Below are 288,358 nucleotides of genomic sequence, written 5' to 3'. Positions count from 1 at the left end.
CTAATATCTTGTAAATGGTCGAGATCCCCACCCCTAAACCATATATATTCTGGTTTGTCATGATAAAGCACATCAAATGAAATACAGGGTTAGTCCCCAGGGGTCACCCCCACCCCCTGCCATTTAAGAAAGTTTTAATATCTTGTAAGTGGTCAAGATCCCCACCCCTAAACCATATATATTCTGGTTTGTCATGCTAAGATGGTTTGAATGATATACAGGGTTAGTCCCCAGGGGTCATCCCGACCCCCTGCCATTTGAGAAAGTTCTAATATCTTGTAAATGGTCGAGATCCCCACCCCTAAACCATATATATTCTGGTTTGTCATGATAAAGCACATCAAATGAAATACAGGGTTAGTCCCCAGGGGTCACCCCCACCCCCTGTCATTTAAGAAAGTTCTAATATCTTCTAAGTGGTCAAGATCCCTACCCCTAAACCATATATATTCTGGTTTGTCATGCTAAGATAGTTTGAATGATAAACAGGGTTAGTCCCCAGGGGTCATCCCGACCCCCTGCCCTTGAGAAAGTTCTAATATCTTGTAAATGGTTGAGATCCCCACCCCTAAACCATATATATTCCTATTTGTCATGTCTCGAACATTTGAATGACGTATACGGTCAGTCCCCAGGGGTTCCCCCCACCCCCAATGTTCTAATATCTTGTAAATGGTTGAGATCCCCACCCCTAAACCATATATATTCCTGTTCGTCATGTAATGAACATTTGAATGACGTATAGGGCCAGTCCCCAGGGGTTCCTCCCCACCCCCAATGTTCTAGTATCTTGTAAATGGTCGAGATCCCCACCCCTAAACCATATATATTCTGGTTTGTCATGCCAAGATGATTTGAATGATATACAAGATTAGTCCCCAGGCATCACTAATGCATATAACTTTACTGGACCAAACCAATTTTCACTGGACGTTGCCCAATGTTAGGCGACCCTGGGAATTACGAATTATGGGAGCTTCGTTTGGGAGACTTCGTAACAGCATCCTGTTACAATCATTTCTTGTTTTGTCATATGACTCCACCAATATTACTCTAATATTAAATACAAAATATAATATCTAGTTATAAAAGGGATTGAATGAGCCTAAAACGTAAACCCCACAAATAAAAACAAAATATTAAAGATTCTATTCGTTAATCACGTCGTCAGATATCTTGAAAGGGATTTCTTGACAAGTCAAGATATATATCGAAGTCAAAATACAGTATTTAAGGTGCATCTTCTAATTTTTTCTTTAATCTTTACAAATTCTATAGAAATAATGAATTATGACAACCCGATATTTCTCAACCATATAATAATGCGAGTTTTAAATGTAAATCAAAGTACTGAAGTACTGAACATCGGATGACCGCAGGTTCTTGTGGATGGTCAAAAGCACATGTCACAGAAACAGATCACATCTCTATACCTGAAACTGAGGTTAATTTACAGAGATTTTTTTTTCTTATACAAGTTCGTGCTTGGATGATGAATAAATGACAGGAAATTCAACCTCACCGTAATAACTATTATATTGTAGTGATACAAATCAGTATACCTTAGACTATTATACTAATATAATAATAGTTCCAGAGAATACACTGGTTTGTTGTTATATATTATATTAATATTACGGTTGCATGTATATATAATTTTCATCTATATGTATATCATACTATTCTACTATTATTATAGTGTAATGCAAGTGCATGGTGGACACTCTTCTGTAAAAAAAAAATCAAATTCTTAAAGGCTGTAAAAGCAATTGCTGCCATGTTAATGTTTTGTGGACTTTTATTTTTCATCCATATATATAAGAATTAAACCTGACAGGACAGGAGTGTTGACTAGTGAGAAGCAAGACGGTTTTAACTTTATATCAATATAAGACTTTAGCAGGAAATCATTTTAAATATGTTTTATATTTTACAAGGAGACAACAAGTTTACCAGGCTAAAGTTGGGGTTAATTATACATGTGCTGAAACATATAACTGAAAAAAAAATCATTATGGTTTATCCCCTGGTAGTGTTTGTAACTGGGCAATAATTTCCTTTATTGATTTAATTTTAACCATTTTCATAATTAATTTAAATTAACCATTCAGTTAAAACATTTCAACTTTCCAGACGCAAATGTTGAAAAACGGGACAGAAATAAAATATCTTACAAGACATAAACATGTAAAAAATAAATATATATTTCAGCTTACTAAAAATATTTTCATAATGTTACTTTGACATCATTCCTTAAAACTAAGTCCCAAACATAATTGCTCAGTTGACATGTGTCATCCTCATGCGATACGAGATAACTATAATTCTGATGCAATCCCGAAAAAGGGGGTCATCACAAACAAACATGACATTAAATTGTCATTATACGAACTACAACAAACAGCTCTATATTGCTTTGATATTTATCAATTTTCAGGAAACATGTGAAATAAATTTCAGGTCCATTTCATTATAGTGCCTAACAAGATTGCGTGAGGTAGACGAAAATGACCTTAAAACGATCGTATTGTCTTTTGATGTCCAAAAATAGGCAGATCGGACATATAAGGACTTTATCTAATGACTACATAAATTTGGGATTTATTATTATTATAATATTCTAATGAAACTGAAAATTGTTTTTTTTTTTAGGATAAACAACAATTTTACCTGGCGTAGCCGTTCATAAATGTTTTTCTGCATTTATCTTCGAAAAATGGCGTATTTAATGGAATAGAACGTTAATACAGTAAACAATCTCTTTTTTCTCCGCAATAGGCTATCAAAAATAATTTATCTAATGTGTATGTGGAAAATTATGTGAAAAGATAAAAAGTGGCAATTGTTACCTTTCATACCTTAAGTTTCGTTCATCTGATTCTGACCAATGCTTATATACTAAATATCTATTTATATGCCGCTATTATTGTTGTTGTTACCAATTATGTAAATCAATTGTATCTGATTTTATGCCCTTTATGGGCCCTGTAATTTGGGAAATAAAAAAAAAAATCTATTCATTGATAAAACGTAATATGGACTGGTCCAGTGTCCAGTTTGCAGGTCATTTAATTTTCTGTACACATTCATGCACGCTCTGATTTAATCAATATACTCGTACGAAAAAGCATGAACAGTTTGAAGGTAATCTAATAATAACTTAAAATCCAATCAAATTGCATAAGATTCAATAACAATGTCAAGTCCACATCATAATGAGTAATAGAGGTAAACTGGGTAGGGAGAAAATGACAGATATTTCAAGTTAATATTTATGCAATAACGAATTAAAATTTGTCAACCAAAAGTTTTGCTACAATTTCAAAAACATGTCGTTCTGTATGGGTATAGTTTTCGGATCTTTCATTAGCGTATTTAAGGCTATAAAAAGTTTGGGCTTCAAAAGTTCACACAATTATTGACTTTATACAGAAAATTCGTCCTTGTAAAACATTTAATAGTTCACAAATGATACGCGATTTTAAAGTAAAATTATTTCTTAAAACACTGCAAAAAATTTCATTCATATTGATAAAGTGGAATCGTCATAAAGTGCGTTGAAATGAACAGTGGTATAGCAAACATCGAATTCCCTCACAAAATGTTATCACACACTATAGTAAGGGGAGTCAGTTAAGTTTGTCTATTTTTAGATACTATACAGGTAATCTTTTGACACTACGTATACAACCTGTGTGACCTGTGTAGTGATTTTGATTTTACGATAAATTCATGAATGAACGATAATTTTATGAATGAACATGAGCACCTGACCTCTTTCTTAAACACCTATTAAACATATAAAACCGTATTTAATAAGGAGATAATTCAGTCAAATTTTCAGTACTAAATCAACAACTGAAATGATTCCATTTTTTGATGAAACATCGTACGAACGGAGAACGGAATCGCAGGTATAAAAATGCACTTTTTTCCCTTGTAATGACCGCGGATCTATAATTTTTATAGATCGGTTGAAATCCCAAAACTAATTTGCATAATGGAAATTTAGGCGATAGCAATACATCGGAGTGACCTCAAGGTCATCCTCTGTAAAAATGTGTATCAGAGCAGAAATATTTTTTAAACGGAAAAAAATTGTCCATATATGATATATGCGGGAAAAGTCACACATCATTGATATTAGTAGGATAAAAGTCACAAATGTGTTAGAAAATATCATCCAATTGTACACGTAAGGAAAAAGTCCTTGAAAAAGATTTAAATATTTTTTAACATCTTCATATTTTTATTTATATTTAGAGTGCATTTCTTACTAACCAAAATTTTGTAAACGTTGTGTGGCGTTTGTTATCGTTTCAGCTAAACGCCACAAAAGAAGAAACAAATGCATCGTTTAATCCGTGTTTTCTGACCCTGTTTTGAACTTTCAATAATGCATGCACGTGTTGTTGGTAAACAGATGTATCCCCATAAGTGAAATCAAATTCGAACCATTCTAAAATATTACAAGAAAGGTAAAATATAGGGGATACTTGATGAGGATAGGCCTAGGTCTACATGACCATAACCGAAACACCTCTTTGTAATACTGGTAATAAAAACACATACCAGATATGAATTTCTATTCTTAAATTACACACATAAGTCTCATACTACAAGCATGCAAGTATGAATTATGAAAAATGTATTCCACAAGAAAAAATATGTATCATTCACAGAGTTATACCAGCTCTAAATTACTCTAAATATATGCACATAGAAAATGAATGAATTACGAATGATTATAATAAGATATACTGGATTGGTCCTAGACCCGATTGATTTTAATATATTAAAGGTTGAAATTAGAAACAAATGTAGCGTTTGTACTAACAAACGACAAACGACAAACTGCAGACGCATTTTTAGCGAGTGCATAGTTTGTCAAAGTTTATGTAAACTTTGCAAACGTATGTTTGAAACAAATGATCAAAACATGTGCGCGCTTAGTCGTTTGCATCGTTTGTGCTAGAAAGAAATGCACTCTTAATCTCAATTACCAGATTAAAATTTTCACACCTACTTAAACATTGCAGATGTACGCTTACCACCATGTGTATAAACCCAGAAACTGTTAAGTGTGAAAATAAAATAGGTGTAAGAAATTTGTGTCAGTTTTATGAGGGTGTGGATGGGGATCCTTCAACACTCTATTATGTGTTCTGTCCTTTTCCTTATTCTTTATATATTAGCACTCCATCATTTTCTATTCGTGATTTTTTTTCGATTTTTCTGTATTCATTATATTTTTTGCCTTTATTCGGCACTTTTTACCCATTATTTTCTATTCTGTAAACCCTAACCAGACCCTCTTTCTTAAAGAACCGTTAGAAAAAAAAATCATCTTGAATGTGGCATTAGCTTGAATTTACCTCTACACCAACCACAGCTGTTCTTTATAATCTTTTTTTGTAAATAACAGAGTGTCAGCTAAGATGTTACAAGTGAAATGATTACAAGACCGTCATTTTTTACAGGAACTTATTTTAACAAAAAATTATTTTGTTCGGAGTGGCTATTTGTCCGGCTAGCCGGACGAATAGTGCCAGGGCTATTTGTCCGGCCATTGCAATGCGCATGTGCGTATGGAATCGTGTGTAATATTATCTTCAGTAGCACCAGGGGGCGCGTGTAATCCGATCACTGATTTTCAATTTTAAGATCATGGCTGAAAACGGCGATATCAATATTTGAGTGTGATAAATTTTCCCGTTTTCAGAATTTGACAATGGAATACGATAGTATGAACTTCAAAGAATGATATAATCTTATAAAAGGGATGAACTTCAAAGAATGCTATAATCTTATAAAAGGGATGAACTTCAAAGAATGATATAATCTTATAAAAGGGACTAAAAAATAATTGAAATCACAAGGAAAATGGGAAGTAAAAGGTACTTGATCGGGGAACTATAGTTTTACCAAATTATTCGACTTACTACAGCTGTATAAATGGTGGAAAAGATTTTCAAAGCAATAGTAGTTGAGAGAGACCGAAAATGAATATTGCAAGTAGCCCTCGAAGTGGGATTAGGGGGGGGGGGGTAAGATTTTTACAGTGTTGTTTACTTTTGGGAGGGATTATAGAAAAATCTCCCTCGTCTCACTCAAAATATGGATAACTTTATGTCAAGGTGTCTATAAATCTCTTTGACAGCTTCAGACATATTAATTTTGTACCTTTTTAAACTAGATAAAATCCTTTACGTTAACTTAAAATGCATGAGTCAAACACGACCCGAGTTTGTTTTACAAGTAATTTAATCTCTCTTCTTACAATGTGAAGCCATAGTAATACATATGGAATATATATGATTTTCTTCTAATTATTCGTTATCCACATTGGACTATATATACTAGTACGAAGAAAACAACCATTTCAATTACCAGTAACAAGATTAGGCCCTAACAATAAAGATTACAAAACATTGATTTTTAAATGTCCATATATATAATTTGCTACCCCCTGGTGCTGCTGAAGTTAATATTACACGCATACACAAATAGTGACATGCGCATTGTATTGGCCGGACAAATAGTCCTGGTACTATTCGTCCGGCTAGCCGGTCAAATAGCAACTGCTATTTTGTTTGACTAAATATCTTAAAAAAAAAGAACGACTACGCATAGCGGTGTGTAGAAATACCGCAAAGGAATAAGCCTTTTAGTGCATTTTTTTTGCACTAAGGAACCTTGAACGGTGTTTTAGGAGCACAAATAACATGGACAAAAGAAGATATAAGCATATAAACAATAAATATGAAATTTAGTATCAATAGATATTATGAGTTTGAAGTTAAATGACTTTTTGATCAGCGCGTGCCACCCGGCACGTGACACACGACTAAGTACAAATTCCAAATCATCGTGTTCAATGAATCTTATCTGGGACTATTAAACTAATAGTATACTATTCCAAGATCTTATCCAATATTCAATTGTCTATTGATCGTTACTAATTGATTAGCTAATGGTAGCTTGATGAAAGAATAATTAAAATTTTGATTAGCAGTGCTTATGTTTTATTTTGTACTGAGACTACTCTGAGACTATTTAAACACTGTGTTATAGTAGTCTCAGCTATACTTAAAAAAACCCACTTATATACAATTTTCAAAGATTTGTTTGTGTAATTGTAGAATGAGCCTGTGTTGCACATGTTTTACAGTACTACTTTTTAACCAATTATACATGTACATTAAATTTGAAAAATGCTTAAACACTATTGCACATTGTACTTAAATTAATTTTTTTTTCAAAAAGAAATCTTTATAGAAACGACAAATTCTGTCTGTCTGTCTGTTTGTCTGTCTGTGAACTCCTATTTGGATAGCAGTTCAACAGAGATGAATGCAAACGTATGATTGCGTTTAAGATCTGTTGGACGCATATTTTCGACTAGTCCTTACTTTCAATTACGAGCTAGAATAAGTGGTATACTTACCCTCAATACCATTTGTTGTTTGAATTTGCTTCTGATTTTTTTCACAGATTAAGTTTTGATTTAGATGGTGTCACAGTCTTGTCTCAGTATAACAACAGGGTTGAGTACAGGTGCCCTGATGAGTTCAAAATGGGTCCTCAACGCAAGAGAAAATCCCGCACATTGAGGCGGGCCTCTATTGGTCCCTAAACAATAATGTATACTAGTTCAGCGAAATGGTTGCTACACTAAACCCCAAATAAACAACCACACTGCAAAAAAACAGAGGAAAAACTCAATTTAAAAGAAGTCAGAGTCCGATGTTAGAATAGGTAACAGTAGAAACTACGCAAATGACAATACTAAACATTAAAGAACAAAGGACCAGTAGCAGTAACTGACATGCAAGCTCCAGGCTTGGAATACAATTATCGAGAATTTGTGTCATTGGTAGTTAAATTTGGATTTCTTGAACAATGATATTTGGTCAAATAAAATAATACTTTTACTAAGTACCAGAACATATGAAAATTATTCTCTTTTCTTTGGTTTTGTTCTCAAATAGATTTTTTCTCCCATAGGATATTTCTTTCTCCCATAGGATATTTCTATCTCCCATAGGATATTTCTATCTCCCATAGGATATTTTTTCTCCCATAGGATATTTTTCTCCATTATGATTTGCTTTAATGTCCCATAGGATTTTTAATTCTCCCTTACAATTTATTTTTTATCCATTAGGATTTATTTTTAACCCTTAGGATTTATTTTTAACCCACAAGATATTTTTTCTGTAATGAAATCCCTTAGGATTTTTATTAATCCTATCGGATATTTTTTATCCCACAGGATTATTTTATTTGACAAATATCCTATAGGATAAAAAAATATCCTGTAGGAAATGCTTTTATTTCTCCCAAGGGATTTGTTTAGTCCTAAGGGAGAACATATATCCCGTAGGATATTTTTATTCTAAGGGATTATAAAACCCATAGGATTTTAATATCCTGTAGGATATTGAAAATATCCCATGGGATTATGACTTTATATCAAATTCCTGTCCCCCAAAAATTAGTTGAAATGGGTTAAGAATGTTGATCAATGCACACCAGTGGTCATATTCATAGATTAGCATGTTCGCTTCTTAAATATGCATGTAATGTTAATCACTGGACGTTAACCATGCATCCATCCATCGTTTATGATTTGGGTTTTTTCAGAGTGCTGAGTAGGATTTTTATTTTACATTTTATTGATCTAATTCATTTATCTACGTTAATCTCCATTGTAAGGTAGTGTAGCATATAACACCTTCACTATATATATCGTTATTCTCGTAAACCAAAGTACAATGGTACAGAGACATATACAAATAAATTAACATACATAGTATAAATTTTAGATACAAATGTAAGTAGAGACATAAAGGAGTTACCCAGGAGATTCTAGGCATTTCATAATAATTCTTATAAACTTACACATATTGTTTAGTTCAGACGGGTTGTTGCTATTCATAAGACCTTGAAATTTTAAAATATTTGGTCTGTTTACAAAATGATGCTTTAGTAGCATTTGTGTACTTTCGTCTATTGCCGAACATTCTAAAATATAATGGAACTCGTCGCCAATATCACCGGAATTGCACAAAGTACAAATACGATTTTCTCTCTGAATATTTTGCCATCTACCAATTTCGATAGGAATTTTTGTGTTCAAAGTTCTAAATCTACAAAAAGAAGCAAAATTTTGTCATCTAAAATATCAAAGTAGGTTTCGAAATTTATACTATTTTTGAATAATTTATAATTTAGAGCTTTTGGAGAATTTTGTAGAGTAGCATACCATGTCTGTCTGAACTGGTCAGTTAATCTTAATTTAGCAGTATCATACAACCAGTTTTTACTTATAAAATATTTAGTGTTCCATATATTTGAAAGTCCACAATTATAAAGCACAGATTTTACATTCTTACACCAAGCTATGTTTCCATTGTAACTACCAGTAACAAGATTGTATAGAATAACAGGAAGTTTTTTATCCTCCCCAGTTACAAGCTTTTCCCAATAACTAATAGTACGTAATTTAATAAAAATATCCAGTGGGAATCGGCCAAGGGCCTCATATATTATGTAATCAGGAGTGGATTTTTTAAGATTAAGCAGTAATTTACAAAATTTTAGATGAACACGTTCTATAACAGAGGTGTTACCCATTCCCCAGACTTCACACCCGTATAATAATATAGGCTTAACTACTTTGTCAAATAATTCTAGTTGACATTTATTGTTTAAACTATGTAATCTCCCCCTTTTTAGAATATCGGACATAGCCCTTGTTGCTTTATCGTCTTGTGCCTTTTTTGCTTTTGTGAAACTTCCTGTTTCAAGAAAACAATACACCAAGATATGTAAATTTTTCAACAATATCTAACTCAATATCAGCATATTTTAAAACGACATTTTGTAGTGGTCTACCTTTAGAAAATATTATTATTTTGCTTTTAGGGACATTGACTTTTAATTTCCATGTATCACAATATTCCTTTAAGGCGTCTAATTGTTTATGTAGATCTGCTTGTGTTTCTGACATAAGTACAGTGTCGTCTGCGTACAATACAACAAACAGTTTTAAATACATATTTAGCTCGTTCTCTATTTGATCTTATAATGATTTCAGACCATTTATATTTTTGTCCTGAAAAAAGCTTTCTAAATCATTTAAATAAATAGAAAAAAGTATGGGAGATAAATTTTCTCCCTGTCTTACACCTACATTACAAGGAAAGTAATCTGAATATTCCCCATCACTGAAAATTCGAGATTTGACATTTTTATACATATTAAAAATTGTGTTATACATCTTCCCATTCACTGTATGTAAAATGAGTTTTGACCAAAGACCAGATCTCCAAACTGTATCGAAAGCTTTAGCAAAAGCAATAAAAGCACAAAAAAGTTTTTTTCTTTTTTTGTCTCAGTAGTTCAAATAAAATATGCAGAGTAAATATGCTGTCTATAGTGGAATAGCCCTTTCTGAAACCAAACTGGTTTTCATTTAACAAATATTCTTCCAAAAAATTACTCAGTCTTAAATTCAAAATTGACGTAAAAAGTTTACCCATACAGCTTAATATAGTTATTGGTCTGTAGTTTTGAGAATCTGACTGGTCACCTTTGTTTTTATAAAAAGGTATAACATTACCAACAAGCCAAAGTTCAGGCACTTTTCCAGTATCAAACTCAACATTGAACAGTTTTACATAGATTGGCATGAAAATCTGAGTGGTGCTCTTAATATATTCATTAATAATGAAGTCATCACCACAAGCTTTGCCATTCTTAAGATTTTTGATGCATTTAAAAATTTCATTTTCCGTAATAGGACTGTTTAATAGTGAATTAAGTTCGTTATTCTCATCTATAATAGTTTCTTCACCAGCGTCAGGATCTGACGAATTTAAATTTTTGAGAAATTCAAAAAGTATATCAACAGGAATATTATTCCTTTTTTTTTTCTTTTATTCTTAATATGCATGTAATGTTAACCACTGGACGTTAACCATGCATCCATCCGTCGTTTATGATTTGGGTTTTTTTAAGAGTGCTGAGTAGGATTTTTATTTTACATTTTATTGATCTAATTCATTTATCTACGTTAATCTCCATTGTAAGGTAGTGTAGCATATTACACCTTTCTACGGTTAGTTATCTTTATCATCAATGGACGTAAGATATATCCATTCATCAACGCATCCGTCCATCGTTTTAATTTGAATGCTTGTGTTGCGTGTTTCATAGCGTTGAGTATGATTCCAAATTTACATTTTATTGATTTAATTCATTACCATACGATAAATTGCAATGCAAGGTAGTGCAGCATATTTCATCTTTCCACGGTTAGTTATCTATGTTATTTATTGAAAGTTTTAATATTTTTTCAATCATATATTTTTCGTTTATTATATTAAAAAATAAAAAGTTGCTGTATGAAATTAATTCCTAAACAAGATTAACAGTGATATTGTCATAGTTTATTTTTACACATTGGGAAAATAAAGTTTTATAGTTTATAATCTAGTTAATAACAATTTCTGCAAGAAATTGTTTTTCATAATTTATCTTTGAACTTTAAATTAGATCCCTCTAAATTTTGGTACATAAATTGCCGAAATTGTTATTAACTAGATTATAAAGTATAAAACTGTACTTACAAAAATGTACAAACATACTCTATAACTGTATATATGTTTTATTGAAAAACAAAGTATGTGAACGTTCATGTATTTAGTCTCCTGTATTGCAATACGACAACTTCCCGATATGGACCCATTGTCATCTGTAATTATTACATAATACCTGGATTGTATTCAGAAGCCAGTATTTCATTTAATATTATTTTAGAGCGAGTTTTTTCACGGTTTTTCAATCGACGGAACCCTGTACAGATGTACAAATGAGATAAATATAAAATGACTGTGCATCTGTTAAGATGTATATAATATGTTCATTTGTAAAGATGGATATAAGCTTTACATTTTTAAAGATAGATGTAAATTGTACTTTATTACAGATATATATATATATATATATATATATATATATTCTAAATTGAAAACAACGTTCAAACCTATGACTGCGTTGGATAAAAACCGCAATTTTTATACGTGTGCATGCAAAACAAATTTCTTGATAGAGGGGTCTAAATACAGCACAAACAACATTTTCCAAAAGACCAAAAAGTGAAAAAGTATATTTTAACAAAAAGCATTTGACTAACAGGTCGAACAACAGATGTTCTTAAACCCTGCTGACTGCCATTGGCGATTGCCAAATAAACGGATCACAAGATGTTATATATATATATTAATTGTGTATGTACACCTTTTCAGATATACAGTTTATATATGCATCTCAACGTATATCTGGACATTTTATTTACATCTTTACGGATGTACAGTTTATATGCATCTTAACCGGTAAACAGTCTATGTGCATCTTAATAAATGTACATGAAGATCGCTTGTACTAAGTAGCTGTGTATTGTTGGAGACCGAGGTTTGAACCCTAGATGTCCTTGTGAACTTTCTTTTTTCTATAATTTATAATTATTTAATGTTGTTTTTGCATGTCTTTATATTTATAGATTATAAAAAAAAATAGGAGAGGACTATCTCAGTTGTGATAACTTGTGTCTGATCCTTTTTGTTATATAAAATAGCAAATGAAATATGTTTAAATTAATAAAAAAAAAAGATGTCCTTGGGTTTTCTGTGTTTTTGGGGTGCTGTCTTATTCGCATGTATACACTACATCTACTTTGATTCATAACTCAAGGAATTCAGATTTATTATTTAATACAACATGCCCTCACATCGTGGAATTATTGAGCGGTTGTCAGGATTATTTATAGGTTAGATAATACTTGGTCATGTTTTCATTATAGGTTAGACAATACTTGGTCATGTTTTATGAAGATTTAAAGCCCAAGGCGTAGCCGAGGGCTTTAAATCTTCATAAAACATGACCAAGTATTGTCTGACCAATTTAGAACATGTATACACTACATCTACTTTGATTCATAACTCAAGGAATTCAGATTTATTATTTAATACAACATGCCCTCACATCGTGGAATTATTGAGCGGTTGTCAGGATTATTTATAGGTTAGATAATACTTGGTCATGTTTTCATTATAGGTTAGACAATACTTGGTCATGTTTTATGAAGATTTAAAGCCCAAGGCGTAGCCGAGGGCTTTAAATCTTCATAAAACATGACCAAGTATTGTCTGACCAATTTAGAACATATTCACACTTTCGAGTGACCTTACTAAATTATCCTTTCCCATTGTAATATTCAAACCTAAATAAGAGTTCACTTTTTATAATAAAGTGTATGTATAACATAGGTAATGATCATTTCAATGGATGGAATGAAATAGCACTGACATAGTTTGTGAGGACAAAAAGGATAAATTGTTCAAACATTTGAGTTTTCTTCTGCTTCAGGTAAAACTTAATACTTATATATGTAACACTCAGAAACGTGTCCTTCCCCCCAAACGTGTCCGATTCCCCCAAACGTGTCCACATGACGTCATGCACTGAACTGCAAAACATGTCTAAATGTAAAAGGGTGGCAAAGCGTGTCATTTGTCTAAACGCCCAAACGTGTCCATTCCCCCAACCGTGTCTATATCAAGCTTAATTTTTTTTTCTTTTACTGGAACTATCATTCGTGTCCATATTATAAATACGTAGGTTATTTGGTTATTGTTTTTTCATTAACATCTACTCATTTTACTATTTCATTAAAAACTAGAAATAGATTACTTTAGGTCTTTTTTAAACCGGCATAACCTTTTTTAGATTAAAAACCCAATTAGTGTTAATCCCGAATAACCGTCAAAATTTAGGCCCAATCCTAAATTCCCGGTATGATAATAGAACCTATTTTCAGTATTTATTGTAAACATGATGTCGTTAAAATAATGCATGAAATATTTGGCACTGGACGTTATTTCTCTTGTTCGTGTGTCTTTAGTGATGCTCGAAACCTAAAATTTATTAAAAAACCTGAAAACCAGTTTATGATTTGAAGAGCTTTTAAAATATCAGAACTGTTGAAAAAAGAGGAAGTCAATTCTGTTAGAAGCCCGCCGTATGATCAATATAAAAGGCATCATCGGAGTTTATTAGTAACACATAATTTACATAGTAAACGATTTTAAAATTCAACTGCACTAGATTTATTTGTATGTTCGCTCTAAATGAGCATAAAATACTCGCAACTGGACAATAAGCAAATTCAGTCAAAAGTTAATTCATATGTTACATATTAAATTTGCAATTATGATAATCTTTAACAACCGACATTGAACAAACTAATGCTAATAAATTACTACCTCATCAACTGTTTCCCCCCCATCAAAGAATTGCCGTAAACGCGTTATTGATTTCATTCAGGGCATACATGCATTAGCGCTAAAAGACGCGAGACGTTCTGGCGTTAAATAGTGGACACGTTTCGGCGAATAACAATTATTGGACACGTTTGGGGGTTATGAAATCGGACACGTTTGGGGAATATTGAATATTACGGACACGTTTGGGGAGAATAGACACGTTTGGGGGAATCGGACACGTTTGGGGGGAAGGACACGTTTGGGAGTGTTACATATATCTTCAATTTTTATATTTTAAAAAGTACACAATGTTATATAAATCCGCTTTTTTGAAATTTGATTTTTTTTTTATAATTATAAAACTCACTGTATAAATATTTGAATTTAGACCATTCAACATTAGATGCTTACTTTTTATTGATAAATGTACACGTATTGTGTTTTTCGAAAAACAAAATATCCTTTGCTTTATATATCAGCAGTCTGAAATTGTTTTCTTGAAAGAAAAAAAAATGACTCGAATGTTAGGTATATAAATTGAATAAATATTATTTTACCTACATATTTACCCCCATTTCATTTTTTGTTTATCATATATATGTGTACCATTACAATATGTATAAACGTTTGCAAAATTCAAAAATAATTGTTTGTTCTTTTCTCTTTCATCTTTAATCAGTAGGCTATTTTCCCAAGGAAAATGCCTCAGGGGATTGTACACTTCGTTAGTGTAGTTCTCAAGAGTTCACTTTCATAATTAATCTACAATGAAAAAGTCATTCATGTATAGCATTTTATAGTGCATGGAAAGCCATGTACTATGAAAATTAGTGGGAAAAAACTTACTTTTCATTGGACGAGAAGTGGAGAGTACGTTCTAAGTATATGTTAGCACATACTTACAACTTCTCGTCCAATCAAATTGCTTGAATTTGCCTTCTAATTTTCATTGTACATACTTTTTCCGTGTACTAAGTAACTACGCATGAATGACCATAAGGGTAAGATTTCATCGTATCGTAATCAAGATATTAAAACAAAAATTGCCACTGGCTATTTTGAAATAAAATGCTGTGTTCCATATTAAATTACATAGTTTGTAATTAGTTTTTACATTGATTTTTAAATACCTTTAGATCTATAAAATGTGTTTGATGATTTCAAATTTCTTTCATTAAAATAAAGAGTAAAAATATGGTTCTTTATACCTTGATTAGAGAACAAAGCCATCTTAAAATTATGATGATTTATCATCCATGAAATTACTTTGTACACAAAAAAAGTGTGTATTATGAAACCTTATGAAGGGAAATTAAGGCAACTTGATCTATTTCGTCATGAATTGATTGATTGGTTGATTATTGGTTGCTTAATGTCCAGGACGATGTCATGAATTAAAAAAAAAACCGTAATAATGTCTGAAGATAATGTGCCACCGTTAAGAGTTCCATATGGCACCCCCACCATACTAAAAGAACACAATAATGTATTACAGTTTATTCCGTGGGAATGTCATATGGAACTCTTTCCGTGCCACCTATATATATATGTATATACATGTTCTGATACATCTTTTAGCTTTTACTTCGGGAAAAAAACATAAACCCTAGTATCTTTGATCTATTGGTAGTTGCTTTTTAATGACTATCTACTAGACCATATATAGGGACATACCAGGGGCGGATCCAGCCATTTTTAAAAGGGGTTTCCAACCCAGGATAAGGGGGGGTTCCAACCATACGTCCCCATTCAAAAGCATTGATCGTCCAAAAAAGGGGGTTTTCCAACCCCCGGAACCCCCTTCCTGGATCCGCCACTGCATACTATATATATGTTTCAAATTTGTTATAGCTTTAGTTTTACTGTGAAATTGAAAAATGTTTTCAAGACATTTAAAGCTTCCACTGCAATTAATTTTAATTATTGCCTGCTTTTGGTCAATTTATTTTGTCATCTTACCATGTAAAGAAGTACATGTATAATAAAACAACGCTTTATACCAATAAATATACTTACACCAGCAGTTACCATCTTTTCATTCTGGAGTCAAAGGCCTTTTGAAATCACATATTTTACATTGATACTAGTGAGTAGATTTACAAAACTTCGTTAATGAGCTGCGTTTTACAAAAACCTGTGATACAAGTAGTCAGCCAAAATAAACTATCAATAGACCAATTAAAAGATTACTCGAGTTGTAAATACGTGCTAAATTGGATAGTCTATGAAAAGGTATATACTATGAAATTAAGAGCTCGGGGCAAGCCCCTCGCTCTAATTTTCATAGTATAGACTTACCTAGACTAAGAGAATGATAATCCCTTTCTTCATGATTAAGTACGAGCGTTAGTAAGTAGGCCTAAAAAATAGGAAAATCCCTGACTAAGAACATGATTTCCTTCATTCTTCACAATTAAGAAACACCAAATCCTGCAATTTCATTGGCCAAGTGCACTTTGCTATATTCTAAATGTTAATAAAACACGACAAAGTATTGTCTGACCAATTTAGAACATATTCACACCTTCGAGTGACATAACAAAATTAGCTTGTAATTGTTATAATCAAATTTTGATATTAACTCACTTAAAATCTTAACATGGTTAGTAAAAGGGATGTAAATCATTTTTTTGACTGCGCAAATAGCACAGCTGCAGTATATACAAAAATTATACTTTCAAGTAGAAACCCCATATGATACCTGATTACAATAAACTTTCTGAGGTCAAGATGGATACAAAGAACATTCGGTGGAATTAAACAATTATATCATGTTTCAAGGGGTATTTGCCAAAAATACCGGTTTCGAGGTAATCAAATTTCCCTCGCCTAACGGCTCTGGAAATTTGTACCTCTCAACCGGTATTTTTGGCAAATACCCCTTGTAAGCATGATATATTTGTATAATATATCTAAAATTCATAAATTTTAAAAATGTTATATAAATCAGCTTTTCTTAAATTGTAAAATTTTTAATAATGAAAAAAAACACTTCATCAATGAATTGTAATTTACAATCGTTTCAACCTTAGATGTTTGTTTTATTTTTGATCAACAGTCATTGATTCTTAAAACATTGATTTAAAGGTCTCGTATAGAATTTAGATTGAATATTACATGTATTTTACCCACACCTTTCCCCCCTTTTCAATTCTTTTTGTGTGTCGGGGGAGGCTCTTTATATGTACCATTAAATAACATTTTCAATGTTAACATCTCAACTTAAAATTCTTTTATAGTTTTGTAGTTCTATAATCCCGATTTCATTTATAATAATTAGACAAACAACAGTACTCATGATTTTTTGTGCTCTTTTCCTTTGGAAATTGCCTAGGGGTATTGTACACTTCGTTAGTGGAGTTTTTAAGAGTTCACTTTCATAATTAACCTATAATGAAAAGTAATTCATGTATAGCATTTTATAGTGCATTAAAGCCATGTACTATGAAAAATAGAAGTGAAAATACTGATTTTTCATTGGACGAGAATGGGTGAGTATGTTCTAATAAAAGCATGTCATCATTAATACACGTGATTTTTTTAGATATAAGAAGATGTGGCATGAGTGCCAATGAGACAACTCTCCATCCAAGTCAAAATTTATAAAAGTAAACCATTATAGGTCAAAGTACGGTCTTCAACACGGAGCCTTGGCTCACACCGAACAGCAAGCTATAAAGGGCCCCAAAAATTACTAGTGTAAAACCATTCAAATGAGAAAACCGACGGTCTAATCTATAATATAAAAAACGAGAAACGAGAAACACTTATGAACCACATCAACAAACGACAACTACTGAACATCAGATTCCTGACTTAGGACAGGTCCAAACAACTGCAACGGGTTTAAACGTTTTAATGGTACCAAACCTTCACCCTTATCTGAAACAATAGTGTAACATCACAACATAGAAAGGCACACTATAAAATATCAATTGAAATGGCTTAACTCAATCAAAAGACATATTAACACCAGTGAACATACACTGAACAAATAAATTTGATCTATGATACAATGTAAATACAAAATAAATAAACTAAGGGAAGAATAATTAAAGTAACATGTTATACCGCTGTGAAATGTTAAACAATTTAAGAAAAACAATATGCTTGAACAAAAATATCAGCCATTTGCAATTACTTTAAACACAGGTAAATGAAAATAATTTTGTTGTTAGGTATACGTGTACAGTTCAAATGGAGAAAATTTTTTTTTTACAAATAGATAATTTTGATGTTCATAGTACGAAGAAGTGAAAATTTATAGTAATACCAAACACTTATCAAAGCTTGTATATAGACCAGATATAACCCTGAATAACATTAAATAACAAAAAAGCATTACAATTAGTATCAACAGGTCAAATAAACAAGAAAGTACGATTTGAGAGTACTCGCAGTTACTGACAGCTAGTTAAAAGCCAAAAACAATTAATAATAAAAAATCATGCATCAGAGACTAAAATCAACGTGGGTGTGTCTTTATACATCCCGTTTGAAAAGAATACAAATTTAGTTATGTTTTAATTTGCTGATGACAAAATCGATATTAGTGCCAATGTAAACTATATTCAAAGATCTAATTACAACATTGGTAAGATAACCTTTACTAATAAGTTTGTTTAAAGGTTCGATGAGTTTACACGGATCACATAGTGATTTCCGCGCTTTAAGTACAATATTACCGTAAAATTTAGGATGTGAAATACCGTTTTTAATCAGTTTTCTACAGGTACAGCCAAATTTACTAATCAAACTTTGTATCTATGAAGAACTTAGCAAAAGTTTTACGTTATTTATGGTAACGAAATCCCTGACTTAATAATTTACCAGTGATGCATTGATTACGTTCGTTAAAATCTATGACATCACTACACACACGGGCATAACGAACGAGTTGGGATATATAAACACCGTATGATGGAGCCAAAGGAACATCGCCGTCTAAAAAAGGAAAATTAACAATAGGGAATGAAAAATCGTCTCTTTTGTCGTAAATTTTCGTATGGAGTTTTCCTTTAGAGATTGAAATGTCCAAATCCAGAAAAAGACAACTACTGCTGTTTATGTTAGATTTAGTTAAAGTAAGTTCTATTGGGTAAATTTCGGTAGTACATTTAGAGAACTCTGGATTATTTAACGAAAAAATATCATCTAGATAACGGAAGGTATTGTTGAATGTATCAACCAAATGTAACAATGACGTGTCTTTACTGAGTTTGGTCATAAACTGATATTCATAGCAATACAGGAATAAATCTGCTATTAAAGGGCACAGTTAGTGCCCATAGCAATACCTACTACTTGTCGATACACTTTATCGCCGAAACGTACATATATGTTGTCCAGGAGAAAATTTAAAGCTTCAATCATATCTTCACATTTCCAGTAAGTGTATCTAGCATACTTTCCTTTTTCGTTACAGAAAAAGGCTTTAAACGAGTTACAGCAAACAAATTTGCAATGAAATTTTTCAAAAGACTATTTAATTAAATATGAAAACTTTTTCTTGATAAGATTGTGTGGAAGTGTAGTATAGAGAGTAGAAAAATTATAACTGTCAACAGAATTAAAAGGACCATCAAAAGCATGTATTTTATCTAAAACTTCTAAAGAATTTTTAACACTCCAAAAATAATAAATACCTTGTTTCTAATTTGAGGTATTGCTTTCCAAGGGTCAAAGACTAATGGATAGTGGTCCCTTCTACAGTTTTCCAAGTAACTCTGCAACTTTTTTAAGATCTTTAAATGCTTTTGCTCCACCAGCAGCATAGTTGTCCAGCCCCTTCATGCACTATCTAATGTTTGGTTCAACTGAATCAAATATTCTCAAATAAGATCTTGAACTAGCTGTTGTACCAAAATGTGTATCTTTACAATAGGATTCAAACTGTTCAATAACACGAGTTGTCATACTGTTCAATATAGTTTTGGTACACGAAACACCTCCCCTGATGAAATTTTGAGATGTGTCTCTCCGTATGGTGAATCCGTCATTATGAATGGACTCATAACAAAGTCCATGAAATGGCTTATCTCTTCATCTGTCAAACCCTCCCTGATATTCCTTACCTATTGACAACTAAAGGAAATATCCTTTTTGTTTAAAACGTTCATTTCATTTTTTTTTCAGATGTTTATTTAAAAGAAGGGTATTTTTAAGCAGGATGTTTTCCAGTGCAAGGCAACATCAAAAGAAGATAATTTTGTCCTTATTTCTCGTCAGTCTTTCATTGAAGTTCTTACCAAACTTAAACAGACCACGACACACACTAAACCAGGTTATAACGACAAGTGGTCACAAAGGATATGACCGTCGTCCTCACTTGGTTATGGGAATACTTAGTGTCCCACTAAATAATAATTTTAGAGAAGCCTCGAGAAACACGTGGATTAATACCATGATTAAAATGAAAAATGACCTGCCGTTTCGAATAACATATAAATTTCTACTTGATCAGGCAACAAAAGACACATTAAAGGAAAATAATATTTATCAAGATATCCTCTTTTTAAATATAACGGATACAGGACGAGCTTTTAAATTTGGAAAAAAATTGTACACGTGGATAAAACATATTCATAAAAATTTTCCAGATGCTTTACTTGGTGCAAAAATAGACGATGATGCTTTTCTGTGTGTACCTCGGATATTTGAAAGGTTAAACGATGTAAAATCTGTTAATTTGTATTACGGCTGGAAGCATGGAACTGGCAAGAAAATTTCAAAATCAGTAAGAATAGATGAGTATTTTGTTGTCTTTGGGAAAACTATTATTACAAGAGTATCAAATAGGCGTTACTGTCATAGCACAAACTGCTCGAAAGGTATGCTAATCGATACAAACTATGGAGGAACATCACTTGGCGCGTGGCTCTCTGATTATACAGACATTTACTTGCATGGTGACAATAGAAGAATGATTCAAACATCATTCGGTAAACGTCCATTTCTTAATATGAAATCAATAAAGTCAAACCTTTGCGAGAAAAAACTAGTCATTCACAAAACCTCAGTTGACGGAATGCAACAGTTACAAAATTATAATGAAAATAATACATCTGCTTCAAAAGTATCTAGTATTGGTTCTGTTACCGGATTAAGTTTCACCGGGAAAGTGGTAAGAACTCTTTCCTCTACTTTCGAACCGAACAACATGGCTTTGGCATATCACGACAATTTTAGTACCTGTGATAATTGGGCTGTGGTAACAACAATATTTCCTCCGACAAAAGCCATTCACTCCATTTCAAAGTTGTCCAATTGGTGTCTTGTTATTGTGGCTGATGTCATCACGCCATCAAAAAATATCTTCGTAACAAATATTACCAAAGACAATAAAGAGAAAATTAAATATCTTTCTGTGCAAGAGCAGCAACTTTTATACCCTATGCTTTCGGACGTTATACCCTTAAGACATTTTGGACGAAAAAACATAGGATATATATATGCTATTCAACATAAAGCTAAAGTCATATGGGATTTCGATGACGATAACGAAGGGATTGTAGACTTGAGCGATTTTGATTCTGCAAAATATGCAAAAAGCTGTAAAGAGATGGGTACCAATCTTTTTAATCCCTATCCGTATTTTGTTCAGCCGCATATTCGTGTTTGGCCGAGAGGGTTTCCATTGCAAAGCATAAAAGACAAGAAGACATTCCCAGAAGTCTGTGAAATAGACAAACGAATTAATCTTGGTGTAATACAGTCACTAGCTAATGGTCAAGCAGATGTTGATGCTATATATCGTCTCACACATGACTTCCCTTTCAATTTCACTACTGAAAGATACATTGTTTTACCAAAGAACAAATATGCACCCTTTAATGCTCAGGCAACAATGTGGTTTCCACATGCGTTTATGTACATGGCATTGCCTTTAAGTGTAAATGGACGGGTAAGTGATATATGGAGAAGCTATATAGCAGACTACTTTTTTCACAAGACTGGTCTGTCTTTGGTGTTCGCCAAAGCTTATGTTAACCACCAAAGAACTGCCCATACAATTATTGCTGACTTTAATGGAGAGTTCAGTTTGTACGAAAAGAGCCTTCAGTTGGTCGACTTGCTATCAAACAGTAGTTTTGACAGTATGAAAGAGGCATATGAAAGTCTATACCAGAGAGACTTTATTGACGATAAAGATTTAACTTTCATTATTGCATGGACAAAAACATTTCTTTATATCACACAAAAGAATAAATACTAGTATATAGACTCGATAACATTTTTAATCCAATACAAGGAGATGCTCAATACTAAAATTTCTCTGTTGAAATTCCTGACAAACAAACTTTAAATGGTCACGTCAAAATCAAGAAGCTACTAAGATACATACTAAGACTTATAATGGTTTACTTTTATAAATTTTGACTTGGATGGAGAGTTGTCTCATTGGCACTCATACCACATCTTCTTATATCTATAAGATACATTATATTAAAATACTAGGTGAATGTCAGAAAAATACACTAATTTGATAGTTTTCTGACATTGGTCTAATATTGTTTTTATACTGCAGCAAAATATTGCTACAATTATATCAACTTATTTTTTATCCCCCTAAATGAAGCACGTATTGTGAAGGAAAGTGACATGACATAAATTCGAAATTGCACAAAATATCTCTTTCTTTTAAAATTTGGTAGATTAAGACATCATGACGTGTTATAGCTTCAGTATAAATAAGTAGCTCGGCACTGATATCTTTAAATGGTTTATTTTGTTCCTCTCATAATTTTCAAAAACACCTTTTTCAGTAACAGAGTATTTGTTCCAAATGTATTGTGTGTCTATGTCAAATGTAACAATTCGGTCTTGAAAGGGCACACTGGGAAAATCACCTCATTGCTTCTGTCTGAACCGACCCTCTATGACAATTTCTAGATGTAAATATAAAGTAAGAAGATGTGGTATGATTGCCAATGAGACAACTCTCAACCAGATACCAAACGACTGAAGTAAACAACTATAGGTCACCGTACGGCCTACAACATAGAGCAAAACACATACCGCATAGTCAGCTTAAAAAGGTCCCGAAATGACAGATAAAAAACATTTCAAATGAGTAAAATAAAGGCCTGATTCATGTACAAAACAATGCACGAAAAACAAATACCCCATTTCCTTCGTTTTTCTATTACACCAACGAACGAAAACCACTGAATTACAGGCTCCTGACTTGGGACAGGCACGTACAGAATGTGGCGGGGTTAAACTAGTTTGATGGCGCCCAACCGTCCCCATAACCTGAGACAGTGGTGCAATAGAACAACACAAGAACCAAGCACATGAAGTAAACATAACTGTATCTATTTTAGTTATTCAATGAGCTACCAAAACATAGGAAAATCAGTTTATTTTTCGAGTAGAAGAATTTATACAATATTAAAAAGGGATAACAATACAATACAATACAATACAATACAATACAATACAATACAATACAATACAATACAATACAATACAATACAATACAATACAATACAATACAATACAATACAATACAATACAATACAATACAATACAATACAATACAATACAGTACAGTACAGTACAGTACAGTACAGTACAGTACAATACAATACAATACAAACCAATACCAATACCAATACCAATACCAATACCAATACCAATACCAATTACAATACAAATACAAATACAATATTTTTATTTTTCCAAATTAAAGGGCCCATTAAGAGCATGACATTAATAACAACATGACATAAACATTACAGAGTGATTAAAAAAACATAAAATAATAGTTCAAATGCATAACAGGATTCGCCAAAAATTCTGCTCTTTTCAACAGACTAGGCATTTCAACCACCAATATCCAGCTCCGCAGAAGTAAAGGCAACAACGAACAACACATGAACTTAAGGGAATACGATACAGTAGCAGGGGCAGATAATAACGTTTTCAAATCTTTTCGTGTTGTTTTCGCGACGTTGTTAATCAGAACGTTGTAATTTCGCGAAGTTTCTAATAAGAACGATTATATTTCGCGACGTCGAGTTAAATGTAGTCACATCCACTGACGTCATAATTCAAGTTGCGCGAATTTGAAACAGAGTACCTGCTAAGAAAATCGGCCATATCACGTCATAATTCCGGTTGCGCGAATTTGAAACAAAGTACCTGCTAAGAAAAACGGCCATATCACGAGAAAATTGTTATATTTATTCATTAATAATGAGGTCAACAGTATTAACTTGAAATGTGAAAAAAATCAAACCACATTCATAATTTTGTATGCGTTTTATTTCATATAGGAAATGAATAAAAGATAGGTAAATAATAATACATCGATGAGACAGAAATCCAATTACACAAAAAGCCCAATAAGTAATTTAGATATCAACGTACTGTCTTGATCAAAACATAGTATCTACACCATTTTGCAAACTCTAAATCGTATGGAAAATTTTACAGATAAATTTAACAGAGACTATCAACAAAATGACAAATAGCATGATAAATAAAGACAACGCCCAATACTGTTCCTGACTTTGAATAAGTACACTAAAAAGTTAAACGGCATTTTTAGAATTTTAACCCAGTGGAATATATATGTGTATATGTGTATGAAAAAGAACTGTCAGTTAAAAAGACACAGTTATAAGCCCCGTATTATAGACGGAATGACAGACAGAAGGACGGACGGACATACAAACAGGGGTAAAACAATACCCCCCCCCCCCCCCAACGGAATTGGGGGGAGGGGTAGAGAAATACCCTGAAGACAAGCTTACGCAACTTATCTATTGATACAGAATAATACAACTTCATGCTCTAATACCGACTGCTGTACTTCCTATGAAATGTTAAACTACACCGTAATGGACTATATTGAGATAATTACGACATGAATTTGCTCGAAACAGCTCTAAATATTCACTTTTTAAACATGTTCAGAGTAGTTCTAAGCTGACCCGAGTTAATGTGGGTATGGTATTGTGTTCATATAATGCCTATATAGTAGGCCGTTAGTTTTCTTGTTTAAATTGATAACATTTTTATGTCGGGGCTTTTTAAAGCTGACTTTACAGTGTGGCTTTTTTTTTTGTTGAAGGCCGTACGGTGACCTTTAATTTCGTTTATCTTCGTAATTTGAACTATGGTTGATAGTTGTTCTCATTGGCAATGGTACCAACTGTCCTTATCTTTATAGTATCCCACTTACTTTATAATTGTTTCATATTTTGTCATGTCGGGGCTATTTGAATAATTAAAATTATGCCCAAGCTGTGTTGTCTACATGAGTTGACGGACAAATGTCGGACAGAGATGCAAATTTTTTTTTTATCAGATTCATCTTTTTTGTTTCCGCACCTTTCTTTTCTAAAAGTATTTTATTTTTGTATCCAAGTTTCGTAACAATTCATAAAAGTTTGGAAAATATGTTATGCTATTTTACGAGTAACCAGCTTTGAAATTTTGATGATTAATACATTGTTTCATTGTTTTCGAAAAAAAAACCTTGGCTATACCAATGAACTTGACAGCGTAATCGTGAACGGCGGGAATGATTTCACGACGTTATTGCGATTAAAACTTATTTCAACGTAGTTTAGCGCCCTATTGGCAACCTATTGGTTTGTCATTACAAAATCAAGGTTTATTGCTTTTATTGAAAAAACAAGCACATGGACCCCCAGTTTTTTCTTTTGCAATCAATCAAATAATGTTTAAAGAACGCTCCGCCAAAATTTTAAGAAAAAATCAACGATCGAACTTTTTCTGCACTTCTGAATAGACGCAAAAATATTGTCAATTTCTTTATTTCACTAATAGTAATGTTAATTCTGAAATAATTATTTGGTTTAACTTTAAACTTATTACAGAATGGTCATGCCATGGACCAAGGGAACATTTTACAAAAAACCCGGTTAAGTTATGACTGTTCGTTCAAAAGTATTGTAACTTTCCTTAAAAGTCCTTTTTTATGAAATTTCAGGGTTTTCGCTTCAAATATGCAAATTTCGAACCACATTATCTCAAAAAGAAAGTCATGAAGGTATATTTTTCTTTGCATATTTGAAAAGTACACATCGAAATTGACCTTGTACCAAAATTTCAAGAAAAAATCAACGAGGGATCTCTTCTGTATCGTATGCCCTTAATGTAACGTAACAAGGGAGTTCCCGCTCTATGATATACATGTATACTGTTCAAAAAAAGAAACGCATAGCTCGGATGAATTTTTCAAAATGCAAAATACAACTTTTACAAGGTAAAATAAAACGGTCTATTACATCTTCGAATTTTTACAAGGTAAGTTTTAAACTTTAAATGGCCGTTCTTTTGATTTGGCGCTCTGCCACATGAAATTTGCGACTCGTTAAAAGTGCATGACATTTTTCGCCGCGAAATTTTGCTAACGTTTTTCACGAGAATTTGTGGTCAACTCAACTGTTACACTTTTGCGCATACAAGGACCAATTATGAAGATTTAATTCATCACAACGTTAAAACCCTGCCATACCAAAGTTGGACCCTGCTATTCGAAATATCGTCATCGGCCGTCTCCATGCCGGATTGTCACAAAGGGAAGTAGCAAGAACTGAAAATGTTAACCAGAGCACAATTTCGCGACTTTTGAACCAATACCAGCAGACTGGCTGAACCGGGCCCCCCTTTTATGGGAAATATTTGGTTGATTATTTAGGGAATCACTGAAGCAAGATTGGAGCGGGTCCCTCTTATGTAGTCAGTGGGCCCCCTTATGAAAATTTTTGGATCCGCCACTGCAAAGGTACAGAGATAAATAACATCAATGTGCTACCTTGGCCTTCAACGGACTTGAATCCTATTGAGTATCTATGGGACCAACTTGATAAACGTGTGCGCCAGCGTCAACCCCTGCCTCAGACCCTTGATCAGCTCCGACAAATGTTGCAACAGGAATGGCGAGCAATTCCACGCAACAACATTAGAACATTGATAGCACTCATGCCGAGGAGATGCGTAACAGTCTTAGCAGCGAGAGGTGGTCATACACGGTACTTACTTTAATGGCATCAGAAGTAACTCTAATTGTGATAAATCGACTTTTATTCATCAATCTCGAAGGAATTGGCTGTCCTCTTCTCAATCAAACACTTTTTGAGTGAATATCTTTGTTAGTAGCTGTAAAATTTCCATTCAAAATACATGTATTAAAATTCTTAGAAATCCATTATGCGTTTCTATTTTTGCAGAGTATATATATATACTAGTTATCTTGAGGGTTATTAACTTTGTTAGATTTGTGAAAAAAATAACGTCTTGCTAGTTGAGATGCTTTATGATAGTAGCTACGTAACAATAGCGTTACGTTACATTGTGCGCGAAAGTCCAGGAAACAATTACATAACATTATGTTCTAAAATCTCAAAGATTATTCGCTGACGAGTGCTCCACTAAAAACATTCTTTCTTTGTTAATGTCATTTTCTTCAAGTCAATTTAACGTTGCCACCAAACGCCATACCAAGGCGCTCCCTTTGGAATTAATTTCCAGTTGATGTGCAAATTCAGCTGACGTTGTAATTCATTTGATGCGGCTACAAATGTAGGTGCGTTCTCGGAATAAGCAGTCTGTGGTGTTCCTTTTTGACTGATAAAACATCTAGATGCTAAGATAACGTGTTCAATGATAACTCAGGTGAAGTTTCAAATGTATAGCTCGTATACACAGGCGGAAACCTAGTTGAAATAGAACAAAAGAATCGAAGCTCTTTGTTAGAGAAGGCGATAAATGATTACTGTAATGTTTACTGTAGTAACACAAATTTTAAAAGTTAATAGAAACAAATAAAATGACAGTTTTTTTGCTAAATTACGAAATATTTTATCATAAAAACACAATTTGCATAAGTTTTCAATTTATCTATTACATAATTAAGCAGAACAATTAGATATCAAGTCGACGACATGGGTGTCTATTAAGTTGGATCTAAAAAATGCATAACCTCCGATTTTTCAAAAAAAATTACCACGGACGGAGAACATATCAATCTATTTGTTCCTCAATTTTCGTTTCTGCCCTTCCATTATGTGACTCAAGAAAAAATTCCCAAAAATGGGTAACAATTGCATCGAAAAGACAAAATCGAGTGCACCTTTTTATGTTAGGGCGTGTTTGAGTTGAATATTTTGTCTTGAAAACGTAAAAAGCAAAAGTATTTGATACATCATCTCGCTTCAGATTCTATCATTTTTATATATCAAGGCTACAGGTTGACTTTATAACATCGAAAATTCACAGTAGTAAAAAAATTAAATATATAGGTCAAGTGAAATACCTTTCTAATGAATCACAAAAACAGAGTAGGTGTGTTCGAATAGCAAATTTTTACTAAAAGTACTTGACGACAGACTTTTAAGTTGGATCTTAAAAATGCATATCTTCAAAAAAACTTCATTTTTTGTGTGTGATATCTAGGGTTTATAGTCTTCAACGACTGAAAATTTTTAGTCTGCCCTTCCACGAAATATTGAATAAGATTTTTTTATAAATGTTTATGAATTTTCGAAAATTCCACCTGACAACCGATCAGACAATAGTTTTAAGTTGACTGAATGCAGACAATTACATCAACTGATGCTCATTAGCTAGTAGATACATTTGTCTTTTAAAATACAACTGGCATATAAGGATCGTAATGGTGCTATGCGGATAAATTTATCGGTTTTCAAGAGCTAAATTGGCAGCGCGTCATCCCTACAATGGCTTCCATTTTTACGATTGTAAAAATGAACTGGCGTAATGGGGAGATAATTTTGACGAAGTAGAATCCTGACTGTACATGCACATGTGAATAAACGGGTGCGGGATTTTCTCGATGCGTTGAAGACCCATTGGTGGCCTTGAGCTGTGTTTCAAATGCTCTTTGGTCGGTTTGTTGTCTCTTTGACACATTCCCCGTTTTCATTCTCTATTCTTAATATATTTCTCTTTCATCAAAAGTTTCATTTCTTCAAATTGTTTTGTTAGTTTAAATAAACAATGACATCATATGCACTATTTTTTGTCCGAGTCGGGCTACTTTTACATCTGTTCTTTTTAGACTATTATCGTATTACCGACTTTTCACTCCGGAGTATATAATTTTTTGTCAGGTTACCTTTTTGCTACTCTAGGACATTCTGGTACTCGGCCAAATAAAAGCAATTAAAAAAAAAACGTAAAATCAAGCTTAAAATCGGTATCATTTTGGGGGGAAATTAACTGTTACATATCATCAATTACAGAAAATCATCAGAAAACAGTTACATTCCCCCCTAAAGTGTACCAATTGTCAGTTTGGTTTTACTTCTTTTAGTTCTTCAGATTTAGGAATCGGGGCAAAGACAGTAAAGTTTGGCAAGGTGTTCCACTCTCTGATTGTTCTAGGATAGAACGACTCATTCCGTACAGTTGTTTTGTATGATTGAATTCTGAATGCCTTTTCGTTGTTATTTCTGGAAGGGCGTTCATTTGGTATTAGCTTACTAGATGTATCAATTTTGACATAGTTGTTCTGGAGCTTATACATCATTATTAAGCGGCTGTGTTTCCTTCGTTCTTGTATGGTAATCCATTCAAGATGTTCAAGCATATTACTAACAGATGAGGTGTTGTGATATATGTTAGTAACATACCTTGCTGCCCTTCTTTGAACCATATCCATTCTGTGGTTGTCATTTTGTTGGTATGGGTCCCATACTGCACTAGCATATTCTAATGTAGGTCTCACGAGGGACATGTATGCTTTTTCTTTAATCGACTTGTTGGAGATGTTTACATTCCTTTTTAAGAAACTAATGGTGTTATTAGCTTTGGAGAAGATGGTGCTTATGTGTTTCCCCCATTTAAGATCTGATGATATAGTGCATCCCAGGTATTCAGCTGATGTGATATGTTCAAGGTTATGGTCATGTAAATGTGTAATTGTACTTAGATGGAGTTCGCTTCTTGCTGATGGTGAGTACATTATATTTGTCAGAACGGAACATCATAAGCCATGTTGTTTCCCATTCAGCCAGTTTGTCAAGGTCCTTTTGTAGGTTTGCGGCATCTGCATTGGATGAGATTGTGACATAAGCAATAGTGCCATCAGCAAACAGTCGTACGGTTGCTTTAACCCCCTGGGTCATATCGTTTATATAAAACAAACAAAAAAGGCTAGATCCAAAGACGGATCCTTGTGGTACGCCGGACTCTACAGGTATGGAAGTTGATGTTTCACCCTTCACCACTACTGACTGTGTTCTATCAATGAGGAGGTTGTTCATCCATTCATTTGTTTTACCTGTTATCCCATAATGTTTTAGTTTGTGGATGAGAAGGCTATGATTAACCTTATCAAATGCCTTGGAGAAGTCCATTATGAGACAATATGTTTGTTTTCCTTGATCTAAGTTGTTAGTTACATCATCGATAAATTCAATTGGTTGAGATTCACATGATAATCCCGTTTGTAACCCATGTTGAAATGGATACATAACGTTGTACGTATCAGCGCGAGACATAATATGTCTAGTTATAATATGCTCCTTAGTTTACATGTTATGCAGGGGCGTGTTTTTTGTACTTCGGTAGTGAGCCAGAAGAGGTCCATTTCTGTGGGTTTTTTTTGCATTGAGAAGATCTTATGGCTCTCTTCTATCTCTAAGACTTCCTTTCAAATAGGTAGTTTAGACGGGAGAGGCACATAACAAACATGGCGTCCCTTAGTCTAAATGACATTAATAAATTGATGAATGCAGATATAATAGAATGTGAGATGTGTTATAAACGTTTTTATGGTATGGCAGCCTTAGTAAGATATCCCTGTAGGGACGATAAGCTGATAAATATAAGAACTACACTACACATTAATGGAACTACTATTTGATATTCTGGGGAGGGGAAAGGGGCAGGAGGATTTTGTGCAGATTTTCATTTTAATCTGTCGTTAATCATGCCTTTTTTCAGGTCTTACCAGGTCACTATATACATATTTTAAACCCTCCTGTCCCCCACGACACCCCCAAAAAAAATGATAAATATCAAATGGTTTTCTCCTTATTTTTAACACAAGTTTAAATTGATTGATTGTTGGTTGCTTATTTTTAACGTCCAGTGACAAATATTTCATGCATGTTCAGGAAAACACGAGTTTAAAAGTCGGGTATATAATATAATAATAAGGAGATGTGGTATGATTGCCAACGAGGCAACTATCCATCGGAGTTCAAATGAAGTAGATATAAGCAAACTAGTGTGAAGCTAGCCGTCGATAACAGCCGGCGTTAATATTCATGAGGCCAGCCTTCAATAATATTCATGAGCCGTCAATAATATTCATGAGATGACTTGCGTTCGATGAAGTGTTGTAAGAAACTATGATCGATTATTATGATAAAATAACGTTTTTTGTTTATATTTGATATTGTTTCAAACAGGCAAGTCAATGGATGTCTTCTTCGAGGTCCGCGTTTACTTAATCAATTATAAAAAGGAACTATTGGTCTTCTGCAAGAGCTGCGTCTTTTAACAACATTTTAAATGAAAGTAAAAAAAGGTTTATGCTTCCATAAACATACAACCAAGAACTAATCTATTCAAAATTCTGTGATTAGTGAAATAATGTAAACTGAAACAACAACAAATAAAAGGATGATTAAATATAGAAATTTAACGATTACTATGAATAAAGAAATTCAACGAAAGAGATGAAATATGCTTAATTATGAATCTTGATAACGGGACATTCCACCGGACAAATAAAATAGAACCGTTCTTATAAATATTTCCGACTTTTCGAAGTATTAAATATTTAACAACTATACATTGCACGTAAACTGAAAGAAATAAAAAAGGAATTAATTGCCATATGGGCATTCCATCTGTTCGTTGTCTACAAATATAGTCCCATCTCAAAAGTACTACATACCGTAAATGCGATCGATAATCATCCATTTTTAAACGGACCAGACAAAAACAAATTTTACAATTAAAGAAAAAAGAATAAGAAATATAAAAACTGACAGTTACTTTATTAATGACTTTTCATTATACAAAACTACAGAGACCAATCAGAGTTTTAACAAAATCAGGTTATTGCGATTCATAGGTAAGCATTGCCTTAAAAATGGCCCATAGCACTTATGTCCTAGACCCGTACGGGTTTGTCAGCAAAGAGTTAAAAGGGGGATGGGGTACCCCGATATATCACGAAGTCCAAATAAACTATTGCCGGCTGGCCAAACTAAGAGATTCTCCACACGGGCCATTGTACCAGAGGTAGAGGTAGGCATTGCCTCTAAAACGGCTCATAGCACTTATTCCCTAGATCCGTACGAGGCTGTCAGCGAAGGGTAAGGGGAGTACTCTGGTATATCACAGAGTGCAAATAAACTATTGCCGGCTGGCCAAACTTAGAAATTCTCCACGTGGGACATTATACCAGAGGTAGAAGTAGGCATTGCCTCTAAAATGGCCCATAGAACTTATGCCCTAGACCCGTACGAGTTTGTAAGCAAGGGGTAAGGGAGTACTCTGGAACATCACAAAGTCCAAATAAACTATTGCCGGCTGACCAAACTAAGGGATTCTCCACGTTGGCCATTATACCAGAGGTAGAGGTAGGAATTGCTTTTATAATGGCTTATAGCACTAATGCCCTAGACCCGTTCGAGTTTGTCAGCAAAGAGTTAAAAGGGGGATGGGGTACCCCGCTATATCACGAAGTCCAAATAAACTATTGCCGGCTGGCCAAACTAAGAGATTCTCCACATGGGCCATTAAACTAGAGGTAGAGGTAGGCATTACCTCTAAAATGGGTCAAAGCACTTATGCTCTAGACCCGTACGAGTTTGTAAGCAAAGAGTTAAAAGGGGGATAGGGTACCCCGGTATATCACGAAGTCCAAATAAACTATTGCCGGCTGGCCAAACTGAGAGATTCTCCACACGGGCCATTGCACCAGAGGTAGAGGTAAGCATTGCCTCTAAAATGGCATGTAGCGCTTATGCCCTAGACCCGTACGAGGCTGTCAGCAAAGGGTAAGGGGAGTACTCTGGTATATCACAAAGTCCAAATAAACTAATGCCGGCTGGCCAAACTAAGAGATTCTCCACGTGGGCCATTATACCAGAGGTAGAGGTATGAATTGCCTTGAAAATGGCCTATAGCACTTATGCCCTAGTTCCGTACGAGGCTGTCAGCGAAGGGTAAGGGGAGTACTCTGGTATATCACAAAGTCTAAATAAACTATTGCCGGCTGGCCAAACTAAAAGATTCTCCACGTGAGCCATTTTACCAGAGGTAGATGTAGGCATTGCCTCTAAAATGACTCAAAACACTTATGCCCTAGACCCGTACGAGACTGTCAGCAAGGGGTAAGGGGAGTACTCTGGTACATCACAAAGTCCAAATAAACTATTGCCGGCTGGCCAAACTTAGAGATTCTCCACACGGGCCATTGCACAAGAGGTAGAGGTAGCATTGCCTCTACAATGGTCCATAGCACTTATTCCCTAGATCCGTACGAGGCTGTCAGCGAAGGGTAAGGGGAGTACCCTGGTATATCACAAAGTGCAAATAAACTATTGCCGGCTGGCCAAACTAAGAGATTCTCCACGTGGGCCATTATACCAAAGGTAGAGGTAGGAATTGGTTTTATAAGGGCTTATAGCACTTATGCCCTAGACCCGTTCGAGTTTGTCAGCAAAGAGTTAAAAGGGGGATAGGGTACCCCGGTATATCGCGAAGTCCAAATAAACTATTGCCGGCTGGCCAAACTGAGAGATTCTCCACACGGGCCATTGCACCAGAGGTAGAGGTAAGCATTGCCTCTAAAATGGCATGTAGCGCTTATGCCCTAGACCCGTACGAGGCTGTCAGCAAAGGGTAAGGGGAGTACTCTGGTATATCACAAAGTCCAAATAAACTAATGCCGGCTGGCCAAACTAAGAGATTCTCCACGTGGGCCATTATACCAGAGGTAGAGGTATGAATTGCCTTGAAAATGGCCTATAGCACTTATGCCCTAGTTCCGTACGAGGCTGTCAGCGAAGGGTAAGGGGAGTACTCTGGTATATCACAAAGTCTAAATAAACTATTGCCGGCTGGCCAAACTAAAAGATTCTCCACGTGAGCCATTTTACCAGAGGTAGATGTAGGCATTGCCTCTAAAATGACTCAAAACACTTATGCCCTAGACCCGTACGAGACTGTCAGCAAGGGGTAAGGGGAGTACTCTGGTACATCACAAAGTCCAAATAAACTATTGCCGGCTGGCCAAACTTAGAGATTCTCCACACGGGCCATTGCACAAGAGGTAGAGGTAGCATTGCCTCTACAATGGTCCATAGCACTTATTCCCTAGATCCGTACGAGGCTGTCAGCGAAGGGTAAGGGGAGTACCCTGGTATATCACAAAGTGCAAATAAACTATTGCCGGCTGGCCAAACTAAGAGATTCTCCACGTGGGCCATTATACCAAAGGTAGAGGTAGGAATTGGTTTTATAAGGGCTTATAGCACTTATGCCCTAGACCCGTTCGAGTTTGTCAGCAAAGAGTTAAAAGGGGGATAGGGTACCCCGGTATATCGCGAAGTCCAAATAAACTATTGCCGGCTGGCCAAACTAAGAGATTCTCCACATGGGCCATTACACCAGAGGTAGAGGTAGGCATTGCCTCTAAAATGGCCCAAAAGCACTTATGCCCTAGACCCGTACGAGTTTGTCAGCAAAGAGTTAAAAGGGGGATAGGGTACCCCGGTATATCACGAAGTCCATATAAACTATTGCCGGCTGGCCAAACTAAGAGATTCTCCACACGGGCCATTGCACCAGAGGTAGAGGTAGGCATTGCCTCTAAAATGGCCCATAGCGCTTATGCCCTAGACCCGAACGAGGCTGTCAGCAAAGGGTAATGGGAGACTCTGGTATGTCACAAAGTCCAAATAAACTATTGCCGGCTTGCCAAACTAAGAAATTCTCCACATTGGCCATTATACCAGAGGTAGAACTAGATATTGCCTCTTAAATGGCCTATATCACTTATGCCCTAGACCCGTACGAGATGGTCAGCAAAGAGTTAAAAGGGGGATGGGGTAACCCGTTATATCATGAAGTCCAAATAAACTATTGCAGACTGGCCAAACTAAGAGATTCTCCACATAGGCCATTATACCAGAGGTAGAGGTAGGCATTGCCTCTAAAATGGCCCAGAGCACGTATGCCATAGACCTTTGTTAGCAAAGGATATTTTTTTATTGAACTCAAATCAGCAGTCACCTGTCTAGCGCGTTCAGCGGTCATCTATTTCTTCCAATGAATCTTCATTTCAACTTTTAACGTTTTAATGCTTTTAACTACCGAAATAATCATGAGGAAACATATATGTGTTCAGTATCGCAGTCAAAATGAAAATCGTAACACGTTTGCAACCGAGATTCCGCAATTGGAGTTGAATTCGTGAATTCTACGTGTTCCACTCCTTTCCGTTTCCATTCTAAACTGTATCACCGACTTATTTCTCTACGAATATTAATATATTTTGAATCTTTCCTTCACGTTTACAGCTCCTGAATCCGCCATTTTTTATTTTACTGATGCAAGAACCATAACTCTATCGAGCTTGAGCGGTCACTTTTGATACTTCCCAAGAGTGATTGCTTAATACAGGTTTGACTGTCACAAAGTCAAAATGAACTATTGCCGGCTGGTCAAACTAATCTCATCTGTGTTTGATATGAAATTTATCTTTCCCTTGCTTAATCTTAACTCTTTCAGAAATATGCGTCTAACCCGCTCAAACTGTGAAATGGAATTGAATGGATTGTGAAAGTTGATATTAAAAATTGCATTTCATGTGAGCTGCATGGCGATATTTATCAGTTATATGGTCATGGACTCGAACTTTATCAGTTTTTAATCCTCAATCGCATATATTACAATGTTACACTTGAATCGAAAGACACATAGTCTTCATTCTTCATTCTCAAGCATAATTGTCAGGCCCCGCTGGATTTGGTTGGCATGGAACCCTCAACGTGCGATTCGGAACTTCGTTTTGCTTGAGCGGTCACTTTTGATACTTCCCAAGAGTGACTGCTTAATACAGGTTTGACTGTCACAAAGTCAAAATGAACTATTGCCGGCTGGTCAAACTAATCTCATCTGCTTTTGATATGAAATTTATCTTTCCCTTGCTTAATCTTAACTCTTTCAGAAATATGCGTCTAACCCGCTCAAACTGTGAAATGGAATTGAAATGATTGTGAAAGTTGATATTAAAAATTGCATTTCATGTGAGCTGCATGGCGATATTTATCAGTTATATGGTCATGGACTCGAACTTTATCAGTTTTTAATCCTCAAACGCATATATTACAATGTTTCACTTGAATCGAAAGATACATAGTCTTCATTCTTCATTCTCAAGCATATTTGTAAGGCCCCGTTGGATTTGGTTGGCATGGAACCCTCAACGTGCGATTGTAATTTACACATTTGATATATGTACGTTGCTCTGTTTTTTTTCTGTTTTGACAGACTCATGCTGACTGCAGTATTTGTTGTGTTTTTCTAAGATGTCTTGTCTGGAAAAGTGACTTACACAGTGTCGACACCAAAAAGTGTTATGTCCATGCGTTGATAAACGTGATCCTAAATTTGAGAAAAAGGTCTTGATTCAGCAGTAGTGTTGACTATCATTCTTTGTTACAATTAAAAGATCTACTAGCATTCTTAAGGGATATGCTTCCTCTACCTCCTTATAACAAAACGTTTTATACTAAGATCATATCTAATCTTTCAAATTTATCAATCTAATTGAGTGACACTGAAAATTCAATGTCGACAAACTTGAATTCATCGGACCACTTTTGATATTGATCCTCACTATTAGCAGGATTTTGATCTTCCTACTCATTTAGTAGCGCGAATTAAATTGCCTATTGGAAATACTTTTGATCCTTATGATGAACATAATTTGATTAATATAACAGTTTTCTTTTTGTGCTAATTTTTTATGGAAGTTGTTTATAAGAATTCACTACTAGCGGGCTAGTTTTGATTTTGTTATTCTTATAATTATTAAACAATCCCTTTCCTTTTTCAATCGTTTTAAATTGTTTTTTGTTAAAGGCATCTTCTATGGAAAATTTTCTTTTGCTTTTAGTTTCAATTAGTTTAACTAAATCATTTTTCAGGTCTGCTGTACCTCACTAATTTATCCTCCTTGGCAATTTTATGCTGGTATTTTACCCTTTCAGCTACTTTATTTTTAGTATCGACAGAAGTAAAGTCCCTATCCTTTCGCGGGATAATGGGTTTGTTTTTGTGCCTCCAACATAATCCAGGGTACCTGGTTTTCTTTTGGTATCCTCTCAAATCTAACCTTCTTTTCGCATCACATGTTGTACATATTTCTACACCTTTTTATACAAAATTATGCACATGCTCTGATTTAACTTCAGACTCTAATTCAGATTTCAAATCTGAATTAAAATCATCTAAAAATTTGTGAAGTTTTTTATTTTACTTCTTGTTCAACATTTTTAATGGTAGCCATTCGCTTTTTCCTTTGCACTGATTTATTTCATTACAAGCACTATTTTTATAAATGGTGTTTGCTATTTTAAATATTGATTTCATGTTTTATTTACTCATAGCACTTAATAAAAAACTAATTTTAATTCAAATAAAAAAAGAAGATTTTTGCGCTTTCAATTACTTCAAATATTGCTTCTACTTAATATGTTCCGTTAATTTTTTATCCAATTGTTTGAATTAGAAATTTTTCTTCTTTCTTTCCAAACCTATATCATTTGTTTACAGCCAGTGTATAAGAAAAATATTACCGCTTTGATTTTTGTAGCCAATTGTGAACCGTCACTTCTCATGTATGCCCCTTTCAAGTTTGTTTTCTTTTTACACAATGCTTACCCAGTAAATCCAATATTTGCAATATTCTCTAATTTGGTCTTTAACTGTCAGAATCTTGCCTCTCCCATACATACCCTTCACTTCTCCAACATTCAAAATTTTATAACAAAAAATCCATTCGAGAGGTCCTTCCACTTAAATGCTTCACAATTTTGTTCTTTGTCCTTCTCTTCCAACACGTATTCTTTCGAAAATTCATCATCATCATCCTTAAACATAGTTATGTTTTTTTTTTATTTTCCAAGATTTAACTATGTAGTTAACTATATTATTAAATATAACCGACACGTGCCTACTACGTACTCTGGTATCATTCTTCATGTGGAGAATCTCTTAGTATGGCCAGCTGACAAGAGTGCAAGACTTTGCGGGTTTACCACGATCTTTAACTAAAATCTGATTTGTTATTATGAACAGATATTATGGAAATGGAAGATAAGGATAATTAAGCTTATAATGATGCAGGTCTTAAAATTATTAAAGTTAAATTGGAATAGCTTTCGAATCCAGATATTGTACATATATGGAAAAATCAGCCAGAGCAGGAGTTGACATGATGACATGATAAAGCTTATGATTCATGTACGGTTGATAATGATAAAACACATATAACTAGATACTCATCTTATCTAGATGTCAATTACAATTTTGTGGATGGGTTATGGCACAAGCTTTACATAAAGGAGGTTTTGATTGGAAAGATCACAATGTTCTATCCAGATGATAATATTTATAAATAAATGGTGTGAATACAAAAAAATTATTTCATGATGCATATACTGACTATTCACTAGCACCAGAAAATGTTGAGATTAATAAGGTTGGCAAACTAATACCAACATAAAATAACTATACAAAGTATGTGCTCCATTATAGAAATCTTAAACAATATTTATCACTAGAAGAAACGAAATTGACTAGGTTCATAGTATAATTAGTTTTGTTCAATGCCTATTGCTTTATAAATGTATAAGTCTTAGGTCTAAAACCATGTCAGAATATGAAAAAATCCTGATGATTTACTCTGTATTTTGAAAAACTATGAAACATAGTTGCAAGAGAGTCGATGTGTAATTGGTCACCCGTAAATTTTTTTTATTAAATTCGTGGGTAAACCAAGTTTTGACAGTAGAATTATTTTTACTGAACAGTTGATACATGTAGCCGTTCATATGAAAAAGAATCCGCTTAAATTTGGTAAATCGTATTTGATTTGGGAGTTGTATTTGAGATCTTTTAAAAACACTAGTGTATGACTTTCATAACAACTTTATACGCAAATTAGTTGACAACAAGTCTACACAGGTGTTTACTGCTACAGATAGTTTAGCCCTTATATTCAAACGGGTGATTTTTACAAGGATATATCCCTCCTTGTTCAAGACAAATTTGTTACTTCTTATTATCCAAGTAACCATTTATCAGGAAGTGCAACTGGTGTTAACAAAACAATTATTGGCATTTTTAAAGATGAATCTGCTGGTAAAATTCTGACTGAGCTTGTTGATTGAAGGGACATAATGTACGTCTCCATAGTAGATAGTGAAATCACGAAGAAAACAAAAAAATTCAGAAAATGTGGTTATGAAAAATATTACTTTTGAAGAATAAAAACCATGTTGGAATCACAACTGGAAATATACAAATCCATGAATATAACTAGGAGTCATCTTTAGTTTACTGAGGACATTCAAAAAGTTGGTTTGTCGGCTAACGATTACAAGAGATACATCTTGACCGATAAAATTCATACATTAGCTAATGAACATTACAAAGTTGAAAAATAATATTAAAAAAACACAACTTATAAATTATAAATCATGATAATGAAAATAAAATAATTGGTTTCAGAAATTAGATCAGACGTCCAATATGATGAACTTGGTGATCTAAAGTTTGAGCATCTAAATTCTTTAAAGGTTAACGGTTTGTAGAGGAAGAATATTCTGAATATCCCGAAAAAGCTGATAAATTGATTTGTAATTTCATTGCGGTACCACAGATACATACAACTACTAGATACGTTAAGTCTTCCAAACATTACATGTTTTGTGGTGGGAATTTAAGTGGTTTAGATATAATGACAATGAGTTTTTAATGTATATGAGATTTTTACTACAATTGATAGGAATGATTTGCATGAAGAGAAGTTTTAAAAAACACAAAAAAAAAAAAAAAACGTTGAAAAAAATACGATCAACATATTAAGGAACTTACAAAAACAATAGAGAGCAAAGTGGACAATTCCGATGCACTAATGAGATATGTTGGCGTTGGAAGAGAAAAACCAAAGAAAATCTGGACAGTTTAAAGTTATTTGTTTAACGAAGTTAAATTTCAAGACAAAAACAAATTCAAATCTCTACAATATCCGATTGTTTGATCCATGAGTTAAATATCGCGGGGTAATATACCAATTTGTCATAGACCTCTTTAACTCAATTCTGGGGTCAAATTTGCAATATTTATTCGATGTGGTATATATCTGTATTAGGTTTCTGAAGTTTAGGCTGGTCAAAGAACTTTGGATTTCTTCATCGTTGAAATATTTGAGATAGTAGATCGGTGGCTGAGTTCTTATCAATCAGGAAGTAGTAAACTCTTCTTCGGTTCAACTTGTTTTGTATCCCTTTTTAAAGATTTGGTTCTGGTGATTTAGACTATGTCACCTACACTTACTTTAAATGTTGCATTTAGTTTCCAATAACAGGTTTAACAATACCCCTATCTATTTTGTCCTCTAACTGTATGATTGGTAATACGATTGAGTTCACTTGAAATTTTTTGTCACATATATAATTTTGTATGAATGAATCCTTGTGTTTATTATAACAGATATCATGTCGATAGACCGCAGAGAATTTATTATTTGAACATTAGGGAGCAGCAAAGAAACTGCTGAAATCTACTCCTTCGATCAAATTGGAATATCGCTACAATAACCTATCAACCAAGGACTGGATTGGAGGAAGATTTTCTAAAGAAGACAATTATAATCTCGTATCTATCAAAAACAAATGTTTGTATTTGCTACTTGATTTGGTGAACAGTATACATTAACCACTTACGACACAGCCGAATGGCATTGATTCCCAATTCTCTTAACAAGACAGAGATGTACCTGATCCACGCAAAAAATGATTGTATTTGATGATTTATTGTTGGGGAAAAACATAATAAGCATGAAGGTTGCTATATTTGTGGACGGCACAACCATGTCGACTCGGTATATCCATCACAAAATTATCTCTCACTACCCCGACAGACCGTTCGAGGATACACCAACTTTATTGTTCTCTTCCAACAAGACACCAAGAATCTAAATCATATTAATCGAGACCACTGTAATTACCCGAGGAGAGTCAGCTTTTGCAATCGGTATTGGTCCGAGTCATATGTATTTGTCACCACTGATCTCACCAACCCAAATTCAAACGGAAAGAAAAGTTGAAAATTAGATGACTTCTGCAGAGTATAAATTTGATGATTTTGATACTAGTTCAATTTCAGACTCTGCATCTAAATCATAGACAGAACCTACATAGAAATTCCACCGTACGAGATAGGTGTGAAAAAAGTTATCCAAGGAGTATCACATCAGATGGATAAAAAAGGGGAAAGAAAAGTTTTATTGTAAGAATAAGATAAATGACCGGAGAGAGGTGGTTTGCTATCGATGTTGTATAGGTAAGTGGGCAAATCTTATCAAATCCAAACAGGAGTGTGGATATGAATGTGTGTGTTTGTGTGTGTGTATGTAACCCAGGGAAATAATTGCACTAACCTGTGTAGACCAAATCAATACAAATTTCTCTGACACTTAAATATGGCTATGTAACCGGCAAATATCACCATGAAATGACTCTGTGACTGGAAGGGATATTCTTGAGATATATATTCAAATCAAAGGATAGACACCATTCAACACCGTTAAACACTATTCAACCCTGTTCAACAGCATCCAAAACTGTTTAACACTGTTCAACATCGTTAAAGACTATACATAATTGACTCCTATTAAGATTTCTGATCATAAACAGATAGACTTGCATAGGAAATGCACGAGAGCAAACAAAGTATTCAAGCAAGCAACTATCAACCTTACCAAAAAGTTTAAACCTTTGGTTGATGCGCAAAAGAAAGCTGCTTCTCAAATAACCCAAAAATTGAAAACATTTCAACAATTCAGCCAGCTCTACCACCATATTCAGAGTTTTCCAATCCACTACCTATTGTAGAGCATCTCAAGAGTTTGCACATTCACTTCTATTTGACATTACGACAAACGCATTCATAGAACCCCTTACTCAACACCATTTTCTACTAAGTATGATAGATCAAACAGAACACACATTTAAATTGTAATCTAATAATCGTGGTTTTCTTATTGGAAACTGCTCTGTAATATTAATTTTGTTTGGAGGATATATTAGTGTTAGGTGTGTTATACGAAGGAACACTAGGATGGTGGGAACTTATTGTGAAGAAACGTGCCGATTTGGAGTCGAATGAATCTGCAAATAAAGTGCACAACAAAGATGTTGTAAATTATGGAAAAAATTGGAAAGACTGTAGAGCCATGAACTATGGAAACTCCAAAATGGAGTAAATGTTTCCAGTTTAGGGAGGGGGGGGTGTAATCATTTCCCTCACAGACTTCAAGACAAAATGGTAGTGGATTACAAACCGTGTTACTGTCTTCTCATTTCAACATGTTATTGGATCGATAAGATCTTTGCAAAGCCTCGTATAAAGCTGGCAACTACAGGGTAAGAAATTGAATTGTTACGATTGCTGATGTCATGAAAGGCCAGGGATTGATTGGTAATCTGGAGTATGTTTTTGCTCACCGTCACAATGGGATAAACTTCAAAACGTGGTAGTCACCGACAATATGTTTATGAAGGCAAGATCATTTACCTCTTCTCCTGAAAAAACGCTGGGAAGTAAATTAAAGCTGTAAATGCCACCAGCAGTGCAGCTTTAACAGATGCCAATCATATATTGACCAACTCTTAGAAGCCGAAAACAATGTCAATATACGACTTTGTACAACGCAGCAACCCATAGAAGGTGAAAACATTGTAAACATAATAGGTGTAAAGAGCATTTTAGTCAATAGTGATACCATTGATGGTAGTTAAGAAAATTGATTACAACAACCCATATCTACAGATTTGTTTTCCAAATGTTTCGCATGGTACCCTAATCCTAATAAACGCTAACCCCTTAAAATGTGTCAATTACATTAAAAGCAATCAGTAGTATGATCAAGATGGACATCTTATGGATTTGAGAAGCAAGCATTTAGATATATACTTGTTTTCGCGAGATAAAAGATAGGTATCTCAAACGAGACAGATGTAAGAGTGTTGGTTAATAAACAAGGTAAGTTATATTTCTAACCTCACATCAATTACCCTCCACATTTCAAGATGAATTGTACTTTAACAAATCAGTGCTATGTGCCATTTTAAAGGCAATGACTACCTCTTCCTCTGGTATAATGGCCCACGTGGAGAAGTCTTTAGTTTGGCCAGCCGGCAATAATTTATTTCAACTTCGTGATATACCAGGGTACCCCCTTACCCTTTGCTGACCAACTCGTACGGGTCTAGGGCATAAGTGCTATAGACCATTTTAAAGGCAATGATTACCTCTTCCTCTGGTATAATGGCCCACGTGGAGAAGTCTTTAGTTTGGCCAGCCGGCAATAATTTATTTCGACTTCGTGATATTCCAGGGTACCCCCCTTACCCTTTGCTAACCAACTCCTACGGGTCTAGGGCATACGTGCTCTAGGCCATTTTAAAGGCAATAACTACCTCTTCTTCTGGTATAATGGCCCACGTGGAGAAGTCTTTAGTTTGGCCAGCCGGAAATAGTTTATTTCGACTTCGTTGTAAACAGGCGTACCACCTCCCCCTTTTAACCCTCTGCTGACAAACTCGTACGGGTCTAGGGCATAAGTGCTATAGGCCATTTTAAAGGCAATGACTACCTCTTCCTCTGGTATAATGGCCCACGTGGAGAAGTCTTTAGTTTGGCCAGCCGGCAATAATTTATTTCGACTTCGTGAAATTCCAGGGTACCCCCCTTACCCTTTGCTGACCAACTCGTCTGGGTCTAGGGCATAAGTGATATAGGCCATTTTAAAGGTAATAACTACCTCTTCCTCTGGTATAATGGCCCACGTGGAGAAGTCTTGAGTTTGACCAGCCGGAAATAGTTTATTTCGACTTCGTTGTAAACAGGCGTACCACCTCCCCCTTTTAACCCTCCACTGACAAACTCGTATGGGTCTAGGGCATAAGTGCTATAGGCCATTTTAAAGGCAATGACTACCTCTTCCTGTGGTAAAATGGCCGACGTGGAGAAGTCTTTAGTTTGGCCAGCCGGAAATAGTTTATTTCGACTTCGTTGTAAACAGGCGTACCACCTCCCCCTTTTAACCCTCCACTGACAAACTCGTCCGGGACTAGGGCATACGTGCTATAGGCCATTGTAAAGGCAATAACTACCTCTTCCTCTGGTAAAATGACCCACGTGGAGAAGTCTTTAGTTTGGCCAGCCGGAAATAGTTTATTTCGACTTCGTTGTAAACAGGCGTACCACCTCCCCCTTTTAACCCTCTGCTGACAAACTCGTACGGGTCTAGGGCATAAGTGATATAGGCCATTTTAAAGGCAATAACTACCCGTACGGGTCTAGGGCATTAGTAATATATATATATAGGCTATAATGCCTACTTCTGAATGGAATGGTCTGATAATGTCGAGATTAATGACTCTGATTGATCTCCGTAATTTTGAAAAAAAAATATATGTCGTTTAAATTTTGTTTTATATGCTGTATATCTTCGGCCTATATATTTATATTATGCAGAAAATGTGTATAACTTACTATTATGTTCATGTGCAAATAAATAGAAATTCATTATAAAAAAAAATGTTGAACAAAATGTGATAAAAACTAACTTTCTCATTGAAAAGGAGTGAAAATGTTACTCAAAACGATATTCCCGGGTGCTAAATACTAAGCTTACTAAATATCAATTAGAGGACGGGTATTTTGCTTTCACACGTAATTCGAATTCGATTCGCACTAATTAATTCGAATAAGTTTAATTCGTATTCGAAAAGTTTTACGTCCGAACGTAAAGGAGTAAGTTCGGTAAGGGTCATATTTAGCCCCGATTATTAAGTTTAATGTTTCAAGATATTAATGTTTTATAGTGATAAAAAGACATGTGAGAAAGTTGAAAAGAACTTTTTTGTGAAAGTTTTAGTTTTAAAGCGTTGATTTTGTCATCCCAAATAGGACAAAAATAGAGATTTTTGCGAAATTTGACCAAATCGTCCAGATTTCAACCAAATTAAGGCCTAGGAAACATAGAGCGCAGGCGTTGACAAACTAAATATTCAAGCCAGATGTGTAAAATGTGATAACAAACATTTTGTTAAAAAAACAAGTTTTGTCGACGCATGCGCTCTATGTTTCCTGTCCAAAAAATCATGGAAAATTTACCAGTTATCACTGAATTTTCGTTGAAAATCAAAATGAGTGCTATTTGTGACATCATAAATCATGTAAATAGAGCGCAAGTACGTAAATTTTCAACAAAAAGACATATTTTCTATCTAGTCATTGTATTAGCTATGATTCATTGTGATATTGGTCAATAAATCCTAATTTGAAATTGTAGCTAGAAATAGGGGCCGTTTTAGGGTGTTATCGAACCTACTCCTTTCAATACGAATTGCAATGCGCGTCAATTTAGCTTTACTGTCCGAACGCCGTTAACTTTTAATTCGCATTAATAATTAATATACTTTAATAATTAATCATAATTTAAAACAAAACAACCATGTTAGAGCCAATAACATCTCCAATCTTGCTCTCTTCATCTGATATGGCATTTATTGGAATCATTTTTCAATAACAGGGCTAGGTTTTTCCTATTTTTTCCAAAAACATTTTTTTCCTGTTATTTTACACAAACCATTGTTAAACGAAAAAAAAAAATGACGTCATTATAGATTTCGCCTATGATATTTTCGCGGACACGAATTATAAGTGTTACGTTTTCAATTTTAAATAATCAAGAAGTAATGATGATATTCTTTTAATTTGTCCGTCTAAACACTTGTTCAGGTAATTCGAATTACAATGTAGAAAGTGTTCATACCATAGTTAAATTCGAATTGAAACGAATTAACTAACTCGCATTAACAAAAACGCATTTCTAATGCGAACTGGATAATGCGAATTATCAAATTCGAATTCGATTCGAATTAAAAGTGTGTGAACGCGATTAGCGAATTCGATTCGCATTCGCATTCGATTCGAATTCAATTCGGATTAAATGTACGTGTGAACGAGCCCTCAGGCATAAATATCAATTAGAGGACGGGCCATGTATTCTGCTTGCAAGTGATACACCAGAATGTAAATGCAGTACCGAAAAGAATATCACTCTAAATAGGCTTTATAATACGTTCATAATATCTTTTATCTATTAGATTATAAAAAAATGAAAAACAAAATTCAACCAAAACAATCACCGTAAAACAAATATGATAGACAGCGACCAACGACAACCACTGAAATACAGGCTCCTGTATTGATACAGGCACATACAGGATGGGGGGGAATTAAAAATGTTTGCCAGCACCCAACCCTCCCCTAACCTGCGACAGTGATGAAACAGCACAACATAAAAGCAAAATGTAATAAAATGCTTCGCTGGGGCGCAGCTTGATACGACCGCAGAGGTCGAACCCTGAACAGTTGGGGCAAGTATGGACACAAAATTCAAGCTTGATACAGCTATGACTTTGGATTGTCATTAAATATTTGACACAGCATAGGTTTCTGACACAGGATGAATGTGGTGTAAGAACTGGAAAAAATTTAATTTACCTATTATGGTGGAATATCCATAAACTAAATTGTTTGTTAATTTCAATATATCAAAGAATATGTAGAATTCAATGTTTGATGTAATGTAATAAAGTTGAAATTTGGACCGTTTTTGTTCAATGTGGACCAATTTGGTAACATGTATAAATAATCAAAAATCTAAATACATGGGAGCCCATTTAAATACATCATAAAGGTATTAAAATAGAAAGTGACATCATAGTCATGGCTAAAAATAAACAAAAATCCTTAATCAGCAACATTTAAAGTAATATCTAAAAATAAAATTCCTTTGTAACCATAAAAGCCCATTTAAATACATCATAAAGATATTAAAATAGAAAATGACATCATAGTCATGGCTAAACATAGCAAAAAACCCTTAATCAGCATCATTTAACAGTAATATCTAAAAATGGAAATTACATCATAAAGGTATTAAAATAGAAAATGACATCATAGTCATGGCTAAAAATAAACAAAATCCTTAATCAGCATCAGCAACATTTTATAGTAATATCTAAAAATAAAATTCCTTTGTAACCATAAAAGCCCATTTAAATACATCATAACAGATATTAAAATAGAAAATGACATCATAGTCATGGCTAAACATAGCAAAAACCTTAATCAGCATCATTTAACAGTAATATCTAAAAATAAAAATTTCTTTGCAACCATAAAAGTAAAATAGAAAATGACATCATAATCATAGCTAAAAATAAACAAAAATTTTTTTTATTGGCAAATTTTAAATGGAGTTTATTATACTAAAACAATAAATTTGCAACCATAAACATGATAAAACCCCATTTAAACACATCATAAAAGTATTAAATAATTCAACTACATCATAAGGCTATAAAAATAGAAAATGACTTCATAGTCAAGGCTAAAGGTAAACAAAAAACCTTCATCAGCAAAATTTTATATTGGCAAATTTCCAATGAAGTTTATTACACTAAAATTGTTGGCAAATTTCCAATGCATTTATTAACAATAAAGTTATTGGCAAATTTCCAATTTACATAATTTAAAAGCAGTGTAGATGAGATATTTAAATGAGTTTGAATTACCAACCTTACACTGCTTTTAAATAATGTTCTTTACTCAATTATTTGTCTATTAAAATGGAAACCCTTGTTTTTTAAACTTTTTTCCCCTTATTCCTTTAACATTAGAGCCATAACCACCCCCCCCCCCCCCCCTCCCCCCCCCCAAAGCCAATTATTACTTTCCAATGTAACCTAAATTTCCAATATACATAATTTTAAATTTCAATTCCTCATGATATATAACCGTATCATTATTATTTTCTTTCATATATAAATCTGAAACAACCATCTTTAAATGGAAAATTTTAAAGAAAAAAAAAGGAAAAAAAAAAATCCTACCCCCCACACATTTTTTCAACCCCCTTTTGAATCATCATCCCCCACCTCAATCACAACCTTCAATTTGTGGTATGGTACATTGCAATACAATTTCACAGAGATCCATACACTTGAACACAAGTTTTTGTTGCAAACTAAAAAAATCCTTATTTTCGACCAATATTTGGCCCCTTATTCATAAATGTTTGAGCAATTAACCCAAAAACTCAATTCCTACTTTCTCTTCGAGATAAAAAATAACTAACTTAAAATGTAAATTTTAAACAAAAAAAAAAGGAAAAAAAAATTACCCCTTTTTTGACCCCCGCCCCCCCCCCCTTATGATTCATCACCCCCACCCCCCTTTCCCCCCAAACCAAGCTCAATAACAGCCTTGCCTTTGTGGTATGGTACCTTGTAATACAATTTTAGAGAGATCCATACACTTGAACACAAGTTATTGTCTAGAAACTAAAAAATGCTTATTTTAAACCCCTTTTTAGGCCCCTTATTACTAAACGTTTTGGGCAATTACCACAACACTCAATTCCAGCTTTCCCTTTGTGAAATGGAACCTTGTAGTAAAATTTCAGAAAGATCCATACACTTACACACAAGTTATTGTCATGAAACTAGAAAAATGCTTGTTTTTTGCCCCCTTTTGGCCCCTTATTCCTAAAATTTTGAGGCAATTAACCCCAAAATCAATCCCAGCATTGACCCTTTGTGATATGGAATCTTGTGGTACAATGTCAAAGAGATCCATATGCTAACACACAAGTTATGTCTGGAAGTTACAAAAATGCTTATTTTCGGCCCCTTTTTGGCCCCTAATTCCTTAATTGTTGGTACCATAACCCCCAAAATCAATCCCCACCTTCCTATTGTGGTATTGAACCTTATGGTAAAATTTCATAGAGATCCATTCACTTAAACTAAAGTTAGAGTGCGAAAACTAATGTGTATTCGGACGACGACGCCGGACGACGACGACGACGACGACGACGCCAACGTCATACCAATATACGACCTCAAAATTTTTTTGCGGTCGTATAAAAATCGTTTGAAAAGGGTTTGATACATCAGACCGACACAAAGCACAACAACAACGTACCGATCCCAGAGTATTCGCAATTTCTGAAAGCTATATCAAGGCTAGTTACAACTTATAAATAAATAACGTTTCCCAGACAAATATAAATAATTTATTTTCAAAAGAAAACACTATCTGAAACATTTCACATTGATAATATATTTTATGTTTTAGAATAGCAATTACATTTTTCTTTGTTGACGTAATTCTAGTCGTTTGCTTTTTTTTTTAGCAAATCTGTCAAATCGTGACAGATTTTTTTTTATAACAAGTAAATAGGAATGTGTTTCGCCCCTTTTTCTGTGTTTATATAAATTATTGAGAAGCAAAGTTCACCTTGAAGGTTTTGTTTTATCTTTTCTGGTCTTTTTTTTTTTTTGTCAAATAACTCCTTAAATATTAATGCATCCTTTGCTTTAAAATCTATCGTTTTGAACGTTCCTGATAGAAGTTAATTCTGGAAAGCGCTTTAGACGCACCAATTTATTATAAGTGTTATTTTTATTACAAATAAGAAGATGTGGTATGAGTGCCATAATACGCTTTTATCAAAACTTATAATATATACCCTTGGACGATTTTTAGCTTGATTGTTGAAGATTGTATGTCGCCCTCTGGATGTCTTTTGTTATTTTTGTAGTTGGTTGATAGTTGAAGATTGTATGTCGACCTCTGTATGTCTTTTGGTTATTTTGTAGTTGGTTGATTGTTGAAGATTGTATGTCAACCTCTGGATGTCTTTTTGTTATTTTTGTAGTTGGTTGATTGTTGAAGATTGTATATCGACCTCTGGATGTCTTTTTGTTATTTTTGTAGTTGGTTGATTGTTGAAGATTGTATGTCGACCTCTGAATGTCTTTTGGTTATTTTGTAGTTGGTTGATTGTTAAAGATTGTATGTCGACCTCTGGATGTCTTTTTGTTATTTTGTAGTTGGTTGATTGTTGAATATTGTATGTCGCCACTGGGTGTCTTTTGGTCATTTTTGTAGTTGGTTGATTGTTGAAGATTGTACGTCGACCTCTGGATGTCTTTTGTTTATTTTGTAGTTGGTTGATTGTTAAAGATTGTATGTCGACCTCTGGATGTCTTTTGGTTATTTTGTAGTTGGTTGATTGTTAAAGATTGTATGTCGACCTCTGGATGTCTTTTTGTTATTTTGTAGTTGGTCGATTGTTGAAGATTGTATGTCGACCTCTTGTTGTCTTTTGGCTTTTTTATAGTTGGTTCATTGTTGAAGATTGTATGTCGACCTCTGGATGTCTTTTTGTTATTTTGTAGTTGGTTGATTGTTGAAGATTGTATGTCGACCTCTGGATGTCATTTTGTTATTTTTGTAGTTGGTTGATTGTTGAAGATTGTATGTCGTCCTCTGGATGTCATTTTGTTATTTTTGTAGTTGGTTGATTGTTGAAGATTGTATGTCGACCTCTGGATGTCATTTTGATTATTTTTGTAGTTGGCTGATTGTTGAAGATTGTATGTCGACCTCTGGATGTCATTTTGGTTATTTGCAGTTGGTTGATTGTTGAAGATTGTATGTCGAGTTCCTGATGTCTTTTGGTTATTTTTTGTAGTTAGTTGATGTCTCATTGACGTTTATCAAATTTCCCTTTAATCTATAAAAAAAATCAGACGTCCCGCTACTTATGATCAAACATGATCTCTGCCTTTTTATATGCTTCCAACGCCGTATAATCCAACGTATCGGTGAAACGCCTATGCCTCATACCACTAACCAACCTACATACATTTATACGTTTCTGGTCTACACATTTATACGTTTCGACTCTACCAATATACATCATTTTAAACCTCAATTTTGTTGATTTTCTAGTTCTAATGGTTCCATATTTTTACAGAGAAGCACAGGAATAGAGGTATGATGAATCACATAATTACTAACGCTACCAAGTATTGTTCGTCGTAACCAGCCGTGACCCCTGCTTCCTACCATAACTAACGACGCCTTTTCTTCTTCGGCTACTTTAACTATTTGTTCACCTGGGTGTCCGTGTACTATTCTAAACTTGAAATCAACCTGCAATTGTAAAAGTATTGTTTAACTAAACCATACCCCTATAGTTAAGAAGCTAGATTTCACAATCAAATCGGAGTCTTGACAAGCTAGATAATACTGAAAGACATTGTTGTGATAAAAATGTAAAAGTTTGAATAGCTTTAATATCTAGGTGACCACGGATATGTTCCGCTTTTTCATATACTCAATATTTCCTCGATAACGATTTAACGGTGATGGCGGGTTCAGCTGCTTACCTTTTCGAAGCACCTGCCTTTATTCCAATGTTTAAAATTTGTGTGGGTTCGGGTTGCTCAATCTTAAGTAATCTGTAATTTTCTTGACCTTCCTTTTAGGATTTTTTTCTTCTGGTTATTATTAATATAGTCAGTCCTTTAACTTGCTATTTTTAGTATCCCCTTCGGTATCTTCGTACATTTGTATTCCCCTTTTGTATCTTCATATATATTTTATCCCCTTTATACAATGTTTCTCCGTATATTTTTAAAACAAGTAAGTCTTACACTGATATCTTTGAGTCTGTCTGTATATGTCTTCTCTACTTCACTTGCCTTTTCTTTCATTTTTTCTAATAATTCGTGTATAACGCCTGGACCTAAAACAACATGGCAATTAAGTTAAATTTTCCATTGATAGAGAACAAACAATTAATGATTTTCATAGCGATTACTTCTAAATTACACTTGCCTTGGACATTTTGACATCAGTATTTTGAAAAAATAACAAATATGGTTTGAAGAAATCAAAATGTATAGAATTTTATTATTGTTGACTATCAGAGTTTACGAAACCCCATACTGACCTTTCAAAACTATATAGTAACCACGTAAAAACCGGAGAGTATCAAATCATGACATTGATATGGAGAAACTCATAAATTTAAGAGGGGCCTGATGGGTTATTTTCGTTCTTCGTGATCGGCGCATTTTCGCTATCGTGATCCGTTTTTCTACAGATTTATACTCTTTTTATATTTTCGTGATCCGTGATCATGGAAATTTATTTTCTGTGAATCGTGATTGACAAAAAAATCAACTCGTGAATCGTGATGAGACACCCCACCAAGCCCCTCATTTAAGCGCTGCTCTTTCTAACTAACTACAGTTATTTATATAGTTGAAGTTCTCCCAAATTTTGTATCACATGACGAAGAATGACAAAACATTCTTCTAGTTAATTAAAAAATAAAAACTCACTGGCATCAGTAAAGTTATATTCCTCTGGAACATTCACCAGCAGAAGTTTATCACCAGGTATCTGCACGCGATCAATGTAATCTACAATTAATATATTTACCATGTAGTGCCAATACAAATTTTGCCTGCTATTCCCTACTGTCATTTTCATAAATTTATTACATATAGTTTTAAAAACCATTTTTTAAAAACTTATAAAATCCTTGTTATGTTTCATAGTTTTTGAAAGAAAAAACTAGAGGTGCCAATGTTAAATTTATGAAAAATCTAGAGAGAATCATTTCCCGCCAACTTTTTAATTAATTATATTTCAAAAACAAGGACGCGGACCTTTCATTTTGTTCTTCTTTTTAAGTTCCGTTATTTATTTACTATCAACTTATAACCGTCTTTTAAAAAGCTTATTATTTTGAAACAGAAGAGCGAACATCCTTAATGATTTGCATATCTACAAATACTTGAATATGAACATTTTAGTTCTACACGACTATATTATACAAGAAATACTATTGGAAAAGAAAATTGTTGTGCCGTTCTACTTGCGCGATCAACTAAACCGTTGTTCATTTTTTATTTGTGAAGGAAGCTGGATTGCCCGGAGAAATTGGCCAAATATTCAAAATGACAAAAGTTATTCAGTCCCAATAAGGGTAAATTGTGAATCAGCGGATGATTTCTGTCATTTCAGATTTTGTTATTTAAAGAATGGAAAAGTAACCATGAAGACGTAATTTGTTGATATAACTTCTCTTCATAACTTACAAAATATACAATCGCAAAAGGTAATATATACATTAAAAATATAAATCATTATAAGAAAATCCTGGGACTATTATACTAACTAAAAGATTAGTATAATCATGATAAAAGTCCAAGAAAAATCTTATCAATTTTAAATCAAATTTACTGTAATTTTCATTTGTAGGTTTATGTGTTATCTGTCATGAATATGTAAATGGGAATAAATGAAGTTTAAACTTTTTAGGAAAGTTATTCACATACATATGTCGACAATCAATAAGCGCAGTATTTCAAGGTCTTGCTCACCTGGTTTTTATATGAATACAGCCCCTCGGTAAACATTTTATAAAACTTACAGTCAATAAAACTCTAAAGTTTTTGTTAAGATTTGTTATTAAACAGCCCAAATGGCATTTGTATATTTTATTGTAATATGATACTTATAATATATCTTATGAACAATTAGACAGCACCTCTGTATTTTACACTACAAAATATTAATAGATAATAAATACAAAGAAACATGTATACACACATATCTTACACATAACCAATTTATAAATACAACACGATATATTTCTGTGACCTTCGAGTTTATAGAAGTTAATCCCAAGCAGTTCTACAAAATATAATTAACGTTAACTTGATTTGTTTATAGCTGTGTAGTAAGAGATCTGAGTAATAAAGAACTATTTAAATCTAGCTTACATTTAAGTGCATTATCCGAATGGACGCTTCCGTCTACTGCAACCACAACAACTCTCCCTGCTGCCATAGTTTCTTCTAATAGCGTCACCGTCAACGTTAATAATAAAGTTGATATCCAGTTATATTAAATCTAAATCGAAACTAATTATCACTCAAGGTAGTAAATATTCCAGTGTGTATTGATTGTAATTCTACGCCTTGTGTATATTGATTTATAATAGGTCAGTTGACACTATAAGAACTTCTCTACACCGGATCAAATATTGAGGCGTTCACATGAGAATTAAAAGGTTGCAACATCAAATATGTTCGCCGAGCGAAGCAGCAAAATATATAATGTGGCTATTTTAGCTTTTTATAGAAAAAATGTCAGATTTTATAGATTTTTTTTTATCAACTCGTTATCAGATTGATTTTGTTAGTCCGTAACAAGAAAAATCGGGAAATACTTAGTACTTAAAAAAAGAGAAGTAACAAGTTTATCTTACTAACTAAACATTTTCGAGGAATTCAGTGGAAGGAAAATATGCGCCTATTCCCTACACTTGTCATACCGTAAGGAAAAGATAAGTTTCCTGAAACATTATTCTTGTTGAATGAATGCTTTTACATAAATTTCTATTTAGAAATTATCATCAGAGATTGAAATGGATTTTATTAATTGAATTTTGAAAATAGATTTTTGTTTTAGTGTTCTTAATTAGCAGAAGATACAAAATACTTCTTCAATGACAGTTACAAGTATACGACCATAATTTAGACTGAACCCTATTAACAGTAGTAGGGTGAGAGGTGTTTTATGCAGGTCTAGAACACGTGGCGCTCTGGCGGAAGGGGGCATGACCCTATGACGTCACTGCCGTCAGCTATCCTTACAGGGTGGCCACACTTCGTACGAGTCATAGACATCATCTATTCTTATAAGTTGACCACACCCCCTAAAGAGTCAAACCGTCGGTATAGGCAACCCCTAAGGTGATGCCATGCCTGTATGTATGACTCACGTAGTCGATATAGTCAGTTTTACAAACAATTTATATAGTCATACAGACGCGTTACGTTTAAACATCGTCATGTCAAGAAGCAACCAAAAAAATGAGGGAAATGGTAGCGTATAACAGAAAAGTCATAAACTTGGGCGACATTAGACCATCTATGGATTTTGAGATTTAATCGTTCTCTTATTTGTCACTACCTATCTCATAACTATGCGAGCTATTTTTTAAATTATATTTCAGTTAGAGGTGATACCATATTCTAATTAACAATATTAAAATAACCGCCATTTCAACAGTTTTAACTTTCGAGGGAGAACAAAATCTGTTTTACCAATGTTTGTGTACTTCCTAACACAAAATGTTAGAGTAACTTCTAACCAAACTGAACGAAAAAAAGATTCGTAAAAAATTATTAAAATTGCCGCCATTCCGCCATTTTGCATTAAAAAACAGGTAGACGAAGAGCAATTATGAAGTCCACTATGCAAACCGTGTATTTAAAGAAATAATGCATATAGTGAATACACCCGAGGGTTAATGTGTTAAGTTTTCATACCGAATTAACACGTTAGTTTTTACAAGTGAAAATCCATGCATTATAAGTGAAACCAACGCGTTAAAAGTGAACACTAACGCATTAAAATGAAAACCAATGCGTTTACAGTTAAAACAAACGCGTTAAAATTTCTCTACGTTATGTTTATACCGCCAATGGCACGAAAGGCCACTCATACTGCCATAAATATGTTCATCTGTGCTAAATATAGATGAATCGATAATTAGGTCTTTCCACTTGTCTGTGGAAAGACCTATTGCATTTGTTCTGATTATTTTTGGTATAAAATAGTTTCGTCAGATGTTGCTTAGATTTTTTTTGCATATGATATCGAACAGTTATTGCGCTTTTGAAACTCACCGTGTTTAACCGAACACTTTTTATTGTAAGAGTTATCTCCCCAAACACTATTTTTCTTGTGTGCGCATCTCCTACGCAACCGTAAAATAAATCAACAAATTTATTTTTTCAAATTGCTTGTTAATTCCTCAGGATGCTTCGGTCAATTTTAACCTAAGCGATACTGTGACTCCATATGAGAGTTATTTACCCTTTTGTATTTCACATAAGTGCTATATAAATGTAACTCATTAACCGTAACAGATAGAGACCTAGAGTATCTTGCTTGGATGTCCTAGTTCCAACAAAAAGAAAATTAGGTCAAGGTCAAAGGTCAAGGTCATGTTCTAAATTTTGCGCTTTGCTTGTGTGTGCATCTTCTCTCAAACTATAAAAGGTAGATACAAAAGAACTGATGCAAAATGTTTGGGTTATTGAGAGGAAGAAATGGTACATTCGTTCTAAAGCTTTATGATAACATCTTATAGGAGTTATTGCCTCTGAAATGTTTTGATTTAAAGTTAATTGATTATTACTTAAACTTGGTACATGATAAAGCCATAGGGTCTTTTGCAAAATGTTGGGTGACATATGACCTTTCAAAAATGTCAACCGGAAGTGACCTGAAGTAAACTGGAAGTAGCCTGTTTTGCTCTTATTTCATCGAAAAGTACCTAAAAACATATTTTTCAAATAGGCATGCATGAACCAATCATTTGAGACCGGAGGTGACCTTTAATAAACCGGAAGTAGCTCATTATCTCCCTTATTACAGGCAAAAGTATATAGAAACCATATGTTTTTGGAATCTGTGTAAATACAGCTTTCATGAGACCTGAAGTGACATTTTCTTAACCGGAAGTTGGCAATTATCTCCCTTATTTCAGACAAAAGTGTATAGAAAACATATATTTATTGAATCAGTATGAAGAAACATATGATTTGATGCCAATAGTAACTTTGAGTAAACCGGAAGTAGCTTCTTATCAATTATTCATAAAATTTATGTGGAAAGATCTTCAATTGTTCTCTAAACAATTGGTTTTTAATATTTTTAATACGCGGTTGTTTACAAAGCGGAAGCAGCACGTCATATTAGAATTCTGATTTCCTGACTTTCAATAAAATTCTCCTCTGATTTTGTTTCTGCAAGGGGGTTTCAAGATTTTATTCTAAATTTGGGTACTCAAATAGGTATTTTTTGAGTGAATATACCCATATGACTAAGTTAGACTGTCTGGAAAATCGGTCACAAATGACCACAGATATGGTTCACCTGTCCAACGTTAAAGTCATACGAAACGAGTTTCTGGTAATTTAATAATGTTTTAAGGAAATCATTGAACCAATGCATGGATATATACTAAACTCTCTGTGCACATTCATAATGAATCCATAACTATAATCGGAGAAAAAATTTCATTCAATGATTGTCGATCGAAAACTTTGGCTGTTAATTAATGTTCGAGTTTTTCTGCCGAAGTTTACCGAATGTGACCAACACAGAATCATGGACACGTGTAGAAGTGAGATGACAGCGCGATGTTTTATTTGGTTTTTATGTATTTTTTCCATGCGTTCTTTTGTCATAACAGTTGTTAAATGATTTGGTGTATTATAATTTTTATTTTAGAATCGGTAAATACCATGTTCTTCATTCCACGTTTGTTTACTTTTTCTTCATTCACGGGTTGTCCATTCGCACTTGCGCAGTGCGATTATCGTAAGATGTCAGGTTAAGGTCACTGCATACGGAAAAGCTATCGGCAAACTAGAGTACGGGGAGACAATAATTCAATAGCAGTACATTTCCTGAAGATTTGGATAAATTAAAGGATTTTCTGTCAAAGAAAGTATATGTACACGTGTTTTATGATAAATATTAGCCATTCAGTACTACTACTAGGAGGGTGTTTATCGACCTTGACTACCCATGAGGGACTCGCATGGTCGGCCATTCAATTACATAAAACATATTCATATTTTTGTGTTAAATTTGAAGTATCATATGACTAAGGTTACTGTTTAGATCAGTATACTAAGCAATAAGTCAGCTATATACCGTACTTAGTGTATGGAATTATAGTAAGATGTAAATGTCCGTCTGGAAGGTTCATCTATATAATTGCCCTCATTTTCATGGTTCATTGGTCAACGTTGAATTATCGTGGTTAAGTTCATTCTAAGATACTATAAGCAATTATCATGGGTCAACTATATTTGGTGTTTGAAATTGTAAGATGTACATGACTGTCTGACAGGGCTCATCCGGCCCTGACCTCATTTTTTGGTTTAACCCATCATTTTCCTCGGAAAATGCCTGTACCTAGTCAGGAATATGGTAGTTGTTTTTCACTTGCTCCGTTGATTGATTACATTTGATATTGTCAGTTTTTATGGACTGCCCCTTTTTGAATTTACCTTTGATTTCAATAGTTTTGTTATACTTTTCAACGAATCATTGGTAATGTTAATAAGATACCTTTATTTAAAATTTCTAAATGTTTTCAACATAAAATTCAATCATAACCAGTAAAGCAGGTGAGACATTTCTGTGTCTGCACTCTTGCTCTTTGGCCATGGTGTTGTCTTATTTCTTAACCTATGGTTTTTGATTTGCCCTTGTTCCCACAGGCATTGCTCTCAGAATGTTTATTTTTACACATATACCTTTATATAACAGTGTTACATAGGTGTATAGGGGGAAATCAGAGACAAGTGCCTGTGCTTGGTCTCCATCATTTAAGGAACCGTGAACTGCAAAAACGCCACGCTCTTTATAACATCTTACAGGAAAAAGTCAATATTATGGACAGATTACAGTTGGGTGGTGCAGGCTACTTTGTTGTTTGTTTGTTTGTTTTGTTGAGGAGGGAGGGGATTGTAATTTATATGTCCTTTCTTCAAGAGCAACATGCTGTTTCTATAACTGATCGTAGCGTTAATCATTATGTCGAGAACTAAATTTCAAGGATGGTTACAACACATGGAATGATAAGTAACAAATGATCGAAAGGTCCATGACAATAAACCGAAAACACTTAAAACAAATTAATGATGACTAAGGATAATTACTGATAATGAAAGTGCTGAATTAAACCAGGTTTATGGCACATGGCCTCTACTTGTATGACAGCCGTATCCATTGTTAAACAAACTGAACGACACAAAACAATTACACCTAAAGTATCGAGTAAATAAATATGAAGTACTGTGGATTCATTAATATTCGTGGGGTAACAATTTTCGTTTATTTCGTGGTTAAAGGGAAACCACGAATTTAAATGATCAACGAAGTATAAATTTTCTATAAGCTTGTATACACACTTTTGCATATTCAAGAAATCAAATATTTACGAAAATACAATTTGTTCTCAATCCACGAAAATTTATACACACGAAAATAAATGAATCGAGTAATGTATCAAACTGATATTTTGAATCCTGCAAGTTACATATCTTTTTTCTTTATTCATAACTTAAATACGGTCAGTCATAAATCTTGTTTTTTTTATTTTTCTTTATTTCAATTATTATCTTTCTTAATATCTTTCTTTTGGTACAAGTAAAACTAATATAAAGGGATAATATAAATTAGGAATACAAATGAAGCATTAATAATTTCACAAATATATGTAAAATATTGGTTAAAGATCTATAGGTATATAATCACATAAACTAATCTTCCAAAAAATGATATGACAATTTTAATTGTGGCAAATTAAGACTGGAACATGTGCATGATGAAGAACATAGTCACTAACACTACCCATGATTGTCCGCCTAATAGCACCAAGTCCTCTAGTTCCCATAATTATCAGAGCAGCATGACTTTTAGCTGCAAATGCACAGATTTGTTCTCCTGGATCTCCGAATCCAATTTGTACATCTCCTTGCAACTGAAAAAGAGTTAAAATGCGAACTTATTGTACTTGTTCAATTGTTAGTTTTAAATTTTGGTGTTAAAAGGTTTAAAAGTAAACAACTACACTAACATTGTTTTGTCAAATATATCGTTTTTGTATTTTAAAATTGAGAATGGAAATGGGGAATGTGTCAAAGAGACAACAACCCGACCATAGAACAGACAACAGCAGAAGGTCACCAACAGGTCTTCAATGCAGCGAGAAATTCCCGCACCCGGAGGCGTCCTTCAGCTGGCCCCTAAACAAATATATATACTAGTTCAGTGATAATGAACGCCATACTAAAATCCAAATTGTACACAAGAAACTAAAATTAAAAATAATACAAGACTGACAAAGGCTAGAGGCTCCTGACTTGGGACAGGCGCAAAAATGCGGCGGGGTTAAACATGTTTATGAGATCTCAACCCTCCCCCTATACCTCTAGCCAATGTAGAAAAGTAAACGCATAACAATACGCACATTAAAATTCCTTTCAAGAGAAGTCCGAGTCTGATGTCAGAAGATGTAACCAAAGAAAATAAACAAAATGACAATAATACATAAATAACAACAGACTACTAGCAGTTAACTGACATGCCAGCTCCAGACTTCAATTAAACTGATTGAAAGATTATGTCTTCATCATATGAATATCAAGCACAATCCTTCCCGTTAGGGGTTTAGTATCATACCATCATAACATATATGAGAAGAACATAACCCGTGTCATGCCAACAACTGGTTTTTAAATAAATGTGTTTAGTGCCGATGCAAAGACCCTATAAGTGAATCAATATTAACGCCAAAATATGCAATCTTTAATGACCTGACAACAGTATCGTAACTATATCCCTTCTTAATAAGTCTATTTAAAGGTTTTGTTAGCTTCAGAGGTGAATACTGACATTTTTGTGCTTTATAAAGAATATTTCCATAAAAAATTGGATGTGAAATACCTGAACGTATAAGATGTCTGCATGTTGAGCTATATTTACTTTTACATCATTGTATGTAAGTATGTATTTGAATTGATATGGTATTTTTGTGTTCAAATGACAATAATTTTAATAAGTCAAGTTTTTAGTCGTATTTATTGATGAGCATCATGGCAACTAAATATGGAACATGTAATACACGTATGATCACGTATTAACCTCGACGACATGAGCATGAATTCCTTCACAGGCCAAATAGTTTTGTAAAGAGTTCTGATTTTTTTTTATCTGGACATGATTATAAGGTATTTTATTGTACGTTATTAAGAGGACGACCATTAAATATTCTGGGGTAGGGGGTAGGCGGATTTTTTTCTGGATTTATTAAATATTTTCATCTGCTGATACGCATGCTTATTTTTTTATTTATTTTTTTTTTGCGGTCGTCCCCTATCAAAATTTTAGGCAAACGTATTGATGTTTAAATTCGGCCTTTTACTCACAAACTTAAAGTAAGTGATAGAGGCACCGAGTAGACAGAGTTTACACATAAAAAGCTCCATTCACTCACAAACTTAACCACTAATGTGAACGTGCCGGCCGAGTTTACACATTACTAACCTCCTTCAAGGGGGCATTAGCTGTCAAATTCATGTTCAACGATTAGACTCAAATTCTCATATTTGATTTATAACATACTAAAACGTACATCCAAATTACAAGAAGTCTTAAAAAAACAATTAACAATGCATGGACTCGATAATACGTATCAACAATTCGTGTGTATTTTTGTCTAGACGTCACCAAATTAACCATCGAGATGATCTCCGAAGCTAGGTCTGTTTGATTTCATATTGTAGATTAAAAAGTATGTTTATCATCGTTTTTAACTGTATAAGAATATTTTTTTGTGGATCGTATCAGTCAACCAAATGGTTTATCCTTGTTTCACTTTCAATGTTGACATTCTTTTCCTTTTAATAGCTGAATACATGCGCAACCCATCTCCAGTTAAGGGGTTAACTTGAAGGTCACATGAATACGGATTCAATGAGGTCGAATTATTCACTTGCAAGTGAATAATTCATCAGCGATGTTTCTTCGCTTATTTTGACAAAACTGAACCAAATTCGCTGCTAAAACCGAATTATTATTTCACTATAATACTTTCATTAATGATTGAACAAAAACAATTATATTTTAATTTTTTTTTATATCTCGTAACTAATGCCTCTTTAAACATTATGATATCTTAAAATGAGTTTCTATCTCATAATAAAAATCAATTCAAATAATTTGTTAGAGTAATATCGTCAGTACGGTTTTAACAATTATTCATTTTTTCAAAATATCACCGAAGTACATACTCCTAATTCAGTCATTTTGGCAAGGTATTTTGCCTTCATTTCTTCTGCCGCCGCCTTCATCCTCTTCATAAGATCTTGCACAATACCTGGACCTAAGACAAAAAGATTAAATTAATTAACGAAATGAGTTTGATAACAAAGAAAAATGTTAGTTTTGTCCAAGGCAATGGGTCCCTGTTTATTAAACCGGCGTTTTACGTTTCCGCAAATTGGCATTACTTTTCCGGGAAAAAAAGATGACGTTTCCGCAAAAAAAAAGTCTACTTTTCCGAAAATAAATACCTTACTTTTCCGAAAAAATAGTAACGATTCCGAAAAAAATAAATTATTACTTTTTCGAAAAAATAATTAAGCAGTACCTTGAAATTTGTCCTAAATGAAACCTGCAACAACTGATTGTAACTGATTGTAACAGCATGAAATTTTTGTAACAGCAGTATGCATTGACAATTCAAAGTCAATATGATCTACCTCGGGATGCAGAGTTAGTCTTCGGGTGGTGCACACATCAATTTGCAGATCCCACATTTTGATAAAAAGTGGAAGTAACGCAAAAACAAGAGGAATGTTACCATTTTACACCCATGTATCGAATAATTAACTGTGCCATCTGTGAACATATCAGTTTTTTTTTTCACTACATAGACGATCATAGACATTTCAAGTTGGTGAAACATAAAAATATAACGATTCCGACATCATCATCTTTCACTAAGGTGACACTTTCATTTTTTATATCTAGTATATTGTAGATATAAGATCAGAACCTTTTTTGTATAAAAATATGAAATAAATAATTTATCTAAAATTAAAATAAAATTGAGATGATGGAAATGGGGAATGTGTCAAAGAGACAACAACCCGACCATAGAGCATACAACAGCCGAAGGCTAACATATATTCAAATATTAATAATTTATTACCAGGTAAATTTCCGGAAAAGTAATAAATACAATTTCTGGAAACGTATACTTTAAGTTTCCGGAAACGTAGTATTGGAACTTTGAAAAATTAGCGGAAATGCAATACGCCCTATTAAACATATTAGACGAGGGTGGATTGTTGAGACATAAAAATTAGGGAACGTCTTTTAAAAACATAATTATTTGATTGTTTATATTTACTTTTATTGAACTGAATTAAGGATGTCCATCAATCAACACAAATTAAGGATATAACTAAATGATTAAAAGATACTGATAACGAATAGGAATATCCTTCAAAGAGTTGAGGGATACCAGAGACATATAATACATATTGTATTATATGTCTCTGGGGATACTATTAAATATAATATTTAAAGATGACATTTGAGTTAAAAGATTTATGGATATCATTAATTTATTGATTAATATCCTTAATTCATTAAAATAAAATTCAATTAATACCAAAGGTGTTAAAAGATTTATGGATATCATTAATATATTGATTAAATATCCTTAATTCATTAAAATAAAATTCAATTAATACCAAAGGATTCAATGATATCTATATATCCTATATATAAGTATATCCCTAGATCATTTAAGAGAATAATGAAAGCTTTCAATGATATCTTAAAATATGTTAGAATATCCTTTAATCTCTTTATAATATCCGTAATTTAAATAGATGACGGATATCCTAAATGGTTTAATGGCCTTCGTATAAAAATAAATAGATGTGGTATGATTGCCGATGAGACAACTATCCATCAAAGTTCAAATGAAGTGTATGTAAGCAATTTTAAACAACCGTACGGCCTTCAACAATGAGAAAAACCCATACCTTATAGTCGGCTATAAAAGGCCCCTATATGAAAAATATGAATCAATTTAATTGAGAAAACTAACGGCCTAATTTTAACAAAACAATTTACGACAACCACTGAACTACAGGCTCCTGACTTGGGACAGGCACATACAGATAGTGGCGGGAATAAACTAGTTTGCTGGCGCCAAACCCTCCCCTTAACATTGGACAGTGGCGTAACAGAACAACACAAGAACAAACTATAAAAATCAGTTGAAAAGGGCTTAACTCACCAGATCGATACAAAGCAGAAAACATCTAACGAAAACACAGACCGGACGTGGCAGTGTATCTATAGATCACACAACAAAAAAGACACCAAGTAAAGATCTGAGAGTACTCGCAGTTACTGACAGCTAGTTCAAAGCCAATAACAACTAATAAAAAATGCATGTATCTAAGACTAAAATATCAATCAGTACCCATCCAACATCCAATGAATTTAGTATAAAGACGTCATTAACAGTCAAAGAAAAACATGACCTTGTGCAATGCCAAAATATAGGTATCGACAGATTATAGTACCGTGAATGTGCATATGTGTATAACAATAATATTCAGTATGGTTTTAATTTACTTATAACAAAATTAATATTTATTCCAATAAAAACAATATTCAAAGATCTAATTGCAGAGTTAAATTGGTAACCTTTCAGAATAAGTTTATTTAAAGGTTTGATAAGTTTACCCGGATCGTATATAAATTTCAGGGGTCGGCAAACAACATTCCCGTAAAAATTAGGATGTGCTATCCCGTTTGAAATTTGTACAGCCAAACTTGCAAACCAAATCTTTGAATCTATGGAAGAATTTAGTAAAGTGATTTGTGGTAACGAAAACCCTGACTTAATAATTTACCAATAATACATAAATTACGCTCATTGAAATCCAAAACGTCATTACAGACACGGGCATAGCAAACGAGTTGTGATATATAAACACCGTAAGACGGTGCCAAAGGAATATCACCTTTTTTTTTTTGGGAGATGGTGCCAAAGGAATATCACTCTCCAAAAAAGGAAAATTAACAATAGGGAAAGAAAAATCGTTCCTTTTGTTGTAAATTTTTGTAAAGAGTTTCTCGTGTAAAACTGAAATGTCTAAATCTAGCAAAGGACAGTTATTGCTGTTAATATCAGATTCATTTAAAGTTAATTCCTTTGGGTAAATTTCGGCAGTATATTTAGAGAATTCTTGATTATTTAACGAGAAAATATCATCAAGATAACGGTTAGTGTTGTTGAATAATTTAGACGGGTCTTTGCTGAGCTTGGCCATAAACTGTGTCCTTAATTCATTTAACGTTATCACTTAATCAGTTAAGGGTATCATGCTCAATTATGGACATCCTTATAGACGAGTGACATTAACCATAAAATTTTATTTTTAATGCACCCACCTAACATACGGCTAAATCATATACCATTCGAAAGCACATCATCTTCACTACCTTTTTTGTCCGGTCGTCAAAAATTCGTATGGTGCAGTTTCTGTCAAATCACAACGAAAGGTCAAGGACGGACAACTTCTAATTTTACAAGAAGTCAGCATTTTTTGCATATTTTGTCTTCTGAATAATGATATTTTGTATGGACATATGGAAATCTGTTAAAACAGATGTTAATAGTAATTTATCAAAAGCACTTTGAAATATTAATGTCGGATTTTTAATAAATAGCGCTGTTTTTCAGAAATTCCATTGAAAATGACAAAAATGCATGAAAATCAAATTTTATGTCTGTGATTCAACTGTTATTCACCATAAAACCAAATTACATATTTTATTTGGTGCTAAGGATGTTTTTGACATCATTAAATTACTGCAATTACGCTTCTTGTTAATTAAACAGCCAATTATAACAACCATGAAGTTGCCCAAAATACAGCCATCTGCAAGAAAATAGCTTTTTTAGCTGTTCTTTGTTAAAACAATTTGTATGTAGTCGATATTATGTTGAAAAACACAAATTTTAAAAGTGCAAAAATGTTAAAGGATAGAATACACAGAAAATTCGTGCATTTAGGGAAAAGTTTGGGAGCGAAACTTTGATAATTCAATATTTCAATATTTGTATGTTTTCTTGGTTGCTTATACTGCATCTTGCATTGAATGAGGAAGTGAAAACTATTATAAGCTAGCCACTGAAATGTTCTTCATGCCTGGCCAATATATTTAATCCCATCCAACTACGTAATTTCTTGTAAATGAATTGAGACCCTCGCAATTATATTTACTTACATTCATTTTTGAATTGGGAAATCTAGCAATTCGCAATAACAATTCATACATTTCCATTAATCAAATTTACTCCCTGAATAGTTTACATATAAATACATTTTAATATAAAGATGATTGATTGATTGTTGGTGTTTGACGCAATTTTCGGTTTAGCACTTTTGGCTTCTAAAGTATTTTGCGGCGATCAGTTTTAAATGGTTTAGGCCCATGGAATGCCCAAGGAACCACGGACCTTCGGAAGGAAAACTGGCAATCCCCATCAACAATACATTAGTTATAGCTATTAGTATCAAGGACGAAGTTACTGTGTAGGTGTGACAACACAAATATACCAATCAGCATTGATCACCTTTTGTAAAAGTAGGCAACCTCTAACAAAACACAGCAGAGTTAATGTTGATGTTTACTTCAGCTAAATGTTACAAGTAAAGTTTCTTAATAGAAACAAAAATAAAAATGCATTTGAACCACTTTTATTTCAAATCTAATTGGCCAAGATTTTGCATTAAAATTTCAATGTAGATTTGCCACATAATATTTTCATTATAGGCATTTAAAAAAAAGAGCACGATCTACTATTTTAGTAGATCATCTATTAAGCATTGGTTGATCATTGGCATATTAAAGACAGTACATGTATATTAAGAATACATATGGTTAAAATGAAGTTATTTTATTCGAAAATATCTATACAATTGTGAGAAATGAAAAAATTATGGTTGAATTCATTCAGTTTTTTTTAATTGGTTTTATGTCATCTGATCTTAAATTATGTTCGTGGATATTTATTGTGCACTGAGCCCTCTGTTATTGATCTGACAGCGACTTTTTGCGATTTTCTCACTTTATTTTCATATTTTTCGGTTCAAGTTTCTAATGGTGCGAAGATCTCACAACACTAATAAGTGATATAAGTTGACATGAAAAAAACCGTACAAAATGTTATGTATAAGTGTTAAAAACATGGGTTAAAACAATCTGACTAAAATTAAGATCAATCACGACTCGCCTGCTCATATATCGCATCAGAATAACGAAATCAGAGAACTACATTTTAATAAGATTAGGGTTAACTTAATGAGATAGCTTGAAAGCAGGTATGTTCTGGTAAATTTAAAGCGATTACTATTTTAGCGCTATTTGGAAATGACTATTATGAAACAAATCTCTTCACTTATAACCTCCATATGTGCACTTTGAACTTCCATAATTCTGCCAAGCAATGTCGAAGGAATATTGCTCATTACAATTTTGAGACTAACATATGGATATGTGAATGGAAAGAACAAAAGAAAAAAGGACGTAAGGACAAGATGATTCCTACATTTCCGCTATATCATATAAAGATAGATAGAGATGGAGAGAGAACTACGAGGTCTATCACAACTCGTTTGATGTGTTTCAGCTTTTGGTTTTGATATGTGATAAGAGACTTTCTGTTTTGAAATTTCACTTGGAGTTCGGTAATTTAAGTTGTTTTACGAACTTATTTTTTGCATCAATATCTGAGTTTTAAGTTCTGTTGTCTTTTTTCGCTCAGCTTGGAAATTTATGGTTTTCTTTTCTTTGATTGAAAGAAGGGATAAAATAATATGGAGGCAGTCTCAAACCATGGTCGAAGAAAAACAGATGACAGCATGACCATGGCGAAAAAGTAGGACAGACAAACAAATCTTCTTAAAACACTATACCGAATTGTGTGAACAATACATAAACCAGTATGGTGATTACAGTTGTTCATGAAGGATATTCAATCTTAATTAATCTATAATTTATAATGGGTTAACATTAAAAGGAATTCGCCGAATTTGACGATGAAAAGCGCATGGTACAGAGTTTTTCTTTCGAACATTGAACGAGCATAATCTTTGTAACATGTGTTTCCACACCGGGAAACTAATTTTTACCAAATATACTTCTTTTGTTCCTTAAAGTTCTTCCATAACCTTTTTTTAAATATGGTTGATCATTATCTTCCGATATTAGCAATATTATCTAGCAAACAAAAAGCTAAATGATCCCCATTTGCAGATGGTGTTTTTTGGGGCAACTACAAAAGCTTCATTAGAAGGCTCCATCTGGACCTACATCATATTAATTGCAGTTTAAAATGATGAAAAAATTCCCTCGGTCCATAAACAATAAATCTATTCTATTTTTGACATACAGATATTCAAATTTCAGAAAACATTTAGATTTTATTTCAATTTTATCATTTTTGGAAGTTTTTTCAAGAAATGCAATTTTTTGTTAATATAGCGCAATCAACATTTAAGTTTGCACTTGATTTGAAATCATGGTAATTTGTTTTATAAGGTTTAGATCAATTTTAGGGAATAAAATGTCATACAAGTACCTGAAAATGGCATTTCGTGTAATTATAGCAAACATTTGGAATGCTCAGTTTAGACCTTTGACCTTGATTTAACGAAAATTGCACCGTACGAATTATTGACGACCGTGCAACAATGAAAGTACAGGTAATAAGCTTTCGAATGGTATATAATATAGCCGTATGTTAGGTGGGTGCATTAAAGTCGTTAACTAAGCGTCTTTTTGAAAATTGTCACTCGCCTATTATAACATTAATTGATATTCTGCATTTATCAAAAAATATCATTTATGGAATATGGATTTCAAGTATGGATATCATTTAATAATTTTACGATATTCTTATGGAAACAGTTGATGGATTTCAATGAATTAAAAAAGAGATACCCTGCAAATCAATATATGATATCCCTAATTGAATTGAATGAAGGATATCCATAAGGATATCATTATTTTATTTCAATAAACAATTTAGGATACCCTATATTCAATTGAACTAAGAATAATCTTATATGATAAAAAATATACTTCAATAAATTTTAGAATAGAATAAAATGAAGCAGTTGAGAATATGCATTACTCATTTAAGGATATCATTAAATAATAAATTTAAGTATAAACCCAAATGCATTTTTTTATGAATATTATTAAAGGAAAAAAAATGAAATCATTTATTCAGATTCAAGGATAACTTTTAAATCATTCTTGTTTTTTCCTAAAGTTCATTCAGTGATACCCATTTATCATTTCAGGGAAATATGACAAATTCTTGCTGAATTATGTACATCCTTTTATTCATTTAAGGATATGCTCATATCATAAGAGGATCATTTAAAGATAGGCCTAAAGTAGCTTGTAGTTATTTATAATTGTTCTAAAGTGACTTGTAGTTAATTATAATTCGTTAAGGGTTTTATTCATTTAAGGGTATCAATAAATGAAGCTAACTACTATTGATATCAATAATTCAGTTATGAAAACAATAAATCATTTAAAGATATCTAATGAAAGTACTACATATATACATGTGTATGAGAGGTTGTATAGGTGAATTAGAGTCATGTTTTTTTTAATGTTAATATGGTATACAGCCATATTATTTATAATTTCGAGGTAAAATATGCTTTTTATAAACATATTTCCTTAACTTAACAGCTCGAAAAGGTATTATTTTATCAAATATTTTCTGGTCATAATAAATCATGGTGCCTGATTTTTCGTAATCGATAAAAAAATACTCTTGCTTAATTCTGTTCATTTATAATAAGCGGCGGAAGATAGCTTGAAATGTGAACAGAAAATATTGTTTGGTGTCTATCAAAGACCCTTTTACAAGCTTCAATTGTTTTTATTCTAACAAAAATTCCATTGTGGTTGAAAATAACACTTTTAGTCAAAAGTTGTCGTTTTAGGCTATAACTCCTTTAAATAAATTTATAAATTTGTACAATTATTGTCTGTTCATAACATTAAAGAGTTGAACAATCTAGGTAAATACCTTTATTTAGCTCATAAGATTCGTTATTCATAATATAATGCTCATATTTCATTCATTTATTTTATTTGTTGTCATTCTCCGCCGATGATTCACTGATTCAAACTGTTTGTAATTGTAAAACACATATGTAATTAATCACTGATGCTATTACATTTGTATATGTAAATTTTATAAGCTGTATTGCTTTTGAATAACAGACTATTACTATTATTATGAGTCATCAAATTGTTGCGGTTGTACTAGATTTTTTTTAGAGCTTGTATTTCTGATTATCTTTGCTGTTACAGTTTCTACCTACAAGAATGTATTACAGTTATTGGAGATACTATGCAAAAAACTAAAATAAATCATAAAATCGTAACCGAGACATCCAATGGTTTCAGTCATATTGGGATTTTTGTAGATCTTGTATTGCTGGTAATTTTTGACATCAACAGTTTTACCTATTTAATAAACTTTGAGGTAATAGGCAAATACATGAAAATTAGCCGCCCCCTCCCCCCCCCCCCCCCCCCAAAAAAAAAATGTCATTTAACTGAGGAGTCATCTGATAATTAGGGTGAAAATAGAAAAAAAGGGTAGATCTTGACATTTTCAAAATGTTCGTCTGTTCTTAGATTTTCTCTATCTTTTATAGTTTTCGTGATATATTAAGACAATTAATGCATTTTATCCTAATTTACCTAATGAGCTTGACTGTCCCTCCGGTATCTTTCGTCCCTCTTTTACTATTTTAAGTCATCCATGGAGGCCAGGTTTCTTGACGGACAAGACAAAACACACAAACTTTATACTACATGTAGTATCCTACAGCCAATTGAAGTTTAGTAGTAATTGGTCTTGTAGTTTCAGAGTAGAAGATTTTTGAAAAAAAATTTACGACGACGGACGCCAAGTGATATGAATAGCTCACATGGCGTTACAGACTCAGGTGAACTAAAAGGACAGCACATCAACACTTACTGGCGTCCTTCATTGAGTACATTTGTGGAATGTGTAGTAGTGTCAGTTTATCACCAGGTGCCTTAATTTGCTTTGAATAAACTGAAATAAACAAATACTAAATTATGCAATGCATACTCTATATACATATCAATAAAGTTTGTATATCATTTTATTCAGTCGAGATCGAACAATGCATCATCGTGTTTTATTTTAATTGAAAATATTTGTATTAACATGTAAAATATTAAATGCTCCACATGGCGCAGCTTGATACGACATCAGAGGTCGAACCCTGAACAGTTGGGGCAAGTATGGACACAACATATATGCTTGATACAGCTCTGAATTTGGATGGTGATTAAATATTTGAACATAAATTTCTGACACAGAATGAATGTGTAATTTGAAATTCGACATTTACCTATTATGGTCCAATATCCAAAATGTAGATATATAGTTAGATTCAGCATATCAAAGAACCGCAACAATTCAATTTTTGTTGAATTCAAACAAATTTAAATTTTGGACCTTTAACCCTAAATGTGGACCAATTTGAAAACCGGACCCAAAATCAAAAACCTAAATACACGGTTAGATTCAGCTTTTCAAAGAACTGCAAGAGTTCAACTTTTGTTGAATTCAACTAAAGTTTAATTTTGGACCATTTGCACCTTAAGGTGGACCAATTTGAAAACGGGACTAAAATCAAAAATCTCAATACACGGTTATATTCAGCATATTAAAGAACCCTAAGAATTCAATTTTTGTTGAATTTAAACAAAGTTTAATTTTGAACAGTTTGGATCTTAATGAGGACCAATTTGAAAACCGGACCCTAAATCAAAAATATAAATACACGGTTAGATTCAGCATATCAAAAAACCCAAATTATACAATTTTTGTTGAATTCAAACAAAGTTTAATTTAGGACACTTTGGAACTTAATGTGGACAAATTTGAAAAGGGCCCAAAATCAAAATTCTAAATACACGGTTAGATTCGGCATATCAAAGAACCCCAATAATTCAATTTTTGATGAAATCAAACAAAGTTACATTTTGGACCCTTTGTACCTCAAAGTGAACATTTCAAAAACGGGGCCCAATATCCAAAATCCAAATACACGGTTAGATTCAGCATATTAAAGAACCCCAAGTTACACATATACTCAAGATATTGTCTGGAAAGCAAATGGCTTCGGACGATGACGAAGACGACGATAACGTCATACCATTATACTTAGGGAGCTACCATATGATTTTAGGGGGGGGGGGGGCTAGGATGAAATTTGAAAAAAGGCAGGACAGGAGTTTTGAGTAAAAAAAGAGGCAGGATGAGTAACTTTGCAAAAAAAAAGGCAGGATGACAATTTATGTAAAAAAAAGTCAGGATAAACTAATAAAAAAATGCAGGACCGAATAGAGTAAAAAATAAAAAGGCAGGAAAGAGATTACAACTAAAAAAAAATGCAGGAAACAATTTTTCATCCAAGCCCCCCATAAAAATCAAATGGTAGCTCCCTTAGTTTTTAATCTGAACTAAAATTTAAAAATAGAATGTTAAAATCCCTTGACCGCTTTGTCTTTTCAATAAGATCTCTCAAGTATGTCGAATGATTGCCTTGAACTTGAATTGTATTTTGCGTGTAAAAATAAAAATAGTCATTCATAACTGGTTCTGGACAGCCTCTGTCTAACATGCTTTATTTAAATGTAAACATTCAGATATTTATACTTCTTCCTTTTGCTGTTCAGTCCAAATAAATTTGTTATACAGCAAAGGAATTCATAGTCACTAACTCGTTACACAAAATGTACATATTTATGTATATAGTTTCAAACGTCAAATATAGTGTAAAGGATGACCTCAGGATTGAATGATTGTTGCTTGCTTAACGTCCAGTGGCAATTATTTCATGCTAATTCGAGACGAAAAAATATTAGCAATACATAAAATACATTAACAATAAACATTAAACATATTTTATTTCCAATTCGGAGCCTTTGTGGGGCATACGGATACATACATATTATAAGAATAGAAATACAAAAGGTAGGTTTAAATTGAAAGTGGGACGACAGGAAAAAACGACGGAAAATTTGGACTGCCATAGAAAACAATGACAGATGACCCCGGGAGAATGACTCTGTAGATTATCACTTTCCCATTTCATCCGAAATCGTTGTAAATAAACACAGGCATTAATTGTGACCACAGAAAATATAGTAGCGTTGTATGAAGTAATTATTCCACCGGAGTGAAACATTGTGAATAAAATTAATGTCATATAATATTAGATTGTTGCTACAAGTTTGACTTAGTATGTGTAAGGAAGTGGAAATGAGTATGACTTGTGTGACCTAGATGTTAAGTCTTCGTATCAATACTTTCTTTGCAGCTTGTTTACTTAAACGCTTATATGGTTTTTTGTTGTTGTTTATTTTAAAGTGCTATAAAAATAGATTCTTCATTGTTTACAAATAAATACAAAATACTCACATTCAAGAGCATAATCCGCATGTTTACTTCCGTCTACAGAAATCAAAACTAATTTTCCAGTTTCCGCCATGTTATTAAACCTCCTAGATGTCTGGTTTTATCTGTTTATGTGAAATTCACAAACCTCGGTCTACTGAAAGCTTATACCTGAGTTTCTACGGGTCACTGATATTACTTAAAAGCCAACAAAAATATGCCGCCTTCACAGTAGTTCACTAGTATTAAACTTTTTAGGAATCATTTTAAAAAATACATCTTGTAAACACTTGATTTGTTGTGGGTGATCTGCTAGAAACATGTGTATTCATAAAAAATGTAAACCTTTAAAAAAAAACCTTGAAATGACAGGTGAAACCGTGACATTACAGTGAACATTTAATACCGGTAGTATAAACAAATAATAAATCTAAGATTAGAGACTCTCTGGTATGTAACATTTTGTTGTGTGAATATTTTAATACTTAATGTAATACAAAGCTATATAGATTGATGGCTGTTTAACGTTCAGTGGCAAATTTATAGATGCACATTCAGGACGAGAACATGATATCGTGATACGAATAACCCTGCAAGCTCAGACTGATTTATTATGTGCTAGTTCACAGTCCGTAGGAAGACATGTCACCGGAAGGTCGACTATCCATTACATATGGATAGTCAACCTTCCCATGGATAGAAACAAGTGCCTGTGGTCACCCTACCCGGACACATTGTATGACTCAGAGCCGACAAGTCTTTGCATTAACCCCTAAGTGAGTTAGTCCTATAATATAAGACTTCGTAGGTTCGTGGTTCAGCATTGATAGGAAAAAAAATATCCGATAAAAATGTTGAATGCAAATGATATGAACCTACGAAGTCTTAAATCATAGGACTATAAGTGAGTGTGCTTAGCGGATAAGCAGCAGATACCAATATTCTAGTCTTTACTATGAGTCGGCCGGGGATCGAACCCACAACCTCCCGCACTATAGGCGAACACGAGACCTCGAGGCGGTCTCTCAACCTTTATAGATTAACGTAGGAACTAGATTTGTGTTTTATTCTTCATACATAGGAAATTTTACATGATACTTTCATTAAGTAAGACCAGTAAGACCGCCAACTAAGTGGTATCAGTACCAACGCTTTATTTTTTAGTGAATAAAAGACAACTTTTAATGTTGCTATGACAATAATTCAATAATTTTAGATGTGAGACCTTTGACCTTCCAGATATTACTTTTCGTAAGGGTCCTATACAAAAATCGTGTGAAAATTTAACTGCAAATTGTCGCAATTCAAACCGAAAGTATATAGATAAAGCCCTTTTGATATTTCGATAATGGATGCTTGACTCCCAAAATATCATGACCGAGTCAAAATAGCTTTTTATTGAAGAAAAAAAATGTTTTTGCGGAGAAACACAATCATGCCCCCTCGACACACCCCCCCCCCCCCCGCCCCCCCCAAAAAAAAAGATAAATTGTAGGTGCATGTAGGGTTACATAAAACAAATGGGTGTATCCAAAATCAGCTCCAGGTCTGCAGATATTACAAACAAAAAATCTGTCGGACAAGGATAGGACCAAGCAAGAGAATTAAAGTTTGGTCAACCGGAAAGAAAAGCATACTCGATCTGTAGGTCATCATATATGCACTAATGTATCAAAAAATCAGCTCCAGATCAGCAAGCATGACAAAAGAGTCCGGACAAGTACAATGTCCATGATTATTTTTTTGTAATTCCGTAAAATGTCGGTCGATCTGACCTTCAGGTATTACAAATTAAAAGTTGGTACAAGTACCATCACCATGAAAGGAGTAGACCCGGTAAGGCCCCTTGTTGGCCCCAAAATATAGCATTTTTACAAATATGTATTAAAAATGTAAACCTTAGCTGTTAATTGGAAAGAAGAATACTTTTGTTACATAAACATGGGCTGTTATTGACAATACACTACACATGAATCAGGTACTAGCATCATTAATGCATGCAAAATTACTGAAATCTTCACAATTTTAGCATTTGTGCTAATTTTTAGACGGTTTTTGTCTAAAATGGAAGTGGCCGCCCTTGTGTTCAGTTTTAATATTTCAATATATGTTGTATTTGATGATAATACATAACATATATAAAGGTTGAGACTGAACACGAATACGGCCACTTACATATTTGACAAAAACCATCTGAAAAGTGACGTTTAATAGCATATTTGATAGATTTTTCATATCTAAGCTTGAATTTGAGCGTCTTTAATGACCAAATCAGTTCTAATCTTTTACATAAACTAATTGAATCGACTGAAGTAGACACTTAAGTGTTTAAAAAATGTCAAAAATCTTTCATCAGATGTATTCTAATTTTAGGCCAAAATTAGCCCTTACCGGACCTTATAAAATTCCACGGGACGTAATTCTGCTACAAGTCGATCAACCGAAATGAAACGAAACGATATGTAAGGCATCAAAACCTTTCATAGTCTTGTACACTAACGTACAAAAATCAGTGCCAAATCTTCAGGTATAACGGTAAGGCATCAAAACCTTTCATAGTATTGTGCACTAACGTACAAAAATCAGTGCCAAATCTTCAGGTATAACGGTAAGGCATCAAAACCTTTCATAGTCTTGTGCACTAACGTACAAAAATCAGTGCCAAATCTTCAGGTATAACGGTAAGGCATCAAAACCTTTCATAGTCTTGTGCACTAACGTACAAAAATCAGTGCCAAATCTTCAGGTATAACGGGGAAAAGTTCGGACAACTTTTTTAATTTTTGGAGATAGTAAGGACGAACATGGTTAACACTATAAGCCCCTCTAACTAGTGGGCATAAAAATCATATAGTGTTTGATCTGTATTTAAATTGAAAATTGAGACATCTTGAATAATAGTAAATTTATAACATGAAGAATCAAATTAAATGAATTCAAATTTTATTGAATGATAAACAAATTAAATTATCTCAAGACGAAAATGCGAACATTACAACCTTATATTAATGAAATGAGTATACAGTTTCTTCTGCGTTACTTGCAGTGACCTACTTTTAGCCTTTACATACTAGTACTGGTACATGTGAATGATGAATGACATAGTCACTGACACTTCCCAAAATTGTACGGCGGATTTTCCCCAAACCACGTGATCCCGTTATAATCATGGTGGCATTTTCCTCTTTTGCGATGTGTATAAGAAGTTCACCAGGTTTCCCTTGACCAGTCCTAAATTTTCCATCAATCTGAAAAAAAATTAGTCTTCTGATTTAAATTGAAGCAACCACTTAAACAAAATTTGAATTGGGCCATATTTGATTATAGTCCCAATTAAAATGGGTCTTGATAGGTAGTCCAAAAATGTAAACTATTTTAGGAATACACGCCTTATTCCATTTCTGGATAAATCAAATCAAATCAAATCATTTTATTGGTGTAAAATCCAAATATTGGGTTGTTACCAAGGCAATATTTACAAACATACAATATAAATTTAAGCAACATTCATATTATATAAGTATCTCGTATATTTAGATATTTTGGAGGAGGTGATACTTTTGCAAATTTGAAAGTAAAAGTACAATATTCTTAATGCTATTGTTATAAAATATCATAACATAACAAATATATATGAAAAAAAGAAAATAATCACACATTTGTATTACATAATTAGTTTTTCTTGTCAGCTAGGCTATTTCTTAGTACATATAAATCATTAACTCCTTGAAATAGCCTTTTTTTTTATGTCATACTCATTAAATGGAAACATAAATGTAAATTTTTCCTCATCAGACACTTTGTTGAAAGATGGAACTATACTCTCTACTTCCTGAAAAAGTTTTTGCCTACGTTTTTCTAAAATTTGACATTTTAAAGCAAAATGTTATTCATCTTCAACCCCATTTTTACAGAGGGTTGATATATCTAAAATGCATTGACTATTGTGTTACAGTTCGTCTTTACAAATCATAGAAGTGCATAAGTGAACCACAGAGTAAGAACTCGAAAAGCGGTGGTTCGAATGTTTTGACCACCACAATATTGGTATTTTGCAATAGAAATAATAGTGAGGAACAGCATATTTTCTGCATGGATCATCAGAGGGACAAATTTCGAGAACTCTGGAACAACATATTATAAATAAACAAACGCCAACAAGACAATAGGACAGCAACTCAACGAGACAACACACCAAATCTAGCTATGAAACAGATTACAAAAGTAACACTAGACACCAAAAGATCTTAATTATAAATTGGGATTATCTTTCTTTCCTCATAATTGTGTGCGAGTTTGACGTCAAATATTGTACTTTGGAATGAAACGAAAAAGATACACGTTTTTCTTGTATTTTAATAGCTCATTGTAAAGGATCTCCAAATCATCGTTTATATCAAGTTTGAAAAATAATTTCTGTACATACTTTTAAATATATATACATAGGTTTGGTTAATTTCAGGTGTGATGATTGAAAAATGTAAAAAAAAAATACAACAGCGACAGACGCCATGCAAATGGTGGCAATAGTTCTCATAAGCATCTTTGAAATAAATAGAACTTTTTTGTTCAAAACCATTCACTCTATCTCATTTAAAGCAATCTGAAAACTATTGTCATGCTTAAAAATATATGCATCATTATGGCCAATTGTATATAATATATACTCACTAAGACCAAAGGACGCGAACGGGAACATGGTGGTACTTACATTTTTCCCTTTTGCTTTGGCTCTGTATTTATCTTCGATAGTTTTAACTGCTTTTTCCAGTTCCTCTAACAACTGTTTCACAACACCTGGACCTAATTCAAGATATTAAGAAAATGTGTCAGATGAATCTTTCTTTCTCCAAAATGATGCGTTTCGGCAGAAAAATAAGGTACATGTAATATATGTCATTGGTTCAAAGACCGTCAGCAGTGAATTATGGATAGAGAAATGTTTGTAGAAGAAAGAGGGATGGACATATTCTAAGGTGCCTATATTTTACAGAATTGTAGCATATACTACATGTACTAGAGGAATATCTCTCAAAGGGTTATATGTCAGTGCTTTGGGATGAACAGTACTAGTTTACTTTAGTTTGTTTATGAGTTATTAATTTTCTTGTTATTCGTGTAATTTCGAATGAAGTTTCGGGAAATATTTATGGGTTTGTCCGTCTAGATTGATTACCTAATCACCAATATCCTTCTTTTAAATCTTGTCACCTCATCTTCTTGTTCGAACCTTATCCCAAGGACTACCTTTTCAAAACTTGTATTAAGAATTCTTCAATCATTTGTTGATGCAGTTTTCACCGTTCTGGTGATTAGTTTGGGATAGTATACGACGGGCGGGTGGTCGACTCACGCTGTCTCTAAGCAATAACTTGAGACCGTTCAACAAGTGCTTTTCAAATTTTACTCGGATGATATGTTGTTACTGATGACAAAATGGAGGTCAGGTTCGATTTTGATGATTTTCGCTTTTGTAGGTCTTGAGTTATGAACCTATAATGATTGCGAAATTGCACTTTATGTCGTTTCCGTGCAATAACTTGAGAACTATTCAAACAATGCTTTTCAAATTCAAATGACAAAATTGAGGTCATGTTCGATATCAACAATTTTCACTTTTGCAGCTCAGGACTGCGGCGATTAGAAAACTGGCGTTTTGCAGTTCCGGAGTTTAATCTTTGTACCAGGTCTGGGTATTTTTCCTAATCATGTACAGTACTGTACTAGGTTTAAAATTTCATATAAGATTTCAAATTAACGGACAAAAAATTGATTAAAATATTTCTCCGGCGTGTCAAAAAAGTGCAAATTTTAGATCGAGTGATCGACACCGTAAGATGTTAGACTTGGTCATATGCTTGAGCCAGCGATTATCAGCAAATCTGGTAATTGTCAAAGGGAATCTTGTGACATTAATTTAACTATAAATATACTTACTTGCCATAGTGAAGTCATATGTTTCAGGGCAATGCACTAAAATAACCTCATCATCTGGTTTTCTGATATTGTCAGCATACCCTAAAAACGAAATTCATATATGTAACACCAAAAAAAACAAAAAGCTAAAAAAACATATACTACCAAATCCTCGACTGACACCGTAAAGACAAATTAATACTATCAACTACATGCATTGTCCTCTTAGAAATAACTCCATTCCACATACGTGTAACCGGTTAGTTTTCAGAAAAGAATAATCAAGGATTTTGCAAAGCGCATGATACGATCGCTGCACTTATTTTAACATGTTGACAAGAGTGAGTGTGGACCAAGTAATGTAGTGTCAGAAAGCAGTCCCTTACGTCTTGAAAAATATAGTAAAAACATCATTGTTTGGTAAAAATGTCCAGCAGAATGGGTAAAGACGCAAAATATAGGTAAAATAAACAACAAAAGAGAGGCGAATGATATCAAAGGGATATTTAAACTCATTAGTCGAAAATAAACTGACAATTCCATGACAAAAAAACAAAAACGACGAAAAGACAAACAACAATATGCAAAACACAACATAGAAAACTAAAGATTGAGCAACAAAAACCCCACCAAATACTAGTGTGATCTCATGTGCTCTGGAAGGGTAAGCAGATCCTGCTCCTCTAGTGTGAACAACTCTTCTATACAGATGAGTCTGTTAATTTTGGGGGAGCTAAAAAGTTGGTAGATCTTGGCATTTTTCTCATTTTTAGATTTTCTCCATCAATTATGGTTTTCAAACTATTCCATTTTTTTTTTGCATTTCACCCTATGTTGTGTTTAAAGAAATTTCACGTCTTTGAATTTGTCCGTCTCTGACAACTATTAAAATATGACCCGATACCTGATGCTATACATGTTCGAAGATCTTCATTTATTAAAACGAACAGGGAAGTGTACAGTAAACAGTGTTTTCTCATATATGTTCAAACTGAAGATTCTTTATTTGCAAGACAAAAAAAATCTGACATACATATACAGATATAAGGGTTAATGTAAAGTTTCATCTTGGTTTTAAAGGACTTATTTTCTCTACTGACTTTTCACATACCTATTATTTATTACCGTTTCTAAGGCAGAACGTGTGTGTTATATGAAAGATCTGGCAATGCAAATCTGTGTTAATTCAGCTGGGCAGCTTACTTCATATAACGTGGATCTCTCTCTATATCTCTTTGTTATTTAACACAATGCACAATTCTATCATGATAAAATACCGCTTTAACGTAATATTATATTTGGATTTACAACAAAATCCATTTTTTGAAGTTACAGCTCACTCCATTTAATCGTTTTCTAAATTGGATTTAAAATTTTTGTCGATTATAAACTCTTCAGTATCAATATAGATTTGTCCTTATTGAAGAAAGAAAAACATGTTGGCAATTACAATGGATGACATGACGTAAAAATGTTAACAACAGAATAATTTGGCTAAGGCTTGAAATGTCATAAAGCAATTCAGATTTTGACGTGTATTTGATGGTGTATGAAAATGTTATTAGCCAATAGTCAATGAACTCTGATTTCCTAACATGACTTGAATGTGCGGATGTCGTGAATAAAAGTTTATCAACACATATTTTATTTTATTGCTTCTACGTGATTGAATAAAATTACATGTATTTAAACTGTAAATTCAATATTAATGTTCGCCGTAATGTTTCGCAAGTTCGTTTCTCAAGGAAACCCATTAAAAAGTTGGAAAAATACAAAAACCAGCAAAACCATTTTTAAATAACAATCGCACAAAAATTTGAAAACTATCAACCATGCAAAAACAAAAACCAATATATCATGAGATTTGAACAGGAAACCATCGAAGAAATGTAAAAATTGCAACATTAATTATTATGAATTTAATAAATATCAAAACACAGTTTCAAGATGAATCAAAAGTTGCAAAATAAAACATGAAAAGAAACCACTCTCGAGAAAACAGATCGGGAGAGAGACACGTATTATACGTAAATAAATAAAAATAGATTGATGGCGATTTAGTTACGTTAATGCTTTTTTAGAACTCTTTGGTTTTTTTAATTAAATTTTAATTTGTATATTGTGTGTTGTTGTTGAAATGTTTTTGAACATATTTCATATTTTTCATTATTCATTCATATCTTTCACTATATAATTCCTATATTGACTAGTTGCAAACTTGGCGTGAGTAAAGTATAAATAAGAACAATAATGCTTACAGACGTTAGTGAGATTGCTACACCGTAGCAAAATATCCCACGCTCATGTGAACTGTGAATATGCTGCGATAGGCCGAGGATAGTCTAACCCCAGCAGAAAATGTCAAATCAAAATGACGCCGGTAAAGTATGACCAACTAAACAAGATGACAAACTGAATCTACAAGATTTTGGGCAAACAGTCTTAAGAGGAATTGCGTTCAAAAAGAGACAATGTGTTACAATAATAATTTGTTTATCAAAGACCAATGATTCACCAATAACTCACTTCACAAGATGTTATTGTGTTACAATAATATAGAAGAAATGCTCAAAGTCCCATACACACGCAAAGAATTGTCAAATCAAATTGACATTAGTATGGTTAACTTCACATGAAGACAAACAATTCTACAAATTTTGAAAACTTTCTGCCAAACGGTCTCAGAGGAATTCCGTTTATAAAGTGTGATTGCGCAACAATAGTAAAATAAAATGATTAAAGTCCCATAACTGCCGCAAAATTTTAAAATCAAAATGAGGGTAAAGTACGGTCAACTACACAATAATCATTGTTGATAGCTTGGACAGAGCCAGCATGTGGGAAATAATGAGAACATACGGCATACCTGACAAAATAATTAACATGATCAAATTATTTTACAACAACTATAGATGCTGTGTCCTACACAATGAAACCCAATCCACCCTTCTTTTCCTCATTGTCATCGACTGGTGCATGAGAAGAACACTTGGCAATAGAACAACTGGAATAAGATAGTCGATGAACACAATCTTAGAAGACCTAGATTTTGAAGACGACATATGCCTATTATCAACAAATCAACAAACATGCAGAACAAAACATCAAGACTATACATGAGACTGTTTTATCTGTAGGTTTAAAGATAAATACACAAAAGACAAAGATAATAAGGCTAAATGACAAAACTAGAAAACAACCAATAACACTTAAAGGAGAAAACATAGAAGAAGTGGAAAATTTTACCTGTCTTGGTACTTATATCAGCCAGGACAACGGAACTAGCAAAGATATAATGGCAAGGATCAGCAAAGCCAATATCCAGGTCCACAAAAATCGAAACCTATAATAGCAATGTGAAATCAGTTTTGCTATATGGTGCAGAGTCATGGAGGGTTATAAAAGTTTACTTCAACAAACTGTCATCATTCCATAATACGTGTCTTCGTAAAATTTGCAAGATTTTCTGGCCAAAAACCATAAGTAATAAAGACCTATACAACCTAGCCTTACAAATAGACATCAGAGCAGAAATTAAAGAAAGGCGATGGAAATGGATTGGCCATGTTCTAAGAAAAGACAAACATGACATAACAAAGATAGCTGTTCGATGGACACCTGCAGAGGGGAAAAGAAAGAGAGGGAGACCGAAAGAAACATGGCGACGCACAATAGAGAGTGAACTGAGAATCATGGGAATGACATGCGGAGAGGCAGAAAGAAAGGCACAAGACAGGCAACAGTGGCGGGCGTTGGTAGTGACCTCATGTGGAAGTACGCACGAAGAGGATTAATTAGTAAGTAAGTAAGTAAGTAAGTATATATAACTTTTCTTACAAAAATTCTCAAATAAGTTGCGTTCACAAGGTGTTATTCTGTTACAATATTACTGTAATTTGACTATAAATTTTGCACTCCACCTATTGCTAAAATTCTGACCTAATCTTAATAAAAGAATGTATAGAAATTCTTGTAAACATTTACATAATATCAATGAAGTGGAATTAAAGTCTAATAGGATTGTAAGTCTGCTTTATTTAATCACGTCCTTGCACTTTCACGACTTGACTGTGATTTTCTACAGCAGTTTGTTAAAATTTCTGACCAGTTCGACAGTTTGGTTTGAATAAACAAATTGCAATTTGGTCAGAATTTTGAATAAACTGCAATAGGTGGAGAGCAAACTTAGTCAAGTCACAGTAAAAATGGTCGAAGTCCAGTTTTTCCTACTAAACTTGTCAAATCATAATGACAGTACAACTTAAAGTCAATTAAACATGATAATCAACAACTTCCTACCAAGTATGAAAGCTATGTGGCAAACGGCCAAAGCAGAGCTGCGACCAAAGGTGTCCTTGTGGTACGATAGTCTAAAAAAACTGTCAAAGTTTCACTACTCCTGCAAACAATGTCTCATTAAAATGACAGTATAGTATGGTCATGAGGATATGAAGACAAATAATCCTACCAAGTATGAAAGTTTTAGGTCAACCAGTACGGTCATTGGCCATTTTGTAGTTTCAGAAGAGTCGATGCCAATTATCAAGAAAAGATCGTGTTCATTTTTTTTCTGTAGTGACTGTACTGTAGGGATTCGATTGTGTAAAACAACTTTTTCCCCAAAAAACCAGTAAATTAAAAAGTACATATATTTAAGAAAATTTGAAATATTGTGTAATACTTTGTAATGTGATTTTCTCAAAAAAGCAAACACCAATCAATCAATCAGCAAAGTCCGGCTACCATCTCAAACTGATGACTGACTTAACGATTACAAGCAACGATTATCTTAATTTTGAAATATTAATTTTTGTTATTGTATAAAATAACAATATTTCCTTCCATCCCAAAAGTGATGTGGTAGATTTTCATCAATTAAAACATCACCACTCCCATCTACTTTTGTTGTATTTACTACCTTTGATAATAATTTGTTTATGCGCATATATACATGTATCAGAAATTAATTCAGTCGTTTGCTTGTACTGGTGTTATACATGCAGATAACTGTTGAAAAATATTATGAAGTATTTCCTTGCTACATATGCATATCCTTTTATTATCTTGTAACTGTTGATGTCCTATGCCTTCTCGTTTATTATGTTTACGAATGCTCCTTTTCATAAATATGGTAAAACAAAACTGAGGGTGTTTATTTTACTTCCATCACATGTCAATAAAATGTATGTCGAATTATCACTATTAAAACAATTATCTAGATCTGGCATGTTGCCTGGTTGTGTTCGTGCTGGGATTATAACTCCCAGTAAAAAATAACGTGTATAATCTTGTATATAACTTCTTCTTTCGGGAATTGAAACATAAAGATTTGGGAAACAAACCTTCTTTAAAAAGATTTCGTATTACAAATAATATTTTTAATAAGAAATATTTTTAAAGAATGTGTGTCTCTCATTTTCTTTCTTGGTCCATTTCAGTTTAGCGCAATGGCGTAAAGTACCAAACAATGTTTATATGAAAAACCAATATTAATATAAATAAGATGGTGTGGTATGATTGCCAATGATACCCTACCCAACAGAGTCCAAATAACGTGGATTTTAGCAATTATAGTTCACCGTATGGCCCTCAACAATGAACAAAACCAATACCATATACTGTAGTCATATATAAAAAGCCACGACATGACAAAATGTAAAACAATTCCAACGAACAAATCAACGGCGTGACTTATTACAAAACAATAAACGAAAAACAAATATAACTGACAGCATCCAACGATGACCATTGAATTACAGGCTCCTGACTTGGGACAGGCACATAAACAATGTGGAGGGTTTAAAAATGTTGGTCAATGGTGTAACAGTTCAATATACATGTAAGAACACTCTAAAAATGCAAAACTCTGCTTCTCTCATCAGTCAGATCGACACAAAGCACACACCAAAAAAAAAACCCAACCAATTAATATAAAACCCAAAGACCCTTCCCCCATTTTTTTTCCAAATGTGGATCGTTCACTTCCATTATGTCTGGCTAAACTACTGATGTAATAGTTTGACGTTCTTATGAATTTTCGTTATAAAATAAGACCACAAATGACATACACAACACTTAGTATGGATATGATGGAACACTGTAGAAAATCGGTTATTATAAACAATAAAACTATAAACTGTTATTGATCCAAATCACAGGACTAATGCAGAACAATCAAATAATCATGACAACTGAAGAAAATAATACAGATTCGCACACATTTTCATATCTCAAAACCTCTCATTTAACATTCAGCCCGTATTTATATAGGGATCAGATTACATGTATCGTATTAGTCCGTGGCAAGCAGGTTAGTCATATGGCTAGTCATACTATCAAAGTAACTGATTTTCGACTGTTTAAAATGTCGCACATGTCGTACTTCATTTTTGAGGGGGGTTGCTCATTTAACAAATTCCGATTTTTTACCCGCTTCCCTCTTTTTTCATTTTCCCACATCCCCACTTTTTTACCCCTATCTCTCACATCCCACTTTTTTAAAGCCATATATCTCACATCCCACTTTTTTACCCCCTATATCACATCCCACTTTTTTAAAGCCCTATATCCCACACCCCCAAAGCGTGTCATCCCCCTCATTATTTGTAACCCATAATCCATTTTCTACATAAGGAAATGCCTGTACCAAGTCAGGAATATGACAGTTGTTTTCCATTCGTTTGATGTGTTTGAGCTTTTGATTTTGCCATTTGATAAGGGACTTTCCGTTTAGGATTTTCCTTGGAGTTCGATATTTTTGTTATTTTACCTTTTTTTTTTTTTATTTTATTGTTGTTTTTTTTTTTTAAATATTCTGTATTTTTTTAACTTATTTAATGTGTTCTTGCTCTTCCTCTTACCAATACGATATTACAATATCAAAATGATAATAGATCTAGGGTCAACATTTTATAAACTAGTGTTATTGTAACATCGTATGGATAAGAGCAAGAACACATTAAATAAGTGAAAATAAGTGAAAAATTAAAACAAGAAACAAAAAAAAAAAAAAATAAAAAAAAAAAACCCAAGCGCCTGTGCCAGAATCAGATCCATTATCTTGAGTGATAACAACAGGAGCCAGATATTTTTCGGCCTGTACGAAATATAGTCCCAAGACTGAGGTGGCTACAGGATTTTGGACAACATAGTGATCTAAAATTCATTGGCATGTATTGATAAAATTTCAAACTCGTGTGTTGTAACAGATTGCCACGATAGTAACCATGGAAGATGGCTTTCATTACGACGTTTTATATGGCTTTTTGATAAAAAAAAATTTGAAAATCAAAAATAGCCTTTCTAGACGTCATAATTATTTGGACTAGCTTTCCACGTGATGTTGCTGAATTATTTATTTTAAACAAGTTTAAAACATGTCAACATACTTACAATCAAAAGATTTTTCTGCAAACTCACTGTTATCAATTCCGATCACAATTATCCGTTTGTTGTTTGAAGCCATGATCTTGGTCAGTTGCTGATGCTGGAATGTATCGGGAAATGAACGACACTATTTATAGCACTTTAAAAACATTCATCAAGACAGCAATGAAGGTCATAAGATGTTGATAATTATAATCAATGAACTGTTAAACAAATCTATTAGATAAACTCCTTATTCAAAGGTTGTACTTCAATCTAATACGTTAATTTGTTGAGTAACTGATAAAAACCTAGATTAAAACACTTGCATAACTTTGAATGATTCTACGGCATGTACGATATTATCAATATTTACCACGTATTTCCTATTATTTAGACAAAACATGTGCTATGTAGTAAATGAATGAATGACATTTAATCACAAATCCACCCAAATGCATTACCGAACTAATATTTTATTTATATCATAGAAACACAAATAAGTTCATGACCTCGCTAATCGATGGTAGTATGACCTAGTATCAGGGGCGGATCCAGCCATTTTTAAAAGGGGGTTCCCAACCCAGGATAAAAAGGGGGGGGGTTCCAACTATATGTCCCCAGTCAAATGCATTGATCGTCAAAAAAAAGGGGGTTCCAACCCCCAGACCCCCCTCTGGATCCGCCACTGAGTATGATCAGTATTTTGATTCATTTGATGTTGAAAATGCTTGTCACAATTTTAAATATATATATCTTCACTGCTTTATATAAACAATTTTAAAAAGTAAAATTATATATAGCGTTAAGAGCTCATAAATATACATTGCTGAAGCAAAGAAAATATCAAAAGTCAAACAACCTAAAGTTAAGCAACGCTAATTCCCAACCAAAAATTAGGTACTCCGGAAGGGTAAGGAGTTTCTGTTCTCTTTGTGACATGTGGAACCTGTAGTAAAAATTGACGAAGAGTCGAATTCGATGACAACTTGGTATAACTAATAATTTTGTCTTAGACAACCATGTCTGTTATTCTTTCCTGTTGGTTGTTGTTGTAGATGCTTCTCTTCCTCGGTTTCACCTTCGCATTGGTGTGTTAGTCAAATAAACTTAAAATTATGGTGATGGATGAATAATATTTCCGGAAATGACGTTAAAGAAAAATACAAATATTCATTGATAAATCTGAGTTCATTAGTTTGAAAACAGTCATATCTTTATTTACTAGTTTTTCGCTAAAGCCGCAAAAAAAAATGGTAAAAATCATTGAAAGTCAATTTCCTATAACTTCGGGAGTGGACAAGCGATTTCTGCCGTCCGACGTATTTGTAGATCTTGGCTACATGATTGATTTTGTTGGTTTAGCTTTATTATTTATCTTTATTGCAGATTTCAAGATTATAGTCCAAAACACGAAAAAATTGTAAAAAGCTTCACTTAATGGGAAAAACTACTGACGATTTTGACCATGTTGATTTATTTGTAGATCTTGTCTTGTTGATGATAAAGTTCATTGTTAATGTTCTTTCCATCAATTGCCGCATTGCAGTTTTCAAGGTTATAGACCCCAAAAATATAATTGCTAAAATGGGCATTTCATGGGCAACAACTTCGATAATGTCTTATATTGTAAAGATATAAAGGTGAATAGATTTCGTTTTTTCATTGGCGTTGTCAGTTTATTTTCGACTTATGAGTTTGAATGTCCCTTTGGTATATTCCGCCTGTCTTTAACATTTGTTCCCTCTGTATTATAATGGACGTAAATTAAATACGAGTCGTTTCATATTTTAAATATTTATCTGTACCAGGTTAGGATTTGTTCAAGCCAGTAAATTTACCGGCTTGTTCTGTTAGTGCTTATATGATTTGCACTGCACAGATCATTGTTGTGTGAAAATTATGTGCTTTGAAAAGGTCATTCTATAATAGAAAGTAATGTTCGTCGCACAGAGGATTCTATTTAAAAAAAATTGCTGTGCAGAACCAACATGTGCCTGATGCTATTAAAAAGGGACTTCTAACTCCAGTCCATCAAAAAGACAAGGACCCAACAATACCATCAAATTATAGAGGAATAACGGTCATCTCGATCATTTGTAAAGTTTTAGAACGCTGCTTGAGAGCTAGGATTGAAGGCACTTTAAACAAACAACAAAATAGACCACAAAAAGGTTTTACAAAAGGTGCCTCCACAATAAATATTGCTCTTTTAATTACCGACATTTTAAAACTAGAAACTTTCAGAAAAAGACATTTAAACAACTACTGTCTCTACCACAACGGACTGTAGATGCTGCAATATATATTTTGCTTGGGGCAGAATCTGTAGAACAACTTATCCACAAAGCAATGATTTCCTTGCTCCTTAGAATTTCAAAAGATACAAATTCAATTGAACATAAAATAGGAATAAGACAATTAGCAACAAAAGATGGTAACTCCAACAGTTGGTATATAAAAGTAGACAATATTCTCAAGTCGTATGAACCACCATATGCACATGAGATAATCTTAAATCCAAGGAAAAACTGGAAAAAAACTTCATGATATGATAGATTCAACATGGAAAATAAAATGGTCTGATTAGCTAAAACCAAAACATCACTGAATCACATGGAAGTAAGCAATTGGAACTTCATAAAACCTAATACATGTTGGAGCAGTGTCAGAGACAACAAGCGAAATGTTGCTAAAGGAAAAAGCATTCTGAGAGTATTGCATGGCAATACATAGTGCCCTACCGGTTAAGAATTCATTGTACTGAAACAAAATGCTAACTTGATCTAAAACTTGTCATGGTGTAAAATATATAACAAATATCAAGTCAATATCTTCAAGCATGCATGACGAAAAAAAATGTGGAAAATTGATTATTTGAGTGAATTTTCTAATGTCCAAGGACCATAACTCTGCATAAAATCATCAGACCGGAACAAAATTCGAACTTGATCTGTAACTTGTCAATATAAAACTATATACCAATTATTAAATCAATATTTTCAAGCATGACAAAAAAAAAGTGCGGAAAACTGATTATTTGAGTGAATTTTCTAAGTCCAAGGACCATAACTCAAAATCATCAGACCAGAACATAATTCGAACTTGATTTGTGACTTGTCATGATAAAACTATATACCAAAATTCAAATCAATAACTTCAAGCACGAAGAAAAAAAGTGTGGAAAACTGATTTGCCGGACTGACGGATGGACAGACAGACAGACGGACAGAGTGCAAACCTAAAGTCCCCTTCGACTTCGTCGGTAGGGGACTAATAATAAAATCCAGAATATTGACTGGGACATATAAAACTCAAAGCATTAACAACCGCTTTGACTCAACAAAATCTGCAAATTGTGTATGGAACAAGCACTTTCTTGTTAATTGCATAAGCCTCAAATCAGTGAGAAAAATCCAGTACACCAGACTTAAACATCTGATGGCTAAACTACATATTAACTACAACTACATCGTTGAATCTGAAGACGATCTGCTTCAATTACATGTCGACTGTTCCAGCAAACGTCGCATACCTGTGACTCACGTAATTGCTATAGAAAGAATATGCAAAGACTGGGTATATGCATTTCATATCAAGAGAGCGGAATTACTACAGTAAATATAATGAACATTCATTTTTAACTCTTGGAACTTTATAAGATCTTGTACAAAGCTGGATACTGTCGGTCATGAGAATAGAAATAATTTAGAGAGAAATAGCTAAATATTATATCCGTTAGTAAATTTATAACTATATGACCCCTGCATTCTATTTTACATAAACTACAACATTTACTAATTGAAACCGATAAATTGGGTCCTTGACAGATTTTAAATTTTAACAATATATTTAATGTATGGAACCCCATGTGATTGTTGAACTTTTTATCAGTATTGACAAAAATAATCCTTATCACATTAATTATTTTTAAACTATCGGACACTGCGTCGTTGCGTCAATGGTAGCTACGCCACTGTAATCCCTTGTCTTATTGTGGCAGTAATCTTGGAATGAAGATCAGCACCATGAATATTCTTTTTATACATATTCTTTTCCTTGTAGAATACTATGGTAACTCTGGTTTTTGAATCATATTTTAAGAAGCAGTTGCTTACATGTACATTTATTTATATTCCATAAACAATTTTCTTTACCTGTAGGACGGACCATCATTTGATCTTCTATGCATAACAGTGGCGGATCCAGAACTTTTCTTAAGGGGGGGGGGGGGGCACTGACTGCCATAAGAGGGGGCCCGCTTTAGTGATTTCCTATATAATCAACCAAATTTTCCCACAAAAGGCCCCCCAAGGCCCCCTGGATCCGCCTATGCATAATATTACCAGTTTTTGAAGTAACTTCCAAGAAGCTACTGTTCATGTATTTTTGAATGTTATCATCAGTTGTTTTGTTAGAAAAGGGGCCATCACAGATTTCAGCACAATATCAAAATAACAAAATGTGTGCATGACCAGCATATCAGTCTCCATACATGTTCACAAGATTAATAAAAAGGTATCATACACATTACTATATTTAACAGTTCATACTACTATGCCTCAACCATTAAAAACTAAAGTGATCACTAGATCAGAGAAAACAATAAATCTTAAACAGTACATGTCAAAATCATCAGGATGGAACTTGACCTGTATTTTGGGGTCCATGACATTGTTCCAAATATCAAAATATTTCAGTCAAGCGGTACTTAAATTATCATCTGGAAACTAAACTTGTGACAGACATCCAGATAAAATTATACTGTCAAAAATATCCATGGTTGTATCATTAATTCATTCAAGCCTCTTAAACATGATGACTTTTTAAATATTTGCCAATTGATATTAACCTGAAATAAATTACACACAAAATAAGCATGCATCATCATGTTCCTGTCAATGAATGATAACAGTAAATTCCAGTAAGTATAAACATTAATAGTTATTATGATTTCTCTTTAATAACACTAGATACATATATTTATGATTGAAACATTCAGAGAGCACATGCTGAAATGTCTCGGCTGCTGTACGGATCATGATTGATTTAATGTTGAAAGTCTTATAAATAAAGGTTTTACTGCAAGTATCACATAAGCTTAATATTATCAATGATCGATGACAATAAGGTCAAGGCCAGATAAACCCTAATAGACATACCAGTACACCTTAAAATCATTCCATACACCAAACATATTTGACCTTTTGCTTATAGTATAAACAAAACAAACAAAACTGTGAAAACTTAACATTGACCAATGAACCATGAAAATGAGGTCATGGTCAGATGATACATTACAGACAGACATGTACACCTTACAATCATTCCATGCACCAAATATAGTTTACCTATTGATTATTATATCTAAGAAACAGGCTTAACCAGGAAAACTAAATATTGACCAATGAACCATGAAAATGAGGTCAAGGTCAGATGAACCATGCCAGACAGACATGTAAACCCTACAATCATTCCATAATGATACATGAAATATAGTTCACCTATAAGTTTTAGTATCTGAGAAGAGTACCAAACAACAGAAATTTAACATTGGCCAATGAACCATGAACATGAGATCAAGGATAAATGATACCTGCCAGACAGACATGTACACATAACACTCATTCCATACACCAACTATAGTTAACCTATTGCTTATATTATTTGAAAAATAGACCAAAACACAAAAACTTAACATTGACCAACGAACCATGAGAATCAGGTCAAGGTCAGATGAAACCTGCCAGACTGATATGTACCCATTACAATCATTCCAAACATAGTTGACCTACTGCTTATAGTATCTGTAAAATTGACCTATTCACGAAACTTTAACCTTGATCACTGATCCATGAAATGAGGTCAGGTGAACCCTGTCAGACAGACAGACATGTAGACTTTGCAAGGAACCCATATACCAAATATAGTTATTCTATTATTCATAATAAGTGATAAATTCACATTACAAATAAACTGTTGACACAGAGATATGTCTCACCTATAAGCATAAAATTCAGAAAAAGACAATCTGATGGACAGCAACATTGCTTATTAATTCAGTCACTGGACCATTCTAGTGGGCAGGGCCTGAAAATGGTCGACAAACTGAGATGTACAGACAGTAATGAAGCTTTATAGAACTTTATATCATTTATTGTAAATAGTTCCTATCAATATAACTTAAGCAGAAAAACTTAACATTGAAAATTGCTAGTTAATTCAAAGTCACTGGACCATGTCCTAGGGGACATGGCCTCAAAATAGTCGTCAAACTGATATGTACTGATAGTAATGCAACTTCATACAAAATATCATTGATCTATCATAAGTAGATCCTATCATACTAACTTAAGCAGAAAACTTAACATTGAAAATTGTTAAATATTTCAAAGTCACTGGACCATGTTCTAGGGGGCAGGGCCTCAAAATAGTCGTCAAACTGATATGTACTAATAGTAATGCGACTTCATACAAAATATCATTGATATATCACAAGTAGATCCTATCAAACTAAATTAAGCAGAAAACTTAACATTGAAAATTGCTTATTAATTCAAAGTCACTGGACCATGTCCTAGGGGCAGGGCCTCAAAATAGTCTTCAAACTGATATGTACTGATAGTATTGCGATTTCATACAAAATATCATTGATATATCACCAGTAGATCCTATCAAACTAACCTAAGCAGAAAACTTAACATTGAAAATTGCTAATTAATTCAAAGTCACTGGACTAAGTCCTAGGGAGCAGGGCCTCAAAATAGTAACAAACTGATATGTACTGATAGTAATGCAACTTCCTAGTAAATATCAATGATCTATCACAAGTAGTTCCTATCAAACTAACTTAAGCAGAAAACTTAACAATTGTTGTGGCCGGAGCCAGAGCCGTTGTTGTCGCCAGAAAGCAATCCCTATGTCTCGTTTCGTCGCAGGCCAGACATGAAGTATCTGCATTTGAGATATGAAGCATCCAGGTCTTCTCCCTTCTAGAATATAATCTTTAAACACATAGTTTACACCGCCAACACTGGATAGTAATCCCTATGTCTTGCATTCTGTGACTTTCGTCGTAGGCGAGACAAAAATATGCATTTTCCCAAATTAAAGCCCTCATACCCCTAATTAAACTTGAATTTTTTATGCCATTTTTTTTTTCCATCTATTACTTTCTTAAAAGCCAAGTACAGCCAAAGAAAAAACATAGTGTCTCAGTTGAATATGATTCTAAAATTGGTTACGGTTGGTTGGACAATATTTTTCCAACCCTTTTTTTACTTGAACCCAAAATAGTTATTAAAGTCAGGAACCTGATGTTCAGTGGTTGTCGTTTGTTGATGTGGTTCATAAGTGTTTCTCGTTTCTCGTTTTTTATATAGATTAGACCGTTGGTTTTCCTGTTTGAATGGTTTTACACCAGTCATTTTTGGGGCCCTTTATAGCTTGCTGTTCGGTGTGAGCCAAGGCTCTGTGTTGAAGGCCGTACTTTGACCTATAATGGTTTACTTTTATAAATTGTGACTTGGATGGAGAGTTGTCTCATTGGCACTCATACCACATCTTCTTATATATATTAGACATTGACTACAAAATTCCATGCTCAATGGGTATAATAAAAAAATCAAAGTATCTTTAATTGGAATTGACTGCCCAGTGAATCTGAAAATCACTTACATGGTACAACTCAACATAATGAAGTTCCAGACCAAACATTAAATCATTACTTTCTGCAGTAGCTGAGTAAGATATAATGTATAAACCCTACTAAATATGTATAATAAAATTACAAATCATAGTCAAGTAGGAACTAACTGATGAGCAGAACTGAAAATCACTGAAACAGTACAAATAATCATAATGAAGTTTCAGACCAAACATAAAATAATTCCTTTATACAGAAGATGAGTAGTAGGCAAAGAAAGTAATGGACAGAACTGAGACACTTTTTTAAGACAGACAGATAGACAAGGGGATTGCAGTACACCATGCATCTGCTCTATGTGAGTGGACATATTATAGCAATGTAATATAGATTATAATCTATTACGCTATGAGCATTCCTGGTGAAGGTAAATCCAGAAAAGCGCTTTGGACGCATGAAATTAATAATGTGTTGTTTTTATTTTTTTCTGAAATCAGAAGTATATCCACTGAAAAAACTATGGAATAAAATATTTCATTCTGTTCCGTAACTTCTGTATAATACACAGCAAAATGCCAAACACAAAGATACACTATCAAATGCTGACTTAGAGTTATGTTACTTTATGCCACAAGTGGCAGTAGTTAGAAAGAATCTAGTTTTGAAATGTCTAAAAATGGCTGGATTTTCATTTTTAAAATCAGCAATAAAAAAAATTGAGTGTGGGGATAAATAAGGTCATTCGGGTTAATAAAAACAAATTATTGAATTTTTGACTAATGCAACTAAAACTTACTGTAAATACATGAAACAGATGACTTTAAAACGACTATAATGCCTTATTCTTTTGCTTTCTGGATGTATGTGTGCACACAGACCAAGTTTGTAGCACATTCATCCTGTTCACATACAATCACATACAGACCCAACTCAACCTCAGTATGTCCTTGGTGCGTCTTTATTCTGTCTAATAACGATCCAAACAAAATAACAAGTTCTGAACAAGTAAGAAAGACCTTTTTACATAGTTCTAAAAGTTCGCCTGCTGTACAATCAGACAAGGTATGGTATAAAAAGAGGCCATTTTCTCACTGGTTCATCACTTGGTTATTTTTACGCTCAGAAACATGGATAACTTTGCAGAGCTCTGGGCTGACTGGGAGTATCTTCATTGAATGTAATCACAGTTCTAGTTTGTATAGAGGGGAAATAATAGACATACTATATCAACATATTTATTTCTATGCTGTACTTCATTGAAGACGTATATCACCATAGCATACATAGGTATCAAATGGAATATCAGACAATCATGAAGCATGTCACCATATGCAGTATCATCATTTAAAAAAACACAAGTTATAAAAATACCAGCATAACTGAAAAATAAATAAACAAAAAGCTGCAAACAAGAGAGGACTGGCAGAAATGTACTGGGTTTTTATAGCCATCAGGACAGGACGAGATGACAATTAAGTTTTGAGCGCACTAGGGACGAGATGAGGACGAAGTCAAAAATAGTTAAACTGTCTGCGTGCGAACATGGTGATGAAGTTAGGACTTAGTTAGAACGGATTTTGAATATAAGAAACTAAGTAGAAAAAGTTAAAGCCGGTGTAAACAGACTACAGACGGGCTTGGACTGTTTATATAACGGCGTCCCCATGAGTTGAACAGGCAATTTTACCCAATCTGAACTGGATATAAATGGACTGCAAACAGGATAAAGAGGAGTTGGACGTATCAAGAACTGTTTAAGAACTAACTTGGGTTGCAATATAGTCTTTTTAATGCCAAAGCTGTATGTTCTAGCGAGACCACATTCCATGTTACATATTTTTAAGGACGGGTTCGGACGTTTTGAGAACTAGTAGGGTATAACTGTTATATTATAAAGACACAGGCTTTTTTTTAGCATACTATTTCCACCTTTAAAAATATTTTAACAACCTTGTGGTTTCATGTGGGTAAATCAGGTAGGCATAAAGGTTATAAGCATATTACTGAAATTGTTATTTTAGTTAATCACACTGTTTTAACACATATTTCATCTTTTAGCTAATGATTGGTGATTCAAATAGTTTCTAATGTCAGCAATATGACTCTTTTTAGCATGCATGATTGGTGATTCAAATAGTTTCTAATGTCAGCAATATGACTCTTTTTAGCATGCATGATTGGTGATTCAAATAGTTTCTAATGTCAGCAATATGACTCTTTTTAGCATGCATGATTACAGATCATTTAGTTCTCCTCAAATTAACAGAACTTATTGAAACAACAGTTAGTTTATATTTTCATGTATCAACATCTTCTTGAAGCAATATTTTCTTTAAATGTTATTGTTCCAGACCACAAATTATATTATGACTGTCTCTCTTTCTACATCATTTCTTCTGACAGCTGTGACAAAAGATCATCACTTAAATCTGAAATAAAGGATAAACATTTAACAATATAAAACATCAATAAAATTCACCTGCAATACAATTGATTTAATGCATCATACATAGTGACATGAATTCTTGTTTATAAATTCATATAGGCAGTAAGAAAATAATAAATAAGTCTCTTGAGTATAGGTTTACAAGAGAAGGCTTATGTTCTACAAAGATATATTGATGCTAATACAAAATTTATGAAATCAAAGTCCAAAACCATTCACCAACAATCATTAAATTCTGACTTTCCCTTTTTTTATTCTAAAGTGACCATGTTTAATGCAATATTTACAACATCACCTGTTGAATTTTTTTTGTAGCTGGAGAGTTCCAACTTATCTACATCTACAACAGTTAAGTATTGAAATAAAAATGGCCACATTAGAATATTAGATATATTAACATCAGATAGACATAATTGTTTTGCTACCAAAAAGCATGAAAGACAAAAGTAAATTATAATTCAATTTTTATAACAATTTTTCTAATACTGATTTACATGACAACTATATAAAAAAAAATTGTAAGGGGTTCCACGGAACCTGTGTCTTGCCTGCTATTGCTGCTGTCAGTGTAAAAGTGTAATGTTGACTTAAAAAGAGAGTCCATTTATCAGTAAAATACAGAATTTGAAAAAAATTACAACTTTTTCTTTAGATGCTATTTCATGGTCTTGAAGATAAGCTTCTGCCCAAGTTTCATAACAATCCATGAAGGTTTACAAATTTATCATGCCAAAAAAGTTTAATCCCAGACTGTCTGTAAATATTAACTGTTAAAAACTAAGTCTATCTATCAGAAAAATACTGAAAATGTAAAAAAAAATTTTTTCAAAAGTTTGCTTCAGACATTATCTCTTAATCATAAAAAAGCTTCTGCCAAAGTTTCATCAGATTCTATGAAGGTTGAATAAAGTAATTGATGTCTAACAGACTTTAACCCCAGAATGTATCTATTAGTGTATGTAAAAAAAAAAATGAGTCCATTTATCAGTTAAATACGGAAAAATGAAAATAAATATTTTCAAAATTTTGCCCTGGATACTGTCATTTGGTCATAAACAAGCTTCTGTCCAAATTTCCTACAATTCATGAAGGTTTGAGAAAGTTATTGATGACTGAAAAACTATAACCACAGATTAAATCTGAATGTTAACAAAAAAATAACTACGTCCATTTATCAGCAAAATTATGGAAAAATGAAAATAAATATTTTCAAAATTTTGCTCTGGATACTGTATTTTAGTCAAAAACAAGCTTCTGTCCTAAATTTCCATAAAGGTTTGACAAAGTTATTAATGTCTAAAAAAACTTAAACCACAGACTGCTGCCAACAGAATCTAGGATCGCTGTCTCACTTTTGCGACATAAATGTTGCAGGCTCCACATTAAGAAGATGTGGTATGATTACCAGTGAGACAAAATGATGCAGAAGTAAGCAACTATAGGTCACCGTATGGTGAACCCTATTCATTCAGGAAATTATTCAATTTACTAAGTTTGGTAGTTTTCTTTTGTGCACCATTCATTGCCTGACAAGACTAATCTAATTAATCTCCATCACCAAATGAGTTTTCTCTGGAAAAATAAAACAAAAAACCACAGACAGAGACTTTGAACAAGGCTGGGATGAAGTTGTGGAAATTCCCAAGAGATATAAAATCTTGTCAACAACTATAATAGTCACACAATTTCATGCATACATCTGCTTATTTGACAAATTCTTCACTACTCTAGGGTAAAATTGTAAAAGCAGACAATATTACTAACAGAAATACTAAATTGTGAAATATTGGTAAATTCCATAGAGATTCTTTATACATTATACATGTCATAAGCTCTAATTACAATATTGACTCCTAAAAAATATTAGATATTTGATTATTTGATACCAAATTAGTAATAAAACAAGTTTGTAAAATCTTTTGAGAATTATTAAGTATCTGATACCTAGCATGTGTCTAGATGCATTTAATCAACTTTTGAAATAAAATGGTTGCTTTCACATGGTTTTGCTAGATATTTGATTACTTAGCTTGGAAAGTAAATACAATTAATGGGATCTCCAGTCATGAATAAATATTTAGCACATGACACTAACAGAGAGATTGTGAGGACTAAATTGAGAAACTGGACTATGAATCAGAATTTAAAATGAGATAAGCTTAAGATAAGACAAGAAATTTAGCCCAAGATGACAGGGTTGAAGAATTATAAGCTGCTTATTAAGTACAAGTGCCAGCAATCTATGATAGAGTCATGACAGTATTATTATTGTTTTGTCCTTTTATAGCAAATTGGTAGTTAAGGGCAAATCTTTTATGGTCCATCGAAGTTTTTGAGATTTGGGCAATTTGGAGCTTGACATATTGCATCATGTATGGACACTTGTCAATAATTGAAAACTATAGGTTTATCTTCAAGAAGCAGTTTGGGTTTTTGTACTGGGTTGCTTTTTCTTTGATTAACTATGTACATGATGTATCATCCCCTTTTATTCATAATTACAAGTTTATTCAGACTGCATGTACCTCTACTTTGCCTATTGTAGTAAATAAAAGAACTACCAAATTATATGTGTACTACCACTATTTATGACTTTCTTAAGTGAAAGATATTTAAATAGAAGTGTTGGACCTGCTCAAGCTTGAAGCCAAATTTAGGAGTGGAAATTTAAGAATGAAAGTAGGTATCACTGTTATTTTCAAAGTCCAAAGCGTGTAATTTTGGCACAAATCAAAGGAGTGGAACCATACATAAACTAGATCTGTAACTCATCATAGTAGACTCACATACTAAAAACTCAATATATATGTGAAGGCCTTTAGAAAAAAGTAAGTATTACTTTTTCGAGGCGGAATGACTGATAAGGTTGAAACTAGAGCTCCAGGCAATATTGTGGCGGGGCCATAAAAATACAGCAGATGATATAAGAGTATAAGAAGACATGGTTTCTTTAAAGTACAATGACTTGCTTTCATCACCTTGGAATATTTCTTCAGTTGTTTTGGTCATCTTTTTTAATAAAGACATTTAAATTTCATTTTCAACATGTCAGAAGTCTGGCTAGCAATTTAAAAAACTTTCACTGTAAGAAATTTGAGAAATATCATATATTTTTCTCAAATGATTTCTGCTGGATGAAGGCAAATTTTGATTGTTCTGTTCTTCCATATTGATGTCTTCAATTTTATTTAGCCTTTTATCAGGAATATTAAAACTAGCTAAGAACATGAAGAATAAGTGAAAATTTAATTTGCTTGACATTGTCTGTGGTTGTCATTGTATCTTCAGGTCTTTTTGTCAAATTGGTTTTGTTACCTGATGTTTGGCAACCTCTGTTGAATTCATTCAAAATTTATGATAAATGCATTTGGTATACCGGTAAGCAATTAATGTCACTGTATATATATATATTGACATCCAAATGCCTTTTTTGGTGAATTTGCGCTATTCAGTTACTGTGGATTCGTTATTATTCGTGGAATACTAATGTTCGTGGATTTCATTGGTATAGGTGAATCACCAATTTGAATGATAGACAAAGTACAAATTTTCTAAAGGTTTGTATGTAGACTTTGGGAAAACCAAGAAATCAAATATCAACGAAAATACAATTTTTCCTCAATCCATGAAAAATGGAACCCACAAAAATAAAGGAATCCACAATACTGTCTCATGAACAATTACATGATATCGTCTTTTATATATATCTTTTCTTTTGATCCCTATTCCTCAATCATCATATAGTATTGTATAAAAGAAGATCAAAGGTAAAATAAACTTACATATATCAATTTAAAATCATGAAATTTTAAGAGAGGATAGAAAACTTAAATAAGGACTCACCATCTTGCCACATGGAATCAACTTCAAAACACGGTTTAGGTGGATCTCTCACTTGTTTTAATACATTCTCACACTTGGTAGTGGTAGCATTCGATATTGCTGTCATATGAATGTCTGTAGTTTTACATTGATCAGCTGTAACACTAGCCCCTTTTGATGATTTAAACCTGAAGCCATTTTTTACTGACGGACTAGCACTACATTCTGTAATTTCGCACTTTGATGTCTGCATTTCACTATTACCAAGTTTACTAGGTACAATCTGAACATTTCTTTGAAAATTATTGCTTGAAATTGTATTTTTTGCCCCAAGAGAGGTATTGTTGTTACCAATCTTGTTAGAATTAAAGTCTGTTGAACACAGATTTCTACTGAAATAAGGCTTCTCACTGATATTTCTTTCATCTTGTGTCAAATTTATAGAAGAGGAAGCCTTATTAAAGTTTTGTTTATTTTCATTTATAGAAACCGATGTATTGGAAACCCTACTATAAACAGATGGGGTTATGTTCCCATTATTTGAAACTGTCGGTTTTGCCAATAATTGAATATTGGGTGTCAGGGGTATACGACTTTCTGTGTTATTTGGCTGACCTGTATGACTTCCAGCATTTTGTACGGAATGACAACCAGTGTTCAATACATTTGGTGTTTTCACAAATTTAAACTTGTTTGAACTTTGTGGCCTCTGAGGTGTCTGATTAGAAAAATTCTGTTGAATTGTTGGAGTATGTACAGTTAGATTATGAGATATTTGTGGAGTTGTCACACACATACTGCTTCCTATCTGATCTGATTTAATAAAGTTATTGCTGTTTATGATATTTCTAGAATCGTTTGAACCCGGTGTAGATGCATTTCCTTGTCCACATTTGTTTGAAAAGGAAGCTGGTGTTGTCATACTTCTTTGTCCATATTTGTTTGAGATTGAACCAGGTGTAGATATATTTCCTTGTCCATATTTGTTTGAGATTGAACCAGGTGTAGATATATTACCTTGTCCATATTTGTTTGAGATTGAACCAGGTGTAGATATATTACCTTGTCCAAATTTGTTCGAGATAGAGTTAGGTGTAGATATATTTCCCTGTCCACAATTGTTTGGGAAGGAACCAGGTGTAGACATATTTCCTTGTCTAAACTTGTTTGAAATAGAACCAGGTGTAGACATACTTCCTTGAACACAGGAAGATGTTGGAGTTTTAGTCTGGTTTATTCCAGATCTCCTTCGGACATTACCATCTTCACTGATATAGGGTTCCACTTGTTGGAGTACTGAGTTTAAGGATTTATTTTTCTCTATATTTCTTGAGGTTTTCAATCCATTTGACGTGTTACTATAAATAACAACAACATTGGCTGGAGTGACATTCAGATAGTGATTTCTGGTTGTCGGACTTATCATGCTAACCTATAAAGAAAAAAAAATAATCATATTCTAACATTACTTTTAATTGTGTGAAACTTTCCAGTTATAAGATCCCTAGTTTTATAAATAGAAATATATATATATATATATATATATAATAAATGGAGAATGTGTCCATGAGACACAGATAATGCCCCCACTTTCATATAACATTATAAAGGGACATAACACAGTAAAAGTGGCGCCACCCAAATTCGAACTTGATCTGAGTTTTGTGGTCATAAGCATTGTGTATTAAAGTTTCATAACATTTGGTTGAGGCAAACTTAAGTTAGAAAACGGAAACCAATTTTGGGACGTACGTACAGACAGACGACATATGAACAATAGACAAGGGTAACACTTAATGACCCCTCCGATGACGGAAGGGGCATAAAAATGAATAATACCATCCATTCACTAGCTAGGATAAAATTGCTACACAAGTATATTATTGTGTTACCTAATAGTGAAGCTGTAGCAACATATAGGGATCAAATCAGTCATTGTTACCTTGGTTTGCATCACATTTTGTTAATCTACAACTTTACAGATAATTAATCTATAGGACATGAAGTTGTGCACATGCTATTTGATTTTTTTATTCGAGTGTTTTTTTGGCAATTCCCATACTAAAACAGGGACTTCATTATATCTACTTATATTATTTGGAGACAGCAGGTGGCATACATCTTCCTAGGAAGACTCACATTTTTTGTTCTCCATATCTATATTTTCACTCAATCCAATTTTAATGAGCTAGGACTAAACTATCAGTAATGTAGGTCAAAATCAATTTATTTTATAGAATTTCAGCTGACATTAATCAATAGATGCATTTGAATACCTGGATACATGATTGTAGGTGAATAAGATATGGAGAAATAAACTATATAATATTTCAACTAAGTGGGTGAAGCCAGAACTTAAACAAAAAAGGTTTGAACTAAACAAAGGTTGAGAAATGTGAAAAATTCCCTTATGGCTTATGGTCATATCAAAATATGGATCTAAATACAAAAATATGAAAGTCAATCGAAAACCAATGGACACCTGTCTTTTGATAAAGACCATATGTTCACCTCAAGATGCATTTTTGATTTTTTTGTGTTGTTTGGTTGCTTTCTTATTGAAATTTGGAATCATTTAAAAATCTGCCCTGGCTTTGTAAATAGATTGGAAGAAAGTTCAAACTGCTATCAGCTTATGTTTTTCATTTTATAATTGATGATTGCACTGCAAACATATATATCTGATTGAATCTGTTCTCATGTGTACAATAAAACAACAATTTGTTATTACTAAGTTTGAATCTTACATCAATTTTCCGTTATTACATAATGTCAGAATAGTTTATTTACTAGATTAAGATTGGCTTTAAAACATCCATCTACTTCAAAAAGTTAGATGCCTCTTACATAATATTTCAGTCATTGTACAAAACAGACATTTCTTTTGCCTTTATATTATGTAATTTCTCTTTTAAAATTAACACAATGATCACTCACAAATTGTAACCCTATAAACTAATTTCATTCAAAACACGTAATCGACCGATTTTGCCAGATCAATTTAAAAGCTGCAACAACAAACGCAATCCTTGTCATATCTAAATAGTATTGATGGAAACTTTTCATTGCCAAAACGATTAATTATAGTATTTCAAGAAATGCACTGGAAAATCAATTAAAAAAGATCAAAAGTCAATTTTTATACCACTGCAAAAATTTTTTGCGGTCGTACATTGGTATGACGTTGGCGTTGTCGTCGTCCGAAGACACATTGGTTTTCGCACTATAACTTAAGTTTAAGTGAATGGATCTCTATGAAATTTTACCATAAGGTTAAATACCACAAAAGGAAGGTTGGGATTGATTTTGGGGGTTATGGTACCAACAGTTAAGGAATTAGGGGCCAAAAACAAGCATTTTCTAGTTTCCAGACAATAATTTGTGGAACGGTATATGGATCTCTCTGAAATTATACCATAAGTTTCCATACGACAAAGGGATGGTTAGGATTTGCTTTGGGGGTTATGGCTCAAACCGTTTAGGAATTAGGGGCAAAAAAGGGGGAAAAACAAGGTTGTCCTGGTTAATGGACAAATACTTTAGTACAAAACATAATTTAAAGCAGTGTAAGGGAGATAAATCAAATTCATCATTTGAATTACCTCCCTTACACTGCTTTTAATTATGTATAAAGTAATGGTTAATGAACAATTAAGACAATTTAAAACAGTGTAAGGGAGGTAATCCAAATACAACGTTTTGATTACTTCCCTTACACTGCTTTTAAATTATGTTTAAAGAAATGTATATTTATAAAGGAAGATCAGTAAAAATATCTGCAAATGTTGCATCTTTTTTTTTTACCAAAAAATCCATATGAAAGATTTGACACCATATTTTAAATTCTATTATAAAATATATTCAGTTAGCACTATGGTAAATTTAAATTGGTAGTTATGGTTGCAAATTCCATTCGAAATTTGAATTGAGATTATGACCATATCTTGAGGGAAAAAATTTTTTGGGTGAAAAGGGGGGGGGGGGGTAAAAAGAAATTGGGGGGGGGGGGGGGGGGTCAATTTTTTCTCATTTCAGATTTCAGAAATTAAAAAGAATTATTCTTCAAATATTATTTTTTTTTCAAATTTCAAATATTGAAAAATTTCAAGAAGTAATCTTTAATTGCACAGTATGGCGCATTAGATTTGTAAAATCTTTGACCACATTTATTTATTTGTTATGCCGAATCTGACTGTGTATTTAGATTTTTAATTTTGGGTCCAGTTTTCAAATTGGTCTACATTAAGGTCCAAAGGATCCAAAATTAAACTTTGTCTGATTTTAACAAAAAATTGAATATATGGGGTTCTTTGATATGCTGAATCTAAACATGTATTTAGATTTTTGATTTTGGGCCCAGTTTTCAAGTTGGTCCAAATTGGGGTCCAAATTAAACTTTGTTTGATTTCAACAAAAATTGAATATATAGGGTTCTTTGATATGCTGAATCTAACCATGTATTTAGATTTTTTATTTCTGGGCCCCGCTATCAAATTGGTTCATATTGAGGTCAAAAGGGTCCAAAATTAAACTTTGTTTGAAAATTGAATTATTGGGGTTCTTTAATATGCCAAATCTAACCGTGTATATAGATTTTTAATTCTGGGTCCCGATTTTTAAATTGGTCTACATTAAGGGCCAAAGGGTCCAAAATTAAACTTTGTTTGATTTCAACAAAAATTGAATATATGGGGTTCTTTGATATGATGAATCTAACCATGTATTTTGATTTTTGGGCCCCGTTATCAAATTGGTCCACATTGAGGTCAAAAGGGTCCAAAATTAAACTTTGTTTAATTTCATAAAAAATTGAATTATTTGGATTCTTTGATATGCTGAATCTAACCATGTATTTAGATTTTGGATATTTGACCATAATAGGTAGATTAAAAAATTTTAAGTTCTTAGACCACATTCATTCCGTGCTAGAAACCTATGCTGTGTCAAATATTTAATCACAATCCAAATTCAGAGCTGTATCAAGCTTGAATGTTGTGTCCATACTTGCCCCAATTGTTCAGGGTTTGACCTCTGCGGTCGTATCAAGCTGCACCCAGCGGAGCATTTTATTATATATACCATCAGATTAAGACGACAATTTAATTTCTTGAGCTTTGTTTATAAATAAGAGCATTATTCAGATTTCTGGTTAACTTCATTTACTATAGACTTTAAACTTAATATTAAGAACTTGCCAATAACTTTCACTGTAGAAATCATGTATATGCTGGCATTTAATTAAGTTTTCTTGTAGAAAATCTAATATCACAATGATTTCCATTTAGCAAATCAATTCCAATAAGTATTACTGGTTACATATGGTCTAAAATCAATTGCACAAGAAGTAAAATTAGTTTTAATTCTCTTTCTTAATACATGCTACTCTTATCATACTGCAAAAATGTTTTCCTTCAGGGGTAATCTAAATACATCTCAGACAAAGACATTTAAGTAATTTTTTCCAGGATCTTTACGCACATACTTCTTGTTCACATGGAAAACAACTAACAAAACCCAGAAAACAAATGATTTTCTTTCTTGACTAACAATTTTCTTTATAGATGATGATGTTGCTATGACTGCATTTATCCGTGTGTAATATGCCAACTCATGTCTTATCCTGCAATGACATTTGGGATTTCAATAACAAAACAATTTATTACTGGAAAATAGTTTTGTCTTGGATTTTGCTATCACTAATTACTTTTTAGCATATAAGGTATAAGCTATGAGTAAAGAAAACCAGGTTTATGTCAATGACCCTGACCTGACTTATTAATAGCATAATTTAGCTTTCAGTAACTTAGTCTTTTTTTTACTTTATGTCTCTTGTTTATCTGAAGTATTAAGTCAACCTTTTATAGAATTTACATTGGCAAATCTAGCAGGGGTTGGAACCCCCTTTTTTTCTTCATTTTTTTTTATTTGTTTTTTTTTTAATTATGTGAAAATTTCATGGTATTCTGGGGGTTGGAACCCCCCTTATCAAGATGGCTTGATCCTAGCCCGAGTTACCTATGCATCCTGCAAAATTACCTATTTGGATCCATAACTGGCCTTTAGATTTTGATTATGTTAGAGATTTTGCCTTACATAATCCCAAATATGGACCATTTTAGTCTAGTGGTTGAAAGGGTTCTAAAAGATCTGGAAAAAACACTCTCCCAAGGAGGACCTCTGAAATTTAATACTGTACCCAATTTTACCAGGATATTGGTGCATTTTTCTTGAGTCCACAAATGAAAATGCACCCTTTCAAACAAGTCCTATTCCAGGAATATACAATGCAAAATAAAAAGAAGCCATATTTCTATTCCTCTGCTATTAAAGAGTGCAAAAGTTTGAAAATGACGCAGAGCCCACTCCTTGCTTTTTAACCTTACTTTTCAGTGAATGTCAACATTCTCTTGTCAATTCCCAGATCCTTACTTGTGGGTCTCATTGGGGTCTAAGCGTGACGCGGGGTTGCCGATTTTTTGCAAGAGTGACACGTGAAAGTCAAATTATTGTGCCGTGAAAACGGGAAATGATGTCTAGCGGGATACGGGAAATTACAAAAAAAATGAGAATTGCTTACGTACATAGTGTAAGCGGGATACGGGAATCTGACAAAACAGTAAGCGGGATGCGGGATCAGAACCCCCCAATGAGACCAACTTACTTGTATAAAAGTTTTGTGATTTGATGTTCAGCATAAACAATAAAAAAAAGATCAAAGATACATTTCAATTGCTGGTTGTATAGATCTATTATTCTTCAAAATTAAGCACTAAATACATATACACAATAATAGAGAATGTGTCCATGGGACACAGATGATACCCTGCTTGTATATAACGTTATAAAAAGACATAACTCAAGAACAGTATAAGTGACGCAACCCAAATTCGAACTTGATCTGTATTGTGTGGTATTAAGCGTTGTGTTTAAGTTTCATAACATTTGGTTGAGGCAAACTAAAGTAAGAGAATGGAAACTAATTTTGGGACATACGGACAAGGGTAACACTTAATGCACCCTCAGGCCAATACATATGAAATACATATGAAATCTCTCTGAACTCAGAAACTTAATTAGAACCTATCATGCAATCTTGATTCATAATTTAAATGTAAAGAGTGAAAATAATGCTTCAAAGTCACAAAAGAACAAATTACCAATGATCAGGAAGATTTCTCATTTATTGATCTTTGTAAAATAAAATAAAGCTGTAAACAAATGGCTTTCTTAAAGTCATCCAAAGAGAGAATACATTACTGTCAGTCTTTATTGCAAGAGTATAAAGATTTATTGTAACAATTTGGAAACATCATTAATTTGTTTTCACAGTTATTTTCACAATTTATCCATTCGTCATGGTATATCATGTTTGTAATGATATACAGTATACAGTTGTACTGTCTTTTAAAGTAATCTGAATTAATAGTCTACAGTTTTGTCCTTTTTTTATTTCTATGATATCTTTGATGCCACACTATGGCTTCCTAAATTGTGTCATTGGGGATACTGGTAATGGTTCCTTCACCAATAATGTTACACATGGGATAAGACATTAAGAGGAAAAAGAGTCTTACTGATCTAATCGGGTTTTATTTCAAAACCAATTCATTTTAGTTGAAATTTTCTGGTATGGAATATTATAAACCTTGTTTTATTGTGACAGCATTTCTGAGTTTGTCAACTTTCAAGAAAACCAATAGGACTTTGCTTTGAATGATATTTCATTTAATTAATGTTAAAATCTAAGGAATTATTATTTGACTATTAAAGAATATAACATTGTGACCTTTTCTTCTTGATTAATTGTCATTTAAGGATAAACAAAGTTTTTTAGATGTGTTAAAGCTAGGTATCAAATATGCATATAACATCTTTCAAAAAATGAAGATGGTGGTCTTAAACATGAAATAAACTTAAAACTTTGAACATAAAAAGGCATAGTGAAAATAAACAAGAAACTAGATATGGAAGATGTGCTGCTCTGCCATATGCATGAGTATATTTCCACATACTTTAGATTTGACAATCAGTGATGCTGAAGTACAACTTGAAATTGTTGCGCTGTGTGTAAAACACAAATGATGCCTCGCCTGACCATAAGAAATCATAAATTTAACACTAAGTATGATGATCTATCTTTTATTTTCATTCTGAATGTCTACACTTGCAGGACTGAATGTCCAGCTAAAAGGTTTCAACTTTCCAGTTTTAGGAGTCACCAGGTTCAACTTCCCAGTATTGATTAAATATTTGACAATACAAAAATCTTAATTATTTTCATTAGGGATATTAAACTGTAGTAGTACAAACCATGTTTTCAATTATATAGCAAGTGAGAAGGAAATGAAGTCCAACTACCGGTTTTGTGAATATCTAACATCCCCCCTTTCTGACTTTTAGTACCAAAAAAATGACCAAGTCCAAATACCTGGCATTTTGTGAATATTTAAAAAAAAAATCAAAATCCTGTATACATGCACACCTCTATTATGTGTAGAAACATCCTACAAAATATTAAAGCTGTAGCTCAAAAACTGTAGGAGATAGCCGGACAAACCATGATCTCTTTATGCAGCTAGCTATATATAGTATATAATGACTATGTCCAAATACCTGGCATTTTAAGAATATTTGAAAAAATAAAAATCCTGTGGCCATGCACACCTCTGTTATGTGTGGGAACACCCTACAAAATATTAAAGCTGTAGCTCAAAAATTGTAGGAGGATATAGCCGGACAAACCATGATGCAGCTAGTACTAATAAATGACTAAGTCCAAATATCTGGCATTTTGAGAATATTTGAAAAAAATCTAAATCCTGTGGACATGCACTCCTCTATTTACAAAATATTAAAGCTGCAGCTCAAAAACTGTAGTAGATAGCTAGACAAACCATGTATCTCTTTCTGGACAGACTAAAGGACAAGGGTAAATTAATATGACCTAAACATTTTGTCGCGGGGCATAAAGAGCTGTCAAATTGACAGCAAAATGTTTTTTTTTGTATTTTGAAGGCAATGTCAAGCTTGTTTGATCTGCCATGTTCTATGCCTATTTTCAATCTATCAAGGACAATAACTCCTGAACCACAAAAGTGAAAATCATTAATTTGAAATTTACCTCCATTTTGTCATCAGTAACAGCATATTAAAATTTGAAAAGCATAGGTTGAAGGGTTCATAGATTATCAAATGGAAACAACATAAGTGCAATTTTGAAATCTATCAAGGATCATAACTCCTGAATGGTAAAATTGAAAATCGTCAATATTGAACTTGACCTCCACTTTGTAATCACTAACAACACATTGAAATTTGAAAATCATTGGTTAAAGAGTTCATAAGCAATAAGTTATTGTATGGAAAGCACATAAAGGGCCATTTTCCAATCTATCAAAGACCATAACTCCTGAACTATAAAAGTGAAAATCGTCAATATTGAACTTGACCTCCATTTTGTATCCACTAACAACATATCAAACTTTGAAAAGTATTGGTTAAAACAGTTCATAGATATACATGGAAACAACATAAAGTATACTTTTCCAATATATCAAGGACAATAACTCCTGAACAGTTCAAGTGAAAATCGTCAATATCAAACTTGACCTAAATTTTGTCATCAATAAAAACATATTAAAATTTGAAAAGCATTGGTTGAATGTTTCATAAGATATTGCCTGGAAACTGTTGGCAGCTGCCCGCCAGCTGCCTGCCATACTTCATCAAACTAATAACTGGATTTTTCCTTTGAAAAAAAAAACAGTTCAAAATGTCAAAATTTACTGGCCATTTAGAAAATCATCTCATTATACAAAGACATACAAAAATCATCCAAACATTTACAGGCTTGTTGAAAACATGTGCAGACAACTAATAATTTATAAATATATTGTAATATGATTATTTTATCAAATATTTTTTGTCTGCTGAAAACATATATGTCCTTGATCTATTCCTACTTCTGAATATTTAACTTTAAAGTTATTATTTTGTGTGTATTCCTATTTTTTTTCACAGAAAATGAAAACATTTACAAACTACTTAGGCAGGTTACTATTGATACATTTCAGCTTCATCAAATATTTATTATTAATCAAATTTGAGAAAATGTGGCCTTTCAGTTTCAGAGATGAAAGAACTTTAAAATTGACCAACCAGATTACAACTACACTTCTTTGTTATTCACCTACCTGTCTGAGTACAACAACAGTTCCATGTTAAGGGCCACACTGGTCTTTTTTATTATTAACCCTACCTGAGTACAACAGTCCCAGGTTGAAAGTCACACTGGTCTTCTTTATTTTTCAACCTACCTGTCTGAGTACAACAACAGTTCCAGGTTGAAGGTCACACTGATGTTCTTTCATCAAACTCTGATGAACTGTGCCATGAATCCGTCCTGTAATTTATAGTTAATTCAATCTACAGGTACTCACTGAGCAATGCATGCTTACAACATTAATCAAATAATTATTTTTGTTTTTTCCTTATGTTAAATGATAGCAGGTTTTATTTCTATATCCCCATTCGGAATAACCAAAAGTTTTTTTCATCAATTTTATATAAAGCGGTTCGAAGGAGTCAGAATAGTTCATCTATCAACTATGAAAAACAGTTTCTTAAGGATGTTTCAAAATGACAAGCTTTGAACAGATTTTCATAAATTGCTTTTTAAACTATATGTAATAAAATTATGAACAGAAAAGTAGGGGTAATCGGGCAAAATTTAAATTGGCCCTACATGGATAAACATGGAGGATTACAAATAGATGACAAAAAGTCAAAAACAAGAGTAGCAACCATCTTTAAGCAGCCACCAAACCATGAGAATGAGTTCAACGATGATGGACATATACCAGACAGAAACTTCCTCACATAAGGCATATGTATATAAAGTATGAAGCATCCATGCTTTCTTCCTTGTGAAATATAAAGCTTAATACAATACAAACACTGAAATGTCTTGCCTACTGTTCTTATGATTGAATTTATGTTGAAAGTCTGTTATATGAAGGTTTTACAACAAGTATCACATAAACTTCACATAACCAATAGGCCATTTCTCGAATTATGTCTTTCACCGGAAAATATCGTCAAGTTCGCACGCCTTTATGACGTCATTTACCAGATAGAAGGCGCGCCTGTATCCCTGCTCCATTAAAGTTTCAAGTACTTTCAGAATCGTCATTCTGCAGGGTAGTTTATAAATAATTAATGTTCCGTAAGTACGTAATCTTAATTCCTGAACCACTTAAGGGAGGGTGACCAACTTATTGGATTTTAATTCTCCAAATATTTTGTGCAGTATAAGATCAAACTTTTTCACCCGTTCGCTCAACATGTGTTGGAAGTGATGATGCCTACATTTTAGTCATGTGGTGATGGAAGTCACATGACAGATTCAACTAACTACCGTATCCTGGAGCTGGCCTATGATCCATGAAAATGAGGTCTGGGTCAAATGAACCATGTCAGACAGACAGTAACACCTGACAATCATTCCATACAATAAATATAGTCCTTTTATTGCTTTAAGTACCTGGAAAACAGATCAAACCACAAAAAAATTATTAGACCAATAAACCATGAAAATGAGGTCAAGATCATTTGAACCCAGCCAGACAGATATGTACATCTTAGAATCTTTCCATACACAAAATATAGTGGCCCTATTGCTTATAGTATCTGAGAAATATACCAAACCACAAAAAATAAACATTATCAAATGAACCATGAAAAAGAGGTCAAGGTCAGATGAAACCTGCCAATCAGACATATGCACCTTACAATCATTCCATGTACCAAATAAAGTTGACCTATTGCCTCGAGTATCTGAGAAATTGACCAAACCACAAAAACTAAACATTGTCCACTGAACCATGAAAATGAGTTCACGGTCAAATGAAACCTGCCAGTCGGACATGTACATCTTACAACCTTTCCATACACCAAATATAGTTGACCTATTGCTTCTAGTATCTGAGATACCTACTTGAGCATGTAAACTTAACCTTGATCACTGATCCATGAAATGATGTCGAGGTCAGGTGAGTCAGGTAGACCCTGCAAGAGACCCATATACCAAATATAGTTATCATATTGCTCATAATGAGTGAGTATTTCACATTATCTTACCTCCTATACATTTCTAGGAATATGATTGGTTAAAAGCGTCCGCATGGAGACTGTGTATATTCCATATTAGGTTAGTAGGGAGGCGGGGCTTATTTCAATACATGGTTAGTAGTGATGTTACATCACTTTATAAAAACAAAAAAGTACTGAGAACAAATCTTAAAGGTTTCAACAGACGAAGAAATTGATGATGAAGATTGAAATAAATTCATAAAACACATTTAAAGCTAACAAGTAGTTATTGTTGGCATCTGTTTTTGTATGATCAATGGAAGTAGTTTCTTAATGCTAACGGTATTGAAGACTTACTCGTTTTGATAGGTCACTAGTCTAATTATCACATGTTAAGATAGTCGGTACGATAAATTTGTTACATAGTATGCTAGTGACGTAATACGGTATATATATGGGGTCAGTAAATTCCATATGGGGATTCGAGCTTCGCTCTCACCCCATATGGAGTTTACTGACCCTATATATACCGTATTAGGTCACTAGCATACTATGTAACTAATAATATAAAACAACTATAATTTTTTTCAAGCAGTCACTGAACCATAAAAATAAGGTCAAGGACAATGGATGGCAGATGGATACTTTGTAACATAAGTTATCTGTACACAAGGTATAAAGTATCCAAGTCTTACACCATCTGAAATATAAAGCTTTATAATACAAAGAGTGTATGCCGTTGTTGCCAACCAGATTGTAATCCTTATGTTTCATCGCAGGCAAGACAATAAACGCCTTTGATTTATCTGATGGTCTAAGTCCCATAACTCTGGAATGACATATCAGATATTTTTTTAAATCAAACCGTTTGTTATGGTCACTAATTCCAACATTTATACAAGTTTACACCAAATCAATCTAAGCAAAGTCAAGTTATGGTACAATATGTGAAAAATTTACTTACAACTGACAATTAACATCCAATAACTCTGGAATAACAAACCGAAAAAAAAATAAACTGTTATCACAGAGATATGTCTCGCCTTTTTGTAATTTTGATAATGCAAATGTTGAAATTAAAATTGCAATACTTTAACATGTAAGTAATGCAAATATTCAAAGTCGATGAACCATGACTGAAGGTACATGGCTAAATAATCTCCATGGAATGAGATGTGCCAATGCTAATACAACTGCATACCAAATACCATTCACTTATTATAAGTCGTTCCCTTTAAACAAACCTAAACACAAACATTAACTTGTAAACTATGTAAAAGTTTCAAAGTCAATGAACCATGATCAGGGGTGGGGCTATATAATCTCCATGGAAACGATACTTGCAAATGCCAATAAATTTGCATACCAAATATCAATGACTAAACATTAGCAGTTCATCTTAAACTGATCTAATCACAAACTAATACATGTAAACTAAGCAAAAGTTTCAAAGTAAATAGACCATGACTGAGGAGGCGGGGTCAAATATTCTCCATGGAAATGAGATGTGCTAATGCTTATACAACTGAACACCAATTAATATTGGCCTACCACTAATGGTTCCCCTTGAACTGACCTAATCACAAACTAATACATGTAAACTTAGCAAAATTTTCAAAGTCTATAGACCATGACTAAGGGGGCGGAGCCAAATAATCTCCATGGAAATGAGATATGCCCATGCTTATACAACTGCATACCAAATATCATTGACCTACCACTAGTGGTTCCCCATAAATTGACCTAATCACAAACTAATACATGTTAACTATGAAAAGTTTCAAAGTCAATAGACCTTGACTGAGGGGGCGGGGCCAAATAATCTCCATGGTAATGAGATTTGCCAATGCTAATACAACTGCATACCAAATACCATTGGCCTACCACTAGTGGTTCACCATGAATTAGACCTAATCACAAACTAATACATTGTTGACACCGCCGTTGCCGACAACGCCGACGCCGGAAACAGCATACCTATGTCTCGCTTTTTGACTCCGTCAAGGCGAGACAAAAATAGAAAGGGAGTTCTAGTAATCCCAACATTAATATAAAAATTTGAGAAAATTTGAGGAATACTGGAGTTCTTGCATGATATGTGAAAATTTTTTAAATTGCCCAAAATCTAACATTCAAAAGTCCTGTAACTCTAGAAAAAAATTTATATAAAAGGGAGCTTTCTTTCTGTCAATTCTTATGTATTAAAATTACATGAGAATTGGTTGAAGCAAATTTTAGAAAATTGTACGAAGTGTTGATGGATGGACAGAAGGACGGATTGGCAGTGGTATACCATTATACTGTAAAAAATTCGTAAGGGTTCCGCGGAACCCAGTGTCTCGCCTACTTTTGTTGTTAATCGCAGGCTCAACAAAAATGAGGAAAAAATTAATTATAATATTCCTCTCTATACTATCTTTTGATTGTAAGTAGCTTCTGTCCAAGTTTGGTAAAAATCCAGGATAGTTTATGAATCTAATAAATGTTTTAAAAACTTAAAGTGCAGACTGTATGTAATGTTAACTGGAAGAAAAACTAAGTCCATTTATAAGTAAAATACGGAAAAAATGGATTTTTTTTTTTTACTTTTTTACAAAATTTACTTCTGGATACTATCTTTTGATCATAAACAAGCTTCTTTCCAAGTTTGGTAGAAATCCAGGATAGTTTAAGAAAGTTATTAAAATTTCAAAAACTTTAACCACAGAGTGAATGTAATGTTTCATGGCAGAAAAACTAAGTCCATTTATAAGTAAAATACGGAAAAAATGAAATTTTTTTTTTACAAAATTTACTTCTGGATACTATATTTTGATCATAAATAAGCTTCTTTCCAAGTTTGGTAGAAATCTAGGATAGTTTAAGAAAGTTATTAAAATTTCAAAAACTTTAACCACAGAGTGAATGTAATGTTTCTTGGCAGAAAAACTAAGTCCATTTAAAAGTAAAATACGGAAAAAATGGAATTTTTTTTTTACAAAATTTACTTTTGAATATTATCTTATGATCATAAACAAGCTTCTGTCCAAGTTTGGTAGAAATCCAGGATAGTTTAAGAAAGTTATTAAAATTTGAAAAACTTTAACCACAGAGTGAATATTTGTGGACGCCGCCGCCGCCGACGACGACGACGCCGACGGAATGTAGGATCGCTATGTCTCGCTTTTTCGACAAAAGTCGAAGGCTCGACAAAAATGAAAACACAAAATAGGCAGTGCATTTCAATGCAAAATTAATTTTACCTTGTTAAATGACTACCGGTAGAAAGGCATTATTTATTGTTCTACAAATAATTCATGACACTTAATTTAGTCTGACTTGAAAGCAAATGTTTTTTTAAAATTTTGTATGCAATAAAATGCTAGTTGAAATAGGTGAATAGATACCAGTCTACCTGAAAGGGTAATGGGTTTGAATTTGTGTAAGCTTATTTGAAATATACCTGTATTGGTAATCAATTTTAGAAATTACATCTTTTTACAGAATTTGGTAGGGGGAAACTTTGTTGATATTATCCTTTATGAAAAGATGGAGTTAGCCTTCCACTATGGCTTCTCTTTTCAGCATGAATAGTACTCATTACTGAATAAGACAGGCACAACTACCTCTGTTATTTCAGTACAAATACTTTTCCATGATTATTTTCAGCATGTACATATATCCTTTATGAAAAAAACTTCATGTGAAAAATTTAACTCTGATAGAGATGCTCTCTTTGATTTTGTTTGCCATTAAATGCCAAACTTTACTTTACTGGACAATCAGCAAAAATTCATTTATTTATTGAGCTGTGAAGACAATCAGGTACTTAATGCTGTTGGAAAATTTATTCAAGTCAATATGAGTTAGATGTATTTATTTCTCATATAAATATATTGTATACTTTAAACCAAGGGCTTTTTTACAGTCTAATTGTATTGTAATTGTTTTTGTAATTTGTAATTATTTAAATTCTATGTATCTATGCTAATCAATGTTCTTTTTCCTTATATAGATATAGGAAGATGTGGTATGAGTGCCAATGAGACAACTCTCCATCCAAGTTACAATTTATAAAAGTAAACCATTATAGGTCAAGGTACGGCCTTCAACATGGAGGATTGGCTCACACCGAACAGCAAGCTATAAAAGGCCCCAAAAAATTACTAGTGTAAAGCCATTCAAACGGAAAAACCAACGGTCTAATCTATATAACTAGAGGCTCTCAAGAGCCTGTGTCGCTCACCTGACTCTACTTTGGTTTTAGAAATAATGTAAAGGTAGATAAAAATCATAACAGATACCCAAATAATGATTGAGGCCAAATTTTGATTAATATTGGTCCCGTTATTTAATAAAATATCCTGGTGGCCATCTTGAACAGTAAATCGGCAACAAAGTAACAACACTTGGTCAGCACTTCATAAGGAACATTCATGCCATGTTTGGTTTCATTCCATTCAGTGGTACTCTAAAAGAAGACATTTGTATGTATTTCCCATAGGGTCCTATGTTAAACTAAGCCCCCCCCCCTAAGCGGCCATCTTGGATGATTGATCGACTGCAAAGTAACAACACTTGGTCAGCAACTCATAAGGAACATTCATGCCATGTTTGGTTCAATTCCATTCAGTGGTTCTCTAAAAGAAGACAATTGTATGTATTTCTCATTGGGTCCTATGTTAAACTAAGTCCCCCCGCTGTCGGCCATCTTGGATGATGGATCGGCTGCAAAGTAACAACACTTGGTCAACATCTCATAAGGAACATTCATGCCATGTTTGGTTCCATTCCATTTATTGGTTCTCTAAAAGAAGACATTTTTATGTATTTCCCAAAGGGTCCTATGTAAAACTAAGTCCCCCGCTGGCGGCCATCTTGGATAATGGATCGGCTACAAAGTAACAACACTTGGTCAGCATCTCATAAGGAAGATTCATGCCATGTTTGGTTTCATTCCATTCAGTGGTTCTCTAAAAGAAGACATTTGTATGTATTTCCCATAGGTCCTTTGTTAAACTAAGTCCCCTGCTGTCGGCCATCTTGGATGATGAACCGACTGCAAAGTAACAACACTTGGTCGGCACCTCATAAGGAACATTCATGCCATGCTTGGTTTCATTCCATTCAGTGGTTCTCTAAAAGAAGACATTTGTATGTATTTCCCATAGGGTCCTATGTTAAACTAAGTCCCCCGCTGGCGGCCATCTTGGATGATGGATCGGCTACAAAGTTACAACACTTGGTCAGAACCTCATAAGAAACATTCATGCCATGTTTGGTTTCATTCCATTCAGTGGTTCTCTAAAAGAAGACATTTGTATGTATTTCCCATAGGGTCCTATGTTAAACTAAGTCCCCCGCTGGCGGCCATCTTGGATGATGGACCGACTACAAAGTAACAACACTTGGTCAGCATCTCATAAGGAACATTCATGCCATGTTTGGTTTCAATCCATTCAGTGGTTCTCTAAAAGAAGACATTTTTATGTATTTCCCGTAGGGTCCTATGTTAAACTAAGTCCCCCGCTGGCGGCCATCTTGGATGATGGATCGGCTACAAAGTAACAACACTTGGTCAGCACCTCATAAGGAACATTCATGCCATGTTTGGTTTCATTCCATTCAGTGGTTCTCTAAAAGAAGACATTTGTATGTATTTCCCATAGGGTCCTATGTTAAACTAAGTTCCCTGATGGCGGCCATCTTGGATGATTGATCGGCTACAAAGTAACAACACATGGTCAGCACCTCATAAGGAACATTCATGCCATGTTTGGTTCAATTCCATTCAGTGGTTCTCTAAAAGAAGTCATTTGTATGCATTTCCCATAGGGTCCTATGTTAAACTAAGTCCCCCGCTGGCGGCCATCTTGGATGATGGATCGGCTACAAAGTAACAACACTTGGTCAGAACCTCATAAGAAACATTCATGCCATGTTTGGTTTCATTCCATTCAGTGGTTCTCTAAAAGAAGACATTTGTATGTATTTCCCGTAGGGTCCTATGTTAAACTAAGTCCCCCGCTGGCGGCCATCTTGGATGATGGACCGACTGCAAAGTAACAACACTTGGTCAGCATCTCATAAGGAACATTCATACCATGTTTGGTTCCATTCCATTCAGTGGTTCTCTAAAAGAAGACATTTTTATGTATTTCCCATAGGGTCCTATGTTAAACTAAGTCCCCCGCTGGCGGCCATCTTGGATGATGGATCGGCTACAAAGTAACAACACATGGTCAGCACCTCATAAGGAACATTCATGCCATGTTTGGTTTCATTCCATTCAGTGGTTCTCTAAAAGAAGTCATTTGTATGCATTTCCCATAGGGTCCTATGTTAAACTAAGTCCCCCGCTGGCGGCCATCTTGGATGATGGATCGGCTACAAAGTAACAACACTTGGTCAGCACCTCATAAGGAACATTCATGCCATGTTTGGTTTCATTCCATTCAGTGGTTCTCTAGAAGAAGTTCAAAATGTAAAAAGTTAACGCCGACGACGTACGACGGACGCCAAGTGATGAGGAAAGCTCACTTGGCCCTTCCGGCCAGGTGAGCTAAAAACGAGAAACGAGAAACACGTATGAACTACATAAACAGATGACAACTACTGTAATCAGGTTCCTGACTTAGGACAGGTGCAAACATTTGCAGTGGGATTAAACGTTTTAAAGGTACCAAACCTTCTCCCTTTTTTGAAACAATAGTATAACATCACAACATAGAACTAGAGGCTCTAAAGAGCCTGTGTCGCTCACCTTGGTCTATGTGCATATCAAACAAAGGACACAGATGGATTCATGACAAGATTGTGTTTCGGTGATGGTGATGTGTTTGTAGATCTTACTTTACTGAACATTCTTGCTCCTTACTATTATCTTTATCTATAATGAACTTGGCCCAGTAGTTACAGTGGAAAATATTATGTAAAAATTTACAAAAATTTACAAAATTTATGAAAATTGTAAAAAATTGACTATAAAGGGCAATAACTCCTTAAGGGGACAATTGACAATTTTGATCATGTTGACTTATTTGTAGATCTTACTTTGCTGTACATTATTGCCATTTACAGTTTATCTCTATCTATAATAATATTCAAGATAATAACCAAAAGCTACCAAATTTTCTTAAAATTACCAATTCAGGGGCAGCAACCCAACAACGTGTTGCCTAATTGGTCTGAAAATTTCAAGGCAGATAGATGTTGACCTAATGAACAATTTTATCCCGTCAGATTTGCTCTAAATGCTTTGGTTTCAGAGATATGAGCCAAAAACTGCATTTTACCCTATGTACTATTTTTTAGCCATGTCGGCCATCTTGGTTAGCAGGCCGGGTCACCGGACACCTTTTTTAAACTGAATACCCCAATGATGATTGTGGCCAAGTTTGGTAAAATTTGGCCAAGTAGTTTCAGAGGAGAAGATTTTTGTAAAAGATTACAAAAATTTACGAAAAATGGTTAAAAATTTACTATAAAGGGCAATAACTCCTTAAGGGGTCAACTGACCATTTTGGTCAAGTTGACTTATTTGTAGATCTTACTTTGCTGAACATTATTGCTGTTTACAGTTTATCTCTATCTATAATAATATTCAAGATAATAACCAAAAACTGCAAAATTTTCTTAAAATTACCAAATCAGGGGCAGCAACCCAACAACGGCTTTCCGATTCATCTGAAAATTTCAGGGCAGATAGATCTTGACCTGATAAACAATTTTACACCAAGTCAGATTTGCTCTAAATGCTTTGGTTTCAGAGATATGAGCCAAAAACTGCATTTTACCCTATGTACTATTTTTTAGCCATGTCAGCCATCTTGGTTAGCAGGCCGGGTCACCGGACACATTTTTTAAACTAAATACCCCAATGATGATTGTGGCCAAGTAGTTTCAGAGGAGAAGATTTTTGTAAAAGATAACAAAAATTTACGAAAAATGGTTAAAAATTGACTATAAAGGGTAATAACTCCTTAAGGGGTCAAATAACCATTTTGGTCATGACAACTTATTTGTAGATCTTACTTTGCTGAACATTATTGCTGTTTACAGTTTATCTCTATCTATAATAATATTCAAGATAATAACCAAAAACTGCAAAATTTCCTTAAAATTACCAATTTAGGGGCAGCAACCCAACAACGGGTTGTCCGATTCATCTGAAAATTTCAGGGCAGATAGATCTTGACCTGATAAACAATTTTACCCCGGTCAGATTTGCTCTAAATGCTTTGGTTTCAGAGATATAAGCCAAAATCTACATTTTACCCCTATGTTCTATTTTTAGCCATGACGGCCATCTTGGTTGGTTGGCCGGGTCACCGGACACATTTTTTAAACTAGATACCCCAATGATGATTGTGGCCAACTTTGGTTAAATTTGGCCAAGTAGTTTCAGAGGAGAAGATTTTTGTAAAAGTTAACGACGACGACGGACGACCACGACGAACATCGGACGCCAAGTGATGAGAAAAGCTAACTTGGCCCTTTGGGCCAGGTGAGCTAAAAACACACTATAAAATATCAATTGGAAGGCTTAACTCAATCAAAAAACGTAAATTAACACACAATGAACGAATAAATTTGACCTGTGACACCTGAATGCAAATCCACAGTTAATAAAAAATCATACATGTATTCTCTATATGCCCCTTGTGGGCACTTAATTGGTAATAAAATATATCTTATCTATATTATAGAACACCACTGAACAAACATGTTCATCATAGTATTGGAAGCACTTGTGATGCTACCATGATAACCGTTTGCAAGTAGAAATTTGGTCATAAGTTGTTTTTATTGATCATCTTGATGTTAACACAATCCAGGAAAAAGAAAGGATTGTGGCAAGGAGATAAAACATATTAATTATCATTTGTGAATGATCATAGTGTTACTGTTCTAAATGTTCTCTTTGATAATTAGGCCAATGGGTTGTTGAAGAAAACCATATGCCCTTAAGAATTTTAACCAACTATTAATTACTTTTGAATAGTTAAATCAATCTGATCAGCTGTAAGGTTCAATTCAAATACAAATCTTAAGTACTTTTAGGAGCAGTAACATCAATTTATTGATTCATTATTTCTACTTTAGAAACTATTACTGGTATAGTAAACAAATTATAGAGATGGCTTTTAAGTGTAATTAAAAGAAAAGATTGCTGAGTAATGCTTCTGTATTTCAAATAGAGTTAATTTTCCAATATCACTTCTGCATACTGATCTTCAATTTAAAATTCGTGGTGCTCTGGGACAAGAAAATTAAAGGATACAAAGAAAAGATATACAGTGTAATCTAATACCATTAAAAAGCTTGTAGAAGAATGAATCTGTTCTATGATAAGACCATGGATACAAAGCTAAAACATTTCCATATCAAACATTGTTCCTGAGCTATAAATGTCCATCTTGATCAATAAGTACTTAATTACCGCCACAGAAATAGAAGATAAAACTGAAGGCTACATCTCATAAAAATTCATCAAAACCATATTGTACATTTACATAAAGAAGTTGTGAAAGCATTCCAACTATCTGATTTCCATTATACCATTTGACTGTCTCTAGTCTTGTTTAATTCCTTGATCATTTTTCATCAGATCATTGTCTCAGATCTGACAGCACAAGCACGATGTACCCTAATCTTTCAATATAAATGTAAATCAATCAATCAATAACCATGTCCACAGTTAATGGATGAACTAATTGCTGTTGAAGGAACAATTATTGATCCTGACAGGAAATGTGATAGACAGAAATTTCTATCCATAATTTACTATTTGCCCATTCAATGATGTTTTACTACAATTGTATAACAGTTATGTCCCATAATTGGTGCTTGTATTCAACAAAGGGTAAAATGAAAGATGATTGATGGGCTGCACACTCTAATCAACTGTATAAATGGAATAATCTATATTGTAGTTGTAAAGTTAAGCTATTAACTAATGGTCTTTACACCACTAACTATCAAAATGGAATAAAGTATCCTGACAAAAAAAAATATGCAGACTCCATTAATTTCTTTGGAGTGAAAATGTCTACTGCATATAACTTTTTAAAAAGTGATTGAAATGGGTCAAAATTTAGGCATAATATTGCTGGAAACTTAAACATCAAATTCTGTGATAATAACTTTTTCTTTTGACTTCTCAAAACATCAAAGTTGTCAAATTTGTGAAAACTGGGGTCATGCGACTCTTTTCATCTGAAAACAAGGAATATGACTTTGGTGTTCAGTTTCTTTATCCAGATGTTATTCTAATGACCAATTTGAAATTGAATAATCTCAGACTTTTTATTTTTCAATTTTTTTTAATGAAAACCCGATAGTTGCCATTAAAATGAACATTAAACTGTAAACTCTTCAATGGATTAATTGCTAGGTTATGCTTAAAATACAGTCTTCACACTTAACCACAAGCCAACCACCCCAGGCTTGTACAATTGCTTTGGGGCCTGTAAAAATCTTCTCTAAAGGCCAACAGAATCCAACTAAAATTTTCGTAAAATTGAGCTTTGGGCCTGTGGATTCAAAAGTTTATTTTGAAGACTGAAAATATACTAAAGTTTCACAATTTTTTTTAGCAAAAACACAAAATTATGAAATTATATGGAAAGAAGTGGTACATTATTTATGTTGTTAAGTATACTAAATGTTTTCTAAAAGGTTTTAAAAAAAACAATATTCTATATTCTGCAGCCCACATGATTTATATAGTTATACCTGTACCTACCAGATTTGTCTTTTAAACAAATACTAGCATCAGATCCCTGCCAGTCAACACTCTCTATAACAGCTATCACTAAGGGTACCTTGCCTTTTGGTAGCAGTTTCTTTCTGGCCTAAAATTGTATTTTATGCATGTATTTTTTAAACTGATGAAGATAAATAAAGAAATAAAAACTTAATGCCCCCTCCGCTACGGCGGGGCATAAAAAGCTTTGAATGCAGAAACAGGTTTTACCTTCGTTTAGATAAATTTTGAATCCCTTCCCAAACATCATAAAGCAAAATTTCAACTACTTGCTGCATGGAATGACTACAAATTCCAGTCCTTTTGTGTTCCTTTTACATAAATGGTAAGGTAGCATTGTGATTTTCAAAAATATAATAAAAGAACAATGTCCCCCACATTGCACATAATCATCTATCCAAAGAACAAGGGCAATAACTAAAAAAAAATTTATTTTGGTTCTTTTAATAAAAGACTTAAGATCAATGAAGGCTTCAGAGCAAATGCAATGGGATTTACGTTATAATTAATATTTCCTAGGGACATAACTCGTTAAAAATATTTGATCTGCACTTATTTTCAAAAAAGTCAAAGACATTGCTGATATAAACCTATGATATAAGTTTCATAAAATTCTGGCAAGAATTGTACACATGAGAGCACTAACAATGCAATTTTCCATAAAAATAACTATTTCCAAGGGCATAACTCTTTTAAAAATTATTGATCAGCACTGATTTTCAAATTTGTCATAGACATTGATAATATAAACCTATAATATAAATTTCATAAAAATCTGGCAAGAATTGTATACATGAGAGCACTAACAATGCAATTTTCCACATAATCAATATTTCAAAAGTGCATTACTCTTTTAAAAATAAATGATCAGCACTGATTTTCGAACTTGTCAAAGATATTGATGATATAAACCTATACCTTATACAAATTTCATAAAAATCTGGCAAGAATTGTACACATTAGAGCGATTACAAGGCAATTTTCCACATGATTAATATTTCCAAGGGGCATAACTCTTTAAAAAAAAGTTGATTGGCACTGATTTTTGAACTCGTCAAAGACATTGTTGATATAAACCTATGATATCAGTTTTATAAAATTCTGGAAAGAATTGTACACATGATAGCACTAGCAATGCAATTTTCCATATAATTATTGTTTCCATGGAGCATAACTCTTTTAAAATAATCGATTGGCACTGATTTTCGAACTCTTCCAAGATATTGCTGATATAAACCTGTGATATAAGTTTCATAAAATTCTGGCAAGAATTGTACACATTAGAAATCTCACAAGGCAATTTTCCATATGACTAATTTTTCCAAGGTAGCATAACTCTTTAAAAAATAATTGATTGGCACTGATTTTCATACTCGTCCAAGACATTGCTAATATAAACCTATGATATAAGTTTCATAAAAATCTGGTAAGAATTGTACAAATGAGAGTACTTACAATGCAATTTTCCTTATAATTAATGTTTCCAAGGGGCATAACTCTTTTAAATATAATTTATCGGTACTGATTTTCGAACTTGTCCAAGACATTGCTGATATAAACCTCAGTGATATAAGTTTCATAAAAATCTGTACACGTGACAGAGCTAACAAGACCAGACGGACGCCCGGTATTTCTATGTCCCTCGCAACGCTTGGCGCGTGGGACAACAAAAAGTATATACTGTTGATTCATTATTCGTTGGATACCAATTTTCGTGGAATTTGTGGGTATAGCTGAACCACGAATTCAAATGTTCAACTAACAACAAATTTTATATATGCTGGTATGCAGACTTTGTCAAAACCAGAAATCAAATATACACGAAAATGCAACTTTCCCTCAATCCATGAAAATTGATACACATGAAAATAAATGAATCCGAAGTAGGTCATCAAGCTTATTTTCAAGCTACAGATTGTGAAAAATTAACATATTTAGAAAGCATTACCTATAGGAAAAAGCATACAGAAAAAAAATGAGTAAGTAGTGCCTAAAATTTGCATTAAGAAAATAAAAAGAAATTTACTGCACATTCTTCTATTAAATCTAATTAGTAATTAGCTGAATTAACTATCCTTATAAAGCAAAATAAAAAAGAACGTGTACCCATAGGACACCATGTACCGCTTGCTTAACATTTTTCTTGTTCCATGAACAATTAAATCTGGGTCATACCATAATTTTGCATATAATTTTCAGTGTTTACATCATAATGACTATGTTTAATAGGTTCAAGTTAAATGTGGTATTCTGGGTAAACTACATTGACCAAAAACTTCAACCTGAGAATGTACTGGTTTCACACAACCACCTTTCCATAGATATACATTGGCAATCATTTACAAGCCTTGTAAGGATCCCATATATTATTATCCTATTACACATAATAAGTCAGAAATTCACATGAAAAAAATCTATACAGTTTTTTAAGTAAATAAAAGAAGAATGTGTCCATGAAACACAGATTCTCCGACTTGTAAATATGCAATCGTCAATGTACTAATTCAAATCTACTGATTCTTAAAAACTTAATGACATTTGTTTCTGTATGTTGTCATTAGAGATTGCTCTGGGGTTTGAGTGCTCTCATTGTTCAATCACAAACAGCAATGGGATAACAACAGACAGACAAGGGTAACCCTTAATGCCCCATTTCAGTTTTTTAAGTAGTCCCAGAACCATGAAAATGAGGTCAAGGATAATGGACATATGACAAACAGAAACTTCGTAAGACAGTAGAAGACCTGGATGCTTCATACTTTATACATGGATGCCTTATGTTACAGTAGCACAAGGTATACATGTATAAAGTATGAAGCATCCAGGTCTTCTACCATCTGAAATATAAAGCTTTATAAAAATAGTTTACACCTGATCAGCAGAATAAACATCCCTATGTCTTGCATTCTGCAACTTTCATCACAGGCGAGACAATTAATTCAGATGGCAAAACTCCTTAATACTTTTTTTTTAAACCAAAAACCCCTAAAAACAATATCTTACGATCAACATAAGTTCATACATACGTCATGATGACTCTATCTTTACTTGATACAACGATAGGATATAACAGATATAGAATAAAATTATGTCAATAGAAATTATACAGTAAAATGTGAAATTTTTAGCTGTGGCTTTGCGTCTGCTTAATATTTTGCATTTAAGACAAAATTTCAAAGATCTCTCCTCTTGTTAATTTGAACTAAAGGCAGATTAGAATCAGTGGCAGGGAAAACATGAACATTAAGTCTTAAGTGTGAAAATAAACTATTTTATAGTATGATTTACCTCCTGAAAATTATATGTTGGTATATGATGTTCTGTCCACAACTTGAAACTATTTTATACCTAGTCCTCATGATCATGATTCCTTTATGAATCATTGAAGGGTGACATTTTTTTAAGACAAAGAGAGATAATTTTTTAAGACAAAGAGAGATAATTAGTATTTATATTTCAAGATGGATGACTATCTGCAAAGTGGTAACTGTGTATCACAATCATAAATCATAAGTCTAAAATATCTTAAATTCAATTATTCAGAGATTAATTCCCAATAAAATGTTGTACAGGCCATATACACTAGACTTGCTAGAAGAGGACATAAGATCATTATCAAAAACTTATCTTGATTCTGACCTTCTTAACTGTCCAATAATAACTGTATTTTATTTTGACAGCCTTAGCAATGAAGGTCAAGCCACCATGAAAATAAGGTCAAGGTCAGGTGACCTTGTCAGAATTTCATTTCATGTTTAAAAATAAGAAGCAAACTAAATTTAACTACTGTGGATTCATTATTATTCGTTGGATACCAATTTTCGTGGGTTTCGTGGGTACAGGCGAACCACGAATTTAAATGTTCAACGAATTACAAATTTATAATAGGCTTTGCATGCAGAGGTTGGCAAACCACGAAATCAAATATCCACGAAAATGCAAGTTTTCCTCAATCCACGAAAATTGATACCCACGAAAATAAATGAATCCACAGTATATCTTTTTTATGGTTCAGATATTTTAACTCACTGACATTATTCAAACTGCAACTTGGATTTTCCTTTTGAAGATATCTATACTTTTTATTGCAGTAAGCATTTTTAACATACAACAAATCTTTATAACATAACCAATCTCACTTTTTGTCTTATTCAAGTAAAATAATTATATATCTTACTTTTTGAAAACTTGTCGCTATAGAGAATTTGACCATTTGCTTTCTACCATCCTCTCCCAGATCAGTAAGTAATGTCTGCCAAGCAATCTCGTTAAATACCTCTTCCCCTGACTGTGAACTCAAGATTACTGATTCATCCTATAATGACAAAATTTATAAAGAAATTTAAGTAGAATTTTCAGAAAATAGGTAAACATCATACACACACACACAGTGGCTCCAAATTCAAAGTCCCCCTAAATTCATTGAGGCAAATAAAAAAGAAATTAAGTTCAAAATAAAAATCAGGTATTCACAATTTTTACTCCAAAATTCAAATTGTCGAGCAGGAGTGATGATTATCCAGCATTACAAGCAATGTAAACAGTAAGAGAAATTGTAAATTCCTTAATGTTTTATATTTGTCATCATGTTTTTTCCTTTCAAATAGATATAGGAAGATGTGGTATGAGTGCCAATGTATAGGGCTATTAGGGAACACTATTTATTTTAAAATTGTTTAATCATATTATCATTTGCCTTTATATCAATATCATTATGCAATTCTAATTAGAAATAAACTGTAGACACATAGATATATAGAAAAGGACAATTTGATGGACATTAACATTGCTAATTAATTCAAAGTCGCTGGACCATAAACTAGTGGGCAGGGCCTCGAAAAGGTCAACAAACTAAGATGTACGGAAAGTAATGTAACTTTATAGAAAATGTAATTGTCAATTGTAAGTAGTTCCTATCAAACTAACTAAAGCAGAAAACTTAACATTGAAAATTGCTAATTAATTCAAAGTCACTAGACATTGACCTAGGAGGCAGGGCCTCAAAATAGTAATCAAACTGATATGTACTGATAGTAATGCAACTTCATACAAAATATCATTGATCCATCACAAGTAGTTCCTATCAAACTAACTTAAGCCGAAAACTTTAACAATTGTTGATGCCATCAACATCATCGCAGGAAAAGCAATCCCTATGTCTGGCTTTCCTCAACTTTCATCGCAGGCGAGAAAAAATCAAATATTTACCAATAGATATCAAAGTCTTATCCTTGAGTACAAATCTCTTTTACCTTCTACCATGTCTACTAGCACTGCATAACAATGTATAGAGTAAGAAAGGCAATCAGCTGTTTGTATATGTATTCTAATTCTTAATTAAAAAGATTAGACTGCTGCTATATGTAAGATTTGCTTTCAAAAGAGGAAGTAAATCTTATATAAACAAGTAAAACTGTGAGCAGTACACTGATGATACCCCCGCCGAAATATTTTGGTAAACAGGAAGTTATTGAGTGATGAATCTGAAAACGCATCACACGGTATAGCTGACTTATATAAACCCTGAAACCAAATTTCAGAAATCCTTGTCAAGTAGTTCCTGAGAAAAATGGGACGAAAATTTTCAACTTTGCTATCATGTGTTAAATAATACAAGTGTTCGGTAAACAGGAAGTTGTTGAGTGATGAATCTGAAAACACATCACATGGTGTAACTTATTTATATAAACCCTGAAACCAAATTTCAGAAATCCTTGTCAAGTAGTTCCTGAGAAAAATGTGATGAAAATATTCATGGGACAGACAGACTGACTGACGGATGGACTGACGGAAGGAGACAGAGGTAAAACAGTATACCCCCACTTTTTAAAGCGGGGTATAATAATTGTCTATAGATTTCTTACTCTGACAAGTACAAAACTTTACCAATGGTAAAGAGAGATAACTCATGTTAATTTCGTTTTTATTTCAACGAGTGAGATTGTTCTGATTTGCACAATTGGATCTACTGGCTATATATTCTCTCCCATTTGGCTTTTCTGCAAAGCAATGAACATAATGAATACAAAATTAGGTCAACTTTTGGTGAAAATCATTATTCAAAATATGAATTACTGCTGCTGAATCCTGGTGAAGAAAGGACTTAGCTTTAATATTAATTAAAATGGTACTGGGAACACAGGTTCATGAAATTTCGCACATAAAAAAAAACAGTTGCATTCTGGGCACCTTTATGAATCCTAATGAGAACACTCTGTATATCATAAGCCCCTGCACCAGCAAACATGTTTATCACCTAACTTTACAAATATATGTTTTTACCCACCTGTTGATGTAAGATCTCTGGACTTGTTGAAATTGTCTGCTTTTGCAACTGTTGATTGTCTTTTATACTTCCTGGACTCTGAAAAAAAAACATAAGTATTTTTATATTTAATTGAAAGTATATAGAGATGTAGCCATAGAAAGACAACTTATCTCCTCGACTTATTTATTTTATAACAAGTATTTTTTTTAATATAAATCAATGATGGTTCAAGTCACCTAATTTGACAAAAGAAACATTTGCAATTCCTCATTTTAATGCAATTATTTTGTAATCATGATTTTTTTGATTGGTCATCATCATATATTTAATGGGGGTAAATTCCAAGGGTTTTCTGGTCTGTAACTAAAGGGCAGCCACAATTTTGAATAGCATAATTTATTGGCATCTGATTTCTGCAACAATTAACAAGATAAGCAGATGTCTCACCTGAAATTATCCTCTTTGTCAAATTCAATTTTGTTCGGAAGCGTATATAAAAACTTACAAATTTCTGGTGTGTATATTTGACACAGGAACTATATCTAACGCCATACTTGTAAGGTTCCAAAGACGAGAACAATAATTTGAATAATCTTTTATTTATGTGATTTTTACACTGAACCATCTTTAAATTTTGCATTAGAATGGAAATAACTGTATTACACTTTAACTTGGCCTACATATAACTTGGTTTTATGTAGGCAAAGTTAAAAGCTTTAAAATACAATAAGGTTATTTCCTAAATAATTTATAGTTGCTTAGATCTGGACCTAAAACCTAAACATAACCAAAGTAAAATGTAGGTCAAGGTCACTTAATGTCAATGAAGACCTTCGTCATTAAACCAGATGTATCAACTGACAAAATATCTTTCCTCTATGATTTGTAATTTCCTACATTACAACCATAAAACCAAACTAAGCCAAAGCCATTCATGTGTAAAACGTGTGTCAAGGACACCAGATTTCATTGCTGACCTTTTCCACTAAACATGTTGCATTAACTGAATAAAAGTCAAGCATTATTCCTACCTTCATGTCATTTAGCCTCTATGATGGTGTTGTTTTGAGAAAGAAGATGAAATAATCTCAGGTATAAACCAGATCATCTCGAATGACTAATTGAGCTTACACTTAAGATTGATCAAGGATATTGTTTGTAAAGTCTGATTTCATTTGACAAAGTGGTTATAGTATTATAGACAGAATTTGAAAGAATGTTTCAGGCTTTAAGAGTCTCTGACCTTAATATTGGTTGATGGGCAAAGAGATCACAAATATGTGTGAAAGGGAATCACCATGAAACATTCCTATTAAAGTTAAGGTCCAAATGAGAAGATTATAATGAAAAGGCAGACTCAAAGATTGGTGGGGAAATGATGACAAATCCACAAATAGCAAAATTATATAAGAGTGCACATGCTGAAATGTCTCACCTGTTTTACTCACCATAATAATAAAAGTCCATTTATTTTATGTTGAAAGTCTTAAAGATAAGTATCACATAAACTTAACATTTTTAAAGATCCATGACAATGAGGTAAAGGTCAGATAAATCCTGTCAGACAGACATGTACACCTTACAATTATTCCTTGTACCAATATAGTTGACCCACTGCTTATGGTAATTGAAAACAGACTAAAACACAATAACTTAACATTGACCAATGACCAATGAAAATGGGGTCAAGTTCAGATTATACCTGCCAGACAGACATGTGCATCTTACAAGCATTCCATACACCAAATATAGTTGACCTACTGCTTATAGTATTTGAAAAACAGACCAAAACACAAAAACTTCACATTGACCAATGAACCATGAAAATGTGGTCAAGGTCAGGTGAACTCTGTCTGGCACATGTAGAAGTTACAAGGAACCCATATAAATATAGTTATTCTATTACTCACATTAAGTGAAAAATTCACAGGAGAAAAAAAACCATAATATATTTTTCAAGCAGTATCTTCTGAAATATAAAGCTTTATACAAATACTTTACAGGGCTGCCGCCCGATAGTAATCCCTTTGTCTTGCATACTGCGACAAACGTCCAGGCTTCTCATATACAAACTCAAAAAAATTAATTAAGTCATTCAACAAGGAAAGGTCAGATATTTGTCTTCAATATTGCATGATACAAGATATCTTTTACAATGAGAATAAATATAGCACTGAAATTTCATTATCTGATTAAAGATCAGCATATCATTAGGGCATATACTCTTGCCAGCAAAACGACAAATTAGGTTAACAAAATTTTTGAAAATCACTTAAACTCGACGACAAACGGATTTCTTAGCAAAGTCAAGACGCTATCAAAATTGGTACAAGGGAGACAACTTGAGATTTACAAGTGGCAATTTACAAGTTGCACAGGTAAACAAAAATGGCTACTACCAAGGAAAATCTAGATTTACGAAATGATCAAAGACTAATAATGTCCATGATTATATGAAATAAATACAATGGTTACTAAGAGAGATATCTTTTATAAAAACATAACAGTGGAATCCCCTGTGTCCTTGCGGCAGTGATATCGAGTATTACCTTATTTCGTCATACCCGCAATGTAACACAAATAGAACCGTTCTTGTAATTGTTTTAGTCTTCCGAGGGGACGAAAAAGAATAAAAAATTGATAAGTTTAAGCATAAATTTACAATTGCAATCCCATGATTAACCATATTTAGCCATTTTCAATTAAAAAATACATCATCAGATAAAATTGATTTCATTTAAAGTCAAATTTTTATCAAAATGAAATAAATTTTGCTCCTCATCTTTGGAAGTCTATTTGGTTCAAACTGAACTATATTTCGTAGTATAAAATCTTTCCTGCATTCAAAATTAGCTATTTTTAGAAGGCATGTGTGAAATCACCGGACATTTGAAGAACTGTCAAAACAGGGGTTTCCCTAATTTTGGACACAGATTACATAAAATCTTAAGGGTAAAACCGTACATTAAGAAAATTTCATGAAATTAAATTATGCCATGAATTTGTTCACACAATATTATCTGCTTTATATTGGTTTTATGAGATTACCAAAGTGAAGCCAAAAGTCTTAGGTGCGCGGATACACTGGACTGCACCGTAATAAAAATTAGCTGTTTATGGACTAATTAATATGTGATTGAAAGATATCTTGATTTGTAGGCCTTTATTTTGATAGCATTATTTAAATGCACCATGGCCTGAAATCGCAATAATTAATCTTGCATTTCTGTCCATTGTTCAACAAACACAATAATATAAAATACACACAAAAATTTCTGAATATTCAATTCAAAGTGTTGCCAGTTTAAAAAAAGTAATATCTATTTCCACAAGTGCCTTTTATAATAGTTAAGTAGAATTCATTAACTAGACATGTTTATGGGTGATAATATTGCCAAATTATATTTTGAAAAGAATCATGTGCACTTGTAAAACATGATCACATGACAAAATAAGTTTCCTTACAATCCTTGGCAAGAGTCCAGCAGGACCTGGGAATTTCCTTTTTGTTCTAACTGGAGTCTTTAAATGACTGTCTTCATGCTGCCTTGTTTTACTCTGTCTTGTAATATGACCTGCTGGTTCTCTATTCTCTTGCACTACAATGTGTTGAGATACTGCTGGTACTCTAGACTGTGTATGGTCTGTTTCACTTGTCCTGGAATCTTGTCTAATTTCCTGTTGACAGCTAGTATGCTGCTGCTTTTCTGTCTGTTTCTCTTGGAGATTCTTTCTTGCATGCCTGTAGGCCCCTGAAGAACAAAAGAAAATGTCTTGTACTGACAAGTGTTCGACTTAAGAAAAAAAAAGTAGTACTAACTTTAATGAAGTTAAAGCACATTTTGCTTAAATTAATTTCTGGTTTTTTGCTTAATATTCGCTGACAATTATTTCATGTATATATACATGGTTTTCTTGTTTGAGTTGCTTTCATTTTGCCATTTTGGGGCCTTTTATAGCTTGTTATGCATTATGGGTTTTACTCATTGCTGAAGGCTGGACGGTGACTTATACTATAGTTGCTAATATCTACATCATTTGTCTCTGGTAGATAGTTTTCATATGATACCCAATCTCCTTATTTTATATACTAAGGACAAGAAGATGCTTGTTTACTCTCAATAAAAAGGGCTCACAAGGAGCATAGTACAATATGAGACATTAATTTAGACAAAAACAATAAGGAACAAGCAGTCAGAAAACATTAACAATAAATACAAACAATAAGGAACAAGCAGTCAGAACAAATTAACAATAAATACAATAGGAAGGTTCTGTAAAGTGGGTATATTGGGATGAAGGGCAGGAATTTTGACTGCCACTGGATATTAAATGAGCTAGTGTTTTGTTGGAAATTACAAATTTGCAGTCCATATCCCCCTCCCCAAAGAAACATAAATAATAAATAAACAGGAAAAATTCATTCAGTTGCTTTTTTTTAAAAACCTTCAATTGTAGATACATGTAGATGGGAACATTTAAATATTTATTTTGACCCTACCTCTTTGAAAGTCCTGATCATCTGGTGATCGTATAAGGCCTGGTCTTAACCTTTTGTTAGATGATTGATGATCAGACTCGGATGATAATCTTTTCATGCAGCCACTAGCACTACCATCCTTTACAGGAGTTCTTCTGTCTGTAATATCATCAAGTGGTAGGTCCTAAAAAAGAAAAACTCAAAAATAATAATAATAGCAAGGCTTCAAACATGTCAAAAATATAAATAACCCCAAGGGTTGACTGCTCAAGGTATAAAAATATGGTCACCTTGAAATCGCCTGTTTGCCAGTTAAATACACTACATTTAGCTCTTGCTGAGGGGGACACTAATTTGGCTGTAATGTACATGTACATGTATGTATACATTTTTTTGTGAAATGAGCCATATAAAATAAGGAGATCTGGTACAATGTATGATTGCCAATGAGACAAGTCAAATATCAAACCTAGACCCAATGATGTAGATGTTAGCAACTATAGGTCACCATACAGCTTTCAGCAATGATCAAACCCATACTGCACAACAAGCTATAAATATCAAAGACAAAACAAAAAACTAACAACTCATATGAGAAAACCAACGGCCTTATCCAAGCACAAAATACCAACTTACCAGTAACAAAAATATAAAATAAAATGCTCGGCAGGGCGCAGCTTGACACGACAGCAGAGGTCGAACCCTGAACAGTTGGGGCAAGTATGGACACAACATTCAAGCTTGATACAGCTTTGCATTTGGATTGTGATTAAATATTTGATACAGCATAGGTTTCTGACACAGAATGAATGTGGTCTAAGAACTTAAAAATTTTAAATTGGACATTCACCTATTATGGTCCAATATCCAAAATCTAAATACATGGTTATATTCAGCATATCAAAGAACCCCAAGAATTCAATTTTTGATGAAATCAAACAAAGTTTAATTTTGGACCCTTTTGACCTCAATGTGGACAAAGTTGATAACGGGGCCCAAAAATCAAAAATCTAAATACACGGTTAGATTCAGCATATCAAAGAACCCCATATATTCAATTTTTGTTGAAATCAAACAAAGTTTAATTTTGGACCCCGATTTGCGCAATATTGTGCTATTGGATATTTCTTGCTATTGCGCAATACTGTGCAATTGAAGATTTCTTGCTATTGCGCAATACTGTGCAATTGAAGATTTCTTGCTATTGTGCAATACTGTGCAATTGAAAATTTCTTTCTATTGCACAATACTTATTATATAATAATAATTTACACATCCTGTTTAGTGTGTATCTCCTACCATATCATTATTATTTGCTTTTAAATATAAATCAGAAATAACCAACTTAAAATGGAAAATTTTAAAAGAAAAAAAAAAGGAAAAAAAAAAAAATCCCCCCCCAATTTTTTGAACCCCCTTATGATTCATCACCCCCAAACTCAATCCCAGCCTTCCCTTTGTGGTATGGTACCTTGCAGTACAATTTCAGAGAGATCCATACACTTGAACACAAGTTATTGTCCTGAAACTAGAAAAATGCTTGTTTTTTTGCCCCTTTATGGCCCCTAATTCCTAAAATTTTGCTGCAATTACCCCCAAAATCAATCCCAGCCTTCCCTTTGTAGTATGGTACCTTGCAGTACAATTTCAGAGAGATCCATACACTTGAACACAAGTTATTGTCTGGAAACTAGAAAAATGCTTATTTTTGGCCCCTTATTCCTAAACGTTTAGGGCAATTACACCCAAACTCAAACCCAGCTTTCCCTTTGTGATATGGAACCTTGCAGTACAATGTTAGAAAGATCCATACACTTACACACAAGTTATTGTCCTGAAACTAGAAAAATGCTTGTTTTTTTGCCCCTTTATGGCCCCTAATTCCTAAAATTCTGAGGCAATTACCCCCAAAATCAATCCCAGCCTTCCCTTTGTGGTATGGTACCCTGGAGTACAATTTCAGAGAGAATCCATACACTTGAACACAAGTTATTGTCTGGAAACTAGAAAAATGCTTATTTTTGGCCCCTTATTCCTAAACGTTTTGGGCAATTACCCCCAAACTCAATTCCAGCTTTCCCTTTGTGATATGGAACATTGTAGTACAATTTCATAAAGATCCATACACTTACACACAAGTTATTGTCCTGAAACTAGAAAAATGCTTGTTTTTTGCACCTTTTTGGCCCCTAATTCCTAAAATATTGAGGCAATTACCCCCATCATCAATCCCAGCCTTCCCTTTGTGGTATGTTACCTTGCACTATGCAGTACAATTTCAGAGAGATCCATACACTTGAACACAAGTTATTGTCTGGAAACTAGAAAAATGCTTATTTTTGGCCCCTTTTTGGCCCCCAATTCCTAAACGTTTTGGCCATTACCCCCAAACTCAATTCCAGATTTCCCTTTGTGATATGGAACATTGTAGTACAATTTCAGAAAGATCCATACACTTACACACAAGTTATTGTCATGAAACTAGAAAAATGCTTGTTTTTTGCCCCTTTTTTGGCCCCTAATTCCTAAAATTTTGAGGCAATTACCCCCAAAATCAATCCCAGCATTCCTTTTGTGATATGGAACCTTGTGGTACAATGTCAGAGAGATCCATACACTAACACACAAGTTATGTCTGGAAGTTACAAAAATGCTTATTTTGGCCCCTAATTCCTTGACTGTTGGTACCATAACCCCCAAAATCAATCCCAACCTTCCTTTTGTGGTATTGAACCTTGTGGTAAAATTTCATAGAGATCCATTCACTTAAACTAAAGTTAGAGTGCGAAAACCAATGTGTCTTCGGACGAAGACGACGACAAAGACGACAAAGACGACGCCAACGTCATACCAATATACGACCACAAAATTTTTTTGCTGAACATTCTTGCTGCTTACAACATGTACAATTATCTCTATCTATAATGAACTTGGACCAGTAGTTACAGTGGAAAATATTTTGTAAAAATTTACAAAAATTTACAAAATTTATGAAAATTGTAAAAAATTGACTATAAAGGCCAATAACTCCTTAAAGGGTCAATTGACAATTTTGGTCATGTTGACTTATTTGTTAATTGTAGATCTTACTTTGCTGTACATTATTGCTTTTTACAGTTTATCTCTATCTATAATAATATTCAAGATACATGTAATAACCAAAAGCTGCAAAATTTTCTTAAAATTACCAATTCAGGGGCAGCAACCCAACAACGTGTTGCCTGATTGGTCTGAAAATTTCAGGGCAGATAGATCTTGACTTAATGAACAATTTTATCCCGTCAGATTTACTCTAAATGCTTTGGTTTCAGAGATATGAGCCAAAAACTGCATTTTACCCTATGTACTATTTTTTAGCCATGTCGGCCATCTTGGTTCGCGAGCGGGGTCATTCGACACATTTTTTAAACTAAATACCCTAATGATGATTGTGGACAAGTTTGGTTAAATTTGTCTTAATAGTTTCAGAGGAGAAGATTTTTGTAAAAGATTACAAAAATTTACGAAAAATGGTTAAAAATTGACTATAAAGGGCAATAACTCCTTAAGGGGTCAACTGACCATTTTGGTCAAGTTGACTTATTTGTAGATCTTACTTTGCTGAACATTATTGCTGTTTACAGTTTATCTCTATCTATAATAATATTCAAGATAATAACCAACTAGAGGCTCTAAAGAGCCTGTGTCGCTCACCTTGGTCTATGTGAATATTAAACAAAGGACGCAGATGGATTCATGACAAAATTGTTTTGGTGATGGTGATGTGTTTGTACATCTTAATTTACTGAACATTTTTCCTGCTTACAATTATCTCTATCTATAATTAACTTGGCCCAGTAGTTTCAGAGGAGAAGATTTTTGTAAAAGATTACTAAGATTTACGAAAAATGGTTAAAAATTGACTATAAAGGGCAATTACTCCTAAAGGGGTCAACTGACCATTTCGGTTATATTGACTTATTTGTAAATCTTACTTTGCTGAACATTATTGCTGTTTACAGTTTATCTCTATCTATAATAATATTCAAGATAATAACCAAAAACAGCAAAATTTCCTTAAAATTACCAATTCAGGGGCAGCAACCCAATAACGGGTTGTCCGATTCATCTGAAAATTTCAGGGCAGATAGATCTTGACCTGATAAACAATTTTACTTCATGTCAGATTTGCTTTAAATGCTTTGGTTTTTGAGTTAAAAGCCAAAAACTGAATTTTACCCCTATGTTCTATTCTTAGCCGTGGCGGCCATCTTGGTTGGTTGACCAGGTCACGCCACACATTTTTAAAACTAGATAACCAAATGATGATTGTGGCCAAGTTTGGTTTAATTTGGCCACGGAGTTTCAGAGGAGAAGATTTTTGTAAAGGATTACTAAGATTTACGAAAAATGGTTAAAAATTGACTATAAAGGGCAATAACTCCTAAAGGGGTCAACTGACCATTTCAGTCATGTTGACTTATTTGTTAATCTTACTTTGCTGAACATTATTGCTGTTTACAGTTTATCTCTATCTATAATAATATTCAAGATAATAACCAAAAACAGCAAAATTTCCTTAAAATTACCAATTCAGGGGCAGCAACCCAACAACAGGTTGTTCGATTCATCTGAAAATTTCAGGGCAGATAGATCTTGACCTGATAAACAATTTTACCATATGTCAGATTTGCTCTAAATGCTTTGGTTTTTGAGTTATAAGCCAAAAACTGCATTTTACCCCTATGTTTTATTTTTAGCTGTGGCGGCCATCTTGGTTGGTTGGCCGGGTCACGCCACACATTTTTTAAACTAGATACCCCAATGATGATTGTGGCCAAGTTTGGTTTAATTTGGCCCAGTTGTTTCAGAGGAGAAGATTTTTGTAAAAGATTACTAAGATTTACGAAAAATGGTTAAAAATTGACTATAAAGGGCAATTACTCCTAAAGGGGTCAACTGACCATTTCGGTTATATTGACTTATTTGTAAATCTTACTTTGCTGAACATTATTGCTGTTTACAGTTTATCTCTATCTATAATAATATTCAAGATAATAACCAAAAACAGCAAAATTTCCTTAAAATTACCAATTCAGGGGCAGCAACCCAATAACGGGTTGTCCGATTCATCTGAAAATTTCAGGGCAGATAGATCTTGACCTGATGAACAATTTTACCCCATGTCAGATTTGCTCTTAATGCTTTGGTTTTTGAGTTATAAGCTAAAAACTGCATTTTACCCCTATGTTCTATTTTTAGCTGTGGCGGCCATCTTGGTTGGTTCACCGGGTCACGCCACACATTTTTAAAACTAGATACCCCAATGATGATTGTGGCCAAGTTTGGTTAAATTTGGCTCAGTAGTTTCAGAGGAGAAGATTTTTGTAAAAGTTTACGGACGACGGACGACGGACGCAGGACGACGGACGACGGACGACGGACGCAAAGTGATGAGAAAAGCTCACTTGACCTTTCAGGTCAGGTGAGCTAAAAACGGCAAAATTTCATTTAAATTACCAATTCAGGGGCAGCAACCCAACAATGGGTTGTCCCATTCATCTGAAAATTTCAGGGCAGATAGATCTTTACCTGATAAACAATTTTACCCCATGTCAGATTTGCTCTAAATGCTTTGGTTTCAGAGATATAAGCTAAAATCTACATTTTACCCCAATGTTCTATTTTTAGCTATGGCGGCCATCTTGGTTGGTTGGCCGGGTCACTGGACAAATTTTTTAAACTAGATACCCCAATAATGATTGTGGCCAAGTTTGATTAAATTTGTCTCAGTAGTTTCAGAGGAGAAGATTTTTGTAAAAGATTACAAAAATTTACGAAAAATGGTTAAAAATTGACTATAAAGGGCAATAACTCCTTAAGGGGTCAACTGACCATTTTGGTCAAGTTGACTTATTTGTAGATCTTACTTTGCTGAACATTATTGCTGTTTGCAGTTTATCTCTATCTATAATAATATTCAAGATAATAACCAAAAACGGCAAAATTTCATTTAAATTACCAATTCAGGGGCAGCAACCCAACAACGGATTGTCCCATTCATCTGAAAATTTCAGGGCAGATAGATCTTTACCTGATAAACAATTTTACCCCATGTCAGATTTACTCTAAATGCTTTGGTTTCAGAGATATAAGCCAAAATCTACATTTTACCCCTATGTTCTATTTTTAGCTATGGCGGCCATCTTGGTTGGTTGGCCGGGTCACCAGACACATTTGTTAAACTAGATACCCTAATGATGATTGTGGCCAAGTTTGGTTAAATTTGGCAAAGTAGTTTCAGAGGAGAAGATTTTTGTAAAAGTTAACGTTGACGGACGACGACGACGGACGCCAAGTGATGAGAAAAGCTCACTTGGCCCTTTGGGCCAGGTGAGCTAAAAACAATGACAATGTAATCTATAGTCTAGATGCATATGAATTCGTCAAAACTCTTATCAATTGTCAATTAATAGTGTTTCCTACAGAAGGTTTTGCCTTGGTATTGCGCCCTGCTGGTTTTTTCTTGTCGCCCTCTCCTTTTTTGGAAAAAAATTTGGCCCTTTGCCCCTTTTCCATCGTATTTTATAATGCCCTGCCGTAATTTAAGATTGGTTTCACGATTCATCTTTTATCACACTATTGTGTCATCATTTGTGATGGGAGTGTTGGATAGAATTTCATGTTAATACATTATATTCCAGCTTATTGTTAAAACTAAAAAATAAAACTTGAGACAAAATGTTTGAAGAAAAAAAGATATTTAAAGATTCTCTAGAAGAGGCTCTGCCCAGCAACTGTGGGGGGGGGGGGGGGCTTAAGTGGCCCCAGGTACCCTACAGCAATTAGTGCCCACAGTTCCTTTGATACCTAGCTACGCTCTTGTAAACACAAGTGTAGCTTTGATGTTTTCATGTGAATCCCGCCCCAATTTAAAAAAAATATTTACAAGAGATTAAAATTACATTTGACTTGTAGTTTATAAATATTAATGAATTCTTGGGATAAAAGCAAAGGGGGACAATAAAAAATTGTGCCTTTGACGCATATTCAAACATGTAATTTTCATTTAACATTTATGAACATTTATTTATAAAGGTATATATTTATATTCAAATCGCATAAGAAGGCGTCACGCCAAAAAAATTAAAATAACCTTTCAAGACGTCATAATTATTTTGACTAAACAAGTCTTCCAACTGGTGCATTTAATAACAAATAGTTACATATACACAACCCCAAGCTGATGCATACAAATTTTTGTTTAAAAGTTATAAAAACTACTCAAATTGAGAAATGTGGTTTGATTTGCTGACAAGGTGGGCAAAAAAGCGGTCTTGACCAAGTCAACCGTAAATACCAGAGAATACTGGCATATAATGGTTAATTGAAATTTTGATAGGACCTTACTAAAAAAAAACCAGTCCCTACTCAATTACTAAGTAAACATGGTAAATGGAAAGATATAGTCACAGGACAGAAAGTCACAATATATTAGTTAACAATTGTTTGAATACATGTATGTACATGTAAGGGAAAATCCTTGATATGCCTTAGGCCAAAAAAAAAAAAATGTCTGTTTAAGGTTACATCATGATTATGAGACGTGTGGTCCATCTTGCCGTGGTCGGAGTTGTCCATGGGCCGAGTTGACCCTTATTTTTAATGATTGGATCATTTCCCTTGGTTATTGGTTGGGAAAAAATGGGGGCAAAGTTATTATTTCGTCACACGAGTCGCGAGTTTTGTAAAACAGCTGTCATATTCACAATTGTGAACATTTAGATGTATCAGGCAATGGATTTATTTCATTGGCAACTGTAACTTCGCTTTTGACATGAGTTCAGTTAATTTTTCGCTTTGAGATGGGAATAAATTGACTTAGGGTCAGTGCTCAATTAGGGTCGGTCGGGTAACCGTAAACAGACATATATTTTTGTTAGGCCTTATAATATTAAAAGATAAATTCATTGTACTGCTTATGAAATTGTTCATGACCATGGTTCAATGAAGATTTATCAAATATTTATTATACATAGGATATATTTCTAGGAACCATGAAGCCAGTCACTTACAAGAGACTATGACAGCTTGTTTTCTTGTCAAATGTCATCAATAGTCAATAGTTTTTACTGTTTCCTAAAAATATTCCTCTGATCATTGGCAAAATTTAAAATTATACAAATTGTTCATGTTCAAATTCCACTTTAACAGGTTGGGAAAGATGCTCATAAATGGGTACTATCCCCATTATGGATATTATACCCAAAATCAGGTATCAATTTACAGTGATAAAAAATATAATTTTGTATTTTACCATAATGGCTGTCATGGCCCATTCAAATAAATAGCAACATTTTTCCCTTTAAGACCATAGTTCAAAAGAGAACTGAATACAAAGATAATGGCCTCCAAAAATCCTACTTTTTGAAGGCTAGTTAGTAACTTTTATCCAGATCATTGGCAGATGATATTTTTGTCATGGTGTCTTCGAGTTAAATGTTGTCATTTACCTGAATGTTTGCGCCAAGACGGCAAATATCTTGAATTGAAAATTTTATATTTTTATCACTGGAAATTTGGGGTCCCGGCAAAGTGAGAAACGGAACAGAAACGAAACAGAGCGAAACGAAACAAAACATGGCGAAACAAAACGAAACACAGCGAAAACGAAACGAAACACGACGAAACAAAACGAAACATGTAAATTGAGAAACGAAACACAACGAAACAAAACAAAATCTGTATTTTGAGGAACGACCTATAGAAAATCTTCCTGACATAGCCGAAGATCAATGTGGGTTTAGAGGGCCCTTTTGATTGATGTCATCTAATCGTTTGCTTAAAAATCGTCAAAAAATGAACGCATTACATACCAGTTCTATTGTGCTTTGTATTTTTCTATGCTTTATAGTCCCACACATTGTTATCATTAATAATATTATGATATATTAGTATGTATAACTTTTCATTCGATCACGTCTGTGAATATCATTGTATATGCAATAATCTGCAATAGGTTTTTATCATTTATTGTTTTTGAGTTTGTGCCAAGAAAGGTATTTGATTCATGAATGAAACACTTACATGTACGTATCCCAAGTGAAATAACCATAGCCAAAATATGTAAATGGTATGGACACTTTGCCATACATAACTTTAGGTAGTAGGATCCAAATGTTCAAGTTGGATGCATTCACCCTATATGTGGCTACAACATTGTCAAGTCCGACCTGGGACGTCAAAGTGGGGGATTGACCACGTTGCGACCTGACGTCTCTTTTGAAAGTACATGTGACCTTTAAAATGTTTAAACCGAGAATCAAATCAGTTTAGAACTGAATAGTTTGCTTAAAAGTGACCTGGTGACCCGAGGCAATTTTTAATCGTGACCTTGTGATCTAAAGTGGTACTGGAGCACAGTCTCCTTTCTCCTTTTATTCATACAATATTGTATGTTCGACTCGTCATGTTCTACTTTCTTTTTTAAACTTACGGTACCGAATATTGTGTTTTGTCATTCGCCATTTATCTTGACAGACGCGTGTTACTAGGTATAGTATCTACCACATTTTCAAAAGATAAGCTACGAAGTACATACGGCATCTCCATACAGTTGAAGTCGATGATACCTGTTGTAAGTAGTTTAAAAGGTTAATATGAATTGAACTTGTATTAAACAAGATTATGTCTTGCCTGATTTGCAACAAAATGAAAGAAGAAGAATGTCATCATGGTCATGGACTGCCATAATAAAAAATCTTTGAAACTTAAAAACAAAGAAGAAACGAATACAAACTAGAATATGTTATAGTGACGAATTAGAAATGGACATGTTGTGTAGATACCTATCTATTGTTGAAATTATACTATATGTTGCCTTCTAGATGTCCTTAGTTTGTTCTTGTCGTTTGGTTGCTGTCTTATTGACGTGTAACCTACATTTCATACAGTTTTAGTTCCGTTGAGTGTACTTTAGAATCGGTGCATGAAAAATCATAACTAAACTGGTTATTGTGTATAGATTAATTGTCTTTCATTCCCTCAATAATTCTAAGAAGATGAACCAAAGAGAGATGTACACAGACACTTGTTTCTATTAATATATAATACATATGAATAGTCGACCTTCCCATGTGGAGATGTACCTAAATTAAAATATTAATATGTAAACAGAAAATAATGTTACACTTTTCAATCTTTAACTTCCCCTCCCTCCATTTTTTTCACTGTATAAATTTTAAAGACATGTCGCTTCTAAACAAAATCCGATTGATCTGTAGCTTATCCCCCAAACCTGCTTTGATACAAACTTGAATATGTTCCTCATTCAATTCGATCCCAAAACTTAAAAGGCATACATATCTAAATAGTCGTAATTAATTCCATTGAGCACGAAACTATAATCAAAATCAGATTTTATTTATTTGGATATTCTAAAGTACATTTCTTTTTCGGCAGAAATTACAAAAAAAATTATTATTATCTGGTTTGACTGGGAAACACTGATTTCAGATGTACATTGTACACAAAATATTATAAAATATTTTATGTCCCACCCTTTGAGTGGAAAACATATCATGTTTTAGCATAAAATCTTCTATTTTGGAGTGAAAAAAATTGGATGATTTAAATAAACTGATGTTTTTGATGGTCTTTTGGATTCTGTTGACAGTTTTGACTTTTCTACTCTAATTAAATGGTTGTTTGGTAGATCTGAATGCGAATTTTCTACTCTTTACACTACACCTACACACAATCTTATCAAACAAAAGTTTTCTTATTTAATTAAATGGTCGTTTGGTAAATCTGAATGCAAATATATTTGCTGCAATTCATTTAAAGCCTTTTTCTCTAATGTGAAAGGTAATTATGCTAGATATACTTACTGGAGGTGGGATGAGATGATTGAAGCTGTTAATTTCCCCTTGATAATATTTATGTACCTTTTGGCAACAAAGTTTATCGACAGGTTGTAGGTATTCCAATGGGCACTTATTGCGCCCCTTTAATAGAAGACTTGTTTTTGTACTGTTATGAATCATAGTTTATGACCACACTAAGTAAAGACCCGTCAAAATTGCATTTAACTGATAAATTCAACAACACTTACCTTTATGTTGATGATATTTTTTCGTTAAAAAATCAAGAAATTTAAATTTACTGCCGAATTTTACGACATAAGGGACGATTTTTCGTTCCCGATTGTTATTTTTCCCTTTTTGGATGGTGATGTTCCATTAGCACCATCTTATGGTGTTTGAATTTCACAACTCGTTCGCTATGCCCGTGTCTGTTGTGACGTTTTTTTATTTTAACAAACGTAATCTATGTATTACTGATAAATTATTAAGCCAGGGATTTCGTCACCAAAAATTACTTAAAACCTTACACTAAATTCTTCCATAGATATAAAGATTTGGTTTTGAAGTTCAAATGGGATAGCATATCCTAATTTTTATGGAAATGTTGTTTACCGTGCCCGGAATTTAGAAACGATCCTGGTAAACTTGTCGATCCGTGAAATAAACTTATTCTAAAAGGTTACCAATTCAACACTGTAATTAGATCATTGAAAATTGTTTTATTGGTATCAATATTGATTTTGTTGTCAGTAAATTAAAAGCAAACTAAATATTATTGTTATATAATTCATATACACATTCATGGATCTACAATCTGTCGATACCTGTATCTTGGCATTACACAAGGTCGTGTTTTTCCTCTAACTGTTTATGACGTCTGTACACTAAATCCATTGGATGTTGGATGCGTACAGATTGATAATTTAGTCTTAGATGCATGATTTTTTTATTACTTGTTAGTGGCTTTGAACTAGCTGTCAGTAACTTCTAGTACTCTCAGATCAGTACTTAGTGTCTTTTTGTTGTTGGGATATACAAGTACCCGGCCACGTCCACTCTGTGTTTTTGTTAGATGAATGTTATTTGTATCTATCTGATGAGTTAAGTCTTTTTCAACTGATTTTTATAGTTCGTTCTTATGTTGTACTGTTACACCACTGTCCCAGGTTAGGGGGGATCCCGCTAACATGTTTAACCCCGCCACATGACATTCTGTATGAATGTGCCTGTCCCAAGTCAGGAGCCTGTAATTCAGTGGTTGTCAATTGTTGAAGTGTTACATATTTGTTTTTCGTTCATTTTTTGTATATAAATTAGGCCGTTAGTTTTCTCATTTGAATTGTTTTACATTTGTACGTCATTTCGGGGCCTTTTATAGCTGACTATGCGATATGGGCTTTGCTTATTGTTGAAGGCCGTACGGTGACCTATAGTTGTTAATTACTACGTCATTTGGTCACTTGTGGAGAGTTGCCTCATTGGCAATCATATCACATCTTCTTTTTTATATTCGCTACATGTACACTCGGTGATATTTTAAAAATTTTATATGGAATTACACTCCTTTTAAAATCGAGGGTCCGCCCCAAAAGGTAAGAGTACGTTTGAACTGTGCAGTATATCTGAGGTAGTAAATGCACACATTTGCTGTGCATTATCCAGATTATAGCACAGTAAGAACAAAGAGATTTTACTCATGTCATGTGTTTAGTATCCATAGGACAGCATGACTCGCTTAAAATATCAAATTTTCATGTTCATTGAATCGCAAATTATGGTTCAAATTCCTAATTTGGCATACATTTCAAAAGAAACATGTCATAATGAACATGTCATAATGAACATGTGTAGATTCAAGTTGACATGAACACAACTCCATTGTAATGTAATTTAATCTATCTTAACAAACAGAATAAACCTAGTATCGGACAGACGGACTGACGGACGGCAGCACAGACCAGAAAAGATTATGCCCCACTACCGTAGGCGGTACATAAAAATCCTAGTCACAAAGGTAAGAATGGCCAATTTTGTTTGAGGCTGATATTCAGACGATCCCCAGTAACAGCTATTCTAATTTCAATGTTCCCTCATTGTTGCATGTGACAAGAAGCCTTGATATTAGAACAGTCTCTGTAGCATAGCTGACGCACCTAAGCCTCACATTTAACAAAACAAGTTGACTAATTGCAACTAATGCACGAAGATATACCAATGTAAATGACGAGTAATTTTTTTCAAAGTTGAATGGAATATTCGGTGTCTTCGGCTATGCACATATCTCGTCAGGAAGATTTTCTATAGGTCGTTCCTCAAAATACAGATTTTGTTTCGTTTCATTGTGTTTCGTTTCTCAATTTACATGTTTCGTTTCGTTTCGCTGTGTTTCGTTTCGTTTCGCCATGTTTCGTTTCGTTTCGCCATGTTTCGTTTCGTTTCGCTCTGTTTCGTTTCGCTCTGTTTGTTTCTGTTCCGTTTCTCACTTTACAGGGACCCGGAAATTTGTACCTGATTTTGGGTATACATGTACATGTGATACCCATAAATGGGTATAATACCCATTAATGGGGATCTTCCCCAATACAATCGTTTAATACCATGAATCATATATGTCACAAAACCCTCCAATTTTTATAGTTACATGTATCAGTCAGGGGATTTACTTAAATGAGTGATTAAGAAATCACTGATTCAAGTAACATTTTTCCAGAAATGTTGGAAGTAAGAGTTGTCTTTCTTTAACAATCACCTATTTAAGTAGTACAAATAAATAACTAGACTAAGAGATTTAATTTTACTGTAGCTTTAAATATATAAAACTAAAGATCCAGTGACTAATTATGTTGCTAAAATTATCAGAACCATCAACCAATATCTGTGTTTATAGGATGACTGGTCATGTCAGGTGATGATTTTGTACTGAGTCTGGGCTGGGAACAGTATATCTAACGGGAAATGAATCTGATAGGCTTTTCAGTATAAGATTGATAAAATCTCGGACTCCACGAGACTTCGCGAGATTTACGGATTTTGGTAGCGTCTGACTGAAAAACTATCTGAACTGCACAATAAATTAACCACATAATTCTAATCGTAAATAGATACAAGTTTTATCATAAAGTAGATATATTTTGTCATATTAAATGACCAAAATAAGTGTGATTTATTTGATGTGAAGTGTTTTAAAATGGTGTGAGAATTTGGGAATGCAATCGGCGCCATTTTTTTATTACCCTGTTTGCATTCTGTACCATTCTGTGATGAAATGAATTCGATTATAACAAAATTGAAGTGACAGATAACAAGTTCGATATACTGGCATCACTTTAAAACCATGTTTGAATGACATTTTATTGATATTATCAGAAATTATTAGGATAATAGTGAGTACGTTTTGAACACATTTCCGTTTCCGTATCGTATCTTTATTAACTATAATCCGACGATAAAATTGGCTACAATTAGGTAGTGTCAAGTCCCGTCAATATATATGTTCCTGGTCTGGGATAATGACATGAAAATCACTTGTTTAAGTATCATACCTCTACAATGCTCTAGTTTCTTAAAAAAATCACTTCATTAAGTATTATAATTTTAATTACCCCCACTAATTTCAACACCCCCGAACAGTGAAATTTTGGTAGTGAACAGTAAAATTTTATAATCTAAACCTGCACCAGTATGTTTAAAATTTAAGTAAAACTACAAAATCACAGAATTTCTAATTTGCTACTTAAATGAGTGATTAATCATGTTAATAAATCACTTATTTCAGTAATTCCCCTGATTGATTATTCATTAGCTTACTATGGGGCTGGATTGACTTGGGGTCACAACACCCTCAAAATATTCTTCATGTTGAATGTGGGCAGTATTTGGAGAAAAAACCTGGGGCCGGATTGATTTGTAAGGGAGTTACCATTTGATTTTTATGGGGGGGGGGGGGGGGGGGGGGCTAGGATGAAAAATTTTGTCCTGCATTTTTTTTTAGTTGTAATCTCTGTCCTGTCTTTCTATTTTTCACTCTATTCGGTCCTGCCTTTTTTTTATTAGTTCATCCAGACTTTTTTACATAAATTGTCATCCTGCCTTTTTTTTTGCCAAGTTGCTCATCCTGCCTTTTTTCAAATTTCATCCTAGCCCAGCCCCCCCCCCAGCCTCCTCCCCTAAAAATCAAATGGTAGCTCCCTAAGTCAGAACGACCTGATACTGCTTTAAATTTGTCATAAAATTCACACAAAACATGCCAATTGAGGACTCAATTTTCAGTATCTCTTTATTTATTCCCTTGTTTATGGGGCTGCTTCAAATTGAATTATACATTAGTCCAATCTTGTCTCCAGCATCTGGAATATACTATATTGTGTTAGTTTCATTATTCATGAAATTAAGTACATGAAGTGCTGAGATCTGACACTAAATATAAACATGTTAAATTGGATACAGAAGTAAACAAACGAATGCAGATAGAAAAGAAATTGTTATCTTTATAAACACACCTCCCAAAAGTTATCGTCATCATCTGGAATTTCAAACATTTTGCTTGAAAGATGGATCTTTAGTATTTAATTTCACCGCTCTTGCATCAATGTGTGTACTTTGTATATTACGTCACGAATTGTGGGGCCGAACACATATCCGGTTTATTTTTTGCAACGGCCTTGGTCGAAACAGTTGTTTTGCACTGTCAGTGTTATCTGATTTATTTTGGCATGCTAATGTAAGGCCTACTTTTGAAAGATTTTAGACAAGTCAATACACATATTGGATAATTTATCTTTGAAGGGAACCGTTTCAATTGTATCCTGCTATTCGGGACCACTCGCTCAGAATATTGGTCAAGTCGGACCAAAATCCGTCGGCCCAAAATCCCAATCAAGATCAGTCAAACTGATATTAACAAATGAGACACCTCGGACCGTCTTTAAAAAATCTATTCTTACTGTCTATAAACCACTTTATTGTGATTGAGTGTGACCTACGTATAAAAGTTTTTTTAATTTTACTGATACTGATTCAAGTGATTGAAGGGCTAAATTTTTTGCAGTTTTTATTTCGACACAGCCTGGGGGTAATACTATTTTTTAGGAATAAATGAAATTTTCAAACTTTCATGGAATTTTGCAAAACTTTGACAGAATCGTCTTCATAATCAAGAATTTTTTTAACAATACTTAGTTTTTTGGAGTTATAAACAGTATTGTCTCGTATTGTGTTTTCGACCGTCTTACGTTTTCGACCTAATTGTACTTTCACTTCCCACATGCTGCCCATGCCTGTGTGACGTCACATTTGGCTGATATATTTAGTAACAATAGCAAATAATACCACGTGTGGTTAAGATGTTTCAAGTAAAGTTATTATAATTAAGTATTTACATTATTTTATTTGATATCACATTTTTGTACCTTTTCACTAATACAATTTTTACCTTCCACAAGAATCTATCAAAAATAAACAAATATTCTATTCTAGAAATATGGCCGAGGACTTTTAGCATGTGAAGTTAATATCAAGGTCATTACGTCACATGACTGTCATGTGGTTAGTTGTAATACTTAGAGTTATTTTTAATACGGAAATGTGGATGATCCTTACAGCTTTTTGCTGAAAAAAATAAAATATCAATTAATTTTAATTCACAGAAACAGCAGTCTGTCAGGGGAGATTACAGACAATACTCACCAACCTCACTTCACAATGCCTTCACTAAAGTATATTGAACAGAAACATGACTGTATACAAGGTCCTACAAGCATGACAAGGATCTACAAGGTTTCCAAAGTGCCTCATGTGAAATGTGTACAACTAGTCAAATAAAGATATCAAAATAATATTTTATATCTTATAGTTGTATATGTCACCATTTAATTCATTAAGTCCTAAGTTTGATCGCCTCTAAAACTTTAAATAATTTGATATAAACATTGGCATCAAATTATATTCAATTCCGGATTTGTAAGACATGTCATTTCCGACTTTGGACCCGTTTCTTAGATAGGTCGAAAACACAAGACGCTAGTTTTTGTCAACAAAGGTGCCATCAGTCTAATGAACTCAAATAAAAAAAATATTTAAGATCGAAATATATTTTAGATACAATTATTTAATGTACAAGTATACTAGTGACTCTAAAAAATATTAGTCATGTATATGTTCAAACATATAAAAGTGGAAATATTGATGAATATGTAAGTAGGTCGAAAACACAATACACGAGGATAATAGTTTAGAAGCAATCTAAAGTAAAAGTTTTTAAAACAATAGCATCTTACAATACTAAACTTCATGAAAATACACTTTATACAGGGAATATTTTTACAGAAGTACTTTACAATCAAGAGATAGCTTCTGGAATAAAATTTTGATTCATTTTTCCATTTTCTATATTTTACAACAGAAGATTCTTCATAATCCAGAGATAAAACCTTGATTTTTTTTTTACCATGTCTACATTTTTCTGTATTTTACAGAAATTATTTGAAGATAAGATCCTGTAATCTTTTTTTTTTCTAAATAGGTGGACACAATTCAATGATTGAAATATTCTAGTGCTAGTAACTGATAATCTCAATTAAGGATTGGACTATAATGGTTAATTAATATCCTCATCACAATTTAGGATTCTGCAACACTTGACCTACACCATTCTACACCAGTCACTTTTAATTTAACATAATTCATTTTCCCTTGTTGCAACAAAGTCTTCTCTATTTTTATGATGTCCTGTAATGCATACATAAAGTGATGAGATGTATTAGAACATTTTTCAAAGTACAATTAATGTCTGCTAAAATAATGACAACTTTCTGGTAATCATTCTTATGCAGAACATAGTTTATCTTATTGTTATCTTTTTTTAGATGATTCTATCTTATTATGTATCACTCACATTCCATCAATGGTTCTGGATTGAAAATAAAGTATTTTGAATGTTTGTACAAGCTGAACTGATTAGTAACATTTGATATACTTAGCAGTGTATTTCAAAAACATATGAAGATATTGTAACACCATACTGAGTATAAACATGACAATAAAGTTAAGTAAATTAATTTATTTAAAGATTAAAATATTAAATTTATCTTTTCAGGTTCAAGATGAACATTTCAAAAAGTGTTTTGCTATTGAAAAGTATAAAGAGCAACAGTATAATAGATGTACATAACAGAATAAATGTGTCTTTGCCAGCATGCTGTCTGTGTTTTTGTAACCAAAATAATAAGGCATTCAGCCAGTCAAGGAAGCTCTCTAGTGGATACCATTTCAGTCATAAACCAAATCATAGAATATTTTTGCAACCAAATTTCTTTCCAGAACAAACTTTAAAAACTTCATTTAGTGGTATCAGACAGCACAACTTTCCCCCTGATGGCAGTTGTTTTAACAGGAAGGATGCTTATAGAAAACAGAAGAGAAACTTAAGTGTAACACCAAAAGAAATTTTAGATGCATCACCAAAGAGTTTACAGCCTTATCTAAGACTAATCAGATTTGATAAACCAATAGGTAACTTCCCATTAAATTTAAAATGAAAACTTGCTAATTAATATAAGCCTTTTCATGGCAACAAACAGTCATGCTTATTAAGCATTATTATTTTAAACAGTTAAACAGTGGAACAAAACAGTACTTTACAAGATAACGACAGAAGTTTGATAATGATTATTTAAAAAGTTGACAATAATTTCATTTTATTTTGTCAAATTTGAAAGTAATGTTTACAAATACACTTAAAACTGGTGAACTATTGTAGGAACTTGGTTGTTGTACTGGCCATGTACATGGAGCATAGGTTTAGCTGCGGCACCAGGTCATTTTCCTGACCTTTGGCTTTTGACCTTGTTTGGAGCAGGTGCATTCTTCATGAGAGGTGCTGGCTGTATTGTTAATGATATGTGGGACAGAGATTTTGATAGAAAGGTGAATGATATTTACTACATTTTAAAAAGTGTTTAAAATATGTGCACATCAGTCCCATTTTATTGACAATGTGGCCTAATGAATAGGGTGGATTTGACAAGAGGGTTAAAATACTATTTTACTGTTCAGGTAAATGACCCTTTAACCAGTGGGAACTTTTAAGAGGAGCTATAATTTCGACAAGTTGCTGTTATGTTTGCAAATTTTTATATATTCAAAAACCATTTGATTTTCTCTAATTATGCCACTTGCATGTCTAAAGTTTCTTCCAATGACATTTCTCATGTGCAATATAGGATAAAAAAGAGAAGCAGTTCAAAGGGAAAATTGATTAAACATTGTTAAATGATGTAATACCACTTACACTTTAGGACAGTAGATGCTTCAGCACTGGCATGATTGATTACATATATTATGTTTCCAATTAAGAATTTTCTGAGGCAGAGTTTACCTAGATATTTTAAGTTACTCTTTGAGTTTTATTTTTAGAACTTTAAACCTTACCATGAAAATTGCATATATGCATCTTTGACTATCTTACATTTTTTGCTCTGTGATTTCCTAATAAAATTTATACCAGAACACCATACATGTATATGGGGTTAAAGTGTTACTGGTCCTTATCCCTGATTATCTTTTATTATAATGATATCAGATCTATCCACTCGGTAAACTTTCCCTTGTCAGATCCTAACCTTAAAATGTATCTTAACTTGAAAGTAATTGATCCTTAAAGTAAAAGAATGTAAAAATTTGATATGTTTGAATATGACATGCAAAACTATCAGATACAAAATCATCAAACACAAAGTCAGCCACTATATTGTGATGTACAGCAAATGCTAGCTATAAATAGTGAATTGATAGAATGAAAGAAAATTTATTGTTAAACAGGTTGAAAGAACCAAACTTCGACCATTGGCCAGTGGAGAATTGACCTACTTTCAAGGTTTGTGTTGTCTTGGTGGGATGTTGTCTGTTTCACTAGGTATCCTTCTACAGTTAAATTGGTACAGGTATGTAACTTTGCATTTGTCCATTAATATTGCTGAAAAACAGTCATAAAACATGAAATTTGTAAGTCCAATGGCCATAAAGTTGATAAGAAATTATCAAAAAAGCCTAGTATCTTCATGTACATTGAACAACAGAGGGGAATACTGTCATTTTCATGAAATTTTCAGTCCAAGGACTACACATAAGGTCTAAAGTAAGTCAACTAAATCAACACTGGTTTAATACCTACTGATTGTATACTGAGATACTGCAAATGAGCTAAATATTTACAGGGATTTCCATAAAAAGTGTTCATCGTCAGAATATACTGGGTCTTCATGAATAAAAGTATAATTTCAATAGTAAAGCTGTAGATGCAAACATTTTAATTCTAATTTTGTTGACAGTGTCGTATTGGGAGCAGCTTCCATGGTCTTGGTTATTACATATCCACTTGCCAAGAGGGTAACATTTTGGCCACAGGCAATGCTAGGTAAGTACCCTCGGTATGGCAATTTTAGTTAACTTTTAATATATGTATCACAGCAAAGAATTGGTTACAATTGACTTTTAGCAAAGTCAGTCTTATAAAGTTTTAATACATGAATTATTTCAAAAATGTAGAAGTTTATACTTTTAAGGTAAACATTGTAAATTATAGAAGATAGTTTGATTTGTCTGAAAACTAAAAAGCACAGTTTAACTGTATAAATGTTATTCAGAATTGATATTCAGGCATTATTAAGAAAACATGTAGTATGAGTTTATTTAATCTACTCAATAAAAGTAGCTTACCATTACATAGATATTTTTCTCATAAATACTTGAAAAATGGGATTGATAATTGTATAAAATGAACTGCAGAATTTGTTTTGATATATATATGCCAGTTTTCTATTTTTTAGGAGTGACTTTAAATTGGGGTGTTCTGATAGCCTGGTCTGCGATACAAGGAAGTATCCAAACACCAGTTGTCTCCCTTTACTTTGCCTCCGTTTTGTACACAATGATCTACGATTCCATTTACTCCCATCAGGTAGCTAACAGTTGTAGTACTTTAATGTTTCCTTGGATATGGTAAACTTTCATTGTAGTCTTTATAATCACAAGTAAAATATTCCTGATGTGGGATTTTGCTGAAGATGGCCAGTTAAAATTGGTCGTTAGCTATCAAAATGTAATTTTTTTCCCCCCAAGGTTATGCCATACTTTTGAGAAAATATAAACAGGAAGTTACATGGTCTGTTTGTTGTATAAGCATGAAGCATGATTTTTTTTTGCAACATATAGATCTGCTAGTTTTTCAAACTTTTCTGCTAATGTAATGCACAGATTATTTTCATATCTTTCAATAAATTATATTTAATAATGCTTTTGATCTAATACTTTGCTGCATATCAGAAAGACAATTTAAATTTCTTGAACATACCACTAACAATGCTCCAATAATTCTTAACTACCTTTAAACCAATAATTCTTAACTGATGTTAATAAATGAAAGTGTCATATGTTATATATAAATAAACACAGTGGTAGTAGAGTTTTAACTATCGCTATCGCTCAGGATAAAATAATCGAATATAAATGGCCAACCCATGGTTAAATGAAGACAAATCTACTGCTGCCATGATTATTTCAATTCTAAGAGGACAAATACAGTAATGTTGTCAACTGTCAGGGGCGTAGCTGCCGTAAGGCACTTTAGGCACGTTTCAATGGCCCCCAGACCCCCTGCCGATTTGTGCCTACAGTTGACTGAATACCTAGCTACGCCCCTGACTGTGAAAGCCCTATACACACTATACTCTTTTGGCTGTTCCATCCTACCCCCATATAATATTGTTATTATATTATTCAAAAATAACTACTGGCAAAAAAAAACACATTTTTTATCTAATTTTATTACATTCTGAGCCCTACAAGAAGCCTGAAAACCTTGTTTAGTTGCCGAGGCAATAACATCATTTTGCAGAATTTTACACCAAAATTATAACTGAAATGGACTAATTTGCTTATTTTACATTACAATAGAGATCATCAATTTGTATTTGAAGCTTGGCCTTAGTTTAAAGTTGGTTTCACTGTCGCAAATTGAGTTTACCTGGTCGTATAAGTCAGGTGAACTAAAAGGGAACAGCCAATTTTGTGTATTATGCACATGCGCTTAAAGTAGATATACTGTGATTATACTGGTTGACGATATATAGGTTGTCATATTAGAGTAATATTTAACATACTTTTCATTGAAGATATACTCTTATGCTTGTACTTAAGATGAGAAAATATTTATGGGAAAATTGTTCTTCAGGATAACACGATAAAATTATTACGACATCAAATTATAGCCACTTTTTAAAACAATTTCATAAGAATGTATATATATTGCCACTTTTTGAGTACACCAGTGGTTTTTATTTGCAGTAATAAATCTGTCTATTTTAATGAATCTTCTGTCATGTTCTTGCATGTGCTCCGTGTGTTGTGATACATGTCAAAACTAAGGGCAATTGTGGGAGGGTAGGACGGAAAGTTTTATTTTTGGACATGGGTCATGTATGGTTGTATGTCCATTTGATGAATGTTAAATTTATACTCAACCAAAGTATTTTGGTTTTTATATGACCAATTTTTGCGGTCGTATATTGGTATGACGTTGGCGTCGTCTTCGTCCGAAGACACATGGGTTTTCGCACAATAACTTAAGTTTAAGTGAACGGATCTCTATGAAATTTTACCATAAGGTTCAATACCACAAAAGGAAGGTGGGGATTGATTTTGGGGGTTATGGTGCCAACAGTTAAGGAAAAAGGGGCCAAAAATAAGCATTTTTCTAGTTTCAGGACAATAACTTGTGTGTTAGTGTATGGATCTCTCTGACATTGTACCACAAGCTTCCATATCACAAAGGGAATGCTGGGATTGATTTTAGGGGTAAATGCCTCAAAATTTTAGGAATTAGGGGCCAAAAAAGGGCCAAAAACAAGCATTTTTCTAGTTTCATGACAATAACTTGTGTTTAAGTGTATGGATCTTTCTGAAATTGTACTACAAGGTTCCATATCAGAAAGGGAAAGCTGGAATTGAGTTTGGGGTTAATTGCCCAAAATATTTAGGAATAAGGGGCCAATAAGGGGCCAAAAAGGGGCCAAAAATAAGCATTTTTCTAGTTTCCAGACAATAACTTGTGTTCAAGTGTTTGGATCTTTCTGACATTGTACCACAAGCTTCCATATCACAAAGGGAATGCTGGGATTGATTTTAGGGGTAACTGCCTCAATATTTTAGGAATTAGGGTCCAAAAAGGGGCAAAAAACAAGCATTTTTCTAGTTTCAGGACAATAACTTGTGTGTAAGTGTAAGTGTAAGTGTATGGATCTTTATGAAATTGTACTAAAAGGTTCCATATCACAATTGCCCTAAATGTTTAGGAATTTGGGGCCAAAAAGGGGCCAAAAAACACACATTTTTACAGTTTCCAGACAATAACTTGTGTTCAAGTGTATGGATCTCTCTGAAATTGTACTGCAAGGTACTATACCATGAAGGGAAGGCTGGGATTGAGTTTGGGGGTGATGAGTCATAAGGGGGTTCAAAAAATGGGGGGGGGGATTTTTTTTTTTTTTTTTTTTCCTTTTTTTCCTTTTTTTTTTTTTCCTTTTCCATTTTAAGTTGGTTATTTTTGATTTATATATAAAAGCAAATAATAATGATATGGTTTGATTTCATCAAAAATTGAAATATTGGGGTTCTTTGATATGCTGAATCTAACTGTGTATTTAGATTCTTAATTTTTGGTCCCGTTTTCTAATTGGTCTACATTAAGGTCCAAAGGGTCCAAAATTAAACTAAGTTTGATTTTAACAAAACTTGAATTCTTGGGGTCTTTGATATGCTGAATCTTACCGTGTATGTATTTAGATTTTGGATATTGGACCATAATAGGTAAATTAAAAAAATTTAAGTTCTTAGACCACATTCTTTCTGTGTCAGAAACCTATGATTTGTCAAATATTTAATCACAATCCAAATTCAGAGCTGTATCAAGCTTGAATGTTGTGTCCATACTTGCCCCAACTGTTCAGGGTTCGACCTCTGTGGTCGTATCAAGCTGCGCCCAGGGGAGCATTTTATTGGACTTCTGAAGTTAACTAAGATTACCTGTTTTATTGCCAAAGGTCTTGGTTCTCTCTGACTAAGACTCTGAGTACTCCATCTTCCTCCACCAATAAAAACTGGTCACCATGACATAGCCAGGTGTCCTGAAAGTGGTGTTAAACACCAACAATCAATCTAAGCAGTTATTTAAGATTAAAAACACAAATTCAGTTTATCCTTTCTTTTGGCCTTAAAACTACTAAATAGTTAAAAATATTTGAAGGTAATTACAACTAAGACATTGTTCTGATCAATCTAGCATTTCGAATTCATATGTTTTTTGTATATTTATTCTATTGTTTTTATGACCCCGCTAGAAAGTTGTTGGGGCCATATAATTTCACCCTTATCTGTCATTGCGTCATTCCGTCATTCTGTCATTCCGCAACGAACAGTTATACAGACTTTTTATTTTCTAAATGCGTGAGTCTACTATGATGCGTTACAGATAGAGTTTATGTTTGGGTCCACTCCACTGATTTTTGACGAAATTATGGGCTTTGGACTCTGAAAATTTCATGAAAATAGCAATTATACGGACTTTTTTTCTACATGTCTTCTCATATTGAGCTGAGTTTTAGTATGAGAATCTGCTATGATGAGTTACAGATTGAGTTCATGTTTGGTTCCGCTCCACTGGTTTTTGTTGAAATTACAGGCTTTGGAAATTGGAAATTTCATGAAAATAGCAATTATACTGCTTTTTTTCCTAAATGCCTTCACATATTGAGCTGATTTTGTGATATGTGAGTCTGCTATGATGAGTCCAAATCAAGTTTTTGTTTGGTTTCACTCCACTGATTTTTGCCAAAATTACAGACTTTGGACTAATTAGCAGTTATACAGACTTCTTTTCTAAACGACTTCACATATTGAGCTGATTTTTAGTATGTGAGTCTACTATGATGAGTTACAGATCGAGTATACATTTGGTTCTGTTCCATTGAATTTTGCTGAAATTATGGGCTTTGGACTTTGAAAATTTTGTGAAACTAACACTTATATAGACTTTCATTCTCAAATTTTACTCCTTAGAATGGCTCCAAGCTTTTTTGCAAAGGGGGTCATTAGTGTTGTTCCGACACATCTAGTTTTATAATAATATACGACCATATTATTACATATACACTTTCTCTTTTGCTATAGTAAATATAACTCTTTTATTATAAACTGTAAACTTAAGCTATTTTTAAAATGGTATTAATTATTGCATTGACCTCCAAATCTTCATTGTGGGGATATGCTGGATGGCTCACTGGATATCTGGTCCAATGGACATTTGTTTTTATTGTGACTGATGTGGACAAAATTTCAATGGACAATCAATAAGTTATTAACTTTTTAAAAAATCCAAAGATTTTATTTAACATTCCTGTAAAATATCATTATACTGGTTAAGTTTAAATCTGTGTTAAATGTCAGAAATTAATTTTGTAAAAATTTAAGTGTTTAAACTGATGTGGAGGCTAAAATGGAATTGACATGTACGTACTTTAAAAATGATTGTAGGACAAAATAATTTAAAATGTGTCATTGTGTGTGATCATAACACTGCATTATAGAAGTAGATCTCTGCTTGCTGCTTGTCTTAGCTAGTCCAAATGACCAATTTTAGCTATTGCCATCATTTGGTGTCCATTCATCTTTTCTTTGTCAATGCACTGTCCATTTACTTGTAATATACACTTCCCTGAAAAAATTAAGCCAATTGCAACCACAAAAAAAGGAAAAAGCATAGCAAGTCACTTGCTGCCTAACTTCAGTGATATGATACATGTGTTGCCAACCCCCAAAAAAGCTTAAACAGTTTCTCTTAAATACTAAAAATAGAAAATTTGATTAAAAATCAATAGAAAATCTAATAAAATGCCAGTGGTTATCAAACTTTGAAGAAAGGCAAATGTGGTCCCCTTAATAATTATGTTTGATAACTCAAACTGTCATCAATGTTGGTGGCTACTTTTACTTAGAAAAGAAAATAACAGCAATTTTATTGGCAGAATCGAACCATTTTACATGTTTAAATTTTTGTTGTCAATAACAATTTAAAAAAAAAATGCAATGTGTATTTTGAAGTGGTAAAATTACTAAAAAGGTGAAAAAAATTACATAATGAAAGGACATATTTTTATCTGTAACGCAGGATTTTTTAAAAACAATAACATTTTATCAAGGCATGTCTGTAGCTGGGTGAGGGATACATGGTACTTGGAGCCTGAAGTTACCAAATACCTCATTTAAATTTTGGAGGAGAAATTGAGTTTTGAAGTAAAATGGAAATTTTAAGGCACACTGAAGTTGAATTTCATAAGAGCACATAAAAGCACAAATTCTAAAAATAACCATCCCTCCAGACATACATATGGTATTTGGTACACTCTTCTATAACAGCACTAGGAATGGTGACAAAAATGGAATCATCAGTTTGCTATGGCTATTCAGGACACCCCAGTAGAGACCAGTCCTCATCTGTAGCTCAGTAATTTTGCTTGGCTTTCTTATCATTTACATGCATATTTGTTGTTAGGGTTAACCTTCAACTATGGGACTATGTTAGGTTGGGCTGCAGTTACAGGCGGGATAGATTGGACCGTTGTTCTTCCCCTTTATATTGGCAGTATGGCATGGACTCTTTCCTATGACACAATATATGCTCATCAAGTGAGTAAGATATACAAAATTTAGAGTGTTCTCCTGGCACTTCATTTTATTTTATTAGTTTTTGTTTGTTGTGATTGTTTATGCAGGTAAGTGAAACACTTGAGTTTTCAATTCAGTTATTAAAAAGTTAAATTTGTGTGATGGGTTTGATGTCACAGTATAATGTGTTTCAGATTAGTCAAATAAAAATCTTTATTGGGGTCGTAACTTAAAAAAAAAAACAACTTGTTTACTAATAATAGTTAAAGTTGTAATATGCTTTCTGTTCAGATTTTATTTTCTAATTAATGACATCACTCCACAATATTTATTCTGGTTTCAATTGAAGGGAATTTTGAGAGGAAAAACAGGTGTTACAGTTTAAAAACTAGAAAATGACACAGTACAAACAAGAATAATCCAAGAATAATTTCCAGATATTTTAAAGTGTTTAAAAATACACATTTCCTTTGTGCTTCTTAACTCATTTATTGTTGCTAATAAAATCCTATTCATATTTGTTTACAGTGGTGAAATTACCACAAAAATGTGGTAGCAATGTATAATATAGATCCTATATTCTGCATCTTGAAAAGAGATATACACTTGGGTTAGAAATATCTTGTATTTTCGGAAGACTTGTTGATTAGGATTTGAAAATCTTCTAATCAACAATGAATTTTTTTTTTATCTAAAAATGATATTCATGGCTGTTCAGAAATATCTTCCCTTGTGGTTCATCCTACCTCAGCACAACACAGATTATTACAACTCCTCATATAAATATGTTAAACCTGATTGTGTCCTTCACAGCACTGAACCAACCCGTGATATAACACATGGGAAAAATTTCTCACAAATATTTCCCCACCATTATAATGCACTTGTATCGAGTTCACCCATGAAAACACTATTTTAGAACCATCACAATGTTATTAAAATTCAAGGAAAAAAGAAAAGAGGAAGGATATTTTAGTGTACATTATTGTATGTCAATACACACAAAGCAGGTTATATCAACTTGTTATTATCCTGTGTATGCATGCTATACTTGCAGATACATACTAAGCACCAATAAATCTTTTAATCAATTCGTCTTTCGCTATTTGAATGAAATTTCAGAGCTTTTTACCTTTTGCTTAAGATCACTTTTAAAGTAAATCAATTTTCAGTAATTGTAGGGTGCATTCCCTTTCATTGTTTGAATGAAGATTAGTGTAGGCATTTTTTTCTACACATTCTCTGACATACAGCATATTTAATGGTAGTGTGGAAACATTCCTGCCTCAAGTGTAGGTCATTTGTTTTATCCCTGGCTGGCCAACCAAAAACTTTAAAACTGGTATTTGCTGGTATTCTGTTTAGCAACTTGTGATGCAATTTTTAAAGAAGACGTGGTGAAACAAGTTTTTTAGTCAAAATTAAAATGTTACATGTTATCTGTAATATGATATAATTAAAGTTTAATACTTGAAATGAATTGATATCAAACTGCTACTTTACCATAAGAAAATTCTCTACCAATAACTCCTTATAATAGATATTTACTCTTATATTTTATATAATAATATAGATCTGTGGCTATTATGATCACTTTTAAATTTTTCTAAACTGAATTGCACTCATTTGATTAGTAGCTTTTATTAACTCTGGACCTTGGCCTAAAGGACATTAGAATAAATGCTGAAAAAGCTTTGAAGCTTATTATTTTGCTTGAAAAAAAATAAATTGTATACCAACATTAAGGTAACTCATCCTCTCTGTATAGAACAAAAGTCAAAGAGCACTTTATTCTGCATCTTAAATCAACAAATTGTACTTCATATTAAAAAATGTGCGCACTATCAACGTTTTTACAGCCCTATATAATTACAAAAAGAAGCTACTACTATGAAATTAAGAGTTATATTAAGCTTTTTGTTTGTTTTTCAGTTATTTATTATAACATAGTCACCGATAGCACGACATGCAGTCATACCTGTTGTATTTTATACACAATATTTCAGAATGTATCAGTAAAAAATTATTCAGAGAATTTTTTTTCAGGATAAATATGATGATATGCTGATTGGTGTCAAATCAACAGCATTGAAATTTGGTGATAAGACAAAGCATTGGTTGAGTGGTTTTGCAACCATTATGATTGGAGGTTTGACATTGACTGGGGTTGCATTAGATCAGACCTGGCCGTACTATACTGGTGTATCAATAACTGCTGCTCATTTAGCATATCAGGTAGGTTGTGTTTACAATGACAGCAGATCTGAGATCAAGAGATTGGCAATTGCATTTAAGGTAAATGGTGGATCACCATTAAATATTTCCTCAGATAGAATTTTCTGATACTTTGCCAATATGTAGATTTACCATCGCAGGCAGTTGTTTCTGTCAATGGGGTGTTTACTAACCACACTTGTATGAACAATCTTACGAGTGTGGATAGTAAAACCCCCACATTGACAGAAACAAGTGCCTGTGTTTACCATGCTTTTTCAAAAATATATTAAAAAGTATGGGTCACCATGCTATTTTTCAAACTACAAGTGGTGCAAAATTGGGCTTGTGCAAAATAGCTAAATTTTGCTTAGATTATTCATGGAAATCTAAATATTTTTTGATAGGATATTGCTGATATCTTTAAAAAAAAATTTGTGATTTAGAAAATGAATTTAATTTGTACTTGCACATTTCATAAAATCACATGGACAGCATCATATCACAAGAATTTACCTAGCTGCCATTCTCTTTTTGGTATATGTCTCTAATACTATTTAGGTAATGAACACTGTTGGCACGGCTCATCTGGTAGGCTATATCAACAATAGCCATAGTAGATAGCGGTGGAAATAACTGGCAATTACCTCACTAGTATAAGTTGATAGTAGATCCTACCAAATGATGCTAGTGAGGTAATTTTTACTTTTGGTATGGTTCATCAGGTCGGCTATATCAACAATAACCATAGTGGACAGGAGTTGCAATAACTGCACATTGAGTAGTCTATGTTAATAATTATAGCAGACCTAAACCATAGTATACAGGTTTGATACTAGTCCATAAGCACATCAAGTAGTCTTTTTATAAGATAAATTAATTACTGTATTTTTAAATTTAATACTACATAAATGAATATTAGTTTAAAGAGAATTTATATAATTTTGTTTATTTTATGACCAAATTGCCCCATATTTTGGTGGTACTAGACGAAAAAAGAGAATTGTTGAAAATATCAGCGAGGGACAGTAACTCAACAATGCAATATCTGGATATAATTCTATGGAGAATTCCAAATTGTTATTTTACTGACCTTTTTAGGATAATTAATGGTGCAATGAAATCTGTCTTCAGTTCCACAACAAATGTGTGAAAAAGATTTTTTTGATTCTACGACAAATGTGAAACCAAATATTTTTACAGGGTCTTCTTATTTTATTAATTGTTGTTTTTTTTATGTCAATTTCCTGTAGCCTTTCTAATATGTAATTGTTTTTTTTTCTTCAACAGTTATACACAGTAGATTTGGACAATGCTGATGATTGTGCTGCCAAATTTAGATCTAACACAGGACTTGGTTTTGTTATGTTTGTCAGCATAGTTATTGGAACATTAATGAAAACACAGAAAAATGAAATTGATCAACTTGATAATGAAGAATGAATTATTTGTTATCTGGAACTTTGTTATTTTTACTATATTTTATATGACAAAAAGATTTGTTACTATATATTTTTAATCTGTTATTTTGTTAAATGGTCTGGATGAAAGGACCCAGTTAAATATGCCCATCACTTCCCATTCATCAATCCTTCATCTTTACTGAACCTTCACATTACCTTATACTTTGAAACTAAAAGCTAATCTAAACTAAACATGAAAGTTTCTTTATGGAAGTTTATATTGTTACAATTCAACAACAAAAAGTATGACTGCTGGTTTGTTTTTCTATATTGTCTTCTCGTTTATTATTTTTGTTTTTTAGCTAGATGGAAAAATTGAAAACAACACTTTATAAATTTCATGCATCTGAAGCACTTTTCTGGATTTACCTTCATCAGGAAACTCTCCAAGCTGAAATGAGGATTCCATGGTTCTTAACAAAGATTCATTTTGTACCGGTTAAATGTCAAACAAAATAAATACAATGCCAAATAAGATTGGATGAAAACAATAAGTGAAAATACAGGGAAAGTATAAAGATCCTTAATTGTATTTGAGTTGAAAGAAACGTTTCCATTAGAAATAGTTTTTGTTGTTAAGTAGATAATGGAACATCCTGTTATGACAGTGGTATATAAGTGAATCGTGGTTGTTTTTGAAATATATTTATTGTGTCATCATTTTTATATGTTTTCAAATTTTAATGAATTTTCATTAAAATTAAAATTTATCTTTAAGTGTTTGTTTTGTTGACAGTAGTATTCACATAACAAGAAAATAAAAGAGGTTTACAAAGATGTGACAGCAACTCAGCATTAATAGAATTGATATTAGCTCATCCTGTGGCTTTCAGTATTCAACAGGTGCTTAACATCCAGTGGCAAATGTTTCATGCATGTTCAGGACGATATCAAGATTGTCTACTAAAATTCAACTGCTGATGAAATTGAAACTTGACATAACTAGATATCACAGAAAAGGGAGCCATCTCTGTGGGCCCCGCTGTGAATAATGTGTGGTAAAAAATTTGTATCTTTATCATTGGACATGGGGTTGTCAAATGAAACCCAAGTTTTTGACCTTGACCTTTGACCTAGGAAGTTGTACATAAATTATGACACATCCTCTGGTGTTGGTTAATATACATATCAAGTATAAACTTTGAAATCGTAACGGTTCTCAAGATATAGAGCGGACACGATCTTTACCATAGGACATGGGGTTGTCAACTAAAACCAAAGTTTTTGACCTTGACCTTTGACCTAGGAAGTTGAACATACATTATGACACACCCTCTGTGTTTGGTTAATATACATGTCAAGTATAAACTTTGAAATCATAACGGTTTTCTAGATATAGAGCGGACACGATTTGTTATGGACGGACGGACGGACAGACTGATCACTATAGGGCGGCCGCCATTCGGCGGGGCCCTAATAAATTGCGTCAAGGTGGTGGTAAATTTTGTTGTTCTTTAATCAATGTGAATTCTTGTAAAAACACCACTGTAGGATTTGACACCTCACACACATACACTTTCCAAAGGTCGTCAGTTTCCAATGAAAAAAGATATGAAAAACTAATCGTAGTCCAGTGACTTCCAATTAACTAGATATCATTGAGATAGGAACCATCTCCGTGGGCTCGCTGTGAATAATGTGTGGTAAAAAATTTGTATCTTTATCATTGGACATGGGGTTGTCAACTGAAACCAAAGTTTTTGACCTTGACCTAGGAAGTTGTACATAAATTATGACACACCCTCTGGTGTTGGTTTATATACATATCAAGTATAAACTTTGAAATCATAATGGTTCTCAAGATATAGAGCGGACACGATCTTTACCATATGACATGGGGTTGTCAACTAAAACCAAAGTTTTTGACCTTGACCTTTGACCTAGGAAGTTTTATATACATTAAGACACACCCTCTGGTGTTGATTAATATACATTTCAAGTATAAACTTTGAAATCATAACGGTTCTCTAGATATAGAACGGACACAATTTGTTACGGACGGACAGACTGATCACTATAGGGCGTCCCCCATTCGGCAGGGCCCTAATAAGCAATTTTCAATGTTAATTTTTCTGCTTCAGTTAGTTTAATAGGAACTACTTGTGATAGATCAATCATACTTTGTATGAAGTTGCATTACTATCATTACCCATCAGTTTGATGACTATTTTGAGGCCCTGCCACCTTTGTCATGGTCCAGTGACTTTGAATTAATTAGCAATTTTCAATGTTAAGTTTTCGGCTTTAGTTAGTTTGATATGAACTACTTACAATAGACAATTATATTTTCTATAAAGTTACATTAATGTCCGTACTTCTCAGTTTGTTGACCATTTCAAGACCCTGCCCACTAGTTCATGGTCCTGCAACATTGAATTTATTAGTAAATTTAATGTCCATCAGATTGTCTTTTTCTGAATTTTATGACAACAGGCGAGACATATCTCTGTGTCAACAGTTTATTTCAATTTGGTTCCCCAAAAAGACCCTAGTATCTTTTTATGAAATGTCTGCCTGTCATGACAAAAAGGACAATTTTACAAGAAAAGAAGAAAGATGCTAAGATGGACGACTGAATTTCTAATGTGTACATGTAAAACTGGCAATGTAAAAATACTCATATTCTTTGTATAAATAATTTATTTCATAAAAATAATTTCACATGTTCAATACCATTAAACATTTCTTCCCAACAATATTATCACAGTAACAATATATATGAATGAGTAACCTACATTAAGTCTTACTAAAAGTGGCTGCATAATACAATGAATAAATGCATCATTTTCAGTTTTTGTTTATACATGTATTTTAAAATATTGACAATTTCAAATTGAAGAAATTTTGTTGGTCCCGGAGCCCTAAATTTGTCAAATATATATCAATTAAAACCAATTTCAAATTCAATCTGAACAAGAATAATGCAACTTCCTATCGGGTGAAAATAAGAAAAATCAAGATTACAATATTCAAAATTTTTTCTAGATTCAAAGGCCATTATTCAGCCAATCTTTCATCTGGAGTGAATTAAAGTGATCTGTAACTCGCTGTAATGCATCTGCCTACTAAATATCAGGTCACAATCTGCTTGAACAATGAAAAAATGTCTAGACATGATAAGTTTTTACAAAATTGCCCTTATTTGTTTAAAAGTAACTGTTGTCAAGTTAAACAACATTGTACAATTTCAAACCAAAAATCAGGTCAAATACTGCTGTCACACAACCAAAAAGTTCAGACAACATTTCAGAAAGACAAAGTTAAGGACAAGTGGCACAATATACCGTATAGCGGGTTATTTTAGCAGGTGTAAAATTACGCGAATTAGGGGCAACAAAGTATACGAAAAATTTTGGCAGTTTTTATTTTGGTAGATTCTTAAATCCCAATTAAATATTTTGGCTGAATCTGAAATGGTTGCAGTTAAAAAGTTGTAAAAATTGACAAATGTGTGTCTATTGTTATGGTTAAATGATTGTTTTTACCTGCAGGACGTCTCATTTATTGATTATATTTTGATACAGTTAATCAATAGAATACTGGTACTTAGATATTGGTCACAGGTGTACAAACTTCTTGTAAATGTTATGGTTGATTAGTTATGAAATTGACCTTTGATGTACTAATTAGGTTATAAATTGATTGTTGGTTGCTTAATGTCAATTAGGTTATAAAGTTATTGAGAGTAAAGCTTATATAATTTGACTCTAATTAAAAAGGGTAAATACCTGACAGAATACCTTACACTCTTATATTATTTAACACTAATTAACTAATTAACACTTGACAGCGATTTCATAAATTTTATGTGAATAATGCCCTATGGCATTTGTGTTGTTATAACTGTCATTAACAGTTTTTGACCCGTTGACCGGAAAACATAGATCGTTTACAAAACGCTTTAGCTATTAGAAAGTACTGAATGTATGCATAAATTTTTTGCAGAATTTATTTTTCACGATTTTCCTTCATCCGCCAAAATAAGCGAAAATAAACACCCCGCGAAAATTACCCGCTATACGGTATGTATGTTCATCATAAAAATTCACCGTTTCAGAATTTAATGCATTCTGGGTGATATTTTCAAAAGTGTACACCAAAACATAGTGATTGGTTAAAAACGTTATAAACAATGGAAATTCAACCAATGATGTAACATTATTTTCATTTTGTGGTACAGACAATAAAATCACTAATAGTCCTTTAGATTTGGAAATTTCCAATTCAGAAGAGAGTTCTTCTTTATCACTTGCTAAAGGTCTTTTCTTTTTAACAGCAACATTTTTAGACAAAATGGAAGACTGTTACATTTCATGTTCACAGATACCTAAACCTTTGATTTTATTAAAATTTGAAATTATTGCTCCAAAAAACATTTCACAACATCTTCTTACACTTCTGAGATGGAATATCACAAACAATTTAATGTGGAGCTTTGCATATCTGTAATGTCTAAATTCATTTCAAATGTTTTTAACAACTGATTCATGTCGCTGATTGTAATCCTTTCTGTAAAAGATCTAACATAACTGGATAAATGGATGCAAATTCTCTCCCTTGTCTTGATTTAACATTCTGTACATAACCTTCCAATGTTCCTCTGTAAAGAACAAACACAAAATTCTATGAGACATTAAAAAGGAAAAATAAATAGCTGTCTTTCATAATTAGCAAAACAAAAATAATTTACATATCAAATATCTTATATGACAGACATAAAATTCTCATAGAAATTAAAACACTTTCAATAATGATTTTAAAAGTTTTGTTGTCCCCCACGTAACACGTTGTAGGGGACATGGAAAAACCGGGCGTCCATCTGTGCGTCCGTCCGGTCTTGTTGGCGCTTTCACATGTATAATTCTTGCCAGATTTTTATGAAACTTATATTATAGGTTTATATCAGCAATGTCTTGGACAAATTCGAAAACCAGTGCCGATCAATTATTTTTAGAAGAGTTATTCCCCTTGGAAACATTAATTTTAAGGAAAATTGCATTGTTAGCGCTCTGATGTGTACAATTCTTGCCAGAATTTTATGAAATTTACATCATAGGTTTATATTAGCAATGTCTTGGACGAGTTCGAAAATCAGTGCCGATCAATTATTTTTAGAAGAGTTATTCCCCTTGGAAACATTAATTTTAAGGAAAATTGCATTGTTAGTGCTCTCATGTGTACAATTCTTGCCTGAATTTTATGAAATTTACATCATAGGTTTATACTAGCAATGTCTTGGACGAGTTCGAAAATCAGTGTCCATCAATTATTTTAAAAGAGTTATGCCCCTTGGAAACATTAATTTTATAGAAAATTGCATCGTTAGCTCTCTCATGTGTTCAATTCTTGCCAGATTTTTATGAAATTTATATCATAGGTTTATATTAGCAATGTCTTGGACGAGTTCGAAAATCAGTGCCAATCCATTATTTTTAAAAATAGTTATGCCCCTTGGAAACATTAATTATATGGAAAATTGCCTTATGAGCGCTTATGCCCTTGTACCTTGGATAGATAAAATATGTGCAATGCCGGGGACATTGGAACTCTGTTCTTTTATTAATATAAATACTTATTGAAAGTTGCAGCGCTGTAAAAAAGGAAGGAAGAAATGAGTTTAAGGTGGACTAGCACATGTCACATGATACAATAAACCAATGTATATCAAATTATTACTCAGTGCTATACATCATGTAAGATTAATCAAATAGTACTTATATATCACTTTCTCAATGAAAACTGGGTTGATCATATGCATTTATAATGGTATTATAGCATTATGAAGGGAGGAAGAAGACAAATTATTATTAAGATATTATGTCAACGGCTCCTTTGAGGATTCGTCGAACATGAAAAAATAAAAGCAGTCTATTATAATCAGCATAACAAAACTAATTTTTTAGATCCCAACATCTTATATTACACCAAAAAAAACCTTGTGACTGAATATAAAATGAAATCTTTCTCCCATCTTGATTTTCTTTGATAACTTACTTTATTAATGTTAGTCGATCTTTCTCTGATGAGTGATCTTCTAACCACTGGGAGTATCTACTTATTGACCAATCAGCAGCCTGCAATAATAACATTATTTAACATTATATATTGTTTTGAGCAAAACCAGAAACAATTGTTTCAAATCAGAAAACTCAAATTTTTTATAATTAGCTGTGGAAAATTATATAGAAATAAACAAGAGTGCACACGCTGAAATGTCTCGCCTTCTTTACTAATCATTGATATTATGTTGATAGTCCTAAATATAAAGCTTTCTTACAACTGTCACATAAACTTAACATTAACCAAGAAAACTAAACATTGACCAATGAACCATGGAAATGAGGTCAATGTCAGATGAACCATGCTAGGCAGGCATGTACAGCTAACAATTCTTCCATACAACAAATATAGTTGACCTATTGCTTATAGTTAAAGAAAAACAGACCAAAACACAAAAACTTAACACTGAGCAATGAACTGTGAAAATGAGGTCAAGGTCAAATAAAAACTGCGCGACTGACATAAAGACCATAAAATATTTCCATACACCAAATATAGTTGACCTATTGCATATAGTATTAGAAAAAAAGACCAAAACTCAAAATCTTAACTTTGACCACTGAACCATGAAAATGAGGTCAAGGTCAAATGACACCTGCCAGCTAGACATGTACACCTTACAATCATTCCATACACCAAATATAGTTGACCTATTGCTTAAAGTGTAAGAAAAACAGACCAAAACACAAAAACGTAACATAAGCAATGAACCATGAAAATGAGGTCAAGGTCAAATAAAATCTGCCAGACTGACATGTACATCATTAAATATTTCCATACACCAAATATAGTTGACCTACTGCATACAGTATTAGGAAAACACGGGCGTCCATCTGTGCGTCCGTCCGGTCTTGTTGGCGCTTTCACATGTATAATTCTTGCCAGATTTTTATGAAACTTATATTATAGGTTTATATCAGCAATGTCTTGGACAAATTCGAAAACCAGTGCCGATCAATTATTTTTAGAAGAGTTATTCCACTTGGAAACATTAATTTTAAGGAAAATTGCATTGTTAGCGCTCTGATGTGTACAATTCTTGCCAGAATTTTATGAAATTTACATCATAGGTTTATATTAGCAATGTCTTGGACGAGTTCGAAAATCAGTGCCGATCAATTATTTTTAGAAGAGTTATTCCCCTTGGAAACATTAATTTTAAGGAAAATTGCATTGTTAGTGCTCTCATGTGTACAATTCTTGCCGGAATTTTATGAAATTTACATCATAGGTTTATACTAGCAATGTCTTGGCTTCAGACTGACATGTACATTATTAAATATTTCCATACACCAAATATAGTTGACCTACTGCATACAGTATTAGGAAAACAGACCAAAACACAAAAACTTAACATTTAACAATGAACCTTGAAAATGAGGTCAAGGTCAAATAAACCATGCCAGACTGACATGTACATCATAAAATATTTCCATACACTAAATATAGTTGACCTACTGCATACAGTATTAGAACAAGAGTGCACACGCTGAAATGTCTCGCCTTCTTTACTAATCATTTATATTATGTTGATAGTCCTAAATATAAAGCTTTATTACAACTGTCACATAAACTTAACATTAACCAAGTAAACTAAACATTGACCAATGAACCATGAAAATGAGGTCAAGGTCAGATGAACCATGCTAGGCAGGCATGTACAGCTAACAATTCTTCCATACAACAAATATAGTTGACCTATTATTTATAGTTTAAGAAAAACAGACCAAAATACAAAAACTTAACACTGAGCAATGAACCTTGAAAATGAGGTCAAGGTCAAATAAAACCTGCCTGACTGACATAGATCATAAAATATTTCCATACACCAAATATAGTTGAACTATTGCATATAGTATTAGAAAAAAAGACCAAAACTCAAAAACTTAACTTTGACCACTGATCCATGAAAATGAGGTCAAGGTCAGATGACACCTGCCAGCTAGACATGTACACCTTACAATCATTCCATACACCAAATATAGTAGACCTATTGCATACAATATAAGAAAAACAGACCAAAACACAAAAACTTAACACTGAGCAATGAACCTTGAAAATGAGGTCAAGGTCAAATAAAACCTGCGTGACTGACATATAGATCATAAAATATTTCCATACACCAAATATAGTTGAACTATTACATATAGTATTAGAAAAAAAGACCAAAACTCAAAAACTTAACTTTGACCACTGAACCATGAAAATGAGGTCAAGGTCAGATGACACCTGCCAGCTAGACATGTACACCTTACAATCATTCCATACACCATTTATAGTTGACCTATTGCATATAGTATTAGAAAAAAAGACCAAAACTCAAAAACTTAACTTTGACCACTGAACCATGAAAATGAGGTCAAGGTCAGATGACACCTACCAGTTGGACATGTACACCTTACAATCATTCCATATACCAAATATAGTAGACCTACTGCTTATAGTATCTGATATATGGACTTGACCACGAAAACTTAACCTGGTTCACTGATCCATGAAATGAGGTCGAGGTCAAATGAAAATTGTCTGACGGGCATGAGGACCTTGCAAGGTACGCACATACTAAATATAGTTATCCTATTACTCATAATAAGAAAGAAATTAACATTACAAAAAAAGTTGACTTTTTTTTCAAGTAGTCACTGAACCATGAAAATGAGGTCAAAGACATTGGACATATGACAGACGGAAACTTCGTAACATAAGGCATCTATATACAAAGTATGAAGCATCCAGGTCTTCTAGCTTCTAAAATATAAAGCTTTTAAAAAGTTAGCTAACGCCGCCGCCGGATCACTATCCCTATGTCGAGGCTCGACAAAAAAAAACCAAAACACAAAAACTTAACATTGAGCAATGAACCGTGAAAATGAGGTCAAGGTCAAATAAAACTTGCCAGACTGACATGAACATCGTTCAATATTTCCATACACCAAATACAGTTGACCTATTGCATACAGTATTAGAAAAACAGACCAAAACACAAAAACTAAACTATGACCACTGAACCATGAAAATGAGGTCAAGGTCAGATGACACCTGCCAGTTAGACATGTACCCCTTACTATCATTACATACACCAAATATAGTAGACCTATTGCTTATAGTATCTCAGATATGGACTTGACCACGAAAACTTAACCTTGTTCACTGATCCATGAAATGAGGTCGAAGTCAAGTGAAAACTATCTGAAGGGCATGAGGACCTTGCAAGGTACGCACATACCAAATATAGTTATCCTATTACTTATAAGAAGAGAGAATTTAACATTCCAAAAAATCTGAACTTTTTTTTCAAGTAGTCGCTGAACCATGAAAATGAGGTCAAGGACATTGGACATGTGACTGACGGAAACTTCGTAACATGAGGCATCTATATACAAAGTATGAAGCATCTAGGTCTTCCATCTTCTAAAATATAAAGCTTTTAAAAAGTTAGCTAACGCCGCCGCCGCCGGATCACTATCCCTATGTCGAGCTTTCTGCGACAAAAGTCGCAGGCTCGACAAAAATTAATATTTGTATCTTTATGAAAATTATTAAGCAATATACTACTGTAAATGAAAGATAAATAAATATCGGTCAGTTACTTTATGTCCTATTGAATACTTTTGACAAACATCACACTATAACATACTTTTTACTGCCACCTTGTTATCTTTTCCTTTTTTTTTAACCAGTAAACATTGTCATTGATGACATTAAATCTGTTTTCTATATAAATCATCATGTTTTAAGAAATGGTACAAGTAATACGTATTTCTGTTTTATTCAAAATGACCATGTTCCTGGATTAGGTTCTCTCTTGTACATAATAATAACATGCTGTGTATACTTACCACATGTGGTGATTTCAGTTCAGTTGGAGCTCTGGCAAACAAGAAATGTAATACAGTACTATATGGAATGATTTCTCCTAAAGCTGGACTCATAGAAATGTGTTCGACTGACTGGAATAATAATGGTCTACAAAAAAAGAACAGAAATTGTTACAGAGATCATTGAATCTATCTTCAAACTTATCAAGCTCTTCACAAAAACTTGCTTCTGTTCTCAAGAAGCTATTCCTAACGTTTGCAGTATAGACAGAAGCTTTCATATCTAAAATTTGTGTCTAAATTTTAGTTTTATATATAACTAGCCTTATCACCTATTTTTATTTGTTTGTTATTTTAGTCAATGTTATGGCATAAACAGTTTTGTCATTCCGTAATTGAGTGGAATTAACTTGATTATCGATTACTTTACTGTTATCTTATGAAAATATAGCTTACAAAAAAATTTGGGCAACCATTCAAACTGTTCTAAATGGGAGACTATTGAATTTTCTCCCAATTAATTTAGTCCTTAAATATTACTTTTTCCAATTTATAATAAGTTCTTGTCACAAATGTATGTTCCTACTCAAAGACATTGATAAACCAACTACCGCTGAGAAAGCATGGCAATCTGGAATTTTTCCGTCAATGATAACAAAATTTTTTTTAATATAATTATCCCCTTTTGCTGCCAAGTGATAACTGTAAAGGCTATATAAACAACATAAAAGAAGCACAAACTAGACGTTATTTCTCTCGCCCTAGGTAAGTTATACAAATGCTATACCTAAATGATCTGAGTAGTCTGTAATGTTTGCCAAGGTCTGCTATTCGTTTACAGAATGGTGATATTGCTAATTCCATTTGGGCAAAGTCTGCTGCCAGTCTAAGTTTTCCACCTTCTCCTAAAGGTCGTATCAGACTAGCATGTCTGACAAATAATTCTACACATCTACAGGATATTGGTTGTAAACTGAAAAGAGATTGTCCAATTGGTTATTCTAATAAAGAGAAAAAATGGTTCAATTGGTTTTTCTAAGGAAAAGAAAACATGGTTCAATTGGTTATTCTAATGAAAGAAAATATGGTTCAATTGGTTATTCTAAGGTGTCAGACCCCCAATTAAAAGTCCCTATCTGTTCAACCAAAATTTGCAATTTTCAGAGCTTTCTAAATATTTTAACTTAAGTTTAACTTCATAGAAACCAGGTATATCCTGAATTGTACATGTATCAGCTTTCTACATGCCAATTTTCAACATACCTTTAAAATCATATCAGAAAGAAGAGGCCTCCCGAATAGAGGTACCACTAAAAATAACCCCTGGTTTTCTGGAAATCTTAAATTAGTATACTATGGAGTGCATTAATCCTCAATGTTGAATGCAAACTCATAGACAAGTAAATTTTGGCTCAAAATGGTCTTAATATATTTCTTTCACCAAAAGTTTCATTTCTGCCAATTTGTTGGTTAGTTTAAGTAAACAATGACATCAAATGCACTATTTTTTGTCCGAGAAGGCCTACTTTCACATACGTTCTAAATTGGAGGGAGTAATTGGTGGTCTGACACCTAACTGAAAAGAAAATATGGTTCAATTGGTTATTCTAATGAAAAGAAAATATGGTTCAATTGGTCATAGACAAGTAAATTTTGGCTCAAAATGGTCTTAATATATTTCTTTCACCAAAAGTTTCATTTCTGCCAATTTGTTGGTTAGTTTAAGTAAACAATGACATCAAATGCACTATTTTTTGTCCAAGTAGGCCTACTTTCACATACGTTCTAAATTGGAGGGAGTAATTGGTGGTCTGACACCTAAAGAGCCAAAAAAAATGATCAGAAATCTTTTGTTTTTCTTTATTCTTAATCCTCAGTCAATTTGTAGTTAAAAACATCCTATCTGAGCATAATGCGACTTATATTACAAATTTCACAGCTCAATTTGAACTGACTGTAATGTATGATTTTTTTAGAAAATACTTGAAAATTTCATTTTGGACTACAGGAACATAAACTTTCAATATCAAGATCAGTTTTTGTTGATTTTTCCTTGTTTGTTCTACTGCTTCAAAGACTTTCCACAATTTTTGCAATGAGTTTAGTAAAAAATCCAAGGTATTGAGGAGTCAAGGAATATTGACCCCCCTTTTTTCATCTGGTGTCAGTAATGGGACTATTAATTGATCAAAAGTGCAGTCATGGTCATTTAATTGTTTTATTTACTATCAGTCAATAAAATTTAAGATATAAAAATTTTAATTGAGATAATAAATGGGATTTTTGTGAGTTTATGCAGTGTTTACATCAGGCTATGTTATCTGTCAAATACATGGTATGACACAATGATATAAGGGGTAAAAATCAAATAATTTCATTAAATCTTCATGACAACAATTTTTGTTGGGTATAAACAACCTATGTTTTCATGTTTAACCCCACAGAAACAACTTACTGTGCATTTATAACAATTTTGGACATTTTTTTATATGAAAGCATATTGTCAGGTTTGGAAAAGCTAAAAATAGCACAAATTCAGGTTTAAGGCTCTTAGTTTGCAATATGTGACTTTTTGACCCAAAAAAGATTGAAATGTGGCTACTATCATTTCAAATGATCAGTTAAGACAAAAAAATCAATTGTTTTCTGATTTTGGGGTTTCACCGCATTTCGCTTTAAAGGTGTCAGACCACCAATTAAAAGTCCCTATCTGTTCAACCAAAATTTGCAATTTTCAGAGCTTTCTAAATATTTTAACTTAAGTTTAACTTCATAAAAACCAGATATATCCTGAATTGTACATGTATCAGCTTTCTACATGCCAATTTTCAACATACCTTTAAAATCATATAAGAAAGAAGAGGCCTCGGGAATAGAGGTACCACTAAAAATAACCCCTGGTTTTCTGGAAATCTTAAATTAGTATACTATGGAGTGCATTAATCCTCAATGTTGAATGCAAACTCATAGACAAGTAAATTTTGGCTCAAAATGGTCTTAATATATTTCTTTCACCAAAAGTTTCATTTCTGCCAATTTGTTGGTTAGTTTAAGTAAACAATGACATCAAATGCACTATATTTTGTCCGAGAAGGCCTACTTTCACATACGTTCTAAATTGGAGGGAGTAATTGGTGGTCTGACACCTAACTGAAAAGAAAATATGGTTCAATTGGTTATTCTAATGAAAAGAAAATATTGTTCAATTGGTTATTCTAATGAAAAGAAAATATGGTTCAATTGGTTATTCTAATGAAAAGAAAATATGGTTCAATTGGTTATTCTAATGAAGAGAAAGTATTGTCCAATTGGTTATTCTAATGAAAGGAAAAAAATAGTTGACAAAATTTGCTTCTCTGTTAAATCCATTTCAAAATTTGTAGAACTCTATTTGATGTAAAAAACTTAGTTTTTTTTTGTAATATTTTTTTACATTTTTGTAAATATGTCATTTGCATTGGGTGTACATGATCTGAATTAAAATATCAATGTACATGCATGTGAAGTCCAAAACAGTCTGAATAATTGACAAAGAAGACTTTTCTTGATGGCCTATTTTATTAGTATTGATCGTCTCCCCTAGATATATATCAGTACTAATATATGAGTTTGAAGACATGTTCTGCTTCTTGTGACCTATGATAAAGTTCTTACCATTCCATAATGAAGTCTGTACATTCATATCTAGATAAATAGTCTGTCTGACATCTGACAACAAAGTCCTGTAACTCTCTCATATATAGTGAACATTGGGAATCTTTCTGGTTATCTGATGGGGCACTACTACAACAATAATATGGATAATGAGCCTAACATTAGAAGACAAAATAAATTTCACAATCTAATACAATAAATATATACTCTCCATCTCTGAGTAGTAACCTCAGTAAACTTTATCAAATGTTCATACATTTACCTCCTATTTTATTTTGATAACCATTCAGGTTAAAGAAATAACTTCATTTTTCCAATAAACAAAGTTCTTTCTTCATTTCATGAATATTCATGACATAAGTCCCATTATTGTAAATCAAATAATACAATTATAACAAATACCTGGCACTATTCTTGTGACATTTCAGATACATCCATGGAAATTAATTCAGAGCTAATGCTTATTTTGCAAAGAAACTTAAATAGATCATGTAGTCATTTGTTGCTTTAGATATATCTAATTACTAGTATTAGTTTTTTCTGGATTACGAATTCCTATTTTCTGTTGAAAATGTAAAGATTCATTTAAAATCACAAGTCCTTTTTCTCAAGCATCTGACATAACAGTGATCAGATTTTTTTCACACTGTATTTGATCTGGGAAGCCAGGGACTTATAAACACTGTATTTCGCATCCCGTGTCAGGTGAAAACTGAGAAAATACTGCTACAGCTCTATTAGATATAGTATACATAAGACTGAACTTTTAAGTTCGTTAATAGATTTAATCTTACGTAGAGAAATCTTCCTGATGCATGGTGAGTATGATAGCTTCTGTTGCATCAGATATTGATGATAATAATGGGTTGATAGCATTACTCATCAATATCACAATTCCCTGAAAAATACACAAATTTGCTGTTATCATTGGGTGTAAGACAATAAAATATCACAAATACCTTGTGCATTTTTAACATATGTAATTTTTATGTTTGAATGTTTCACAATGATGATTTTTGTCTGTTCAATTAAAGTAAAATTCTTAGAATATAAACAATAATTTGTTGTCCCAAAATTGATGTCACAGTTCTAACTACATAAATACCTGGTCATTTTTTGTCAGTACAATATAGAACAGTTAATTTTAACTTAAATTGGCTATTTTTCTATAAAGGCAATAAGTCACAGTTCTTCCGATATCAATACTTTGTCTGTTTAATTTATATTCACTTCTTTACTGAACAAATTTTCAACTTTATCTCTGTGTTCTTACCTCTAAAGATTTATGTATACTCTCTATAGCTTCTAAAGCATAACTGTTTAATGATGTCACAACCTATAAAAAAATATAAAATGTCTCATAAATATAAAATTAGAGAGATGTGGTGTGATTGCCGGTGAGATAACTATCCATAAATGACCAAATGTTTGAGTCTTATTTTTTTCTCGGGCCGTCTGTTTATTTTTTTTTCCTGCGGCTTACCTTCTCTGGGATGTAAGCAGTTATAGGTCACCGTATCCCCTTCCACAATAAACTAAACCCATATTGTATAGTCAGATTTTAAAGGCCCATACAAGTTGTAGATACTTTTTAAATGTGACAGTTATTTTTTAAACTTTTTGGGGCTTGTGGCTGGTTTGATTTATCATTATAAATACTCCATTTCTCATTTTATTCAGACTCAGTTTTTAAACCCACTTAAAAAAACAAAGCAATAGCAATTTCTGAAAAAGTTTTTCAATACTATAAAGTCTTAATTGTGTATATTGAACAGCTATACATTTCCTTCATAAAAGTGACATGATGACTAAGTTCTATCAAAACAAACCCTACTTTAATACAAGCTTATTACAATCAAGGTTATTTGTTGTCTGACAGCTGAAACTTACCTGTTTAGGTGACAGGTAAACTATTTTTCTTCAAAATGCTAAAATTATCATTAATACCTTTATCTAAAATTCATTTCGACTATTTTCTTGAAGAAATAAGGGGAAAATAGCTACTTAAACTCAATCATATTGTGTAAATGTACACATATTTTACATATCCGTCTACCATTGTAAATATCAACATCAGGTATTAGGAAAATGTGCATTTTAAAAACAAAAGTAAAGCTTCTGACAGTGTAATTTTGCACAAATAAAGAGTTTATGGCAGATATTAGTACTCTGATGTTGCACACTACGAGTGATGCACTGTTAATTTAACAGATTATGTCAGAACATAGAATTCATATCAAAAGTCAAGTTTTATATCGTTTTTATGTCAATCATTATTTATATGATGCTCATATGATTACCATGGTTGCCTTTTGTTACTAAGTCTTAAGGGATTAAAATCAGGATAAGACAAAAAATGTCTGCCTGGCTCAAATATTTTTTGGAAGCCCTGGCCAAGAGACTTTATAATGTAATGTAATGCAATTGTTTCTTGGACTTTCTTGCACACTATTGTAATATAACATAACACAATTGTTCTTTAGCACAACATTATTTTCTTTACACAAGTCTTCTAACAAAGTTAATAGCCCTCTTGATATTGTTGCCGTGAGCAATATCCTGAGGGTAAAGTGCATCTTTTAGTGTTCTTAAATCAAATCTGAAGTTTTCTAGGACAATATCACATTTCTATCTGAATTTTTAATAAAGATTAACTGTTAAAATAATGTATCAGACATTTATTTTCGTAATCAATTTCTCTCTTGTAAAGACCAAATTTTGGCAGTGTATGTATTTGCAGAGTATTGATAGTTTTACCAGTGTAATTATTTTTTCAATAAACAATCCATTTATTGACCTACCTTTGTGACTGACTGATGAAAAAGATACAATGTATTAACAACAGCCTGGTTCCTGGTTTGACCTTGTGTTGCTGGTCCAATTACTTGACTAGCTTCACCATCAGTAGAAAGCTAAAGTTAAAGAAGCAAGTAAACGTAATTGTAACAGCATTTAAAATCTCTACAGAATTAGTACTTTTCCAGGGGGAAAAAAAATTGGTTGGTTTCTTTATCTCTTTCAAATTCTATATATTTTTGTTTTTAGGTAAGGTGTGGAAAAGCACAACGTTTCTATAAGAGACAAAAAATTCTGGAAATATGGCATTTTTCAAAAAATTGCAACAACTAAACATATTTTTTCATCAGTCTTAAATTTCTGTTGATGATGATATAACTTCCCTAGATGTATGTGCAAGTAAATTTTACTTCCCTAGATGTGCAAATCAAAATTAAGTCAAAACTGTATATAAAGCCACCCATGGGACCATATAAAACTGACCTTACAAGAGATGTGATCTTTGAATTTAGGTTCAAAATGCATAGGCATTACTACAGCGGGGAAAGATGAGGTTGACCCGCCAAAACAGGTTTTCTTTGAATAGGGGTGACCGGCCAAAACAGGTTTCCTTTGAATAGGGGTGACCTGCCAAAACGGGTTTCCTTTCAATAGGGTTGACCTGCCAAAACAGGTTTCCGTTGAATAGGGTTGACCTGCCAAAACAGGTTTCCTTTGAATAGGGTGACCTGCCAAAACAGGTTTGACTGTAGTTTAGTTTAGTAATGGAATTTTTGAGTTAATATATCATTCTTTAAAAAATACTCACCAACTGTTCACTTTTAACATTAAATAACTGAACTGTTTTTGCTACATTCTTTGCAATGGTTATGCTTAATTTAGTGTCCACACTTGCCACATTCAATTCACTGTGGAAAGAAAATACATGCACTTCTATAAAAAGAAACATCAAATCTCTTAATTCAGTTATTGATGGATATTTCAGCATTCAAATTGATCTTTATTTTGTTCAGTGATGACTAGATCCATCTTAATTTGATATACAAAATAATGAAAAAAAAAATAAAATCTTTCATAAGTATAAAAGGATATACTATATAACATCAGCTGGATGTTAATAATGACCTTCTAAGAAACATTTCATTGTTATATCTAATATATAAAATGTGCTTCAGTCTTTCTTTTTTCTACTTACAAAATAATTATTTCATATAAAATGTTACACTACAGTTTAATTCAAGTTATTGTGCAATAACATATATGCTTAGCCTTAAATAAAAACTAAAATTTGATTTCCAATATTAAAATAAGTTGGCCAAGAATTAGTATGTGATATCATGCAAAGTATACCTTCCCTGTTTTGTTACTGTATTTTGAAAATAAATTTCTTGTCAATAGGTATCATTAAAAACTTACCTTGCTATTGTTTTAATGATGCTTTCAACTTCCTGTTCTGTGGGAGGATTCTGGGAACCAGTTGAGAATACAAGGTTGATGGGATCAAACAATCTGGATAGAGATCTGGACAAATAGGCTGTTTCAAACTTGCATAATGTATTCCGTAATGCCTTCTCTGGGCTGAAATTAATATGATAATATATATTTTCTCTCTTAATGATATTCGTGCAATACATTTCTTCATTTAAATGCAAATGATAAAACATGACCTAAAACCTTTGACAATGTCAAATGAGACTACAAATCCCATTACTATCTAAGGGAGATAACAGTTGCAAATTAATGAAATAATCAAAGGTACAAATTGCTCATGAAAAATATTGTCAGTCATCCGAAACAAAGAAGCATTTTGTAATTAGTTTAAAAAATGAAACAAAGCCTTATTTTTTTTTTAATCTAAAATGCTTTTTATATACAAACATACAATCAAATACATCTTTTCCTAAAATCATAGTTGTCTAAATATTTCCAAAACAAAATATGATTCTTTGTTTTCAACATATTTTTTCTTTACTAGTTTTACAATTATTTGTATAAATTTTACTCATAGTTTAGTACAGGTAAAGCAATTCAGTATTTTGAAAAGTCATTTTAAGGCAATCGTTTCCCTTTAGCTACTGAAACTTACTCATATTTATCAGATTTATGTGAGAACATATCCTCCTCCACAAAAGGATCTTCATGTACAACAATATCTGCTAAATTTGTCGAAGCTTTCGGGTTTAATTGTTGGAGACGCTTCCATAAGTCATTGTATAACCTTAATAATTTGGGATACTCTCCTTCAAATGCTTGTTTTATAAATGTCGAACCTGAAGTTAAAAAATAAATAAAGAATCATATATATATATATATATCGGTATATCAGATAAGTTTTAAAATCTGTTAAAAAATGATGAGTTACCGACTATTACAATTGGTGAATAGACACTACTGTAAATTTTTTTTACATGCATTTAGTTATGTTCAAGTAACATACAGATCTTGCCAGGGCATCTGCCTTATTTATCATTTATGTCAATTTTTTTAATAGAAATAAAATTGGGAATGGAAATGACTGTCAGAACTTAAGTTCCAAAAATTCATCAGACAGCCGCCATAAAAGTTTCTATTCTGATACCTTTAGGAATATACAGTTTCATTGGCTTACCATTAGTAGTTCCCCTTTAACTGACCTAATCATAAACTTTTAACATGTAAACTGTGCACAAATTTCAAAGTCAATGGACTGTAACTGGGAAATCTTCATTGAATGATATGTGTCAATGCTAATACACCTTTTAAATATTAAATATCATTGATATACAATCCAAATGAGTGGTTCAACTTAACCTGACATAATTACAAACTTGAACCAGTAAACTATGCAAAAGTTTCAAAGATCAATGGACCATGACTGAGTAGGGCGGAAATGAGATGTGTAAATGTTAATACAACTACATACCAATAAGGTATTGACCTACAATTAGTGGTTTTGACCTACCTTTAGTGGTTTTTTTAATCTGATCTTATCACAAACCTTAACAACATGACTAAAACTCATTCCACAACTTTATCCACAGTCAACACCAACATTTAAACTTTCAATCTAATCATATTGGGTCCAGTTGAATTTTAATTTCATATGTATTATAGACTTCAGATTCGAAATTAGCAAGGGACCTTCTGAGGAATTTGCCATTTAAGTTTATTAAAATCAACTGATTATAATGTGATACAATCTCATCAATATGTATACATTTTATATATTAAGTTTTCCATTCTCTGTTTCTTCACATGAATTTGTTTATCAATCATTTTATCGCTATGCTATTTCTGAATAATTCTGATACTACCTTCGGTTGCTTCATGAAATTCTGTAGTTAGCATCTTTGTTATATTTTCCCAGAAATTCTGCATAATGTTAACATTACCATCTTTATGCTAAAAAAATATGCATGAAACACAATTTTTAATTTACAAAATGTAAAATTTATATATAAAATATAATAGATTGTTGAAAAGATTTTGCATTTTTCTATGATAAGCAATTAAAACAGGCATCTGTAATTACAAAGAATTAAGTAAGTATAAAGAATTGACAAATTGAAATTAGAAAATCTACTTTAAAAAAAATGTCATAAGTATCAATGTTTTCTTTTTCTCATATCAGAAGGATTCATAACCGTCTGTGATTAACAATATCATTTTATTTTTTGCATTGCTCATTCATTATGAGCTATGAGCTAAGAATATCTTCCTGCCTTAACAGTGCTACTATCACACCTTACAAAAGGACTTTGAATTTTACTTCTGGTACTTTATATACAATATCTTGTGCCATTGAATTATTGTCCAGTATTTTAATAGTAAGTATGTCAGATAAATGAAATACCTTTCATCTCATTTCACATTAAGTACACAATAGTTAAATTTCTAGTATCTAAAAATCTGTTAAGGGCTTCAAAATTGATTGGAGAGGTGACAGGTCATGAACTTTTGGATTTACAAATCAAAGTTCCACTTTGAATAAATAAAGATCAGTTGTTACAAATTACTCTTAAAAATGGAAGATCTAAGACTTTTGGATATAAAAATCAAAGATCCATCTTTGGAATTGAAAGGTCATGGACCTCAGACTTTCATTGGTTTGAACCTCTGCTGTTTGATTTTTTCTCTATCTTAATTGCCTCAACAAAGTTTAAAGTGAATAGCTGAGTACCCTCGACATTTGTTAACATTTTTACATCCTTGTCTGAATCTGTAGTTAGTCTTTAAAAGAAACAAATGTCATATGCTTGCTTTGCAGAATGGGTTTTGCTCATTATTGAAGGACATACTGCTAACTTCTACATCATTTGGTCTCTGGTGGAAAGTTTTCTCATTGACTGTCATTCCACATCTTCATATTTTTATATGAAAAGATAATTGATACAAGTTCAAATAATATTGGAAAAGAATTTTTTAAAGTTGCAAATTCTATAAGATATCTCATTTATGAAATGTTATTCATTATCTTAACATTAGAAGTCTGATTCATGACTATATGCCCAATTTATAAGTTATATATCATAATTCACTTCCTGTGTATAATTATCTAGCTTGTATGTTTTTCTTTAATATGATTAATGTTTTTTGTCATGTGGAGAACTTGTTGATGGCACATTTTTTACAGTCTCTGTTAAATTATTCACTACCTTTTTAAGATTGGGCTGATTTAGCGCATTATAACACTTTGTTAAGACACCGGTCTATTGTAGAAGACCCTGTGTTAACCTGTAGTTGTCTTGAGTTTTTTTTGTGTTGTTAGGTTGCTGTCTGTATGAAATGTACTGTGGATTCTGAATTATTCGTGGTATAACAATTTTCCTTGATTTCGTAGGTAAAAGTTCTTAATAATTTATTAGGGTAACATTTCTTGTCTAACTTTAATAAATGGCTTTTGCCAGCAGTGAAACACTGTCAATACATATAGCAGGGGAATTAAACCAGTGATTTTTATAATTATATATAATCTTCTATACCTTAGCCAGTTCCTCAATAAAGCCTACATGTGTTACAGGATCTCTCTTCTTAACAAGTACCTTCTGTAGATGCTGGACCTATGTTATTATAAATTAAGCTTTTCATTTTTAACATATATAACTTGTTTAGAATTGGACTTTTTTTTTTATTTACAGTATGAATGTTTCTCTAATGTATATCATTGTTCATCATCATCATCATCAACAGTAGTTTATAATCAAATCAGCAAATAGAAACTTTGCAAACATTTTATCCTGTTAATTGCAAATGTCAATCTTTATGAAACCATGATCTTTCAATTTTACTGACAGAATTAACATTTGTTATATACCGTCATTGTCTATATAAATCCATGTCTGTGACATTAACAATAAGTTTCTGTGGAATTCTTTTCTTCCCTGTGCCCATATTATCCTCCTACGCTCTTCATAAAATGCCATATCCTGGTTCTGTGTTTGTCATGGCCTTTATCATTTTAACCTAGACTTATCATAAACGTCATAATGCTTGACAGAAAGTTAATTAGTTAGACCAAAACTTGTCATGTCTTGTCTTGGTAAAGTTGTAAAATTATTGTTTCAAACCACATAAATACAATTCGATAAAATGATCATCAGATTTTCTTCAAGACATTGTAAAATATTTGCTGCTTAATCCAACAAGAAATATGTTCCCTAACTTGCAAATTTAGCTTTGTATTGTGATTCAAAGCTGATATTTGACATTTTGCTTTTATCTTTTTTGTGATAATTTTTCATATCACGCTACTCTAGTGATATGGGTATTTCTCAGTCAAGTAGAAAGAGATATATGACATCATGACCTTAAATATGTCACTGACATTGCCAAGGAAGCCAGCAATAAACAGATTATCAAATGGTCTTTCAAACTCGCAGATGTTTCTCTGCTCATCTCATGACAGTCTAGTATTTCATAACTTTATTTTGTACCCATATAACATACCTGAGCACATGAAGCATATATGTTATCCATTAACTTTTCCATGTTTGTCCACAGTGTGGCTCTGAATGCTGCAGTATTCCCAGTCATTGGCATGGTAGCTCGTCCTGGGCCTAAAATATTTAAAATATCAATAATACTATTTTATCTATATATTATATATCCTGGAAACATTTGTTAAAATTAGAGGCTGTGTCGCTCACCTAGGTCTATTGTGCATCTTCAACCATGGACACTCTCCAACATTGTAGACTAGAATAGAATTCATGACAAAAATCTTTTCTGTTGATATTGTATTGCTGATAATTTTTCTCTTCATAGTCTTTATTTTTTGGCCAGAACACAAAAAAGCATAACAATTTCAGCAAAATTTGACATAATAGTAGGTCTTGTCTTGCTGATCATTTTTGTACTTAGAGTGTCTATCTATCTTTTATAGTTTTCATAAAAATAAGCAAAAACACAAAAAGGTTAAAAATTGTCATAAAAGAGCAAGAACTCCAATAAGGCATCGTCTGGCTATTTCAGCCATTGTTGACTTATTTGTTGATCTTGTCTTGCTGATCATATTTGCTATTGAAAGTTTCTCTCTATCTATTATACTTTTCAACATAATAGGCAAAATGAAAAAAAAAAACCTGTAAAATTCATCATTTAAGGGCCTATAAGAAATTGTTTGACAGTTTGGATGAAAACAGACAGTAGGCATGTCTCAACATTCTAAACATTTCTGCACCTGTCATATTTCCTCTACTTGAAGCGGTTTTAAAGATAAAAGACAAAACTTGCATTGTACCCCTATGTTCTATTTTTATCCATTTCCACCATGTTGGTTGGCAGGCAGGGTCATGGGACAAATTTTTTAAACTAAATACCCAAATAATGATGGTGGCCAAGTTTGGTTAAATTTGGCCCAGTAGTTTCAGAGGAGAAGATTTTTATAAAAGTTAACGGACGACAAAGACTGACACCAAGTCATGAGAAATGGGGCCAAGTGCGTTCATAAATTGAAAAAAAGGTATTGTAAATCCATTAAAACCAGCACTATTTAACAGCTGTCAAGCTATTAGCATTAGTCTCTGTCTTAAGAGTTGGATAAAATAAAAATGTTAAAAAATATCCCCAACTTTTCTTTTTCTTGTTATTCCTTTTCTCTTCATAACAGAATATTAAAGATCAGATATTCTATTGATCATAGAGTTAGTGACCTGAGAAGTATAGGTGTTTAATATTCATGCTTTATAATATTGTTAAGAGGAAAATTTTCACTAATTTCATGATTGAGATAAAATGGTGAAATATCCCTTTGTGAAATTTGATCTTTAAACAAAATGTTTTTAGCAACATGCTAGGCCATTTGTGGATCAGGAAATGGTCACCCTTCAAAGCACCTGAATTCAACCCATAGTCTTGGTGGTATCTGTGTTGCTCAATCTTTAGTTTTATGTGTAGTATTTAGTTGTCTAATTTTTTACCTTCTTATTTTCTTTTTCGGCCATGGTGTTGTGTCTTTTCTTCAACTTAGTTTTTGATTACCTATTGGTATATTTTCCCTTTTTTGACAGAAGATTAGAATAAAGGCAAGAAAATGCAAAACACGATAAAACCTTTCAAACAAAAATTCGTCAAAAATAAATCATTTTACAGTTTAAACATCAATATTAGTCTCCTCATCAAGTAGTTCAAAAAAATCCTGGTGACTACTTTTTATGGCTTGCCACAAAGTGGCATCATTCCATCATTCCGGAAACAAACAGTTATATAGACTTTTTTTCTAAACTCCTTCACATATTGAGCTGACTTTTAGTATGCGAGTCTACTAGAATGAGTTACAGATCGAGTTTACGTTTGGTTCCAGTCTGCTGATTTTTGCCCAAATTACGGGCTATGGACTTTAAAAATATTGTGTAACAGTTATACAGACTTTTTTCTAAAAGACTTCACATATTGAGCTAATTTTTAGTATGTGAGTCTACTATGATGAGTTACAGATGGAGTTTATGTCTGGTTCTGCTCCACTGATTTTTGCCTAAATAACGGGCTTTGGACTTTGAAAATTTCATAAAAATTGTAGTTATACAGACTTTATTCTATACGCCTTCATATATTGAGCTGATTTTTAGTATGTGAGTCTACTATGATGAGTTACAGAACAAGTTTACATTTGGTTCTGCTCTGCTGATTCTTGCCAAAACAACGGTCTTTGGACTTGCATTTTGTGAAAATTGCAGTTATACAGACTTTAGTTCTCAAATTTCCACTCCTAAAAATGGCTTCAGTTTTTTTGGCGAGGGGGCCATTCGTGCCATTCTGACACATCTAGTTATATACTGATTTGACAAAAAGTTGTACAGTTAAACAGGTACTGGAAAAAAAATTAAAGTATACATTTAAAATAAATCTTTTCTTTGTTTGAAGACTGTGGGGATAAGTTCAAGCAACCAATGAAATAACGAAGTTATTGAGAAGCTTGTTTTAGCAACAGCTGTTTAATGTATTACTAACGTTTATGACAGGGGTTCTAACATTCACACAAGATCTTCCTGGCAACCATTGTAACACTAAAAAACTTCTGGGACTTTTCTAACTTTCCCTCAAGATTTCATGCTATTAGAAAAATTGCCATGGCAACCACTATATTATAACCTACCTTTACTTGAAGACTGCTGAGACAAAGTTCTAACATCCAGACAAGATCTAATGTTTTTGTGAAGGTTGTCTTGGCAACCAGTAACAACTCTATCGACTATTGTATGTAAACAACCAAGATTGTGGAAAACTTGCAGGGATGTGGCTACTTGAGTAGGATTCTGAAAAATACAGAAATAATAAATTTGTAATGAAGTAATAACAGGTACATATAAAAGGTTAAAAAAACTATAGCATATAACAATATTACCAGTAAGTAACAAAAGCTGTCAGACATCATTCTGTCATGTTTGTTCAGGCTGAATTAAGAAATGCCTGTAGATTGAGTCATTACAACCAAGTATTGATGTAACAAAAAAATGAACTTATAATAAACTAATATAAAATAATTAATTGCAATTAGCATTCTATCCTGTCTTGAAACTGATAAATAATACAGTAAATTAAATTACATTAATAGAAATGAAAGAAGAGGTATGGAAAATGTTAAGACAGCAACCCAACATTCTTACTTGTGTTTCCATACTCTGTTCCAACATCTTCTGAGCCTGAGTTTCTACATCTTGACGAGCTTGTTTTATAAACCTTCTGTCTTGTTCGATAACTTCAATACCACTCAGATCTACTCCTTCACAAATGTAATCTGAAATGATTCAATATCATACTTTTAATGAGAGGCCAAATGACCAAGAGTTACAAGTTGGTCTCATACTAAAAGCAAATAAAGCATTCAGATCATTTTGTAGATTATGTTCACCTTTATTTTTTTAAATTTATCTTTTAAAAAAATATAGATTTTAATTTACTTTTTTGCTTTTTTAACATTTTTTTTTTAGATAATTAAAACTGCTTTTCCTTTTATCATAATATTTCAGTCTTATTTCATTTTATGTAAAACAGTCTATCATGTGGCAATGCTAACACAACTATATACCAAACACACTTGCCAATTCCCCTTAAACTGACCCAAGCACAAACAAACATGTAAACAATGCAAAGGTTTCAACATCAATGAACCATGACTGAGCAGGTAGAGCCAAAAGATCTCTAATGAAATGAGATGTGCCATTGCTCATACAATTGCATACCAAATATCATTGACCTACCATTAGTGGTTCCCCTTTACCTGACTTAATCAAAAACTTTAACAAATTTTAAACACAGCAGCCAACACTGTAAATACATGTAAAATGCATAAGTCTGGCTAAGACTAGACTAAATCTTCATATTTTTCAGTGAATGGTTTGATCGAGTTCAATATGAAAAGTTATAATGTGTTTTTACTGATGTGAAGAACTTAGAAGGAACTTAAACAAAGCATAGATAGCTTAATCTCAACCTATATATCTCCTTGAATAATTTATGAAGAATATTTAATAACATGTTTTATAATTACAAGGAAACATTATAGTTCTGAAATTGCAACACGTTTATTTTAAAAGAACAAGATTCAAGTCATAGCTCAAGCTAAAGTTGAAATATTTTTACATGCATATGATACATAACAATAAACTTGTTTATATCATTCAAATTTTAACCTCCAAAAATCTGTTTTTCTGTGAAACAATTAAATTTTGACACTCAAGCTGAATTAGTGACATAATAATGACATTTAATGGTTAACTATGAGATGACTTTGCCATGATGAATAGAATATGGAAGAAATTACACAGAGACACAAGTAAGGCAGTACCAATAACAAATGTTTGCATCTATAGAAAAAGCACCTGAAAATGAACACGATTACCTCCATGACTTAACAGTGTTTTTTAATTGGTTTAATAAAGTACTACAGCAAGCTTTGTCATATGTTACACATGCTGGTAAAGAGCTCACTTACAAAAAATAAAATTCTGTTCAATTAGTTTGCTGTAAAATATTTTTTAATAAAATATTGCATGAAATTGGTTATACTTACTAAAGGGAAATGATCCTGGAAAATATGTAAACAACTGACACTTGAAACACACATGCACCAAAAACATATACAGCATTATCAGTTATTTGCTACTAATGATAATTGTTAATAGGGATATTAAAACATAAACAGCTAAAGCATGCTGACATACACTAAATAAACTTTATAGGAAATTTAACACCTCCCTCAAGCAAAAATCTGGATATCCCATTTCTCAAGTTATCTATTAAATAATATACATGCAAAATAACATAATCCATATATAAATCATTAGTGAAAATAATCATATTTAGTTAGCATATACAGACCTAATTCATTCAAACTTTGAGCTGCCTTAGTTATCTCCCTTGCCCCACCTTGCAGTTGACTATGGAGTCTTTTGCTGAGATAAATTATTCTGATTACTCTACGTAACAAATCACATGCTTCCTAGAAATTAAAAATTGAAGACATAAACTGTAACCTTAAAGACAGAGATACATGTTCATGTTCAAAACAGAAAATCAGGGTAGCCATGTGGGCCTAGCAAAATAGATTTTCTCAATTCAAATTTTGGGACACCTAGGCTAAGTTTCCATTTTAAAACAGTTTAAAGAACTAAGGAGTGAGGACAGAGGACTCTTGAAATATTTCATTATTTATATAAATGATCTTGTTGGTATAGTTTGTTTTCATTTTGTAGTCTTATGTCTCATGCAATGAAATGTAGTGTAATGACAATAAAGATTTGAATTGAATTGCATTATATAAAAGAAATATACATTTTGCAAATTTAAGCAACTTAAATCAATAAATTGAAACAATGCATGCATTTGCATTAATATATATACATTTAACTAATGGGATCCAACCAAATGTCTGAAAATGCATGTGAAATGTGTATTTTTCACTTTTGTGATCATAATTCTTTTGTCAGCTGTGTCATTTGTGCATCTGTAGTTATTATCGTTAGAATACAGATTGCATTAAAAGTTGGTCCCTGTCCGATCCAGGGTTCAAATATATTTCAATGGCAGACGAAGGAAAATTACAAAAATATCCTAAACGATGTTTGACAAGCTATTAAGAAAGGAATATTACGAGACATCTGAAACGAATATAACCCCAGGGGTCATGTATCAGACCAAAACATTTCTACTACGTAGTTACATGTAGAAACCATAACATGCCCGCAAAACAGAACAGCCCTTATTAAGATAGAACAGCCAGAAGAGTTTGACACACGCATGCGTAAATGGAATTAAGTTTGAAAACGGAGCCTGTGATCAGGTGATCCTGTCCCAACCTCAAGTTCATGTCAGTCAAGTAATGAGCAAGGATCCCAGGCTTTGAATAAAACACAACAGTTTTAAAACTGGTTTTCTGCAGATTGTTGTTCATTTGAGCGTATACCAGTTAGAAAAACAGATGTGTTTCCATGAACTACACTAGATATCATGTGATTTTAATAATAATAATTTTCAAAGTCCAGTCGCAATGTAGCTAACGAGATTACATATTTATCAGCCCACATAAAAAAACACTCGCAAATGGTGAGTGGGCGACCGCTAATTTCAAACCCTAGAAAATTCTAAGATACCCACATATAAGACTAACACCTCTATAAGGACAAGAGGTTAATCTACAACAACATGTTGTTAATATATTATTCAATGTTTAACTATGAAATTTTGCATACTTTTTTCTTAAACATCTTATCAAAAATATCAAAAAACAAAAAAAGGTGCAAGGGCCCAACTCTAGTTATGTACCAAATAGTATAATGTTTGGCCATATGTAAGGAATTCCTAGAGAAAATGCTATAAAACATAAGAATATTATCCAAAAAAGAAACTATAAATATTTACTGATCAGTAGATTAAGAAAGCTTATCAAATCTAAACATCCAAAACAAATTTTACCTGTAAATTTCTTAACTGTGTAGTTCTAGCAGATATTTTGTTGAATGGCTCAGTAACTTTAGTTCTTATTCTAAAAAAAAATCAATATAAGCAATTGACTGATATAAATATGCTTAAATATTATTATTATGTTCCTTCTATAACAAAAATCTTATGTCAAAACTGAATTTCAATAAATAACTTAAACAATTTCAAATTTTCATTAAAAAAACATACATAAACAATACATTCATTGAAATCTAGATTTTAATAAAGAATTTCAAATACAATAAGTCTGAAAGATTTTCAAAATGTTACAAAAAAAAGATACCAAATTGGTAACTTCTTTTTTTTCTTTTGCAATGGACTTGTAGATTATTATTGAACATATATGTTATAAGCAGTAAATAAACATTTGTGTATTTCATAAGTGATGTCATTTAACAAAACTATTGTGTAAATACTTGTCTATTGTTGTTGGATTGTTGCTATTTAACAAATAATCCACAACTTTTTTTCATATATTCAAAAATTAAACGGTCCTGTACCTGTCCATGGCTGCTAGTAGAGACTGAATTCTGGTCTGCATCATCTGAAGAACACCTGCAATTAAAACATTAGTACATGGCAAAATAAGTTTCGACCAAAAACAAATATCAAGATCAAATCAGAAAATAACAAACAAAGTGAATAAAAATATCATGAAAACATGCATTATTCATGTAAGATCCATTTTCATTGGCTACTGCTCTGTTTATATGTCATAAGTAAAGGATACACTTTGAGTGCTTATAGATAAAAATTCGTAAGGGTTCCACGGAACCGAGTGTCTCGCCTACTTTTGCTGTTAATCGCAGGCTCAACAAAAATGAGGAAAAAAATTAATAAAAATATTCCTCTCTATACTATATTTTGATTGTAAGTAGCTTCTGTCCAAGTTTGGTAAAAATCCAGGATGGTTTTTGAATCTAATAAATGTTTTTAAAACTTTAACTGCAGACTGTATGTAAAGTTAACTGGAAGAAAAACTAAGTCCATTTATAAGTAAAATACGGAAAAAATGGAACAAAATTTTATCAAAATTTCCTTCTAGATACTAGCTTTTGATCATAAACAAGCTTCTGTTCAAGTGAGGTACAAATCCAGGATAGTTTAAGAAAGTTGTTAAAATTTTAAAAACTTTAACCACAGAGTGAATGTAATGTTAACTGGCAGAAAAACTAAGTCCATTTATAAGTAAAATACGGAAAAAATGGAATTTTTTTTTTACAAAATTTACTTCTTGATACTATCTTATGATCATAAACAAGCTTCTTTCCAAGTTTGGTAGAAATCCAGGATAGTTTAAGAAAGTTATTAAAATTTCAAAAACATTAACCACAGAGTGAATGTAATGTTTCCTGGCAGAAAAACTAAGTCCATTTATAAGTAAAATACGGAAAAAATGGAATTTTTTTTTTACAAAATTTACTTTTGAATATAATCTTATGATCATAAACAAGCTTCTGTCCAAGTTTGGTAGAAATCCAGGATAGTTTAAGAAAGTTATTAAAATTTCAAAAACTTTAACCACAGAGTGAATATTTGTGGACACCGCCGCCGACAACGACGCCGACGGAATGTAGGATCGCTATGTCTCGCTTTATCGACAAAAGTCGAAGGCTCGACAAAAATCAACATTTTCAATTATTACAATGTGTCAGATTCAAAACCTCTAAACATAATTTTGCATTTTTAATTAAGTAATAAAATAATGTTCAATGTAATAGTTTCAAACTTTCCTTTCAAATTATGTCAGGTTTTGCCATGCAGTAATGTTCTTAAATTATTAATCACAGAATATGATCTATTTAGGTTTTTATGCCTTTTTTAAAGCTCAACAAATAGTTCTTTTATCATGCAATAGGATAGGATTTAAAGTAGTGCATTTGAAGATCTTACACAGTCAATAAATGATGAAACAGTCACAATAATTAATTTTACTAGCTCGGATAAGTGGTAGTAAAAACTGACAGTTTCAACTAAAGTTTCTCACTGACATCCCTGTTATATTACATAATTTGCATGTTTTGATTTCCACTTTGAAATTAACATTACCTTCCAAAGTTTCAACCCCTGTGGCTTGTGATAACAGGTCGTCATGATGTGCAACAATCTACAAAACAAATAATTGAGAAATAAGAACTGCATACATGTAAGTTCAAGAAACATGTATCATATGATATATTATGTGGATGATACTTAAGATAGTATACATATATGTTGTGATTGTACAAATGTATGTGTGATATGAATGCACATAGATTGCTAAGAAAATAGCTATCTGTCAAAGGAAAATCCTGTCTCAATGACATATATCCCTCAGCTCTTTTAATTCAGACGTATAAAATAGTTCGCTACATTTGTTTTTGAAAATGGAAGGCAATTCTAATATCAGAAGTGTTTATTTATTCCCTATAATGCAAATATATATACCATACATTGTATTTCACAAAACATGTTTGTAAGTCATAATTATTGTCCTCATTAGGTTTTCGATATTTAAGCATGTCACTTTATGTGTGAACTGGTTTTTTATGCCAGCAGTAAAAGCATTTTTGGCCTAAAAGATTGTGAACAAAAAGTTTCAAACAAATAATTTAACCTCAAATGCAGCATTAAGTAATAGACAGATTCCTAAACAACCATATTAAAAGGGAAATTAAAATAGAAATCCAGAGGATAATACACAAATGATTTAAAGCAAAGAACAACAATACAGGTGTACAGAAAAGTAAGTTACCTAATACACATTACATTTAAAACATAAACAATGATAAACTTGTTCATACAAACTATTAAGCCTAGAGTGATGAAGGTTTACTTGCTATGAAATGGTGAATATATTGTAGTTTGCAAATGACACCTGTTGTATTGCAAAGTAACTTTTAAGTTATCACAAAGTCTGAAGTGAGTAAACTGTGTTCACGGATGTAAGGGTCAAAAACATTAAACGTCATCAAAGTAATTTCATTCCAATCAGTTCGCATGTCATGTCGTCAGTCCGTCTGCCAGCACCAATGGGACATTATAAGCCAGTTTTGCACTTTCTACAAGTATTCTATAAAATTGAACAAATTGAAAATTACAACTATTAACAAAATACATATGGTCTATACAAACACTATTTGCACATGATGATGTTGTGCAGAATATACACCAATAATTTGATACAAAAGTACTAATATGTTAAAATTCAAAATGTGTTGCCTGATTGGTCTGAAAATTTCAGGGCAGATAGATCTTGACCTAATGAACAATTTTATACCGTCAGATTTGCTCTAAATGCTTTGGTTTCAGAGATATGAGCCAAAAACTGCATTTTACCCTATGTACTATTTTTTAGCCATGTCGGCCATCTTGGTTCGCGGGCAGGGTCATCGGACACATTTTTTAAACTAGATACCCTAATGATGATTGTGGACAAGTTTGGTTAAATTTGTCTTCGTAGTTTCAGAGGAGAAGATTTTTGTAAAAGATTACAAAAATTTATGAAAAATGGTTAAAAATTGACTATAAAGGGCAATAACTCCTTAAAGGGTCACCTGACCATTTTGGACGTGGACTTATTTGTAGATCTTACTTTGCTGAACATTATTGCTTTTTACAGTTTATCTCTATCTATAATAATATTCAAGATAATAACCAAAAACGGCAAAATTTCCTTAAAATTACCAATTCAGGGGCAGCAACCCAACAACGGGTTGTCAGATTCATCTGAAAATTTCAGGGCAGATAGATATTGACCTGATAAACAATTTAACCCCATGTCAGATTTGCTCTAAATGCTTTGGTTTCAGAGATACAAGCCAAAATCTACATTTTACCCCTATGTTCTATTTTTAGCCATGGTGGCCATCTTGGTTGGTTGGCCGGGTCACCAGACACATTTTTTAAACTAGATACCCCAATGATGATTGTGGCCAAGTTTGGTCAAATTTGGCACAGTAGTTTCAGAGGAGAAGATTTTTGTAAAAGTTTACGGATAGATCTTCACCTTCCCCTTTGGGCCAGGTGAGCTAAAAAGATGTGACTGTCTGGCATATCTGAAAATTGCTTACATAGGACAACTAAAGTTCTAGACCAAAGTTATCAAATTATATCTTGTTTATATACAGTAGCTAAGTAACATGTAACAAAGTTACCGACAGGAAAATATAAATGTTCATGTATGGTCAGACAGACAAATAGACTAACAAGGTCCTTGCAGTTTCCCATCCTCCAAGGTGTTTAAAAATATCATGAAGTTTTCATTTTTTTTTTAATTCAGTTGATCTAAAATTTCTCTAATGGATTTAAGCTTAAAACAAATTTTGGGGCATAACTATATCCAGTATTCTGTCAGACTGTTTCTACCTATTCATAACTCTGTTTTCAACTTCTTTCACTGTTGCTTTACTTACCTGGGAGTGAATTTGTTTGTCCAACAAAGATATACCTTCTGCTAACTTTGATAATTGTTCTGATATTGCCTTTCCTTGTATAGCCTTGTTTGCATGGGCCTTGACATCAAAACTTTCATCTAGAAATAACTTAAATTCCTCTGAAAAGATACATGATCATGCTATAATAGAAACAACATTAATATTTTATACACTTTTTGACACATTGTAATCATGGTAATTACCAGTCCAAAAATCAAACATATTTAAAAAAATAGAGATGATTAAAAGTGTATAAAAGCCAAAACCACGGTCCACATTTGCTGTTATACAGTCCAGTATTTTCGGTGAATTATGTTATTACATGTAATATGTGTAATCCTGATATCTTCATTGATTTTTTTTTTTGGCAATGACAGACATTACATTATGAAAAACAAAATCAAAATTCTCACTGTTTATAACTTATTTATGGGATTATCCATTTATGAGTATCTTCCCAAACCTGTTGTATATATTTTTCTTGAGCTTGGGGCACTGAGGACAGTATGCACTGAAATCTAGACAGGACATGACTCCAGACCCAGACTTTAGGTAGCAATATACAGTTATGGAAAAAAAATTAAAATTTACCCTCATAAATTTTACCATCCCTTTTCCATGTTTTCCTTGCTTTCTTACAAATAAAGCTTACTGTTTGTGTAATATATGAGCATAGACATATGTATCATAACAAACCCATTACAAACAAACCATGCGCTGCGACAAAGTTACTGAGAATAGCCGAAAATCAAGCGCTTACCACAGCACTATAAAAAAATCCTGGGGGAGAACACTGAAGAATGTGACCAGTTTAAACTGGTTAAAAACACATTTATCCTTCAACTATTCATTTGTTGTTTTGAAATTCATGTAAATAAAGGATAAATTCTACAGTGAATGTTTTTTACTGTACGGGGAATAGAATAGATACTTTTTGCTATCATTGTTTTTTTGCTTGGGGTACCTATATCCGGTGGTGATGCTACACAGTGGTTCATTTAAACCAAGAATTTTTTTTGATCATGTTTATATTTTTATTATTTATCTATTGGTTTATTTTATTGTCATCGGAAAAATCCTCGAAGGGCATTTATCAGGGAATCACATAACCTTGTTAAGCAAAAGTGTAGCAAGAGGTTGATGACAACACTGTAAATTATGAACAGCTTTATCAGTTAATGAAAATGTATTAATGTTAAAACATATTTCTGAAGATTTTGTATTTAAAGAGTTGTGTAATCTAAACATTACTAAAAGCACAGGTTTAGATGGTATACCAGCCAAGTTTTTAAGAGACGCAGCTCCTATTATTAAGATTCCTATTAGTTTTTTAATAAATATGTCTATATCAGAAGCAACTGTGCCTGATGATTTAAAGCTTGCTAAAGTAAAACCTCTTTTCAAGAAAGGGGATCGATTAAAGCCTCAAAATTATCGCCCTGTCAGTATCTTAAGTATAGTTTCAAAGATATTAGAAAAGCTGTATATTTACAATTAGAGTCATTATCAGTAGAAAATAATATTTTGTATGAATTTCAATCAGGTTTTAGAAACTCATTTTCTACCGATAGCTGTCTCATACATTTAACAGATCATATAAAATCAAAAACTGCCAAATGTCTTTTTACTGGCATGGTTTTACTCGATCTACAGAAGGCATTTGATTGGGTTGATCACAAAGTATTATGTGATAAGCTTAATGTGATAGGAGTTAGATCTGTAGAATGGTTTTATTCATATTTGACAAACAGGAAACAGATTGTTAATAATAACAAAACAAACTCTGAAGTGTTTGATGTAACTTGCTGTGTACTCCAAGGTAGTATACTGGGGCCGCTTTTGTTTTTAATATATGTCAATGATTTACAAGTTAGTATAGTGGTTGTCGTTTGTTTATGTGTTACATATTTGTTTTTCATTCATTTTTTGTACATAAATTAGGCCGTTAGTTTTCTAGTTTGATTTGTTTTACATTGTCATTTCGGGCCCTTTTATAGCTGACTGTGCGGTATGGACTTTGCTCATTGTTGAAGGCCGTACGGTGATGATACAGCTATTCTTTTTTCACATTCAGATCCAAAAATAATTTCTAGAAAGCTATCACTTATGCTAAAATCATGTAAAGATTGGCTTGTTAATAATAAATTGTCTCTTCATTTAGGAAAGACTGAAAGCATTTCATTTGGACCAAAGAGAAAACTTCAAAATGTTAATGAAAATGATTTTTCTATTGATGTGATAATATTAAATTGAGAGTAAATCAAATGTGAAATATTTAGGTATCATTTTGAACAAATTTTTACCTGGTGAACAAGTTCTTGATAATATCATAAAGAAGGAAATCAGCGACTTAAATTTTTATATAGATATAAAGAATTTTTGTTTCAACAATCTAGAAAAACATTGTGTACTGCATTAATACAATACCATCTTGATTGTGCATGTGCCTGTTGGTATGAAGGCTTATCCAAGAAACTTAAAGACAAGCTTCAGGTTATTCAAAATAAAGTTATACGGTTTATACTATCTCTTCCTCAGACATGTCAGAGATAAACTGCTTCGCCGAGCGCAGAGGTCCAACCCTGAAAAGCACTGTTGGGGCAAATGGACACAACATTTAAGCTTGATTATGATACAGGTCTGAATTTGGATTGTAATTAAATATTTGACACATTATAGGTTACAGACACAGAATAAATGTAGTCAAAGAACTTGAAATTGATTATATGATTTGAATTTATATTCAATTGAAGATTTCTTGCTGTTGTGCAATACACTGTGCTGTTGCGCAATACTTAGTAAATCTGTTTTCAGACTATATACAAAGAATTAGCAAAATAAATTATGATCCCCAATTTTTTTCTTAAATCTTGAGGAAAAAAAATTGACCCCCCCTCCAAAAATTTTCTTTTTGTAAAATGTGGTACAATTTAAGAGACATCTATACACTTGAACACAAGTTATTGTCTGAAAACTAGAAAATTGCTTGTTTTAGCCCCTTTTTGGCCCGTAATTCCTGAACGGTTTGGGCAATTACCCCCAAAATGAATCCTAACCTTCTACTTGTGGTATTGAACCTTGTGGTACAATTTCAGAGCAATCAAACTACTTATACACAAGTTTTGTCCTGAAACTAGAAAAAATGCTTGTTTTGGGCCCCTTTTTGGCCCCTAATTCCTAAACGGTTGGGACCATCATCCCCAAAAACAATCCCAACCTTCCTTTTGTGGTATTGAACCTTTTGATAAATTTCATAGAGATCCATAAACTTAAACTAAAGTTATTGTCTGGAAACCAAAAGTCTTCGGACAACGACGACGACGTGATAGTGTAACAAAATATTGTCCCCCATGAAATATCATTATGAAATAGTGTCCTTGTCCATGAAATTTTGTCACCTCCTTCTGGACAATATTTCACTATGAAATTCTGTTCATGACAATATTATTCACTATGAAATTCTGTCCATGACAATATTTCACAATGAAATTTTGTCCATGACATTATTTCAATATGAAATTATTACAAACATTAGAATTAGTTCACAAGCATGCAGAATGCACATTTTTAGATTTATAACTAGATTTATAACTGAAATCATTTTGTAAAGTAAGTATTTTATATTTTAAACTAATATCTATTTTAACATAAGCTAGTTTCAAATTTGCATACAGCTGTAGATACTTTATAAATGATTAATCATGCATGAAAGAATTGTCAAACGTATGTTCCATTGTACTACATTATACTGTATAAATATAAGTAATGTACTGACAATCACTTATTTATGTTCAAATTGAATGTACTAATAGTATTTGAAAATACAAGATTGATGAATCTTTTTTGCAAAGGCGTTTTGGAGGTACAGCAGTAAAATGTAACTGGAATATTAATTTGTGTTTATATGTTATTATCAGTCAAATAAAATATCATTATCCAACATGATATATGTTGATAACCTCCCCTTCATGAGACCAAATTTCATGACAATTTGTCTATGAAATATTGTTTCAATACACACAAAATATAACCTCCCTTTAACAGGACAAAATTTCATAGTATTCATCTGTGAATATTGTCTATATACAGACAAAATTTCACAATGGAAATTTGTCCTTCTCTGGACATTTTTTCATAGATGAGGACAATATTTCATGATACATAGTCATGAAATATTGTCTTGGAGGACAATATTTCATAGGACAATATTTTACTTTGTAATAGCATTATACGAACGGAATGTTTGTAACAGAGTGAAACAACTTCGTCTGAATCATGTATTTAATGTTTTTCACAACAAATGCCCAGAATATGTAAAAAAAATTTTTTTTCAATAATCCCAGAATAGGAATACTAGAACAACTGCTAACAATTTTTATTTTCCAAATGTCAAAGTTGTAGAATCTTCTTCTTTCTGTTTTAGTGGTATTAAAAACTGGAATGCTTCGCCAGATTATGTAAAAGGTATTTATGTGAATTCATAAATAAAATTTAAGTATGAAGTAAAAAAACACCTTATGAGTAAACTCAGGTCAATGCAGGGTTCGACAATAAAGTAATAAACAAAAAACAAGAAAAGATAAAAACAAATATTAATTTGACATGTTTACTTGCAATCGATTATTTAAAACTGGTTCTTTGACAGATACTTTATAACAGATAAAACGCGTAATATTCTGGGAAACCAGTCTTAGATGAAATCAAGGATGCGCTTTGTAGATAAGGTAACAAGACAGTTCGGCAATGACACGGAAACCAATCCTTCCTTGTTTAATAGACAGTATGGCACCGTAGAAGACATATCGGGACCAAGACAAACCAGTACCTCGTTTCCCTACCTTATTCTGATGCTTATAACATGTATAATAAATATGATTAATTTTTAACAAAAATATTTTTTAAAATAAAAAATGAAGAAATTATTGACCATAAAATTCACAGAATCATATTTGATCATATGTAGACAAAACAATACTTGATTGCGTTTGAATAAACATTTTAATATATTAAAAACAAAGCTGATAGTAGTAAGGCATTAATCATAAAATTCAATATTTTACCAACATGAAAGACCAGGATACAAACCAAATGAGTGTAGACTGACAGGCCTACCAGACTGTGCCTCATGTGCAGAGTCTGATGAGACTTTGGCATTGATGAAAACTAGAACCTAATTCCTGTGACATGACTTGATTCAGTTGTTCTCGACCATGTCGACTCATATTTTTGAAAAGGATATCAAGAGATATAAATCAAATTCTGTTCTTATGTTCATTGAATCAACTTAAAATGCAAAAAAGGTAAATATTAAGATTTTTTTTGGACAAGTTACAATTCCAATCGGACAAGTAAGTTTTGATGTGTACTTGTCCTATTCGTCAAGTTGAAAAAAAAAGTTATTGTAGAGGCCTGCAATGTCAGATGCAGATTTTATATTTTATTAGATTGCTTTTTATGCGAATGTTTTAAGCTGTGATTCATGGATACTATTAATGGCTGTAAAATTGAATGATAAATTATTTATTTTATTATCAAGACTATATAAAAGTATGAAAGTATAAGGACCCATGGGAAATAAATTTGTTTGCTTTCATGGGTCATCTTTGGGTTAAGGCATTAGAGGTACCTATGTCACAACCATTGCTATATTTTAAGGTTGCATTATGTATTTGTATATATTGCCTTTACCTGAATAAATATAATTATTATTATTGTGTTAGGGGAGATAATTTAAAATTCAAACAAATATCGCAATTGTTCAGTGAATCTCTCTAATGATTATGCTTTATACTGTTTTATTTTGAAAACGTATAAATTTTAGGCTTTATTGTGTGACTTTTGGGTAGATTTTTATAGCTGTCTGATAAAATTTTGCAAATTTACCATCTGACCCAAGATTTTCTAGCAGAAAGTCGTCCATACTTCCGGTGTGAGTTGGAATGCGAAACTGTGATCTCACATCTTTAATCACTGAAGAGATTGATCCATGACAATTTCACGAACAAAAAAAATATTTACGTTTTTTTTTAAAGTTCATAAACAGTAGATAACTTACTTCAACATTTTTAAGATTTTATCCGAAACTAAATAAAGGACAAAAAAATATTTTGTCAACAAACACACGTGAGACCCTCGTGAAACCGGCAAGTGTGATCTGAAAGCGATCATATATACTTTCATTTACAAATAACAAATAATTTTACTAGGTTTTCTTATCCATGACCTAACAATACATTATGTCTCAGGGATGGGAGAGGCAATGACAAAAATACATAAAAAAATATTCGGGTAACATTCAGCAATGATAGAAACATCCCTCTCTTTCAGGAAAAGAAACCTCATCGGATGCTCACAGTAGGGGTCCCGTGAGTTATCGTCCTTGATGCCCTTTTATTTTTTTGCCACATGTAAATCACTTATACACGTACCAGGGCAGTATCATCTCAACTGCACTTGTTCCCTGATGACAACCCGTTTTAGTATCCAATAAGAAACCACAGGCACTTGGGTATATAATACCTATTTTTTTTTTTTTTTTTTTTTTAATAAAATATTCAATTTTCTATATTTATACTACATATCTATCACTACTGCGCATGTCTCACCTTGTTTCGAGTGATTTTACCAACTCTGAGACAAACCCCCATTTTACTATCCGCACTAAGAAACAGTGTGGATAGTAAAATGGGGGTTTGTCTCAGAGTTGGTAAAATCACTCGAAACAAGGTGAGACATGCGCAGTAGTGATAGATACGTAGTATAAATATAGAAAATTGAATATTTTATTAAAAAAAAAAAAAAAAAAATATCTGTATCATATACCCAAGCGCCTGTGGTACATACCAGTTATCTCTGCTTATCTAACAGTGCTCTGGACCTTGGTGACCTACATGAATATAATTGGCAGTCCTCCTGGATTTTAAGAAAGCTTTTGATGTTGTTGATCATGAAATTTTATGTAAAAAACTTCAAATTCATGGCTTCCATGAAGATACTGTTGATTTTTTTAAATCATATTTGAGTGAAAGAACACAGCAAGTCCATATAAATAATCAGTTTTCTGATAAAAAGATTATAAATTTTGGTGTTCCACAGGGCTCAATACTTGGTCCCATTTTCTTTGTTTTGTACATAAATGACCTTCCATTACACATCAAAAACTGCCATACAGACTTGTATGCTGATGACACAACTATGCATACATCAGGAAAGAGTATTGCTGATATGCAATTAAAAGTACAAGATGATCTCCAATGTGTTGAAAAATGGTGTCATAAAAATAACATGTTCATAAATTCAGATAAGACTAAATGTATGGTTATACATGTAGGTACAAGACAAAGGCTGCGTTTAAATCAAGCAGAACCAGTTCTAACTATTGAGAATAATATTCTTCAAAAATCATCAATTGAAAAACTTTTAGGTGTTAGAATTGACTCTAATCTGTCCTGGACAGGCCATGTTGATTACTTATGTTCATCAATATCATCCAGACTTCATTTACTCTCTAAAATCAAGAAATTTCTAAATATTGATTCAAGAAAATTGTTTTATAATGGCTATATTCTCCCACTGATAGATTATTGTTGTATTATTTGGAGTGGTTGTGCTAAAAATGAGCTAGTCAGAATAATAAAATTGCAGAAAAGGGCTGCAAGACTTATTTTAGAAGCTGATCCACTGTTTAAACAGCTTGGGTGGATGACAGTAGAGAACAGAATCTCATACCACAAATCTGTTTTGATGCAGAAATGCCTTAAGAACGAAGCCCCTGTATATCTCACTGAAAAATTTAAAGAAATGCCAGAAATAAACCAATATTGTTTAAGGAATGCGTCTTGCAAAAATTTACAAGTTCCAAAAGCCAAAACAGAGCTGTATAAGAAATCTTTTATATATTCAGGATCTATTTTATGGAATAACTTACCAACATCCCTGAAAAAATCAACCTCAAGTACAAGCTCATTCAAAAAAGATTTAAAAAATTACTTGTTGGAATATTAAGAAGCTGTGTAATTTTATATGTATAATAATTTTCACACACTTACTCAAACTTAAGATATTGTTGAGGTAATTTAAATGATGCCAATACTATATGAATTTGTAATTTTTACCTGTTTTGAAAATTGTATATTTCATAACAATTTTTTATTTCATTTTTTCATATATGTGTGTTTGTTTGATATTTTGTAATTGTTTGTTATATTTCATTGTATTTCATGAGAGCCTCAGGGAAGATTAGTTTTATAGCTAACTGTGTAACCCTCTTTAAATAAAGAATTATTAGGTCTTTCCACTTTTCTGTGGAAAGACCTATTGTATTTGTTCTGATTATTATTATTATTATTTTTTTTTTTTTTTCCGCCAACTTTTGAAATTTTTGTTTCGCAATATGTCGCTTAGATATTTCTCATATTGTATTGTATAGTTTATGCGCTTTTAAATTTCACCCTGCTAAGCCGAATCATTTTCTTTGCAAGAGTTATCTCCCTATTCACTGTTTATCATCTGTCTGCATCTCCTTCGTAACAAAAAAAGATATCGACAAAATTCTTTTTCTAAATTGTTTGTTACATCCTCAGGAATTTTTGCCTAATTTGGATCGAAGCGATCAAGTGAGATCTTAAAGGAGTTGTCTGCCTTAACCAAATTAATTTGTTGTTATGTTTTTGTAACACGTAAACCGTAAGCCGTATAAAAAAAATTTGACCAAAATGTTAGTCGCGACATGATATGACGGGAAAGTTTTTGTCAAAAGGGTACGCGTCATTGTTTTAGGGGTTCCATGCCAATGAAATAGTAAAATGAACAAAATGAACTAATTATAGCCTCAAACTTTGCAGCTATCATGATGTATACATGCATCTTATCTTAATTTATCAACCAAGGTCCACCATCCTCCACTTCCCTCCCCTCCCTCCCTTTTTTTTTTTTTTTTTTTTTTTCCTTCTACTTTGAGGAATCCCGTTTCGCCTTGAAGTTCAGTCCTGTACATTTGACTGTAAAAATGCAATCCTTCTGATGTACAAACTTCTTAAATAGAAATTCATTCCTGCAAAAATCGGCTCCAATTCATGTTCCCGTTAGTCGCGGTCCGCTTGATTGAGAAATAAAATTCCATGACGTAGAAAAATCGTAAATATTGCTGAAATCCTACAATCAAATGTTTTAATCATGCATTAAAATACAAATCTGTGCTCCCGTAAACATGTGTGCGTAAGATGCATGCATGATCCGTTATCAATGATCTGTAAATAATAAAACCAATAGTGATGGTGTTTCTCCGATCAATACACATGTGCTCTGTTCAACGGTCTCCCCTGAAATGAAATTAATATTATATAGTATTATATACTCCAGACATATATATTCGAGCGTCACGTGACTTCAAAACATCATCACGCGCGCGGACCTAAAATTAGAATAAAACATTCGAGATCCATATCCAAATATGGAAAGTGAAACTTCCAAGACAAAATGTTACTCATTTTTTTTCTTCCTACAAGTTGAAACAAATGTACACACAACACATAAAAGAAACCATGAAGTATCAGTTCTCGTAGCAAATAGAGAAAATTAGAAAAAAAAGAAGATGTTAGGATTTTTATTTATTAGGAAATCCTGAAACTGTCCGTTTGGGAGTGCTGGATATACAAGTACGCAGCCTCGTCAGAATATGAACGTCAAGTCCGATGCCTCGCATAGAGAGAGTGTCATGCTAACTTTCAATCAATCAATCAATCAATCAATCAATCAATCAATCAATCAATCAATCAATCGACCAACCAACCAACCAACCAACCAACCAATCATTTTTCGGAGGGGAAAGACCGTTTAACAATTGTTTTTAAAACAATTGATTTATATTTATTATTATTATTATTAATATAAAAAATGATGGGGAAAACAGTCGTTTCATTTTTATACGACCGCAAAACATTTAATCATAAATGTAAATAGAAATCTATGAAATTTAAATGCAAGGTTTATAACCACAAAAGGAAGGTTGGGATTGATTTTGGGGGTTATGGTACCAACAGTTAAGGAATTAGGGGCCAAAAAGGGGCCAAAAATAAGCATTTTCTAGTTTCCAGACAATAACTTGTGGAACGGTGTATGGATCTCTCTGTAATTATACCACAAGTTTCCATACCACAAAGGGATGGTTAGGATTTGCTTTGGGGGGTTATGGCTCAAACCGTTTAGGAATTAGGGGCAAAAAAACAAGGTTGTCCTGGTTAATGGACAAATACTTTAGTACAAAACATAATTTAAAGCAGTGTAAGGGAGATAAATCAAATACATCATTTGAATTACCTCCCTTACACTGCTTTTAAATTATGTATAAAGTAATGGTTAATGAACAATTAAGACAATTTAAAACAGTGTACGGGAGGTAATCCAAATACAACGTTTTGATTACTTCCCTTACACTGCTTTTAAATTATGTTTAAAGAAATGCATATTTATAAAGGAAGACCAGTAAAAATATCTGCAAATGTTGCATCTTTTTTTTTTACAAAAAAATCCATATGAAAGATTTGACACCATATTTTAAATTCTTTTATAAAATAGATTAAGTTAGCACTATGGTAAATTTAAATGGGTAATTATGGTTGCAAATTCCATTGGAAATTTGAATTGAGATTATGACCATATCTTGAGGGAAAGAATTTTTGGGGGAGAAAAGGGGGGGGAGGTTAAATAGAAATTGTGGGTGGTCAATTTTTTCTCATTTCAGATTTCAGAAATTAAAAAGAATTATTCTTCAAATATTTTTTTTTTTTCAAATTTCAAATATTGAAAAATTTCAAGAAGTAATCTTTAATTGCACAGTATGGCGCATTAGATTTGTAAAATCTTTGACCACATTTATTTATTTGTTATGCCGAATCTGACAGTGTATTTAGATTTTTAATTTTGGGTCCAGTTTTCAAATTGGTCTACATTAAGGTCCAAAGGGTCCAAAATTAAACTTAGTTTGATTTTAACAAAAATTGAATATATGGGGTTCTTTGATATATGCTGAATCTAAACATGTATTTAGATTTTTGATTTTGGCCGAGTTTTCAACTTGGTCCAAATTGGGGTCAAAATTAAACTTTGTTTGATTTCAACAAAAAATGAATATATGGGGTTCTTTGATATGCAGAATCTAACCATGTATTTTGATTTTTGGGCCCCGTTATCAAATTGGTCCACATTGAGGTCAAAAGGGTCCAAAATTAAACTTTGTTTGATTTCATCAAAAATTGAATTCTTTGTATTCTTTGATATGCTGAATCTAACCATGTATTTAGATTTTGGATATTGGACTATAATAGGTAAATTAAAAAAATTTAAGTTCTTAGACCACATTCATTCTGTGTCAGAAACCTATGCTATGTCAAATATTTAATCACAATCCAAATTCAGAGCTGTATCAAGCTTGAATGTTGTGTCCATACTTGCCCCAACTGTTCAGGGTTCGACCTCTGCGGTCGTATCAAGCTGCGCCCAGCGGAGCATTTTTTTTTTTTTTAACTAAAATGGTTGACAAACTGGAAATTGTTGCATATGAATTGATTAAGCCTTTGTGTTTATACTATGTTGAACAAGTTGGTAAAAGGCCAACTCAAATTTGCTAAATTCTAAAATGTAAATATTAAAAAAAAACTATGCCTATTTATTTAACTGAAATACATTCTCTTATAGACTCATAAATAATGATGTGCTGTGATCAAGTTTGACAAACATGAAATGGATGAAGTCAAAGATTTCAACTTTGCAACACCACTAGAATTGTTCAAAGAAAAGAAAGTTGTCAAGATATGTGCTCCTATGGTTAGATACTCCAAGTATGTTACATTTAGTTGTTATCCTATGGTTAGATACTCCAAGTATGTTACATTTAGTTGCTATCAAAAAGCAAGTGATTTTCCTACCATGGGAGCAAATTTTTTGAAACCTATTTAATGTATAGTATTATAAAGGACCTTTTCTAATTGATTGATATTTTTATGCAATACTTTATACTCCCTTGGCATTATCTGTCTGTCTTTTGTATGTCTTGTTTGCAGATTTGTAGATTACTTGCCTTATAAGGCCAGTATAAATTTGGCAACAAACATGGTTAGAAATGTGTAGATATTATTGACATTGGAGATGATTGCACACAGATACCAGATGAGTAATGCAGGCTCTTTGGAGAAGCTACACATGTAGTAATTTCAAGAGAGCTAGTTTTATTGCACGAATTAAATGGAATTCAGCTTGAAATCATTTGACTCTTTTTCACAGTTATGTATACTTTTAAACTTAGAAAAAGTAGGGGAGGGAAAGATACTTAAAGGGTGTTCATAAATCAAAAGTTGAAAAAAGACTGACATCATGGCCAACAAAAAAAAAGTAGATAAAACAATAGTTTACACAAAAGATTGAGCAACACAATTCACAACAAAAACTGGAGTTGAACTCAGATTAGAAGGAATGTTTAACTGTTCTTGCTCCCATAGTGAAACTTTCATTTCAAGAAAAAATTCAGTGGTTTTTAAGGTGATGATATGAATATAACAAGGAATTGAGGAATACACATTAGGAATACAACCATAAAGGGTCAGATAATACATTACATCAAGGTATTGTCCAGGAGCACACACTAGAGATCATAATTTGGTAGTTTGTATATGCAAATGAGTTGTATTGCCATAAAAGTATAGAATTGTTGTAACTATAAACATATCTAGAAAATTGAGAATTTGATTTTATAAAAAACTTGTTTTTTTTTTAGGAAATATGTTATTTTAATTGAAGATTTACTGTTTACAAAAATAGTTTATTTCATTTGTTGTTAATTAATAACAATCAACAAAGAATTCAATTTAATTGAATTCACGAGGGCATTGACACAACTAGAACCATCACATTATTTTTGCTTTGTTCCCCCAAAAGTGATATTTAAAGAAAAGATACAGATAAACTCATTGGAGTTGGATGTGTCACATATGAAATTACATTGTTACTTTTTTATCATAATTTTCTAGGCTTCAGTTTACTATGACGATGTTGAAACCATGTTTGTAACATTAAAAATGTTGTCCCTACGAAATTTTTAATTTTAAACTTTAACTTTTCTAAGCAGATTAATAATTGTTTATCATTTTCTTACTGTTCTAATTCAATTCTTCAGCATTGCATTGATTAGATGTACTGTAAACAGGGAAATTTTTGGGCAGTTTTATTTTTGCTTTTTTCACGGTAAGAATTGAAACACGAAAATAAAACGACTGCGAGATAAGAAGAAAACCATACATGTACGTATATGAATAGGATATGTACAGGACCACTGCATAACACCGATTTTACAGACGACAGGTCTACTTTACCTAAAATCATAACTGTATTTCTAAATGAAAAGCAATGTTAGAAATCATAACTTTAACTCACGTTAATGTTATCATGGAATTAAAAAGAATCAATATATTACTTCCATGATCTTTTTAACATGGAAGACATCGCAAGCAAGTGGACATTGCGGATATTGTTATGTAAATGACACATGTCAATCAGTGTTAAAATTATTACCTCAGACAGACCAAAAGATCGATTAATTAGCATTAATCCTGCCAGCATTTAATTCACTTTTAATTAGGTCATCTTTTCTGTTTATTGTGTATGTGTTTTACAAGTAAACATGATTATTAACTTTTAATCCACTTTAACATCAATGAACCGACAAAAAAGATTTCTGATTGATTTTATTACTTGGTTAACTATACATGTAAAGGTGCTCACTTTCTGAATCATTTATGAAAATATTTATAAAGGCCACTGGGATATAGCTAATTCAAAACTGCACAAATTTAGATTATATTCATAAATCTTGAAAAAAAGACGACCCGATAATTTCCAAGTTAACAGTATTCTAAGTATGAAGTTTATAAAGATAAGATAGAAACAGCATTGAAGTTTTATACTGGTCATACTTTTAATACTAGTTGAAGCTCCAACTCTGTGTACATGCAGACCAAAACAAATAAAATCATGGCAACCATGAGAATTAATATGCTTATAGTAATTTTACTTTTAGATTTCTGAATATCTGTAAAATGACTAAGAGGTATTTAATTCTGCCTGTAATTACATTGTAGGCTTGCATTCAGGAAGCTAGTGAGACAGTATGAATGTGACCTTGCCTTTACACCAATGATCATATCTGATTCATTTATCAAGTCACTAAAGGCCAGAGACAGCGACTTTACAACTTGTAAAGGTTTGAATTTTATTTTTTATTATCAAAATTGATGCATGTCTTTGTCAACTAGTTTTCTTTGAAATTGTTTTAAATGCATTTGATACTTTACAGCTTACAATCATGACAATTATGATTATGGACCACCAATACATAATTTTTAATCAAAGGTGTTCACTTAAAGTTAGGGTGATTTAGAAAATGATCTCTCTTCCACTTAATATGTGTTGAGACATAATCAGTTTGTTCTGTTGGTGCAATATTTTACTTAGAGTTATTGTAGTAATTAAACTGTAATAACCTCTTGCCATTAAAGTTGTTAACATTGAAATTTAATTTCTATTGGTAATGCTAGTTTTTCAGTCAAATGGCAATATTAGATAGATGTGGTATGATTGCCAATGAGACTAAATGACGTAGGTGTCAAGTTGTTTTTCTTTTCATTGCTCTGATGGTATGAATCAAATTATTTGTCTATATCAAAGTTTGTCAATTATTGTTGATAGGTTGCTAGGTTACCACATAACTCAAACTTATAGGGGAAGGGTTGAGATCTCTAAAAACATGTTTAAACCTGCAGCATTTTTGCGCCTGTCCCAAGTCAGAGTATAGTGAGGCATCCATTTTGCTGAACTAATATGCATTATTATTTAGGGGCCAGCTGAAGCCCGCTTCCGGGTTCAGGATTTTCTTGCTGGTTGAAGACCCATTGGGGCCTTTGGCTGTTTTCTGCTCTTTGGTCGGGTTGTTGTCTCTTTGACACATTCCCTGTTACCATCCTCTTTTCTATTATATCTACTGTAAATAAGTCATGCATGACCCTTTTTTTGCAGAAGACCGTCCTTTGATTGTACAGTTTGCTGCCAAAAATGCAAAAGAATTTGCAGATGCTGCTGAAATTGTCGTACCGTAAGATCATTATTTTTCTTCCTCTATTTGTACTGTTAGTTTCAACAAATATAAAACATTTTTTTTTAACTAAATCAAAGTCGAATGCTATGTTTAGCTTTATTCAGAAATGCTTGTGGCTAATTGTTTGAAATGCCATTAATTTGCATTTTGATAACATAAGGATCATTATCCACTGCCAACTATAATTTGGCACAATAAGACATTTTTCCATGGAGAAAATTGTGATTAGGCAAGCATCACAAATGATTTTACATGTAATATTCAATTAAAACATAATATATCTAGGAAACATTATGAATAATTTCTAGTTGTTTTCAGTTGTCCTCCTTAAAACGGCCAAACTTACTATTTAAAACTATTCAGTTAATTTGTGCTGGAAGCATGACTGATCAAATCCACTACATGTATTAAAAATTAATACTTTTCAGTCAGTGGCTTTTGGGGAATATTTTAAGTTATTCAAGATAAACTATTTTAACATTGTACAATCCAAAAAAAGTTATGTTTCGGAACAATGAGTGGAGGATCTTCAGTTTAAATAATTTGGGTATTTTTGTACCAAATGTGATGTATGTCATGTATGTTGTAACAGTAGTGATTCACTGTAAAGAAATATATCTTTATTTTTATATTTTTCTTCTAGTTATTCTGATGGTGTTGATCTGAACTGTGGATGTCCTCAAAGGTATGTTAGTATAAAAATAAGAAGATGTGGTATGATTGCCAATGAGACTATCAATCAGAGACCAAAAGACATATATGTAACCATAAGGTCCATATGTCTTTACCTCAATATAAACTCAGAAAATGTTTCAAAACTGGACTTAAGACTACACAAATCTTATTGCCTGACCATAAAAGTGTGTTATAAAAAAAAATGTTACAAAATGAGATGTTTCTTTTTCATGGTTTAGAAATAAATAAATGAATTGAAATAGGGTAAAAGTAAACATCAATTAACCTGTTTATTTTTTTATGTTATCTTATAGTGAGAACTTTTAACCTTTACAAAAGAAGCTACATGTATCTTGTGATTTACGGAATTTATACCTTTATACATTTTAGTTATTGTATTTGTCTGTCTACGCTCATATTAATTATGCTCAGTTTATTGTTTTTAACAGAGATTTGAATGTAATAGCTCAATTATCTTTTTAATGTGGATTCATTTATTTTCATGGATTAAAGAAAAATTGTATTTTCATGGGTTTAAAGAAAAACTGTATTTTCATGGATTAAAGAAAAATTGTATTTTCATGGATATTTGATTTTGTTGTTTAATATAAGTCTGCATACGTGCTGAGCATTTTGTAGTTCACTGTTACCCACATGAATTAATATCATCTGAATAATAATGAATCCACAGGGGCAGGGGGTTCTGAAAGCTTTAAAAAAAAATGTCATATGTTTTTTTGTAGATGGGCAATGGCAGAAGGTTATGGTGCCTGTCTAATAAGGAAACCAGAGTTGGTGAAAGATATGGTTAATCAAGTCAAGTCGAGGGTCAACAATGAGAACTTTACTGTTTCCATCAAGATTAGAATCCACAATGACATCAGGTTTTGTATATTATCATTTTGTACACAAACTTTGCTAGTTTCACTAGAAAAAGATCTAAGAGGCAAAATTCAAATGTTCAAATATCTTGAAAACTGTAGTAGATATGGAATACATGACAGGGGCAATAATCCTCTTATATTTGTTATCTTTAAACCATCAAAATTGTCAAATAATTCCTAATGGCAGTTATTGCCCTTTAGAGATACAAAAAAAAAATTTCATGAAAAAAGTGAAAATATTTATCAATATGGCATATTTTTGCCAGGTAAGGTGATACAAGCAGAAGGTTTAGCATTGTTAAATCAAAGTTGATATCAAATTCCAATCACTTCTGTCTACAAATCTTCTTACAGACACAAATAGAAAAATCTACACAATATAGGTAAATTGTTGTCTCTTTGACATATTCCCCATTTCCATTTTATTTAAATTATAAAGTTTATGAAGTCTGAACACTATTTTTTTGTAAGGAAGCAAATAATTATTGACTTTGAAAAACTATATATTAACCTTGCAAGATTGAAAAGAAGACTTAATCCTGAAAAATATAATGGGAGAAACCTTGTAAATGAAATAAATGTTATCCTTTCACACATTGAAACATATTTTAATATTACATTTATATTGCTTTTAAGAACAAGAATTATTTTATATTTTCCCAGGGAAACAGTTGATATGTGTCAGAAAGCTGAAAAAGCTGGTGTTTCCTGGGTGACAGTTCATGGGAGGACAAAAGAACAACGAGGACAACCTGTGAACTTTGAAGCTATCAGAACAATTAAAGACAGTTTGCAATGTCCAGTTATAGCTAATGGTGATATAAGATCAATAGAAGATGTTGAAAGAATTGCAGAAATTACAGGAGTCAATGGTAATCACAGTGTAGAAAAAGCTGGAAGTTTTGTTACAGTTTTGAAAATACTTTAAGGTTTTTTACTGAGTTAATTAATGCAAAAGACCTTTAAAGAATTTATTATTTCTATAAGAAAACAATTGGCCTATTAGCTTTGATTAATTTTATTTTAATTCAGAAATGCTATAGAAATCTAAAAGGTTTTTGTAAACATAATTTTAGTTGAGCCTTAGGAACAGGCTTTATGGTAGATAAAATAGTTTTATTACAACTAAAAATCAGTTGCTTGTTTTCATGATAATTAATAAATAAACATTCTTAAACAATTTTCTATAAGATTCTTTCTATTCTTGTTTAATTTGAATGATAAGATTATTGCTGTTTTAAAATTGAGTTTTAACTGAATCAAATTATTTTTCTCAGGTGTGATGGCAGCTAGAGGTATTTTACAGAACCCAGCCATGTATTCAGGCTATGATAACACTCCATTAGACTGTGTTCAGAAATGGGTAAACAATATTTAACTTTTTCTGTTTGTAAGAAAACACTGAAATTAAGTAGCTCTACTTTATTGTATTTATGGATTTGACGTAAAACCTAGGTTAACCAAACTTGATATGCAGTTGCATCTTGGACTAGGGGTGTGTCATATACCAAAGTCACGTCACTATTGACCTTGTCTTTGACCCAGGGCTTCCAAGAAATATTTGAGCTAGCCGGACATTTTATGTCTCATCCCGATTTTAATCCATTAAGACTTAGTAACAAAAGGCAATTATGGTAATCAGTTGGCCATCATATGCATATAACCAATGATTGACATTAAAAAAACGATATTAAACTTTACTTTGATATAAATTCGATGTTCTGACGTAAACTGTTAAATTGACAGTGCATCATTCAAAGTGTGCAACATCAGCGTACTAATATCTGCCTAAGACTCTTTATTTGTGCAAAATAGCGTTGTCAAAAACTTTAATTTCGTTTTTAAAAAGCACATTTATCTAATACCGGATGTTGACTTGACAATGGTAAATCATGGACCAGAGACGGATAAGTAAAATCCGTGTACGTTTACAAAGCACGATTGAGTTTAAATAGCTCTTTCCACGTTATTTCTTCAAGCAAGTACTCAAAATGAACGTAAGGTTAAGGTATCAATGATAATTTTAGCATTTTTGAAGAATTAGGATGCATAATTAAATTTCCCACATGTGCACACGTGTACTAGTTCAAACAACATGGTTCTGATGATTTTTTGTATAAAACCTTTTTAAATATTTCATCAAATCATATTTATAAATCATTTCTGATATTTTCAATCTTTTTGACTAAATAGTCGTCTGAATAGGTAAATTTCAGCTGGCCGACAACTAATTAACCTTGAATAAATGAGAAGGTATTAAAGTAGGGTTTGTTTTGATAGTAATTATTCATCATGTCACTTTTATGACCTGAAATGTGTGGCTGTTTAAGGTAAAAGGTCGGGTCAAAAAGATCACATAAACTTCCAATTTTTATTGGAATTATGTTAAAATGGCCGTCTCTTAAGAAAGCCTTGAAAACTAAAATTAGATGTCCGTTTCATGCTTTTCCAAGACAGACAATGTCCGGTAAATTTATAAATGTCCGGAATATATGACCGTTTTGGAAGCCATGCTTTGACCCTACGATCATAGAACCTTCTCTGATATGTTTAATGTGCATAATATTTGAGCCATAGAACTTTGGCTTTTCCCCAACTTTGTAAGCTGATGAATCATGGGATGAAGGTGTGTCATATATCAAAGTCAGGTCACTCTGACCTTGACTTTGACCCCTATGATTGTAAAACATTTTCTGTTTTGTGTTCAGTGCATAACTTTTGTACCATAGCAATAAGATAGACAAAACTTTGTATGCACACGCATCATACTGACCTTGACTTGGAGCTTTGACGTCTATGATAGTTAAACACTGTCTGATTTGTGTACACTGTATAACTGTTGTACCGTAGCGCTTAGATTGACAAAACTTTGTGTGCAGAAACATCATGGGATCAGGATGTCTAATATAAAAAATCTCAAGATGCCATTGTCGTCAATACTAAATTTCACACAGCAACTAAAATGCATGTATGGGGGTATGAGTCTTGCTATGCAGGCAACTCTAATTTTATTGATGTAATATATATATTATATATTTTATTATATGCCTTCAACAATAGCACTACTTCTTAAATGGACATATTATTTTTGACCTCTTTAATGTTTTTAGGAGTGATATATCAATACAGTTGTACTATTTGTTGGTTAATCAGACATTCAGAGAATATTCATTTAGTTACATTAGGGAAATGCATTAAGGAGTTTTCAGTTTTTATACGACCGCAAAAATAAATAAAATTTATTTTTGCGGTCCAAATTTTTTCGGTCGTATATTGGTATGACGTTGGCGTCGTCGTCGTTGTCCGAAGACACATTGGTTTTCGCCCTCTAACTTTAGTTTAAGTGAATGGATCTCTATGAAATTTTACCATAAGGTTCAATACCACAAAAGGAAGGTTGGGATTGATTTTGGGGGTTATGGTACCAACAGTTAAGGAATTAGGGGCCAAAAATAAGTATTTTTGTAACTTCCAGACATAACGTGTGTTAGTGTATGGATCTCTCTGACATTGTACCACAAGGTTCCATATCACACAGGGAATGCTGGGATTGATTTTGGGGGTAATTGCCTCAAAATATTCGGAATTAGGGGCCAAAAAAGGGGCAAAAAACAAGCATTTTTCTAGTTTCATGACAATAACTTGTGTGTAAGTGTATGGATCTTTCTGAAATTGTACTACAAGGTTCCATATCACAAAGGGAAAGCTCGAATTGAGTTTGGGGTAATTGCCCAAAACGTTTAGGAATAAGGGGTCAAAAAGGGGCCAAAAATAAGCATTTTTCTAGTTTCATGACAATAACTTGTGTTCAAGTGTATGGATCTCTCTGAAATTGTACCACAAGGTTCCATATCACACAGGGAATGCTGGGATTGATTTTGGGGGTAATTGCCTCAAAATATTAGGAATTAGGGGCCAAAAAAGGGGCAAAAAACAAGCATTTTTCTAGTTTCATGATAATAACTTGTGTGTAAGTGTATGGATCTTTCTGAAATTGTACTACAAGGTTCCATATCACAAAGGGAAAGCTGGAATTGAGTTTGGGGGTAATTGCCCAAAACGTTTAGGAATAAGGGGCCAAAAAGGCGCCAAAAATAAGCATTTTTCTAGTTTCCAGACAATAACTTGTGTTCAAGTGTATGGATCTCTCTTAAATTGTACTGCAAGGTACCATACCACAAAGGGAAGGCTGGGATTGAGTTTGGGGGTGATGAATCATAAGGGGGTTCAAAAAATTTGGGGGGGGGATTTTTTTTTTTTTTCCTTTTTTTTCTTTTTTTCCTTTTTTTTTTCTTTTAAAATTTTCCATTTTAAGTTGGTTATTTCTGTTTTATATTTAAAAGCAAATAATAATGATATGGTAGGAGATACACACCAAACAGTATGTGTAAATTATTATATAATAAGTGTTGTGCAATAGCAAGAAATTTTCAATTGCATACTATTGCACAATAGCAAGAAATCTTCAATTGCACAGTATTGCGCAATAGCAAGAAATCTTCAATTGCACAGTATTGTGCAATAGCAAGATATATCCATTAGCACAATATTGCGCAATAGCAAGAAATTGTCATATGTACAGTATTGCGCAATAGCAAGAAATATTCAATTGCACAGTATTGTGCAAAAGAAGATACTTCGTATTAATTGCTTATTTCTTGACCAATTTCAATGGGGTTTTATTCTTGAATTCTTGGGGTTCTTTAATATGCTGATTCTAACTGTGTATTAAGTTTTTGGATTTTGGGCCCCGTTTTTAAATTGGTCCACATTGAGGTCCAAAGGGTCCAAAATTAAACTTTGTTTAACTTCATCAAAAATTGAATTATTGGGGTTCTTTGATATGCCGAATCTAACCGTGTATTTAGATTCTTAATTTTTGGTTCTGTTTTCAAATTGGTCTACATTAAGGTCCAAAGGGTCCAAAATTAAACTTAGTTTGATTTTAACAAAAAAATTAATTCTTAGGGTTCTTTGATATGCTGAATCTAAACATGTATTTAGATTTTTGATTATGGGCCCAGTTTTCAAGTTGGTCCAAAATTAAACTTTGTTTGATTTCAACAAAAAATGAATATATGGGGTTCTTTGATATGCTGAATATAACCATGTATTTAGATGTTTGATTTTTGGGCCCCATTATCAACTTTGTCCACATTGAGGTCAAAAGGGTCCAAAATTAAACTTTGTTTGATTTCATCAAAAATTGAATTCTTGGGGTTCTTTGATATGCTGAATCTAACCATGTATTTAGATTTTGGATATTGGACCACAATAGGTGAATGTCCAATTTAAATTTTTAAGTTCTTAGACCACATTCATTCTGTGTCAGAAACCTATGCTGTGTCAAATATTTAATCACAATCCAAATTCAGAGCTGTATCAAGCTTGAATGTTGTGTCCATACTTGCCCCAACTGTTCAGGGTTCGACCTCTGCGGTCGTATCAAGCTGCGCCCTGCGGAGCATTTTATTTATTTTCTGTTCTGTATTTTAATTCTGAACAAGTTAATGCCTGTTCACAACATTTTTCTCTTAATTTTATTATTTACAGGTCGTTTCTGTATGCTCATTTCTCATTTCCTGATTAGTACACCAGTATTGTGATATTTAGTACTAACTGATAACATACAGGTTTTATTATCTAATTTCAGCTGGACATATCAACATCTCTTGGTACACCTTACCACTGTTTTCACAATCATTTAATCTATATGTTAGAGAGAGTACTACCAAGGGCAGAGAGAAGAATTTTTAATGCACTGGTTAGCTCTTCTGCTGTAGTGGATTATTTGAAAGAACATCTTGGCATCTGATGTCCTATCCAATTAACAGCTGGGTTACAGGTTTTCAGGCCGACTGTATAACTGGCTGAAGAAATGTCCAACCACAAGATTTCTCAAATGGATAGAGCATTTCATAGATGAAACAGAACTGAGAGAATGATATCTGAATATAAGATTTACTTTTCAATGCTAGCTTTGTAGCAGACAGCCATGTGAACCATAAATGGAATGTGGTTATTTCATCAACAATGTTAGAAAATTAGACCTCATTGTATGAAAATAAAAGCATTCAATATAGTTAAAATCTTTCATCTTAGGTTTGACAAAACTTGCTGATAAATTGATGTCAATATTTTAGCTCACTTTTAGTTTAGCACTTGCACCAATAGTGCCATTGTGAACTAGCAATTGCACCAATAGTGCCATTGTGAACCAGCTCTTGAACCAATAGTTCCATTGTGAACCAGTAATTGCCGACAATGGTTCATCAACTTAATGTTTAAAAAAATACACCGGGCACTTTTAACTAAACTGTCCTTAATCATTCATAGGTATATTTTCTGTGAAATCATAAATATGTCCTGTCAACATAATGAAAATGTCTGTTTCCCCCCCATAATAGTTTTATTGAAATGCTTTTCAGGAACTGCACATCAGATCTTCCTGAAATTTGGTGTTAAGCGTCATGTAAGCACGTTGTACTGTGAAATTTATTTACAGATTCATTGCTTAACAACTTCCTGTTAACTGAATACTTATTAATGGTGATGTAAGAATTTGTCACATTTCTCTCAGGAACTACAAATCAATGCTTTCTGAATTTTAGAATCAACCTCCATGAGAGCATGCTACCGTATAGCGGGTTATTTTGGCGGGTGTAAAATTTCGCGATTTAGGGGCAACAAAGTATACGAAAAATTTTGGCCATTTTTATCTTGGCGGATTCTTTAATCCCAATTAAATATTTTGACGGATACTGAAATGCTTGCAGTTAAAAAGTTGTAAAAAATTGACAAACAAGTGTTGAATGATTGTTTTACCTTCATAACGTCTTAATTATTGATTACATTTTGATGCAGTTAATCAATAGAATACCAATACTTAGATATTTGTCACAGGTGTACAAACATCTTGTAAATGTTACGGTTGATTAGTTACGAAATTGACTGGACCTTTGATGTACTAGTAAGTTATTAAATTATCAAGAGTGACTTGCAACTCTTACATAATTTGACACTTAATAAGGGTAAATACCTGACAGAGTACCTTACACTCTTACATTATTTTACACTATTAAACTAATTAACACCTGACAGCCATTTTATAATATATATGTGAATAATGCCCTTTGGCATTTATGTCGTTTAAACTAACATAAACTTAAACCCCAAAACTCAGAAATGGTAAATCTGAAATTTATAAAAAACGAAAGGGAGCTCAAGTCAATAGATATAAACAATTCACCAAAGTTTAATATTGGTTAAAGCGTTTTTGAATTAATGTCCGACATGTTGACGACGGACGGACAGACAGACAGACGGTCAAAGGTATACCATAACACGTCCCATAAACGACGGGTGTATAAAAAAAGAGTTTACCAACTCCTCATACAAGTTTTTAAAAATTTGCCTTTTCTATAAAGTTGGAAATGCACTGACAAGACACAAGTTATCCATGGATGCAAAGCCATTTTGTTATATTCCCATCCTCAACTAAAGGGGGAACAACAAAGATAAAACAAAACTCAAGTCCTAACATACCAACAGTAATATTCTATTTACCTTGATGTGACCTTGACCTACAACACTAAAATTCATCCAATAACCAAGTGTATCAGATGGGACTTGAAAATAGTAAATAACAAATACATTCCAAGACTCAAATGCACACACTGAAATGTCTCGCCTGCTTTACTTATCATGATTGATATTATGTTGAGTGTGTGTAATATGAAGGTTTTACTTTAAGTTTCAAAGAAATTAAACATTGACCAATGAACCAAAAAATTGAGGTCAAATTCAGATCAACCATACAAGACAAAAAGTTCACCATACAATCATTCTATACCCCAAATATAGTTAACCTATTGCTTACAGTATCTGAAAACTTTACATTGACTAATGAACCATGAAAATGAGGTCAAGGTCAGATGAACTGCCAGATAAACATGAACACCTTACAATCATTCCATATAACAAATTCAGTTGACCTATTGCTTATAGTATCTGACAAATAGACCAAATCAGAAACAAAAGTGCACACGTTGAAATGTCTCTCCTGCTTTAATCACCATTGATATTATGTTGAAAGTCTTAAAAGATAAACGCTTTAAGAGTACCACATAAACTTAACATTTATAAAGATCCATCAAGGTCAGATAAATCCTGTCAGACAGACATGTACACTTTACAATTATTCCATACACCAAATATAGTTGACCTATTGCTTATGGTAATTGAAACACAGACCCAAACACATAATATCCACATGCAGTTTTCTTTGCCTAACCCATATGATTACCAGTCCAATTTGAGCTTAAAATCAGTAAAACAGTGTTTGGACTAAAGCTTTATGTTTTTATTGCTAGAAATAGATCATAGAATAAAATTAAGTAATGCAGAAGTCAATATAGCAAGTTTGGTTCTGTTGTAGGTGTAACAACACTAATTCTGGCCCGATCAGAAAGCACATACCAGAAAGTGGTACATATTTAACACAAAATAGTTCCTATGCATGGATGTAATGTTCATAATATGTAGAACACTTTGGTTATTTTGGTATCAAATGGAAGCTGAATGACTGGTGATCATTGTAGAACACTTTTTGACTTATAAATTTGAATAATAAAATAAATGTGGATTGTGTCCACATGTGTCCACAGATGATGCCCCCGCTTGCATATCATATAGTTGTAAAAGGAATAACTGAAGAACGGTAAAAGTGATGCTACCCAAATTTGAACTTGATCTGAGTTTTGTGGTAATAATTATGTATAAGCATTGTGTGTAGGTCTCATTACATTTGGTTGAGGCAAACTTAAGTAGAGAACAGAAACTAAAAATTTAGCAATTTTTCCATTTGTAAAGGGCATAACTCTAGAACAGTAAAAGTGACGGCACTAAAATTCAAACTTGATCTGTATATTGTGGTAATAAGCATTGTGTATAAGTTTCATAACATTTGGTTGAGGCAAACTTAAGTTAGAGAACGGAAACGAAAAATTGCTAGTAAAGGGGCATAACTCTAGAAAGGTAAAAGTGACGCCACCAAAAATTCAAACTTGATCTGTATTTAGTGGTAATAGGCATTGTGTATAAGTTTCATAACATTTGGTTGAGGCAAACTAAAGTTAGAGAACGAAAACCAACTTTGGGACGTACGTACAGACGGACAAGGGTAAAAACTTAATGCCCCCCTCCGCTACGGCATGGGCATAAAAATTGCATGAAATTTAATAAACTGCTTCGCTGAGCGCAGCTAGATACGCCCGCAGAGGTCCAACCCTGAACAGTTGGGGCAAAAATGGACACAATATTCAAGCTTGATTCAGGTCTGAATTTGGATTGTAATTAAATATTTGACATATTATAGGTTTCTGAATAAATGTAGTCAAAGAACTTGAAATTGGTTATATGAATTGAATTTATATTCACTTAAAGATTTCTTGCTGTTGTGCAATACTTAGTATATCTGCTGTTGTCAGACTATAAACAAATAAAGTTCAATTAAATCTCAATGTCATATTAGAAATTTATGAAAATAAAAAGGGAGCTTACATCAATAGATATTAACAATTCACCAAAGTTTCCTGAGAATTGGTGACAGCATTTTTGAGTTATTGCCAGAAAACTTGAAAATCACCCCTTTTTTTAATGAATAAAACCCCATAACTCATATAGGTAAAATTCAAAATTTATAAAATTCTAAAAGGAGCTTACATCAATACAAACAAACAATTCACCAAGGTTTCATAAGAATTGCTGAAAGCATTTTTGAGTTTTTGTCCGAAAACTGGAAAATCCCCCCTTTTTTTATGAATAAAACCCTGTTACTCGGAAACGTATAATCTAAAATTTATAAAAATCGAAAGGGAGCTCATGTCAATAGATATAAACAATTCACTACAATTTCTTGCAAGTTAGTGAAAGCATTCTTGACTTATTGTTCGAAATCTGGAAAATCCCCCTTTTTTTAATGAATAAAACCCCATAACTCGGAAACGTGAAATCTAAATTTTATAAAAAACAAAAGGGAGCTCATGTCAATAGATATAAACAATTCACCAAAGTTTTATGCAAATTGGTGAAAGCATTTTTGAGTTAATGTCCGACATGTTGACGACGGACAGACGGACGGACGGACAGACGGACAACGGTATACCATAATACGTCCCGTAAACGGGCGTATAAAAAGGAGGGTACATTTTGCCTGTTTGTAAGATCTAAAGTACCTTTTTGGTATATCTGAAGTTCTCAGAACCAGTTCTCTCTTGTATGCAATTAAAGGTATGTTGATTTTTTCAGTACAAGACACCATAGAGTGTTGCTTTGACATGTAATGATGGTCACTTTATTTGAACTCAAGACAAAAGAGCTGTGCCATCTTGAAATTTGAAAATTTAACATAGAAAGCATTGGGGCCATGAATTAGTGTACTCCCATGTGACAGACCGATTATTTGTAACATAAGGCATCTGTGTACAAGGTATAATGTATCTTGGTCTTTTATCTTCTGAAATATAAAGGTTTAAACAAATAATTTACACCTTTGCCACTGCAAGATTGTAATCCCTATGTCTGGCATTCTGCAACTTTTGTTGCAGACAAGACAATAATAAACTGCTTCGCTGAGCGCAGCTAGATACGCCCGCAGAGGTCCAACCCTAAACAGTTGAGGCAAAAATGGACACAATATTCAAGCTTGATTCAGGTCTGAATTTGGATTGTAATCAAATATTTGACACATTATAGGTTTCTCAATAAATGTAGTCAAAGAACTTGAAATTGGTTATATGAATTGAATTTATATTCAATTAAAGATTTCTTGCTGTTGTGCAATACCTAGTAAATCTGTTGTCAGACTATAAGCAAATAAAGTTCAATTAATTCTCAATGTCATACTAGAAATTTATGAAAATAAAAAGGGAGCTTACATCAATAGATATTAACAATTCACCAAAGTTTCCTGAGAATTGGTGACAGCATTTTTGAGTTATTGCCAGAAAACTTGAAAATCACCCCTTTTTTTAATGAATAAAACCCCATAACTCATATAGGTAAAATTCAAAATTTATAAAATTCTAAAAGGAGCTTACATCAATACAAACAAACAATTCACCAAGGTTTCATAAGAATTGCTGAAAGCATTTTTGAGTTTTTGTCCGAAAACTGGAAAATCCCCCCTTTTTTTATGAATAAAACCCTGTTACTCGGAAACGTATAATCTAAAATTTATAAAAATCGAAAGGGAGCTCATGTCAATAGATATAAACAATTCACTACAATTTCTTGCAAGTTATTGAAAGCATTCTTGACTTATTGTTCGAAATCTGGAAAATCCCCCTTTTTTTAATGAATAAAACCCCATAACTCGGAAACGTGAAATCTAAATTTTATAAAAAACGAAAGGGAGCTCATGTCAATAGATATAAACAATTCACCAAAGTTTTATGCAAATTGGTGAAAGCATTTTTGAGTTAATGTCCGACATGTTGACGACGGACAGACGGACGGACGGACAGACGGACAACGGTATACCATAATACGTCCCGTAAACGGGCGTATAAAAAGGAGGGTACATTTTGCCTGTTTGTAAGATCTAAAGTACCTTTTTGGTATATCTGAAGTTCTCAGAACCAGTTCTCTCTTGTATGCAATTAAAGGTATGTTGATTTTTTCAGTACAAGACACCATAGGGTGTTGCTTTGACATGTAATGATGGTCACTTTATTTGAACTCAAGACAAAAGAGCTGTGCCATCTTGAAATTTGAAAATTTAACATAGAAAGCATTGGGGCCATGAATTAGTGTACTCCCATGTGACAGACCGATTATTTGTAACATAAGGCATCTGTGTACAAGGTATAATGTATCTTGGTCTTTTATCTTCTGAAACATAAAGGTTTAAACAAATAATTTACACCTTTGCCACTGCAAGATTGTAATCCCTATGTCTGGCATTCTGCAACTTTTGTTGCAGACAAGACAATAATAAACTGCTTCGCTGAGCGCAGCTAGATACGCCCGCAGAGGTCCAACCCTAAACAGTTGAGGCAAAAATGGACACAATATTCAAGCTTGATTCAGGTCTGAATTTGGATTGTAATCAAATATTTGACACATTATAGGTTTCTCAATAAATGTAGTCAAAGAACTTGAAATTGGTTATATGAATTGAATTTATATTCAATTAAAGATTTCTTGCTGTTGTGCAATACCTAGTAAATCTGTTGTCAGACTATAAGCAAATAAAGTTCAATTAATTCTCAATGTCATACTAGAAATTTATGAAAATAAAAAGGGAGCTTACATCAATAGATATAAACAATTCACCAAAGTTTCATGAGAATTGGTGACAGCATGTTTACGTTATTGTCTGAAAACTGGAAAATCACCCCTTTTTTTAATGAATAAAACCCCATAACTCAGAAATGTAAAATTTAAAATTTATAAAATTCTAAGGGGGGCTTACATCAATACATACAAACAATTCACCAAAGTTTCATAAGAATTGCTGAAAGCATTTTTGAGTTTTTGTCCGAAAACTGGAAAATCCCCCCTTTTTTTATGAATAAAACCCTGTAACTCGGAAACGTAAAATCTAAAATTTATAAAAATCAAAAGGGAGCTCATGTCAATAGATATAAACAATTCACCGCAATTTCTTGCAAGTTGGTGAAGGCATTCTTGACTTATTGTCCCAAAACTGGAAAATCCCCCTTTTTTTAATAAATAAAACCCCATAACTCGGAAATGTAAAATCTAAATTTTATAAAAAACGAACGGGAGCTCACGTCAATAGATATAAACAATTCACCAAAGTTTTATGCAAATTGGTTAAAGCATTTTTGAGTTAATGTCCGACATGTTGACGACGGACAGACGGACGGACGGACAGAGGTATACCATAATACGTCCCGTAAACGGGCATATAAAAAATCACAACCAGAAATGTATTATGGATGAGGGTATTACCAACGAATTCTGGTCTATACAGCCTGAGAAAACTTCACTGTCCTGAACAAACTAGTTTTTCTAAAATTTTCACAGTCCAAATGTTATAGCAGATGACAAAATTAACCATATTTCTATCATGTTATTTACTATTTAGTTTCAAATTAATGAGTACAAGCTGTTTTTAATATGTTTAAGACAATAAATCAATTAATTTGTAATATTTTTGACGTAAAAAAAAATGTATAAAAACAAATCAAATATATTAGGTCTATTTTTAGCATAACCCTATGAACCATGTGTTTATGATCCTAAAAATTAAGTTTTTACACACGGTTGTACTATAAATAGAAAGTATACTATTAAATTTTCTTAGAAATGATTGTAAATTAACCTTTCTACTATATTCAACATATATATAGAACTTTGAAAGCAGGAATATTATATAAACAGCAAACAACATTTATATGCTACTATGATATATTTGTCATCTTCTATTATAGTAATAGTATTACGTAATAGACACTGGGTCTTCTGGAATCTAAGCTAACTCTTCAAAACTTACTTATTCATATGATCCCCAAGGCTTAAAAAACTGAGAAACAAATGTTTTTTTGCCACTCTTTACTGCAAAAGCCTTTTTTTTGCATTATTTTTGAAATCTTCAAAAAATATAACATTGCAACAAAATCAATTAAATCTCGGAAAATTATGGATATCACATTGCTATTTTTTACACATAGTTATTTTCTTTTTTTTCAGATGAATACTCCAATCAAATAACCTGTTATTCACTGATATCTATTCACAATGAACAGCAAATTAACAAATTAAATCAACACAGAATGAATACTAACCAACAAAAAAATTGCACACTTATGCTAAAACACACTTCAGAATGTCACTCTCATGGTTTTATTTACATTTTGAACGAAAAAAAAGATATCAAAATGTAATGAATATAAAAATGCTGGTTATTTCTTAAAAGTGTGCTTTTTCAATGAACAATTTGACATGAGGTAAGTTAGTCTGACACAATCAATCTGTCTTATTTTAATGCATTTTATTTTGGTTTAAAGCCATCATTTTCACCAGCATTCAATATGAACTGTTATTTTTCTGTAAATCATTTAACTAGTTATATTCTATTATTTCTAATTTCAAAAAAATTCACAAATTAAATATTTATCCCTTTTAACCATACATCTTACTAATAAATCAACTAAAGTATTGGTTTTTTTTTAAATAAAAATAAGCAAAGACAAAACAACTGCCCTATTTCATCAAATAATTGATGAAGTTTCATTTATGGCTGACTAATTAATAATCAATTAAGCTGTGACAGGCAAGAATTTTTTGGTGCAATTTTTAAATTATTCAACTGTGCTTTCAAATATCTAAAAATAAACATACTAGTGAATAAAGGATTGTCTGTGGAATAACTGCATTATACTTGCAATACAATCACATCAAAACATTCATTGGTTAAACATTCAAACTGGTATCAAATTTTTCTATATTTTTTTTCCTTTTAAACAATCAAATTAGATTAAATCTACAACATTATAATAAAATACTATTTTTTTCATTTTCAATTGAGCTATAAAACAGTATACTAGATATTAAATTATTTCATGTCTGCAAATGATGTCAAATATTTGCTGACCACTGACAATACCAGTGTACATGAAAGTTGTGCCAAAGGTACAAATCTGCATTGGCAATATAATATGTTGCTTTAAAATTTCAAAAAAATAAAACAGTTTTGAATGTTTTGCCTTTTCTGGAAACAGCTCCTTTCAAGTCTCATTCACACTCATCAATCACAACTGATTTTGATCTTTACTTCCTCATAATTGCATCATCCCATACAAAATAAATAAAGCAATTTTACAACATGGTCCAAATTCATTTGAAACAGATAATTATTTTTTTTAGCATACAAAAAGATTTCAAATCAGTCTGAACTATTTAAACAACAAAAATCTTAAACTGTGGCAGCTATGTGGAATTACACTTTTTAAATATATTTTTATTAAAACAAAAAAATAAACAAGAAAATTATTTAGAAATACAATCTAAAATATAACATCTTATATTTTAATGTTGATACAACATCTGTAAATCAAGTAGTTTAGTACATACAAATTGTTTACACATGTAAAAGTATATCATCATATAAGAAACATAACAGCTTCATCAGTATAAAGCTAAAAGAGTGTTGCCAACAAAATATAACAGTTGTGATACATCTATAAGCTGTGGCAATTCGGATAAATGTACAGAACAAAAAGCTCTATCTCAATACTGATATATAAATTACACATATCGTCGATACCATTTCATAAGCCATCAAAACTTTTTTTCTAAGTGTCTTCAGTGCCACTTTTCGCAACTGATTGAAGTTTTTGATTGACACTTGATGTTCCCTTTGTTTTGCTAATAAATAACTTATTTAAATGAGACAGCTCTCATAGATGTTCACCATAGAAATATGTGTCCAACTTACTTCAAAATGGGACTTTAAATTAAAAGTTTTTCAATATGTTAAGTTCAAAATTATGTACTACTTTAGATTACACATACCTGCATAACTTTGAAACAACAGCCTGCAGTTTTGATATCGTTTGTTTGAAAAAAAATATTCAAACTGCACATGGTGAAAATGAAGTCATTAACAAGATTGCAAAAAGTTTATCAGAAAAAAAGCAGACTATACCGATTGACACCAATTAAAAGTACAACACAATTTTTTTAGCAGGAAATATTTGAAAATCAAACTTTTTCCTGAAATTATTAATAAAACAGTAAGTACCAGGAGTAATTTCTGAAAAAGCCTAAATGGAAGAAGTTATATATAAAAAAATTCTGATAATTGTATCTGGAATTTTATGAGTACATTTATGGAAGTTTTGTCTTTTGTGTATTTTTTTAGATTACATATAGATATAAGTTGTAGCAATTTATTTTTTGTCTTAAATGCACAAATATAAAACAAAAGAAATATCAGAACAAAAACCTTTTAAAATATATTTGAACCTTAAAAACTGCAAAATACAATCTTCCAATTAAAATCAACAATGTGAATTGAAATCAAGAGTATTAAAATGGTTGTTCTAACACTGTAAGGAAATAGTTAATAGTAAAATAACAAAAAATCTTTTGTAGCATTCAAAATGTAACATAAACCATAAATAGTTGGACTGAAAGTAAGGATAAGGTGTGATAAAGGCCTTATTTGGCCTAAGTATTCAAGTTTTAATTTATGATCTACATTTATGTTGATTTAAAAGTTAAGGTAATACATTTTTACAAAACAAAAAAGAATGAATGTTGTAATGTATGGCATTATTTGTGCTTACTGTTTTTGATGTTTATTATCTGAATGAAAATTTGAAATTGATGACAAGGTCAAAAGTTATTTAAATTGTTTTTGATAAATCAATACAAAAATTACTTGCATGAAATAACAGTCTATATACTGTATGTTAATGCTGACACAGTAATCATTAATTATACAAATTAACATATTTAAGACAAAAATAGTATAATGTGAAAAAAATAGAGAAACATAAAGTCAATCTTCACTCTTGCATACATTTTAATTAACTCATTCTTAAACTCCATACACTTTTCCAAGAATCACAGTTAAAGGCACATCTGAGTGTGACACTTTCAAAATATCTTTTTGTAGGAATTACTGTCTGATATCATCTGATATCTTTTAATATAAAACCTTCCTTTGCACAAATCAAATTTACTTCTGTATTTTTTAAGAGCTTATTTTGAACCTTAATGAAAAACAGACAGTAATTATGACTAGAAAATACATTCCTATTCTGTTGGTATACTTCTCAATTTCAATCTGAAGATGAAAAACATTATTCCCTTTATTATATTTTGAGATGTTAGCTATTTTATTTTAATTACCTACCATAAGATATATTCGAAATAATTATATCATAACAAAATATCTATAATTTGTTTAAAAATCTATCCAGTATTGAAGTATTTTTTTGGTTATTATAGTTTAACTTGCCATAGTTAATTAAAGCTACATGATTAAACCCTGTCAAGAACTGTTTTTGGATTTTTTGTTTCTGCAATACACAGTTTCTGTTTGAATTTACCTCGTAAGGAATCACCTATCAAAATACCTAAATATTTTATTCTATTAGTTACTGCGCATGCATTTTCATATAGTTATGGTGGATTAAATTTTATGGGATTTCTGGTTTTTCTATGTACAACTATCTAATAATACCACATCCAGCTTCAGTTCTTCAACATTTGTATTAGGAAATCATGACAAAAAAATTAAATATATGAAATATTGATCTTTGACATGCATTTTATTACTAAAGTTTGGAATATCTGATGCAGATGTTAATCAGAATTTTTTAACGATGAAATGGTTTCTGCAATCATATAAAACCTGTAGTAAGACAGACCTCATCAAATAAAATAATTTTTACGTAAAGGCCTAAAAGAAATGAAAAGGAAAGGTACTTTATCAAGAATAATCTGAATTGTACAACATGGTATAAGCTGACCCAACTTATGAGGTTTTTCCCAATTTTCCTAATGCCCACAAATCTAAAAATGCACGACCCTAAACACTAAATAATAATGACATAATATTGTACTTGTTGGAGAAGTGAATTATTTTTCTGCACTGTGCTTATGAGTATATTTCAACACCTAAACTTACTGATTATAACAAATATGGCATACAACAATACAATTATTACTTTAAAAGTTCAAAATTGAACTATTTGATCCCAATTAAACCATACAGATCTCTCTTTTACTGAAGGTCATGATAAATTTCATCTTACCAATTTTCTCAATGTACTAAATTAAAACCTTTCAAGACGAACACATATATACAAGTATTATTCATGACTTTTTTACAGATGCAAAAAAGCAGCTCAATAATCCATTCTAAAAATATTCTATTAATAACAATCATTTTATCTCTCAAAAAAATCATTTTTTCCAACATTGCATATTGAAAAATTTTTTTTTTTATCATGACCTTCATACTCGGTAAATTACAGGGGAATCTGTATGAAGAATGTACAGGAATATTTACATAGTATTATTACAAAGATACAATTTACTTTTTCTCTATAATTGAAAGACATTTGGCAAATTACAGTATTAATTTGAGGAAGTGTTAGGTGGAAGGTTCGTCTGTAGCACTGATGATGATATAATATTAGCACTAGTTGGAAAACCTGTCCCAGTAGGGAGTTGTGAGACAGCTGCATGTTGGAAAGTTTGTTCTGGCAAACTCCCACCTCTCTGTATGTTACTAGCAGCCTGCTGGTGTTGTGTGGGTGGTATACTTTGAAACTGTTGTTGCTGCTGTTGATCTGTAGTACCATATCCCCACAATGGTGTATTTGGGTATGGGATATTTGGATAAAACATACTTGGCATATTAGGCACTTGCATTGGTGGAGGGAAACCAAACTGCTGATACATTCCTGGAAATTGCGAGTAAATTGGTGGCTGGTTTGTCATCACAGGCTGAGAAAAAGTAATTTGTTGCTTTGGCTGTGTAGTATTTACAGTGTGCGTTAGATCCATGCTTGACTTTCGACTACCCTGACTCTTAAGAGATGATGTTTCATCTGCATCAGTGCCTTCACTTTTTGAAATTTTGTTCTCTGGTATCACTTCTTGGGGAAGAGAACTTTGTCCATCAGTTTGTTTCGGCAGCTGACGTAAATGTTGTGGATCATCCTTACTTGTTTCTACCTTTTCAACTAATTGTATAGAATCGTCTTTATTTATTTCTCCTTTATCGTGTTTATCAACTTCTTTTACATTTTCGTTTTCATCATTTCTAATTGTTGATGTTGTTTGTTTTTTGAGTTCATTTGATGACTCTTCATTTTCAGATTGCACTTCAACACTTTCTTTTGAAGAAATGTGATTACCTTCACTCAGCGATCGCGTTCTCGAAGATTCCTTTAGCATCAATAAATCTGAAGGAGTAGAGGACTTTGTGGATACGCAAGGTGAAAGTGTCAATAATTGTGGACTAAGCATAGAATTAAAGTTTCTAGACACAATACTGTTTGGTATGGGTGGTGCAACAGGAGGTACTGGATATCCTTTTTGTCTACAAAAGTCTCTGTACTCTTGTTGATGTTTCATGTTCAAATCATTTGTTTCTTTTCTTTGCCTAAAAAAGAACAAAAATATATGACATTTATAGCTGTCCCAACTCCATCTCTAATAAACTTTGAAACACTCCCTTCATGTAATAAAGTAGTTGTGAGAAATTTTTTCTATTCCACTGAAAATTGTAGGGAATTCTGCACTGATAAACTTCATCATACCTAGAATAAATGTCCATGTTTTGCTTCGGAAAACCCCAAAATCATTCAAATAAAATAAAGATTAAAAAAAGATCACAACCATAGGAGGTTTGAAGTAATTCTGACAAGTCAATTCATTCAAGTGTAAACAAGAACTGTGAGTAAACTAACAAAAGGATACCCTTTACAGGGGATTAGTATGTGAATAAAAGTTACATATTCATGGTTTAAAATGAATAATTAATCTAGTGACGTATGATTTATCTACTTGAAAATGGACCTTTTAAGATTTCAAGATAAGAAACTTGCCATCCCAAGTCCTGGTAGGCAATTTCCAAAGTTTTCTATATGGACTGTGCTCTGACGTTCAAAGGCCACAACAAGTCATAAAAAAGGCCCTCAGATGTCAGAGCAATCACATCCTTGTCCTATAATCTTTGGTAAATAGTTGTCTTATTGACAATCATACCACATTATGCTGTATTTATTTTTGTCCATATAAAATGTAAAAATAAATGCATTTAATTGCTGAACACCAGCTTGAACAGATCTTCTGATAAAAAAAATATATATAACTTTGTAAAGATCTCTATTTGATGAAGTCCTAAGGCTACTGCTCATGTAAATCTTATGCATTGATTCTAACATGGGTAAAATTCTAATTTGGGGCTATAAAAAGGTAGATTGTACTGTAGTGTCCTTGTTTCCAAAATGATACATACTGCATGTTAGTTATCCCAAATTAACAGATTACAATCAAAATACAATACAATACAAACCTAAAAACTATATCCTTGTACTCTTGGTCAGAACACATTTTTTGATATTCATCCATTGAAAAGACTATGGATTCTCCCGAGTCTACCTCATCTTTACTTCTTGTTGCCTTCTTTTTTTCCAATTTTTTTCTCTGTTAAAAAAACAATTATTTAATTATGCAGTAATGAAGATTTAATATAGCTATCTATATATAGTAAAAGAATTGTTCACTCAGATATTAACACAAGGACTAATACCCTGTTATCTCCAACAAATGCAAATAATGTATTATTAATAAATGTTAATTTTTATACCCGAAATTGTACATTATTATTAGTAAATCAAAATGCATGTTTCAGGAGCTGGCCTCCTAAAAGTTGTCGCCAGATAAAATCCCTAGCATCAAATTTTAATTCCCAGTTTCAAAATATTTGCGCAAAGATCAATGTATCCTCCTCTATATAAACATGCATCACATGTTGTTATGCCTTAATATGAAATTAATTTGTGCATATGAGATACCAAATTTTTTAAAAGTTTTCCTTGCTATTTAAAAACCGTTTGAAAAGGTTTCCTTGCTATTTATTAACCATTGGAAAAGCTTTTCTAGTTTACATATCAAACAACAGAACGTTTATGCTGTTATCGTCAAAACCTGAAGTGATACCTTTTAACCTTGAAGAAACTGCAAGTTTTGTTTTAAAAACTAACTACACATCAGGGAGATGATTCTAATCATTATTTTTTTAAATATTAGAATATAAAATTATTACTTCATTTGAGTTTATTGTAATTATTTTCAGTTGTCCCTAGAGTCATCATGAAAATTGATTAAACGATCAACAGGTGCATGTTTTTGGTCTATCAGTTGATAACTTGTTTACACAACAAGGGTAGATCAATGAATAATCAAAGGAAATGGAAACCATAATCAATTTAACTGGCACAGGTGATTATCAGCACATGCTTGCAGAAAACTTATAACTTACCTGTATTGGTCTCTAATATTGATTTTATTACCATTACAGTCAAGCATGAACATTTAGACATGGGGGAAACCATTGGCGCAAAAAATATAGCCAGCAGTTTCACTTTGTCACAAGGTGAAAATCACACTTTGCAATATAGGCAATTTTATAATACATAAAGTGCTTGCACCTTGTACCATTTTTTGTGTTAGAACTTTAACTCTAACTTTAGAAAAGAATGCTACCAATCTTATGACAAAAGTCAATGAAACATGAAAGATTATCTATGTATTGACTGCTGAAATGTTACCCAACTCCTCCCTAACGGTTTCTAAACTCAACAAGAAATGATTGTAACAGGATGCTGTTACGAAGTCTCCCAAACGAAGCTCCCATAATTCGTAATTCCCAGGGTCGCCTGACATTGGGCAATGTCCAGTGAAAATTGGTTTGGTCCAGTAAAGTTATATGCACTAGTGATGCCTGGGGACTAACCTTGTATATCATTCAAATCATCTTGGCATGACAAACCAGAATATATATGGTTTAGGGGTGGGGATCTCGACCATTTACAAGATACTAGAACATTGGGGGTGGGGAGGAACCCCTGGGGACTGGCCCTATACGTCATTCAAATGTTCATTACATGACGAACAGGAATATATATGGTTTAGGGGTGGGGATCTCAACCATTTACAAGATATTAGAACTTTTTCAAATGGCAGGGGGTCGGGATGACCCCTGGGGACTAACCCTGTATATCATTCAAACCATCTTAGCATGACAAACCAGAATATATATGGTTTAGGTGTGGGGATCTTGACCACTTAGAAGATATTAGAACTTTCTTAAATGGCAGGGGGTGGGGGTGACCCCTGGGGACTAACCCTGTATAACATTTGATGTGCTTTATCATGACAAACCAGAATATATATGGTTTAGGGGTGGGGATCTCGACCATTTACAAGATATTAGAACTTTCTCAAATGGCAGGGGGTCGGGATGACCCCTGGGGACTAACCCTGTATATCATTCAAACCATCTTCGCATGACAAACCAGAATATATATGGTTTAGGGGTGGGGATCTTGACCACTTACAAGGTATTAGAATTTTCTTAAATGGCAGGGGGTGGGGGTGACCCCTGGGGACTAACCCTGTATTACATTTGATGTGCTTTATCATGACAAACCAGAATATATATGGTTTAGGGGTGGGGATCTTGACCACTTAGAAGATATTAGAACTTTCTTAAATGGCAGGGGGTGGGGGTGACCCCTGGGGACTAACCCTGTATTTCATTCTATGTGCTTTATCATGACAAACCAGAATATATATGGTTTAGGGGTGGGGATCTCGACCATTTACAAGATATTAGAACTTTCTCAAATGGCAGGGGGTCGGGATGACCCCTGGGGACTAACCCTGTATATCATTCAAACCATCTTAGCATGACAAACCAGAATATATATGGTTTAGGGGTGGGGATCTTGACCACTTACAAGATATTAGAACTTTCTCAAATGGCAGGGGGTCGGGATGACCCCTGGGGACTAACCCTGTATATCATTCAAACCATCTTAGCATGACAAACCAGAATATATATGGTTTAGGTGTGGGGATCTTGACCACTTACAAGATATTAGAACTTTCTTAAATGGCAGGGGGTCGGGATGACCCCTGGGGACTAACCCTGTATATCATTCAAACCATCTTAGCATGACAAACCAGAATATATATGGTTTAGGGGTGGGGATCTTGACCACTTACAAGATATTAGAACTTTCTTAAATGGCAGGGGGTGGGGGTGAACCCTGGGGACTAACCCTGTATTTCATTTAATGGGCTTTATCATTTAGAACATTTTCAATTAAAAAGATTGTGTCTATCACAAACGGTTTTCAATTTATAATCATTTGAAAATTTAAAAAAATAAAATCCCATAGGGTTCTATAGTAAAACCCTCTTTTCTTTTTGCCCCTCAAAGTACCCCTTTATAAACCCCATTGCACAAACAAAACCCTGATTGCACCACTAGACATGTTAGTCTAACATATTGTGAAACCCTAAGTTAATCTGACAAGCGGTTTTGGAGAACAGGTGCGGACAAGTTCAAATTTAAAAGCGGCGGAAGAAGAAGAAGAATAATAATAATAATAAGAACTGAGCAAAAACAATAAGTCTTCCCAAACTTCGTTTGGGAGACTTAATTAAATGGTTGAGGGTAAATCATAGACAAAGACTAAACTCATCTCCAGAAAGGCCTAGCTTTCACATTTTTGTGTGAATCACAAGGGAGTCTGATTAATGGGGTTTCTCAAAATTTGTAATTTTTTCACACAAAAAAAAAGTTTTCTATCACAATTTTTTCAAAATTTCACATTCATTCTATAGGTATGCATAAAAATTAAAAAATTGATTGAACTAATCTCCAATTATCATACAGCATAGAAGTGCAGACTAAAAGACAGAGATATTTTAATAGGGCACCTATCAACTTTTAACTTAACCCTGAAAAAATTCTTAAATGGTCATAGTAAACATAAGAACACATGATTATAAAAGCTGCAGTTTAACTATGTCAAGTATGTAATTATATCAAACATAGTAAATAATAATTCTATTAAAAAAAACTACTAGTTGTTAGTAAATACTCAAAAGCAATAATTATGAAATAAATTTACCTCAAAGTTGTGTGAAGGATCCAGTTTCAACAATGTTGGTGAAAGTTGACTTGAAAAATCATTTAGAACAAGACAGTCATTTTTGTCTGTATGATTATTGTGCAGCAGAGTTAAATGTAAAAGCTTATTGTGTGCTGTAGTGCTATCATTATCCATGCAAATGTCCCCCATCAAAGATCCTCGTCTACATTCAGGACATGGATCAACAGATTCGCCAAAACTACCCATTGACTTAACTCTCCTTCTCTTGGTTATATCTATTTTGTGATCTCTGATGAAAGACAAAGGCATGGCAATGCTAGATTTGCGTGGAGGGTTAGATAATTTAGGAAGTTTACTTACTATACTAGATACATAGGAATTAGATACACTTTTGCTGGAGGCTGTGTTAGCATTTGAAGCCCCACCACCTTCAGATACAGGCAGGGAGGGAGATAAGCTGTCAGTCGTCATTGTTCCATCATCTTCTTCTATTTTCATCACTAGAAAACGACTCCTCCTACGACCAGCACTTTCTGACTTTTTCTTAATATTTTCATTATCCAAATCTTTTTCATTTTCAGCATTTTCTTCCAATTTTATAGAGACCTCTGTGATAATATGATCTAAAGTTTCCTTGACAATGTCTCTGCTTCTGTCACTGTCAGTTTGATTGTCAGATTCCACAAGTGTCTCAGATGAACTAAAGGTTTCAACTGGCCTATCCTGCTGTTTATCTTCCTTTACAACACTGACAGCAAATCTAGATACAGATTTTTGGACATCTGATTCTTCAGTTGTCTGTGAACTAGTTTCTGTACTACTACTACTAGCATTAGCACCGCTTATATCAGTTGGATTTGTCTGAACATTTTTTATTGTATCTACTGGCTGGGCCCCTGAAGAAGCCCCATGCACTGATGTGCCATCCTTCATATCAGATTTTTGTGTACTAGCTACATGAAGTTTATTCAACTCTTGTTCTAAATGTTTTATTGAAAGTTCCTTCTTAATTGGACCATATGTAGGCCCAGATATAGAAGACTGTGTTGAATAACTTTCACTTTGTCCATCTTGGTCAGATCTCCTACCAACTGATGGTGAGGCAGGATAAGATCCTCCAACTGATGTAAAATCTGAAAGTACATTTTGAACCTGTTGTGGATATTGACTAGTAATATTTTGTGATCCTCCTTGAGGAAAGTAAGGCATTTGTTGCCCTTGCATCACCCAGTTAGGGGGATACATCATTTGAGGTGGCATAAACTGTGACGGTTGTTGTTGATGTGTTGGCTGTGCTTGCTGTTGCTGTTGAGTCGGCTGGGTTTGTTGCTGTTGTTGTTGAGCTTGTTGCTGTTGCATCATCATGGATGCATACATCATTTGTTGATATCCAATCCCCATCATCTGCATTACCATTGGGTCTGTTGGATAGTGAAACATCATCTGGTACTGTGGGGTTGGCTGTTGTAAATACATTTGCTGATTACTTTGACCTTGAGCTAGATTAGACATACTTCCAGAAAATGACTGATTTAGAGGCAATTGTAAAGGTTCAACAGGTTGTGAGAGACTATGTGATGTCTGTGTTTGTATTGTTGGTGGTGGATTAGGCATTTGCGGAGTAACACTTCCATCGTGTACATGATGACTGACTGTCTGAGTATTTCTAGGAATAGATTGTCCATCCTTTAAAGGCAAAGTTTTCTGACTAGTATCTTGTGTCTGAACAATACTGGAAGAATGCTGAGAATCAGGCAGTGTCGAGGGCTGATTCTCAATGTTGGGTGTCGGTGTAGCACCTGACCCCTGCTGTGAAGATGGTTGAACTCCATCTTGTGGGATCAATGAACTTGACACATTAGCCCCTGCCACAGATTGTTTTTGAGTCAATTGAGTTAATTTTTCTTGTAAATCATTCAAATCTACAGGCACCTTTTTTCCTTTAAGTGACTTTTCTGTGTCATAATTTGATGATGCATCAGAATCTACTGCCATACTCGAGTGTGCTACTGTAGAACTTGATGTATGGGTGTTTTCAGGTGAAATATAATTATCCGAACTTGCTACATGTTCTTCCGATTCATCTTCTGTAATTTTAGATTCATGTATAGTAGCTTCAGTTACACAACTGACAATAAAACTCTTCTTTTTAGTGGCAACTACTCTAGACTCTTGTTTTTCTTTCTCTCCTGCAGCGCTTGCTGTGTCACTGATGACATGGACTCCTAGGTCAGATCTGCCATCATCTGAACCTTGACCACTATCTCCATCCAATTCAAAGTGAAGTCGCTAAAATAAATGAATATATATATACATATTATTATACATGTATGACTAAAACATTGTAAAAGAGATTTGTATATCTTAATGAAACAGCAGTCCAATGACATACAAAGCCAAGGCCTCTAGAGGTCAACTTGTAAACATTGTCTTTTTGTTAGTTGATTTTGTGCTTAGGACAGATCTGATACTGATTTTTTTCAGTTTGTTTTGCTGTTACACCACTGTTCAGGTAAGAGGGAGGTAGCATGCTCAACTCCATAACATTCTTTGTGTGCCTGTCCCAAGCCAGGAACCTGCAGTTCAGTGGTTGTCTTTGATTCCCACCTGTCATCATTAATTAATCATTATAGCTTTCTCTTTTGTGTTCCTTCTTTTTTTGTTATGGGGGCCTTTAGTAGCTTACTATACAGTATAGGTTTTGCTCATCGTTGAGGTTATATAGTAACCTGTAGTTGTTTAAATCCTTATCCTTTGGTCTTTTATTGGATGGTTATCCGACTGGCAGTCATACCATATCTCCATATTTTTTAACCCCATCAACAGAAAGTGTTTTTTTATCAGAATACCACGATCCAAATTGTCCCAAGTGTAGGAATTTTTTTTATTAAAAATTAAACCCAGACTAGTTTACAAATAAAAAAATCATCACCGTTTTGTCAAATGCAAATCAAATCAATTATAAACATGTCATGTGTGGCATGTCTTTTATTCTCATATTGTTTAAAGGTCTGATGCCAGAAAAACTTAAAGGGGGTGGACCCACAAAACTTTGAAATGGGTTTAGCCAATATTTTTACTAAATTAGGTTAAAATGTAATAATATATAATATTTATGCTGAAAAAGAATATTTGTTACATAATCACTAATAAACAATCATTAACAACTAAAAAAACATAAACTTCATCAGTAAAATATTTCAACAGTTCATGCATCATAAGTTTATATAATTTAATGCATGCCTGATAATACACGAAAGACAATAGCCAACTATATTTTCAAGCAAAAAGTAGCCCTATTGTAGCTGTATCTAATAAACTTGTTGTGGAAGCAAATTGTATGTAATAACCAAAAACAGCGTATAATAATGAACTTGGCAGTAAAACAGAAGTGAATGAAGTTGTAATAAAGACATGTTTATATTAAAATAGTAAAGACATATCTATATTATAATGAGGTTCATTTATTTTCGTGGGTACCAATTTTCATGGATACTATTTAAGGTTTAGCAAGTTTCCATACAAGCCAATAGGAAATTTATAATTCGTTGACAATTTGAATTCGTGGTTTGCCTTAACCCATGAAATCCAAAAAAATTGTTACATGTACCCAACAAATAATAATAAATCCACAGTACATAAGAATTTATTGTTTATGAAAATTAAAGTTGCTATATGTGTACTTCTTAAATCTAACTTCAAAAAATTTACAGAGTAGGACGTATATTGCATCATTTGAAATAATTTTAATGAGATATCCGGCTAAAAATCACTAAATAACGTTTACCTGTGTTGACACCTGAGAATGTATTGATAAATTCAGTCAATTTACTTCATTATTGAATAACTTTTCAGAAAAGTTTTTTTCTTCTTCACAAGTACAAGATTAAATGCCTTACACAAACTGATCCACAATTGTATATAGTTCATGCTGTAAAACCCTTGATACAAATTTGTTAATGTTGTGACTTCTGTTGTCTGGTATAAATTTGAATGTTGAGAGAAAAAAATTACACAGACTTTGTCGTCCTAAAAAATTACCAAAATTGTGTAAAAATTCATTTATAACAAGAGATATTGGTGAAACTATCACACATTTTTACTTATTATGTATAATCCCTGACAATTTTTTCTAGTGATTATGCATAATTCCTGAAAATTTTATGACCATTTACAGGAAATTGCATATACATGTACTAGAGGTAATGTTATAAATAACTTTACAATTAAATAAGAAAAAAATAGCCAGAGTGATTAACATTGCCAGATCAATTAGCAACAATGGTAGAAAAGAGTTGTGTATATCTGTTACAGTAAATGTGTATAATTAGGGATTATGTATAATCACTGAAATTTTCAGGGATTATGTATAATCACTGGTAACTTCAGTGATTATATATAATTACTAAAATTTTCAGGAATTATGCATAATCACTAGAAAAAATTGTCAGGGATTATACATAATAACTGGAATGAAGAGACTATGAATAAAAGTTAAATAATTTATTCTATAATATCGTATTGAAACATCTTTAGAAACATAAATATCAAAATTTGAAGCACAATATTCTTATACAAATCATTCATTTTCACAAACTACATTGTATATTTGGATGACATCTACTATGAGGGTCTGGAGGAGGGTCCCTCATGTCTTTATTCTTTAATTTTTTATATCATTTTTCTCTATTCTTTATTTATTTTGCCCATTATTCTCTTTTCTGTATATTTTAGCATCCCATTAATCTCTATTCTTTATCAAATTTTTGGTGTATTTTTCTCTTTTCTTTTCTTTTTTTATATACAAGCTCTTTACTTTGCACTTTTTGCCCATTATTCTTATGAACAAAGAAAACATAAAATTAATGTTTAATAACTTTCATCCCCTTTGTTTTACAGGAAATTGCATGACCTTTGTATTGTTGTTGATATCATTAAATTTCAATTTTAAATACTTTTTGGTTTATGAGTCAATGTGGTTCAACATATTTAAATAGAATATCACTGGAAAACTGTTCACTTTAAATAAAATTTGATAAATGGACAGGGAATGAAAACTTGTCCACTTAAACCAAAAAGGGGTAATACATATGATTTATTTGTCTATATTTTATTTATTCTTAATATCAAACAAAGGATCTGTGAAATATTGATAATCCCTGAAATCATTTCAGGGAATTTGTAAAATAATTCTTTCAGTGATTATGTAAAATCACTGGTCATTTTCAGGGATTATATATACTAGTAATCACTAATGATTTAAGTGATTATGCAAAATCCCTGAAAAATCAGGGATTCTACATAATCCCTGATTATACAAATTCACTGTAACATATCCATATATAAAATTCCTTACTGCTTCCCTAGATCTGACCCTCTATGTAAAAATGGACAGATAACCCAAATAAAATTCAACAAACAGAGAGATGAATGCTTCATTCCCTCCCAAACTTCAGATATCATATTGGTACCCAAAAATTATTTGATGTCTTTCAAGTCTTGTTGTCTGAATTTTAAAGTGTTATACAGATGCAAACGTGTGAAAACACAAGATTCATTCATTATTAATGTGGCCTGAGAAAACAGATGATAATTTGACTAGCAGGTATGCTGTATGATGCCACAAACCTGTTCATTCTGTTTAATCTTCTTCCTGATCAGATTTCGGAACACAGATTCCTTTTTTAAGGAAAGAGAAATGCACTCATTTTAAACTTATCATCATTAAAAAATCGAAAGAAGTGAATAAATTAAAAACAATCTCATTCTTCAAATAACTTTTCATTCATTGAGTGATTAACATATATTAACATTTTTTAAAGGTAATTTGATTTTTCTAAAACATAGACCTCTTATAATTAAAACAAAATACAACAAGGAAAAAAAGAATGAAACCTAGACAATTCTAAACACTTTCAAAACAAAAATACTTCAGAAATATCAGTAAATTTTTGTGATGAAACTTGCATACCCAATGCCCCCACACATCAAGTCAAGAAGAAGTCTATGCTCTTGATGTAAAAAAAGTGGCTGATGTGAAAAAAATTGACCTTCATTTCAATATATTATTAGCCAAAACATGAAGGACTACCATGTATGATAATTTTAATGAAGTCACACAAACAGTCCAAAAGCTGGTTAGATGTTTACCCTAACCTATATTATCAGGTTTTTAATGAAGTTAAATCTTCCATTAAATTTGGACAGGAATAAAAAAAGTTAAACAGAACTTCCAAGGAAATATAATATATGCTATTCGTATTATCCCCCCTCCCTACTCCTCTAAAATGGCTCTCTGTTTCAGATCCCATCTAAGGTTTTGATAACAAGTAAAAAGCATCAAAATTTAAAGAGAATACAACAATGTATATTAATGATAAAAAAATGTCAGACTACCAGACTCAAAGATCTATAAATTGCAATTATCAATATCCTGGCACGGGTTTAAAAATAGTCTGAGAATTTTCTTTAAATTATATCAAAATAAACTCTTTTAATCTGTAAATAACAACTGAAATAAAATTCTATAAGTGCCAATACTTTTCAGCAGGTGTCTACTAATGCCAAGTTATCTACCTGAGAAATTTAGTTCACATTTCATCAAGAACATATGCATTTAATTCTTATTCAAAATTATATATCATACCTTTGAAGTATCAGAGTCAAAAACTGGCCTACTTTTCCTAACTGTTTGAGGACTAGATGATGGTGTGCTGACATAACTTAGACACTGTGATACAGCATTCTTTGGATCCTCTGTAACCATGTTTATAACTTCACGTAACAAAGTGATCACCATAATAGACTGTTGACCTGGCAGAATTTCTTCAGTCACCTGAAAATTATAAGACAATATAATTTAAATATCTTTATTTTAGGCCATTTTAATTAAAAAAACATCTTATTGAATGAACAATAGATGAACAGACAGAAGCACAGACTAGAAAGCATAATGCCCCCTACTATTTTAGGTTGGGCATAATTAGTTATCTTTATTAAGATCTTTAGTTGAATTAAATTTTGTGGTTCATACATATTCATTAACTGATGTAGAGGTAAAGTCCAATCATTGTAAACTTTGTTGATCACAGCATCAAAGGGCCCAAAGACACACTTCCACTAAATCCTTTACTTACTAAGCTTTCAGCTATTTCTTCTGGCTTGTCGTAGGCTGTCGCAAACTTGAATGTAACTGTATTTTTATTATACAATTCTAATCTACATTCTAACTCTCCTTCTTCTTCATCATAACTTAATACTGTCAATCTGGGAGACCTTTCTAGAGTTTTGCGTCTTTTTGGTCTTGTTTTACGCTTTTTTTCGTCTACTTTTCCTGTTGATTCATTCTCACTGAAAACACAATTTGATAGTTTGAAGTCACAAAGAAGAGAACAAGCATCAATCATCAATTCTTATTATTTTTCAAGCAATTTGTCAAGATTAAGTGGAATATTTGCTTAATATCAACATGAAAGAAAAAAGTGCTAAAAACTTGAAACCAAAATACATTCCAAACATGAATATATGTGTAAATAGGCTAGCATGTCCCATCAGTTAACTATGAAACCTGGATCAAAACAAATTTTGGCATATTTAAAATTTTGAGTTGATATCACCACAACACTATGGTATACTATCTTCAAAGGTCGGTGGTTCTCTCTGGGCACTCCTGCTTCCTCATCCGATAAAAACTGGCAGCCACAATTTCTTTGCTGAAAGTAGTGTTTAACACCGAAATCAATCAATCAATCATGGAAAACTACCTTAAACCTTTGGGCTGGATGAAACGACAAACGAATGGATGGATAGATCGACCAACAGTAAAATTACTCAAAACTTTCATAATTATGTTACATTTTTGGTTTGGGCCAGTGAAGTGATATGCCAGTAAAATTTTTAATTTTGTCCAAATCATGTGTAAATGTCCTGTAAAAAAGAGTCTGGTCTAGTTAACATGGTTAAGAATGGTTTACTGGACCAAATGTACAGTTGATTTCTCAAAGCCTTGGGAACCACTGCTTTATGTTATAATTTTTTAGATAATAGCCAAAAATGAAAAAAAATTGATAAAATTCATCATTTTAGGGCAATAACACCTATAAGTTGTCCGACAGATTTGATAGAATGGCCAGTAGGTAGATCTCAACATCCTGAACAATTCAACCCCTATCAGATTTTCTCTATCTATTGCTGTTTGCATGATAACAGACAACAAGAGTGCACACGCTGAAATGTTTCGTCTGCTTTACTGGCCATGATTTTATGTTAAAAGTCACCTTACAATTATTCCATATACCTAATATAGTTGTCCTATTGCTTATGGTAATAATAAATTAATAATATAAAGCTTTACTACAACTATCACATAAACTTAACATGATCTAAGAAAATGAGGTCAAGGTCAGATAGACCAAAATGGAAATACATGTACACATTACAATCATTCCATACACCAAATATGCTTTAAATATAGTTGACCTATTACACATAGTATCTAAGAAACAAACTTAACCAGGAAAATTCAACATTGATCAATGAACCATGAAAATCAGGTCAAGGTCAGATGAACCCTGCCAGACAGACATGCACACCTTAAAATCATTACTTGCTTTAAATACAGTTAATACAGTTGACATTGCATATAGTATCTAAGAAACAAATTTAACAAGGAAAACTTAAGATTGACCAATGATCCATGAAAATGAGGTCATGGTCATACAGTGCATGTTTGCATTTTTTTATGCTTTTCTATGATGAGGGCCTCAGGGAAGATTAGTTATATAGCTAACTGTGTAACCCTCTTAAAATAAAGTATTGTTGTTGTTATTGTTACAGTATTAGAAAAACAGACCAAAACACAAAAACTTAACTTTTACCACTGAACCATGAAAATGAGGTCAATGTTAGACGACACCTGCCAGTTGGACATGTACACCTTACAATCATTCCATACACCAAATATAGTAAAAATATTTCTCATCTCTAAAAGATAGATATTTCTCATCTAGAAAAGCATAATCAAAAAGCTGAAAGCTCTAAGTAAAAATGACGCCATTGTCTCTCATATTAGGATATTTTTGATGCAAGTCTTGATTTTTACTTAATTTACCTACTGAATCTTAGGCGACGTTCAGTTTATGGTAGGTAGGGTAACTGATAGAATAGATATGAATTGTTTCCACAATCTATAGCGTTTTTATTTGTTTGTCAAGATATATATATATATATGTGTGTGAAGTGAAAATAACTACTAGTTGTTCTGCTGTACAAAGAAATAGCTCAAGACTACCTGAACAATCTACAATATTCAAAGTAATATGTGAATTTGTTTCCCTTATTTGTAGAATTATTTAACAAAATGATTATGAAGAGCCTGTAGTAAGAAAGCTCTTATACCAAACATAGTCCTTATTCAAGAGATAAGTTACAGGTGACCTGGTGACATAATCACATTGTTATTTCAGTTACCTAAACGTGATCAATTTCTGTAGATTTAGACAATAGTATTGTTATACTAGTTTCACAATTACAAACAATGTGACACTATTTATACAACTTAATTTCATTGTGCAGAGCCTGTAGTAATCAAGCTTACACTGAAATCTTAAAATGACAACATAAATTATTGCAAAATTATTTTTTTCAAATGATTTAATGTTTAGTACCGTAGTCATTTATTTCAAATAATTGACCCGTAATAAAATAAGGAGATGGGATGTGATTGCCAATGAGATAACAGTCTGAGGTACTATCTACCAGAGTCCAAATAATGTGGCTGTTGGCAGTTATAAGTCACTTTCAGACCTCAACAATGTACCAAACCGGTTTATTGTTTTCATGTACCACAGGAAAAAGAGGAGTTGTGGCCAGGTGCTGCGTGGATTTAAAACTATTAGAATTACACAGTTTTGTCTGCATTCAGAGAAAATTTCATGGTGTAAACACAGCCATTTTTGTTGGTGTATATTAGATGAACCTTAAAGGTGGATTATCAGATTATTGGTCACAGGAATATTAAAGTGATTGTTGACTTTTCAAATATAAAAATATTCACAAAGAAGGAAATATATCTGATTCCTTGTGAAAATTAAAAGATAGAACATTGTACTTTAATGGATTTGGTAATTTAATTTCAAGAATGACAACATGTATGATCTGTTACCATAAGTGTAAAATTTGTCCATTAGCTACTGTTTATTATGTTTATGGTTGAAATGCATCTTTGAACTTTGTCAACCAGTCATGATTTACTTCTTAAGCTGTGTAAGATCCTTCTTGTAATTGAAAATTGGTCTGCCATGATCACGATTTCTACAATATTCTGAGTTCCTGACAAGTTCAAAATTTAGCACATTTGCAGTTTACAATACCCAAAGATCAGGAGAAACAACGATTTTGATTGGCTGATCACAGTTGTCTCCCTTGGGAAAAGTTTGAGAAAGTTCGAAATTAGGAACAGTAGAATTTAACAAAATCGTGCAATCGTGACAAGGGGTCAAAATCGAGTATTTCACGTCTGAATCGTGCAAGTTGGCAGGTATGACAGGTTAAGAAATTAAAGAATGAAAATTACAAATTTAAGTCTGTTCCAGTTGTATTTCCAACAAGATGATTGAAAATTGCCCGACGGTCACGAAGGTTAATGACCGCCATTTTGAACACAACAAGACATATTGAAGGGAGACAACACCATCTGTTATTTTAAAATGTACATTTGCAACGCTGGAGTTGTCTTTCTTTTACCAATGTATGAGCATACGAACATTCACTTTAAGTATGTAAAATACGGAACCGAGTTCGGAATGCGGCTTGGAAGTCTGGTCAATGGTAAAAGAAAATTGACTGCGTCATTTTCTAAAAAAATGCAAACATGCACAGTTCTCATCTCTAGAGAAAACTTTGTTCTCCGCAAATGATCGGTCAAAATTTATTTATGACGTCACATGTTCTTGGTTTCTTCTGAATTTCCTATTATGACTTCATGAAAAAAAGTGACCATGCCTGATAACATCACATATAAAAAACACAACTTTCTGCAAATCTTTGAAAAGGAACCATAAACTTTTAGATATCATTAGAGAAACAGATTCCACCACTATAACTCGTGTATTACGATATATCTCCACTCTCAACAGTTAAATTTTAATTATTAAAAAGCTTGGCAAGACTTGCGCTTTAAATATTAAGATTTAACTGTCTGGAGTAGAGAAATATCGTAACACACTTGATGCAGTGCTGGAATCTAAATTTCTTTTTTAGCTAAAGACTCTGGACCAGGTGAGCTAATAGTGTGATTTAATTTTGTGAGACAGACGGACTGACAGGTATTATTAGAATCAATAATTGCATCTGGCAGCTTTGTTTTCCTCTAATCTGATTGAAATGAGAACCTTTTGCACAGGACCTTACATATCTTATTTTATCAAACCAGGTTAGATTCAAACTGCCAAGGAGTCTCTGGTGAAGAATTCAATGTGAAAAGTTAATTATTGACAGGAGACAAAGGCTGAAAGACACCATGTGATGGTTTTAGCTCACTCTTTTCCTTTGGGCTAGGTGAGCTAATATGCTGTACATCAGTTTTACCTCTCTCTATTTGAGTGATCGTCATTCAGATTTCCCATAGATAGACTTGTACATATACCAGACAATGATGAAGATGCAGATATTGGACCCATGGATTTGGACTTCTGGTAACTGCCTTGAAACTGTTGGGCAGCTGCGATGTTGAGCTGTTCCAAATTTGTCCCCTGAAAATTCAACATAATTTATTAATGATAATTACCACCGGTATGTTAAAATTACCAATTTAATATTTCTAACTTACAATTGCACCTAATCAATTAACAAGAAAGATCATTTTTCAAGATTTTCATACCACAATTGCAATGTCATATCAGTCAATAGGTTCATTACAATATGAAATATTCACATTTTCATCATTTCAAAGATTTTTTATTTTTGAACACAGAAAACATTGATTATTTTCAACATTAACAGTAATTAACAAGTGTGCAGATGCTGAAATGTCTTGCCTGCTTTACTGCTGAAACTGATTGAATTTATGTTGAAAGTCTTTTAGAATAATTTTACTACATGTATCTTTATTTTTACATTATTAATGATCCATGAAAATGAGGTCAAGGTCAGATGAACCCTACCAGAGAGGCAAGAACACCTTACAATCATTTCATACACCAAATTTACTTCATTTAAATAATCAAGTAAATATCAAAGATCAGTTTGTGAAATCTATAAACTAAATGATCTTCACATTAACACTACAAAGCTATTATAAGATGCAGCTTTAACCATTAAAGTTTAGTTATATTTTATATACAGATATATATATATATATACGCCTGAAAAAGTATACAAAACACTTAGAACAAGAAATGATTGTAACAGGATGCTGTTACGAAGTCTCCCAAACGAAGCTCCCATAATTCGTAATTCCCACGGTCGCCTGACATTGGGCAACTTCCAGTGAAAATTGGTTTGGTCCAGAAAAGTTATATGCATTAGTCATACCTGGGGACTAACCCTGTATATCATTCAAATCATCTTGGCATGATAAACCAGAATATATATGGTTTAGGGGTGGGGATCTCGACCATTTACAAGATACTAGAACATTGGGGGTGGGGGGAACCCCTGGGGACTGACCCTATACGTCATTCAAATGTTCATTACATGACGAACAGGAATATATATGGTTTAGGGGTGGGGATCTCAAACATTTACAAGATATTAGAACATTGGGGGTGGGGGAACCCCTGGGGACTGACCGTATACGTCATTCAAATGTTCCAGACATGACAAATAGGAATATATATGGTTTAGGGGTGGGGATCTCAACCATTTACAAGATATTAGAACTTTCTCAAATGGCAGGGGGTCGGGATGACCCCTGGGGACTAACCCTGTATATCATTCAAACCATCTTAGCATGACAAACCAGAATATATATGGTTTAGGGGTGGGGATCTTGACCACTTAGAAGATATTAGAACTTTCTTAAATGGCATGGGGAGGGGGTGACCCCTGGGGACTAACCCTGTATTACATTTGATGTGCTTTCTCATGACAAACCAGAATATGTATGGTTTAGGGGTGGGGATCTCGACCATTTACAAGATATGAGAACTTTCTCAAATGGCAGGGGGTCGGGATGACCCCTGGGGACTAACCCTGTATATCATTCAAACCATCTAAGCATGACAAACCAAAATATATATGGTTTAGGGGTGGGGATCTTGACCACTTACAAGGTATTTGAACTTTCTTAAATGGCAGGGGGTGGGGGTGACCCCTGGGGACTAACCCTGTATTTCATTTAATGGGCTTTATCATTTAGAACATTTTCAATTAAAAAGATTGTATCTATCACAAACGGTTTTCAATTTATAATCATTTGAAAATTTTAAAAAATAAAATCCCATAGGGTTCTATAGTAAAACCCTCTTTTCTTTTTGCCCCTCAAAGTACCCCTTTATAAACCCCATTGCACAAACAAAACCCTGATTGCACCACTAGACATGTTAGTCTAACATATTGTGAAACCCTAAGTTAATCTGACAAGCGGTTTTGGAGAACGGGTGCGGACAAGTTCAAATTTGAAAGCGGCGGAAGAAGAAGAAGAATAATAATAATAATAAGAACTGAGCAAAAACAATAAGTCTTCCCAAACTTCGTTTGGGAGACTTAATTATACAAGTGTTGTTCTGTTTTTAATTGTATAATGGTAAAGATTGTTTTAGTTGAAGCAGAATAGATTAATATGATTCATAATACATCATCATAATCATACTTATGAAGGATATTTGTTATCTGGATATCTGTTATCCGAAATATTTATAGATACTTACATTTATTGTTTCCTTTATTTAGTATTGGCGTTGTTTTGTACACTTTTTCAGGCAAATATATAACTTATTTATCAAGTACAGAATCCTTTCTCATAACAATCCAGCTGCCTCGTAAGAAAGTTCGTAAACTAATATCTAATCATTATATATATATATATATATATATATATATTCATTAATGTAATGAAAAATCTTTTTTTTTGCAAAAAGCAAGGTATATTTGGCATTCCAAAATGCAGAATTTACATTCTATGATATAAAAAGAATATATTTCACGTAAACATAACCGAGGGCTTCATCTACAGTGATTAACATACGGAGAAAGGGAGTGAAGACTCTTTGAAATACAATTTCATTCAACTGGATGATATTGATTCTAAAAGATCAGAAATAAGACATAAAAAAAAGAACCCAAATGATTAAATTTCCTTCTTGTCAGATAAAAACTAGAACTGTGAAAGAATCTGTTTGTTAAAAAAGTCGCTGACGAAACAAAAAGAGCATTCCAACCATCCCCTCCTCCTCAACAGGGTGAACATTTTAAATAAGACAACTTTTGACATGCAAATTTATGCATATCTGGGGTAATAAAAAAAAACACCTCTCTTCCATCTCTACATAATAAATGCCAGTCTGTGTCTATTCAACAAAAGCCTTACAGACATTTGTTCTTGCAAACTGAAATAATTTGTCTGACCAAAATTTATGAATAAATTGGTTGCATTGGAGAAATTCAGAATTATTACATGTTTTCTATGAATCTGGTCTGCATTTTATAAATTATCTAATAATAACTATTGCATACTCAGTATCTACATGATTTTGAGACACTTATCACAATTTTTGAAAATAGAAACTTTTTGATTAGCCCGATTGGTACACATTTTATTGAAAAGGACTGTCAGACAGCATTTGGCACAGATTGGTGGACGCAGTAAAAAGACCACATGCATGTTGGTGGCAAAAGAAAGATAAAAAACACTGAACTTTGAACTATACATTGTTTATTTACTTGCACTAATAACTCAATATTAGAATGAAATTAAAGTGAAAGGTATTCTAGTTACAAGGGTGCAGAAAATATCTAACAAAAGGTGAACACCAAACAACATAGAACCAGTCCTATCAAGTTGATCCAAAGTTCGAATTAAGGTCATATATACTTGTTAATAATGTTTAACTAAATTTTTCTTAATTGGATAAAAATAAAACCATGAAACTTATTTTCATCCTATTTTTTGTTCATAGCACTAAATGAGGCCCGATATTGCTAAAGACATATTTCCAAACAAAGATTTCATTCAAAAAGTTACAGAACACTGATTCAACTTGATTGGATCATAGGAGGTTTTTCACACCTTCTTTAAAATCATATTTGTGGTCGATGAAACTTGTGGCAAAACATTCTGTTTGTTTGTTGCATTTTCTGAACTTTGGACCTATGATGTATATGTACAATATATATATAAAAACATTATGTTAATATGTTATTGTGTAAGTATATTGCACTTTTTTGACTAATACCATCACTTTGTCTATGTATGTTAGTGCTCTAAAAAACTAAGTTTATGACAATTTAATAAGTTTATTGATTAAAAAAAAGATACATGTTAACATCTGTATGGCATGCTGGGTATAAAGGCCAAATAAAAATTGTGTGTGTTCAAGGGTTTCCTCCTTTGGAAAAATAGGGTAAGTAGAAGTATATTTATTTTGCTCATATTTTACATTTAGTATATGGGGACCACAGGCAATTTTGTAAAGATTCACTAGCATAGCTATATTTATGATCAAATTAACTAATTTCCACATTGATATATAAATAGTTCTACTAAACGTGGGTGATAATAATATTTCTTTGCTTCAACTTTTAATTCACTGCTGTCATAGAAGAAATAAACCCAAAATAGAATTAAAGTGTTTTACTTGTCATTCAAAACAAATGCCTAAGATCTGGTTTTCCCAGTACTAAATATCGCTACATTGTTTTCCATAATAGTTAATAGTACTTTCTATATAGCCTTCTAATTCACGGTTATGGCAATTTACACCTTTTCAAATTATAAAGATTTAGTTCTAAAATCAAGCAGCTACATAAATTGACAAAGATTATTTCTATCCGATGTAGCTACTGTTAACTTCATATAATCATTAAAATGGTAATGTAATCAAAATGTAATTTCAATTTGAAAAAGAACTAGAACTGCGAGTGAACTCACAAAAAGATACCCCATCCCACAATAGTATTAGTATATCTAAAATATTTATACTAATGTTTGAACGAAAATATTTTTATAATAGCATGTACATGTCATGCTGTGGTGGTGTTAGTAGGTGAAAACTGGTCTGATATGAAATATACCTGTTGATCTTGTACTTGTTCACCTCTTATTATCAATGGAAGACTTTCTGATCTTTCTCGCTCAGACATCTGTAAAAAAATAAACGCAATTTAGATCAGTACATTACTAGACTGTAGTGGCACAGAGAATGCTACTTTATGGAATCAGTTTTACCCATACAAGTAATTATTATCAGGAACATGTATTAATTCTTTAAGTCGTGCAATTTTATCATTAAAATGACGCACTCTTTCTATATAAGATTAAAATTCATTTCTATACTTCAAGATATATGTTCCCTCGGTTCAATGTTTGTATTTATGGAACAGCCCTGAAGTGTTTTACATTTTTGCAAGTAATTTCAAGTCACAATTTTTTTTACTACCTGGAGTTGAATGATTTTGTAATTATCTACTCTTACCTTAACTATCAGTAAATCTTTGGTAGTATCACTGGTATCTACATTCTGTCTAGGAGAAGCATCAGAAGCTAGAATACAATGATAAAAAAATTAACATAAAAATTCAAATTAACCCAAATAATTTTACCAATGATACATAAAAATTAATACATTTTAGTATGTGTATAGACAAACTTTATTTTCACATTAAGTCTTGCAAAAAATAGATTTAAAATGACTGTTTAATGATCTTGCTTCCAATAAAAGCAATACCTAGTACATCTAATAATGCCTAATATAAAAATGTTAAGCATACCCTGTAAGAAACTTAAACAATGTTTAAAAACATGGTTCTCTACTTGAACAATTTGGAACTGTAAATTTCATTTTGTATTATAATTTTTTGAAAAAATGTAACTAACACTTTTAATACTGATATCATAATTTTTATACACTGTTTCCTGAAAGTGCATTTAATATACATTTTGTACCTCCTTTTTTGTTAGTTGATTAAGAATGGCATTGAAAAATGCAGGGTTCAACATTTATGGCAATTGCCCAGAACAAGTGAAAGTCATTCTTGGGCAAGTAAAAGCTGTAGTGTACTTGTCCTATGGGCAAGTCAAAAATAAAGAAAAATAAGAAAAAAAGGGAAAATACTGAATATAACCTCACTTATTTCTCTTCGCATCAATAAGTCATTACAATATAAACAAATTCACTGATTTTTTTGTAGAACCACTATTTTCCCTTTCTTTCTATTTCCATTTCAATAAAAGTGACCAATCAGAGTACATTTCAGTTGTTGACACACATATTTTGATGGACCAATCATATGAGAGCTAGCTATTTTAGGAAAATTATACCCTTCCATTTAAGTATGGTCATACTAAAAAATTGAAAGAGGTTCCACAGAACTGTGATTTCAAATATAATTAATATTTCAAAGGGGCGTAAAACGTTAAAAATATTTGATCAGCACTTATTTTCAAAAGATTCAAAGACATTGCTAATATAACCCTATGATGTAAATTTCATAAAATTCTGGCAAGAATTGTACACATGAGAGTGCTAAAGATGCAATTTTCCATATAATTAATATCTCCAAGGGACATAACTCTTTTAAAAAATAATTGATCGGCAAAGACTTTCGACCTAAATTACTAATCCAAAAAATTGATGATATAAACCTATAATATAAATTTCATAAAAATCTGGCTTATTGTACACATGAGAGCACTCACAAGGCAATATTCCATATAATTAATATTTCCAAGGGGCATAATTCTTTTAAAAATAATTGATCTGCACTGATTTTCGAACTCGTCCAAGACATTGCTGATATAAACCTATGATATAAGTTCCATAATAATCTAGCAAGAATTGTACACATAAGAGCGCTAACGATGCAATTTTTCATATAGTTAATGTTTCCTAGGGGCATAACTCTTTTAAAAATAATTGATCGGCACCAAGGGTCTGGAAACGGTCATATTTGCCAGTCATGTCCTAAGATGAAACTATTTGTCCTAAATGAGTAATTGGGATTTAGGACAAATTTTATTTTTATACAGAAGTAATTTCGGTCATTTCATTGACTCAATGTTTGAAATCAGACTTCTTAATCGCCATTTTGCACTTGTGATCACTTGTTTTTGTTTATAATCCCTTTCCTGTAATAAAACTGCCACTACAGTAGTTTTATAATCCTGAGGGCCCTACTAATATCAATATCAATGCCTCCGGGAAACATTGGCTAATGATCACTTTTTACCTGTGGTTTTAATTCACACCTGACAGTGATCACAAGCTCAGAATAATATCTTTAAAACATTAAAGTTCCCTGACAAGTGTACTCATTACTTATTTACTTTTCATCAAAGACAGTCATCAATTCTGATTTAAAAATTAAATCTAAATTTACATAGAAAAAAGTATTTTTTCATGAGTAACACATGTGCTTTATTTACTATGTAATACGCATGAGTGAAATTGTCTTTAGCAAATTTAATATTTAATCGTAAAATGCAAATTGATTTCATGCTAAATTAAACGAGTGCAACTATTATCTGTTATATTCAAACACTTTTAAAGGTAATAAAATAAAAAAGCCGGCGATTTCCTGTCAATTTGATAAACAAAACAAATCCTGGAAATGAATCCGGAATTATTCGTACTTTAAAATATCGCAAACTTCCGGTGTTAACTTTTGTCAAATCGAAAGAAACGTATGCAATGTCTGAGAAATTAACCATTTTGAGTCATTAAAATCATTTCAAATTTAGACTGTTGCCTTCCCTAAACTGCCCTTCATGGTAATAGTAAGACATTTACTTAGTAAATGCGATGAAACAGCAATACAAGTTCGTCATGTTCGTTGATGCTATGAATATAGTCCAGTTGATATCGACAATTTGAAAAGGGACACCAACTTTTCAAACATCTCAAAATGACCGAAATTGGATGGAAAAATTTCCGGATCCTTGATCGGCACTTATTTTTGAACTCATCCGAGACATGACTGATATAAACCTACAATATAAGCATAAAAATCTGGCAAGAATTGTACACATCAGAGCACTAAAAGTGCAATTTTCCATATAATTAATATTTCAAAGGGTCATAACTCCTTAAATAAAAGAACAGAGTTCCAATGTTCCCCGCGTTGCACCTATTTTATATTTCCAAGGGGCATAACTCTTTTAAAAAAGTCGATCGTCTATCATTATAGAACTTGCCCGATTATATTGCTGATATTAACCTATAGTATGAGTTTTATAAAAATCTGGCAAGAATTATACCCGTGAGAGCACTAACAAGGCCATTTTCCATAAATTTAATATTTCCAAGGGGCATAACTCTTAAAAAAAATTTGATAGTCCACCACTATAGAACTTGTCCGAGATATTGCTGATATTAACCTATAGTATAAGTTTTATAAAAATCTGGCAAGAATTGTACCCGTGAGAGCGCTAACGAGGCCATTTTCCATAAATTTAATATTTCCAAGGGGCATAACTCTTTAAAAATAAATGGGGAATGGACACATATGATGCCCTCGCTTGCATATTACGTTATAAAGGGACATAACTCAAGAATGATAAAAGTGACGCTACCTAAATTCATGCTTGATCTGAGTTTTGTGGTAATAAGCATTGTGTATAAGTATCATAACATTTGGTTGAGGCAAACTTAAGTTAGAGAACGGAAACTGAAAATTCAGCAATTTTTCCATTTGTAAAGGGCATAACTCTAGAACGGTATAGGTGACCCCACCCAAATTCAAACTTGATCTTTGTTTTTTGGTAATAATCATTGTGTAAAAGTTTCATAACATTTGGTTGAGGCAAACTAAAGTTAGAGAACAGAAACTAATTTCGGGACGTACGGAAAATGGTGGATGACTTTTTATGCCCTCTGCTACAGCAGAGGCATAATAAAATGCTCTGCTGGGCGCAGCTTGATACGACAGAGAGGTCGAACCCTGAACAGTTGGGGCAAGTATGGACACAACATTCAAGCTTGATACAGCACTGAATTTGGATTGTGATTAAATATTTGACACAGCATAGGTTTCTGACACAGAATGAATGTGGTCTAAGAACTTAAAAATTTTAATTTACCTATTCAAACCATATCATTATTATTTGCTTTTATATAAATATCAGAAATAACCAATTTAAAATGGAAAATTTTAAAGAAAAAAAAAATCCCTCCCCCAAATTTTTTGAACCCCCTTATGATTCATCATCCCCAAACTCAATCCCAGCCTTCCCTTTGTGGTATGGTACACAACAGCCCGTGTGGATTTTGCTTTTTCCACCGGCCCACCGTGGGCAGTCCACCCGTGCCCACTCTAGCTATAATCTCTTTTTTGTAAAAATATTGATTACAAATGCTTATCTGCTTTTTTCAAGTGATTGTACTTGCAAGTCTTTAGATAAAACAAAAGAAATTGAATGCCCACTCCTACAGGTGGGCAGAGTGGACAAGGTACAAATTTTGCCCACCCGGTGCCCACTCCCATGGTGGGCCGGTGGACAAAGCAAAATCCACCCGAGCTGTAGTGTACCTTGCAGTACAATTTCAGAGAAATCCATACACTTGAACACAAGTTATTGTCTGGAAACTAGAAAAATGCTTGTTTTTAGGCCCCTTTTTGGCCCCAAATTCCTAAATGTTTAGGGCAATTACCCCCAAATTCAAACCCAGCTTTCCCTTTGTGATATGGAACCTTGTAGTACAATTTCATAAAGATCCACACACTTACACACAAGTTATTGTCCTGAAACTAGAAAAAATGCTTGTTTTTTGCCCCTTTTAGGCCCCTAATTCCTAAAAATTTGAGGCAATTACCCCCAAAATCAATCCTAGCCTTCCTTTTGTGGTATGGTATCTTGCAGTACAATTTCAGAGAGATCCATACACTTGAACACAAGTTATTGTCTGGAAACTAGAAAAATGCTTATTTTTGGCCCCTTATTCCTAAACATTTTTGGCAATTACCCACTAACTCAATTCCAGCTTTACCTTTGTGATATGGAACCTTGTAGTACAATTTCATAAAGATCCATACACTTACACACAAGTTATGTCTGGAAGTTACAAAAATGCTTATTTTTGGCCCCTTTTTGACCCCTAATTCCTGAACTGTTGGTACCATAACCCCCAAAATCAATCCCAACCTTCCTTTTGTGGTATTGAACCTTATGGTTAAATTTCATAGAGATCCATTCACTTAAACTAAAGTTAGAGTGTCTTCAGACGACGACGATGCCAACGTCATACCAATATACAATGCAAAAAATTTGTTGTGGTCGTATAAAAAGTAGATCATCCACCATTAAAGAACTCGTCAGAGATATTGGTGATATTAACCTATAGTATAAGTTTTATAAAAATCTGGCAAGAATTGTACCTGTGAGAGCGCTAACAAGACCGACAGACACCCAGTATATCCATGTCCCCCGCAACGCGTTATGGGTGGGACAAAAATAATTGATCGGCACTGATTTTCGAACTAGTCCAAGACATTGCTGATATAAACCTATGATATAAGTTTTATAAAAATCTGCCAAGAATTGAACATGTGAGAGTGCTTAAAAAACCAGACGGATGAACGAACAGTATTTCTATGTCCCCCTTGCACCGTGTTGCGTGGGGGACAAAAAGGACAAAGTAAAATATAAATAAATACAGTTGTTTTGCAATGTAATTGAAGAATTATATAGCACCGAGAAAATTGGCCAATATCTCATATGGATAATGGAATGGCTAAAAGGAACACAATTATGATTTGTAAAATCTCTGCCATGAAATTGGACATGTCACTATTTGAAAGAAATCACTAAAAGAGCAAAGGACCATAGAGGTAGGAGGTAAAACTATGGTACTATAAAATAATTTGCAAACACATATTTCCCAAAAAATGTTTCAATATGTAATAAACTGTTAACACAGAGATATGTCTCGCCTATTTGTTATTTTGATAATGCAAATGTTGAAATTAAAATAGCAATACTTTAACATGTAAGTTATGCAAATACTCAAAGTCAATCAACCATGACTGAAGGTACAGGGCTAAACAATCTCCATGGAAATGAGATGTGCCAATGCTAATACAACTGCAAACCAAATACCATTGACTTTTCATAAGTCGTTCCCTTTAAACAAACCTAAACACAAACATTAACTTGTAAACTATGTAAAAGTTTCAAAGTCAATAAACCATAATTAGGGTGGGGTTATATAATCTCCATGGAAAGGAAATGTGCAAATGCCAATACATTTGCATACCGAATATCATTTACTTAACATTAGTGGTTCATCTTAAACTGACCTAATCACAAACTAATACAAATAAACTAAGGAAAAGTTTCAAAGTCAATAGACCATGACTGAGGGGTAAGGCCCAAATATTCTACATGGAAATGAGATGTGCTATTGCTTATACAGCTGCATACCAATTATCATTGATCTACCACTAACAGTTCCCCTTAAACTGACCTAATCACAAACTCATACATGAAAACTAAGCAAAAGTTTCAAAGTCAATAGACCATGAATGAGGGGGCGGGGCCAAATAATCTCCATGGAAATGAGATATGCCAATGCTCATACAACTGCATACCAAATATCATTGACCTACCACTAGTGGTTCCCCATAAACTGACCTAATCACAAACTAATACATGTAAACTAAGCAAAGTTTCAAAGGCAATAGACCTCGACTGAGGATGCGGGGCCAAATAATCTCCATGGTAATGAGATGTGCCAATGCTAATACAACTGGATACCAAATATCATTGACCTACCACTAGTGGTTCACCATGAATTAGACCTAATCATAAACTAATACATTGTTGACGCTGCCGCCGGAAACAGCATACCTATGTCTTGCTTTTTGACTCCGTCAAGGCGAGACAAAAACTGGGAATTTTTATTCTGAGAAGGCATATCTATATATCGACCCACAACCTCCCGCACTCTATGCAAACAGCTACCACGAAGGCAATTTTAACACTAAAATGTAAATTAATATATATGCTCATACAAATAGAAAAGGATGAATGAGACAAACAACAACACACTTATCACTGTACACCTCCAACTTGTCTCTAATTATAATGTGAAAGGGAAAAGTTTTCACTAATAGGACATCTATCCTAGTTTGAATGTTTACCAATATCTTGTAGACTGTCTGTTTTCTGTAAATCCGATTCTGCTAACTGTTGTTCACTTAATGAATGATCCACTTTCTCAGAAGGTATTTCAAAGGACTGTTGCTGAATGACAGCTGGAGCGGAAGTCTGAGTCTGAACTGTACTATATGGTGCTGATGTCTGGATATGGGATTCAGAATGGGGCTGAACATGTTGTTGGGACAGGTCAACTGTCTGCACAGATTCCTGTGCAGGAGGTTGAATCTGTGCAGGTTGAGTCTGTAAAGGATGTCCATCTTGAGTTACCTCTGCAGTCTTACTATGGCTTTCTGTAACATTCCCTCGGCTTCTATATTGACCAATTCTGTCTTTGATCTGCTTGCTAACAAACTTTACATCTTCTTCTTGTAAGAAACCAGATTTAACCTGAAAACAGATTTAAATGTGATTCACTTTTATAAGAATTAATTTCTTCTTTTTATTTATTTGTATGATACGAAGCGCAGACACGCTTTAACCTTAAAATGTATGCACTATTAATGCTAAAACAACCCTATAAAATTACAAAAAGAAACATTCCATTCTTATTATTAAATTTTTATGCTACAACAATGCAATTAAAAGTTATATCAAGCTTTTTGTTTATTTTCCTATGCATTGTTGTAACATTGCCCTGGGTAGCATGTACAGGCATGAACATCTAGTTGAGTACAACAAAGTTGGTACTGTCTTTTAAAGTTTTGAAAATGTTGCCTGAAAAATAAAAGAGAATGTGTCTGAGGACACGAATGCCCCCGCTCAAGCTTTGCAATGAAAATGGGATGGACGGAAAGACAGAAGGTCAAGGGTAACTTTTAATACCCCCGCCACCTACAGGAGGGGGCATTAGAAAAAAGTGAAAATTTCCTTAAACAATTGCATATTAATGCTGGCGCAATACTTCCTTATATGTACTTTTGTGAAATTTCAAGGGACTGGCTTTGTTATTTAAATAAAATTACACACGGGGGATGAAAGGCAACAGTAATATAAAATTTTCATTTTACTTATATCTCTTACAAAAACAGAAAATGCAACAGCCCACAATTTTATTAATTAAAATACCTCCTTATGCCTTTAAGTCTGAAACAGCCCTAATTTAATTCCTCAAGCAATTCCATTATAGCAGTTAATAGCACAAGTTGTATATGTGTGCAATCTTTCTGTAAAATTGAGTAACGGTTGAGTTGATTAAATAAAATAGGTTCCCATTCTTCCCTGCCTACTAGCCCATGGTCACTATATATATATAAACTGCTTTTGAAATATGTGCAATAGGTCAAAATGAATTTACATCAGATTACACAAAATTATTTAAAATGTACCAGAATAACTGACTGACAGCAGGTTTAATGCAGTATCAGCACACATAGGCTATGTTAAAAACTAGGCAAAAACCCATAAATTGATGAAACAAGATTGTCCGTGATGTTGTGCTTTATAGCATACCCCATTGTAATTCAAAGTACCGGTATCAGAAAACAGAAATTGAGTGTCTGACAAATCCAAAAAGCACTCACATACAAGTCACCATGTTAAGCTGCTGAATTACTGTGAAGTCATTCTGTTCAATAATACTTGAGAAAAGTACGAAGAACATTTTGAGATCATTCAACATATTGAAAAATTCAAAGTATCGGCAACAGGAAAATGATGTTCTACAGTGCTCGCATCTTAGAACACACCACAGCCAAGCTGCTGACCAGATTTGAATTTCTGGAAAAAATGGGATATTGTCCGACATCGGTCCTTATGAAAAGTATTTCTCCGAAGTCCTCAGTTGTGTTCCTTAAATCCATTTCAAGATGGATGGCAAGATTACCTTGTCGTCATCTTTTATAATATGATATTCAGACACCGGTAAAATAAAAAAAAACTGCTTCATGAGCGCAGCTGGATAAGACCACAGAGGTCCAACCCTGAACAGTTGGGGCAAAAATGGACACAATATTCAACCTTGCTATAGGTCTGAATTTGGATTGTAATTAAATATTTGACACATTATAGGTTTCTGACACAGAATAAATGTAGTCAAAGAACTTGAAATTGGTTATATGATGTGAATTTATATTCAATTAAAGATTTCTTGCTGTTGTGCAATACACTGTGCTGTTGCACAATACTTAGTAAATCTGTTTTCAGACTATATACAAAGAATTAGCAAAATAAATTGTGACCCCCAATTTTTTCTTTGGAAAATTGACAAATTCTTAAATCTTGAGGGAAAAAATGACCCCTCCCCAAATTTTTTTTGCAAATAAACGAAAATTAGACATTTTCTGAAAACAATTCAGCATGGTATACGTAAGAGTTAAAGACTTTGGTCTGACCTTGCAAGGCATTGAACCATTAACCTACCACAAGACCACCAAAGCTGAATAATTATAAAGAAAAAGAGATAAAGAATAAACATGTTTACAATGGAAAGTAACATACAATACAATGTGCATCCCAATACAAAGCCAAACATGTTTTTTACCATTTCTTGAGCAACTTTGTCTGGATCATCACTATTCAAATCAAATCCAAACTGAATAGCCTCATTTTCCTTATGCTTGTCCTTTCTTTTTTTAGGGTCTACTACTCGTAGTTGTAACTGAACGGACTCTGTTTCACCGTCTTCTGTTTTGACAATTTCTAGTCGTAAACCATTGTCATCCAAGAAAAAGTCATGCTGAAGTAAATCTTTCACTGAATATCTTTAAAATAAGATGAGTTTACAAAATTATTTTGTACTAATTATAAAATATTTGTAGCATCAAAGAACATTAAAAAATGATAACATCAGTTGAACAAGTTTGATATTTGTCTGATGTAATTAATTCACATGCCTACTTCTGTATCTAATAGTAAGATACTGTTAATTCAGAAATTTTTGTGATGATTTTATAATTCTGAAAACTTTGATAAGATAGGTTTCCTAAAGTTTTTAACATTTTAAATTTTGATGACATTAGTGTACACTATTTTCTGACATTACATGTACAGAAAATTGCATTTGTTTCCATTGTTCAAAAATCACAATAATAAATGAACAGAAATTTTTCTAAATTCCCATTTACAAACATTCCCTATAATAATAAGTTAGCTATTTAAAAGATCTGTGAACTTTCAACGTAAATGAAAATTCAAAATACTAATTTTTTCATAAAATATATTGTATTGACTCTATTCTAATAAATTTCTATTTGTTTTATTTACCTCTCTTCCTTTCTTGATCGTATACAGCTCTCAATTATGTCTTTTATATATGGACTATCAACCTTTTCTAAAGCATCTGGAGGAACACCCTAAAGATACACGAATAAAGAGATGAAAGTCTCAACAGATATTAACTTTCATACTTATGTGTATGAAATTATTCTATATCTTCTGTGTAAATTCAAATCAATGAATTGTCTTGAATGTGCCTGTAACAATGGCTGTTGTATGCAAATCATAAAACAACCAAATTCATGAATTGTTTTTTTGTTATTTGCTTACAAAAAAGATCAATGAAAACTTTTAATGCCTTTAACATGAAATAAACAGTAAATTTTTACACTGAAATGGTCAGACTGTGTTATTCTTGTGTTGAATTCATGGCATTTCTACTTTCTTATTCAATGGTACATTTTTAAATTATTTTACTGTAAAATGTTGATTTTTTTCTGATAAAATTTGAGATCATCAAATATATATTTGAATCAACAGAATTTGTTTCAAACCAATGACTTACTGTGGTAACACGTCTGTAGATCTGAGCAGCATTGTGACACTCTTTGTATGGATATTCTGATGTGGCCATTTCTAACATACACATTCCAAAGGCATAGACATCAACAGATTCATCATAATGCTCTTCATACATCTCAGGAGCCATGAACTCAGGGGTACCTTAAATGTATAAGAAGATGCTTCTTGTACCATTTGCTGGAATCTACAAGGGAAAATGTGAAGGGGAAAAGAAGATTAGTGATTTTTAACCAATAGTGTTCCTTCCCTGAAAAAGAATGTTTTTGTTAAAATAGAGAGATCATTCAATACACATATTTCCCCTCACATTTTATACAAGTGGTTTTACCTGGTGGTCTTACCTTTTCTGTCATTAAGGCAGGAGGTCAAAGAGGAGAGATGCTATAATAAAAGGTAAAAGTTAAAAATCAAAATGCTGCAGAACAAATGGATTACAGTCTTCAATTATCTCCATAAAGATCTTTCCCTTTTTTACATTGAAAAAATAATGTACAAAATTATTTTTTTCAATTTTAATTCCATAAAACTGAAAATGAAAATGATTACATTAAAATTCAATATTAGTGTGAGAAGCCTGTAATTTTCATGTGTATCTTCAACCTTGATTTGTCAAAAAAATACGAAATTATGCATTTCTTCAAATATTTATGAAATATCGATTCCTATATGTTTTGAATATGTAAATATTTAGTTTAGATAAATGTAAAATTTTTCTTATTAAATCTAATATTTAGAATAAATAATTTACTTCTGTACTTTGGCTTTTTAAATACATGTAACATTAATTTACTTATATAATCAATTTAAACTTACCCACACTTATCTGCAACAGAATCAATACACAAAGGTCATGAAAATAAAATGCTGCAAAAAACTATTTGTTACCAGGATAAATGTCTTATGGTACACATTTACAAATTCAACTTCAATAACTCAACATTGACATTTAAAGTAGTTAACAACTTACCAATTACACTTTTTGCAAAAGATTTGTTTTTTAATGTTGCCAGTCCCAAGTCTCCAATTTTCACAGATCCTGTTGGTCCAGTGATGAAAATATTGTCACATTTTAAATCTCTATGTATAACTTGAGGAGATCTTGTATGGAGAAAGTAAAGTCCTTTCAAAATTTGCTTGCACCAGTTCCTCAATACTTTTGTATTCAATTTCTTCAACCTCTTAATGTATCTGAATTCAATAATAAAAAAAAACCAATACAGATGTAGTGACAAATATTTCTGTATGAATAAAAGGAGATGTGAGATATATATCAATAACACAGCAACCCTAACAATATAATACAATAAGACATAATCTAGAGGCAGGGTTTTCCCTAGAGGATTTAAGCATGGTGGGGTGCCTTGCTTTTATTTCGGCCCCATTTCTGTAAAATTAAAAATTACTTATTACTCTGTATAAGCCACATCCTTCCAAATTTATAACCACCATCATTTCAATCAGAGACATAACAAGATTGGCATTTGGCAAGTAAAAAATCTTGCCATATCAATGTGTATAACATTGTGTCCAGCATACCATACGTACGCTTACTTCAGCTCCCATAAATCTGTCTGGATGCTAATAAAACTGTAACACACTAAACATGTGTAAAGAGATGTATTAGTCAAAGGGTAAAAAAAAATCTGAATAGTAAACAGTTGCATATTCTCAGGTAATTTTTTGACCATCTATATAATGCATTTATTGATCTGTTGATTAGAGTGTCCCATGATTAGGTGTGTACATGTATATGGCAAGTGGTTGTTTTTACATGTATAATAGTGGTCAACACAGGAATTTCCTGATTCTTTGAAATTTACATTTTTGTTACAATTGTTTTACATCTTGTGCTTCTCTATAGTAATTGTGCTTTCAAGATGTCCAAATCGGATTTTTAAACCATGGAACAATGACTTAGATACATTGTTAGAGGAATACATAGAGGTAAATTGAGAAATAAAATTAAAACTCAACAAAATAATAATTATAGGGAAATATTTAATAATCTGAATTTGGATAACACATATTCAATTGAAAAATGATTCTACCCTAAATAGCTCACTTTTTAAGAAAAATATGTAGACAGCCAAGTATGAAGCTTGAAACATCCTTTGGCTTTCAAAATATATTTTAATGTATAAATGGTTTTTTATGGTAGTCCCAAAATGACCCAAATATTTATCTAAAGATTGTATGTAAAAAGAACTATTAAACATAGAACAAATAATTACTCAATCTTGAAGGTATCAATGCTTGACAAAAATTGTACACATTTCACATATTCCATCTCTGTTCAAAGTTTTACCTCTGTAAAGTTAACATCCACTATCAGAAACTGTTTTTTTCTGTGTAATTCCATTATTCATGTTAATTAAACATGTTCAATGAAGTTGAGTACATGTGTACATCATGTACATGTATGTATATATATAGCATATAGCAAGTCTACTGGTGTTCCACACTTCAAAGGATGCACTGTCAGCTAAAAGGAACCCAAATTACAACAAAATCAGTTTCATGTGTTGTGTCAAAATTCCCTTCATCTCTGGATGGTTAACTTGATTGGCTTATATGACCTGAGTTATAAATCCAAAAGAGATTAAAAACAGTGAAAAAAGTTAGGCTGGCTCAATTTATTGTAAATCCTGCACTTAATGACAAGACTGATTGCAAAATATACAATATACTCACGTTTTTAATGTTCCAGAAGTCATCAACTCTGTAACAAGAACAATGAATTTTTTATTGCGTAATGTGCTCTCCTCCCAAGAGTCATAAAACCTGACAATATTTGGATGTTGCAATTCTTTCAGCATTTCTGCCTCTTCACGGAATCGTTGTCTTTCACTCTTGTTCCATTTTTTGTCCTACAATTTATACATATATATACTTTATAAAATGAGTTATTACACTGATTATGCATGATATATTCGCTGCTGGATATTTAATAGCCATCCGATTATTTACCAATCAATCAAAAATAACAACTCTTTTCAATCATGTTCTTGCATGGAGTGTACATTTCTCAGTAGGTTTGACATTGTGTGTTTGCAGGAACCTCTCAGATTTCAATGACCATAACATTTTCTTAAAAACTTTTACGACACGGACAAGGATATTGATACAAAATGTTTCTCAATCCTTTGATTTTGGTACCAATAAAACAACTCTTAAGAATACATCTATAAAGTTGCTTCAATAAGACATTTCTAGTTTTTCCCTTTCATCATGTTCATGTCATTATAAAATTTTAAAATTAAATAAGGGTATAATTGTATTTTTTTTAGATTAATAAAATGTTTGAATAACAGAAAACTTCTGGAAAAATCAAATCCAACAACACAAGAGTTTTTTCAAACATATTGTTAAAAAAAAATAGTTGACATTTTGGCAACAGCATTTATTCATCAATTTTCCTACATGTACATGTACAATGTATATATCTATTTTATACACAGAAATTTAATATATCACTGAATTTGAAATTAACCTATAGGGAAGCAAAAAATCTCTGCATTTTGAAGTGAAAAGATGTTTTTTTCAAATTTGGAAATTGGCTGTAGATAGACTAGCATTTTTGTAACTTCTTACAAAAATACATGTTTCATTGTCATTTGCTTAGTTTCTTTTGTTACCTATTCTGACATCGGACTCTGACTTCATTTAAACTGAGTTTTACTGTGTGTATTGCTGTGTGCTTGTTTATTCTACATTGGCTAGAGGTATAGGGGAAGGGTTGAGATCTCATAAAACATGTTTAACCCCACCGCATTTTTGCTCCTGTGCCAAGTCAAGAGCCTCATGCCTTTGATAGTCTTGTATGTTTTTAATTTTAGTTTTTTTTCACTGAACCATTACACATTTTTATTCAGGAGCCGGCTGTGTGATTTTCTCACTGTGTCGAAGACCCATTGGTGGCCTTCGGCTGTTTTCTGCTCTTAGGTCGGGTTGTTGTCTCTTTGACACATTCCCCATTTCCATTCTCAATTTTATATATCTATAGATTTTAACACAAAGCAGTTATGGTAGTAACATACATGTTCTTGTTATATTTAGATCCAAAAAGATTTATGAATGCTTCCTGCCCCCAGCCATTAAAAAGGGCCCTCCAGTTTGGATTTTTCAAAAACAATAAAAAAGTGTCTTCAGTCTGGATTTTTTGGGTGGCATACATTTTGTACTAACAAAAGCCAAAAAAAATATGTTTTCTGTAAGTCCTATTCAGACAGATTTACAAAGCACCCATTAAGTCATGCATGCACAATGGTCCATTTGTAATTTTGAATGCTCTGACAACTTTCATTTGGGACTTTTTCAGTCGATTATGGTCAATCTTTTTAAAAATTTGACTGAATGATCCAGCTGAAATAGGATTCTTAGGCTACTCAAACAACCTTAATCACTAATTTTTGAATACATGTTCATTTTTGGAAAGGCAATTAAATCTTTAAGGTTTCAAAATCAGCGTTGGTCACAAGGCAGGATACAGACTTCTATTTTGTTTGCCTTACAATCATTCCATACAACAAATATAGTTAGACCTATAGCTTACAATATATATACATTCAGGATCTGAGAAACAAACCTTACCACCAAAACTTCACATCAAATTAATAAAAAATAAATGTGGATAGTGGACACAGATGATGCCCCCGCTTGCACATCATATAGTTATAAAGGGACATAACTGAAGAACGGTAAAAGTGACGCTACCCAAATTTGAACTTGATCTGAGTTTTGTGGTAATTAGCATTATGTGTAAGTCGCATAACATTTGGTTGAGGCTAACTTAAGTAGAGAACAGAGATTAAAAATTCAGCAATTTTTCTATTTGTAAACACGCATAACTCTAGAACGGTTGTGTATAAGTTTTATAACATTTGGTTGAAACAAACTGAAGTTAGAGAACGGAAACGAAAAATTCAGCAATTGGAAAAATTTTAAAAGAAAAAAAAAAGGAAAAAAAGAAAAAAAAAAGAAAAGAAAAAAATCCCCCCCCCCAAATTTTTTGAACCCCCTTATGATTCATCACCCCAAACTCAATCCCAGCCTTCCCTTTGTGGTATGGTACCTTGCAGTACAATTTCAGAGAGATCCATACACTTGAACACAAGTTATTGTCTGGAAACTAGAAAAATGCTTATTTTTGGCCCCTTTTTGGCCCCCAATTCCTAAACGTTTCGGGCAATTACCCCCAAACTCAATTCCAGCTTTCCCTTTGTTATATGGAACCTTGTAGTACAATTTCAGAAATATCCAAACACTTACACACAAGTTATTGTCATGAAACTAGAAAAATGCTTGTTTTTTGCCCCTTTTTGGCCCCTAATTCCTTAAATTTTGAGGCAATTACCCCCAAAATCAATTACAGCCTTCCCTTTGTGATATGGAACCTTGTGGTACAATGTCAGAGAGATCCATACACTTACACACAAGTTATTGTCTGGAAGTTACAAAAATGCTTATTTTTGGCCCCTTTTTGGCCCCTAATTCCTTAACTGTTGGTACCATAACCCCCAAAATCAATCCCAACCTTTCTTTCGTGGTATTGAACCTTATGGTAAAATTTCATGGAGATCCATTCACTATAACTAAAGTTAGAGTGCAAAAACCAATGTGTCTTCGGACGACGCCGGACGACGATGACGACGCCAACGTCATACCAATATACGACCAAAAAATTTTTAATTTTTGCGGTCGTATAAAAATGACTTGATATTTAGAAAAAAAAAGAAAGAAAAATTTAACAATTTTTCTATTTATAAAGGGCATAACTCTAGAACAGTAAAAGTGACGGCACCAAAATTCAAACTTGATCTGTATATTGTGGTAATAAGCATTGTGTATAAGTTTCATAACATTTGGTTGAGGCAAACTTAAGTTAGAGAACGGAAACAAAAAATTTATCCATTTGTAAAGGAGCATAACTCTAGAACGGTGAAAGTGACACCACCAAAATTCAAACTTGATCTGTATTTAGTGGTAATAAGCATTGGGTATAAGTTTCATAACATTTGATTGAGGCAAACTAAAGTTAGAGAACGGAAACCAACTTTGGGACGTATGGACGTACAGACGGACAAAGGTAAAACTTAATGCCCCCTCCGCTACGGCGGGGGAATAAAACACAAAAATGAGGTCATGGTCACTGACCATTGGTCAGCTGGATCCCACAAGACAGACATGTACACACCTAACCATTGTTCTATGCACCAAAAATAGTTGACCTCATGCTTATAGTACCAAAGAAAGTGACATAACCACAGAAACTTAACATTGAGTAATGATCTATGAAAATGAGGTCAAGGTCAGGAAAACCCTGAATGACAGTAGTGTATACCTTGCAATGGTTTTATAGATCAAATACATACATGTACATGTAGTTGCAGGGCTCACACTACTTCAGAATCATAGGGAGAAGTGACTTCTCTTTTTGAAATTGAAGTGGTGAGATTTGAAAGAGAAGTGCTTGTTTGCTCGCGGCGCTACAATGTTTGGTTTTTACTATAATACATTAAGTGCAATAATTTTATGTATCTTATTTTTTGTATATTGTTCAATTTGTACCTTTGGTATACAATTAAAATAACTTGCTTAATTTTATCATTTCTAGTTGCACAATCATATGAGTCCTCTTGTCAGAAAAAAACAATTAAATATCTGGCAATAATAAAAAAGATTTTTTTTTTTATATCAAAAAGGAAAAGAAAGTTGTTATATCATTTAAAATTCAATTAAAAAACTACTCTGTTTGCATGTTCATGAAATTAAGTATTTCTCATTAAAAAGATATATAAATTTAACAGTTAAGCTTGGACATAATATAATTATATTAGTGTAATAGTCCCAGAGTTGAGCAACTTTAACTTATAAATTATAACTATGCACTGGTGTTAATATGTCCTTTGATTGAGTAAAGCTATTTCAGTTGATATTTTATAGTGTGTCTTTCTATGTTATGATGTTACACTATTGTTTCAGAAAAAGGGTGAAGGTTTGGTACCATTAAAACGTTTAAACCCGCTGCACTTGTTTGCACCTGTCATAAGTCAGGAATCTGATGTTCAGTAGTTGTCGTTTGTTGATGTTGTTCATAAGCGTTTCTCGTTTTTTATATAGATTAGACCTTGGTTTTCCCGCTTGAATGGTTATACACTAGTAATTTTTGGGGCCCTTTATAGTTTACTGTTTGTTGCGAGCCAAGGCTCCGTGTTGAAGACAATACTTTGACCTATAATGGTTTATTTTTATAAATTTTGACTTGGATGGAGAGTTGTCTCATTGGCACTCATACCACATCTTCTTATATCTATATACATGGACATATATACATTAATCAAGAAGATCTAAACAAAAGTATGTAAATGCATGTAGAAAGCATATTTTTTCCTTTTGGGATCAATTTTTGTCTGTCAGCAGTGCCATTCATGTGTCCGTAATCATTATCGTAAGAATCCGGATTTCGGTCATAGCCGGTCCGTTTCCGATGAAATCCCGACTCCGATCCGTAGTTGTACAATAATATGCCCAATAATTTAAATGTCGGACGAAGTAAAATTTACAAAAATAAACAATGTTTGACACGCTATTTGGAAAGGAATATGACGTTTTTAATGCAATACATGGATGACAAATTTACTTCAGGCAAATTTCATCAAGTTCTAATGAAGTGACAACTTCTTTTGTTGAATGTTAAAATGATTTGAATACGCTCTCTACTCTAGTAGGGGACAAGTACCGGAAGTGATAAAAAATTGTTTTTATGAAATAACATGCCACCAACTTAAAATAAATACTTTAACCTCTTTTCTGATGAAAATAAATAGTTTATGCCTTGAATTTCTTTACTTTTAAATGAAAAATTGCTGTTTCATCGACTTGATAAAAATTGAATATTAATAAATATTGCCGATGGCAAAAGCGACTGAAAGCGAGTATCGTAAACAACAGGGCGACTAGTTTCTGCTTTTGAGGGTCTGGCAAAGCGAAGTGACGGACGGGGAAAGCGACTTCTTCGCCCTAGTCGCCTGTTAGTGTGAGCCCTGAGTTGTCTAATTAATAAAGAGAGAGCAAATCATGTGATATAAAATAAAGCAGTTGATGAACCATGAAAATGAGGTTATTAACGACAACAGACATTTGTCAAACAGAAACTTCAAGTACCTGTATTCAATATAAGAAGTACATGTATCCATGTCTTCTACACAAAAAATGTACATGTCACTTCTGAAATATGTTTGTGTTTTTGAAGCTTTATACTAATACATTGTAGTTTACCCCTCTGCCGATTCAGACAATCCAAGTGTGATGACTGAATACATGTAGATGAGTGAGAGTCCACATGGTTGCATCAAGAGTTTATGAGTTGAGTCTATACAGGTTGGGGAAGATCCTCATAAATGGGTACCATCTGCATTTATGGGTATCATACATGTACATTGTACCTACCCAAAATCGGGTATAAATTTACAGTGATGAAAAATCTTTTTTTTTATTTCATCATGACATGCATGATACATGTAGCTGTCATGGCGCAAACATTCATATAAATGGCAACATTTTTCCCTTTAAGACCATAGTTCAAATGAGAACTGAATACAAAGATACTGGCCTCCGAAAATCATACTTTTTGGAGGCTGTTAACTTTTACCCTGATGATATTCAGTCATGGTATCTTTAGGCAAAATGTTATCCTTTACTAGAATGTTCGCACCATGACAGAAAATATCTGTAAATTCAAAGTTTATATTTTCATCACTGAAAATTGATACCCGTTTTGGGGTATAATACCCATAAATGAGGATAGTACCCATTTATGAGGATCCTCCCCAACCTGTATAAATCATCATTCCATTTCAAAGAAATTAAAATAGTAAACAATATGATTAAGATATTTTGTTTAGATTACATTATGTAATTGATGAGGAAAAAGGGTTTGAATGTGTAAATATTGAATTTGTCCCAACTTAACTTGTAATGGTATAAAATCTTAGTGAGAACTCTAAATACAACATGTAAAATGTACACATTGGTACATGTACATGTACAGTGTATTTTATACCTGCAATTCACACCAAGCAACAGCAACTCCTGTTTCTGTATCAAGACCTTTAAACACAGTTTTAAAAGAACCTCTTCCGATTTCTATGTCAAATTTGAAAAAGCGACCATCAGGTGATGTTGACACTGCTTTCTCTTCAGTTTCATCTACTTTTGGTTCCACCTGAACCTCATCTAAAGATTCCAAAGGAGTTTCCTGAATTTCAGATTCTGAAGTTTTGATAGAAACCTTGTAATTATCATCACTGATACCTACACTACTGTCTAAAGTATGTAAATCCGATTGTGTTTTCAAACCCTCAGGATCAATATACAATGCAGTCTTGTCAATAGTTACAGATCTGGTAAATTTCCGAATCTCTTGGATTTTTTGGTTTTTACTTCCACTCATATCATCGTTATCAACACCCCCACCATTCAAATTAACAGTTGTGAACTTCGGAGCATTAACTGTTTTTTTATCCTCTGAAGTAACAATTTTGAATTTTGTTTCCTCTGAATTATTACTGCAGTTACTAGAACCACTATCAGTAGATTTTTTGCTTAATTCACTGTCATTTAATTTTGACTTGACATGTGTACCTTTACTGTTTACGGTCTTATCAGAATCAATGTGCTTAGCAATATCTTCTATTGTTTCTGAAGGTAAACTTAATGAACGATCTTTACCAGCTAAATCAACTTTTTTACTTCCTTCACGGGTACGGTGTCTTAATCCAGATACACATGAATGCTTGTCGCTATCGATTCTTCCAGAAATATCATCTGATACACAACGTCTTGCCCTCCAAGGGATATTTCTCGAACTTCTTGAAGTGGTTCTTGGAAAGGTGTTTTCCGACTGATTTTGTTTCTGAGAATTGGTTGGCATTGCACTTTCTTTTCTATGTGTTATTTTTTGTCCCATGTCAGTAACCTTTTTCATACCTTTTGAAACATGTGACGGTCCCTTTCCAACATGCTTACTCTCACCAATTTCATGTGACAATTCCCCATTTGCCATAGGCAGCTTTTTACTCATTTTATGATAATAAAATAAAAGCTGTATTTATTTGCTTAAGAGACAGTATCTCTTAAACTTCTTCACAAAGTATGTAAAACATGATATTCATAAATGTAGGGTAACATGGTCACTGTGCTACTTCAGTTACATATATACTTCTCTGTATATAATGTTTATCTAAAATAATGAGATAATGATAGTATTAAAATGCCAATGATCACTTCTTTAAATAATAGTTATATGACTAGCGACTGTCTCGTCTCCGTTTGTTGATGAAAAAAATGAAGTCTCGCGCACCAGGTCAAATGACTGTGACCTCTTTTTTGGAATGAATGAAAACAATGTTTCTCACAAAGGAATGACAAGAATTTTGAGTCGTAATCGTCTTTAACGATATCTTCCACAATTTTCTCATTGGACACTATTAAATCTACTTTTCCATTCATAATGTCAACACAATAATCTTTCCGTCATGAAAATTATTCATTCTGACAGATGAGAACGAGCAGAAAATACCCACTTCCGGGACACGACTGCAGCTGTTTTTCACAGTTTAACGCCAGTACTTAACTAACTAATTCCCATATATACAAAAGGAACATTATTTTTTTAACTGCTATCTTCATGGTAATCTATAAGATCGATAAAGGCATAGAAACTCCATTTTTCTTGTTCATCTATGGCGACGACTCATTCCTTAGAAAATAGTCCCTTGTCAATCCTGTTTATAGCGGTATAATCTATAATTGTCAATTTGTTAGATTGACACTGCCCTTTATTTTAACCTACTTCATAAAGAAAATTTACATCTAACTTATCATTCATAGATATAATTCAATATACAAACATGAGAATCTTCTGTACAATAATGCAGCATATAAGGACTATATTTTGAATACTTTAAGTTCAAATGTCTTGGCAAGTTGCCGGATATCAACAAAGCACGTGTTCAATCCCGTTAGGGGTTCATTAGAGGGATTAACTCAGGTGCTACTGAAAAGCTTTTAAAATATTTTTTTTTAGCCATTTCATAATTTTTGGCTCTCAATTGTTGAAAAAAAACGAAATTATCTCATCAAAACAATGCCAGGTAGAACACTGATTATTTTTTTTTTCGTTTAGAAATGCTGTATGGAATCTACTCAGAAGTACAGCCGAGCGGCGGACCGATAACTATTTTTTTTTATTATATGACGTCATATCAACAGATTAAGTACAGTGGGCTTGCTGTATTTTAGAGTTCAGTCCTTTTTCTTAACCGATCTTCGTTACACGTTCTTTTATGTATACTGTGCGACAATGAGATCGCCGAAACTAATATTAACTGTTGGTGTTTGAAACCAATAGATTGTTATGTTGTAAAGAAAAAGGAGCGAAAGATACCAAACGGATATTCAAAGTCAGAAGTCGAAAACAAACTTACATTGCCATGAAAAAACACAAAAAACGACCAAAAGACAAACAACAGTACATAAAACACAACATAGAAAACTAAAGACTATGCGAAACGAATCCTACCAAAAAACTAGTAATCAGGCGGTATTCCCATGGAACCAACCGTGCTGCTCTTCTTGTCGACTTGTTCCTTTATTTATATGAGACCGATTTCACTCGAGAGCTTCTTAGAAAGAATGGAAAGAAGCTAGCATTATCCTTTAACTTCATTTTCCGCTATATAGATGATGTGCTCTCACTAAATAGTTTAAAGTTTGGTGACTATGTTGAACGCATCTATCCCATCGAACTTGAAATAAAGGATACAACAGATGCAGTTAAGTCTGCCTCATATCTAAACTAACATCTATAAATTGACAATGAGGGTCGGTTGAAAACTAAACTTTACGACTAAAGGCAGTTTAAGTACTCAAAGTGGCGGACATGTATATGGCCTCACTTCATATTTCTATATGATGCAGTTGCTACCTGATGAGCTCCTGAAGATTATTGGGATTTGTATGTTTGTTTAACATCGGTAATCAGATTTCAAAATTTGCGGGAAATCCTTTTCCCAATTATGCATTTCCTGAAAGTCTGGGGAGCATCTCCTTAAATTCAACAACATTGTAAAACACACATAATAATACAATGAAAGTATCAGTAATTTTGGTCTGTCCCAGGGATGTATAGGAGCCCCCCCCCCCCCCCCGGGGGGATGGACAAGCGATAATTCTCCACCACTTCCAAAAGTGTTGGGTGGGAACAAACGGTGTTTTTGGCCCCCTCCTCACAACACGAAAAATATTGAAAATAAAAGAGAACAATGACTAAATTTTAAACAACAGAAAAGGTTGCTTGGTTTTTTCTTGTCGCTTTCAGAAGTTTGTCCCACCTCACACTACTCTTTAAACACTGTGTTCCAAACAGAAATAGCATATCCATGCTTTAATTCTTTATTCTTTATTATTTATGAGTGCAGGTACTATATCTAATCCGGCATGTATGAATCCATTTCGCTATATCAATTTAAGTTGTCCTTTTACAACCCTGCGATTGGTCCATTCACAAAACTTCACGTACTCGGAGCTTAACTGGCCACCCGCTGATTGATACTTCGACACAAACTTTTGTGTAGATAAGATTGAAACAACAGCAGGGGTCCAGTTTAACTCGGAGCTTAATATATATGCCAGCTAGGAGCAGTATATATAGAAGGATAATCATACTCGTGTTTTCCTACTAAGCGAATTGGGAATTTGAATGTATCGCGCTTATTCTTTTGCCGAACTTCTGATATATCAACTTTGGCTGATTGGAGAATCATCATCAGATTACAAATAACTATGCGGATTTATAATCCTGATCAAAAACAATTCACCACAGGTGTTTTCCTATATATTTACATATGGCCAGACAAGAATGTTAATCTTATTATTTGATGATAGATGGGCTTTGATAATATAGAATGACCAGAGAGAGATTTAATACGATTCATACGTCTTTCACTTTCAAAACAAGATAGATGTTATGCTAGGGCGATTGTTTTATCTGACAAAACTGGTTTTTTATTATTCATAAATAGTCCCGACAGAGTATGGGCAAAAGAGACAGTGTATACGAAAACATATAGTTTAACTGAATCACACTGAATTTGTAAATGTTACTATTTAAATACCTAGCCTTTCTTTCATTCACAAAGTGTAGATCTGGAAACCAGCCAAGTTGAGGTGCAAACAAAGCAAGGATAGGTTTAAATGTATAGTTCAAATGACTTAACTATCTTTTAAACGTCTTTGTCCAGAATATATCAAGTGAAGTTTCGTGTGATGATAAAAATTCGAAATGTTTTGACAATATGTATATGCAAAGTACGTATCACACAAGGAAAAAATAAATCTCAAAATACTAGTTTATGACAGATTTAACCCAAATATAAGTAAAAAGACATAAAACTATGCAGTCTCGCAGTTAGGTCAGAGCATTTAATAAGAACAATTTCTAGTTTAAACTTTTATGATAGAGCCAAATTAATGTATATATAAATATACATCAATATAATAACATAAACAGTACCAATTTTTCTGCACCAGATGCGCATTTCGACAATCAATGTCTCTTCAGTGATGCTCGAGGTCAAAATAAAAGTCGCAAAGTAAACCTATATAAACCAATGTTGTATTGAACGAAAGTGTGACCTCATGAATAATTGTCAAACAAGTCGTGATATAAATACACACCATCTTTTACTCCCCTCCCCCACAAGACATAAACCATCCGATAATCACTTAAGAAAATTAAAACTGGGGAATCACGTGTGTACTTTTAATCTTAAATTCATTTAATATATAGATGTTATAAACTTTTAACACTTATCCTAACTGATCTTATTGTTATGAATTCATATAGTATTTTTTTCCGGTCAACACTTTCTGTAAGGAAGTTATTTTATTTCCGTAGTAATAACTTATTTAATTTATTTAAGAAATCTAGGTTAAGATTTATTGACAGCATATTAAAATTGTTCGTTGCCATTTTGAAAAGGACCACTCTTTCCATTAATTCGAAACACATATTTGCAATATCACACCAACGCGAGATAAACTCGGTTTGTGAATCCAACCTCTGCGGTCTTTTTTTATCACTAGAAAGGTATCTATACAAATCAGTTCAGAAAAGCATATTTACAAACAACAAGTAAAACAATACCGTTAAAACAAAGCATAGTTAATGAATGTCTAGGTATAACTATCAATGACATCATGTACAGTGTACAAATCAACTTTGTTTACAAGAAAGAGAAATAATGATGATCTATAAGTGAGCTGATATAACTAAAAAAATATTATTAATGTGTATTTTTAAGCCAACAACAAGAGGGCTGGGTGGAATATATGAATGATATCGTTATCAAAACAGTGCACTGTATTGGACCTTCCAGTAATAGTTCTGTCTTCGTTTCGAGTAATCTACCCTGTAGCTCTGTCCTCACACTACCATAGGATTATCATCCGAATGTTTAAATCTTGTACAAACAGACATCGATTTCAGCATGTAAAATTACACAATACTGTATGTATATATCAGCAGATTGAATTCATTAATAACCCATTTACCTACGTTTAACCCATATATATTTATCTACTTATTACGTACGGTACGTGGGTTTATTTGAAAAGTATACATTATTTGTGACTATAGTAAACATGTCAACCTAGCCTTACACGACAGATAATGGTAATAAACAACCATGAATCACGAGAACATAGTCTTTTCTATACATGTAAGCAATTGCAAGGTACTATATCTCCCAATAATTTTTGTCTCCGTTCACATGTACTTCCAATCCACTGTCGAAGTTGAATGATATCAGTCCCTATGCTCTACATAATATTAACATTCATTAGATTTCGAATCAGCAGAGATATCCCTTACCTCTGCTGCTGTGCAGTAAGCGATGGAATGAGGGATAAGGGGCGATAAGCTATGTTTTGTCCCCCTTTTAATTCAAAATTTAAATAATCGGGTAAGAATTGATACTTCTGGATGTGAACTTTAGATTGGCGGTACTAAAGATGAGATATATATCATGTAAACGCACCTGCATGGTCTCACTTCGTTTAAAGTTCATGCGATTCTGATTTTTTGCCAGACCGTTTTTGTTTCTTCTGACGTTGGATTTGTTATTCCAAATAAGCAGTTCTTGATTGATATGATATAACGAAAATAGATGTAACGCAGAAAATCATACAATTTTAGTATTCATGCATTCATGTGAGTGCTATCACGTTTCACATTTCTTCAGACAGAAGAGTTTATTATATCAACTAAAGTGGTCACAATACCCCTCTCTCTCTCTCTCTCTCTCTCTCTCTCTCTCTCTCTCTCTGTGTTATATAATGTGTATATCTCTTTCTCTATCTGTTATGTATTGTATAAACCGTTGTGTGGTAAATTTAATAGATATTAATTCGCGAATGTGAATTGTATATGTTCATTAAATGACATTTTCATAAAATATGATTAACATTTAATATACGCCAAATGTTACACTGACAAATATGCAATAAAAATATCTGAAGAAATAAGGCTGTACTTTAAACATAATATAACGACGTCGTTAAATAATTCAGATATATCCAAAACGCATAACATTGTATAAGTTTGAACGAATTTTTAAGACAAATCTGCAACCTGATTTATTGTATACATATAAAACGAACGAAAACAAAAATTATGCCGTGAATCCCTTAAGTAAAATGTTGTGTAACATACATGTAATATGGTACTTGTAATTACATACTATACATGATCATACATATTCATGGATTAAAAAGGCTTTAGATGAAATGGTAGATTTTCCAGGCAGTCGGACATAACAGTAATTAAAGTTTATTCAATATTTGCTCACAACAATGTTCATTGTGTAATGTTACACGAACTGAATAATAGAACAGCGTGTATCCCCATTAGAATGTTAATATCTAAAGTATATACAGATATATAAGTTTAATAAAGTCTCGCAAGATTTGTCAATATGTTTATTGAATGGACCTTAAAGGCAATCAATACAAACATCAGATCAAACAAAAGAAGTAATTCGTTTGTCCTTGTGTTTTGTATATAGCATTGTAAAAATTATCAAATAACAAAAAAAAATAAACATACTTTCTTTGAGTTTTAGATGTGAAATATATTGTATGTTGCATACATTTGTCAGTGTTTTTATATTGATAAAAGTGAAGATTCGAACCATTTATTTACAATGGGAAATCACCTCAATGCCAACAAGTTGTACACCACATCTTTTCCAATATACCTATCTGTTTGTAGTCATGATGTCTAATTGGCGCCGTCTAATAAGGTTGATGCTTTGCGGGGTGTCTTGATTAATGCTTGGTTGCAAATAGCTGCAAATGATCTATCTAGATTTTTACTAAAGTTAACAAATTTGATGCAGAAATGGAATTTATTTGTAAGACTTTTCATCTAAATTAAGAAATGTTTACAATTTTATCTTATGGTTACATTACATCTTTTTGACAAAAAAGAAAACTATTTTAATCTATTTATAATCTCTAACTCTGGGAAGATAATTCAGATAATTTAGTTTTATAAAGGAATGTACAGTAAATTTTGTTTTGTTATGTTCCATGTAGCAAGAAAACGAGTACAGTGACCCTATCGTTTTCTCTTTTCTTGTCTTTCGGAAAGCCGTTATAACAGCTATCTTCTCAAACTTTATTTTGAAATTTTATCGTTTGTTTTTTCTCTATTCACACAATCGACGCGATATCGATATAGCCTTTTTGCGCTGATGCAGCGTTAAGAAATCATTAATCATTAATCAATCAATCAATCAATCAATCAATCAATCAATCAATCAATCAATTAATCAATCAAACAATTAATCAATCAAATCACACAAATATGGCTATTCCATGTATAATCCATGTTTATTCACGACAAGTATCTTCTTAACTGTATAAATACCACGGTATTATATTCCCGTACGATCCCATGCTGGTATACCGTGTTTCCATTCTTGTATCATAACTGGAGGGCAAGGTAGTCCGTTCCTTCCCCCTAAGACCGACAATTTACTAAATATACATATATTGTTTTCATCCTGTAATTTTACTTTTTTTTATTCCCAGTCGTTGTCCGATTTTAAAGTAGAAATCAGCATATGACTTAAACGCGGACCTTGTAGATAGACATGGAGCAGAAGTTCCTTTATAATTTAAGTTCCATATGGAAGAAATAATCTAAAATATTATTTCCACAGAAAGAAATATTACAGCGTTTGTTTCTGACGGTATAAAGAGTATAGACTTTTTTTTCTGACGGTTCGACAGATATTATAGCATTGTGTGTTATAGAAAAGTTTCCAGAGGAACTTCCGGTTGGAGGAACAATTATACACATTGACAAAGAGGACAATACACTGACTTGTTCATGTCGTAAACATAAGCTGAAAAACAGTAGACTTTATTTGTATGTAATACAAATAAAGCAAATTATGATTTGTATGGCTGTTATTTGTACAAAAGTTGGCACATAGCAGAATAAATTATGATACTGAACCAATAGCATTTTCTATTAAAATAGCATCAGTCCTGTTGTTACAAATACGAATACAGATCAATGTTTCCGCTTTGACTTCCACGATAAGTCTTAAAACGTCCATCGGTTTCCTTGTAAGCTGTATACATGGGTGAACTTTCGCTCTGTTCAAAACATAGCTTAAATTCCCATGTTCATTTCCTTTTGAACTTAACCTCATATACCAGTTTCAATGTCGGCTGTTTGTTTTGTTGTTTATAAATTAAAACATAACTAAATATGTATCGCTTTACATCATGAAAACATATGGTCATACATCCTGTCGATATTATGTACTTATATATTGCACCAGGTCATGCTTTACTCATACTGTTTATGAAGTCTTTGGATGTTTGATTGATACTTTAATCTGGGGGAACATGATTTATGTATTAGTTGTGTTTGGCTTTGAACTAGCATTCATTATAATTGTGGGTACTCTTTGATCGATACTTTGTGTCTTTTGTCTTGACGTTAGTTGTTTTTGTGTTCCGTGTCTATCTGATGAGTCAAGTAATTTACAACTGATTTTTACAGTTCGTTCTTATGTGGTGCTGTTACCGTGCCCTAATTGTCCCATGCAGGTTAGGGGTGATTGAGCGCTCACAATCATGTTTAACACCGCCACATTATGTAGAAGCATGTAATTCAGTGGTTGTTGTTGGTTGCTGTTTGTTACATCTGTTAATCGACATTTGTTTATCAAAATTTAGGCCGTTGTTTTTTTTTCTCTCTCGTTTGAATTGTTTTACATTTAGTCATGTCGGTGCCTTTTATAGCTTAATACGCGGTATGGGTTTTACTCATCGTTGAAGGCCGTACGATCAACTATAAATCCACATCATTGGACTCTGTTGGATAGTTGTTTCATTGGTAATCATACCACATCTCCTTATTTTATATTTCGCAAAGTTTGTTTAACCTTTATTTTCACCGAATGAGATGAGAAAGATTGCACAGCACGACGATTGTCACTAGTGGAGCAGAATATGTTTACCCTTCTGGAACAATCATGAGGTCGCTTTTTTACTTGTTTGATTCGAGCGTCTGATTAGTCCTTTGTATACGAAGAAACTCACGTCTGGCGTACAAAATTTAAATCCTGGTATCTGTGAAGAGTTTATTTGGTCTGTAATTTACTATGGTATCAAATTACTTGAAACCGTACGTACTTTTTCAGGATCAAAATGGTTGTGTATAATGGTCGGAAAAGGGGCAGTGGAAAGAGGTTTAAAAGAACAGCACAAACACTCTATAATGCCAGTTTTTGCAAGAAGAATTAAATCATTAGAAGAGTTCTTCGATTGGAAAAAGCAATGATAAAATGACATTGACTCAGTAAAAGTTACACTTGTAGGTAATGGATGTATATGTTAAACTGAATGGATAATGTAGAATGTGAGTCAGTTAAAGAATTAATGTACAGACGACGGACGTTACGTGCACGGCGACACAAAACTATATAGACGTTACAAGCAAATAGTGGCAATATATGAACTAGATGTAGAGAAAGATCATTTCAGCAATTCATGGCCATTGCACCATGAATGTATTTCTTATTGTTAATATTATCTGTATTTAATAACTGATATATTGCATAATCTAAAGGGATTTAGTCAGTTATTGATAGAAATGAATAGTCTAGACACAATAAAATCTAATTCGGTGATTTGTTTAAAGGTACCCTAGTTACTGAAAAATAACGTAGTACTTCATTAACTTGGTGGATTATGTGTGAAGACAGACTGTCAATTAAAACCTTAAATCGAACGCATTGTCACGTTACTTAGCAAGTTTCCACTTATCAATATATAACCATTCAAAGTGCACCCTATATACTCTACTGTTATTTTCGTACCAATAATCGGACGTGTCTAATAACATGCATAACACAGTAGGGCTTAGCACTTTCAATTTGTTTGTTATTATCAACCAAGGTCAGTAAAAAAAAAGCAGGGGGGGGGGGTAATTTCAGCAATGTTAACAAGAGTTAAAATATGTAAGTAATCTCACATATACGATTATGAGTCAGAAAGTAAAATTCAGATCATGGATAAATGAAATGTTTATGTTGAATGTGAAACATTTTTATTTTGTGATATATATAGCAGGACTTAGTCAGGACGGGAGTCAAGTAAAAATGTAGTCACACTAATGATGTAAATGATTATGCTGTTATAACGAATTCTTCAATTCGTGATAACGATTTAAATTCGCGATTTCGAATTCAAATATATACTTTTAGGAGGTCCTGAATGGGCTTCCGTAACTTTGTTATATAAAAAGTTCAGGATTTTCTTAGCACAGCTTTTTTCTATTGTTTGAAATCAAAGTTCACTCAAGCCGAGAGTCAAGTAAACATTTAGTCACAGTTGTGTGACGTATGATTTGTGAAAAACTATGAAATATTACTAAGACATGGTTGCAACTTGTTTATATAAAAAATATCAGACACCCCTCCTTTTGCTATTGTAGATTTATAAAGATAAAGGAAAAGATACCCCCAATCAATCATCGATTTCATTTTCCACACTTAATGTTTACCCATGCACACATTTAGTGCATCAGCTTTTTTCTTGGCAATTAAGTGGTTCCACTAAAAAAGTGTCCAAGAGAAATTCTGTAGGATATTTAGTCTGAATCAGCACTTTATTTGATTTACGTGATCTAAGTGATATAAACAATGTTCACTATTTATCTTAATCTTTGTGAATGAGAAGAGATAGTTTGCATGTATTTTACACTTGCATTTATCTCAGTTGAGTTATTGTATTTAGCAAGAATGTCTTCTAAAATAACAGTTTATTATTGCATAAATTATGTAATATTTTGCCCTGGTCGTGTATAAATATCCAGAAACAAATAATTATACCGTCTGACATTTCTCTTAATTTTGCACGAAAATGTGAATTCTTGTTCTACATCTGACTCATATGCATTTTTGGTCGACAGATGTTTCTTAGTCCGTTCATGTGACATCTATATTAACTTGCTTAGGAATCAATCTTGATGTGCAGAACAAGATAACATATTTCAATCTTTCACCATGACTCAGCTATACACCGGATTGACTCACTATATACCTGTAGCTAAGGCAATTATAACTTTTTAACTGAACCAGGTTTGTATTCCATAAACATCGCCATGTATAGTGACTATCAGCTAGCAAAAAGAAACGTATCACATTTTTGAATGTAACTTTAAGAATTACCTGTGGCGGATCGAAGACTTTAAAAAAAAATAAGGAGGGAGAGGAGGAAGCAATCAAATAGTTGAAATCAGAAAAACGTACTAAAACACAAATTGTAGGCTATGGAGGAGGGGCTCGATGTCCCCTGGATCCGTCCCTGATTATTAAAATTATTACTAAGAAAAATTCTTTTCTAATAATCAGATATGAATTTGCACTATTGAGTGAACAGATAATGAACTAGCACGAAGACGAAAAAAGGGGGATCGGGTCTTTCAAATTTTTTATTATTGAGTTGTGTGTCTACCCGCCGGAACCTTACTCACTAGTTTAGGTTCGAAAAATGCACATCGCCCATAGTAAAAGACAAAAAAATCATCTAGCAAATGAATATCTGACATTCCTGACCAGCGCAGATCCAGTTTTTAGGTTATAGTGGGTGATAACAACAATTTTGATGTGTTTAGGCAAATAATGACATTTTCACGAATTTAGGGGAAACACCTGGTGCACCCAGCCTGAATCCACCCTTACCTTGTTATGTCAAACATAAAGAGGAAAGAGTTATAAATCGACATTTTCCACAGAGAAAATAGCTTCTCCTGCATAACTGAAAAGGGGTGTTCTAAAATGTAACCCCAAATGCCACATCCCCAACTAAAACTAAGAAATCACAACTTCCGGACCATATCAGTCAATTTTCTCTATTACGACATAACGAAATATAATACTAGTACGAATTAAATGAGAAAATAGTCTTCCCTCTTTCCCAATCTAAACATTGTGTATATACATGTACATACTTGTGGTCAGTACACAATCAGGGGATAATTGTGGTTTGTTAAAATCATAAAAGATTTTGTGTGTCGCTCCTATTACAGGAAAATATGTATGTTAAATTTCTATTGCCATAGGCTTGTAATTTTATAAATTGGAGCACTTTATAACATACACTTAAACTAATTTTCTTTAAAGTACAAACCATTTAAACTTATTAGCCCAGAACCTGTTAAAGATCGTCGTTCGCTATTGAATATGACCCTTGTAATATGAAGAAGACATTTAAACGGAAAATACTTCAAAATTAAAATGTATTTCAGTGTTAGACTAAAATTAGGGCATATATATGGTTATATACTGCATATGGTAAAAAGCCAGATAAAGACCGTACAATATAACCAGATAAAGACCGTACAATATAACCATTCGCATAAGTTGTTTGTAATTTAAAATGTTTTTGAGTTCCAGTAAAAAGATAGCAATACATATTTCTTTTTTATTTCTAAAAATACATCGGTACAACAACTGTTTTCTAGAGCTTGAATGGTAGAATGTAGGAAATAACGTCCATTCACGCCCCACACACTACGAAACGAAACCCTTCAATGAACTTTGAACAACATATTTACTACACAACAGTTACAGGCCCACGTGGATCAAGGATTTGATGGTATATATGGGGGCACATTGTACATATATTGTATATATATTTACATCCTCGTCTTTTTGTCTTTGATGGATATGTGTCTCATTATCATATCACACTTTTTTATTTTATACTGTATATTCAATATTATGTTGAAAAATCTTCCGAGAAACAGGCTCACAAAGTCGTGCGTTTCTCGGACTGTTTATGGCGTCTTTAAACTGAATCTGTTGGATGTGTATTGGTTAATACTTTAGTCTGGGAGCACATGATTTATTTTTAGTTGTAATAGGCTTTGGACTAGCTTTTATTAACTGCGGATACTCTTATCACGGTGCTTTGTGTCTTTTGTATTTATGTTAGTTGTTTTGCTTCGTACCGATCTTTTGAGTTAGTGAATTGCAACTAATTTTTGCGGTTTGTTCTTATGTTGTGCTGTTACACCACTGCCCAAGGTTATGGAAGAGTTGAGCGCTTGTATACAAACGTGTTTAACCCCGCCACATTCTTTATGTGTCTGTAGTAAAGGGGGTGTCGTCGGTTCATGTCTGTCATATTTATTTTTCGTAAATTGATTGTTTTAGATTAAGCCGTTATGTTTTGTTTGTTTGAATTGTTTCACATTTTTCATGTCGGGCCTTTTATAGCCGACTATACGGTATGTTTTTTTCATTGTTGACGGCCGTGCGATGACCTTTAATTGCTTACTAACGTCATTTTAACTCTGATGGATAGTTGTCTCATTGGCAATCATACCACATCTCCTCATTTTTATACCAGAGTATTTTGATTAATAGTATTAATAAAAGCATTTCAATTTCTAAAGAAACTAAAACATAA

General features: G+C 32.8%; 8 protein-coding genes and 2 long non-coding RNA genes across 18 annotated transcripts; 4 read left to right on the top strand and 6 right to left on the bottom strand.

Annotated features, from left to right (window-relative positions):
- Nucleotides 1-20,499: 20,499 nt before the first annotated feature.
- On the top strand, nt 20,500-22,545 carry LOC127735665 (uncharacterized). The gene has a single exon (XM_052246305.1). The coding sequence runs from the start codon at nt 20,500-20,502 to the stop codon at nt 22,543-22,545; it is 2,046 nt and encodes a 681-aa protein (XP_052102265.1).
- A 27,182-nt stretch (nt 22,546-49,727) lies between these two features.
- Nucleotides 49,728-54,545, bottom strand: LOC127706075 (uncharacterized). 4 transcript variants are annotated; one of them, XR_007984244.1, is made up of 5 exons: nt 54,317-54,545; nt 52,868-52,948; nt 52,175-52,266; nt 50,710-51,671; nt 49,728-50,651 (listed from the first exon to the last, which is right to left on the bottom strand). It is a non-coding gene; the product is annotated as an uncharacterized LOC127706075 (long non-coding RNA). The 4 variants fall into 4 exon arrangements; XR_007984212.1 differs by having other exon boundaries at nt 49,728-50,535; nt 50,652-51,671; nt 54,317-54,543; XR_007984276.1 differs by having other exon boundaries at nt 49,728-50,477; nt 54,317-54,543.
- A 5,348-nt stretch (nt 54,546-59,893) lies between these two features.
- On the bottom strand, nt 59,894-74,062 carry LOC127706020 (universal stress protein in QAH/OAS sulfhydrylase 3'region-like). Its single transcript, XM_052210445.1, has 4 exons — nt 73,723-74,062; nt 71,242-71,322; nt 62,420-62,511; nt 59,894-60,108 (listed from the first exon to the last, which is right to left on the bottom strand). Exons 1-4 carry the CDS (start codon nt 73,790-73,792, stop codon nt 59,917-59,919), a joined length of 435 nt encoding a protein of 144 aa, XP_052066405.1. The 5' UTR covers nt 73,793-74,062; the 3' UTR covers nt 59,894-59,916.
- A 2,562-nt stretch (nt 74,063-76,624) lies between these two features.
- LOC127705939 (universal stress protein Slr1101-like) lies at nt 76,625-87,354 on the bottom strand. Its single transcript, XM_052210345.1, has 4 exons — nt 87,007-87,354; nt 79,636-79,716; nt 78,410-78,501; nt 76,625-76,946 (listed from the first exon to the last, which is right to left on the bottom strand). Exons 1-4 carry the CDS (start codon nt 87,077-87,079, stop codon nt 76,755-76,757), a joined length of 438 nt encoding a protein of 145 aa, XP_052066305.1. The 5' UTR covers nt 87,080-87,354; the 3' UTR covers nt 76,625-76,754.
- An 8,795-nt stretch (nt 87,355-96,149) lies between these two features.
- LOC127705379 (uncharacterized) lies at nt 96,150-149,922 on the bottom strand. The gene is made up of 9 exons (XM_052209719.1): nt 149,821-149,922; nt 134,499-134,661; nt 133,463-133,749; nt 130,016-130,093; nt 127,907-128,044; nt 123,709-123,817; nt 111,209-111,294; nt 100,914-102,324; nt 96,150-97,053 (listed from the first exon to the last, which is right to left on the bottom strand). Exons 1-9 carry the CDS (start codon nt 149,857-149,859, stop codon nt 97,007-97,009), a joined length of 2,358 nt encoding a protein of 785 aa, XP_052065679.1. The 5' UTR covers nt 149,860-149,922; the 3' UTR covers nt 96,150-97,006.
- A 2,495-nt stretch (nt 149,923-152,417) lies between these two features.
- On the top strand, nt 152,418-165,422 carry LOC127705705 (4-hydroxybenzoate polyprenyltransferase, mitochondrial-like). Of its 2 annotated transcripts, none has more exons than XM_052210094.1 (7): nt 152,418-152,830; nt 153,078-153,244; nt 154,139-154,260; nt 154,648-154,733; nt 160,923-161,056; nt 163,082-163,270; nt 164,540-165,422. In XM_052210094.1, exons 1-7 carry the CDS (start codon nt 152,422-152,424, stop codon nt 164,690-164,692), a joined length of 1,260 nt encoding a protein of 419 aa, XP_052066054.1. In that variant the 5' UTR covers nt 152,418-152,421; the 3' UTR covers nt 164,693-165,422. The 2 variants fall into 2 exon arrangements, with proteins under 2 accessions (XP_052066054.1, XP_052066102.1); XM_052210142.1 differs by lacking the exon at nt 160,923-161,056 and adding an exon at nt 155,146-155,276.
- Nucleotides 165,423-167,334: 1,912 nt separating this feature from the next.
- Nucleotides 167,335-203,807, bottom strand: LOC127705135 (conserved oligomeric Golgi complex subunit 5-like). 4 transcript variants are annotated; one of them, XM_052209413.1, is made up of 23 exons: nt 203,756-203,807; nt 197,852-197,991; nt 195,507-195,564; nt 193,958-194,012; nt 193,431-193,500; nt 191,838-191,958; nt 191,530-191,544; nt 190,124-190,254; nt 189,613-189,772; nt 186,966-187,075; nt 186,002-186,079; nt 184,334-184,421; nt 183,127-183,310; nt 182,457-182,618; nt 181,849-181,948; nt 181,046-181,156; nt 179,518-179,580; nt 179,039-179,142; nt 178,245-178,373; nt 175,378-175,563; nt 174,612-174,738; nt 170,707-170,786; nt 167,335-169,312 (listed from the first exon to the last, which is right to left on the bottom strand). In XM_052209413.1, exons 1-23 carry the CDS (start codon nt 203,790-203,792, stop codon nt 169,198-169,200), a joined length of 2,424 nt encoding a protein of 807 aa, XP_052065373.1. In that variant the 5' UTR covers nt 203,793-203,807; the 3' UTR covers nt 167,335-169,197. The 4 variants fall into 4 exon arrangements, with proteins under 4 accessions (XP_052065373.1, XP_052065465.1, XP_052065545.1 ...); XM_052209505.1 differs by having other exon boundaries at nt 178,245-178,370; XM_052209585.1 differs by lacking the exon at nt 191,530-191,544.
- A 5,682-nt stretch (nt 203,808-209,489) lies between these two features.
- LOC127705855 (tRNA-dihydrouridine(20a/20b) synthase [NAD(P)+]-like) lies at nt 209,490-220,662 on the top strand. The gene is made up of 8 exons (XM_052210242.1): nt 209,490-209,709; nt 212,002-212,123; nt 212,936-213,011; nt 213,658-213,699; nt 214,433-214,573; nt 215,237-215,445; nt 215,851-215,936; nt 220,227-220,662. The coding sequence occupies exons 1-8, from the start codon at nt 209,612-209,614 to the stop codon at nt 220,386-220,388; spliced, it is 936 nt and encodes a 311-aa protein (XP_052066202.1). The 5' UTR covers nt 209,490-209,611; the 3' UTR covers nt 220,389-220,662.
- A 3,076-nt stretch (nt 220,663-223,738) lies between these two features.
- On the top strand, nt 223,739-229,591 carry LOC127706202 (uncharacterized). The gene is made up of 2 exons (XR_007984336.1): nt 223,739-223,949; nt 226,705-229,591. It is a non-coding gene; the product is annotated as an uncharacterized LOC127706202 (long non-coding RNA).
- LOC127704991 (serine/threonine-protein kinase WNK2-like) lies at nt 228,138-276,100 on the bottom strand. Of its 2 annotated transcripts, XM_052209269.1 has the most exons (16): nt 274,362-276,100; nt 267,992-268,167; nt 266,268-266,488; nt 265,284-265,441; nt 264,767-264,855; nt 264,045-264,264; nt 261,547-261,952; nt 254,886-254,953; nt 254,485-254,553; nt 253,481-253,561; nt 249,841-250,004; nt 245,391-245,604; nt 244,901-245,089; nt 238,615-240,543; nt 234,642-234,772; nt 228,138-233,726 (listed from the first exon to the last, which is right to left on the bottom strand). In XM_052209269.1, the coding sequence occupies exons 1-16, from the start codon at nt 275,379-275,381 to the stop codon at nt 232,694-232,696; spliced, it is 6,168 nt and encodes a 2,055-aa protein (XP_052065229.1). In that variant the 5' UTR covers nt 275,382-276,100; the 3' UTR covers nt 228,138-232,693. The 2 variants fall into 2 exon arrangements, with proteins under 2 accessions (XP_052065229.1, XP_052065308.1); XM_052209348.1 differs by lacking the exon at nt 253,481-253,561.
- Nucleotides 276,101-288,358: the final 12,258 nt, after the last annotated feature.

Source organism: Mytilus californianus, unplaced genomic scaffold (assembly GCF_021869535.1).
Source record: "Mytilus californianus isolate M0D057914Y unplaced genomic scaffold, xbMytCali1.0.p SCAF_1, whole genome shotgun sequence".
NCBI lineage: Eukaryota > Metazoa > Mollusca > Bivalvia > Mytilida > Mytilidae > Mytilus > Mytilus californianus.
The sequence above is the reverse complement of the archived record's forward strand: the minus strand, read 5'-3'. Positions and strand labels throughout refer to the sequence as shown.

Bases quoted from the DNA above. Each gene is read 5' to 3' on its own strand.
- LOC127735665 (XM_052246305.1), top strand. From the start codon at position 20,500: ATGTTTTCCAGTGCAAGGCAACATCAAAAGAAGATAATTTTGTCCTTA.
- LOC127706020 (XM_052210445.1), bottom strand. From the start codon at position 73,792: ATGGCGGAAACTGGAAAATTAGTTTTGATTTCTGTAGACGGAAGTAAA. The intron at 71,323-73,722 runs GTGAGTATTTTG...TGTTTATTTCAG, and splicing joins TGCGGATTATGCTCTTGAAT to TTTATTCAAAGCAAATTAAG. The intron at 62,512-71,241 runs GTAAGTGTTGAT...TTTTTGTCTTAG, and splicing joins GTACTCAATGAAGGACGCCA to GTCCAGGTATTGTGCAAGAT.
- LOC127705939 (XM_052210345.1), bottom strand. From the start codon at position 87,079: ATGGCTTCAAACAACAAACGGATAATTGTGATCGGAATTGATAACAGT. The intron at 79,717-87,006 runs GTAAGTATGTTG...TTTCGTTTTTAG, and splicing joins TGCAGAAAAATCTTTTGATT to GGTATGCTGACAATATCAGA. The intron at 78,502-79,635 runs GTAAGTATATTT...ATCTTGAATTAG, and splicing joins ATATGACTTCACTATGGCAA to GTCCAGGTGTTGTGAAACAG.
- LOC127705379 (XM_052209719.1), bottom strand. From the start codon at position 149,859: ATGTTTGAAATTCCAGATGATGACGATAACTTTTGGGAG. The intron at 128,045-130,015 runs GTGGGTAAAAAC...TTGTCATTATAG, and splicing joins CAGAGATCTTACATCAACAG to GATGAATCAGTAATCTTGAG. The intron at 97,054-100,913 runs GTGAGTCCTTAT...CCTTTATTTCAG, and splicing joins TGATTCCATGTGGCAAGATG to ATTTAAGTGATGATCTTTTG.
- LOC127705705 (XM_052210094.1), top strand. From the start codon at position 152,422: ATGAACATTTCAAAAAGTGTTTTGCTATTGAAAAGTATAAAGAGCAAC. The intron at 152,831-153,077 runs GTAACTTCCCAT...GAACTATTGTAG, and splicing joins CAGATTTGATAAACCAATAG to GAACTTGGTTGTTGTACTGG. The intron at 163,271-164,539 runs GTAGGTTGTGTT...TTTCTTCAACAG, and splicing joins CTGCTCATTTAGCATATCAG to TTATACACAGTAGATTTGGA.
- LOC127705135 (XM_052209413.1), bottom strand. From the start codon at position 203,792: ATGGACGACTTTCTGCTAGAAAATCTTGGGTCAGATG. The intron at 187,076-189,612 runs GTAGGTTATAAT...TAAATATTTTAG, and splicing joins TCAGCAGTCTTCAAGTAAAG to GCCCAGGACGAGCTACCATG. The intron at 169,313-170,706 runs GTAAGTTATCAA...TGTTCTTTACAG, and splicing joins GATCGACTAACATTAATAAA to AGGAACATTGGAAGGTTATG.
- LOC127705855 (XM_052210242.1), top strand. From the start codon at position 209,612: ATGGATGAAGTCAAAGATTTCAACTTTGCAACACCACTAGAATTGTTC. The intron at 209,710-212,001 runs GTATGTTACATT...ATTACATTGTAG, and splicing joins CCTATGGTTAGATACTCCAA to GCTTGCATTCAGGAAGCTAG. The intron at 214,574-215,236 runs GTTTTGTATATT...ATATTTTCCCAG, and splicing joins AGAATCCACAATGACATCAG to GGAAACAGTTGATATGTGTC.
- LOC127704991 (XM_052209269.1), bottom strand. From the start codon at position 275,381: ATGAGTAAAAAGCTGCCTATGGCAAATGGGGAATTGTCACATGAAATT. The intron at 266,489-267,991 runs GTGAGTATATTG...TATTGAATTCAG, and splicing joins ACTTCTGGAACATTAAAAAC to ATACATTAAGAGGTTGAAGA. The intron at 254,554-254,885 runs GTAAGAGTAGAT...ATTTTTTTACAG, and splicing joins AAGATTTACTGATAGTTAAG to ATGTCTGAGCGAGAAAGATC.